The 288,358-nt window shown below is 40.8% G+C and overlaps 6 protein-coding genes across 9 annotated transcripts in view; 2 read left to right on the forward strand and 4 right to left on the reverse strand.

Moving 5' to 3' along the window:
* Nucleotides 1-22,355, forward strand: part of PHLPP1 (PH domain and leucine rich repeat protein phosphatase 1) — a 162,342-nt gene extending 139,987 nt beyond the window's left edge. The window contains exons 11-17 of the mRNA XM_032222732.1: nt 1,470-1,670; nt 3,025-3,187; nt 5,940-6,070; nt 9,466-9,570; nt 15,467-15,661; nt 16,358-16,586; nt 19,913-22,355. Coding sequence (XP_032078623.1) covers nt 1,470-1,670; nt 3,025-3,187; nt 5,940-6,070; nt 9,466-9,570; nt 15,467-15,661; nt 16,358-16,586; nt 19,913-21,085 — 2,197 coding nt within the window. The 3' untranslated portion in view covers nt 21,086-22,355. The remainder of the gene's footprint in view (nt 1-1,469; nt 1,671-3,024; nt 3,188-5,939; nt 6,071-9,465; nt 9,571-15,466; nt 15,662-16,357; nt 16,587-19,912) is intronic.
* Nucleotides 22,356-24,114: 1,759 nt separating this feature from the next.
* Nucleotides 24,115-44,300, reverse strand: LOC116512133 (MARVEL domain-containing protein 3-like). Its single transcript, XM_032222435.1, has 4 exons — nt 43,896-44,300; nt 41,127-41,354; nt 36,053-36,216; nt 24,115-25,494 (listed from the first exon to the last, which is right to left on the reverse strand). Exons 2-4 carry the CDS (start codon nt 41,228-41,230, stop codon nt 24,803-24,805), a joined length of 960 nt encoding a protein of 319 aa, XP_032078326.1. The 5' UTR covers nt 41,231-41,354; nt 43,896-44,300; the 3' UTR covers nt 24,115-24,802.
* A 27,536-nt stretch (nt 44,301-71,836) lies between these two features.
* BCL2 (BCL2 apoptosis regulator) lies at nt 71,837-213,795 on the reverse strand. Of its 3 annotated transcripts, none has more exons than XR_004255913.1 (4): nt 213,639-213,795; nt 211,691-212,547; nt 73,421-73,649; nt 71,837-72,183 (listed from the first exon to the last, which is right to left on the reverse strand). XR_004255913.1 is itself a non-coding variant. In XM_032223361.1 (4 exons), exons 3-4 carry the CDS (start codon nt 212,222-212,224, stop codon nt 73,515-73,517), a joined length of 669 nt encoding a protein of 222 aa, XP_032079252.1. In that variant the 5' UTR covers nt 212,225-212,547; nt 212,837-212,870; nt 213,639-213,795; the 3' UTR covers nt 73,466-73,514. The 3 variants fall into 3 exon arrangements, 2 of the variants coding, with proteins under 2 accessions (XP_032079252.1, XP_032079251.1); XM_032223361.1 differs by lacking the exon at nt 71,837-72,183 and adding an exon at nt 212,837-212,870 and having other exon boundaries at nt 73,466-73,649; XM_032223360.1 differs by lacking the exons at nt 71,837-72,183; nt 213,639-213,795 and adding an exon at nt 212,837-213,367 and having other exon boundaries at nt 73,466-73,649.
* LOC116512175 (vesicular, overexpressed in cancer, prosurvival protein 1-like) lies at nt 181,111-182,460 on the forward strand. Its single transcript, XM_032222506.1, has 2 exons — nt 181,111-181,117; nt 182,192-182,460. The coding sequence occupies exons 1-2, from the start codon at nt 181,111-181,113 to the stop codon at nt 182,458-182,460; spliced, it is 276 nt and encodes a 91-aa protein (XP_032078397.1).
* Nucleotides 213,796-233,122: 19,327 nt separating the features above from the next.
* On the reverse strand, nt 233,123-261,540 carry LOC116512412 (3-ketodihydrosphingosine reductase-like). Of its 2 annotated transcripts, XM_032222880.1 has the most exons (10): nt 261,313-261,540; nt 251,477-251,566; nt 248,373-248,429; nt 243,367-243,432; nt 243,181-243,276; nt 241,090-241,281; nt 239,752-239,835; nt 236,720-236,803; nt 235,798-235,899; nt 233,123-234,698 (listed from the first exon to the last, which is right to left on the reverse strand). In XM_032222880.1, the coding sequence occupies exons 1-10, from the start codon at nt 261,439-261,441 to the stop codon at nt 234,588-234,590; spliced, it is 1,011 nt and encodes a 336-aa protein (XP_032078771.1). In that variant the 5' UTR covers nt 261,442-261,540; the 3' UTR covers nt 233,123-234,587. The 2 variants fall into 2 exon arrangements, with proteins under 2 accessions (XP_032078771.1, XP_032078772.1); XM_032222881.1 differs by lacking the exon at nt 243,367-243,432.
* A 9,677-nt stretch (nt 261,541-271,217) lies between these two features.
* On the reverse strand, nt 271,218-287,671 carry LOC116512376 (vacuolar protein sorting-associated protein 4B-like; the record flags this gene model as incomplete). Its single annotated transcript, XM_032222842.1, is given in 9 exon segments — nt 271,218-271,526; nt 279,830-279,967; nt 281,887-282,070; nt 282,072-282,104; nt 282,979-283,018; nt 283,021-283,059; nt 283,473-283,621; nt 285,016-285,172; nt 287,530-287,671. Coding segments are annotated over 9 exon segments (984 nt in total), but the record flags the coding sequence as incomplete, so codon positions are not given.
* Nucleotides 287,672-288,358: the final 687 nt, after the last annotated feature.

The raw sequence follows: 288,358 nt of genomic DNA on the forward strand, positions 1-288,358 counted from the left end.
ATTTCTTTTGTCTGCCAAGGTGTCTACTGCTGAAGATTTTTCTCTGAATAGAACCAAATGCTTCCTGATTTAAAATAAATAAAATTGCTACTTTCAAAAACACATCACTCTTACTATACTGTATTTTCCTATGCATTTTAAAGACTAAACATAAACATCTTGAGATAACCTTCCATATGTGTGTGGAAGCTCATATAAAAATAACATGAATTCACTTCCAAGTCTATATGAGTAATGTTATTGTTCCCTGCTTTTAAAACTTTTTGAAGAATTTGTTCTTAAACGTATGATTGCGCTATGGCAGCTGAGAATTTTGGAAATTAAAGCAAAGTACTATTCAGGATCTTAAAAACTAGCAATAGCAATAGCAGTTAGACTTATATACCGCTTCATAGGGCTTTCAGCCCTCTCTAAGCGGTTTACAGAGTCAGCATATTGCCCCCAACAACAATCCGGGTTCTCATTTTACCCACCTCGGAAGGATGGAAGGCTGAGTCAACCCTGAGCTGGTGAGATTTGAACCGCTGAACTGCTGAACTAGCAGTCAGCTGAAGTGGCCTGCAGTACTGCACTCTACCCACTGCGCCACCTCGGCTCTCCGAGGTGAGAGAACTAGCGGGTTTTTTTCTCAGTAACATTATTTGTGTCTATTGAAACCATACACTGTATATTACCTATTTCCTAAGTTTCTTATGATTATATGTTTATGATTTTTGTTGATTGCTTTTATTTAATATCTTGTGTGTTCAGGCATATTTGGCCAATAAAGGGTTCTGTTCTTGTTCTGTTCTATTCTATTCTATTATTGTACCTTTTTTTGTTTATCAGTCCTCTCAAAGAGTTGAATAATTCACGTCAATTTGCATCAATCAATCGCTTAAAAGAAAATGAAAATGCTTAACCGGAGAACCCTATTAAAATAGTGGTAAACCAAGCAGAATAGAACTGTTTTCGCTGCTCTGTTACATCCCCAGCAGGGGTGGGTTTCAACCGGTTTGCGGCGGTCCCTGAGAACCGGTTGGTCGCCGAACCCGGAAGTAAGTAACTTCCGGGAACGGCGAAGGGCGCGCCTGCCCACCCGCGGTCCTTACCCAGTTTTGACAAGTTCTGCGCTTCCACGCATGCACAGGACGCATACAGTGCCTGCGCGATCGTCCAGGAGCAGCTGGAGCATCGCGCAGATGCTAGTACGCATGCGTGCACCACGCGCGTGCACGAGGATGCCGCCGGTTGGAACGGGGCGAGAAACCCACCCCTGATCCCCAGGATGAATTGGATCTGTAGAGGAGGCTCCTGTCTCATATTTCCATCAATTTAAACTCCCTTTTGATAGTAAGGCTACCTCTGATGAAGGTGGAAAAAAGGTTGATCAATTTTAAACAAATTTCCAGCAATAGCGCCACTAAATCATTAAAAATGTCATTGAAAAACGTATACCTAAAGTTCTCTCTAATAATTGTCTTTTGCAGCTTAAGGTACTTGAATGCTTCTGCCAACAAACTGGAAATGTTACCTCCAGCCACGCTTTCAGAGGAGACCCATAGTATTTTACAAGAACTCTATTTGACCAACAATCACCTCACAGATAAATGTGTCCCCTTGTTAACCGGACATCCTCACCTGAAGATACTACATATGGCTTACAATCGCTTGCAAAGCTTTCCTGCAAGGTAAAAAAATATAATCATAGTAGTAGCTGATTCTCTTCTTAATCAAACACACTTTGAGATATTTATATGGTTATTTAAAGGTTATTAGATATTTCACTGAATGATAGTATTGTTTTTGAGTAAAGATAGTACTGACCTCGTGTAACTGGACTTGCTACCAAATGAGCAGCATACCAGAGTCTCATTATGCTCTCTTCTTTCATCCATCTTTGGATGACATGCTAAACCAGTGTTTCTCAACCTTGGCAACTTGAAGATGTCCGGACTTCAACTCCCAGTTGTTAACTTAGTAACATAGTCACTAAGTGAATCCAGCTTCCCCATTGACTTTGCTTATCATAGTGTCACCATGATGATCACATGACCCTGGGAAACGGCAACCGTCATAAATATGTGTCAGTTGCCAAGCGTCTGAATTTTGATTGTGTCACCATGGGGATGCTGCAATGATTGTATTTGTGAAAAACAGACTTAAATCACATTTTTCAGTGCCATTGTAACTTTGAACAGTAAATGAACAGTTGTAAGTCAAGAACTAGCTGTTCTTTGGCCTTTAAAGATGCCATTCTAAGGTAGGGATGTCAAACTCAATTTCACTGAGGGCCACATCAGGGTTGTGTTTGGCCTCAGGGGGCCGAATGGGCATGACTGGGTTGGGCATGGCCAGCTTGACCTCACTCATGTCGGAGCACCTGAGGTGGGGCTGGGGGGAACCTCCTGCAGCCATCGGCCAGTGAAAACAGAGCCCGGGAGGGCATCCGTGGGCCGGCGTGACCCGTCAAAACTGTGCTCGACTAAACTGTGCCCGATTAAACCGTGTCGCTGATGTCATCAACAGGGCGACAATAGCCAGCGCGGAGAAAGAAGGGTGCTTTAAATAGCGCTTTGAAAGCAAGCCGATTCAACTTAAGGTAAGGGTTAGGTTTAGGGTTAGCTTTAGGGTTAGGTTAAGGGTTAGGGTTAGGTTTAGGGTTAAGTTAAGGGTTAGGTTTAGGGTTAGGTTAAGGGTTAGGTTTAGGGTAAGGTTTAGGGTTAGGTCAAGGGTTAGGATTAGGTTTAGGATTAGGTTTAGGGGGGTTAGGTTTAGGTTTAGGGGTTAATTTTAGGTTTAGAGTTTACAGCATGCTTCTGTCTCCGCGCTGTTGTCGCCCTGTTGATGACGTCAGCTACGCGGTTTAGTCGGACGCGGTTTAGTCGAGCGCGGTTTTGTGGTGGAACCGTGGGCCGGTCCTTTGCTATTTCCAGGGTGGCCCCGTGGGCTGCATCTGGCCTACGGGCCTTGAGTTTGATAGCCCTGTTCTAAGGGAATATTTTGGGTTTTATGATCACAATCTTTCTCTTTCCTTTTGTGTAGTAAAATGGCCAAACTTGAAGAGTTGGAAGAAATCGACCTTAGTGGCAATAAGCTGAAATCCATTCCAACAACGATCATGAATTGTCGCCGCATGCATACTGTAATTGCACACTCCAACTGCATCGAAGTGTTTCCAGAAGTTATGCAACTTGGCGAGATCAAGGTAAGGTTTCGTAAAAATTTACTCCTAAAGCTCCTTTTAGTTACTTGGAGGTGAGCATCTATTGTGAAGATAAGAGCATTGCTTTTACATGCCTCCAATTAAGGGTAGGATTTTTCGTGGATTTCCCATGGGGATTTAAATATTAATAGCATTCAGACTTATATACCACTTCACAGTGCTTTGCAGCCCTCTTTAAGCGGTTTGCCCCAACAATCTGGGTCCTCATTTTATTGACCTTGGAAGGCTGAATCAACCTGGTGTGATGAAGTTACATTCTGTCTACGTTCTATAGAAAACCCCATGTTCTCCATTTAAAGAGAAAGTTGATTCCTGGAACAGTTCACAACATTAATAGATATTTGTAACTGGAGCAGTGTGACAGAGAGAGAGAGAGAGAGAGAGAGAAGGAGAGGGAGACCATAACATAAATATCAAAAACCTTTTGTAAAAGTGCTATCTTACATCAACACTTTAAGTAGCAATACAATTATTCCATCTTCCTCAAGATGTCAAGGCAACCTTTTGCTCTAAATTGGCCATGTTTGATGCATTTCTATAACCAAATCATACATATTTGGAGTAGGAAAAAAAATACTTCGGTACATCACACACTGTGCCATCCCAAAAAAAATTTTTTTAAAAAAAACTTTGGTAGGTTGACAGTTGTATTCATGCTGTTATCTTTCCAACTTGTGTTTCTGTTTTTCCAAAAATTTTTCTGGAAAACAATTGTCCTGTTACCCTGAGCATAAATTAAAATTCAGTGAAATTCTCTGTTGTGTAAAACGAGTAATTTTAAAACAAAGTCATTTTTATAAAACTTTCAATAATTACTATGATTTAGCCCTGTCTTCTTTCCTTTCTATCACTGTACTTCCGATATTAGGTTCCACCACAAATCCGCGAAGCCCTTATCCGCGGAGACATAAGCGCGAAGACTAATTCGCGCCGTTCGAAGCGCTAAGGAAAAACGCGACCCTACCGCGATGACACAATCGCAGAGGGCAAATCCGCGCATTCCCAAGCACTCAGTACCCTAACCCTAACCCTAACCTAAACCTAACGCTAAACCTAACCCTAACCCTAAACCTAACCCTAAAACAAACCCTAAAACAAAACCCTAAACCTAATCCTAACCCTTACCTTAATTGAAATCGGCTTTCTGCCGCGGCGCCGTTTTAAAGCCCTTCTGTTGCCGCACTGTTGTCGCAGCGGTGATGACGCGCGGTGATGACGTCGCGGCTTTAGCGCCGCGATTTTATCACCGCTATTTTGACGAGCACGGTTTTGTCGTGCCAAAAGAGCCAAGGTGGCGCAGTGGTTAAATGCAGCACTGCAGGCTACTGCTAGATCAGCAGGTCAGCGGTTCAAATCTCACCGGCTCAGGGTTGACTCAGCCTTCCATCCTTCCGAGGTGGGTAAAATGAGGACCCAGATTGTTGGGGGCAATATGCTGACTCTCTGTAAACCGCTTAGAGAGGCCTGAAAGGCCTATGAAGCGGTATATAAGTCTACTGCTATTGCCAATATTAGACCCAACTGGATATTTTAATGTCTTTGGTAGTATTCCAGTTCATTGGCATTCATTATCTGTTCTTTTGTGACATCTTAACATTTTGTTTGGTTTTCAGAGCAGTCTACATTTTGAAATTGATTTCAAATGCACCTTTAAATTCACAACATAGTAGCTCTGTATTAAAGGCTGGTGGGCTGAATAATAACAGCTCTTGTCGGAATTATGACATTCCCTTTCCACAATTGGCTTCTAATCTATGTATTTATAAAATTACTTTTAATTAAAACTCACTTAACACTGATGTGCTCCATTAGCTTAAGGATAATAATTACCCTCTTAACGCAGACAGCAGACAAATCACTATTCATTCTGCAACAAACATGGAGGTTATTTAACGAAGCATAAAGTTTAGAAAAGTTGCAGAATTAAATTAGGCTCACTAAGAGTCAGACGGAGAAGAAAGTGAGCTGTTAACCAGTCATGTACATTAGTTAGAATATTATCAACTGCTCTCTGCTTTATTCTTAACATTTCATGACGGCATTTTGGATTAAAGGAGGAATTACTTCAAGGAGTATTTATATTGAATTATTATAGCTTGTGTTTTGTTGAGGCCATTGTAGAATTTGCTCGATTAAGGGTGGTGGAGGAGGAGGCTGAATACTCTTAAACTGCAGGAAAAATTAAATTTAATTTAATAAAAAAATTTAATACTCTTAAATTAAATTTAATACTCTTAAACTGCAGGAAAAAGCTCTCAACTCTGCCACTTCAGACTGCAGCTGCATATTTATTGGGTTGTTCCCTCTGCTAAATGACAATACTTACCTACCGGAAATGAGATTTTTAATAAAGCTTATTCTACATCAGTGTTTCTCAATCTTGGCAACTTGAAGATGTCTGGACTTCAACTCCCAGAATTCCCCAGCCAGCGAATGCTGGCTGGGGAATTCTGGGAGTTGAAGTCCGGACATCTTCAAGTTGCTAAGGTTGAGAAACACTGTTCTACATTCTTGATTTATGCAATAATTTTCTCAATAGCGAAGTTCTCGAGGGGTGGAGCCTTCCATTATTTGCGTACCCACTTCTGGTCCGAAATGGTGCAGTCCAGATCTTGGTACAAAATGTCGTGACAGTTGGAACTTTGACTTCTTAACGACAGTCGATGTAACAATTAGGCATCTGTGTTGTGAAGACCCATCGTCTGTTTACGTTAACTCTCCCCTCGTTTTTCAGTGTGTGGACCTGAGCTGCAACGAGCTGACTGAAGTCACGCTGCCTGAAACTTTGCCTCCGAAGCTGCAGGAACTAGACCTAACTGGAAACCCCAGGCTAGTCCTGGATCACAAAACCTTGGAGCTGCTGAAGTAAGGGAGCCCGCCCATGTTATCACACAATAGGCAAAAGAGCACACGATGCACTTGGGGGGAAAGCACTTGTTATGTAAACATTAACTGCCCATAATTTTTTTTAATGACTGTGTTCAGGAGGATTGTTTTTTTCTTTTGGAACTCAGTAAATAACTGGTTTGGTAAATAAAAGAGTCCAGAGCCCAGTCCTTCCACTTTAATGGTTCCTGTTTGTTCTAGTCCAGGATCTCCTTGAACCCAAACAATGGTTTGTTCTCGCTGCTGACCTTCACACTTAGATTTTAGCACTTCCCATCTTCCCACTCAGGAATGCGGTGGCTCAGTGGCTAAGATGCTGAGGTTGTTAGCAATAGCAGTTAGACTTATATACCGCTTCATAGGGCTTTCTGCCCTCTCTAAGCGGTTTTACAGAGTCAGCATATTGCCCCCAACAACAATCCGGGTCCTCATTTTACCCACCTTGGAAGGATGGAAGGCTGAGTCAACCTTGAGCCGGTGAGATTTGAACCGCCGAACTGCAGAACTAGCAGTCAGCTGAAGTAGCCTGCAGTGCTGCATTTAACCACTGCGCCACCTCGGCTCTTTGTTGATCAGAAAGGTCGGCCGTTTGGCAGTTCGAATCCCTAGCGCCAGGGAACGGAGTGAGCTCCCGTGACTTGTCCCAGCTTCTGCCAACCTAGCAGTTTGAAAGCATGTAAAAAATGCAAGTAGAAAAATAGGGACCACCTTTGGTGGGAAGGGAACAGCGTTCCGTGCGCCTTTGGCGTTTAGTCATGCCGGCCACATGACCACGGAGACATCTTCAGACAGCACTGGCTCTTTGGCTTTGAAATGGAGATGAGCACCGCCCCCTAGAGTCGGGAACGACTAGCACATACGTGCGAGGGGAACCTTTACATTTACTTTTAACACTTCTCCCTGGCGACCGTTCACCTTCCACCCAGAGAATCAAGAAGCAGGAGCAAAAACTAGAATTTTACTTTTTTTATTATTTACTTTTTCCGCCTCCAGTTATTTTTGGTTCTGTTCATGTCTGTCTTTTTGCCAGTTAAATTGAGAGTGTGAACAGGTGTCTCAAAGCCATCCAGTGGATTTCCTGGTTGGAGATTTGGCCTCTGATCCCGTCCCCTCACTCCTGTTTTGCTAAGCTGAATCCTCAAGCCCTCAACTGTGTTTCTTGGCTTATGATAAAAGCGTGGCACGACAAAACCGCACTCGACTAAAGCACGCCCGATTAAACCGCGTCGCTGACGTCATCAACAGGGCGACAACAGCGAGCGCGGAGAAAGAAGGGCGCTTTAAATAGCGTTTTGAAAGCAAGCCGATTCAACTTAAGGTAAGGGTTAGCTTTAGGGTTAGCTTTAGGGTTAGCTTTAGGGTTAGGTTAAGGGTTAGGGTTAGGTTTAGGGTTAGGTTAAGGGTTAGGGTTAGGTTTAGGGTTAGGTTAAGGGTTAGGATTAGGTTTAGGGTTAGGTTTAGGGTTAGCTTTAGGGTTAGCTTTAGGGTTAGGTTAAGGGTTAGGGTTAGGGTTAGGATTAGGTTAAGGGTTAGGGTTAGGGTTAGGTTAAGGGTTAGGGTTAGGGTTAGGTTAAGGGTTAGGATTAGGTTTAGGGTTAGGTTAAGGGTTAGGTTAAGGGTTAGGTTTAGGGTTAGGTTTAGGATTAGGTTTAGGGGGTTAGGTTTAGGGGTTAATTTTAGGTTTAGCGTTTACAGCGTGCTTCTGTCTCCGCGCTGTTGTCGCCCTGTGATGACGTCAGCTACGCGGTTTCGTCGAGCGCGCTTTAGTCGAACGCGGTTTTGTGGTGGAACCTGATAAAAGTGGCTGCTGCCCATCCCTGCATCCTGAAGAACTAAAGGAAAGAAAATGTCTTTGTCCCTTCCAAAGCGATTATATATTTACATATTTATGAGCCTCCTATGACTCCAATAGCTCTATTCCTGCATACATTTTTCAACCAAATCTACCAGCCCTATAAAGAAAACGTCAAGTTTCTTGTGTGAGTTGAAGGTTTTTATGTACACAGCACGTATTCTTTCTTCTTTTTTTTGCACGTTATACTAAAATGGGATAAGCCTCTTTATGAAATATTGAAAGATCTGCTATTTGGAGCAAAAGGACTTTGTCTCCCATAACTTTCAAATATAATGCGATCTGAGTTTGCTGATTCATGACTTGGAGGTTTGTCAAGGTCAAAGTTCTCTTCTGGTGAACTTTATTTCCACTATATCTGCACAAGGAAATAATTGTGTGGTTTTTGACTGCATTCTTGCATTGCACAATGGCCTTCTTGTGGCACCTGGCGTCATTGCTGTGAAGATTTCCGTGTCTTGCCTTTCTCTGACTGCTCCAAAAAAATCAGTCTCTAGTGGCCATTGTAAACCCCTGGCTCCAAAGGATGAGATTGTCAGCAAATGGATAGCTGTCATTTTTCAAAGAATTTTTTCAGAGATCACTTTCCTCGCTCTCTGTAAATCTCTACTTTACTTTTAGTCGTTTTATGAACTTGTATAAACATATCCTGCCTGAATTACAATTAACACAATATTGTTGCCTAGGACAGAATTTTCCTGTTCAGCTTAGTAAGTATCTTCTGGAGACTCCATTCCTTTTAGCAATAGCAATAGCAGTTAGACTTATATACCGCTTTATAGGGCTTTCAGCCCTGTCTAAGCGGTTTATAGAGTCAGCATATCGCCCCCACAGTCTGGGTCCTCATTTTACCCACCTCGGAAGGATGGAAGGCTGAGTCAACCTTGAGCCGGTGAGATTTGAACCGCCGAACTGCAGAACTGCACTCAGCTGAAGTAGCCTGCAGTGCTGCATTTAACCACTGCGCCACCTCGGCTCTTATGGATTTATGACTATACACCTACAAACAGAAATACTTACAGAAACACATGAACACACACACAAATGACTTTGGATGAATACAAGTTAAATACGTTTACTTAAAAATAAATAAATAAAATGGTAAAATGCAGGAATTTAAAAATGCAATTATGCCAGAACGCGTGGGAGGGAAACCCATTTTAATCTGTGCCTAGCTGTTTTATTTTTTCGTAGTACCCTATTCAGGCAACTAATTAACTTACCTTATTATTAACATTTCTAATTTCCTTTTTTAATGTTATATTTAACAACGCCTTTTTTTTTTTTAGCAAATCAGAATGAAGAATATAGTACTGTAACTGTTAAATGGTCGTTTTTCTTGCTTATTCAGGGGACTCCGAGCATCACTGCTATCGTAGATACATTCTCGCCTGAGTGACTTAAAATATAACCTACAAACATGATCCAAGATTAGCAGAAGATTATGGGGGGGGGGGGCGGGGGGCTTCTTCCTTTTCTTTTGAAGCGTGGATGCTTGAACATTTTTTCTTTCTCTTTGTAGTAATATTCGTTGCTTCAAGATTGACCAGCCTTCTGCTGGAGATTCCTCCGGAGCCCCAGCAGTGTGGAGCCATGGTTACACCGAAGCATCCGGAGTTAAGAACAAGTAAGCGGTTCAAAATCACTTTCCCCTTATCAGTATAGTCACCTGTGCGGGGAGGGGGGGCACTTCTCTCGGATCTAGCTTAACCGTAGCATTGGATGGGCTACTGAGCAACCAAATCTACTACTGCAATGCGCTCTACATGGGGCAGCCCTTGAAGAGTGTTCGGAGACTCCAGCTGGTCCAGAATGCAGCTGCGCGAGCGATCGTGGGTGCACCTCGGTTCACCCACGTAACACCTATCCTCCGCGAGCTGCACTGGCTGCCTATTGGTCCCCGGATACTCTTCAGGGTGCTAGTTATTACTTATAAAGCCCTACATGGTATTGGACCTGGGTACTTGAGAGACCGCCTTCTGCCGATTATCTCCCACAGACCCATTCGATCCCACAGATTAGGCCTCCTCCGTATTCCATCTGCCAGCCAATGTCGGCTGGCGACTACTCGGAGGAGGGCCTTCTCTGTGGCTGCCCCGGCCCTTTGGAACGAGCTCCCCATGGAGATTCGGACCCTCTCCACCCTTCAGGCCTTCTGGACGGCCGTGAAGACCTGGCTATCCTAGCAAGCCTGGGGTTGAGTCCCCCCCCCCTACTCGAATTTGCTGTGTCTGTTGTGCTTTTAAATTGTTCGCATTGTCTGATTGTCTTTGTCTTACTTTTTGTAATTTCTCCTCCCTTGGTTTTTGTTCAGCCGCCCTGAGTCCCTTCAGGGAATAGGGCGGCCTGCAAATTGAATAAACTCCAAACTCCAAACTCCAAATCTGGAGGGATTATAAATGTAAATAACCTTTGCAGGAAGTAGTGTAAAACTTAAGGGGTGCAAAATAAACAAGCATGCTTATTAAAATCAAAATATTTATAGAATAGAATAGAATAGAATAGAATAGAATTCTTTATTGGCCAAGTGTGATTGGGCTCTCAAGGAATTTGTCTTTGGTGCAGATGCTCTCATTGTACATAAAAAGACAAGACAAGATACATTCGTCAAGAATCATAAGGTACAACACTTAAATAGCAGTAGACTTATATACCGCTTCATAGGCCTTCAGGCCTCTCTAAGCGGTTTACAGAGAGTCAGCATATTGCCCCCAACAATCTGGGTCCTCATTTTACCCACCTCGGAAGGATGGAAGGCTGAGTCAACCCTGAGCCGGTGAGATTTGAACCGCTGACCTGCTGATCTAGCAGTAGCCTGCAGTGCTGCATTTAACCACTGCGCCACCTTGGCTCTTAAAGATAGTCGCAGGGTCCAAATAAGCAATCAGGAAACAATCAATATCAATATAAATTGTAAGGATACAAGCAGCAAAGTTACAGTCCTGCAGTCATAAGTGGGAGGAGATGGGTGATAGGAACGATGAGAAGACTAATAGTAATAGTAATGCAGCCTTAGTAATTGTAATTGTAATTTAATAAATTTATATGCCGCCCAATCCCGTAGGACTCCGGGCGGCTTACAAAAACAAGATAAAAGATAAGAGTTAAAAATAGAAAAGAGAAACAAATTTAAAAGCAACACACCATACATTCAGTGTAGGTGGGGCTGGACCTCGTTCATGAGGTCAACAGCCCCAGGCCTGCCGGAATAGCCAGGTTTTAGTGGCTTTTCGGAAGGCCGAGAGAGTGGGAAGCGTCCGGATCTCTACGGGTAGATCGTTCCACGTGAATAGTTTGACAGGGTTGAGGGAATTATTTGTGATGGCGTACGGGAAAAAACAGTCCTTGTGTCTAGTTGTCTTGGTGTGCAGTGCTCTATAGCATCGTTTTGAAGGTAGAAGTTGAAACAATTTATGTCCAGAATGCGAGGGGCCTGTAGATATTTTCACGATTAAAGATATTTAATCTTACATTCTCACAAATTGCGTACGCCTGTGTGTACAAAGGGGAATGTCGGGGTTGGGGGGGGGGGAGCGCCATTTTGTGGTGTCCCAAAGGCCATGTTGCCACCTCTTCTCTGTGTGTAAACCACTCTCTGTGCTTTTAGAGCAGACCATACAAATTCTGAACGAAATGGTGTGCTAGACAAGGCCACATCAATCTAAGAGTGGATTGATCTGATAGATAACAGAGCCAAGGTGGCGCAGTGGTTAGAGTGCAGTACTGCAGTTCACTTCAGCTGACTGTTATCTGCAGTTCAGCGGTTCTAATCTCACCGGCTCAAAGGTTGACTCAGCCTTCCATCCTTCCGAGGTGGGTGAAATGAGGACCCAGACTGTGGGGGCGATATGCTGACTCTGTAAACCGCTTAGAGAGGGCTGAAAGCCCTATGAAGCGGTATATAAGTCTAATTAATAAATAAATAATAAATAAATAAATATTCAACTAAGCTTAATATTGACATGGCTTTCCCTGTATTTATTCATTTTGGCCCCCCTGTCCTGCAAAAAAAGTTCTGCAGTCATATTTTGACGATGCTGGAGTGGTAGCTTGTGCATTCCTGTTAGAGGGAAGACCAGTTAAGCTCCTTTGAAGTTCCTTACAACTTGGCACAGCTACCATTCCTCACATTCTTTGCTAGGGAGATATTTTTAACTCGGGTGGCAAAACTGAGAAATTCCAGGCCTCCTGAAACCCAGGCGTCTCTACTCCAAGGGTGCCCCCTTTCTTTTCTAAAAGCTGCATGGATTGTTTAGTCTTATCAATTATGTTTCCTACACAAGTTAGTATTTCTGACAGCTTTAACAAATGTGACTCCCTCAGCATTTCACTTTGCTCAGGTAAGTCACATGAGGCCACTTTTTCCCCCTCCCCTACAAATCCAAATTTAATAGCAATAGCAATAGCAGTTAGACTTCTATACCGCTTCATAGGGCTTTCGGCCCTCTCTAAGCGGTTTACAGAGTCAGCATATTGCCCTCAACAACAATCCGGGTCCTCATTTTACCCACCTCGGAAGGATGGAAGGCTGAGTCAACCTTTGAGCCGGTGAGATTTGAACCGCCGAACTACAGAACTGCAGTCAGCTGAAGTGGCCTGCAGTACTGCACCCTAACCACTGCGCCACCTCAGCTCTTAAGTCACATGAGGCCACTTTTCCCCCTTCCCCTACAAATCCAAATTTAAATATGGTGAGCCTTTGAGGATATGTTGGTTTTGAAAAGTGCAGTGAACGAGAACAGATTGAGGGGGAGCCTACTATCCCTCTCTGTACATTAAAGGAACTGGAGGAAGATAATTATCTGAGTGCTGCGGTGAATTCTTGCATGTGCCTATGTTGACATGAATAAGGAGAGTGTGTTGGGTACGGATATGATGCTTTTGAATAGGCACTGTGAAATTGAACTCACTGATTTACCAAAGTGAATCTTTTCGCTTGAAGCTGTTTCTCATTTTCAGAATGCAGTGGAATCCTTGAGTTGAAATTCACTAGTTTTGGTTTGAAAAAAAAAGCCTTGTGCAATTTATATATCATTTCTATTTATAATGCTCCCTCCAGCTGGGACTCGGGAGGCAGAGAATAGATGGGGGCTGGGCCAGTTGGAGGCGGTATTTACCGGTTCTCTGAACTACTCAAAATTTCCGCTACCGGTTCTCCAGAACTGGTCAGAACCTGCTGAATCCCACCTCAGCTTGGCAACTGCAGTGATTCACTTAGCAAATATGGCAACAAAAGCCATAAAATGGGGCAAAACGCAGTTAACAAATTTCTCACTTAACAACATAAATTTTGGGCTCAACAATTGCAGCTGTAAGTTGCGGACTTCCTGTAGAATCAGTTTCAGCCAAGAGGATCAGCCGAGAGGTTAGTCTTCACTGCTTCAGAGGTTTTCCTTAGATTTTATTGCTCAACGTGTATAAACTGTCATTCCTAATGAAGCTGATTAACCATGGTCCCACTAGTATTATTTTGTTGTCATGGTGCCAGTCAAGAGGTCCGTGCTTCAAACAGGATATAGGTGCACAACGTTCATTCCCACTCACCTTTCCTGGGTATTGGCACTGAAAAACGCCATCTCCACCTTGAATCTTCATGGCAATGAAAATAAAATATTGACAGTCTTTAAATTATATGTATTCTCTCTTCATTTTGTCCTTGTAAATACATGGGTCTCAAGAAAGGCTGTGTGACAGTCGTTGCCTTGGTAGCAAGTTATTCTTGCTTAATGAAATTAACACGTTGCATTAAATAAGAATGTGGTTTGCTTGGTTTTTGGATCAGCTATTTTAGCCCTTGAGGTCTGTAGTCAAGGTTTGTGGATTATCTTATGTGAACCTGGCCAGCTGTCCTTTATTCCATACATAATGATTAAGTGAAACAATGAAATGTGTGAATTTCCAAGCCTATTTGCAGAGTCTTGCAGTCCAGCCACATCAAGTTCCCTGCTGATTGAAATATTTTCATTTTTTGGGTCAAAACCGTGAGCTGATTTCCTGGCCTCTCCTCATTTGGCATGTCCCCTTTTGATGGTTTCGTCATTATCTAAAATGGCTCTGCTTATCCTCCTAAGAACTATTTTGAGATATTTTTCTCTGGTACAGAAGGAAAGCTAACGGCGTGAAACAAACACAAACAAACGCAAATTAAAAACAAGGATGAGTTTGAAAAATAAAAGGATAACCATACATTACACACCCAGTGATGTTAAGAGTGGAACGATTGTAACAGGGTGGAATTTGATTTAAATCAAGTCGATTTAAATCACGATTTAAATCATGATTTAAATCACTAGTAAAAAGGCTTGATTTAAACCAACTCAATTTAAACCGTGTACTTTTTCTTAAACTTTGCCGAACTATTTCTACTATGATAATGGAAATTCAAGCCAGTTACATGCAGAATCATCTTTAAAGCAACTGAAGTTATACTTCACACTAAATCTGATATGTCCAACCTTCATAACTTTTAAGACTTGTGGACTTGAATTCCTAGAAATGCCCCAGCTGGCTAGGGAATTCTAGGAGTTGAAGCCCACAGGTTTTAAAGTTAACAAGGTTGGACATCCCTGTACTTTGATTTTAAATTGGCCAGAAAGTCACAGTGAACTGCAAGAGCTTTTGTTCACGTCTACAACAGGGGTGTCAAATTGGTGACCTATGGGCCGGATGCATCATACACAGGCCACGCCCATCCCAGCTCTGCAAAGGGAAAAAACATCGTGAAACATCACGTGACAGCAACGTGGTTGCTGAGAGTTTGACACCCGTGGTCTAGACCACTGTTTCTCAACCTTGTCAACTTGAAGATGTCTGGACTTCAACTCCCAGAATTCCCCAGCCAGCATCGCTTGGGTTGAGAAACACTGGTCTAGACAATGAATGCCATTTAAACTATAATGTTTTTCTCTCTCTTCTATATATTGCCTTATATCAGGTAATTTGCCGAATGGAAAAATAATTATGTTAACAATCAAGTATAACTGAGCAATCAAGCATAACTGAATTCCATTGAGGCATATCTAGGAAAAACGTGTCTTGTCCTTTATGATTGTAGCGTTTTCGTAAATTAAATGTGATGGCGGTTTTCTTTTTGTATATTACAAATATTCTTGATATTAATGCCCAATGCTTTTTTCTGTGTCATGCCCAAAGGAAATTATTAGTTGTTCTGCAACAGAAGTACTGCATGGCAAAATTGCCAGTAGATTGATTACACGTATAATTAGCTTGGTCAGAGAATAGGATATACACTATTTTTCTCCTACTGAAGAATTGTTTATATGGATTCAGCTTTTTCAACATTCTCCATCCTCTTTGGATTTTGAAAAGACCTTTCTTTGCAAAATGAACTGCAAGAAATGTGAAAGCTGCTTAAGTTAATACCTGGAAAATGTGGGAGTGAAACGTGATGGCACGTTGATGGAGACAGCTTTGTAGAAAATTGCCCTCAGTCAATTGCCTCATGCTAAGCTGGATTGCTCCACACTTTATTTATTTGTTTGTTTGTTTCTTTGTTTTGACAGACTGTGTGTGGCAGCTCTTTCCGCCAATAACTTCTGTGAGAACCGGGAGGCCCTCTACGGAGTCTTCGATGGAGACCGCAATGTGGAAATACCCTACCTTCTACAATGTACCATGAGTGATATCTTGGCAGAAGAGCTGCAGAAAACCAAGAATGAAGAGGAATACATGCTCAACACTTTCATTGTAATGCAGAGGTCAGTTGTATTTGCAAAGTTGGCATTTGTAAAGATAAACCAGGATCTGTTTCCCGTATGCTGAACATGTCCCATTTCTTCTGCTTCTTCACTCTTTTTGGGGTCCCTTTTCACTTGTTCCTTTCAAATGGAACAATAATAACATAAGAATGGCAAAGAAAAAGAATAATTATGTGAATGTATATCTATAATCTGTATGTAAGAGAATAAATGACAGTAAAAATATATAGCATAATATAGGTAAATAATATCTGGTCATAAGTAGCTAAGTTTAAATAAATAAAGAAATGTACCTACAAATGGATAACGAATAAGGGGATTATGAATGAAAGATAGAAATGTATAGTAGGGAAAACACTAACTGCAAAGAAACCGATTCGGAACTGCGGTATGATATACGATGGAAACTTATTGTTCCTATGTTGTTTTTAAGTGATGTGTTTGTTTTTGTTGATGTGCTTATGTGTTTAAAATAATAAAATAAATAACTAAATAAAAATTCCATCAGCAGCTCTAATAGAATGCATCAAATTTCATTTTGTAGCTGTCTTAATTGCTTTCTGTGTATGAATTGCTCACTTTTTCTGCTGAATCTTGGAAATAAGTGTGTGTGTGTGTGTTGACCTTAATTCTATATATGCACAATCATTGTTTCTCTCTGATTAACCTCTTAATGTTGTTATCTTGAAATTCCAGGAAGCTTGGGACCGCTGGGCAGAAGCTCGGAGGCTCCGCTGTCCTTTGCCACATCAAACACGACCCGTTAGATCCAGGCGGATGCTTCACATTAACCTCAGCAAATGTGGGAAAGTGCCAATCCGTTCTCTGCAGGAACGGGAAGCCTCTGCCTTTGTCCAGGTCTTATATGATGAGCTGTGAGGAAGAGCTAAGGAGGATCAAGCAGCACAAGGCCATTATTACAGAAGTAAGACATTGGGTGGTCAGACACCCCCCCCCCGGGGGGCGGGTAACGGAGGGAGAGACCAGGGTAATAAAATGCGGGCGCTTCTTTGTAAATCTCTTTCAGAACCCTGCCAATAAGGCAGGATTTCCTTCTGACATCCTGGTCCCATTCGTATGATTAATGACTGTAACTATGATTTATGATCTATGACTTATCACTTGGCTGTTTTTACGTACACTGAGCATTCTATTTCTATTCCTGTTCTATTCTATTCTATTCTATTCTATTCTATTCTATTCTATTCTATTATTATACTATACTATACTATACTTTATTATATGATATGATATATTATATTATATAGCAATAGCAATAGCAGTAGACTTATATACCGCTTCATAGGGCTTTCAGCCCTCTCTAAGCGGTTTACAGAGAGTCAGCATATTGCCCCCAACAATCTGGGTCCTCATTTTACCCACCTCGGAAGGATGGAAGGCTGAGTCAACCCTGAGCCGGTGAGATTTGAACCGCTGAACTGCTGATCTAGCAGTAGCCTGCAGTGCTGCATTTAACCACTGCGCCACCTTGGCTCTTATATTATATTATATTCATCCCCATCCCATCTTTTTATAAATGCATGTATTTATAACATGCATTTTTAACATGTGTGTGTGTTGTATATGTTCTGCCCGTTAAAGGAATTTTAATGTCTTTTTACTGCGGAGCTCAGAGTGGAAGACAAAGGAGGTTAAAGGAGTTTTAATGTCTTTTTACTTCAGAGCTCAGAGAGGAAGACAAAGGAGGTTAAAGGAGTTTTAATGTCTTTTTACTTCGGAGGTTAAAGGATTTTTTAATGTCTTTTTACTGTTCTGCCCCGGGCAATGAGGTTCTGCTCAGGCAGCCAGTTAACTCCACGCTTAGGAATATCTTTCAGATCACGTTTATTATCAGGCATCCTTAATAACAAAACTTACAGTTCAGTGCTAAGATTCTTCTCACTTTCCATGATCTGTCCCATCATGTAGTGTAAAAAGACATTAATTCCTCTAACCCATGCTGCTGGTGCAAAGCTGCTTCTGGTAGTGCCTAAGGTGGTTCAGTGAATGGTCAGTAATAAATCAATTTCCCGGGCAGAGTACCCCACTGCCCGCTCAGGGAACACAGATGTGGTCACATGTTATGGGACTACATTTCCCATGAGGTAGTTTCTTAAAGGAGACAGCTCTTAATTCCTATATTAGCTATATACTGTTGGGACAGCACAGTAGATATATAATTTAGATTTATAAGGACATTTAAATTCAAAAGTGACTCTGCACAGCATATACCGAAAAACCAATATAATGTCTTTTTAAAAAGGGGCAAAATTGAAATAGAAGAAACCTCACATAAGAGAGAAAACATGTATCATAATCCCTCATGAAATATACATCTAATAGCTTTACCATAAAACTATCCCAGAGCTTAGAGAAAAGTCAAGATCTTTGGGAGGCCATCCTTAAAGAAATATAAGGCAAAGATTCCTAAAATGCTGTTATGGACAATCATTACATTATCCATAATATTAATTAATATCAGAGGTATCCTTCCAAAACCAAAGGTACTTTCTTCAGTTTGCACATTTTCACCGTTTATAACATTTTTTTTTTATTAAAGCATGTAAAAGGTATGAAATACAAGACATTTCCTTCAGTTTTCCTTTCCCCATTCCTACATCCTTTTTCATGTTTGATCCAGTCTTTAAATGAATACAGGATGTTAAAAATTCCCTTATTTCATTTAAAGTCAAACCAAGCCAGAACTTGAGAGTATGAACATTACTTATTTTTACTTTTTTAAAAAAACAAATGTTTTTCCTTTCTGATATTAATCTTTTTTCCCCCCCTGAGGGGAAGTAACATATCTGAAAAAGACATGTAATTGGGGCATGTGAAAACAGTTTTTCTGCAGAGCAATTTCCTGAAAACAAACAAAAGAATCCAGGCATAATTCATTTCCTCTTCCAACCTATAGGATTACAGTAAATCTGCATTTTCTAAGCCTAGAAATAGGAATTTGGTATGGTAGGGCTGTAAAAAAGAAACCCACAACTTGTTAATTTTGCCTTCTTTTAATGCTATGCAGTGCAGAAGGGATAGTATGTTAGTATGATAGTATAGGGATGGTATGTTAAAGAGTTATTTCATGCCGAGTTATCAGTTGCCATTGCAGCTAGTTCTTGACTTACAACAGTTCCTTTAGCGACGATTTGAAGTTACAATAGACCAGTGTTTCTCAACCTTGGCAACTTGAAGATGTCCGGACTTCAACTCCCAGAATTCCCCAGCCAGCGAATGCTGGCTGGGGAATTCTGGGAGTTGAAGTCCAGACATCTTCAAGTTGCCAAGGTTGAGAAACACTGCTCTAGGTGATATATATCAGTAGGATTCAGAAGAAGCGATGATATTCAATGACAGAGACGCAAACATTCAAAAAATGCAGAAGTGGTAAATAATTTTTCAAAGAACAGTGGTTGTTAAACTGGTCCGTGGGCCAATTGTGGATTGCTGTTTTCCCACAAGCCTACTGGCAGCAGGTAACAAGTAAAAGTTTATGATACATTTCAAAAATAAATAAACAAATTTGAAGCCCCAAAAAAGGTCTTGTTCAAAGTCAGAACATTTCCAGAGGAATTGAACAACATTGGCACTCTTTTGGTAAAGTTGGAACAATCCACATAGACCAGAGGTGTCCATCCTTGGCAATTTTTAAGACTTGTGGACTTCAACCCCATGGGGAATTCTGGGAGTTAAAAGTTCACAAGTTCTTAAAATTGCCAAAGTTGGACAAGCTTTGAATGTTTTGAATTTGAAAGGTTTTTTTTGCATACTTCAAATGTGAAATATCTGCAGAGAGAAAATAGTGCAGAAAAGCCCCATAGTTTTAATCTGCCCAATATCGGTCACGGTGCAGATCTGTTACTTTTCTATTGCTTGTAGAAATTCAGCATCATGTCTCAAAGTGGCAGGAAGGGAGATACGATAAGGTTCCCTTCCCCCTTTTAACTGCTTCCAACAAAATCACTTCCTGCTGTTAGGCGGACATCAACTTTCCATTCTGAAGTGTCAGAATTCCTCTCTGCCTCTTTTAAAATTATTGGACATCCTAGGCGTTGCGAATTTTATATTTCTCTTGGATGAGTTATCAGTGGACCAGAAAGATGGCCCACACCACCCAGAGGTATCAGTAGCTTCGACTGATTCTAAATCCCTTTACTCAAACCTTATCCTTCCACTCCCCCCAAGTAAGAGCTGGTTTATTTAGTACTTAAAACAACATTAACACAATTTTTTGTCCCTCCCTTGTAGGATGGCAAAGTGAATGGTGTAACAGACTCAACAAGGATTTTGGGATATACCTTTCTCCACCCAAGCGTTGTTCCACGCCCCCACGTGCAGTCCATTACTTTGACTCCTCAGGATGAATTCTTCATTCTGGGCAGCAAAGGCCTGTGGGACAGCCTCTCCATCGACGAAGCTGTGGAGGCTGTCAGGAACGTGCCCGACGCCCTTGGAGCTGCCAAAAAACTTTGCACGCTGGCTCAGAGCTACGGCTGCAATGATAGCCTCAGTGCCGTGGTGGTTCAGCTCAACGTAACTGAGGATAGCTTCTGCTGCTGCGAGTTAAACGGGGTCCCCCCTCCCAGCCCCGGCAGCTTCCCCCAGTCTGTCAACGTAGTCATCAAAGATAAGCCTTCCGATGCTTTGGGAATGCCTTCGTCGAGCAGCGGCATGGCCTCTGAGATCAGCAGTGAGATCTCCACCTCCGAAATGAGCAGCGAGGTTGGATCCACGGCCTCCGACGAGCCCCCTCAGGTAACCATGAACGAAAACAGCCCCGCGTACCCTAATGAACAGCGCTGTATGCTCCATCCAGTTTGCCTCTCCAACTCCTTCCAAAGGCAGCTGTCCAGCGCGACGTTTTCCAGCGCCTTTTCAGACAATGGCCTTGACAGCGACGACGAGGAGCCAATCGAAGGGGTCTTTTCTAATGGGAGCAGAGTCGAAGTGGAAGTGGACATCCACTGTGGCCGGGCAAAGGAGAACCAGATGGTACTCCAGGCCCCGGTGGAAGTCACCGATGAGGGCATTGTCATCAGTGCGAATGAAGAAGACGCGTGCCCCCTTCGGAAGGCCGATGCTTCGGCCACCGGCACGATTGGGCGCCGCCGGGGCAATGGCTCAGTGGCTCCTCCGGAGAGGAGCCACAACCTAATCGAAGTAGCAGCCGATGCGCCACTCAGGAAGACGGGGGGCTATTTTGCCGCTCCAGCTCAGCCAGATCCGGACGATCAGTTCATCATCCCGCCAGAGCTTGAGGAGGAGGTGAAGGAGATAATGAAGCAACATCATGAGCAACAACAACAACAACAACAACAACAGCAGCAACAACAGCAGCAGCAGCAGCAGCAACAACAACAACAACAACAGCGTCAATATCAACTGGACCAACTGCCCGATTATTACGACACGCCGCTATGACGGAACTTTGGGAAACAAGCTAACAAGACATTAAGAATTGGAAGCTCCTTAGGTTTGTATTACACTAATGAGGTGAGGAAGGAAGAAAGCTTTTGTTCCACTTTCTCTTCCAGATCCTTCCCTTTAACTGAGAAGTGCAGCTGCTTCTTGATTGTTAGCTCTAATGATCACCAACTTCCTCCCCCCCTTTTTTTTTCTAGTGATGCTTCACTGGTTAGAAATTAATCTAGTTTAACTCTTTCCCTTCCTTAACATATCAGATGTGTACAAAACAAGTGGAGAAAAATTAAAATACAAAAGGTTTAATATATTACAAAGAAGCTGATGATGACGTTGGTGTAATATTTTTTAAAATTGTTCTCCTTTTTTCTCCCCCCTTCCCCCCCTCTGTCTGTCTGTTTGGAAAACGGGGCAGTATCGCCAGTGCTAAATGATTAAGTAATATTGTAATACTGTTATTTCTTTGAGAGAAACAAAAAAAAAGGCTTTTTTGGTCTTGAAAATGGATAGACATTTGTAGAATTATGGAGACTAACTCCTAGGAGTTGCTTTTACTCTTTCAGGTGGCTGTAAGTCACTGAGACTCACTAATTTTCTCTGAGAGAACAGCTGATTGGGAAATTCCTGTAAATAACTCAGTGTTATATAGTGATGCTTCACATGTTTTTGTAGACCTGGCAAGGAGGGCACAACCTAATAAACTGACATTTTGCCCCCCTCCCCAACACACACACACACACCTGTTTCCATGTACACCCGGGAGCTCTCGCATGTACGTCAAAGCTACCATCGATGCCACCAAATTGGGAGGGCAGGAAAATCCTATCAACGCATAGTCCTCTCAGCGGGTGAAGGTGATGAAATGTGTGAGGCCCCGATGACCTACTGGGTCTGTACCACCATCTTGATTTGGCGGGGCCCAAGTCACCGGGGGGGACGGGACACGACTATGTTCTCAAGTGAAGTTGCCCACAAATGATGACATTTTTGGGGATTCCAATCCATACAAAATTAGCAGGAGCAGCTGTAACAAGCTGGGCAGACTTCGGTGGGCCACAGGTCCTCCTTACGTTAATTTTTTTTTTCCCCAGTCTTCACCATTAACTTTTTTGGCACATTTTTGTGTGTTCCTCCCGGCTGTCACAACCAGCATGATTGTATAGAGTTCATTTACTGTAGATCATTTACATACCAAGAGTTATATTAAAGAAGAATGCACAAATGAACATGTCATAATTTTTGTTATAATAAATATAAAAATTTACAAATACTTGCTGCCTCTAGTATGTCTGTACAAATACACACACATGTGTGTGTATATAATCTGCAGTCTTCACAGTGAAAGGTTCAGGTTCTGACATTTTTTTATTACAATAGTTGTTGATAAACTAAACTAACATTGCCCTGTCCTCAATATTTAAAGAATTACTGTTGAATTGGATAGAATACAGAAGGAGGAAGACAACAGAGGAGTTGAGTTGAGTTTATTATATTTCTATGCCGCCCTATTCCCCGAAGAGACTCAGGGCGGCTCACAATCAAGTCAGGGGGGGAGGGGGTACAAATAAGAAAAAAGAACGCAAACAAAACAATACCACAATTTAAACACTCAACAACCATACCATTCGAGAGGGGGACAAAAGCTCATTAGCCCCAGGCCTGTCGGAACAGCCAGGTTTTAAGGGCTATGCGGAAGGCCTGGAGGGTGGTGAGGGTTTGAATCTCCACGGGGAGCTCGTTCCAGAGGGTCGGAGCAGCCACAGAGAAGGCCCTCCTCCGGGTGGTCGCCAGTCGGCATTGGCCAGTGGATGGAATTCGGAGGAGGCCTAATCTGTGGGATCTAATCGGTCTATTGGAGGTAATTGGCAAGAAGAGAGGAGACAAGGGGTAAAATGAAAAGGAAGAAAAAAAGAAAGAAATGTGAAAGATAAGGAAAAAAGAGAGAAATTCATCAGGGACAGTGTAGGACTTAAAGGACCAAGCTTTAACAATGCCAAGGAGAATCAACTTTAAATTATTTAAAGCCTGAGATTTTCTAGGGGATTTTAATTTCAGTCCAAACATGTTACATGTTCCATGGAAACTATTCCCCCACAGGAGATGTAGTTTATGTTCGTTTTTCTTTTTTGCCATGACAATGTGCTAAACAGAATCCAGCTGAATCTATGTTAGGAATGAGTCACTGCGGATCTGCTTCTCCTCGTGCAGCAAGAGAACAGGGATGTCAAATGCTTCGCCGAGTGCCGTAGCTTGTGGCCTTGTAAATAGCAGGTAGGGTTTTATTTTAGATTGACAACATCGCTACGCAAACTGACAAGATGACCTGCCCCGGAGCGTCATCATATGAATGATGAAGAAAATTGGAGAGGACGGAGCCCGGAGCCACTCCGCCACGCGACATTCCCATTCCCCAACAGGAATTCCCACGGCCTTTTAAAAAAAATAATAATAAAAGAGCCACAACCCTTGGAGGCAGCTGAAAAGAATTTTGATGGATGGTTTAAAATGTTTTTGAGGAAGAAAGCAAGACAATGATGGGACCATTCCTCCCCTGTCGGAGCCGCCACAACACCTCCACAAGGAATGAGGCCAGTCTGATCTCCGTTCTGTGCTAAGGAATGAACACAGAGTGGATGGGAATCCACGTCTCTCAAGAGTCTCCCCAGTACAGGAAGACGTTGACTTGTTTGACAATTGTTCAGAATTACCACGGAGCTGGTTAAAGGGACTTAACAACCCATCGTTGCACTTACAACTGCTGGGGCATTCCTGCGGTCACGTGATCAAAAGCCCGCCCCTTGGCAACTGGCATGTATTTAGAATAGCAATAGCAATAGCAGTTAGACTTATATACCGCTTCATAGGGCTTTCAGCCCTCTCTAAGCGGTTTACAGAGTCAGCATATCGCCCCCAACAACAATCCGGGTCCTCATTTTACCCACCTCGGAAGGATGGAAGGCTGAGTCAACCCTGAGCCGGTGAGATTTGAACCACCGAACTGCAGTTAGCAGTCAGCTGAAGTGCCTGCAGTACTGCACTCTAACCACTGCGCCACCTCGGCTCTCAATGCAATGTCCTGGGATCACCTGATTGCCATATGGAACCTTCCCAGGGTTCTTCGGGAAAAAACAGTCAATGGGAGAAGACCTATTCGCTAAACAACCACTTTTATTTAATGACTAGTTGATGTCCGAACCAAACGTAATCAATGTACTTATGATAGAGAGCTAATGCCTAGATTTCCTATTCAGTCAGACACTTAGTAGAAATTTCTGAATATAATAAAATTGATCGGTCAACACCATTAAGTTTCAACCTGGAGCCAGTAACCGATTTCTGGGTCATTTACAAGTATAATCAATACATAATCAAAAGAACTTATCTTCCACATATTCGCTCTTGGCAATAACTATCTCACTATCCTTATGGTTAGATATCTTCAAGGCAAACTAAGTTCTCGGGTAATTTCAGGTCCAGGTGAGATCTTAAGACAATGATGCAAAAGAGCTCTTACTGAAAGAACATATCCAGGCCCCCCAAAAAAACCTGGAAATCATTTCTACAATTCCTTCCCTTTTTCTGTAAAGTTAGTCACAGAACTAAGTTCCTAGCTAGGAAGAATAATTTTTAAAATACATCTTTGATGTTATATTATACAACTATTGTCTGTGGGGGAGAAATATTTTTTTTAAAAGTCTGGCTTCAGTCTGCTGTAGATTACACAAGTGTGCCAAAAGTCCTTTCGGTGGGTATGTTTTCTTGGCTCCTATGGGGTTTGGGATGGCCGTCTTCTCTGTAGGTTCTCTCAGGATCATAACGACTGTTGTCCCGCTGCTTTTGAAACTGCCGGACCTCCCGAATGGTGAGAACACAAACCACCAAGCTTCCAAAATACAGGCAAGCAGCCACCAGGCCGAAAAGGGCCACGGATGCGTCCCCGCCTTGTACGCTGCAATTCACTGAGGTGTAACCTCGCCTGGCGTATAGCCTCTCTCTCTTCAGGCACACATCCGTGGCGTTGACTTGAATGACGAAGTGGAGGTAGAGGCCAACTGCCGCTATATAGCCAAGGCAGGCGAGGATGTGAAAGAGACACTCGGTGGCCAGCAGTCCAAGGGAAAGGCGATGGATAGGCTTTGCTCCAACAATGAGAAACAGAAGTGTTAGGCACGTCATTGTCAGGGTGAAGGCTACCCCTCCGTACACACAAGGGGCTCTCATCTGGCTGTACTGCCTGTCCACCTCGGTCACCTCTTGGAGTTCAGTCCCCTGAAATGGACTGTAGAATGAGTCGATGTTGAAAGAGCCTAGGCCGCCCAAGGAAGTGAGACCGGAGATCCCCGCGTGGGTTGCTCCTATGCAGATCAGCACCAGAATGTTGACAATGATCTCGACAAACTGCAAGACACCTGGTGGGAGGAAAAGAGATGGGGAATGAGCGCCACCATAAACCCACTCATAGATACAATCTTTATTTTCTGAATGGAACAATACAGAAGCATATAATAGGATCTTTGGTTCCACCACAAAACCGCGGAGGACAAAATCGCGCTCGACGAAAGCGCGCATTTGACGTCATCACAGCGCGATGAAAACATCGTGCTGTGATCGAAAAATGTAAAAATAAAGCGAAATCCTTACCCTAACCCCCCCAAACCTAACCCTAAACCTAACCCTTAACCTTACCCTAAATCTAACCCTAAACGTAACCCTTAACCTAACGCTAAACCTAACGCTAACCCTTAACCTAACGCTAAACGTAACCCTAACGCTCTAAACCTAACCCTAACCCTTAACCTAACCCTAAACCTAAACCTAAACCTTACCTTTATGTGAATCGGCTTGCTTTAATTTTATTTTTATTTCAATTTTTAATTTTTTTCATCACGCTGTGATGACGTCAAATGCGCGCTTTCGTCGAGCGCGATTTTGTCCTCTGCGGTTTTGACGGGTCACGGGATCTTTTAGCCCCAACTGGACTGAGCCCACACGTTTTAACTTTTTTTTTTCAAATTAACTATTAATAAAACCCAAATACCGTTCACCCATCACAAAATCTCCAGAACTGTGAAGCCTACAAACTTGAAATTCAGCACGTATATTCCTCTTGGCTTCGAGGTGCTTGCTAAGAAAGGATTTTTCAAAATGACCATCAGACCATCAGTATTTCCTATCCAGTATTATATTAACATGCATTGATGGGTGAAATGAGGACCCAGACTGTGGGGGCGATATGCTGACTCTGTAAACCGCTTAGAGAGGGCTGAAAGCCCTACGAAGCGGTATATAAGTCTAACTGCTATTGCTATTGCTATTGTTTTCCATATTGTGACCTCATCACATTCAGCTCCTACAATGACATACAACTTAACCAGTACTGTTACTTACCAGATGAATTAACACATTTAAATTCTATGATGGAATCAATTAGTTAGATGCAGCAGGGATAGCTACAATATTGTAAATACTAAAAAAATCCACTAATGCAGGAGTGTAAAAATTTCATTCTTGGGGTCCCAAAGCATCTGCAAAAATCGATTCTAAATTTGAATTTCTGGTGTGATAGAAAGGGAATTTATTAAATATACAGAGAATGGTTGTATTAATATAATTTAAAGTTAATCTCATTTCTGAGTTGTTGTTTTTTTTTTAATCTTGGCCCCTCTCACTTTTTAAAATGCCAGCCCTCTCTCATAAGTTAAAGAGTGAGGTCTGAAGCCCAAAACTGTTTGTAAGATTCTGGAATAAAACAATAGCAACAAGATTAAAGAAGACATGAGCAAAAATCTCAAAACTGAAAAAAAAATGATTAATTTTTAGTTTGTGCAATTTGATTTAAGATGAATCTAAGCAAAATGAGCAACAATATTTTGAAGAGTGGTGGGTGGGGGGGAACGAGAAAAATAAACCTGAATAATTATACCACAAATTTATTACCAAGTCGTGCTAAAGACTAAGTATAAATTGAAGGGTGTAACAGCCAGAGATTACATTCTGGAAAATTTATGCTAATTTAGTTTAATGTAAGTGTACCTGAGGCCTTTCCTATTAAAATTACATAGAGTCATGCTTAAGAGTTAAGTACCGGAGCAGTTTAAACTAAATGGAATGTCCTTGCCAACTATTCTTCAACATTATCATACCTCAATCAAAATTTAAGAGAGCTTGATTTCCGAATGATTTCTTTACTTTCTCTGGTAAGAAAAGTTGCTAAACTAGTCTCGGATTTGATTAATTGCTGCTAAGCAAAGATAAGCATTAGTTTGCTTTTTTTCTAAAGTGGCTTTTTGAAAGTTTTTCAAACTTCAACAGCTAGATGGATTTTTTTGTTTAAAGTTATTTTTTTTTAAAAAAAAGTGTTCCATGCCAAGACACTATTTTTTAAAAAAATATATAATTGGGTTATTTCTCCCCTCCCTCAATCTTCAATACAGGTAGGGCTCGACGTGTGACCGTAAGACCAAAATTTATGTCGTTAAGTGGAACAGTTAAGTGAGTTTCCCCCGTTTTACAACCTTTCGTAAAGGTCGTAAGTGAATCCCTGTAGCTGTTAAATTAGTCAAACTGCACTTTTGGCAGCTATGGGACACATAATAGCAAGACAATATGATAATATTGTGCTATAGATGAAAGATTTGTATATCTACTATCCAGCTCAGAAGCCCACTTAACGTTTTCATCCTCTGCTTACTCCCTCCCTGAGTAAGTGTTCTTTTAAAAGTCCTGATTCCTTAACTGGGTAGCCCAATAATAATCCATAATGTCTGAATTTATGTCTTAATATTTTTGCCACCCATCTCGTTATCCAAAGCAACTTTGGGCAGTTGAGTCATAGAGAATTTGCCAGTCTCTCTTAGTATCCAGATGTAGAGACACACAATTACAACTACAACTAAATGGTAGAACTGAAATTATATGTGTGTGTGTGTGTGTGTGTGTGTGTTTTATTTGTGCTGATAAATAAATAAAGGGAGACTAGTATAGATCTATTTCAAGCTATTTAGCTCTCATCAGCTAGCCATACCCTTACTGGGATTCGAACCTGGGCTATATTACATGTTAGGCAAATATAGCCCAGGTTCAAATCCCAGTAAGGGTATGGCTAGCTGATGAGAGCTAAATAGCTTGAAATAGATCTATACTAGTCTCCCTTTATTTATTTATCAGCACAAATAAAAAAAACACAAATATAACAAAGGCAACAGTAAAAATATTAGGTTTCTGTCTGGATGGTCTCTTATGACGAGCCGATTGACAGATGATGGAAGCAGTTAGCTTCCTCCCATAGTTGGGGCTTACCAGGGGTTGTGACACTAAATATATATATTTAGGAAGCCAAGAAATCACCAACTTTTCCTAAATGACTTATTTTAATGGGAATTGCATTAAACTAGGTGAATTTGGATCCACTCCCTCTGCAAGCTGTACTCTTTCACACAATCCCTCTGAGCAAGTTAAAGTGTTGAAAACTACAAGGCCTGATGCCAACTTCCTGGTGTAGCCTATCAAAGACTTCAGCTGTGCTAAAAATTGCAGAGCTAAGAAAGTTCAAATAAGGACTCGACCCGACAATATTCATTCCCACAGTGGTTTTTATTAGTGCTAAAATGCATCCCTAGTTCAAAGAGGTTTCCTCGGTGTGTTGTGTGTGTTGAACTGCTTGTGGAAGATAGGCAAGTTGAGAATTTGAAAAGAAACTTCTCTAAGGCAAGAAAGTTGTGAAACTTTCTGCAACTGTGGACTGTTAAATTTTCAGAAAATGTAAGAACCAGCGGTGAAATCCAGCAGGTTCTGACCGGTTCTGGAGAACAGGTAGTGGAAATTTTGAGTGGTTCGGAGAACCAGTAGCGGAAATTTTGAGTAGTTCCGAGAACCAGCAAATGCCATCTCTGGCTGGCCCCAGTGGAGTGGGAATGGAGATTTTGCAGTATCCTTCCCCTGGCACGCCCACCAAGCCACGCCCACCAAGCCACACCATGCCCATCAAGCCACGCCCACAGAACTGGAGTTTAAAAAAAAATTGAATTTGACCCCTAGTGAGAGCCAATTAAACAACTGCTCCATTTTAAGAAGTGGGGATTCATCCGTTTTAGTACAATTGTTAGACAGGTAGTCCTCGATATACAGCCACAATTGAGTCCAAAATTTCTATCGCTAAGCGAGAGCCCACCCAGTCACGTGACCACTGAGCCCCGCCTACCCAGATGGTCATTAGGGCAGAGAACCGGTTGTTAAATTATTTGAATCCCACCACTGCAGCATAACCAGAAATGCTGCAACTGTAGTGTAGACAACACACCCGGAGGGCACAGGTTGGGGAAGGCTGGTGCAAGAGCCAAGGCTAGAGCCAAGGTGGCGCAGTGGTTAAATGCAGCACTGCAGGCTACTGCTAGATCAGCAGTTCAGCGGTTCAAATCTCACCGGCTCAGGGTTGACTCAGCCTTCCATCCTTCCGAGGTGGGTAAAATGAGGACCCGGATTGTTGTTGGGGGCGATATGCTGACTCTGTAAACCGCTTAGAGAGGGCTGAAAGCCCTATGAAGCGGTATATAAGTCTAACTGCTATTGCTATTGCAAAAACAGTAGCACTTTCTGTCCTGGAATCCGAGAAGTTTGGCATCAGCTCAAGAGTTAAAGGCCGTTTGATTCTTCCTTTCAAAAGGCGTTTGAAGTCAGCTAGCTGCTACAAAGCCTGTCGGTGGGAATCAGAGGCCAGCTAGCTCTCCGCTATTTTCCTGGCAACAAGTATTGATAGCGCTGCTTGTACCCAGAGGTGGCTCGGGTACAAAGCCTCGTCTCAATGTAAGCTAAAGCAATCTTGTTGGATAAAGAAATTGGACGAGGAGGAGGAGGAGGAGGAGGAGGTAAAAGGCTGAAGAGGGAGAAGAGCTTCAAATGCGAAATAATTAGAATGGAGCTGAAGGTTTATGGAGCTGACTTAACTAGCATTAAATTCAAATTCGGCAGGAGAAGAATGACAACGTATAAAGCAGTGTTTCTCAACCTTGGCCACTTGAAGATGTCCGGACTTCAACTCCCCAGAATTCCCCAGCCAGCATTCGCTGGCTGGGGAATTCTGGGAGTTGAAGTCCAGACATCTTCAAGTGGCCAAGGTTGAGAAACACTGGTATAAAGGCTTAATGTTGGTTTGGACTGGCGTTTCTGTTTTTGGTCGGTGTACGTGAAAAGAAGGACCCGAAACAGCATATAAAGCTTCACAAACAGGAGAAGATCCCGTTAAAATGTATTTAATTTGTTCCAGAAGAAACCAGACCAGAGACGGAGCAAGGCAGAGCAGATGACTTTCCAATCCTTCCCCTTGTTGGAATTGCTTAGAATACACTTCTGTCATTTCATCCAGCAGGGACAAAAATGTTTTAATATTTGACCACCAGATAGAGCAAAGGGTAACCGTGAATTTTCTGTGTGCATAGTTTTGTATAAAGACTTTATTCTAATCAAAGGAAAACAGTATTTAAATTATCACTGTTTGTTCAAGAGATATTCCATACTATCTTGTATACACTCTGATTACAATCACTCCTCAGATATACGTATTATGTACATATTCTTTTGCTTTATAATGAAAAGGTTATGTATTCTTTCAGGGTGTGGGGAGATTTTCCCTACAAAAAGTAAAAATCTACGATAAGTGAATTGCAGCCAGAAAAATAGTTATAAAATTGCAGGAAGAAGCCAATAAATAGGTTAGTTGGTTTCAGTCCTAAATTACCACAGCCTCATTTAACAGAAGCACTTCCAAAATAAATTAGATTTTCCCAAGTATAAAACACACACATACGCACACATGGTTTATGCAGGCGAGTTTATTACAAATTAGTGTATTCCAGTGGAGGGGGTGGGGTGGGGGAAGCATTTATAGCTGTTTCCTAATGTTATATTTGCTGATGAAATTCAATTTGCTCACTTGCTCATTTGCAAATGACCTTGTTGAGAAAAGTAGGGAGGGCTGGAAATGAAGCACAGCCATTGTACTTTTATGAGAATTCAGTTTAGGCAATTGCTAAACTACGGTTCATCAAGATAAGTCAGTCAAATATAGCATTAACAGGTCCTACAAATCTTAAGTCAAGAGTAATAGATCTCCGCAAGAATCAAAATCCTTGGAACCTAATTAAAGCATTCCACAAGAAGATAAGTGAGTATATGCATATTAAGCCCACCTTTAGCCTTAGGGTAAAGGTAAAAGGTTCATCTTGCACATATGTGCTAGTTGTTCCCGACTCTAGGCGGAGGTGCTCATGAGGAGCCGAGGTGGCGCAGTGGTTAAATGCAGCACTGCAGGCTACTTCAGCTGACTGCAGTTCGGCTGTTCAAATCTCACCGGCTCAGGGTTGACTCAGCCTTCCATCCTTCCGAGGTGGGTAAAATGAGGAGCCGGATTGTTGTTGGGGGCAATATGCCGACTCTGTAAACCGCGTAGAGAGGGCTGAAAGCCCTACGAAGCGGTATATAAGTCTAACTATCTTTTTTAGCTTTTTTTGCTTCCACTTTCTCTCTCCCCTGGTATAGTTGACAAAGCTAGGAGAGCCTGTGGCTTAGAGGTTAATACATCTACCTAATATTGCCCCCAACAACAATCCGGGCTGTTCTGCAGTTCGGCTGTTCAAATCTCACCGGCTCAGGGTTGACTCAGCCTTCCATCCTTCTGAGGTGGGTAAAATGAGGACCCGGATTGTTGTTGGGGGCAATATGCTGACTCTGTAAACCGCTTAGAGAGGGCTGAAAGCCCTATGAAGCGGTATATAAGTCTAACTGCTATTGCTATTGCTATCTCCATTTTAAAGCTGAAGAGCCAGCACTGTCTGAAGACATCTCCTTGGTCATGTGACCAACATGACTAAACCCCGAAGGTGCACGGAATGCTGTTACCTTCCCATCAAAGGTGGTTTCCATTTTTCTATTTGCATTTTTACATGCTTTCAAACTGCTAGGTTGGCAGAAGCTGGCACAAGTAATGGGAGCTCACTCCGTTACGCGGTGCTAGGGATTTGAACCGCCGAACTGCCGACCTTCTGATCAACAAGTCTTAGCCACTGAGCCACTGCATCCCTTTACTGTTAGCCTTACCTATTCATAAATGGCAACCTTAATCACCGTTTCCGGGAAAGATGAAGTCTGCCCAGCTTGCTTACTGAAAAACAGGGGAATGAATAATTTAAGAGCAGCTGTTGCAAAGGAGATATTGAGATGGAGCTGCTTGAAGAAGGGACCACTAAGAATAGTTTCAGTTTCTCCGAAGTTACTAAAGGAGTAACAGAAGCCTAATTCAATTGACAATGAATGCCAATCTTTTAATCATAATAAGGGCATGGAGAATCCGTTTACATTGTCCAGTTATCAAGTTCCATGTATTAGGTATGTAATCCAAGGGAATGTTGTCCTCGGAAAATTTTAGATTTTGTTTCACAGCCACATTTATATAGTCCCCAATTTCCTCCCAAAAATTATTAAGTGTAGGACACTGTTAAAATATGTTTTAAGGAAGATTGATATTGGAACACTGCAAAGTTAAATCTATGACCTCATTCAGTCAATGAATTGAAGACCCAGTTATGCTTGCTGCTCATAAGTGGATTGCCTATAGACACATATTTACATGGATAAATACAATTAAATACAGGACTGTACAAAATACAGTATCTTAAAAAAACAACACAATGGTTAGAAGTGTATTAAAAATAAATATATACACATACTGTCTATATCAGTGTTTCTCAATCTTGGCAACTTGAAGATGTCTGGACTTCAACTCCCAGAATTCCCCAGCCAGCGGCATCCAGACATCTTCAAGTTGCCAAGATTGAGAAACACTGGTCTATATAATATTTACATTATAGGTATACCTTACGACTGGAGTTTGGGACAGGAATTTCTAATGTTAAATCAAGATCGTCGTAAGGTGAGGCCTCCACATGACTGGATTTAATTTTACAACTGTTTTTACACTAATTGTTAAATGAATCACATGCCTTAACTCCAAAGTTTGCAGTCATTAATCAAATCACATGGTCTTAAATTATATTCTTTGTCCTGAATGGGATTTATTTATTTTTTTGCGCCAGAAATCAGGGGAAAAAAGTAGGAAATTGTGGTCACGTGATTGTAGGATGTGGCAACCCGTTGTAAATATGAGCCGGTTGCCAAGTACCCCAAAATGCAGTCATGTACCACAAGGAGGCGGTGCAACATTTCCTGCTCTGCTATCATTACTTCTAAGATCAAGATCTTTATTCCAGGGGTGTCAAACTCGGTTTCATTGAGGGCCGCATCAGGATTGTGTTTGACCTTAAAGGACGGGGGAGGCATGGCTAAGGCTAAGGGCGTGGCCAGCTTGATATCACCCCTATCAGGGGCACCTGTGATGGCCCGAGCCTTCCGCCAGGAAAACAGAGCTAAGGAGGGCCGTATGTGGCCCTCCCGAGCTTGGCAGAGACACCACGGGCCAGTCCTTTACTGTTTCCCGGGCAGCCCCGAGGGCCAGACCCTGTGGGCAGGATCTGACCTGCGGGACTTAAGTTTGACACCCCTGCCTTATACTATTTGTATTTTAAAACATCTTTTCTGCATAAAAATGCATATACATTTAAGCTTCCAGAATCTATTTCAAATCTATCCCCGCCCTCATCTTTCCACTTTGCAAATGTTTTAACCAAAGGTTGTGTGTGTGTGTGTGTGTGTGAAAGAGATAAAAATGTATTGTTCCTGTTTCTAGTTTGGTCCTCGGCTCAAAATGGAAAAATTAAAATAAAACACTGGAGGCCATTTTTAAACTTAAATTGCAAAATAAAAATTGTTTTATTGTCCTTGAAAAAGAAAACTTAATATGCAATCATACCTGTGACTACTAAGAAATTGGTCTCATTGAGTTCAATGGAGCTCATTTTAAGGAATCTGATATAGATATGCAGTATGCATAATACTTTGAAAGCTTTTCCTTTTCTTGTGGTGTTATTAAATTACTGAAAATGTTCCTAGTTCCCATCAATAGCACACACTGAGGTTTGTTCTCATTCTGTCACGCATTCACTAAGTAAACGAAATTAGACCATTAAATATGGTTATTTTTGTTTACATACGGTTTAAAAGATCACTCAAAATGCAATATATGTATAAAGGTGAAACTCAAAAAATTAGACTATCTTGCAAAAGTTCATTTATTTCAGTAACACAACTTAAAAGGTGAAACTAATATATGAGATAAGACTCATTGCAAGCAAAGCAAGATAGTTCAAGCCGATGAACATTTGTAAAAGTTTTTTTTTTTCTAAAAAATTTTCAATAAAAAAAAAGAAAGAAATGTACATCTTGGCTATTGTGTCTGTTTCGAAAAAGAATTCGGGGCCTTAATTATTAGCCAGTCTGAGATCAGTTTAACTGTGATTTCACTGAATTTCTGAGATTTTATGATTGGTGCCTTAGAGTCAGAAAAGCAGGGCATAACACTGATGTGACAGAGATAACAAAGAGAAACCAAATCATCATAATAGGTCATGACTAGCCATGTACCTCACATAACACCTATCCTCCGCGAGCTGCGCTGGCTACCTGTTGATCTCCGTGTGCGCTTCAAGGTGCTACTTACCATCCATAAATCTCTCCATGGTAGTGGATCTGCGTACTTGAGAGACCGCCTCCTGCCAATTACCTCCCTTCGACCTATCAGATCGCACAGATTAGGCCTCCTCCGAGTTCCATCCGCCAGTCAGTGTCGACTGGCGACTACACGGAGGAGAGCCTTTTCAGTAGCAGCTCCGACCCTGTGGAACGATCTCCCCGTGGAGATTCGTACCCGCACCACCATCCAGACCTTCCGCACAGCCCTCAAGATCTGGCTAGCCCGCCAGGCCTGGGGATAAGATTCTAATCCGCCCCACCCGAATGTTGAATGAAAGTTGTGTTTTATTGTTATTTTCTTTTTTTATTATTCACGCACAGTTTTATGTTTTTTTTGTCTTGCACTCCCCTTCCCATGATTTGTAAGCCGCCCTGAGTCCCCTCAGGGAAAAAGGCGGCCTATAAGCTTTAATAAAATGATAAATGATAAAAAAAAATGCAGTTTTTACAATTGTTAGACTGAGAGGGGGAAAAAAGAAACCAAGAAAAGGAAAAAAGAAAAATTTTATGCCAGTTTAAGATCATGGAAGCAGATGGAATATATAGCCATACTCCATGTCCTAATAGACTAATTAAAAAAAAACCTCTGCCTCTTAGCATTGCATCTCATGTGAAAATTTGCAGTTATTTTAGGCCATTTGTTTGCAAGATAAATTTTACTCCCAAGATATAAGTTTACATTGCGTTGCCTTCTGTTCTTCACTCTGCCTTTAAAAAGTTCCGACAGTTTTCTCTCTCCCCACTTCTTATTCTACTCACAAGAAAAAAAAAAAGCTGGCCGTAATAAAAAAAAGTAGTATTTTTATAAGCCCCTTGAATACAAGTTAATGCAGGTAGTCCTCAACTTACAACAGTTCACTTAGTGACGGTTCGAAGTTACATCACTGAAAATATTTCTTTCCCCCCCTCCTCTTCCTTTTCTGTAAGCCGCCCGGAGTCCTTCGGGATTGGCCGTCATTTAAATTTTAGTAACAAATAAATAATAAATAAAACAATAAGATCGAGTTATGACCGTTTTTAGCACTTACGACCATTGCAGCATCCCAATGGCCGTGTGACCAGACATCTGGCAACTGACTCACCTTTATGACCATTTGTCGTACCCCGGGTTCATGAGATCTACCTTTTGCGACCTTCAGACAAAAGGAGTCAAGGGGTAAACAAGATTCACTTAAAAACCCTGTAGCTAACTTAACAACCGCCACGATTCAAGTCGTACAATCGGGGCAAAACTCACTTAACAAACGTCTCACTTAGCGACGTAAAGTTTGGGCTCAGTTGCGATCGTAAGTCTGTAATGAAATGGGTACAGAAAAAAGGCTTGCCTACCTCTTCGGGAGCACAGATTGGAACATTTCTCCGAAAAAGTCTTTTTGGAAGGATAGTAGGGAGGCGGGGGATTGTCACAGCCGTGTCTTGGTCCCAGATGGTTCGGCTCTGGTTCTGCAAACGCCGAGGAAGATCTTGAATGTTCCATTGTTCCGTGTGACAACCTATGGACAGAAAGAAAGGCAGAAAAATATAGCAATAGCAACAGCAGTTAGACTTATATACCGCTTCATAGGGCTTTCAGCTCTCTCTAAGCAGTTTACAGAGTCAGCATATCGCCCCCAACAATCCGATAGATAGATAGATAGATAGATAGATAGATGATAGATAGATAGATAGATAGATAGATAGATAGATGATAGATAGATGATAGATGATATAGATAGATAGATAGATAGATAGATAGATAGATAGATGATAGATAGATGATAGATGATAGATGATAGATGATAGATAGATAGATAGATAGATAGATAGATAGATAGATAGATAGATAGATAGATAGATAGATAGATGATAGATAGATGATAGATAGATGATAGATAGATGATAGATAGATAGATAGATAGATAGACAGACAGACAGACAGACAGAGATATAGATAGATAGATAGATAGATAGATAGATAGATAGATAGATGATAGATAGATAGATAGATGATAGATAGATAGATAGATAGATGATAGATAGATAGATAGATAGATGATAGATAGATGATAATGATAGATGATAGATAGATAGACAGACAGACAGACAGAGATATAGATAGATAGATAGATAGATAGATAGATAGATAGATAGATAGATAGATAGATAGATAGATAGATAGATAGAAATAGCAATAGCAATAGCAGTTAGACTTATATGCCGCTTCATAGGGCTTTCAGCCCTCTCTAAGCGGTTTACAGAGTCAGCATATCGCCTCCAACAACAATCCGGGTCCTCATTTTACCCACCTCGGAAGGATGGAAGGCTGAGTCAACCTTTGAGCCGGTGAGATTTGAACAGCCGAACTGCAGAACTGCAGTCAGCTGAAGTAGCCTGCAGTGCTGCATTTAACCACTGCACCACCTCGGCTCATATAAAAACCCCAGATGTCCCCAGAAAAGCTGGCTGAGGAACTCTGGGAGTTGAAGTCCACAAGTCTTAAAGTTGCCAAGGTTGGAGACCACTGGATTAGAGATCTCTGCAAGAGGCTCCTTAAGTAGAGACAACACAGTGGTAGAATTGATAGAAATTTCTTTGGAGGGAGGACAAATTGGGGAGCACCCATTTGTGCTCTGAAAGAGTTGCTCCTTGGGAGATTTAGTTTCTCGTGATCAGTTGTGGGTCAAGGTTTGGGCCCCAAGGGATTTGCAAGGTCTCCTTAATTGCTGTGCAGTCTTCATGGATATTTGAGTAGCAAGAGCCTAAACTTCTTAAAACACTTGACGATTTAATTACTTTGCAAGCTAAGAGAAATATTCTCAATGGTATCGGAGATCAAAGACTCATGGTGGGTGCTTTCTTGTTGAAATTAAGAAGAGGGGGGGCTGGGGAGTCAGCTATTTTAAAGGATTTGTGTTTAAAAGCAAAAAGCTTAACAAGATCGTGATCTCGGAAAGTTTCCAGTGAACAAAGGGGATAGTGTTTTTTTTTTTTTAAAAAAGGAATAATATTATTATTTTTTTTGCTGACAAAACTGCCTTGGAAAAACAGTAAAACTAATTAGACTAGCAGACTGGACCTTGGTGGGAATGTTGATTGTTTGTTTTAAGGACAATAGTAATTGGTTGATTTTACAAAATAAGAAGATAAGGCTTATAGGAGCTAAACTGTGTGACTGTAACTGCGGAAAACTAATTGGGACTAAAATGTTAACGACACAGAGAGAAGCGAAACGGGGGGGGGGGGAGGAGAGCCTATCTTTTACGAACTATAACTAGTACTATAATTGACATACTTTCACTTTCTCACCATGGCAACCACAAGGAAAGCTGCCAAATTGGGGGAAAGGATGCAGATAAGGACATTTCACCAGATTTATTACAGAAAAGGGTTGAAGAATTTGGCAGAAATGACCGCAATAATTAAAAAAAAAAAAGGGAAAAACAGAAGAATGATTTGCAGGGATTAAAAAAAAAGAAAAGATCCGGTTGAAGAAGTTTTAAAAAACCCTGAAGAATCTATAAGGCAACTGCCTGCAGACCTAAAGTTTGAAATTTGAAATTTAATAAAAATTTGTATGCCGCCCACTCCCATGGGACTCTGGGCGGCTTACAGACAAGATAAAAAGCATTTAAAAATTAAAGGTAAATAGGACAAGCTGAATATATTAATAGATTGTAGAAATACACTGAAGGGAGGAGTAGAGGGATAGAAGAAAGAGGGGTAGCGAGGGTGGGAGAGAGGACTGGAGGGAGGGGGAGAAAGAAGGGAGTGAGTGTATTGGGAGAGAGGAGTGGTAGAGGGGGAGGGGAAGTAGGTTAGAGGGGAAGGATGGAGGGAAGAAGGGAAGTTGGAGGGGGGTGAAAGAAAGGGTGTATGGAGGGTCGAAGAGTACATTGGGTTTATATTTTTTTGGGTATTGTCGACAAGAGGAATGGCTGTGTTTATTGTTTAATGTTATATGGCCCCGGTTATGCACAGTATATATGTGACTGTACGAAAATGAAATGGAAAAATAAAAACACATTTAATGGAAAAAATTAAAGGTAAAAATACAGTTGTTAAAATTGCACACCATCCGTTCTGTCTAAGTGGGGCTGGACATTGATCAACAGCCCAAGGCCTGCCGGAACAGCCAGGTCTTGGTGGCTTTACGGAAGGACGGGAGAGTGGGAAGGGTCCGGATCTCTACGGGTAGCTCGTTCCACAGGGCCGGCGCAGCTACAGAGAAGGCCCTCCCTCGGGGGGCCGCCAGCCGGCATTGTCCGTCCGACAGCACCCGGAGGAGGCCCAACCTGTGAGATCTTATTGGTCATTGGGAGGTATGTGGCAGAAGGCGGTCTCTCAGGTAGCCAGGTCCTAAACCATGTAGGGCTTTAAAGTTACTGATAAAGTAGAAAGTAAGACAAAAATTATAAACACAATTGTTCAGGAAGGAGTTGGAAAATTTGGAGCGGAGAGAAAAAGTATTTAGGATAATTGTGGAGTTATCCTAAAAAGGGGATAATTGTGGAGTTATCCTAAAAAGGATTTAGGATAATTCCACACAAAAAGATGGAGAGGATACCAGAGATATGTGATGTGATGTGGGGTGTGGTGTGTGTGTGTGTAAATAAAATATATTTGCTGTCAAGACACTTCCAAGCATCCCCACCCCCACCCCGCCACTAGAGCTTCAAATATCTATTGCAGTGTTTCTCAACCTTGGCAACTTGAAGATGTCTGGACTTCAACTCCCAGAATTCCCCCAGCCAGCGAATGCTGGCTGGGGGAATTCTGGGAGTTGAAGTCCAGACATCTTCAAGTTGCCAAGGTTGAGAAACACTGATCTATTGGTTCCAATGTATAATTTTCTCTCCTAGATATCAATTTCCATGAAGAAGATGATCGGGGAAGGAGCATGTTTCTCTTACCACATCTTGCAAAGACCAAAATATCCCACTCTCTAAGCTGGATAATTAAGTTTAGGAAGTAGGGGGGGGGGAACCCATCTTGCATTAATGTTTGCAAGTGTTTCTCTCCTGCTTACAGCCCTGTAAATAACTTTTGAAAGAGAATGCTCCCTTCCCTCTGAACTGCAACTCTCCCTGAAATCGGAGATGCTGTGAATAACAATTAAGCTTCGAAAAAATCACTGGCAAAGGCACTAATGGAAACTCCCACTCAAGCTTAACTGAGATGTTGGGGTAGAGATTTCAAGACATCCCTCCCCACTCCCCCCCCCACCCCACTTTACATGCAATGCTATTCGGTTTAGAAAAGTATGTCTTGGCCCATTAAATGGGGGCTTTTTTGGCATGGGAAAACACTTTGCATGTACCCAAAACAATGTGCTCTTTCCCTATCCTTCCTGAGAGAGCATCAAAACACTGATCTACTACTTATCAGCAGTTTGATAGGAAACCTTAACAGGAGTAAATTACGCGGGAATGAGAGGAAAAGAGAGAGCATTAAAACTCTATTCTCGTGATGGGAGAACCTATGGCGCGGGTGCCAAAGGTGGCACGCAGAGCCCTTTCTGCGGGCACATAAGTCGTCGCCCCAGCTCAGCTCCACTGTACATACGAAGAGAGGAGATGCATGCGCATGCATGGGGTACAGGGGGGCTACCGTCCCGCCCCCGTGGCCCAGTGGTGGGTTTCAAAAATTGTTCGAACCTACTCTGTGGGTGTGGCCTCCTTTGTGGGAGTGGCTTGCCACCCATGTGATTGGATGGGAGTGGCTTGCCACCCATGTGACCGGATATGAAGATGCCGACAACCCTTGTCAGAACCACCCTAGATTACCTCCCACACAGCACTGGCATGCATAAGAATATGATGTAAACTTGTTTTTTAAAAGGCATCTTTGGTTTGCGTTAAAACAACTTCAACACACGCAATGTTCTGATTGCACCACAAACGCAGGAGTCATCCTTACCTTTCACAGAGGCACTGAGTTTTATAAATATGAGCATGATAGTGTAGAATAATCATATCCAAGGACCAGTGGTGGGTTTCAAAAATTTTTGGAACCTCTTCTGTAGGTGTGGCCTGCTTTCCGGGTCCATTGGTGGAACCTCTTCTAACCGGTTCGGTAGATTTGATGAACCGGTTCTACCGAATAGGTGCGAACTGGTAGGAACCCACCTCTGCCGTGGCCCGTTTTTGCTCCCACGAAGCTGCAGGCAGAACTACTAGGCCCAAAATAGGCCACAGGGAGGTGTCACATGCACATGTGTGTGGGGGTTGCGCACTCATGCAGGAGGAGCATAGGGATTGCGCACACATGCGCAAGGGTGCGGCGGAGTTTCTCATGTGTGCATTGCATTATGGGTGGGGGCATGGGCATGTGCACTGTTGCACACAGCATGCACGCTTCCGGCACATGACAACAAAAAGGTGAAGCCATCACTGCTCTATGGCTGTGGATGATTTCTCAAACTTACCTTCCGCCTGATGAATTTGGCGGCCTGCGTCTTTTATCAAAATAATTGGGATTCTCCCTGGGAATGTAGTTTGTGTCTTGACGAAATTTCCCAGAATGGGGCATCTTCTCTTTTGCTGAAGTTACCTACAAGTGGTGCTTGCTTCTGCTTCAATTTGATGAATGGGTAACATTCAGCCCACAATTTTGTTACTCGGGTTAGAAACACAAAATAAGGCGCGGAGGTGACCTATAAAAATGAAAGTGACAGTAGTAGGTTTTATTACTTGCTCTATAGCAGTGTTTCTCAACCTTGTCAACTTGAAGATGTCTGGACTTCAACTCCCAGAATTCTCCAGCCAGCGAATGCTGGCTGGAGAATTCTGGGAGTTAAAGTCCAGACATCTTCAAGTTGACAAGGTTGAGAAACACTGCTCTATAGTATAGGTTAGGGCATCCTTTCCCAATTCAATACCATCCCAAAATGTTGGATAATAGTTCCCCAAAATATACACTTGTCAATTTGGTCAATAACAATAGAATATTATTAGACCAAAAAATTTAGACAGCACTGGTTGGGAAAGAAAATGTACAGTGAGGCAGGGAGTTGCTAAACTAAATGATTACCGGTAGATTATTATTATAATGCTATAAATGTAAAAAAAAACAAAGGAATGCAACATTAAAATAGCAATAGCAATAGCAGTTAGACTTATATACCGCTTCATAGGGCTTTCAGCCCTCTCTAAGCGGTTTACAGAGTCAGCATATCGCCCCCCACAGTCGTTAAATTAGTAACATAATTATTAAATGAATCTGGTTTGTATTTATATTTGTATTTATTAGTTTTGTATGCCGCCCACTCTCGGAAGACTCCAGGCGGCTTACAATAAAAAAGGGAGGGGGGGTGTTCCACTGCAGTTGTTCAATTAGTAACATAATTATTAAATGAATCTGGTTTCCACTGCAGTTGTTCAATTAGTAACATAATTATTACACGAATCTGGTTTCCACTGCAGTTGTTCAATTAGTAACATAATTATTAAATGAATCTGGTTTCCACTGCAGTTGTTCAATTAGTAACATAATTATTAAATGAATCTGGTTTCCACTGCAGTTATTAAATTAGTAACATAATTATTAAAGGAATCTGGTTTCCACTGCAGTTGTTCAATTAGTAACATAATTATTACACGAATCTGGTTTCCACTGCAGTTGTTCAATTAGTAACATAATTATTAAATGAATCTGGTTTCCACTGCAGTTATTAAATTAGTGACATAATTATTAAAGGAATCTGGTTTCCACTGCAGTTGTTCAATTAGTAACATAATTATTAAATATATCTGGTTGACTTTTGCTTCTCATAGGGTTGCAAAAGATGGATCACATGACCCTGGTCATAAAACATGAGTCAGTTGCAAGGCATCTTGAATGTAAATCCCGTAATCCTGAGGATGCTGCAACAGCAGGTGGAAAGCGTGAAAACCGATCGTAGGCGAATCACTTTGTTCAGTGTCGTTCGTTGTAACTTTGAATGGCCGCTAAGCGAGTTGTCGTTTTTTTTGAAAATTTTTAAAATTCTTTTAATTAAACAAAAACACACACACAAAAAGAATCATCTCTCGTTACATCTTGTAGAAAGCGTATGGATTGCTTACAAATATATTCCGCCCGTTTCTTCCATCATCCTGACATATGCTTCATTCAAATCGAGTTGTACATTTTAAGTCAGGAAAGAAAAAATGTGTATTTTACTATCCCTGCGTCACAATTCTCATTTAATTACCATTATTGCTTAATACGAATTGCTTAACTGATTAAACAGGACACGAATTAACACGAATTGCTTAACTGATTAAACAGGACAGGAGTCAATAGTGATGTAATTCAATAACATATTTTTCATGTTTATTTTGAAGCTTAATTTTGTACCTCTTATTGTTCCACAAGTACCTTACTAACATAAAGTTTACAACTAAGCTAGGCAACCATTGAAGGGAAATATTTGTGTGGGTCCAACTCGCTCACCTTAGTTTTTGCAGTGAGTGAGTGGCCCGCCTTTAAGCTAAATGAAGATTAAATTGATTAACTGCCCAATAAATATTTTGTTGGTCCCTATGTTTGAGATTTGTTTCAAGAATCGTCTGGATGTTATACTTGAAAAAAAAAAAAAGGAGCCGAGGTGGCGCAGTGGTTAGGGGTGCAGTACTGCGGGCCACTTTAGCTGACTGTGATCTGCAGCTCAGCGGTTCAAATCTCACCAGGCTCAAGGTCGACTCAGCCTTCCATCCTTCCGAGGTGGGTGAAATGAGGACCCAGACTGTGGGGGCAAGTTGCTGACTCAATTTGCTAAAAAAAATTGTAAACCGCTTAGAGAGGGCTGACAGCCCTATGAAGCGGTATATAAGTCAAATAAATAAAATAAATAAATAAATAAATAAATTATTATTTAAACATTTTTTTAAAAATCTAGAATCATTTATATTTAAAGACGCAACCGTCTACTGGCATTCATTTGCAATTTCAATAAATCTCCAATAACATTACACCTTTATGACTTAGAAGGGAGTCGTTGCAATAAGCTGAGGATTTACCTGCGCTGATTTCAAAGGATCGCTCGCACTGGAGCAGAACGAAGCAGGATAAGTGTCTGAGTTTTATGAAAGGCTGTTTACAAAATCTCGGATCTTGAAAGCCAAAACTGGGGAGGAGACTTAAGGGAAGACTTGACTTTCTTTCCTACGCAAATGTGCCCGATATCCCTTGTTCCCTTCTCTTCCCAACTCACCCCAGAGCTGCTGAAGGGTCTCCTCCCCACGTTCAGCAACGCGCCGGAGTTCCCGGGAGCCTTTTCCAAGGATCGGGCGCAACTCGGGCTCTTCCTTCCGAGGCGTTTCCTGGTTGGCAGCCGGAGAGCAGGTCAACTTCGCCCAGCCCATGTCGGGGAGGGTCAAGTTTCAGCCTCGCAGCGGTTTCGGAGACGCTCGGGAGGAAATGGGAGCGAGCCACCTGCCCTACCTGAAGGGGCGGAGCGCGGGGGCCGAAGGTGGCCGCTTCACCTGGGCGCCGAGGCGGAAAGAGCCGCCCCCAACGGCCGAAAGGGTCACAGGTGGGCTGGTTGGCTTTCTTGGCAGAGATGGAGCCGCTCCCACCTGCGCTTAAGGGAGAGGATGAAGGGCACAAGACGGGACGGCGTTAGGTGAGCCTAGAGCAGAGGGCTTCAAAGTTGGCAACTTTAAGACTTGTGGACTTCAACTCCCAGAATTCTCCAGCCAGCGCAGCTGGCTGGAGAATTCTGGGAGTTGAAGTCCACAAGTTGGAAGTCCACAATTCTGATCTCGTTGGCTTTCAGAAAGCTCTGAAGATGTAGCATTGCCATCACACCTGGGGCTCTGAGGATGATGGGGGGGGCGGGGGGGGGGTTATAATTATTGTTTGAATGTGAAGCATGGATTGGATTAGCTGCTGTTTACGAATGCTTTTTGTGCTTTAATGTGGTTTTTGTTGATAGGATTGTATGTGACTGCTGTTTGTTTCGTATTGATTTGTTGAATCTTTGAAGCTGTTTTGACTGTTGTGTGTGACGGTGGCTACATTGAATGAATGATTAAATAAATAAACCCAAAGTGTACGTATTTGCCTACAGAGGGCCCCATAGAAAACATTGGTAAGTTTGCAGTTGTTTCGGTCTTCCTCAAACTTCTTTTTAAAGCAAATGCCACAAACTTAATCTGCTCTTATATAGGTGATAGCTCCACGAACAGAATCTTTACTGTTTGCATCTTTGTTAAGAGCCACCTTAACCTGCCTCATGTATCATGTGTGTGTGTGCGTGTGTTTGCATGTGTGTTTGTATGGTGCGTGTATATGTGTGTGTGAGCATGCAGAGCAAAGAATAGAATAACAGAGTTGGAAGGGACTGTAGGAAGTTTATCACCCAGCCCTCTCCCAGAAAAATGAAATATTCTAGGAAATATTAAAAAGGCAGAATATTTCCCTGGATGTGAAAAGAAAGAAACGTGTCTTAAAATACAGAATAGCTGCCTGTAGCTTTCTGCCCATCCCCACTTTGTCAATGGGCCATTAAGAAGGCCAAGCTAGTCCCTTTACATAATAAAGACTTCTCCACTTCAGCTACAGGAAAGCATGATAATATTGGCCCCAACTGACCACATGGCATCTGAGAACTCAACCAAACCTGGATTCAAAACACAGCCTAGAGAGTTGCCCCTGCATGGCCCCATGGGAGTCTGGCAACCAATCAGAATGCATTTCTTACAGAGGAACAGGAAACAGAGAGGTGGGACTGAACAGGTTATAAAAAGCCTAGCAAGCCCCTCCCTCGGCCCTTCTCTTCTTCTCCACCAACATTGAAGCATGTGATCACCTTTTCTGTTCAGGGCTCAAGCCACGTGGCCCTGTCCTCCATTAAAACCATCTTTCCAAGCAGCCTCCGTGTCTCCAGTGTCTTTTCCCCCACTTGGAGCCAAACCCAGAAGGACATTTCTTTCATTAGGACCTTGGAGGTCTTCTAGTCCAACCCCCTGCTTAGGCAGGAAACCCTACACCACTTCAGACAAATGGCTATCCAACATCTTCTTAAAGACTTCCAGTGTTGGGGCATTCACAACTTCTGGAGGCAACTTCTGTTCCGCTGATTAATTGTTCTAACTGTCAGGAAATTTCTCCTCAGTTCTAAGTGGCTTCTCTCCTTGATTAGTTTCCATCCATTGCCTTTCCTTCCTTCCTTCCTTCCTTCCTTCCTTCCTTCCTTCCTTCCTTCCTTCCTTCCTTCCTTCCCTGTTCCGCTGATTAATTGTTCTAACTGTCAGGAAATTTCTCCTCAGTTCTAAGTGGCTTCTCTCCTTGATTACCGTAGCTTCTTGTTCTTGAGGTGCTTTGGAGAATAGTTTGAAGCTTTATAGTTTAAAGCTTTTTGCCTTAGCCTGCACCTTTCTGATGCATTAATGTAAAAATATAAATCTAAATTAAACTATCTCTTTGAACATTTCACTGCTCCAAATATCTCTCCCTCTCTCCTTCCTTTTGTCTCTCTGTCCCTTTTTTCTTTTTTTCTTTCAACTCTTTCACTCTTTTTCTTCTTTCTTTCTTTCTTTCTTCCTTCCTTCCTTCCTTCCTTCCTTCCTTCCTTCCTTTCTCTTTCTCTGTGTCAGTCTGTCTGTCTCTGTGTGTGTGTGTGTGTGTGTGTGTGTGTGGCAGTGGTGGGTTTCAAAATTTTCGGAACCTCTTCTGTAGGTGTGGCCTGCTTTCCGGGTCCACTGGTGGAACCTCTTCTAACCGGTTCGGTAGATTTGACGAACCGGTTCTACCAAATAGGTGTGAACTGGTAGGAACCCACCTCTGGTGGGAAGGTTGCTGAGAAGAATAAATTGGGTATTAGCTGAAGAAGTGGGGGGGGGAGGAGGAGGAGGAGGAGGAGCCATTGGACTTTTCTCCTCAACATAGCAGAAAACTTACCTTGATAAGAAGAAGAAGAAGATAATATTAAAGTTAGTCAAAAGCTGGTAGAGAAGGAGTTGCCTGGTAAAAAGTAGGTTGATCAGTTGCCTTTAACCCTAAGTAGATTTTTGTTTGTTTGTTATCTAGCAACACAGAAAAAACATTTACCAGATACGCACACATTGCTTAATTTTAGCTGAGAGAACAATTTGCCAGGAATGCAAAGCTACTGGCAAGGCTTGGGGCTGGGAAAGTGAAACGGATCCTTCTCGTAAGGTGTGGCTGAAATGGCTTCTTCTTGCTATTTCTAAACTATATAAAACTGGGGGGAAACTGGACCCAGCGGAGTCAGAATGGGGAATAGCTTTATTCATGCCTACAGGAGTCTTGATCACATAGAAGTTTATCTACAAATAGCCGTTTAATACTCATTTTGACTGCAATTATCCTTGCCAATGCATAGGTGGGTAGTATGGGGCATGACTAGAATACGTGCCTAATATGGCAGTAGGCATATTAAATTAAATTAAAACAATGCAGCTTTAATCCAGTATAATAAAGCAGACGTAAAGTGAGATTTGGACATTAAGTGTGACACCTACTGGGTCAGGCTGGACAGCCTCTTAGAGCCCCTTTACTTCTATATTAAAGCCACATAAGCAGAATTGCAGCTTGCAAAAGAACAGGAAGCCAGTGCCTAACCACAAGAGGTCCCTATGTCAAAATCTATGTCAAAAGTCCAAGGTTCAATTAAAGTTCGTTAATAACACGTAAGCCATACCTGAAACAAAAGGAGAAGTAAGACCCCCATCTCCTTATAAGGCTTTCTCTCCTCAAGGTAACCACTAAGAAATGTGTTAAGTATTTCCGTGTTGCAATGCCTTTGAGAATGTATAAGAACGCGTGCTTCGATAATGAAGGTTGTTCAGAACTTGCAATGCTAGCCATGGGCTCCCTTTCTGAACCTGGCTGCCAAATAAACTTTTCCTGTGTCCTGAGAAGTCTAACGCCTGTCATTTTCTGCAACAGTAATGTGAATAAAATGGAAACATTCTTCACATGAACTGCAATATTCAGATATGAAGAGGGTTATAGTGCAGCAGGCGTTCTCCCATTCCCTTATGGAATGAACTATGGTTATTTTTGGGTGTCCCCAAAGAACAGATGAAGTTAGATGGACATTCATATACATGCGCTCAGTCTGTATGGTTCATGCGGGGCAGGCTTGATCTGATCTCCAAAGTCATTCAAATTGTATGCATTTATCCAATATTATGTTTTTAACCTCAGTGGAAAGATTGTAAAGAAAATCCAATTGTGACATCTAGTGGCACCATTTTGACATTTTCAAAGAGCAATGAACTTTCTTTGTATTTTTATTCATATGGAAATCAACACTTAAGTGCTTGCTTATGTGAAAAAAGGCGCAGCAAATTTAAATTTAGAATAGTTTTCAGGCCCAGTGCTGTTCCCTGGAGCTGATTCAGGCCATAAAACCATAAAACATCCTTTTAACAAAATTCCAGGGAGTTTTGTGAATGTGTGAAACGACCAGATAACATACAGAATCCTAGTATGTTTTCAGTACTAGTGTTCGGAGTGTTTTAATTTATTTAACTTGCAGTAATATTCTAACCTTATACATGTTCAATATTAATATTAATATTTTATTTATTTATAAAATATTAATCTTTTATTTTCAAATATTGGTGGTGATGTTCAAAACTTAAATTGCCCCTGATTAGCAGAGAGAAAATGGCATTGCGAGTTATTGCTTCATATTCTTCACAAGGTACAGTGAAGAATATGTTTTCTGTTTTTAATGTTCATCAGGGTCAAACCCTATGAAAAAAAGAGAGTGAACAAGGGGGCCAGTCCAAACATTAGACAGGTGGATAGCTAACTTTGGTTACAGATATTGAAAGGAGATGACAACAGCAATAGCAATAGCAGTTAGACTTATATACCGCTTCATAGGGCTTTCAGCCCTCTCTAAGCGGTTTACAGAGTCAGCATATTGCCCCCACAGTCTGGGTCCTCATTTCACCCACCTCGGAAGGATGGAAGGCTGAGTCAACCTTTGAGCCGGTGAGATTTGAACCGCCGAACTGCAGATAGCAGTCAGCTGAAGTGGCCTGCAGTACTACACCCTAACCACTGCGCCACCTCGGATCAGATGAGGCAAGCTGCACCGAGACGTCTATTGCCACGTTGTTCTTCAAATCGTATCTTTAAAAAAATTCTAACTTAGCTGTATGTCTGAATAGAGAAATGATATTGCCATAGGAATAGTCCAAGCATCTTCACCTGGCCAAAACAAAATCATTAGGCAAAAGGCCACAAGCAAATCATATCAGATTAAATGGATAATCAATTATTTCACAAATCTAATCCTAAGGCTACCACATATAGCCTGGAAGAATCTGAAGGGCCACCGGACAGAAGCAAAACGTTAGGGATGTTCTCTACCTCTTGACCGTTTCTAGTGGTCCTTTAATTTTTGCAATTTAGAACTACCAGTACGGCTCTGATAGTAAAGACAGGATAATGTGACAATCAACCCAACTCTAGAAACATGTTTTCTCCCCATAATTCTGCTTTTTTAAAATTCTTTGCAATCCAACACAAGGTTGGGAGGAAATTATAAAAAGGGCTGCACTCGTACTGCCCGTTGTCAGAAAAACGTTCCAAGAGCTGAATAAAACACAATTACATTTGCAACGAGGGAGAAGTGGCAAATCAAAACGCACGAGGGCGTGGAAAGTCTCCTGCGCCAACCTGGAAGCCAAAAATGGGCAAGAGGGAGGGGGAAAGGGCGCATGCACGGGGGGAAGGGGGGACGGGGGGTCATACATGCTTGCGGGTGGTTGCATTTGCAGGGGTGGGGGAGTGCAGAGGTGGGCCCACGTGTGCATTGCATTATGGTTGCAGGCATGCACACGCGCTGTCGTGCACATGTGTGCTTTCGGCACGCGGCGATAAAAAGGTTAGCCATTGCTGGATTAAACCATGCTCTGCGTGTGTCAATGAAGATTCTCAGTCATCCAGATAGAGTTGTGTGAAAATTGAGTGGTGGCAACTGGATTTTAAGGCTTGATCTGTTTTGCTGCTTATCCAAGAAGCTTCTTCAGTCATGCACTACGTGCATTCCTCCTCATGTTTAGATTCGATTTCTCCAGCATGCTCAAAGCATCACTGCACTAAAAGCAAACTGGTCAGGTGATGCATACAATTTCTTCCTCTGTCAGCCAAGGAACAAATGCAGAAAAGTCAGAAATCTACCTTATTTACCACCTGTACAGAGTTCACTCATCTCTACAAGAACTAAAGAGCCGAGGTGGCGCAGTGGTTAAACACAGCACTGCAGGCTACTTCAGGGCTTTCAGCCCTCTCTAAGCGGTTTACAGAGTCAGCATATTGCCCCCAACAACAATCCGGGCTGTTCTGCAGTTCGGCTGTTCAAATCTCAGCGGCTCAGGGTTGACTCAGCTTTCCATCCTTCCGAGGTGGGTGAAATGAGGACCCAGACTGTGGGGGCTGATATGCTGACTCTGTAAAACCGCTTAGAGAGGGCTGAAAGCCCTATGAAGCGGTATATAAGTCTAACTGCTATTGCTATTGCTAAAGGTGCAAATTCCCATGTTCTTAGTTCTCGGGCAATATTTGTGTGGTAGCACCAGGAGGCGCCAACTGTGAAGGATTCCTTTTTACTACAGTATAGGAAAAAATTTTCCCATTCTTTTATATGGTGGGCTTCTGACGGTGCTCTGTGTGCAAAATCTTAGCTTGTGCTTAAAGTCTAAATAAGATCTAATCTATGATATACATTATATCACAGAAGCGAGTACTTTTGTAAATATTTAAGTGTGTCTTTTCATGTGACAACACTGAAGGAATGACACTTGGCTAGTGAGTATACAGCTTGTATAACAGTACAAATGTGCTGTCCCCTCAAAATAACGCAACACACAGCCATTAATGTCTAAACTTCAACTGGTCCAGAATGCGGCTGCACGGGTTATCATGGGGGCACCTAAGTGCTCCCATGTTACACCCCTTTTAGGCGGCCTGCACTGGTTGCCAGTTGTCTTCTGGGTGCGATTCAAGGTACTAATTATGACCTTTTAAGCGCTCCATGGCTTAGGCCCAGGATACCTCCGAGACCACCTACCGCCACCGGTAGCCTCCCACCGTCCAGTGCGATCCCACAGAGTTGGCCTCCTCAGGGTGCCGTCGGCCAGACAGTGTCGGCTAGCGACCCCCAGGGGGAGAGCCTTCTCTGTGGGAGCCCCTTCCCTCTGGAATGAGCTGCCCCCCGGAGCTTCGCACAATCCCCGACTTCCGGTCCTTCCGACGCGCCCTAAAAAGTTGGTTTTTCCAGCAAGCCAGCCTGGCCTGAACAAAACAAATCAAATTATTGATCATTGTTAATTTTAATCAATTTTTTTTTTTTAAAAATGTCATTGTCAATTTGAATTGGGTTTGGGATATTCTATTTAATTATTTTTTTTAACTTTTGTATTATGTGTTTCTTTTAATTGTTGTACGCCGCCCTGAGTCCTTGGGAGAAGGGCGGCATATAAATCGAATAAACCTAAACCTAAACTGCTGGCAACAAAAGTGAGTAATATCATCTTTTTTGGGCACTCCAGCTTTGAGCAAGCCTCCTCTTTTTAATCCCTTTGCAGCCCCCGCCACAAAGTGCTTGTTAGGATTGAAAACGCTTCAGCACTGCAGGTTTTGTTTTCTCTTCTACCCGTTTAGAAATAACTAATTTTATATGCTTACAGTTTTGTAAGAGTTTTTTTTTAATATGCAGCAAAAGGATGGCTATTGTGTTAATTTTAGAAATCTTTTTTTTTTAACAAATTAAGGTTGAGCTAAATTTGAATTCAAGAAAGAGTATGCAATTAACTTAAAAGATTCTCTCTTGTGGGAAAACCCTCTTTCCTTACATTGCAAGCTGATAAAAAATACTCTGAAGTTTGGACATTAGAGGGCACCAGATGGCTGCTTTAAAGGAAACACTTGACACTTAGGTAAAGACGTTTTGCGGTATTAAACGGTATTTAACTTCGTTTGCGGTCACGGTGGCTCAGTGGCTTAGACACTGAGCTTGTCGATCAGAAAGGTCGGCAGTTCAGCGGTTCAAATCCCTAGCGCCACGTAATGAAGTGAGATTCCCGTTACTTGTCCCAGCTTCTGCCAACCTAGCAGTTTGAAAGCACGTAAAAGTGCAAGTAGAAAAACAGGAACCACCTTTGGTGGGAAGGTAACAGCGCTCCAGGCACCTTCGGCGTTTAGCCATGCTGGCCACATGACCACAGAGACGTCTTCGGACAGCGCTGGCTCTTCGGCTTTGAAATGGAGATGAGCACCGCCCCCTAGAGTCGGGAACGACTAGCACATATGTGCAAGGGGAATTTTTACCTTTACCTTTTAACTCTATAATAAAACAAAAAGTTGTTATTGAAGAGGAAAAAACCCATTGAACAAAATCAAAACCAAAGCCTTATTGAATAAAAGTGTCTCTAAGGTGGTTTTAAAACTACGACTTAAAAGAAAGAGATGAAAATATTGGATTTACCATTAGAATTGGAATCTGATTTAATAACTGAACATGATATATAGGTAATATACACCAAAAATAGTGGTATGGATTTTTTTTTCTTTTTTGTATTGGACTATAAGACATTTATTGGAGCTATTTCATTGGAACTACAAAGGGACTTTAAAGAAAAATGACAGTAATTTTGAGAGAAGAAACAAAGAGACAAATGGAAATTTGATGACGGGACTTTATGGGATTTAAAAGGTTGCTGACAAAAAGAAGAAAAATATATATTTGATGATGGTTAAAATGAAGCCAGTTGATCCTCCTCATTCCCTTTTTGGTGTGTGTTGCGTAGTCAGTGTGTGTATGTGGTAGGTACGTCTCTCTGTGTGTGTGTGTGTTGTATGGCCGTACAGCAGTGATGGTGAACCTATAACTCACATGTCAAAAGTGACATGGCAATAAAGGAGAATATGTGTAGCTAAGGGTTGCAATGAGGGGCCCTTAGTGCTCTCTGAACTTGCTTGTTTTCTAGCAGACGTTTCATTATCCTAACTAGGTAACATCATCAGTGCTAGGGTCTATTATTTCATCAGACTAGCACTGATAATGTTACCTAGTTAGGATAATGAAATGTTTGCAAGAAAACAAGCGAGTTCAGGACCCTTCAAAGGTGACATTTTGGGGTGACACGCCAGCATTCACACACACCAACCACAATTCTCAAAAACACACCCTGTTCTCACATGATTTTTTGAAAGCTGTGGAGGCCACCTGAGAATGGGGCGCACTCCTATGCGGCCTCCACATCGAGCTCTTGTGGAGCAGAGGTGGCTTCCTACCGGTTCGCACTGGTTTGATAGAACCGGTTCATCAAATCTACTGAACCGGTTAGAAGAGGTTCCACCAGTGGACCCGGAAAGCAGGCCACACCTACAGAAGAGGTTCCAAAACTTTTTGAAACCCACCACTGTTGTGGAGCCTCCAGAGCGACTGAAAATGACATGAGAATGGGACGGTTTTCCTGTGCGGTTTTCAGAGGCTGCAGAGGCCACGGAAATAGCAATAGCAATAGCAGTTAGACTTATATACCGCTTCATAGGGCTTTCAGCCCTCTCTAAACGGTTTACAGAGTCAGCATATTGCCCCCACAGTCTGGGTCCTCATTTCACCCACCTCGGAAGGATGGAAGGCTGAGTCAACCCTGAGCCGGTGAGATTTGAACAGCCGAACTGCAGATAGCAGTCAGCTGAAGTGGCCTGCAGTACTGCACCCTAACCACTGCGCCACCTCGGCTCTGAAGTCACTTCAGGTTGGGAATGCAGGAAAATGATCCTTCCAATATACAGGAAAACTATGAATCCAAGACCATTCTTAGGTTTCTTAGTAACTGATAAGGAAAAAAAATAAGTCACTTCAAGAACGAAGGCCTTGGGCAACACGGAGCTGCCTCGGTTAGGCTGCAGAGTCTGTCAACAAAACAAAAAAAAGAATATTGCTTGAAGTTAAGTGGTGTATGGTAGATTCCAGGGATCACACATGATGGGACCTTTTTTAAAAAATTAATGAATATGTAAAGAATTGTTTTTGTTTTTTGGGGGTGGGGTGGGGGAGGCAAGGGAATGACATGCTGGCAAAGTCATGTTAAGGCATTTTCCAAATTATTATTTTTTTGAGAAATTTTTTTTATTGTTTTAGTTAAGCAAAAACACACACAAAAAGAATCATCTTTCGTTACATCTTGTAGAAAGCGTATCGATTGGTTACAGATATATTCCATGAGTTTCTTCCACAATCCTTGCATATACTTCACTCAAATCGAATTGTACGTTTTAAGTCAAGGCATTTTCCAAATTTTTGACCCGCCGAGACCAAAAGATTCACTCTCACTGCTGCAGAGCAAGCCCATCCTTTAAATCCAAACCGTTTGTGTGTGTGTGTGTGTGTGTGTGTGTGTGTGTTCCAGCATGCATGCAGATAGGGGTGGTGGAAGACTGTTGCGAAAGCCACTCAGAAGGTATTCCTTCTTGCCTTTTCATGCCAATGTAGCAATTACCGCAGATAATTGGCGGACCTATTTTCAATCGGTGGCAATTTGAATAATTTTGTTCAAAGAAGGGATCGCACAAAGTCATTTATCATTTTGCTGACAGACTTTGAGAACGACGGACTTAGGAGGTCTCAGTGGCATGAATTACTCGAATAAAAATAACACTGAATTTAAGCCAATTTTTTTCCCTACTCGCTACCTATCAACCAAAGAAAGAATTGATAGACAAAAGATATTTTAAAAAGACAAACGTTCTATGCGATGCCCAATTCCCCATCTGGGGTTTTCAACTTGATAGCTGGAGATTATCTCTCTGTACATTTTTGTTTGTGACATACTTCCCTGTTTCCCTGAAAATAAGACCTCTCCGGATAATAAGCCCAATCGGGCTTTTGAGCGCATGTGCTAAAATAATCCCTCCCCCCAAAATAAGCCCTCCCCAAAAATATTGCAACACAGCAGCAGCCATGAGGTGACCACGCTCACCGACTCCTGCACCTCAAAAATAATAAGACCTCCCTGAAAATAAGGCCAATTGCTTATTCCGAAAGTAAGACCCTGTCTTATTTTTGGGGAAACACGGTCTTATTATGGATACTTGCTCAAGGCCACATTCCAATCAATTATATGTGTGAGGATAGTTCTTTTACCAACGATGGGGGTCTTTTAAAGTTAAATTCATGCCCACAACAGAATGGCCAACATTATCAAATCTATCAATTTTACCCTTGAAGCTCTCTACGGGCTGAGGATTATTAAACATCCACCCATCGAGCGTCTCTCTGGCATTTCAAAAGTGGGCCCAGGCACCTCCCCTCCCACCCCTTGTCAGAGTGATTTGAATCTCCATTGAAAAGGTTACAATAGAGAAGTTGGTTCCCATGTTCGCTATTAAAATGGGATTGTTTCTGGGACAAAAGGACGGAGTGATTTTTGACCGTTAACTCAGCAGCGGCTCGAGATCTTTCCAGAGGGCTGGACAGGGAGATACATACAAGGTGATAGTTTAATAGTTTGCTTAGGTCTTAATGGTCCTGCTGGAGTTTCTGTTTATTTTCTGTTTTCAGTTTCCCACTGTGGGGATGATTTAATAAACCAAATGCTTATTCAGAACAATAGATGCCAGACCATGGGCAGCATGGAGTTCCTTGCTTCTGTTAGATTTCCAATAAATCAGTCAACGTATTACTCACCGTGTTATTTTAATTAAGAATCTGTATTTTCAAACATTTTCCCGCAAGGAGAGCATGTGAGTTGTGTGACATCATTGCAAAAGGTCGTGGAAACCACAACAGTGCCCCCTCTGGCCGTTCCTTCTCCTATTAGATGGCGTTTTGATGAGCTCCGAATGATAACTCACACGATCCCTTTCATTGGCCTTGTTGGGTAGGGTTGAAATTCAATTTTTCCGGGTAATTTAATATATAGATATATTTCTAAACTGCACATCTCCCTCAAATTTCAGGGGAGCTTTCGATTGAGCACAGGTTGTGTTGTTGCGTACACGCAGGGGTGGACTTCAAAAATTTCAGCAACGGGTTATCTGTCCAGTTGCTGGATGAGGGCGGGCGTGGTGGGCGTGGCCTAGTCAGCCTCCTGCACCATGGCAAGGGGGGGGGCATTTTTGCCTTCCCCAGGCTCTGGAGGCTTTCCTTGAGCCTCTGGGTGGGCGAAAATTGCCTCCTCTGAGCTCCGGAGGCCCTCCAGAGGCCGAAACCGGGCCCGTTTCTGGACTTCCAGAACTTCCGGGAATCCTGTTCCACCTCCCCCCCTCCCCGAGCCTCCTTGCGGGCCATGCCCTTACCTCACATCCAAAACGGGCCACATAGCGACTCCTGGGATGGGAGAAGAGGGTGGTGGGAGTGGCCAGCCAGAGGTGGGATTTGGAGGTTCTCCGAACTGGCCATAACGTTAGTTACAGGTTCTCCCGAACCCGGGCAAACCAGTAGCAGTCCATCTCTGTATACACACATTTGTTCATGGAGATGGAATGTACATGATGCTAGCCTGAGCTGCTATCCCAAATGTTTCTCCTCTTGCCATTATGGAAATAAGCTTGACCTGCTGATCCACTCAGCATCTGAACATGGAAATGTTAGACACTTAGATTGTGTATACTTTGTGGAGGTTTTAGCCCTTGGCTGACATTAGCACTGCTTTTACAAAACTGCATATGTTGGGAAATGTGCCTCAGCATGAATTTATGATACGAAGATCATTCCCAGTTCCAAGCACAAGTAAGGAATGTCAAAGGTTTTCCCTACCCCCCTCTCTCCTATAACTATATCAATAGTCATTCAATAAGACTTGGGTATGTTGGTTTGGTTTATGCACATAGTTTGGGGGGAGGGGTTAGCATTCAACTCTGACATTTTTGAGTGCTTAGGGACATTTTTGTCTGCAGGTGAAGAGTTCTTTTTCAGATGCAACTTGGAATCGTAAGTGGCGCACCTGTCAAGGAAGGCTCAGCTGCCTTTTCACTTGGAATCCTGATGGTGGAACACTTTCCCTAAAGAGGATCACTTGGTACTTCCACCACTGTCTTCCCACCGTCAGCTTTCCCCAGGCATTTAAATACCCACACTTAGATTGTAGTGTTGAATTATTTCACTTTTTTTTTTGTACCATGTTTTTGTGCTCTGCATTGCTGAACGCCTCTTGTATTTTTCTCGTAGCTCTATAATAATGATTCTTATTAGATGGCTCATATAGCAATAGCAGTTAGACTTATATACCGCTTCATACGGCTTTCAGCCCTCTCTAAGCGGTTTACAGAGTCAGCATATTGCCCCCAACAACAATCCGGGTCCTCATTTTACCCACCTCGGAAGGATGGAAGGCTGAGTCAACCTTGAGCCGGTGAGATTTGAACCGCTGAACTGCAGAACTGCAGTCAGCTGAAGTAGCCTGCAGTGCTGCACTCTAACCACTGTGCCACCTCGGCTCTATATGCACACTTAAGGTCCCCCTTCTGTATACAGGTAGACCCTGATTTACAACAGTCCATTTAGTGTCTGTTTGAAGTTACACTGAAAAAGGGGACTCGCGACCGTTTTTCACACTTAGGACCATTGCAGCATCCCCATGGTCACGTGATCAAAATTCAGACTTTGGCAACTGATTCATAGTTATGACGGTTGCAGTGTCCCGGGGTGGTGTGATCCCCTTTCGCCACCTTCGAACCATTGTTCTAAGACAATGGGGGGGGGGGGCAGATTCACTTAACAACGGTGTAAGTAACTTAACAACTGCCGTGATTCACTTAACAACTGTGGCAAGAAAAGTCGTAAAATAGGGCAAAGTTCAGTTAACTGCTTCGCTTAGCAACAGACATTTTGGGCTCAATTGAAAGTTGCAGGTCAAGGACTATCAGTATACAGTACTGCTATTTTGAGGTCTGTTTTCTTGTTTGCTACCTCCACCAAATTGCGGATATGTCATTTCATATTTTGGTTATTTTTTCCTGGTTATTTGGTTATTATCTTTATTGCTTTTTTTTTTTTTTTGAAAAACTTGTTCTCACCAAATTTAGCTTCTGAGGTGTATACAGATTCTAGTTTTTCCAACTTCTGTGTTTCATCTAGAGATAAAACAAGCCATTATCTGTCTTCCAGGCGTCTCCTTTATGTCTATATTCAGAGAGTTCTTAACATGAGGAATTAATTCCTAGACATTTAACTATGAAGTTATGATCCAAGGCAGGATTATGCATTTTGCCGAGTCTATCATTAGTCTCTTACAGGGATGGAAAACTGGAGGAGCTTAACTGGAGCAACATTTAGGGGTGCATGCTCAGATTTGCGAACTGGTAGGGCAGGTAAGTGAATACCTCCCCTACGTGTTGGCAACAAATGAACACTGACTATTTAGGGTTGACTAGGATTTAACCAGAGCATGCTATTTTCACAACTGATTTTTCTGCACACCCCTACTCTACCCTTCTTCATTAACACCACACTTAGTGAAATACAGTTCTTGCAGAGTCGACGGGAGGGGAATATCGACAGATACAACCCCTTTATTTATGGATGGGCAGCAACAGAATGCCTCTTCCATCCCACTCTCAAAAAAAAATTTATCATGAGCATTTCTGCCTTTGGCAAATGCATTAGTGCAATCAAATTAGCCTGGGCAGAAAATGGCTTTCTAAGAGAATGCACTTTCTTAATAATTGCAGGTACAAATATAGATATCTGGAGAGCGAGACAGACAATATATTTTTTGATTAGCTTCCGTCTCAGGGATTGGATGGCATCCTTTTTCTGCTCACAAGTGGCTGGCTGCCAAGTCGGTTATCTGACTCGATGGAAAACTCTAGCTTTTTTTTTCCCCCCAATCTGAACGATGTCTGCTTTTGCACAAACCCATTAAATGCAGTTGTACTTAAAATGTATAACAGCATTGGTTTAAAAACAGTCTGAAGTTAATAACTGGTCTCCCCTCTTCTCCCTGATCTCTCTCTGATCTCTCTGATTATAGCTGCAATACACTCACATCTTGTGAAGTGTTTTCGTTCCTCTTTTTGGCAGCCCCACCATCTTTTCCCTCCTTTCTTCTTCTTCTTCTCTGAAAGCTGTCCTGCTTACTGTCAAATTTACAAACTGTTATTTCAGATAATTTTTCTTCCTTTAGCTACAATGCAAAAAAAACCATTTCAGGTTTCTTTGGGGGTTGGAAAAGTATTTCTCACTAATTGCAAAGCCAAGTATCTCTCGGTATTTACATGAGCTCAAGCTGCTCCTAATGTTTGAGATTCCCAGATGTTTTCAGATGTTACCACAGGCTTATCCAATGCTCTTCGAGTCCGAAGAACATCCATTCACCTTTCAGCTTGGCATAGACTTCTGTCAGTCCCAGCTTAGATTCTCCCTGGGCTCATCGGCAAATCCTGCTTGCCTTGGCACAAACCATTTGTTTAAGAAGTAAAAAGATTGCAGTTGCTTTCTTGGGGATGGTATTTCCACAAGCCCATTTTTGTTTCATATCATTTCCTTTTTTTTCTCTAGAATTCTACAGTCTATATGCCAGCTTTCATCCTGATTTGATTTCACCAATCATGACCCCTCTTGTTTTACTATAACCTATAACAATAGAAAAAGAAAGGAAGGGAAGAAGGAAGGAAAGGAGGGGAGGAAGGAAGTAGAGAATGGAGGGACGAAGGAATGGAAAGGAGTGGAGGGTGGAAGAGAGAGAAAGAGAAGGAGAGATAGTAGGAGAGGAAGACGTGTGGAGGAGAGGTAGGGGAAGAAGAAAGAGGTAAGGAGAGGAGCGTGGAAGGGAGAGAAAGAGAAGGAGAGGAGGGAGGAAGAGAGAGAAAGAGAAGGAGAGAGGGTAGGAAGGAGAAGAAAGAGGGTAGGTGTAGGGGAGAGGTAAGGGAAGGAAGAAGGGGGTGGAGAGGAGGAAGGAAGTAGAGAAGGAAGGGAGGGAGAAAAGAAAGAGAAAATAAGGTGGTGTCATAGCAGGTGCGAAGGATGGTAAACAAAGCATTCCAAATTATACCTTATACCATTTTAAATGGAATAATAATAATATAAAAATGGCAAAGAAAAAGAATAACTATCTGAATGTATACCTATAACTGTATGTAAGAGAATAAATGACAGTAAAAATATAAAGCACAATATAGGTAAATAATATTTGGTCATAAATAGCTAAGTATAAATAAATAAAGAATTGTACATGGATTACGAATAAGGAGATTATGAACGCAAAATAGAAATGTGTAGAAGGGAAAACACTAACTGCAAAAAAAACGATTCGGAACTGCGGTATGATATACGATGGAACTTATTGTTCCTATGTTGTTTTTAAGTCATGTGTTTGTTTTTGCTGATGTGCTTATGTGTTTAAAATAAAAAAAATTTTTTTTTAAAGATGCAGTTGCACTCAAAAGCTCTCCCCAGTTCATTGTAACAGTGGCTTCTTCCCATCATTTCTTACTTTGCATCAAAAGCAATCTTTCCCCTACTTCTACTGGCAGTCTGCATATGGTACTTCATTGTGTAGTAGTAGGCCATTATTTTACTTCAAAGTCTAATTGAAAGAGTCAGCCAACTAACGCAGCATGTGAACCAAAGGGTAAACAAGGATATGCAACTGAATTATCAGTGATTCCAACACAGAATTCTTCCAGTAGGTCACAGAAAGGTATAATCAATTATTTTAACTATAAACAGTTTACCAAGTTTATTCTAACTTGGTAAACTATTTACCCCACTCCTGATCATTTCATTCTGATCCCAAGTTTTATTACAGTGCTTTGATGCAATGCAACTATTACATAGAAAACAGACTTCAAAAAGCTTCATAAGACTGTTGTTGGAAGTCTTCAGACATAACATATGGTGAATGTACATCTTTCTCAGCTCAAGCCATGTTTAAATGTTTAAAGTCTAAGAGAGATTTTGTTAAGAGTCATGTATGGGAGAAGCATTTGTGTTTTGTTAAAAATTTAACCGAACAATGGAAAGTGCATGGGAGCTTCCAAAGGGAGGGAACTCTTTTATCTAATGTTCCTTCGGAGACAAAACAGCTGTTTTCTGCAAATTCGGAGAATGTAAAAATCAAGAAAATCTATCTTGTAAAATTCAGGAACAGGAGGAAGTTGGCAATGAGGAGAGGATGTTAAGGAGGGAGGGAACCCTTCACCTGCTTTATCCATACACATTGGGGGAATTCAATGTTAAAGACTCCAGATGTTGAGCAAAATATGGATTCAGAGGAGTTTCCCGCCAGTTTCCCTCATTTGCAGGCTCACGAGAGAGCAGTTTGATTTTCTGCCAATCCTGTTTTTTTGCATAACTGGAAATGAAAGATGATTATGGAGTCAGAGTTCCTTTCAAACAATTACTAAGATGAGAGACATCATCATCTGCCTGGTAAAATTCACAGGGGTTGATCGTTTGGGAGTTTAAAATGTGAAGTATTTCTCGGTCCAGAATCTTGATAGTTATTTAAAACTTTACTATAGCTCTGTGATTTAGGATAAAAGGACTAAAGAATTCCTAGGGAAGTGTCAGCATTCAACAGGACCAGCCGGGACGGAGGGCTTAAGCAGCAATTTCTGAAAATTGGGGAGAAGTAGAGGAATCAGAGATATACATATACTGGCTGTTCTTGTGCCCCCTTAGAACTCTGCTGCCACTGGATGCAATAGACAAAGGTGTCCCATCCTTAATTCTGAAGATAGACCTATCAACTATTTGCTTTGTAGTTGAGGAATTGAAGTTTGCCATCTTACCTTGGCGTAAGGTGTGTTTGAATGGCCTCTCCTTCAAATAAGGAGAAGTTCAAGAGAGCTCAGTTGCTTTACACGCAGAGAGCACCAGATTTAATTTGCCAACTTCACCTAAAAGGTTCCTGAGAACCTTCAGAAAAGTAGCATTGAGCTATCTCGGTTTTCCTTAGTCTTGTGCTCTCTAAATACATTGTGAGTACATCTCACAGCATTGCCAACCTGCATAGTTGTTGAGAACTCTAAGGAGTTTTACTTTAACCTGTTTGAAGGACATCTGGATGAGATAGTCGGAAAGACAATTTGATCTTAGTTATGGACGTTTCTTATAGTCAAGCAAGAATATGGGAATGGGATTTCCTCCAGAGCCAGGTCAACAGGGAAGATGGTTCATAGAGCCGAGGTGGCGCAGTGGTTAGGGTGCAGTACTGCAGGCCACTTCAGCTGACTGTTATCTGCAGTTCGGCTGTTCTAATCTCACCGGCTCAAGGTCGACTCAAGCCTTCCATCCTTCCGAGGTGGGTGAAATGAGGACCCGGATTGTTGATGGGGGCAAGAGGCTGACTCTGTAAGCCGCTTAGAGAGGGCTGAAAGCCCCATGAAGCGGTATATGTCTAACTGCTATTGCTATTGCTATTGCTATTCTTTTTAAATAGGATATACAGTGCAAAGAACTTTTTTCCTAAGCTATTCAAAACAGATACAACTAATTGGAGGGGAGACTCTCTTAAAGCCATAATGGGAATTTCATTGCAAATGATTCTGCTCTGTAGCTTTTCAGCAATCTGGGCCTAGTCTCAGCTCTTGCCTAATTGGATAACTGCCAAGACCATTAGAAATAGTGTCAGGCTAGGCATCCTATCATATGGCTTTCTTGCAGGGCAGCCTAATGGTCTACTTTGGGCCCCAAATCATAGTTAACTGGAAACTTTAAAGCAAATGGCTTATAGCTTTCCATGTCATCTACTCTGGAATTGAAAGGGCCAAAAGGAAGGCATGTTCTAAGGCTTTCTTCGGTGTGAAATTGCCCACAAGTGATGTCAAGAATTAATTATTACATGGAACACTGACATCATTTAACAGTTTCCATATGACTTCTAGTGCAAACAGAGGAATATATACTGTGGGATTCCTTAAAACAGAATTTGCTCTGGATCTCTAGAACTACTGGTATATTTATTTTATTGTATTGTATTTATTTGTCTTGTATGCCGCCCACTCCCGAAGGACTCCGGGCGGCTCACAATAGACAAGGGAAGGGGGAAGACTACACAAAGACAACACTTTAAAAACAAAACCACAACATTCACAATTTCCGCGGGGCTGGATGTTTCACAGCCCCCCCCCCCCCCCCGGCCTGCTGGAGCAGCCAGGACTTGGTGGCTTGGTGGAAAGCCGGGAGGGTCGTAAAGGTCTGGATCTCGACAGGGAGATCCATATAACTCTTCTATACTTGTGAAGATACAATCAACTTTTTTTAAATGGTCATCCCAATTCTGGCTCATTCAGTAGCAATTTTAGTTGTATTTGGGGGGGGGGCAGCAAAAGCTACATGTTTATCTTCACGTAGAATGCCATTATTTTGTTTAAAACCTGTAATTTATCGCTCTGTTACTCACTGGATTGCATTTGTGATGTAACTGTCCTGTACTAAATGATTTTGCAACTGAAATGGCAGAAATAATGCAGCATATATTTAAATCAATAAATTTTCTTGTTCGAGCACTGTTGACTCTGTGAATGTGACAGAATCAAACTATCACTCAAATTAACTGACTTTGCTTCTACTTTAATCAGAAACCCAGCTACATCTAGCAATAGCAATAGCATTTAGGCTTATATATCGTGCACCACACTGCTTTTACTACAATCTCTGGGTAGTTTATATCTAAGAGAGGGAGTAGTCTTCCTCGTCAGCCCTCCATATTAGTTGAGAACTGAAAACCGAAAACATCAAAAAGCCAGCAGACTGAGGAAGTCTGCTGTATACAGCTGTAAATTATATGTATCCCACCTTAACCTGATCCATATAATTAGAGACCAGGTTCACTGAAAGCACATGTGATCTCTTTCTTACAGTGTTGATGAGTGTTATTGCCAAGTGGAAATTGTTTCCGAGCCGAGGTGGCGCAGTGGTTAGGGTGCAGTACTGCAGGCCACTTCAGCTGACTGTTATCTGCAGTTCAGCGGTTCAAATCTCACCGGCTCAAGGTTGACTCAGCCTTCCATCCTTCCGAGGTGGGTGAAATGAGGACCCAGATTGTGGGGGCAATATGCCGACTCTTTAAACCGCTTAGAGAGGGCTGAAAGCCCTATGAAGCGGTATATAAGTCTAACTGCTATTGCTATCTGCAGTTCAGCGGTTCAAATCTCACCGGCTCAGGGTTGACTCAGCCTTCCATCCTTCCGAGGTGGGTGAAATGAGGACCTGGACTGTTGTTGGGGGCAATATGCTGACTCTGTAAACCGCTTAGAGAGGGCTGAAAGCCCTATGAAGCGGTATATAAGTCTAACTGCTATTGCTATCTGCAGTTCAGCGGTTCAAATCTCACCGGCTCAGGGTTGACTCAGCCTTCCATCCTTCCGAGGTGGGTGAAATGAGGACCCGGACTGTTGTTGGGGGCAATATGCTGACTCTGTAAACCGCTTAGAGAGGGCTGAAAGCCCTATGAAGCGGTATATAAGTCTAACTGCTATTGCTATTTTCTTAGTTTTAAGTATCAAACAATAAAACTGATAAGATTCTTGTTAGTTGGGGGAGGGGAAATATCACCATCAACCAATGTGCTTTTCTAACCAAATATAGCTGGCTCCATGAAAAGCTGAATGGGCTGCTTGATTTCTGATGAAATATGTAGAATTATTTCAATAAATGCCGATAACCAAGCAAGTTGATATACAATATCTCAATATCTCAAAACAGATTGGACCAGTATACAGTATGACGTATGATACGTAATTGAGCTTGGAATTATGGCCATTAAGTTGTGCCAGTCATTAAGTGGGCCATCACATGACCGTAACCCAATTTTATGACCTTTTTTGGAGGGTATTATTAAGTGATCATGGCAGTCATTAAGCAAATACATTTTCTGCAATCAGCGGGTTTTGTCAGATGTTTACTGCTAGTGTCTGGTGAAAAAAGACATAATACATCATAGTCCTGTGATCACAGAACGATGCAAACAGCGGTAAATACAGACTCCAATATGTGATCGTTTGATGGCTGGGAGGGGGCAGCCATCGGAATTTTGAATCCTGCTCCTAAGTACTTTTTGTGTGTGTGTGTGGGGTCCATTGTAACTTCCAACAGCTGCTAAGTGACTGGTTGTAAGTCAAGTACTACCTCTATTATGATAGGTGCCAGTGAAAATAGCAAGACAATCCACTTGTCCTGAACATGGAATATTTGGTTACCATGACATGAGAAATATGGTAAAATCGGTGTACAATGGAGGCCTCCCTAGGCCAATGCAGGCTCCTTCTGCCTAGAACGGCAACAATTTGCAAGGCCTGGGTTTTGTTAGATTTATACCACACTTTCCTTTCTGAAGCTATAGATGCATACCGCACATACACAACTATTACACTGTTGTTGTTATCCACTCCAGTGAGTTTCTTGAGGTGGATTTGAACATGGATCTGCTACTCCTATTCTACCACCACTATAACACACTATATACGTAGTTCCCAGTGGTGGGTTTCAAAAAATTTTTAGAACCTCTTCTGTAGGTGTGGCCTGCTTTGTGGGAGTGGCCATGTGACCGAGTGAGAGTGGCTTGCTGGCCATGTGACCGAGTGGGAGTAGCTTGCTGGCCATGTGACTGAGTGGGAGTGGCTTGCTGGCCGTGTGACTGAGTGGGAGTGGCTTGCCGGCCATGTGACCGGGTGGGAGTGGCCAACTTGTAAAATGTGATGAAACTCACTTAACAATACTCTTGCTTAGCAACCAAAATGTTGGCTCAGGAACTCTGGCATTGAAGTGTGCAAGTCTTAAAGCTGTCAAGCTACAAGACCCTTGCACCCCTAACCCTTTAGAAAAAAAACCCATGGGTGTTCAAACTTGACAGCTTTAAGACTTGTGGACTTCAACTCCCAGAATTCCTCCTCCAGCCATGTTGGCTCAGGAATTCTGGCATTGAAGTGTGCAAGTCTTAAAGCTGTCAAGTTACAAGATCCTTGCACCCCTAACTCTTTACAAAAACCCTTCCAGAGGTGTTCAAACTTGACAGCTTTAAGACTTGTGGACTTCAACTCTCAGAATTCCTCCTTTCACTCTTCATCTTGATGATGTGCAGACAGGCAGGGGGAGGCAGCTGGAACCGGTTCTAAACAGCACTGTAGATTTGTGGAACTTCTTCTATAGAAGAGGTTAGAACTGGCAGGAACCCACCCCTGGTAGTTTCCCTTCCATCATGTTTCTGTGTGTTTACGGTTGGAAAATAATCCCTATTCAAATTACCGTTGAAGGATTATCAACCACGTTGTAAATATATCCCTTATGCTGTAATTAGGAAAAACCTGACTTTTTTTTTTTGCACCATTGGAAGAAATTTCAAATTTCAAAATGGTTAAGTGTGACATACCAATGAAACTACATGAATTTTATCAAAAAGTAGATGCGCTCTTTTAAAAAGCTAACAACATTAGGTCCAAAAAGAAAATGTTACTATGTAGAATGGTTGCATTATGAACTTAGCAAATTTACTAAGAAGGTAAATCACCCTTGGTGGAGAAACACACATGGTTCTTTCATTTGCCATTGATTATTTGACATCAGCATACTTTTAGACACAATGTTGTGCATTGCACCTCAAATTCAGCTCACTCTGTGCCTCTATTGAGACATAATGTTTGCAGTAAATCTACAATCTTTCAATCATGTAGGGGGCCACCATCAACTAATAACTACGGTGCACATGGAAGGGTGACTTAACGCTGTCCCTCACTACTCAGGGTCTCAGTAAAACCCACTTCCTCAAAGTTACTAAGAGGCAAGCTTCCATTACCATCAAATGCTTGGGGTCCAAAGCAATCACGACTGAATATCCTTTTAAAGATTGGTAACGTAAGAGAAACAAATACCCTTTTTCATATACTGAATTTCACTGCTTCCGGGAAAGTAAAATCAAGATATGTGAATTACGTTTACACTTTTAATACTGAATTTCATTTGGCCCCTTAGAAACTAGTTGGGATAGAAGGACCCAGATTGTGGGGGCGATATGCCGACTCTGTAAACCGCTTAGAGAGGGCTGAAAGCCCTATGAAGCGGTATATAAGTCTAACTGCTATTGCTAATTCTTTCCCCAGTTCCAAAATAAATGACAACCCAGTGTATTAGTTTTATTGACCTTTCACTGGCAATCTGAGAAAGTTCCTATATATTTAGAATTTATACAGAACAGACGAAGGGGTACTGGACTTGAAATTGAACGTCATTTTGAAGCATTGTAAATACGCAGTATATTATACTAAACTAAGGTTATAGTGGAGAAGGTAAATTAGGAGGGTGTTTTGATCAACCTCCTCCCAATTTTTTCCCTTGGGAAAACATCATACAAAAGATTCATTGCTTGATGTTGCATATCAGTGCACCTTCCGTGTCTTATGGCAGAGGACTCACAGTTGGATGAGTTAAGTGCTCCTACCCTAAGCCATTACTACAATATGGCTGAGTGGATGAATACTGTAATCAAAAGAGCCAAGTGGAAATCTCGGCCTTGCCGTGAGCCCGTAATTTACCCTGGAAAGAACATCTGTCAGCACAATTCTATTCAACCCTTAAGAAGTGCAGTTCAACAGGTCTTTCCCATCAGAAAGTGGACATAAGGACATAGGGTTGAATTCCTGTTTTCCAGACACAACGTGAAATACTCCACGAGATGAGAAGAGAGGGAAATGGGATGAACAGTGCAAAGCAATAGCAATAGCAGTTAGACTTATATACCGCTTCATAGGGCTTTCAGCCCTCTCTAAGCGGTTTACAGAGTCAGCATATTGTCCCCAACAACAATCCGGGTCCTCATTTTACCCACCTCGGAAGGATGGAAGGCTGAGTCAACCCCGAGCCAGTGAGATTTGAACAGCAGAACTGCAGTCAGCTGAAGTAGCCTGCAGTGCTGCATTTAACCACTGCACCACCTCGGCTCTAAGCATAAGCAGATGAAAATATCTGTATAATGTTACATCCTTTTCAGCTCTAAAATCTGTGTTTTGCAGGATTTCCCCCTTAAATCTAAATGAAGTACCAAACGAAAAACAGGAAGGATGATCAATCATGGTGAAACAACTGGGAAGATAGGCAAAATCAAGCTTTTATGTACATTTAACATCTCTAAAATACGTTCAAGTTGAATAGTACAGTATTAATATTAACAATCCTTATAGCTAGTGCAGCCACAGTATTATACAATTTGCAGCAATCAAGGGGTGGGAAGTGGGGATACACACTACTGGCCATCTATAAAAGACAGAGATTATTGACAGATATTTGGACTCCTCTGGTATGTAGACACTTACAATACCAAGAAGCCCAAGGGGACAAAAAAACAACAGGAAAAAACACCCAGCAGTAGCATCTATTTACATGCCTGCAATGTGAAGCAGTTCTGAAAAACAATCGCAGCATTGGGCAACAAAAGAAAACGAACTTTGTTCCAATAATTACTATTTTCTAGCAGCATAGCCATTCCTAGCTCGAATAGCGTTCTATTGTGACTATGTAAACGTTTCATTCAAAAACACTCTGTTCTTACTGGATGGTGCTTGAGACCTGTAGTACGATTTTTTTTTTAAAAGAAGTGGAATCTGGAAATTAAGAAGAGAAAGTGCTGAGAATGCTCCATGCTCTCTTGTCCCATAAGCCATCATGCTGTGATGCTCGCACAACCTATTTTTGAAGGAACATCATTATTCTGTCCTAGTCAACAGAACAGGGCTTCTCCAAAACTTGGCAACTTTTAAGACTTGTGGATGTCAACTCCCAGGATTCCTCAGCCATCCCATGCTGGCTGAGGAATTCTGAGCGTTGAAGTCCACAAGTCTTAAAAGTTGCCAAGTTTTGGAGAGGGCCCTGCTACAGGTGATGGATATTTCTATTCTAGCCACACCAATTAAGCAATTTCTTGAAAGGGTGGGACACGTTGAAGTATTACATTTGGATCCTTTATAATGACTGTAGATGACGGGAGGCACTACACCAGATCTGAATTTCTTACTACCGTTCAATGGTGAGAATAGTAGGGCAGCTACTTGTTACTCTAGCTTAGATCCATCTCATTCCTTGCCCCATGTTCTTCCATGACATATTTGAAAGCATGCAGTTTCCGAGGCAGCACCATTATTTTTTGTTGTTCTCCTCAAGCTTCTGGACAGCATTCTAAGACTTGCTCAAGGGGTTGTATTAAGGAACCTACTTCAAACATACATGTTTATTACCAGGGGTGGTATTCACTTACCTTCCCTACCGGTTCGTAAATGTGAGGAGGGTGCATTTCAGGGGTGGGTTTCAACCAGTTCGCGGCGGTCCCTGCAAACCGGTTGGTCGGCGAACCCGGAAGTAAGTAACTTCCGGGAACGGCGAAGGGCCCACCCGCCCGCCCACGCTCCTTACCCGGTTTTGATGAGTTCTGCACTTCCACGCATGCACAGGACGCATACAGCGCCTGCGCGATCCTCCAGGAGCAGCTGGAGCATCGCACAGACGCTAGTACGCATGCGTGCACCCCGCGCGTGCACGAGGACGCCGCCGGCCCCGTTCCAACCGAACCGGTTGGAACCAGGCGAGAAACCCACCCCTGGTGCATTTGCTCAGCCTTCCACGCATGCACTTTGGCTTTAAAAGGGGCCTAAATGGAATGCCATAGAGTTGGGGTGGGTGGGAGAGGCCACCCGTGATTTCCACTACTGGTTCAGGGCAAACTGGTCTGAACCACAGAATACCGCGTCTGTTTATTACGATTTTGACTGTGACGGGCTTTGGAACGAGCTCCCCGCAGAGATTCGGACCCCTACCTCTCTCCAGGCCTTCCAAAAAGCCGTTAAAACCTGGCTGTGTCGGCAGGCCTGGGGGTCGATGAGTTCCCTTCCCCTCTCGAATCGTGTGGCTGTTGGTTGTTTTTAAATGCCCTGTATTTTTTGCTGTAGTTTTTGTGTTTCCCTTCCCCTCCTTTGGGTTTGTGCGCCGCCCTGAGTCCCGCCGGGAATAGGGTGGCATATAAATAAAATGAACCTTGAACCTCGAACCACATGTATCACAAATGAATCCTATTCATGTTTTCCAGTATCAGCAGAGCTCTTACACGGGAAGGACAGTCTGATCCTATGCACAGTTTTCTGTAAGTCAGTTGGATGAGCGAGTCTCAGCTTAGGATTTGTGAGCCAGTTCTTTGGTAAAACTTTTAAGCCTGGTGAATCATTGCAACCTTGGAGTTTCAAGGACATGAAGCTTGTTTGTGGAATGCAAAGGCACAGCTTTTGTGGGCATTCCTCCTTCTCTACACCAAATATTTTAACGGAAGGCTAGTTGGGAAACCCTTGTGTGGGTTTCTTATACATTTTCTTATACTCTTTGGACATTCCACTCGGTTTTTTTAGGCACAGTTCAACTGCCTGAAATTCTACAGAATCTAAACGCGCCCGACTCACACAGAATTGCTACTTATAAATTCTACAATTTTAATATATCTTAATAAACATTTTCAGGTTTAGCAAAGCTAAAATAAAGTGAAGCCGGTAACAACACATTTGCCCAGTATCTAGAAATCAGAACGCAATCGTATATCTCTATATGTTTCTTTCTGCTTATGAAATGAAAGCGCATCATTTCACGGATGCTCTTGAAAAGCTGGGTGCGAAGGCCATAAATTGCATATAGTAGCTACAGCCCCCGTTAACATGCATAAAAACTCTGGGCTCAGCCTACCAGAAAGTTCTCATGTGCATGCTCCGTTGGCCGGAGAAGAAGCTGATAAAAGTGGCTTTCTGGTGGACCTGGCCCATTTACATTTTAAAGCAGCTTTGAAAACATGGTATGAATCATATGAATCACAGCAGCCTTTCCCAACCGTGGTGTTCTTCAGATGCGTTGGGGCTTCAAACTCCCAGAATTCCCTTTGATTATGGGGGATCCAACACATTTGCAATGTAACAGGTTGGGGAAGACTGCACTACATTTTAAGTTTAAAAGTACTACATTTCTGAGACCAGCCTTTCCGTTTTGGTGCGCAACTATTGTTTTGGGACTGCAACTACAAATCTCTAAGCAGCATATCAATGGAAGCCGGTTATTATTTCTTTATTAAACTTACATGCTGGCTTTCCAGTCGGTAAGATCTCTGAAGGTGATTTACGTTATCTAATCCATTTTAGCAAGTACCAGGTTAGAGAAGGCTGACCTCATTAGTTTTTTTTAATATATATATATAATGCCACAAAATCAAGTTATTTCACTCCTTACATAGGTTGTATCTGTCAATTCTTTTGCTACATTCTTTTGTAATACAAAGCTTTTGATGACTGTACTTCAGTCCTGACATTTTATCACTGTATTAATATTATTTCATAACCTCTACTACTTTACAGTTTTACAGGCATATTTTTTAAAAGAAAAAAATGGAAAGGAAAGCTTTAAAAAAATAAACAAGATAAAAATTCATTCGTGTCAAATATGTCCATCTCATTTAATTTAAACCTTTTGATCCTTTCAGTTTTTTTATTTTCATCCTGGAATCTAAGATGCCCCTCATGTAAATTAGCTCACTGGGAAATCTGAGTTTCCTAGGGTCCAAGGAACAAATTATAAGTCGGTTAGCTTTGAACTTGACGAGTCCTTCCTCTGCAACATCCCAAAAACACCTTTGCAAGATAGTCAAGAGCATTGCAGAGAATCTCCAGTGTTGAACCCAACAGCAAAGTCCGGAACAACCACAGAAGTCCAAGGTGTGTGCAGACAGGCTGCTTTTCACTGTGTCCAGCTATTTAATCTGGTGATATAAATGGGCAGCTGCAATTCTGTTAAGATGGAACGATGGGACTACTGGAATAAATACCACAGCTGCTTTTGTCCAAGTGACAATTGTCCTGACAGATTTCCTTCTTCCATCAGGGACTAAATCCAACGCAGGCAGTCCAACAAATTGATATCTAAGCTGCTGTTAAACAACTTCACGAACGGAGTCCATCGCAGTCTTGGTTACATTCTTAGATATTGCCAGCTTTTTATTTAGGGGGGTTTAGGGGTATATAATGCCCAGTAAGCATGTGCGCGCGTGCACACACACACACTTGGGAAGGCTCAGGATCTTTGTCATCACCACTGCCTCATTTATCTGTCTTCTCCATCTGAGCCTAATGTGAACTAAGGGCCAGGAGGAGAAGTCAAGATAAGGAGAGACAGCTACAACTTCTCTTTGCTTCATTGGTATTCTTTGGATAGTAGATGAATTCACAGGAACAGTAATCAAGTGACAGGTGCTCAGGCGGTTGGGTTGAGACACCAAGGTAATCCTGGGTTGATGCCTGATGATGTTAAGGTGCCAGCAGCTCTGCCTATAAGCCACCTAGATATTTATAATCAAAGAACCCAACGGTAGGCGCGGAGGGTCTCATATTCATTTTTGCTTAAAGTTATTGTAACATATTCTCCATTCTCTTTCCTTTCCAGATTTCCATGCAAAAAAACACTTGGCACCTCAAAGGGTTGAATGTCTATGGAGTCATACCAGATGGAGGCATTGGTGGGGCATTTCTTTATCTTCTTTTCTTTTAGAAGACATCTGGAGGAATAAATAGGGTGCATCACTTCTGAGGCAAATAACCTTCCAATCTGGGACTGGCCCAGGGCTAAGAATGTAATTTGGGGGTGTTAATTTTGATACAAAGAGGAAGTCATACCTCATCTCCGCCAACTGATCGCTTCTTCTGGCCAAATGAACCTCGAGCCTGTTTTTGTTTTACTTTGAGATGTCACTAATTAACAATGAAAATTGCATTTAAGACCCTAAGAAAAATTAACCAAGGAAGGCAGGCTCTATTGAAAGCAAACCATCCCTCCACTGGGAATGTGAGCCACGGCTAACTTTGAGGCTTCAGTTCTGCAAGCACAGGCCACAGGCACTTTTGGTTTTCCTGATAATTGCACGAAAAACGGCAATTTTGCAGATGAAATATTTAATGAAACTTGTTTCTGCCCCATTCCAACGTATTTCATTTCAGCCTTTTAAAATCACGGTTTGAGGACCCACAAATAGCTTCCTTATAACGATGGCCAATTGTGGTATGTAATGGCACAGCACTCATGTAACAAAATACTGCATGAATCACTATTTCCAGCTGTTGCTCTGCTGGGCATTTCTCCAAAAACAGCTGTCGGCTGTAAGGACAGAGGGTTGAACCATATGGTCTTATTACTGGCCTGGATTTGGCATTGTTTCTCATTCTGAATAGGTACCATGCCGAACCACCAAATCATTGTCTTCTCATCCTGTTGCCTTTTTTTAAGTCACCAGCTCTGAAACCTTACCTACAAAATTGTGCCACTTTATCATCACTCTTCCTAAGGGTCGGGTATGTCTCTATACCTACAGCTCTTCAGCCTATCATGATAAAATAGTCTGCGGAATGATACTTTCCAAGGAAGCCGAAGATCTTTGGAATCTTCATTAAAAAATATACAATGCTTGTGTTCCAGAATTTTAGGAAAATAGTGGGTTAAATGTAAAATACTTTAAATAAATAACTCCTCTGTAATGTAAAAAATAAATGAATATTCCCTTTGGCAGTAATAGCACGCGCGCGCACACACACACATATATATATATGTTATATGTGTATGTATGAGTGTGTGCATTTATGTATACACACAAATATGTGTGCGTGCTTATGCGCGCATGTGTGTGTATAAATATATGCACACGTGTGTCTGTGAACACCCAAACACACCCAAACACATATGTAGAAAGATACCTGGCTCATAAAATAATAGCATTATCTGACAGGGGGAAAAAGAAACACCTCATATTATTTTCTTCTTTCAACACTCCTCTTTTTTCAGTTCCGGAAATGAAGGTTTCCCATCAGCCCATCACCAGCTGGATGAAGTCAAAAGTCACTTATGTCCCAGGTAAGCCCCCAGGGTGATGCAGGCGCCCACCACGGCCAGACTAAGGATCGTCTTCAGAGGCAGCCACGACAAATCTAACAAAGGCCTGATGTTGTTGCTGTACAGCTCCACAAAGGCGTCCTGTATAAAAGAAAAGGACAGGGGAAAACGATGAGAAGCATAGGAGATTACATGCTATAAAACATGAACAGGCACAGTTGGTATTTGCGACCGTTAAAACCACGAAACAAGCATCAAATATGGCGCCCTTTCATTCTCATTCGTGGAGGAGGAATCTGTTCAATTGTGGAAGAAACTCCTCCTAGGCGAGGCAGAAGAATCACCTGCCTCCTAGTCAAGATTGAGCCATTGGTATTCATAACTGTCAAGCAATATAATAAGGGCCAGTTTGGTCTAGTGGTTAAGGCACTAGCTAGAAACCAGGAGACCATTAATTCGAGTCCTGACTTAAGTAAGTGCATCTTGGGCCAGCTGGTTGGTGATCTTGGTGACCAAGATCACCAATGAGCCAGTCACGCGCTCTCAGCCCTAGGAAAGAGGCAAGGGAAACCACTTTTGAAATCTTATCAAGAAAACTGCAGGGACTTACTTGGTATCAATACCTGGAATGGGGAAGAGGAAGAAGAGGAGGAGGAGGAAGGGGAGGAGGAGGAGGAAGAATAGAATAGAGCAGAATTCTTTCTTGGCCAAGTGTGATTGGACACACAAGGAATTTGTCTTTGATGCATATGCTCTCAGTGTACACAAGTGGAATAAAATACATTCATCAAAAATAAAAAGACACAACACTTAGTGACAGTCATAGGTTACTAATAAGCAATCAAATGATACTAGGACACAAATAAAACAATATAAAATTTAAGGATACAAGCAAATGGTTATAGAGGAGGAGGAGGAGGAGGAGGAGGAGAAGAAGGAGAAGGAGAAGGAGAAGGAGAAGAAGGAGAAGAAGGAGAAGAAGAATTATTCCTCTATTAGATTTGGATGCTTCCATTGGACAACGAAGCTGGCATAATAATCTGCTTTAATTTTAGTTTCCAATGTTTATTCCACACACATTCTCTGAACCAAAAAAATTATTCTATATTGTATAGCTTTTCTAAACCTCCCACCCTCCCAGGCGGGTTCTCTGGCATCGCCTCTTTTTCCAAATCACGCTTGTTATCCAACAGCAATGTCTTCTTGGAACCAGACATTCTTACGTGCTCCTGTTGCCACCAAAATTGTATTACATTTATTAATAAAATAAAAATCATTATATTTACCCAAGTGGACACAAACATGCAAGTTTGTCTTTGGGGATTAAAGCCAGTAACTTATCTCCCATATCTTGAGTTTTGGTAATCCAAGGAGCCTTGAGAATGGGCCTTACTAGCAAAGTGATAAATACAAACGATGAGAATAAATCTCTCCACTTCAGCTGCACAGTTCTTCCTCTGTCCACTCCCCTAATCAAGAGGAACATCAGTAGCTTTTCAAAGTGACAGCTGCTTTGAAGATGAGCCTGTTACAAGTTTCATCAACTCCGCTAAATGCCTAAGCAAGCAATTGTTCTCGCTGGCACATTTAGCAGCTGACACAAGATGGCGCATCGTCCTTCTTATGCCACGCGATTCAAAATTGAGTGAATTAAAATGTGAAGGGAGAAATGTTTACATAAAGAAACGGTCAATTTTTAAAATTTATCTTCCCAAAAGGGGGAACAAATAAGAAGGAGGCTAGCTTGTATTCTGGTTTTTTTTTGGGGGGGGGGAGAGGAAACCATTGCACCTCCCATACCAGGATTATGAGCTCTTAATTATACCACTAAAATGACCTGAAATCAAAACTACCTACATTCCCTTGTTTGTAGCGTCTATGTGCAAATCTTTCATTAGCAATTTTTAAATAAAAGATTTCTGCCAAGGTCAGTATAAAGTTAAACACTTTTCTCTAGACTTGCTTTTGTGGAATTGTGATGCAGCATACAAGCGCTCTACATGGGGCTGCCCTTGAAGAGTGTTCGAAGACTTCAGTTAGTCCAGAACGCAGCCGCGCGAGCGATTGTGGGTGCACCTAGATACACCCACGTCACACCTATCCTCCGCGAGCTGCACTGGCTACCCATTAGTCTCCAGACCCACTTCAAGGCGCTGGTCATTACCTATAAAGCCCTACATGGCATCGGACCTGGGTACCTGAGAGACCGCCTCCTGCCGATTACCTCCCATAGACCGATTAGATCTCACAGGTTAGGTCTCCTCCGGATTCCATCTGCCAGCCAATGTCGGCTGGCGACTCCCCGGGGGAGAGCCTTCTCTGTTGCAGCTCCGGCCCTCTGGAATGACCTCCCCGTGGAGATCCGGACCCTTACTATCCTCCAGGCCTTCCGCAAAGCCACTAAGTCCTGGCTGCTCCAGCAGGCCGGGGGGCTTGTGAAACATCCAGCCCCATGGAAACTGTGAATGTTGCGTATTTTTAAAGTGTTGTTTTTGTCTATTTATCCCCCTTCCCTTGTTTATTGTGAGCCACCCGGAGTCCTTCGGGAGTGGGCGGCATACAAGACAAATAAACTAAACTAAACAACTATATCGTCCTATTGTGTTGGTGCGGAGTCAGTTTGACTGATGGAAACCCATCTTATCTATACCTTCCCCCTTGTTGATATCCACACCACATCGACACGATCTGGATTGGAGGAGGAAAAGGCAGCTAAGGCTGGGCGTGGCTTGTACACATACGCACCTGCTAGATCTTTCTTAAATCAGATTCTTCTGGGTTAGGATTGTGCTGCAGCCGTGTGAACGTTGGAGAAGACCCTGCTTCTGCAAGGTGCTAAGGAAGCATCCACCAAATGCTGCAAGTCACCTTCTTCTTAATTCAGCCTGCACTGCTGCATAGCTCTTAATCATTTGACCAGTCGGCCTATTCTTCCACCCGGTGGCTCTGTTGCCGGTGGCTTGCTGCGTAATCTGGCTAACAGATGCCTCATATTACATATCCCTTTCCTGAATCCTTAATATTGATACCCTAATGCACAATAAGGAGCACAAGCAAATTGTGCAGAACTTCTCAATGCCCTTGTTGCAGACTTTTTCCTCCCCGCTTGGTGATTTCATTTATAGCACTTTGTTCTGATCAGGAAGTGGATGAGCTTGATGATGATGAAGAAGAAGAGCCAGACTTAATTTTACGTTCAAATGAATTCGCAGCGAGAGGACAAAAAGCTTTAACTCCCGGATTCCTACTTCAGTGAGAACTCATTACAGCATTGATTTTAATATTTTGGGGATACCTCTGTGCCCCATTAAACGCAATCACAAGCCTGTGGTTTGTGCCTAGCCTGAAGACGTGTGCACCAAAGACGCACTGTATTGACACCAAAGAGAGTGTCGAAGCTCAGAATTCTGGCGATGTATAAGAAACATCGGCAGAAAATACACAATGGGAGAATTGCGGTTCCCACTGACAACAATAACACCCATGTCTGTCTTATGGCTGTTGCTGCTCCATATATTTGGGAGTAAATATTTTATGGGTCTTTCCTTTCCTCTTTGGTGCTTTCTCAAACATCCTGATTAGACTTATTTCCGAAGCTTGTTTGAACAGCCTGTCACTATTTGTTTAAGTCTGAAACCTGATTTAAACAAACATCCCCACTTATAGTACTTTATGCATTACAGCAACCGAGTGCCAAAAACAGAAGTCAGAAGCGGAGAAAGGTGATTGGGAAGGGAAGCTGCCAAACCTCTAGCATCTAAAGTCAAGTAAATTCCAATCTGTTATTGTTCCATTATGCTGATTTCTTAGGCTGGTCATAAAAAAAAAAAAAACTTCCTATCAAATGACATTACTGATCTTTTACTTTCAAGTAACTCTGCTATGCCTGGCACTGGCTTTTGGCTTTCCAATCTCATTTCTTGGAGATCCCAAGGAATCAACATCAAATCATCTGTAGATCAAGGATATGCTATACCACTGATGGCTAATCTTTTCCGGACCGAGAGCCCAAAGCGTGTTTGAACCCCAAAATGCAATGCACATGCGTCCCCAGTTCATGTGCTCTGCCCCTTGTGCATGTGGCCAACACGTGTGTGGCTCCCTCCCACACATGCCTCGCATGTACCCTGTTCCCATGCATGCATGCGCGGCCCCCTACATGCGTCCCACTCCCAATGACCAGTTGGCTGGCGGGAGGCACGCGCGCATGTGCGGCAGAGCTGAACTGGAGTGATGGCTCATGTGCCCATAGAGAGGGCGCTGCGTGCCACCTGCTATAGGTTCGCTGTTCTGACCCCCCTCGTCCCACACCAAAGCATGCCGAGCCAAAGATACGTTACAGAATTTATTAACAGACAGGTCCTTGGCAGCAAACCAGCACAGACAAGCCTTGGCAGCAATCCAGCCTGCCAAGCTAACACCACAGTTCTCCAACATTCATTAATGCGTTGACTTCTGCAAGTGGGGCGTGCACACAAGCAGTCCTTTTATAGTCTGGAGAGGAGCCTAATTACCACAGCTGAGTGCAATTACCTCCTGTAATTGAGCAACTGTTCCTTTTGCCTATTAGCTCTCCGGTGCCGGGCATCCAGGAACAACTCACTGCGATGTCCGGATCACTCTCCCTTGCCTCCTCCCAACTGGTCCAAGGCTCAGGCACCTCCTGGTGGCCAACTAGCCTCTCTGCGCCCTGCTCAGAGTTGGAACCCTGTCCAGGGTCCTCCACATCCTCCAGAGCCGACTCATAGGGCCCCTCACTGTCGGAGTCTGGTGGCAGCTCCAACGGCTCCTGCTGGGCCACAACAGTTCTCCATCCTGGTGCTATACATTACTAGAATGCAAATCTAGATATTATGTAGATTTTGGATGATTTGCAATAACTGGAATAATTTATTCTTCATAACTGCGTAAGAGTGACAGCAAACCCTTGTCTATGGCTGCCCAAATGTTAAAACTATGAAACAAAATGTGGAATAAGTAGTAGTAGATTTTTAGGTGGAAGAGCCGAACAAATTTATGGGGTCAGAGATGTTCATTTATACCAAGAGTAATGGATCTTGGGGTGTTAATAATAATAAAAAGAACCAAATGGAATTGACAGTGAAGTGTACCCCTGCCACTCTGCATACAAGCCGCAATCTTTTCCAACAAGGACTCATGCCATTACAGAAGCATTACCCCAAGGATTAATGCCACTGTTATAATGTGAGATACAAATGTGTCAAGTGAAAGCAACATCAGCTTGATTCATAGCATAGATATTCGGCTGAATGCTGTGGAATCGGTAAAGTCTTATTAAATTCAATGAAGCTAATCCCCATATAAGCCCAGTGTCTTAGATGGCTCTGTTGTGTTCACAGAATACATTTAACTGGTTCAGATAAAAGCATTTTGCCTAACATAATATATTTGATCAGTATTAACTCTGGTTAATTTTTTTTTCGGTTTTATTACCTTGTGCAAACCTAGCCATGTTTTGTTAGTTTATGGTTCAATGCATTGGGTGAGCTCTCAGAATAAGTTAATTCAGGAGCCAGATTAAGTGTGTTGCGAGAATGCCACTGCAAACAGTTTATAGCTGTGCTGTGTTAATTGGGTATCTGTGATCTAGGCAAAAATGGGCTTTTGTGGGATTAGAGGTGAGAAGTGAACATTCAGCCTTTTCTTTTATAATAATCAGTCCAATCCAAAAAAAGAAGGAATTTCTAGACGATTCACATTCAGATAAATCAGCCATCAATTTACACACTGAGATAAATTACATTTACATACCATTCAAAAGAGACAATTAAAAAAGCTAAGAAGGAAACAAAAGACCAGAGGACATCATTTCCAGCAATTTACCCCCCCCCCCCAGATAAGCAAGGATTAACCCCAGACAAACTATCAAGCAGAAAATAGTACACAGCAACAATCAGAGAGAAAATCACACCCCCACCAATACTAACAGAGCAAGCTACTGTATATAAACAGGGAGCCAAGCCACACTTACTAGCACTGATTATTTTACCTAGTCAGGTAATAAAATGTCTGTGGCAAACGAATAAGCTCAGGGAGAACAAAGGACTCCACTTTATAATAAATCCACCCAGTTGCAAAGACAGTGGATTGGACCTAAAAGTAGCCTTGTTGGAAATCCCACCATCCCTTTCTTCGTAATACGTTGCAAACTATGATTATACGCCATTTATTAAAGGCTCTTAAGTTCATTGAAAGGGCTGTTGCGTTCCTAATTTAAATAACAATAGCAAAAGAATCCTCATTATCTGCATTAGTTCTTTCATACACAAACACAATTTAACGTGTCCTTAGCACAAAAGGGCCTGTACCTATCAATATGTCAATGACCTTGGGTAAGGGCATGACAGTAAATTTAATTAAATGGGTACATAGTTACAGCAGATGGCAGTGCTTAGCCAAAGTTGGTTAGCTTAAAAAAAGTTAATCTGCCCTGATTTGTCCTTGGATGGGAAACCATCAGGAAATCCTAGGACTAGAAGTTAGCGTAGCAAGAAGAAGCTAAGATCAATGTAGAGATGTTATTAACCCTTTTTTTAATTTCTTTTTTCTCAATATATGTTTGTTAAAAATCTATACCGTGTACGGGCTCTGGGAAGTCGGTGGGGGGGAGGGAGGTGGGCTGTTGGGGGGGAGGGAGGGATATATACTAGGTTAGATACGATGTGTTAGATTTCAATGCAATGCAACTTCACATGTATACTGTTTTTCTTTAATTTCTCTGTAAAAATAGGATAAGTTAAATACATTGACATATAGTGGAAACACACCAAGGGGAGGAGGAGTGGGATAGAAGAAAGATGGGTAGAGAGGGCGGGAGAGAGGATGGGAGGGAGGGTGAGAAGGAAGGGAGGGAGTGGATCGGGAGAGAGGAGTGGTAGAGGGGGAGGGGAAGTAGGGTAGAGGGAGATGATGGAGGGAAGATAGAAAGTTGGAGGGGGGCAGAAGAAAGAGGTGTACGGAGAGTGGAAGAGGTATATTGGGTTTCTATTTTGGGGGGTATTGTTGACAAGAGGAATTGCTGTGATTATTGTTTAATGTTGTATGGCTCTGGCTATGCACAGTATATATGTGAGTGTATGAAAATGAAAAAATGGAAAATAAAAACTTTTTTTCACAAACTAGGAAATCCTAGGACTTTGGAGTGGACTGGAAAGTCAAGGAACCCCACAAGGCACGTAACGACAAACGGCTGCTCTTTGTTGCTTAGAAAACAGGACAGACACGCTTCCTTAGGAGCTGAGCTTAAATCAAGCGAGGCTGCATTTACAAAATGTCTTTAGGACCGAAGTTCTGTGTTAAAAACGCGGAGCGTATCCTCTACGTATAGTTTAGCCCCTGACATTTCTAGCTGATGCTATCTCAATGGGCCAATCTCCGTTTCATACCTTTATGACTGGTGCTCAGATTGCTACCACGGGCTAAAATGCAGCCTAACTCCCAGTTTGCAAAAGCTGCCTGAAACCGATTAGCCGCACTTCAGTGCTCTGTTTTCAGATCCGCACCAAACATAAAACTGGAGTTAGAAGAAATGGTTTCCTTGGTGCTGCCGCAGTGTGCATTTATGAGTGGGTGTTGGGCAGAGTTCACACCCCAGAGGAAGCTGACTTCCTTTTTCTTTTCTTTTCTACCTGAATCAAACAGATGGTGAGGAAGTGATTTTATTTCCCTCATTATCACTGGTCCAACAGGATATCCTTCCACACTGTGCTGAATGAGGAGCTGGCAAACCTTCCAAGGCTTGATGGAATATAAACCGCTCGCTCGCCTTGTAAACGTTGTGTGATTCACAAGCAAACACGGCTCATGCCAACTGCTCCGGAAGCCCACATAAGGATCGGGTGATACAACCATTCACATCCACATCCGTTGAGTCCAAATATGTGAAATAGGGTGTAATGCGATCCAGGAGACTAGACTGTGGGAGAAGGAGAAAACCCTTCCTTCCTCCCAGGTCATACATTCCTACAGGAAAAAAGCTGATTTTGTTCATTTGTTCTTTTTTTAAAAAAGTTTTTATTTTACACACATAAACACCTCAACAAGAACACCTCAACAAGAACAAACACATAACTTAAAAACAACATAAGAACAATAAGTTCCATCATGTATCATACAGCAGTTCCGTATCGGTTTCTTTGCAGTTAGTGTTTTCCCTTTCTATAATTAGCTATTTATAACCAAATATTGTTTATCTCTAATGTGCCATATATACATACAATTCCAGGTAAACATTCACATGATTATTCTTTTCCTTTGCCAATCTTATACTATTGTTATTCCCTTTAAGAGATTATAGAGTACAGTTTGGGTTGTATTATTTACCATCCCAAGCATCTATTGTGACATCACCTTATTTTCTCTTTCTTTTCTTTCCTCTCTCCCTTCCTTCTCTACTTCCTTCCTGCCTCCTCTCCTTCCCCTTCTTTCTTCCCGTACCTCTCTCCTACTCTTACCTTCTCTCTTCCCCTTCCTACCCTCTCTCCTTCTCTTTTTTCTCCCTCCCTCCCTCCTCTCCTTTCTCTCCTTTCCACCCACCTTTCCTTACCTCTTTCTTCTTCCCTTACCTCTCCTCCACTCTTCCTCTTCCTTTCCTACTATCTCTCTTCTTTTTCTCCCTTCCATCCTCCTCTCCTTTCTTGTTCATTTGTTCTTATTACACCCCAGTGACTCTTTCATCTGTCTATTTGGCATTACTTGCGTTGTTGGTCTTTAATTGCTTTCTAACACAGAGCTGCGTTTTAGAAGTACAGGTAGACTTAACGATCACAATTGAGCCCAGAATTTATGCTGTTAGGTGGCCATAGGATTTCCATTCAGATGTTTTGACAACTGATTCACATTTATGATGATTGCTGGGTCATGTGATCTATGTTTGCAAACTTCCGACAATAGCAATAGCAGTTAGACTTATATACCGCTTCATAGGGCTTTCAGCCCTCTCTAAGCGGTTTACAGAGTCAGCGTATCGCCCCCAACAACAATCCGGGTCCTCATTTTACCCACCTCGGAAGGATGGAAGGCTGAGTCAACCTTGAGCCGGTGAGATTTGAACAGCCGAACTGCAGAACTGCAGTCAGCTGAAGTAGCCTGCAGTGCTGCACCCTAACCACTGCGCCACCTCGGCACATTGTGGTGGCCATCATCTTACCTTTATCACACCCTCTATGGCAGTGTTTCTCAACCTTGGCAACTTGAAGATGTCTGGACTTCAAGTCCCAGAATTCCCCAGCCAGCATTCGCTAGGCTGGGGAATTCTGTGACTTGAAGTCCAGACATCTTCAAGTTGCCAAGGTTGAGAAACACTGCTCTATGGACATTGGCACCAATCCACACAATTGGAATATTGTGTGTTTAGCAACTCTGTACATCCAGAACAAGAAGTTTGGGGACAGTCCTTGGACAAGCTTCTACCTTTAGGCTTCATGTGCAAGCTGCAGTCGGGAGGCAGGCTATGAAATTCAGAGATATCTGTGGTTTCTGATTACATTACTCCAGGGAATCTGCGGTGCCGATGATCCATGGAAGCAACGCTATATAACACTTCAGGGCTACTAGATGAGAGCAAGGAACCTGTACGGTTTGGAGAGGCTGAAATTTCTTGATTATGAGTGGTGGGGAGGTGGTGAATATCCTTTTTTTTTTTTTTTTGACAGTCTGAGAACTCCCCCCCAGCATTGCGACTCTGGTCTGATGCTGGCTAAATCAAGCTCGCCTGGGAAACGTTACAGCAATTAGTCTTGGCGTCTCCAACTTAATTCACTTACACACTGTTTTGCAATATTGAAAAGACAGCTCCCGTGAGGGGGGGGGGCGTTCTTTCTCTCCCACCCCCACCCCCCTTTTTGTTTCCATTCTTGGAAAAGCCACCTCAAAAATGAGATTATATATCTGACACTAGGATAGCAGCTGCCACAGCATTAAGAAACCAGCAGTTAATCATGGTTGTCTAGGATGAAAATACATTTGGTGGGATCAGTGTTAACTCCCCAAATTTAACAGCAGCAACACACAGAAACACACACACACACACCAACCCAGAATGAATAAAAGTCACGTCGTTACAATTATTTTTTGCATGGGATCCTAGAAAGACAATTGTCAGGTGCTGCTTCATTTAATAATAGCAATAGCAGTTAGACTTATATACCGCTTCATAGGGCTTCCAGCCCTCTCTAAGCGGTTTACAGAGTCAGCATATTGCCCCCAACAATAATCCGGGTCCTCATTTTACCCACCTCAGAAGGATGGAAGGCTGAGTCAACCTTGAGCCGGTGAGATTTGAACAGCCGAACTGCAGAACTGCAGTCAGCTGAAGTAGCCTGCAATGCTGCACTCTAACCACTGCGCCACCTTGGCTCTTAAGGAAACTAATCAGGAAAGGAAACCACTCAACTCCATTTGTTTGAAATCAAGTGTACTTTTACTAATTACAAACGAATAGTAGCGAAGCAAAGCTGAGTCTGGTTAATTGGGCGCGAAAGCAATGAATATCATGTATAGGTCAATCCCCTCCCCTTGGCACCCCAGTCCATAGTCCAATAATAATCTTCAAAAAAACATCATCAGGGTGGAATGCTGGACAGTTAACCTTGGCGGGAAACTCCCTTCCTCCACATGCGCAATGAGATGGTCAGGACAGCTTCTAGAATATTCCTCCAGCACATAATGATTCCCCTCCCAAATACCATGCCCCCCCTCCCCGTTTCAATGGCAGCCGAATCAGTGTCAAACTACAGGTACTTGACTTACGACAGCTCCCTTAGTGATCATTTAAAGTTACAACGGCATTGAATAAAGTGACTAATGACCATTTCCCACACTTACGATCACTGCAGTATCCCCAAGGTGAGGTGATCAAAATTCGGATGCTTGGCAACTGGTTTATATTTATATTTATGATAGTTGCAGTGTCCTGGGGTCATGTGATCACTTTTTGCAACCTTCTGACACGCAAACTCAATGTGGAAGCCAGATTCACTTAATCACCATGATAGTCACTTAACCACTTTGGAAACGAAGGTCATAAAGTGGGGCGAAATTCACTTAACAAATGTCTCACTTAGCAACATAAATTTTGGGGTCAATTGTGGTCGCAAATTGAGGATTACCTGTATTGGACTTGGAAGATTTCCTCGCACCCACCCACCCAGATGTAAAGCTGCAGGTAAGAATTTTTCTTCTGTTGAATAAATTCAAATCACTCTTGCTTCTTACATTTTAGAAAATGCCAGCACTTTACTACCTCCAAATGACCATAAAAATAGTAAACCTGCAGAACAATTTAAGAAATGAGAACTGAAAGTCCCTATTAAGACAAATGCCTCCAAAGTAGTTTGGGTTCACAGTTGCTGCAGCAGCAAGAATGGGGTTTATTCATTAAATATATTCAAGGTTTATTGATGGCCACTGCCCATAACTTACTATCTAAGACAAAGCTAGAACAAAAATTTGAAAGCTGAGTTTTAGTAGCATATGCAGATGAATGATTTTTAAAAAAACAAAAACTACTGGATGCATAATCAAAGATCTAATGAAAAGTTATCTCACTCTTTTTATGCTTTCAAAAATTAGACAAGATAGCGAGATAGTCCTTCCAAATATGTTTGACAGGCAAATTCTAGTTATCTGACAAAGTTTCGGCTCATTCCAGCAATTTGGCATACAGAAGAAAAGCAAAAACTGATATCTCTGTTAAATTTCTGGAACCAATTAATGCAGAATGTTATTAATGTAAATAGGTCAACAGCAGAAGCCATTAAAATATAATAATAACGCAATCACAATACAGTGTCATATTCCTAATATGAATTTGCTGAGATTGAGCAATAAAAAACAATAGAGTCACCTCGTCAGAGAGCAGAGCAAAATCTGTGACTTGGGTCATCCTTACCACTTATTTTTCTACATATTCTACTATATTGTACCTTCCTTAACATGCCAGTCCCAACTATGCCCTATCCTTAAACACCTAAATCATCCATTTATCTACACCAGGCCATAAACTCATTTAAAACTTTAATTCATCACATCATGGAAACCCTAACACTGAACACTGTGTATCCTATTGTGTCATTCTGTCTTTGGTATTCTCCTTCTCAGAGTAAGTCCCATTACGGTTGTTAAAACAATTGCTTATTCCCTATCAATATTTAGAATTGTAACCAAACTATTTTTTTTAATAAAAATGTTTTCTTAGGAGAGGACTACGGCTTAGTTGCCTTGCATATAAAGAGTCCCAAATTCAATTTCCAGGCAGGGTTAGGAAACATTCCAGTCCAAAACTATAAAAAAGCAACTTCAAATCATTGCAGAACGAACTAGACTGGCCCCTGATTGGAATTTTTTTTTAAGGCTGCTTTCAGTGACAGGGGGAAAAATCCCTCATTAATTGTTGCTGTCTTATCAAACACAATTCAAAGAGCTGGTCTTTCTTCTTCTTCTTCCTAGAGATCTTCCCCACTGCCCACAAGGCATCTCTAAGCAATACTTTTATCTTGGAACAAATCCTATGTGCATTTAAGCAACAGCATAATGCATTGAATCTTAAAGAGCTCATCCATGGGTGGAGACACATTCAGGTATCTCGGCTTACCCAAATGAAGCTATTCTACGATGAGGAAGGAGTTCTACTGCTCCTGTACCTAGCTTTGCTATTTGCACCTAACTGGGCTGCGTGAGGCAATTGTTGGAGGCAGCCCGTACCAACAGAAATGCCTGTTGACAGTTGTTACCTGTCAACGACTTCTTCATCTTCAACCTCAATAATACATGAGCAAACAATCGATACAAACTCGGTTGCAGAAAATACGACTTCAGCCACAGAGTGGTCAACGCCTGGAATGCTCTACCTGACTCCGTTGTTACATCCTCAAACCCTCACAGCTTCAACCTTCAACCGTCTACCGTAGACCTCGCCCCATTCCTAAGAGGTCCGTAAAGGGGGCGTGCATAAGCGCACCAACGTGCCTAACATCCAGGGTTGGGTTTCTCGCCCCGTTCCAACCGGTTCGGTTGGAACGGGGCCGGCGGCGTCCTCGTGCACGCGCGCAGTGCACGCATGCATACTAACTCCTGTGCGATGCTCCAGCTGCTCCTGGAGGATCGCGCAGGCGCTGTATGCGTTCTGCGCCTGCGTGGAAGCGCAGAACCCATCAAAACCGGGTAAGAAACGCGGGTGGATCCTTCGGCGTTCCCGGAAGTTACTTACTTCCGGGTTCGCCAACCAACCGGTTCGCGGGGACCGCCGCGAACCACCTGAAACCCACCCCTGCTAACATCCCTGTCCTACTGTCTTCATTTATTTGTATTCATCTCTTTCGTTTATATCCATGTTTATATTTACACCTGATATCCTGTACGTGTTTGACAAACTAATAAAATACAAATGCAAATGAAGTAGTAAGAGCAATGTATTGGAAGATAGAATCATCAGCAATATGAGGCTATCCCGGTGCTTTTTCAGCAAATCTGCTGCTCGTAGACGCTATAGAGAATGTCATTTCCCTATCAACATTTAATTGGGGATCTGGTTGTCTTACTGAAGAGTGCAGAACACTGCGTTCATTTTTCATGCATAAGGGGAAAAACATATTACAGTATTCAGCCTTGGTGTCTGGCACAGATGTCATGGGGACAGTTTCTGGGATTCGCCCAGTATTCAAGGCCGGGGAACAACCAAAAAAACAATTGTATGAACGCAGTCTTGTTTTCTTCTCACTCAAGGACAAGAACTCATATTGTGGTTAGTTTCTTGACCAATCTTCTGCGACTTATATCATAACCAAACTTCCAGCAGGCCTTGTTTACCGACACCTCAGACATAAAATAAAATTACAGCATGGGCTGATTAGAGAAACTCCTTGAACTTGTGGTTCATGAACATGATTTCCAGTTAGGGAAGGCAGCTAGCTATCTGTTGCAACTTAGAAGAAAAAAGATAGGTGGAATTATTAAGCGTATTAAACGCAAAGCGTCTGTGTTACAAGCATTATGAGTGTTTTTGAAAGCGGTTTGTAGAAATACAACCTTGTTTCATCTGAACAACCGGACAATCTACGTTACAATTACTCTCATTTCCCGCCCCCCCCCTCTCCACTCCCATTGTTCTAACTGCCAACTTTTGGGAATATGAACCTGTTTTTTTAAAAAACTTATCTTATTTGGCAATGTACCACACATCGCACTGGGGCTGTGCAAATGAATAACAGCAGCAGATGGAATGCCATCAGACACTGTAAACAGAATACAGATCAACATCCTGTAATAATAGACTGCAGTGCATATGGAAACTGAGAACTCTGCATTTGTTATTCAAATGGCCCCATCAATTATTTGCATTTATATTTGTAATCCACTGGGTATGACTGTTATATTTATTCATACTGTATCTTCAAAGACAACTGGAGGCTGGCTTGCAAAAGTGAGCAATGAATTTGCTCCCTATGAATTTATGGGCTAGTAAGAACATAGATTGCTCTTCCGTATTTTTTCAAGAATGAACTCTTTAGAATTGTCCCCCCATTTTAACAGTATTGCAGCAAATCAGCGTAGACATCACCAAGCTTCTATCATAGTCTGAATTTAGCATTAAATTGTAGCTCCCCTTTATCTCTGGATGTAACATTAAACTGTAAGTACTGCTATGTGAAAAGTTTTGGTGGGGTTTTTTTTTTGAACTCCGTTTCAATTTTCACTTAATGGCACTTGCTTATTTTGTTCAAACCTGGGAAAAATCAGGTTAATTGTAAGTTCAATTGTCTGAATAAGCAAGTTTAAAATGGAAAATTAAACTATATGTCCCAGTTCAGATAAAATTAGGTTTGAACAATAGCATCAGGATTGTAGCCTGCAGTGGCAGAACCATATCTACTGCTGACAGAGGCACCGTATTGTGCTTGTCAAACACACAGCCCTCTCTCCCTCCCTCCCTCTCTTTCTCTCCCTTTCTTTCTCTTTCTCTCTCTCTCTCTCACACACACAGAGACAGACAGACATACACCCCATTTCTACTACACAGAGAGTTATCACTTCAGTTCATTAAGAACAGATTGGTGGGTTTCAAATTTTTTTAGAACCTCTTCTGTAGGTGTGGCCTGCTTTGTGGGAGTGGCTTGCCGGCCATGTGACCGGGTGGGCGTGGCCAACTTGTAAAATGTGGTGAAGCTCACTTAACACAATGCTCTTGCTTAGCAACCAAAATGTTGGCTCAGAAACTCTGGCATTTGAAGCGCGCAAGTCTTAAAGCTGTCAAGTTACAAGACCCTTGCACCCCTAACCCTTTCGGAAAAAAAAACCCCAGGGGTGTTCAAACTTGACAGCTTTAAGACTTGTGGACTTCAACTCCCAGAATTCCTCCTCTTGCTCTTCATCTTGATGATGTGAGGACGGGCGGGGGGAGGGAGCTGGAACAGGTTCTAAACAGCACTATAGATTTGTGGAACCTCTTCTATAGAAGAGCTTAGAACTGGCAGGAACCCACCCCTGGAGCAGTGACTATTGAGTCAACTTTACATGGCACTTATTTTTCGTACTATGAGGATGTAGGCCAAGATCCAGCCCTACAGCTTTAGGCTATAACCCTGATGCTATTGTTCAGTTTTGCTCTTGGTCAAAAAAGATTTAGTGCTAAATCTCAACCACCAAAGAATACCCCCAACAAGCATCTACACATCAATGCTTTTCATTTCAGCAAAAAGTTAAAATTAATATTGTATATTTATACCCCTACCTTCCAATACAGCTAGCGATAAATCAGGTATTTCATGTGCACTTTTATTGAGCATACTTAAACCTGAATCTTTTTTCTAGCCGAGGTGGCGCAGTGGTTAAATGCAGCACTGCAGGCTACTTCAGCTGACTGCTATCTGCAGTTCGGCTGTTCAAATCTCACCGGCTCAGGGTTGACTCAGCCTTCCATCCTTCCGAGGTGGGTAAAATGAGGACCCGGATTGTTGTTGGGGGCGATATGCTGACTCTGTAAACCGCTTAGAGAGGGCTGAAAGCCCTATGAAGCGGTATATAAGTCTAACTGCTATTGCTATTGCTATTCTAATTAAAACCATATCTATTTGTTCTGAGTCAGACACAGTAAAATAAGCCTCAACAACGAACAGATTAAGACATCTCACTTTTTTGTTCAATGAACATTAAAAGAAGCATATCAAGAAAAAGTATTTGAAAGTCTGTGGAATACTTGAAGTAACAATATGCTCTGCACTAAACTTACCGAGGGCTGATTCCTATAACTAGAAATCTCATGTAATAATCTCCCCAATGGGATGAGGTTTTACAATACGATAAGGGATAATATGGTTTGTTAGGCTTGGATTATCATACACTGTGATATGTAATAAATGTAAAAGTTTCTCCTGTCCGGTCCAGAGGTGGGTTCCTACCAGTTCGCACCTATTCGGTAGAACCGGTTCGTCAAATCTACTGAACCGGTTAGAAGAGGTTCCACCAGTGGACCCGGAAAGCAGGCCGCACCTACAGAAGAGGTTCCAAATTTTTTTGAAACCCACCACTGGTCCAGTCATGTCTGATTTTAGGGAGCGGTGCTCCATCTCCCTTTCCAAGGGAGCCAACATTGTCTAAAGATGCTTCCATAGTCATTTGGACGGCATGAATACACACCAAGGCACACGGAACACTGCTACTTTCCCACTGAGTGGTACCTATTTATGCACATTACTTGCAATTTGCATGCTTTCAAACTGTTAGGTTTGGGGCAGGAATGGATGTGTACCCTATCACATGGTAGTTGCAGAGCACGGTTAAACAAGCTCATAGGGTTTTGAAATTTATTTAATTGATTATGGTTTAGAAAGTCAGTGTGAATCCAATCTCTGGATGGCAAACTGTTTATAAAACTTCATTCTTGCCACTTCAGACCTAGAATGGCAGGACATAGCATAGCCTTAACTCTAGCACAGTGTTTCTCAACCTTGTCAACTTGAAGATGTCTGGACTTCAACTCCCAGAATTCCCCAGCCAGCGAATGAGGTAGAGCATTCCGAAACAGTCCCTGTTTTCATCTAAATGAAGCCAGTTGAATGGTGCCAAGAGGACAAGATCCAAAATAGAACCATGGCAAAACTAGTTCAGTGTTTCTCAACCTTGACAACTTGAAGATGTCCGGACTTCAACTCCCAGAATTCCCCAGCCAGCAAATGCTGGCTGGGGAATTCTGGGAGTTGAAGTCCAGACATCTTCAAGTTGACAAGGTTGAGAAACACTGCTCTAGCACAACTACACTCTGTGAACAAAACCTTCATATAAATCTTAGTGGACTGTAGCCTAGCAATTCTGACTCTCTTCACGGTAATTACATTTATATCTCATTCCTGTGAGAATTTAAGGTGGTGTACAGGGTGGTCATTTCATTTTATTTCAAACACATTTCTCATTCTTTCATAAGAGTAAATCAAAGCCGATATCTCTGAAAAGGTAGCTATTTTCATAATGAACTGGGCCCAGACTTAATGAAGGCATTACACCTATCCACTGAGAATTCCTACATAAAATAATTCAATCCGATCTTCCTTGGCAAATGCACAACATGAAATTTAATACGCTATCAGTATTTTATATATTTCTTTGATTGCTGCAATGCACATTTGACACATGCACTTCTAGAACTAGAGACAATTTGGAAAAGAGCTGATGCCGTTCCCATGTTCAAAAAAGAGGGGGGAAAAACCAGATCAAGAAAACTACAGACTAATCAGCCTAACATCAACACTTGGGGGAAATCCTGGAAAAGATAATCAAAAAAACTGATCTGCAAACCCTTAGAAACGAAGTTAAAACTAAAGTTTGTTAAAAACAGATCAAGCCAAACCAATCCTATTTCATTCCTTGACAAAGTGACTAAATTAGCGGATCAGTTAAATGCTGTGGACGTAGTAGATTTAGACTTCAGTAAGACATTCGACAAAGTAGACCACAACGTACTTCTTAGTAAATTAGAAAAATGTGGGATAGACAGCACCAGATGGATTTGCAATTGGGTGACAATGAGTAGGTCTTAGTGGTGCTACATCTACATGAAGGGAAGAACCAGTGGGGTACCACAAGTTTCTGTCTTAGGCCGAATACTCTTCAATATCTTCGTAAATGACTTAGATTACGGAATAGAAGGGGAACTCATCAAATTTGCAGATGACACTAAGCTAGCAGGAATAGCCAACACCCCAGAAGACACACTCAATACCCAAAAGGATCTTGACAGACTTGAACAATTGGCACTATTGAAAAAAGGGACCTTTAATCTGGAGAAAAGCAAGGTTTCAGACAGGAAAAACCAAACCAAGGTACAAGTACAGATTAGGTGAAATCCGGCTCAAGAACAGTAACTGTCAGAGTGATTTTGGGAGTCCTAGTGGACTTAAATATGAGCCAGCAATGTGCGGCAGCAGCCAAAAAAGCTAATACAATCCTTGGTGACATAAGCAGAAGCATGGAATCAAAATCGCTTGAAGTATGAGTTGTTAGGAATATAATCTAACGGTTGGGTTGGCAATATATAAACCATGTAACAATGCTATACCTGTTTCTTTAAATCATACTGTAAAATGTGATTGTTTTCCTCAATCGGCCATAAAAGGGAGCCAGAATGACTGTTAGCTCTCTGTTTGTTAGATGCAGGGCTGATCTGATCTGAGTGTTTTGGAAGCTGGCTGTTAGAAAGTGCCGTGAGCTATTGTAAGTTTTGCAACTGCTAGCAAACTTTGAGTACCAGACTGTTTGTATGATTATGGACTATGTTATTTGGATTATCCCTTAACTAAAAGACATTGATGACTGACTGAATTATCCGTGTATGACTTGGACTGTTTGATGGACTCTGATACCTCTATTTCCACGAAAGTAAAGGCCTATTTAAACTGCAGTGTCTCTGTATGCTGGTTTGTGTGTTCTCTAACACAACTCTCACAACGCTTTGCTGAACGTACTCACTCTCCCAACGGGGAGCTTACCTAACATGAGTACTACTATATAAACCTTAGTAAGTAACATCTGGAATATGGCATCCAGTTTTATTCACCGCATTACAAAAAAGATGTTGAGACTTTGGAAAAAGTGCAGAGAAGAGCAACTAAGATGATTAAGGGCCTGGAGACTAAAATATATGAAGAATAATTGCAGGATATGGGTATGGCTAGCTTAGAGAACAGGATCACTAGGGGCGACATGACAGCAGTGTTCCAGTATTTGAGGCGGTGCCACAAAGAAGAGGGGGTCAACTTATTTTCCAAAGCAACAGAAGGCAAGACAAGAAATAATAGATGGAAATTAATCAAGGAGAGAAGCAAGCTGGAATGAAGGAGAAACTTCCTAACAGTGAGAACAATTAGCCAGTGGAAGGGCTTGCCTTTACAAGTTGTTGCTTCATCACTTGAGGTTTTTAAGAAGAGACTGGACAATCACTTGTCTGAAATGATAATAGCAATAGCAATAGCAGTTAGACTTATATATCGCTTCATAGGGCTTTCAGCCCTCTCTAAGCAGTTTACAGAGTCAGTATATCGCCCCCACAGTCTGGGTCCTCATTTCACCCACCTCGGAAGGATGGAAGGCTGAGTCAACCTTTGAGCGGGTGAGATTTGAACCACCGAACTGCAGCTTAGCAGTCAGCTGAAGTGGCTGCAGTACTGCACTCTAACCACTGTGCCACCTCGGCTCTTCCATAAATCAGGATAAATCTCCTGCTTGAGCAGAGGGTTGCACTAGAAAACCTCCAAGGTACTTTCCAGCTCTATTCTAATTCCGATTTTGTTTTTGAGTGGGTAAAAATGGAGCATGTTGACCAATGCTACATGTACAGGTCTCCTGTTCCCTAAATAAAGACTGGATCTAAAAACAATCATGTACAAGAATAAATACTATTGTTCATAATAAAAGATAATGTATCTGTTTCTGGGTTTTTTTTTGATGGATGGCTAGACTTACATATTACTGGAGGAAAGCCCAAGCACGCATATCACAATCAAGTCCTTAGAGGAACAAATAAGGATATGTGTAGCAGAATTTAAACCTGCCAGTTTGATCTCCCAGCTAAACTTGATTATCTTGGCAAGAGAACATGGTGCAATTTATCTCATTTGTTTGGCTTCCACCACTGTGGATAAAATGTTAGTATTAGATATCAGATCAAAAGGAGGGCAAGACACACACACAAAAAAACAAAAATTAGGACATAAACCAGAAATTAAAGCAATACTAAACAGCAATATATATATCAAGATAGTTTCAGAAGTCTGTATAACGTGAACCCATGCAATTTTATAGTTTAGAGGTTTTCCATCAAGAACACTTCATGTACTAAAACCTTCAAGTTTGCCCAGATAAATCCTGTATATAATTGTAGCTGGCAACCTTTGATTCTTCTTATATAAAGTATTATCTGACAGCCCTTAGTAACTTTAATAATAGGTAGACAGGCAGGGTATGTGCCATTTGTAATGGGCATTAATCCTCTGCGGCTGAAAGATACTGAAATCTACAATATATTATGTCTAATTTAAATGCACATACACCCTACGTATTTGCATCTCAAAAACAACTACTGCGATGTGCATCTGATACCTATGGGGGTCAAGCCAATTTGAATCAAGGTATCAAAAAAAGGAAAACTATTTTCTAAGCATGCCGTATTTTCATCATCTTGACATCCCTTTATGATTGGCAGGTTGTAAGAAATGTTTTATGTATGCAACCTGAGAGAGAAAGGGAGAGAGAGAGATGGCAAGGTATACTAGAGGAAACTGACATGATATAAAAGGTATGTTTTGTTGCTGGATTTTTCTGTCACATCTATGCCAACTATCAGAAGTGGAGTCCCACATTTTAAGATTACTTTTCTGTTTAGCTAGCCATGGGAAAGAGAATGCCGGATTAAATGGATCTCGGTCTGATTTGGCAAGGCAATTTCTACGTTTCTTTCTGCTCAGCGCTATTTGATTACAATGCCAAATTTGCTCTTTGCAGCTTTGACATTGAACATTCCGAGGAATTAACTAATGTGATTCAGATTTCACAACAACAGAAAACTATTCATGACCTCAGATTGACAACAATATAATGGGAATTCAGAAATCTAATTAGACAACAAAGAGTACCTTAAAAGGAGGGGAAAAGGGATCTGCCTGGCAGCATTGTTTTACAGAAATAAGACAGAAGAAGTGCTTGTTCTGCCAAGCCTTTCCCTCCATTCAGTATTAATTGCGAAAGGAAAAAGCAGTATATTGCACTCAATCTTTGGAGCCAATTAACCATTCATAAATATGATTATATCACAGTATACGCCTGTAGAGAAAGAAAAGCAGAAAAACCCATGGCTAAAAATGTAAAATATTATAGAGGCCAAAGGAGGTTTGATGCAAGTGTTTTCTAAGAGTCTTGGAATACTGGATAATCTTAGGGAAATATTTCTTATCATTTTTAAGGTGAGGATTGGAAAACCTCATGCTTCCTTCCATATTAGCTTATGATTCCCAACCTAAGTCTCGTAATACAGAATTTGGTTCTTCTTCTGGATGGATGGCCATTATGGTTGGGGCTGGTTGATGCCAGTCATTCTGACTCTCCGGCGAGAATACGACTTGCACCCCGAGGATAAGAATAATAATTCCCAGAAGAGTCTTTGAGATTTCTGAGATGAAATACATGAAATGTTTTCACTGATCAACAGTGGGATATTAAAGCCAAGCACCTCTACAGCAAGGCCCAGATGTGAGGAAGGCGTACATATTTAAGAAATAATATGTCCTTCAACATCAAGATGATGCTGTCCTCAGCAATGCTTTGTCTCGGAATAGAAAGAGCCACGCTATGTATCTGTTTAACCTGGATTTATGATTGAGGTCAAGGAGGAGCGCAGGGTTTTTGAATAAACAGTGGGGATAATAGGTGCCTACAGATATGGATTGTCCTTATTGTTTTACTTTGATGCACACGTCCAGATGGAGGTTGTTTTAATATTGAAAATAAATGTTCACCGTATGAAGACAATGAATTTTCAAACTGCCTACTGTTGTGACGTTCCTTATACTGAAACTGTGTATTATATTATTTGAAAACGTGTCGTTTGTGTCTGCATAGATAGATAAAGAAAGGTAGATAGACAGACAGACAGACATTCTCTCCGAAGATTAATACTTATAAAGCACCAATTTAATAGAAATGATGCACAATATGCTAATGTATTTCCCGTCATATGTGGGACTCAGTAGGATAACAGTGGCTGCATTATGCCCATGACATTTTAAGAGATGCCATAAATTAAAAAAAAAAATGTAAAGTGTCCATGAAAATATATTTCATCAGTGCAATCCGCAATAAAATGTTGCAGGGTGAACTGTTCCCATTCAGGGTTCCCCCCAACACTCATTCTGTGTCTCCTTCTGCTATCATTCTCAAGAAAACGAAGTCTTTCTCATCCACCAAGCATATTCACATTTTGCAGAATGGTTTGCCCTTATATTTATGTTCTTCTCTGCTTTGAAGTTCCCCTAGTTCAGTGTTTCTCAACCTTGGCAACTTAAATGTGTTTTTATTTTTCCATTTCATTTTCGTACAGTCACATATATACTGTGCATAACCGGGGCCATATAACATTAAACAATAAACACAGCCATTCCTCTTGTCGACAATACCCCCAGAAATAGAAACCCAATGTACCTCTTCGACCCTCCATACACCCTTTCTTTCACCCCCCTCCAACTTCCCTTCTTCCCTCCATCATTCCCCTCTACCCTACTTCCCCTCCCCCTCTACCACACCTCTCTCCCGATACACTCCCTCCCTTCCTTCTCCCCCTCCCTCCCGTCCTCTCTCCCGTCCCTCTCTACCCCTCTTTCTTCTATCCCTCTACTCCTCCCTTCGGTGTATTTCTACAATCTATTAATATATTCAGCTTGTCCTATTTTTACAGTGAAATTAAAGAGCAACAGTATACAAGTGTTGTCACGTTACTTTAAAATCTAGCACATATTATATATTCCCCCTCCCCCCTCCCCCCTAACACCCTAACACCTTGGCAACTTGAAGATGTCCGGACTTGCTGGCCGCGAATGCTGGCTGGGGAATTCTGGGAGTTGAAGTCCGGACATCTTCAAGTTGTCAAGGTTGAGAAACACTGAACTAGTTTTGCCGTGGTTCTATTTCAGATCTTGTCCTCTTGGCACCATTCAACTGGCTTCATTTAGACGAAAACAGGGACTGACTGTATTCTGTGCAGGTAAACATTCGGCTCATTTCTTGTTGATCATATTAATGACTGCCAGTCGAAATAGGAAACACAATCACACGTTTTAAAAATGTTATCTGGGATGGTTGTCAACTTTTTTATTGGTTCTCCTGTGTCTGATCAAGAGGGGTTGGACAGTAGCAAATGATACTACCAAAATGATTTAAATCTCTTATTTATTCATTTCTAATATCAAAAAAACAGAAACTGGATTTTTTTTCTGATTCATTGGCAATTTTTTTGTAGCTTGAGACTTTCCTTCAGTTTAGCAAAAGAGAAAAAAGAAATAGAAAAGAAAAAACCCAGTTGCAGATCATCGCAATTAATCCTTTGTTTATGCAGAAAACCTGACAATATACAAGTATAATTTTAAAAACCCTTATGATAATTTCATAAACTATAATTTATGAAAAAGGGTATTTCCAACTGTTCACCACTACCCTTTTTACTGCCTTTTCTAGTTTCAAGAGGAATTATTTTAAAAGGCTGATTTGTCATAAAAAAATGAAACTGAACTAATTTGCAAATTTCTACAAGAGTGGCCGAGGGGATTCCCATATCTGTACACAAAAATATTTTTTTTTCGTGAAGCAATAGGCACCTCCCTCCCATGCCCAAACAAACGTTTCAAACTATTAAATAAAAATATGGGCATTTGCTTATGTTATTGCTGTTTTACTGTGTTCAATATGCTTAGGCTGTTTTCAATTGCCTGAGCCATATTGATATGATTTATGGCTGAACTTATTTTAACTGGTGTGTGTGTGTGTGTGTGTGTGTGTGTGTGTGTGTGTGTGTGTGTGTATATATATGATTTTTACAACCCCTGGTAAGCCCCAGTTATGGGAGGAAGCTAACTGCTTCCATCATCTGTCAATCGGCTCGTCACAAGAGTCCATCACGACAGAAACCCAATATTTTTACTGTTGCCTTTGTTATATTTGTGTTTGTTTTTTTTAATCTTACCAGGGGTTGTAAAAATCTAATAGATACCTTTCACCCTGGCTTCGCTGATAACGGATAAGAACCTGTGACCTAATGGCTAAGAAGTCTGCCTAGTATGTAATATAGCCCAGGTTCAAATCCCAGTAAGGGTATGGCTAGCTGATGAGAGCTAAATAGCTTGAAATAGATCTATACTAGTCTCCCTTTATTTATTTATCAGCACAAATAAAAAACAAACAAACAAACAAACAAACATACATACATACATATATATATAATAGATAGATAGATAGATAGATAGATAGATAGATAGATAGATAGATAGATAGATAGATAGAATAACACACATATATATAAAATAACATAAGCCAAGGCTTGGATCTTTGAGGCTTTTTCATATTTATGTGGAAAGGTTCGGTGGCTGAGAATTTAAAGAAAATCAGTTGAGTTTCCTTTTCCTTTTAGAATGCAGTATATTAGTACATCTTTGTACTAATGCCAAATGCTTCAGATAATCAATCTGCCTGTAAAGTTAAAGTTACATTTCAGAACGGCCTTGCAGATCAACTATACGGTAAAAGACCTATAGGTCCTGGATTTTAAAATGAAATTTTGCAGATGTCACTGCATTTGTGACAAGGAAACTAAAAACAAGACTGGATCTTATCAACCAAAACAAGATGAAGTCAGACTGATGATTCTTCCATCATATCTGCGGGATATTTTTGGCAAATGAGAAGAATGATTTGGTTCTATTCTGGATGCTTACATGCAGCCCTTCATTGATAGTTCACTGGGGATGTTCAGCAGACTATAATGATTTATAGAGATACTACAATCATGGAGACACCGTAAATGCAGTGAAAGCTGGATGGATGAAATAATCTTGTTCTCATAAACTAAGCTTTTAGACATTCAGGAGACAGATTTACATCAGCTGCAGAATACTTCCAGCTTTTATATGAAATTATGTTTGCCACAGCACTGTTGTATGGAGCAAACGGTGAGGAAGGGGGGGGGGGAAGACATTCACACATGATGTTAAGCCATGCTTTAAATTATTGCTTGTTGAGCAACCCAAAATAGACTAGTTTAAAAATCACACTAAGCCAAAATCAGGCAAAAAACACATTTATATATTATTATTATCCCTGCAGCAGGGATGGGTTCTGGCTACTGTTACTGCCAGTTTGGTCAAGGATGGCCCTGTGCGCATAGTACTAAAAGCCAGAAACAAGATGGCGCCATCGAGAGAACCGGTTCAGGGGCATGGCAGGCCAGGTTACTACCTATTCGGCCAAACTGGTCCAAACTGGTAGGAACCCACCACTGGCCGGGAGTAGATCAATGCAAGTAGCGGAATAATTTCCCTCAATTTTTCCTAGCAGCCCTAATTATATCATTATTCCCTCTGGCAGTCTTATGGGTGTGGAAGTTGAAGTTTAAAGAAGCAGGATAGGAAGAGTATTGACGCTTTTGAACTTTGGCGTTGGAAAAGTTTCCTGGAAATGCCCTGGATGGCTAAGGAGAAAAAAGATGGATCATGGAACAAGGGTTCTCATTTGAGGCAGAAAGGACCAGATTTTATTTATTTATTTATTTATTTATTTATTTATTTGTTTGTTTGTTTGTTTGTTTGTTTGTTTGTTTGTCTTGTATGCCGCCCACTCCCGAAGGACTCCGGGCGGCTCACAAAAGACAAGGGAAAAGGGGGAACAAGACAAAGACAACATATTAAAAACAAAACCAACATTCACAATTTCTGTGGAGGTAGATGCTTCTCAGCTCCCCCCAGCCTGCTGGAACAGTCAGGACTTGGTGGCTTTGCGGAAGGCCGGGAGGGTAGTAAGGGTCCGGATCTCCACGGGGAGCTGGTTCCAGAGGGCCGGAGCTGCAACAGAGAAGGCTCTCCCCCGGGAAGTCGCCAGCCGACATTGGCTGGCAGATGGAATCCGGAGGAGACCTAACCTGTGCGATCTAATTGGTCTGAGAGAAATTATTCCACTTAGGACACATTATGCAAAGACCCAGATCTCTAGAAAAGGCCGTAGCAGTGGTGAAATCTAAATTTTTTTTGCACCAATTCTGGGAACGTAGTTGTTGTTGGTGGTGGGGGTCATGTGTCTGGGTGGGCATGGCCACTTTTTTTTCACTTTTTAAAGCATTTTTTTCCTGCTTTGGGCAAATAGGCAGGAGAAAAATGCTTTAAAAAAGGGGGGAGGAGAAGCTTCCGACGATCTCGCGGATGAGCTGCGTGATCCTTGGAAGCTTTTATTTTACTACCGGTTCGCAGAACTAACGACAATTATCCGTACCGGTTCAGCCGAACCGGGAGGATTTCACCCCTGGGCTGTAGTATTGGGAAAGGTAGAAGGAAAGAGAAGAAGAATATGACTACAAGTAGTCCTCAACTTACAACAGTTAGTGACTGTTCAAAGTTACGACGCCACTGAAAAAAGCGTCTTATGACCATTTTTCACTCTTCTGACCTTTGAAGCATCCCATGGTTTTTATCCGCATGCTTGACAACTGCTTCATATTTATGACGGTTGCAGTATCCCAGGGTCACCTGATTCCCCTTTTGCGACAAGCAAATCCAACGGGGAAGCCAGGCTCACTTAATAACCGTGTTACCAATTTAGCAATTGCAGGGATTCGCTTAACCAAAATGTGGCAAGGGAAGTCGTAGAATGTGGCAAAGCTCATTTAACAGATTTTTCACTTTGCAACGTAAATTTCAGGCTGTAGTCGCAGGTCGAGGACCGCCGGTAACAGCAAAGTGAGTGGAATCAGTTACAGAGGCAATGAATACAATCACTGAGAGATGGGAAATAATAACTTAGGAAATTGCCAATGCCTTGGAGAATATCTATCTGTGTAGTTAAGAGTTGAAAACATCTTGAAGACACATTGTCTGTCTGTTTGTCTATCTATCTATCTCTGTCCTCTCTCTCTCTGTCTCTCTGTCATCTATCTCTGTCTTAACTCATCTATCTGTGTCTCTATGTCTGTCTGTCTGTCTGCTTGTCTACCTATCATCCATCCATCCATCCATCCATCCATCCATCCATCCATCCATCCATCCATCCATCTCAACTACATGAACTTTAGCTTGGTTTAATGGTGAAGGCATCAGGTTAGGAACCAGGAATGTTCCAACTTCAGCATAAAGATATCTGGATCATTTCAGTCCCTCTCAACTCTCAGATGAAGACAATGGCAAATGGCTTCTGAAAACCTTGTTATGGAAACTGCAGGGACTTGCCTGAAGTCACGTCTTGACTCAAAAGCAAAAAAAACCACCCCCAAATCAAAACAAAACCAGGTTCTTTTTTTGGTTAATGCCATTCTCTTATGATAATACACATACAGACACACACACTCTGCCAGATCTGTCACCATGTTTTGGTCTTTGAGGAAAAAAAAACTCTTCCAAAGCACTGTAACATTAAAATTAGTGGTTTCCACTTTAGAAAGATGAAGATGTCTGAGGCTTGGTAGTATTAATTTTGGCCCTCTGGAAGATCTCCTGGTAGGCATTAGATGGCCTTCCATTTTGGCTATCCATTAGAAACAGATGAAAATGGAGCTCTTCTAGGGATGATCTGGCTATCTGGGTTATACACTGCTATTGCTCTGTGTCAGGGGTGGGTTTCAACCGGTTCGCGGCGGTCCCTGCGAACCGGTTGGTCGCCGAACCCGGAGGTAAGTAACTTCCAGGAACAGCGAAGGGCGCGCCTGCCCGCCCGCGGTCCTTACCCGGTTTTGACGAGTTCTGCGCTTCCACGCATGCGCAGGACGCATACAGTGCCTGCGCGATCGTCCAGGAGCAGCTGGAGCGTCGCGCAGACACTAGTACGCATGCGTGCACAGCGCGCGTGCACGAGGACGCCGCTGGCCCCGTTCCAACCGAACTGGTTGGAACGGGGCGAGAAACCCACCCCTGCCCTGTGTTGGAGGTCCACAATTTTGTATTGAATTTGATGTTACTTGCCTCGAGCTGCTGTGAGTCCTTGGGGATCTGAATAGAATAAGCAATCAAGCAAACAAACATTCCCCACATTTATTTCTGTGGAATTATTTGCATTCTGAAATTATGCTGAACTTTGTAACATTTGTCGATTAATCAATTTAGGGGTATGAAACCTTTCTCTGTTGTTACATATAGAAGCCATATTAGCGGTTTTCATAAAGATAACACAAAATCTATCCCCCCATCTTTGGCAAGAGTCCTTTGCATATAACTCCAGTAAGATACAACTTTACTTTACTTTACTTTACTTTACTTCTTTACTTAACTTAACTTAACTTAACTTAACTTAACTTACTTAACTTAACTTAACTTTACTTTACTTTACTTTACTTCTTAACTTAACTTAACTTAACTTTACTTCTTAACTTAACTTAACTAACTTAACTTTACTTTACTTTACTTCTTTACTTAACTTAACTTAACTTAACTTAACTTTACTTCTTAACTTAACTTAACTTAACTAACTTAACTTTACTTTACTTTACTTCTTTACTTAACTTAACTTAACTTAACTTTACTTTACTTCTTAACTTAACTTAACTTAACTTAACTTAACTTTACTTTACTTCTTAACTTAACTTAACTTAACTTAACTTTACTTTACTTTACTTCTTAACTTAACTTAACTTAACTTAACTTAACTTAACTTAACTTAACTTAACTTTACTTTACTTCTTTACTTAACTTAACTTTACTTTACTTCTTAACTTAACTTAACTTAACTTAACTTTACTTTACTTTACTTTACTTTACTTCTTAACTTAACTTAACTTAACTTAACTTAACTTAACTTAACTTAACTTAACTTAACTTAACTTAACTTAACTTTACTTCTTAACTTAACTTAACTTAACTTTACTTTGCTTTACTTTACTTTACTTCTTAACTTAACTTAACTTAACTAACTTAACTTAACTTCTTTACTTAACTTAACTTAACTTAACTTTACTTTACTTCTTAACTTAACTTAACTTAACTTAACTTAACTTAACTTAACTTAACTTAACTTAACTTAACTTTACTTTACTTTACTTTACTTTACTTTACTTTACTTTAATAAAATTTGTATGCCGCCCACTCCCTTGGGACTCTGGGCGGCTCACAGGCAAGATAAGAGAAACAATTAAAAATGTAAGATTAAAAAATACAATTGTTAAAATTGCACGCCATCCATTCTGTCTAAGTGGGTCTGGACATTGATCAACAGCCCCAGGCCTGCCGGAACAGCCAGGTCTTAATGGCTTTACGGAAGGCCGGGAGAGTGGTAAAGGTCCGGATCTCTACGGGTAGATCAGTACTACAGTAGATCAGCCTTTTACAACTTGGTGACCTCCCTATGCAGGTAGTCCTCCTCAACTTATAACAGTTTGTTTAGTGACCATTTAAAATCACAAGGGCACTGAAAAATGTGACATGGCTGTTTTTCACAGTTACTTTCACAAAACTTTTTGCATCATCCCCATGGTCGCGTGATCAAAATTCAGACCCTTGGCCTGAAATATATGATATGAAATACGATTCATATTTATGACGGTTGCAGTGTTTCATGCGATCCCTTTTTGCAACCTTCTGATGAGCAAAGTCAACGAGGAAGCCAGTTTCACCGAAACACCATGTTGCTAATTTAACAATTGCAATGATTTCACTTAATAAATGTGGCAAAAAATGATGGTAGACTGGGCAAAATCCACTTAACAACTGTCTCACTTAGCAGTTGAAATTCCGTTGCGGTCGTAAGTCGAGGACTACGTGTACCTTGGAGTGCAATTCCATAAAATCCCAGCTGACAGGAGCTTCCTGTTACATATGAAAAGCATGAAGACTGGAAGGGTGATAGTAGTTAGTTCCAGCCAAGAAAAAAGGATCAAGTAAGACAGCTTCCTGTGCATTTATAAGATCAACTCCAATGATGCAGCAATACTGAATCTGTGTTGAAGGAAAGTTAGACTGAGGGCATGAGAAAGAAACAGGTGAGCTGGAGAAAAAAATAAAAACAAACAAACCATAGTTACTATATCAGCAAAATCAAATGCCTAGCTCATGCTTCCTAGCCTACTCCGTGAGAACAGGCCCTTCAGAACGTGTGATCATAACAATGTGGTTTTTTAATGTGTTGTTCTGAAAGGTCACACACACCCCCTGCGCCCCTGAGCATTGAAAGCACAGAGGATATGTTGAATCATACCTATTGTTCCTTATCTCATTTGCATTTGGTGAAATCCCTGCATGGGCCTGATTTAGCAAGTAAGTCCTGTGCTGATATTTCCCTGGGTGAAACGTGATTTCTAAATGTAGCTTCTGCGCTTCTCGAAAACAAACACTTGGTCTATTCTGCCTGCTTAGGTCCACATTTTAATTTTGGAGGGTTGTGTACTTGCTATAGGTGAAGGGTTATATGCTTTCATCTAACATCATTGGTAGGGCATTTATTTATTTATTTATTTATTCATTCATTCATTCATTCATTTTACTTCCTTCAAAGAAATGTATCGGATAATTTATAATGATCAATGGCCACAGGTTGGTCCCTACCAGTTCGCACCTATTCGGTAGAACTGGTTTGTCAAATCTACCAAACCAGTTAGAAGAGGTTCCACCAGTGGACCCGGAAAGCAGGTACATGAACGGTGGGTGTCCCTCGGGCATCGGTGATGTCACCGTTTAATCCTTTTGACCTGGAACAGTGGTGGTATTCTACTTGTTCGGACCGGCTCACCCGAACCGATAGCGGAAATCTCTATCCTCCCCAGCTCTCTATGGCATCCCATTTAGGGCCTTTTTTTAGGCAAAGCACATGCACCAAAGGCAGAGCGCATGCGCGGATGTGCGTGCGCTCACATTTGCGAACCGGTAGGGAAGGTAAGTGATTACCTCCCCTGACCTGGAAGCATCTTAGTGCTTCTGTCAGGTGCTCCTTCGTTTAATAATCAAGAAAGAAACCACTCAACTCCATGCTTAGAATTAAGTGTACTTTTACTAATTACAAACAATGAGTAGCAAAGCAAAGCTGAGTCTGAGTAAAATGGTGCGAAAGCGATAGATATCATTTATAATTCAATCCCCTCCCCTTGGCACCCCATTTCATAGTCCAATCATAATTCACCCAACCGTCAGGTGGGAGATGTCTTCAAAATTCCATCATCAGGTTGGAATGCCGGACAGTTAGCCTTGGCGGGAAATTCCCTTCTTCCACATGCGCAGATAGATGGTCAGGACAGCGCCTAATAACAATCCTCCAGTACATAATGATTCCCCTCCCAAATACCAGCCCTCTCTAAGCGGTTTACAGAATCAGCATATATTGCCCCCTAACAATCCGGGTCCTCATTTTACCCACCTCGGAAGGATGAAAGGCTGAGTCAACCTTGAGCCGGTGAGATTTGAACAGCCGAACTGCAGAACTGCAGTCAGCTGAAGTGGCCTGCAGTACTGCACCCTAACCACTGCGCCACCTCGGCTCTGTTATATTATCCTGCCAAGTAGGAATTACAATATTAGACCTTGAAATAATTGCAATGCTGTAAAATGCCATTGAATCAGCACTGGATACTTAACCATGGATTAGCCAACAAAATTATTAATCGTCGCCCAGTGGAACACAGGCATCTGTGGAACTATGACAATATCGAAGTTATGAAATGTGCAGCCTTAGCGTCACAATGCAAGTTTCACCCCTTTCTTATCTGTCTCACAAAGTTGCAGGGCAAAATCGGAAGAGTTTGGTTGTGACGTCGCAGTATACACATATCTTCATCTGTTTGATTGTAACAATCACTGATATTCTATCCCCCCACTTTCCCACTTAAATAGCTGATCAAGTAGTTACACTACACTAAATTAGCCCTTAATAATTTATCATTTCACCTGTAACAAATTCCCGGTCAGAGAAAGGTTCAATGGCCTTTAAGAACGATGGCCTGAAAGGTTTCCTTGCTTCTGTTCTTTTATTCTGTGAGCTTTCTAATGCCATATTTTCCTCTGAGATACCAAGTGAGAGAATTTTAGATTCTGTTTAGCCTTTTAGTCACCAGTTATCAATATCTAATTAAGTATTTAAGCTGCTCTGGGATACGAAGTGCTCTCATTCATGGATTAGCAATAGCAATAGCAGTTAGACTTATATACCGCTTCATAGGGCTTTCAGCCCTCTCTAAGCGGTTTACAGAGTCAGCATATCACCCCCAACAACAATCCGGGTCCTCATTTTACCCACCTCGGAAGGATGGAAGGCTGAGTCAACCTTGAGCCGGTGAGATTTGAACTGCTGAACTGCAGATCACAGTCAGCTGAAGTGGCCTGCAGTGCTGCACCCTAACCACTGCGCCACCTCGGCTCTTAGTAACTGGTTAAAATATAGGAAACAAAGGTAGTAATATATAGGCCTTCAAGGATGAGGATTTTAGGATAAATATGAATACACGTACAAGATTTGCAGTTACTGTAAATTTGTCATATTTATTCAGGGTGATATCACCAATAAGGGGATGTGAAAAGCTTCAAAGGATTTCTAAGAAATGCTTGACTGGGCTGCAACTGCTTTCCAAAACAATAACAAAGGCAAATTCTATGTTTGGCATCATTAGGAAGGAAACTGAAAATAAACCTCCAGATATAATTATCTCTTTATGTTATCCACGGTGAAATCACAGGACTATTGTGCCCAGTTTTAGACGCTGCACCTTGCAAAGAATACAGTCCTCGGCTTATGAAAACAGAATTTCTGTTGCTGAGCAAGCCGGTTGTTAAGTGAGTTGCACTCAAGTTTACAAGCTTCTTTTTTTTTGCTGCGGTTGTTAAGCAAATCATTGAAGTTGTTAAGGAAACCATGCATTCTTGAAGCAAATTTAATGTTTCCCATTGATTATTGCTTGTTGGAAGCCAGCTGGGAAGGTCGCGAATGGTGATCACATGACCTGGTCATGCTACAACCGTCATAAATACAGGACAGTTTCCATGGGCCTAAATTTGATCATGTGACTGTGGGGATGCTGCAAAAGTTCAGGTCACTTTTTCATTGCTGTTGTAGCTTTGAACAGTTGCTAAAGACATGGCTGTAAGTCAGGGGTGGGTTTCTCGCCCCGTTCCAACCGGTTCAGTTGGAACGGGGCCGGCAGCGTCCTCGTGCACGCGCATGCTCCTGGACGATCGCGCAGGTGCTGTATGCGTCCTGCGCATGCGTGGAAGCACAGAACTCGTCAAAGCCGGGTAAGGACCGCGGGCGGACGGGCACGTTCCCGGAATACACAAAATTGTACACAGACAGGGCCGGATTTTCCTATAGGCTAACTAGGCTTCAGCCTCAAGATCAAGAGGGGCCTACATTCAAATTGTTAGCAAAATTAAAATTACACTATTCTAAAAACAGTGAACAATAAAACACTGAACTGAAAATAAGGAGAAACTCTACGCATATGACTAATAAACAAACATAAAAATGTATTGGTTAAGATCGTTCCAGCGCCGCGGCAGTTGGGGAGCCCGCCCACGTTCCCGGCACCGGCGGTTGAGCGAGAGGCGTGGCCGCTCCCAGTAGCCGCCCCGTCGACGCGGAGCCCACCAGCGGCCAGGCAGGTGAGGGCGAGGGGGCCGAGCCGGGCAGCTGAGCGCAGCAGGGGAGGCGGCTGGCCTCGCTGCCTTTGCCGCAGAGCAGAGCCGCCCTCCGTCGGGAGGCCACTATATATATTGATATATATTGATCTATATCACAGTAATGATGTATTTTATTGTCTCTCATGTAATTCACAAACTTAAAAATGGGAGGTGAAAGGGCCTCATAAGTGGAATAGCCTAGGGCCTCTTTTCATCTAAATCCGGCCCCGTACACAGATAACACAAGTAGGAAGTTCTTTCCCCTTCTGCAAAGTGCCAGAATACAGGGCCATCCAATGAAACTAAAGCTTGGAAATTGGGAATAAAGACAAAACCATAAGTAGTATAGGTAGGAACCACAATTGAGCCCCAAATTTCTGTTCTTAAGCAAGAGTTAAGTGAGCGTTGCCCCATTTTACATTCTTTCTTATCACAGTTGTTAAGTGAATCAATGCAGTTGATAAGTTAGTAGCAATAGCAATAGCAGTTAGACTTATATATCACTTCATTAGGGCTTTCAGTCCTCTCTAAGCGGTTTACAGAGTCAGCATATCGCCCCCAACAACAATCCGGGTCCTCATTTCACCCACCTCGGAAGGATGGAAGGGCTGAGTCAACCTTGAGCCGGTGAGATTTGAACCACCGAACTGCAGATAACAGTCAGCTGAAGTGGCCTGCAGTACTGCACTCTAACCACTGCGCCACCTCGGCTCTTAGTAACCCAGTTGTTAGGTGAATCTGGTTCCCCCATTGACTTTACTTATCAGAAGGTGAGTTTGGGGCACAGCAATGGTCATAAATATCAACCAGTTGCCAAGCATCTGAAGTTTCATCACATGACCATGTGCAAAGGTTGTAACTGTGAAAAATGGTCGTAAGTCACATTTTTTTCAGTGCCGGAGTAACTTTGAACTGTCACTAAACAAATTGTTGCAAGTTGAAGACTACCTGTATGCGTAATATTGGCTTTAGAAGCAAAAGTGGACATTGTATAGTGCCAAATGGCAAAAACGAAATGAACTCTAGTCTATCTTTCTATGTTCTCATCTTCAAGGCATTTTCTGAGGATTATTTTTACTTGGGCCCGTGCTCGTGACCGTGAGAAGTTTCCTGATCACAGGTTGAAAACATTTTTATATTATGGTTAAAATATTTTGTTAAGTTGTGTCATAGGCCACCAAGGATGTCTGAGATCAAACAAGAATGGCACATAAATATTTTAAACAAAACAATGTTCAGTAGGACTCCAATTTTCTGGAATAATTTAGTATAAAAAAATATAGTATATTTCCCATGTGTTTCACATATGTAGATGATGAACAAGCCTTGTAGTAGTTCTGTGAAGGCAGCCAAATCTTTCCCCTGGTTTTACTGGTGCAGGCATTAGGGAACTTTCTCAAAGGGAACACTGTGATTAGGAAAGCAAAACATATTATCAGGGCCGGATTTTCCTGTAGGCTAACTAGGCTTCAGCCTCAAGATCAAGAGGGGCCTACATTCAAATTGTTAGCAAAATTAAAATTACACTATTCTAAAAACAGTGAACACTAAAACACTGAACCGAAAATAAGGAGAAATTCTACACATATGACTAATAAACAAACATAAAAATGTATTGGTTAAGATCGTTCCAGCGCCGCGGCAGTTGGGGAGCCCGCCCACGTTCCCGGCACCGGCGGTCGGGCGAGAGGTGCGGCCGCTCCCAGTAGCCGCCCCGTTGACACGGAGCCCACCAGCGGCCAGGCAGGTGAGGGCGAGGGGGCCGAGCCGGGGAGCTGAGCGCAGCAGGGGAGGCGGCTGGCCTCGCTGCCTTTGCCGCAGAGCAGAGCCGCCCTCCGTCGGGAGGCCAGCTATATATATTGATATATATTGATATATATCACAGTAATGATGTATTTTATTGTCTCTCATGCAATTTACAAACTCAAAAATGGGAGGTGAAAGGGCCTCATAAGTGGAATAGCCTAAATAGCCTCATCTAAATCCGGCCCTGCATATTATATACATACATACATACATACATACATACATACATACATACATACATACACATATACATTCATATACATACATATCTATATCTGTCTGTCTGTCTGTCTGTCTATCATCTATCTATCTATCTATCTATCTATCTATCTATCTATCTATCTATCTATCTATCATCTATCATCTATCTATCTATCTAACTATCTATCTATCTATCTATCTATCATCTATCTATCTATCTATCTATCTATCTATCTAACTATCATCTATCATCTGTCTATCTATCTATCTATCTATCTATCTATCTATCTATCTATCTATCTATCAATCTATCTATCTATCATCTATCTATCTATCATCTATCTATCTATCATCTATCTATCTCTATCTATCTATCTATCTATCTATCTATCTATCTATCTATCTATCTATCTATCTATCTAACTATCATCTATCATCTGTCTATCTATCATCTATCTATCTATCTATCTATCATCTATCTATCATCTATCTATCTATCTCTATCTATCTATCTATCTATCTATCTATCTATCTATCTATCTATCTATCTATCTATCTATCTATCTATCATCTATCTATCTATCATCTATCTATCTATCTATCATCTATCTATCTATCTATCATCTATCTATTATCTATCTATCTATCTATCTATCTATCTATCTATCTATCTATCATCTATCTATCTATCTATCTATCTATCTATCTATCTATCTATCATCTATCTATCTATCTATCTATCTATAATCTATCTATCTATCTATCTATCTATCTATCTATCTATCTATCTATCTATCTATCTATCTACCTACCTACCTACCTACCTACCTACCTACCTACCTACCTACCTACAAAAGATTCAGATAAAACAAAATATAAGTTAATTTTCAGTATAATGTGTGCATTGGTATAGACAGATTTGTAGGAATGAGAAGCAAAGACAACTGTAAAGATATATAGTGTCTTGTTAGAGGGGAAGTTCATTCCCACCAGAATAGGAGTGAGACAAGAGTTTATTGGACCCACATGTGGTTTAGCTACTTAAAATGCTATATTATGTTGAAGGGAGGAAGTGCCATTGTTAGCAATATTCCATCCAGTCAGCTGGACTCAATAAAAGAAATTAAAGCAAAATCCCAACCTAAGCAAATGCTTTTTAATTGAATCAAATCTTTACACATGAAAAGAATTCTGGCCAACTCGTTCATGATGTAGCCAGAGAATTCTAAGGTCATTCAATTCATCCAACAAACTTGGTACTTTCCTAGACACTAACAGAGCTAAGTACTGCACAAGGTTTTTTTCCCCCCCTATCCAATATTTTAAATAATTGATATGAAGCACCAATCAGAGCCTTCTCTGTTGCAGCTCCGGCCCTCTGGAACGAGCTCCCTGTTGAGATCCGGACCCTTACTACCCTCCCGGCCTTCCGCAAAGCCACCAAGTCCTGGCTGTTCCAGCAGGCTGGGGGGGGGGGGGGAGCTGAGAAGCATCTACCTCCACGGAAATTGTGAATGTTGGTTTTGTTTTTAATATGTTGTCTTTGTGTCGTTTCCCCCCTTTCCCTTGTCTTTTGTGAGCCGCCCGGAGTCCTCCGGGAGTGGGCGGCATACAAGACAAATAAATAAATAAAATAAAATAAAATCACCCTAAAACCTGGTCATTTGCCTGGTCATGTTTCTTTGCTCACAACAAAGTTGTTGTGTTTTCCTGGCCAGAGTGTTCCCTTTGAGAAAGTTCCCGAATGACATATGCTGTCATGTGTTAATACAATTTACCCATACGGATTATCTCGTTCACTTCATAACAGCCTAGTTTTATTCTACAAATCAATAGCTAGGTTTCTTTTAACATGGAATATAATTCTCTAGATATGTTGCAGTTAGCAATAGCAATAGCAGTTAAACTTATATACCGCTTCATAGGGCTTTCAGCCCTCTCTAAGCGGTTTACAGAGTCAGCATATCGCCCCCAACAACAATCCGGGTCCTCATTTTACCCACCTCGGAAGGATGGAAGGCTGAGTCAACCTTGAGCCGGTGAGATTAGAACCGCTGAACTGCAGATAGCAGCTGTGTAGCAGCTGATTGTAGCTGTGGCCTGCTTTCCGGGTCCACTGGTGGAACCTCTTCTAACCGGTTCGGTAGATTTGACGAACCGGTTCTACCGAATAGGTGCAAACTGGTAGGAACCCACCTCTGGTTTTGATGTCTAGCAATATAGGCTTTTGCGCTTTTACGGGAAATAAAAAGAATGCAGTCAAGGTGTCAAAAAAGGTTTTAAATATCCTACTGATGTTTTTGCACAGTTATTGGATCTATTCAGTTCCTGTACACTGGCAGTGTGTGAATGAAAGAGATTCATTGCTGGGCAAACAAAGCTGAGATTACAGGAACTGATCAGTGTGTTAAGACAGGATGGAATGAGAATATCTCTGCCTTTTGTCAATGTCACTGAGATGAATCTATTAGGAAGGTGGGAGAAAACAAGATATAAGGGAGCGAGACCAAAACGGTACATTAATATTCTGCCTTAATTTAGATTCTACTGTTATGTTTTGTTAAACAGAACAGCGCTTAAAACTGTGAGGGTTTTGTTTTTTTTACATTCATCCTAAGCCATCAATTCAGTTGCAAGCCTTAGGAATAAACATTCCATAGCCCTTGTTCTTCTGGGACATGTATAATGAATGAGGGTGAATGTGGGATAGAGAATGAGCTCAGTGAAATAAACCCACGTGTCAGTATAGATGAATTTGCTTGACCATCTCTATGCATCAGCAAACCTTCGTAAGCAATGTAGTACCGTGTTTTCCTGAAAATAAGACACGATCTTATTTTATTTTGACCCCCGAAATGAGCACTTGACCTTATTTTGGGGGAGGTCTTATTTTTGAGGTGCAGGAGGTGGCAAGTGTGGTCACCTCATGGCTGCAACTGTGTTGCAATATTTTTAGGGAGGGATAATTTTCGAGGGAGGGATTATTATAGTGCATGCGCTCAAAAGCCCGATTGGCCTTATTATCTGGGGAGGTCTTATTTTCAGGGAAACAGGGTATGCACTGTTATGTTTGGGGGTGGATCAGAGGTGGGTTCCTACCAGTTCGCACCTATTCGGTAGAACCGGTTCGTCAAATCTACCGAACCGGTTAGAAGAGGTTCCACCAGTGGACCTGGAAAGCAGGCCACACCTACAGAAGAGGTTCCAAAATTTTTTGACACCCATCACTGGGGTGGATTCAGCATGCATATATTCTGGAATAGAGAGAGCAGCCTTTTCCAACTCCATAATTATATAATCCCCTCACTCCAAAAGTATAAATAGAGTTAAAAAAAAAATGTGATGGGAATCATAGGCCAATTCATCCGGATTGGAGAAGGATGAATTAAAGAGAAATTTTTGAACATGGCCCAATCGAACATGAGATGGCCAGGTGAAAAGCAACAGGCCAATTCAGTCACAAGTTCCACCTAAAAGTAAGATTAAAGCGAATGTTCTCTGTTACGAAGCACAGTTGCTACGAAAATGGTTCTTCTTTTGATCATCCAACCAACAGGCCTTCATTAAAGAGAGCAAGGTTGACAATGAATGGGATCTTTATGCCTAGCCACAGAGGGAAAGCTGGGACACAATTTGGTTACAAACCAGCCTTTGACGAAGAAGCTAGTTATGCTATTAGGCGGCGCTGAATTGCCTTTTCTATTTTATTTTAGGCAGGCAGCTAATCAGGTTAAAATAATAGAAGACGAGAGCCTGTTTTGAGTAGAAACTGGAAATTAGATTTCACCTGAACATTCAGTATTCTTTACTTGGCTTCGTTTTGTCAGTTTCTTTTAGCTAATCTAAACAAGCTTTTCCTGTTCCTTGTGTTGTGTATATAAAATAGAAAACTGTTTTTCAAGACAGAATAGGTCATGGAAGGAAATATATAGAACTTTTCAGTTAATACACTTAAAAAAAAAACACCTCGCAAATATGAAAAAATAAAGGAATGTATTTGACCTGTTTCAAAGAAAAGCAATAGGCATTCAGTATAGAGCAGGGGTGAAATTCAGCAGGTCCTGGCAGGTTCTGGAGAACCGGTAGCGGAAACTTTGAGTAGTTCAGAGACCTGGCAAATACCACCTCTGGCTGGCCCCAGAGTGGGGTGGGAATGGAGATTTTACAATATCCTCCCCCCCAGGAGAGGGAAGGGAATGGAGATTTTAGTAATAGCAATAGCAGTTAGACTTATATACCGCTTCATAGGGCTTTCAGCTCTCTCTAAGCGGTTTACAGAGTCAGCATATTGCCCCCAACAACAATAAGGGTCCTCATTTTACCCACCTCGGAAGGATGGAAGGCTGAGTCAACCCTGAGCCGGTGAGATTTGAACAGCCGAACTACAGAACTGCAGTCAGCTGAAGTAGCCTGCAGTGCTGCATTTAACCACTGCGCCACCTCGGCTCTATATTGCAATATCCTCCCCCCAGGAGTGGGAAGGGGATGGAGATTTTGCAATATCCTCCCCCCAGGAGTGAGAAGGGAATGGAGATTTTGCGATATCCTTCCCCTGCCAAGCCCATCAGGCCACACCCACAGAACCGGTAGTAAAAAATTTGAATTTCACCACTGGTATAGAGTTATCTATATTGAAATGAATTAAAGGCAATAGACCAACTGTTCCTTTATATGAGGCCTATTGTATCTGGGCTACCAATTAAATCATTCTTAAATGACTGCAAAGCAGTGGTGGGATGCAAATAATTTACCAACCAGTTCTCTGCCCTAATGACCATCTGGGTAGGCGGGGCTTGGTGGTCATGTGATCATGTGGGCATGGCCAAGTCAATGTCACTCAGGTCGATGGGCGCTTCGCCTTAGTTGTTGCAATGGTAATAAGGGTTAACCAGAGAGGCAGTTTCTGTAAGCGGGGCAATAAAGATTAAGCTAGAAACAACACCAGAATGTTTCCTTCCTGCCTTCCTTACAGGATTATCCCTGTAAAGTGGGGAAAAAACAAAAGGAGATTTCTTCCAACAACCGGTTCTCCGAACTGCTTAGAAAGTTACCAACCGGTTCTCCCGAATAGGTGCGAACCGGCTGAATCCCACCACTGCTGCAAAGAGATATAGAAAATTCCCTTTGCTATCAACTAGAGGCTGTCCAGAAATCTGCAATTCAGACACATTTTCACAGAAAATTAATGTTGAGTAAAATTTTGTGAGACCCTAAAATCTCATGGGATAATTGCGTCTTCTCCCTTGAAATCCTTGATATTTGAGACAAAAATCCCAAATGTAAAAATCCATAATTTGGTATATATACACCCACACCCATTGCAGAAATAATTGCCAACAGATTTACATAGTACCAGCAGTTCCTAACTACAGACAGGGAACCACTGAATTAAGTGGTTTGTGATGATTCTAGGAAAACATCTGCAGTAATTAACGGGAGCTGCTGAGATGCTTCAGACACCCTTTACCAGGTGTTTAAAGCCTGAAACAAGCAATATGAAAATATGTAGTAAACACAGGTCTATTCTGTGGTCTTGGCAAGAACCACACACCGAAAAAATTATGACTCAGTCCTTCTGACCCCAATTATATACATTAGATATAGAGCTGATTTCATTTTGCCTTCTGATTTTAACGTTTAGCCAGCTCTAAATGATACTAATATTTTCCATGGCAACCATTAGGCCAATATTCTTTGGAAAGGAAGGAAGGAACTAAATAAAGCCAGTAGTTGCGTACTTGCAGTTAAATAGCTCCAAGAACTGAAGCTTAAAGAAGAGCATTAAGCATCACGACTATCAGGATAAACATGAACTTTGACAACTATTATTTCTTGGCAATCCAAATCAAAGCATTCTGGCTATACCTGAAGATTCCTCGAACCTCATTTTTGGATAACTGCACTGTGATGACAATATGATTCACATAAACACTCAGGCCAAAACTATGACTTTTAAGCCATAGTGTAAAATGCAACTTCAGCACATGTTTAGACCTGTGTTGGGGAAATCATAAAATGTATGAATTTGTAGAATAGGTGTAATGACAACAGAGCAGTAAGAATGAAATTGTTATATATTATTTTGCAGTTACAAAGCCCTGAGTTTAGAAAGATAACTCTTTCTGCGATTCTTTTAAGGATTCCATTCCCAGTAAGAGATCATCCATCCATCCATCCATCCACCCACCCACCCATCCATCCATCCATCCATCCATCCATCCAATTATCTTATTTAACTATTGGAAAACTGCTGTGAAACTCTGTTTTGAAGCAATATGTCAACAAAGAAATATAATACTTAGATTATCCAATTGGAAAGGCCCAACAGAGACTTCATTTCCTTAGAGTCCTGCGAAAAAATCAGGTGGAACAACGGCCGATGATCTCTTTCTATCGGTCCACCATAGAAAGTGTCCTCACATATTGCGTTACAGTATGGTATGCTGGTTTAACAGCTGCGGACAGGGAGGCACTACAGAGAGTTTATCAATTCGGCACAAGAAACCATTGGTTGCCCTCTGGCAACCACCACTGGATGACATCACCAGGTCTCTCTGCTTTAGTAAGTAAGGAAGAGTAAGGAAGATACTCAAGAGATGATTCACACCCTGGTCAGTGTCTCTTCGCACTTCTACCATCGGGCAGAAGACATCAAAGTATAGCCAGCCGAACCAAAAGGTTTAAAGACAGACTTTTAAATACAACCACAATCACTCCATGCTAGTTTTTTTTTTCTTTTTCTTTCCTTTTTTGTTTCTGCTACAATTTTGCACCAGTGAGGTTAAAACCAATTTTCATTGTATTTAAGTACAATGACAATAAAGATTATACTTATACTTATCTGTATATGGATTTTCTTTTACAATGTGCAATTCCAGTTTCTTAGGAACTTGGTCTTAAACAGCAACATGGTAATTCTCTGTACGTTTGTTCAGAAGTAAAAGCACAATAAATAAATACATTTTGTTTATTTATTGGATTTGTGGGTCATATATAATAAACAGTGTGTGGTTTACTGCCTAATAAGAGTGTTCCAATGACCGGTAATGACTGACTGGGGCTTTCGCTCAACAACTTTCCTATATGGAAAGGCAAAGCCAGATTAGACGTAGAGTTAACAGAAGACGTAAGGGCCAGAGTGACTCATGTGGTTAGGACACTGAGTCAGAAGACTATTGAGAAGTCAACAAACTTGGCAGTTTGAAACTTGAAAGTGAGCCATGTGATGGAATGAGCTCCTGTCAATTCATCCCAGCTCCTGATAACCTAGCAGTTCGAAAGCATGCAAATGCAAGTAGATAAATAGGTACCACTTCGGTGGGAAGGTAACAGGGACATGAAGGGAGAACCCTCGGGTGTCCTCTGGGCAAGAGTGATGTCACTGGATGATCTTTTTCAACCCAGAAGTGCCTTGGCAGATGCTTCCAACAGTGTTTTATTTAAAGCGCATTGTCGAATACTCCACTGAAGGCTTCCATTTCACAACAGTAGCAATACAACCTCTTCTCACAACAACTTCCCACACACTAAGGTGAAAGAACAGATACTTAAGAACCAGCCAGAGCTTCAAGCGCATCAGTACTGCCATCTATTGTCAACTTGTAACATTGGAGGCATTACTTACCATTTAAGCTGCGCAGATGGATTTAATCTCTCAAACTTTACTGAAACCATAATGTAACAATTCCCATGGTTTGAACTCTGCAAGTACTCCGGATGTGGGAATAATAGGAACATACTAAGTAACAGGGTCGGCCTCCCTTTTTCAGCCAGATAAATTAGGAAGGGTCCTTTTGAGTTTCTTTCCCTGACCGTTATGCAGCTACAGGCTATGCCCTCTCTTATCTGATCATAATCTAGGGAGCATCTCCCCCAAGGTAATTCACACAGACCATTACAAATTGGAAAACATACGTGCGGTTTTTTTAGCCTTAGGCATTTTATATTGAACTGCAGTGGATAAACTATAGTTGCATTAAGTCAGTGGTTCCCAAACTTGGCAACTTTAAGACTTGTGGACTTCAATTCCCAGAATTCTCCAGCCAGCTCTGCAGAGCTCTGCAGAGCTGGCTGGAGAATTCTGGGAATTGAAGTCCACAAATCTTAAAGTTGCCAAGTTTGGGAACCACTGCATTAAGTCAATGACTTTTGAGGGTGAGACTTCTATTTTTGCATCTCTGATCTAAAAGTAAACTTTTAATGTGCTTCTAATTTTGATTGAGAAAAATAATGAGTCTCAAGTGTATGCCAATGAGGAAGTGCTTCGATCATTAATATAGAAAGGCGGTATGATTTAAGAAACAGTACAAATCACTTAATTAAAGGCTATATTAACATGTCAGGCAGAGATATTTAGAAATGAGTGAGCCCCTAACTCAGTTCAGTCTCATTTAGTTTCTCATTTTTTTTCCACTCATGAGATCGTTTTCTCCAACGTCCACATACTTTTTATTTTTTTAAAAAATCTCAATGAAAATTCATGTGTGTTTCCATTGGTTTTTGAAAATGAAACAGGTGGTGCCATATCAAAAAAGAAAATAAAATAAAAGAAAAACTAATCCTAAACTACTTACCAAAACATCAAATAAAATGGTTTGCTCACTTGGAGAGGACTGTCTAGGGATTCCCTTCCGTAAAAGACATATACGAAAAGAAGAGAAGGTCGAAGAACAAGATGCACATCCAGAAGATGATGAGGCAACATCAAAGGCACACTACAACACTACAGCATTGAATAACGATGGTTGAAGCCTCCAGAAAAGCAAGAACCAGAACTTTATCTCTCTCTCAGCTCTTTACTAAAAGCAGTAAAGGAAGAGATACAGAAGAAGGTGCCATATCAAAAATTGGTATCCGAATGGCACCTTAACTTCCAGAAACAGAGATCTGCATCTTCTTTTATAATTCCACTTTATCATGCCTTGGGAAGGCCACACTTGGAATACTGCATTCAGTTTTGGTCACCACAATGTAGAAAAGATGTGGAGACTCTACAAAGAGTGCAGAGAAGAGCAACAAAGATGATTAGGGGACTGGAGGCTAAAACATATGAAGAACGGCTGCAGGAGCTGGGTATGTCTAGTTTAATGAAAAGAAGGACTAGGGGAGACATGATAGCAGCCTTCCAATATCTCAGGGGTTGCCCCAAAGAAGAGGGAATCAAACTATTCTCCAAGGCACCTGAGGGTAGGACAAGAAGCAATGGGTGGAAACTAATCAAGGAGAGAAACAACTTAGAACTAAGGAGAAGTTTCCTAACAGTTAGAACAATTAATCAGTGGAACAGAAGTTGCCTCCAGAAGTTGTGAATGCCCCAACACTGGAAGTCTTTAAGAAGATGTTGGATAGCCATTTGTTTGAAGGGGGTGTAGGGTTTCCTGTCTATGCAAATCCCTTCCAACTCTGTTATTATATTATATATTATATCTACTAATCCAACTCTACTCAAAACTCTTCATCCCTGGTGAACAAAATTATAGTGAATTAGCCTATTTTATTAAGGACTTGTTTACAAGATCCAAACAATTCTACATTCCATTTAGAACCAATTCCAGCCTTATATCCATTTTTTTTAAAAAAAAAAACACCTATTAAAGAGAAAAGGTTGTTGCTATTTATAGCAGTGATGACTTCAAGGTCCGTTTACTATTCCCAACACGTGCAGTGGGATCATAAAAGGTGGGAAGAATAATAATTTTCACTATAACTGTATCTATAATGATGTCCTATTGCTTACTTAGCCAAAAATGCTGAAAAAGTGCTGAAGTGCATACCCCCCCACTCACTGTAATCCATATTTATTCAGCATAAATGGGTCCAGAGGTTGAATTAGTAGGGGTGCAGGCTGGCTTCAGCCAGCTTTTAATGAGATATCACTGCTCATTATTTTGCACATAATCGGAACAAGAGTTACCTAGCTTCTGTTAGCTGGAGCGTATTTCTCAAATTCCTTTAATAGCGCTTCTTACGTGTGCTAAACGTCTATGCTTACCTCTGAGATACATTACAAAAACTCTTTTTGTATCTCCCATAAGGCCGTGAAGCAAATTAAAACGAAAGCTGAGAAAAGTACTACGTAAACCAAAAGCAAGGCTATTGTATTGAGTGAAAATCAGCAATAAAATTACAATGATTTGAAAAGTATCGGCAGCAAGGAAATTTAAGCACGGCAGTAATTTTCTGCAAATATAAACACTGGAGGAGAACCATATTAATCCTTCTAGCAAATGCCAGACAAAATCAAGCCAAAGTTAAATAATTAAACCGGCTGTCCAAAATGTTATTGAATGATGAATGATTTTGTACACAGGCTATAGACTGTTATAACACCAAACACTTAAATTGTCAGATCTGATTTCAATATTTAATTTTTTAAAAAATGCACCCTCCAATATTTTCCCATTCGTCTTGAGGAGCTTGGTAATATGGATAAATTTCCTACATGAACAACATGGATAATATATAAGTACATGGATTTGCTGAAAGAAAACATGCTCCAACTGAACAAATCAGTCGGTAAATTATTATTCAGTCAATATTAAACTTAACTGCGTGCTATTCTGCTTCTGGATATCTTAAAGGCACATTCTAAGCATTACCCTCAGAATTTAATGAAGATCTTGGAAATACTTACAAGTACATTTATCTATGGATCTTCTCCCAATTTATTGCACTCCAGAGGAGCGGATTACTTCTTCCACAGTTCATTGACAATATGGAAATTTATTGGAATATAGGTAGTCCTTGACTTACAACAGTTTGTTTAGAATAGAATAGAATAGAATTCTTTATTGGCCAACTGTTATTGAACACACAAGGAATTTGTCTTTGGTATATAAGAGCCGAGGTGGCGCAGTGGTTAGGGTGCAGTACTGCAGGCCACTTCAGCTGACTGTTATCTGCAGTTCAGCAGTTCTAATCTCACCGGCTCAGGGTTGACTCAGCCTTCCATCCTTCCGAGGTGGGTGAAATGAGGACCCAGACTGTGGGGGTGATATGCTGACTCTGTAAACTGCTTAGAGAAGGCTGAAAGCCCTATGAAGCGGTATATAAGTCTAACTGCTATTGCTATTGCTATAGTGACTGTTCAGTGCAGTATAAACCATGGAAACAGTCAATATTTTGGCTTCAGATCTGACATGTCCACATCACTATTAGCAAGCAATCAGATCAACGATACAAGAGAAAGAAAAACTATTAGTACACAAATTACATGGAATTAAAATTAACTGAATAAAAATACGAGTTCTAAGATACTGACACCTGCCCAAAGTTTCAAAAAGCAAAATTACTAAATGCTAAAATCTAGAAAAACTAGATTACTGGACTACTAAAATAATGAAATGCTAGAATGCTATGCTAATTCTAGAGTAGGGGTGTCAAACTCAACGCCCGTGGGCCAAATCTGGCCTGTGGGATGCTTAAATCTGGCCTGTGGAGCTGGCCTAGAACTATCAAAGGACCAGTCCTCTGCCGATCAAAATGGGCCATGTGCGGGGAGCCCGTGGCCCGTTTTCGGCCTCCCTGGTCTCCCGCAACACTCTGCCAGCCAAAAACGAGCTGAACGGAGGACCCAGAAGGCCTCTGCATGGCCTGTCTTTGGCTGACAAGAGTGCTGATGGAGGCCAGGGAGGCTGAAAACGGGCCACGTGGGGTCTGCGTGGGGCCCTCCGAGCAGCCCATTTTTGGTGGGCAGAGTGCTGCAGGTGGCATTCATCCCGTCTCCCCTCCCCACTCTCTGCCCCCCACCCCTGCCGGCACATGGGGGAGAACTACAATGCTGATCTGGACCTTGAAGAAATTCAGTTTGACACCCCTGTTCTGGAGCATTGCCATATTTTTTTCCTCCTAACTTCATAAATTAATTGGCCAATATAACTTACTCAGCAAAAAAACCAACAACAATTGTGATGGTGTTAAAAGGTAATGATTCTCAAGTAAATGTCAGATATAAGAATTTCCTGGAAAATTAAGAGATTATAAGGCTACAATTATAAGGCTTCCGGGGGGCCCTGTGAAACATCCAACCCCACGGAAATTGTGAATGTTGCGGTTTTTGTTTTTAAAGTGTTGTCTTTGTCTAGTTTTCCCCCTTCCCTTGTCTATTGTGAGCCGCCCGGAGTCTTTCGGGAGTGGGCGGCATACAAGACAAATAAATACAATACAAATACAATACAATACAATATCCTCATAAATATATCCATGAAAAGCGTAGTATAAAAGAATGTGTACCATAAATATCAGGTCAAGGACAACTCGCTGTGACTTTAATGAGCTGCTCCAAACATCTGGTAACATTACAAGATTTTTAGAGTTGTTCATTAAACAAGTGAAGATCTTGACTTCAGACATTCTATTTTTAGAACCTCTGATCACAACTCAACTACCCATCAAGGATTCTCTGTCCTTCATGGACTTATTCATAGTGCAGTGATTAAGCCTGAACTAGGTGAATAACAAAACAGCACTAACAATTCTTTACACTCAATTGTGTTAATATCAGATAGATATGTGCAAGTAAGGTATGTTGTCATCTGTTGATACTGTCCTCCTAATTAAAAGTAATGTTATTATATTCCACATTTCAATCCAGACTTTAAAAGAGTTCAATAGTATTTGGTAAAGAAATGGTGGAATCAAATTAAGTTAAGTAGATTGGATAATTTAATTACTTGAAGCCTAGAGAAGGTTTATTCAGCTTGATGTCATCCAGAAGTTTGGGATTAAGACTTAGAATTCCCAGCCAACATATTTACAAAGTTCCTGCTTCTTCTGGAGGAAGATGTTCTGAGGTTTTCCACCATGGTTTATTAGATCTTAAAAACCTGAGTGAGTAAAGGAAAGTGCCATAAAAAACAGAAAAATCTATGGTATATTATTTTTAATTTGTATGATATTATCAGGTTTTATTGGTACAAAAGAAGAAATATCTGTTTAATTTTGATTAGTTTCCATAGAAAATTACTGTAAACAAATTTAATGCAATAAAACCAACATTCTCCAAAACTTAACTAGATACAGGTGAAATCTGTGCAAATCACAGGAAAAGAAATGATTTTATATGGCTTAAAGAGAGGGAATTGGGAGAGAAGAATGGAAAATTCTACAAGATAGGAGTTGCACTGCACATACCATGATCACAAATCCCACATGTTGCCATAATTTGAACCTCAAGTTCAAATAATTTTAATTATGACCTTTGTACACGTTTTTCAAAAAGACAGGCTTATCTCGCACAATAGCAACTAACACTCAAAGTGAGTACATCTTTGGAAAAAAATACGTTTTAGTGCTTTCATTGCCAAGATCTAATATAGGCTTTTACATTTCTTTGGATAGGTTCACTTTTGGCCTTTCTCTAAGGGTGGTCTGGGTCAGAGCCGAGGTGGCGCAGTGGTTAGAGTGCAGCACTGCAGGCTAACAGTTCTGCAGTTCGGCTGTTCTAATCTCACCGGCTCAAGGTTGACTCAGCCTTCCATCCTTCCGAGGTGGGTGAAATGAGGACCCAGACTGTGGGGGCGATATGCTGACTCTGTAAACCGCTTAGAGAAGGCTGAAAGCCCTATGAAGCGGTATATAAGTCTAACTGCTATTGCTATTGCTATCTCACCGGCTCAAGGTTGACTCAGCCTTCCATCCTTCCGAGGTGGGTGAAATGAGGACCCAGACTGTGGGGGCGATATGCTGACTCTGTAAACCGCTTAGAGAAGGCTGAAAGCGGTATATAAGTCTAACTGCTATTGCTATTGCTATTTCTTCTATGTTGTTTCATCTCCCAGAGCAATTCAGAAAACCACAGAGCCCCGAGATCAACAACAGAGAGGTTGCATAAGAAGGATGTGACCCACAGCTCTTGATTCCCCATTCTAGGAGGCAACTGAGGTCTCTGTCAAATTGCCCTCCATATCCACAAGGAAAAATCCAATCTCCTTCACAAATCCACCAGGCACCATGAATTCATATACTGCTCATCTAAATGGAACGTAATTACTAGGATTTGAATCACGCTTTTAGATCTTCCTGGTCCTAAATTTCCAATTTAATAAAATGTGTATGCCGCCCACTCCCTAGGGACTCTGGGCGGCTTACAGACAGATAAAAAACATTTAAAAATTTAAAAAAGGTACATAATTAAAATTGCTCATCATCCATTCAGTGTAGGTGGGGCTGGACATTGATCAACAGCCCCAGGCCTGCCGGAACAGCCAGGTCTTGGTTGCTTTACGGAAGGCCGGGAGAGTGGTAAGGGTCCGGATCTCTACGAGTAGATCGTTCCACAGGGCCGGCGCAGCAACAGAGAAGGCTCTCCCCCGGGGAGTCGCCAGCCAGCATTGTCCGGTCAACGGCACCCGGAGGAGGCCCAACCTGTGAGATCTAATTGGTCGTTGGGAGATATGTGGCAGGAGGCGGTCTCTCAGGTAGCCAGGTCCTAAACCATGTAGGGCTTTAAAAGTAACAACTAGCACCTTGAAGCGCGTTCGGAGACCAATAGGGAGCCAGTGCAGCTCGCGGAGGATGGGTGTAACATGGGTGTATCTAGGTACACCCAATATTGCTCGCGCGGCTGCATTCTGGACCAACTGCAGTTTTCGAACACTCTTCGGGGGCAGCCCCATGTAGAGCGCGTTGCAGTAATAAACATGTTCCTGTACACACATGGTCTTTGCAGGATGAAAGTCTACATTTATACGCAGAAACACATGGGTATCTCTAGGAACTGACAGGTAGTGTGCTCAAAGTCAGTTGATGAAAACGCTTAGAGGAGCTCAACTGGCATCCTCAAATTCCGCAAGACCAAAAGTGGCAACTATATATATATCTGTGGCACTCAAATTATTCAAAGCCCAGCCAATAGTACAACTTCTTTATAGTGCCCATCTGGGCCTCTTATCCAACTTTGCACCATTAGAGCTTGTTTAACTCAAATGTTTGGAGTTGATCCTTCAAGTCCCAAAATGTATTTCTAATGCCACCCTGAGATTTCAGACAGTCTTCATGTAACGAAGAACAGGCTCTGGATGATCATACATGAGGGGCTGTCACAAAGAATAGGGTATTGACTTATTCTCTATGCACCAGAGGGCAAGACAAGGAGTAATGAGTAGAAGCTTATCAAAGAGAGACACAACCTAAGAAGTAAGGATAAATTTTCACACAGTAAGAGCAATTAATCAATGGAATAGCTTGCCTCTTGGGGTTAAGCTGCTCCATTACTGGAGACTTTCAAAAATAGACCGAACAACCATTTGATTGGGATGATAAATCTCTCCTGCCTTGGACAGGGGGCTGGGCTAGAAGATCTCTGAAGTCCCTTTTAGCCCTATGATTATATGCTACTCCTCCGGGTACCATCGGCGGGTCAATGTCGGCTGGCGACGCCCTGGGGGAGGGCCTTCTCTGTTGCTGCTCCGGCCCTATGGAACGATCTCCCCGTAGAGATCCGGACCCTCACTACTCTTCCAGCCTTCCATAAAGCCACTAAGACCTGCCTGTTCCGGCAGGCCTGGGGCTGTTGATCAGCATCCAGCCCCATTTTAAGGGAATGTATATTGCATTCCTTGTGTGAAGGATGGTAAATAATACACTCCAAATTATACCTTATACCCTTTTAAATGGAATAATAATAATATAAGAATGGCAAAGAAAAAGAACAACTATGTGAATGTATACCTATAGCTGCATGTAAGAGAATAGATGACAGTAAAAATATAAAGCACAATATGAGTAAATAATACTTGTTCATAGCAACAGCAATAGCAATAGCAGTTAGACTTCTATACCGCTTCATAGGGCTTTTAGCCCTCTCTAAGCGGTTTACAGAGTCAGCATATTGCCCCCAACAACAATCCGGGTCCTCATTTTACCCACCTCAGAAGGATGGAAGGCTGAGTCAACCTTTGAGCCGGTGAGATTTGAACAGCCGAACTGCAGAACTGCAGTCAGCTGAAGTAGCCTGCAGTGCTGCATTTAACCACTGAGCCACCTCGGCTCATAAGTAGCTAAGTATAAATAAATAAAGAAATGTATATAAAAATGGATAATGAGTAATGAGATTACGAACCCAAGATAGAAATGTATAGAAAGGAAAACACTAACTGCAAAGAAACCGATTCGGAACTGCTGTATGATATACGATGGAACTTATTGTTCCTATGTTGTTTTTAAGTTATGTGGTTATTTTTGTTAATGTGTTTATGTGTTCTGTTGATGTGCTTATGTGTATAAAATAATAATAAAAAAAAGACTGAACATCTGGGCTTAATATGGGAAGGGCTTCTCTGTTTTAAAAAAAAGAAGTCCAGTTATGGACACACGTTAGGGATGAGTTTTGATGTGCACAAGAGAACAAGCTATTTAAAACAATGGTCCCCAGGCCCTTCTGTAGCTAGCATTGTCTTGAGAGTAGGGAAATCATAAACCTGTTCAGACACATGCACTTTCTGTTTCAGACAATTTTTATTTCCTTTGGCTTTCTTTTCATTTTTAAGAGCAGGAAGCCTCAATAGATGGGGCAGGATGATTCGATTCTTAGAACATAAATACATACCACTTGATTTAATTCTTAGAAATAGACATTGCACCACTACCGGTGTTCTTGGAGTTCGGAGTATAATATAAGACACATTTCCCTGAAAACACTAGCTTAGAGTCATTAATACATTTTCCTTAGAGACAAAATAAAGTGCAGGGGACATTCCAGGTCTAGGCGCAATTTACCAATCTGAATTGCACAAAATATTCACTTTACCTTGGAACACTCTTAAAGTGACTATTCGGCAGTGGTAAAACCAGATTGCGGTTAGCCTCTGATTGCACCTTACTATGAAGCACGAAGAAAAGGCAAAAAATAATTCGGTATTGTATTCCAAAACCCAGAAAGTTGAGTTGTAGCATTGTATTAAGAAAGCCAATATATGGAATTGAAAGATAGGAAGCAAATGGTCACGGTAAGTATGGGCATGATAAATGAGAAGTAATTAAAAACTTTCCACAGTCAAATTCAATTTATTCAAAGAATTTATGGCAATGAAGGATTAAATGGACAAAAGCACAGAGATTATTGGGCACTGGGTTGATTGATATCAATTTAAAGAGTTTAAACATTGGGGAGAATTTCTTATTCTTCAACAACTCTGTTCCCCTTTTTGGGGTGAGATCCAGGTACGATCTACAGGCAGACTAGGAAGGAAACCATAGGGACATCCCTTAGAGCAGTGGTCTCCAACCTTGGCAACTTTTAGCCTTGTGGACTTCAACTCCCAGAGATCCTCAGCCAGCAAAGCTTCAACTCTGGGAGTTGAAGTCCACAAGGCTTAAAGTTGCCAAGGTTGGAGACCACTGCTCTAATCCACCATAACATTTCACCCATAAACCTGCCCAGATTCAACTCTGACCTAGAACAAAAAGTTTGCTTAACATCTCGTAGGGAACTTAATATTCTCCACAACCTCAGTAGGTCCATCCTCTGGGAAGCACCAACTTCCTCCCCATGGAGCTACCACTTCAGTAGTCTTCCAGATTTTTATTTTGTCCCTCTGCAGGAAAACAGATGTTTATTGTTCTGATACGGCTCCCAAACGCAACAAATTCTCTGTAGTTAAATCAATGTTTGCTGGCTGAGGAACTCTGGGAGTTGAAGTCCACAGGTCTTAAAGTTGCCAAGGTTGGAGACCACTGGTTTAAGACTGTGTTCTTTATCACGGACAATTGTTATTATTTTTTGTGTGGTAAAGCATGTAGTTCATTTAAGAGATTTCCCATTCTGCAATCACAGGTTCAAGCAAAGAACAACCAAAAGATGCTTATTGAGCCACGTGCTTTGCACCCTAAAAGTGATAGAGTAGATTGGGTTGGAGGAGAATTACAGATTGCACAGAACTCTCCTATATAGAAATGGACCATCAGAAATTGGGCTAAAGTGTTTGACTTGGAAAAAACCCAATGAACACTGATGGGAAATGGTGTTGCTCAAGAAGGCAGTGTTTTGAGGAACAAGTCAAAGCTAGGAGCTTGGGTTGATGCCATAGGCAGAAAAAATGAAAGTATGATTTGCATCTTAGAAGTAAAGTTGCATTTCCTATTCTTACTAGATGGAAAAGAAGCTGCCTTTAAGAAATTGCAATGGGCTTTTTCTGCATCGTTAGAATGTTTTTTCCTGGGCAGATGGAGTGCTAGGTGGGAGCAATATATCATTGTGTAAGCAGTTTTTCCCCCTCTTATATGGATGAATGACATCCCCCGCCAAAAGGAAGAAATTAAATGCATCATTGTTGACAATTCACTGTGAATCACTCACTTGTAGCCGAAGATGAGAAGTAAGCCTCATATTGTCTATGGAACTTTCAAACATCTTTTAGAATTTGGCAATCCTAAATCCAAACATTTGATATTAACCTTGACAAATGACATAGCAATAGCAATAGCAGTTAGACTTATATACCGCTTCATAGGGCTTTCAGCCCTCTCTAAGCGGTTTACAGAGTCAGCATATCGCCCCCACAGTCTGGGTCCTCATTTCACCCACCTCGGAAGGATGGAAGGCTGAGTCAACCTTGAGCCGGTGAGATTAGAACCGCTGAACTGCAGATAACAGTCAGCTGAAGTGGCCTGCAGTACTGCACTCTAACCACTGCGCCACCTTGGCTCTTCCCATTCCTACAGGGCAGTTCAAACATATACGTGCCATTATTTATTATTTTTTGTAGTTGCAAAGAAACGAAAACATTTTGTCAATATTAATTTATTGATATGAGCTAATAGCATCCGCTCTTTCATTTCCTACGAGACTCAACCCTCTAACCTACTGTTCTTTTACTTTAACATCAATTGATTTTGCAGGTTAAAAAGAAAACTATTTATGTCAGGGTGCGTTTTCAAAGATAAGTAAGCGATTTAAAAAAAAACCGTCTAATACAGACTGTGGTTTCAAATAGCCAGTTTATTTTTTATAAACTGTATAAAAAAATATACAGTGTAAACTGTGTTTGTGTGTGTGTGTGTGTGTCTGTGCACCTGTGTGTAAAATTATTTTGTAATCTCCCAACAAAGCAAGACAAGCGGCAGAGAACATTTAGAAAACAAATGGGAGATTGAGTGCCCCACTTATTGGAAGTAGAACAAGGGAATAGCAGGTATTCAGCTTTTTGCTGACTTAATAAATGAACAGGATTTATTATATTTTATTTAGCACCATAAACACATGGCGTTCTTGCTCCCAAGTGGAAAGAGCGTCGGAGGGCCTCATTTACAGACCGAGAAGGACAAGTTAATCCCTTATCCTGGCTGCCAGTTTTAGCCACGCTTGCATTTTTCTTGGCACACGCTCAAATATAATGTGTTGGTGTCATGTGTTTAAAATGCCGCTTCAGTCAACATAACTTCTGTCCAGGTCACCTGCAGCGTGAATCGAGGGACTGTTTGGGACTTATTACTACCAAACAGTTACTTCAAACCAAAATCTACCAGCTGTCAAGCTGCCAACAAAAGGCTTTTGCCTGAGATGTGAAGCAGGAAGAGACCATATTCTTAGAAAAGCATCGTTCTCGGTAACTGATAAACCGCAACAGCTACTGGGTTCATATTACCGTGCACATTAAACCACAAGAATAAGGGTTTTTTAATATATATATAGTGCAGTATTGGAAGGCACACTCCCCCCCTCCTCCTCCTCCTCCTCCTCCTCCTCCTCCTCCTCCTCCTCCTCCTCCTCCTCCAACCCAGCCTCCATAAGGAAGGGGAGACCTCTGTCCACCACTAAACTCTTAGGCCCATCTATCCTCTTCCCCCACCATTAATTATTCCAATAACGTGAGATTTAAATTCTTCGATGCCTTCATCATTTATTACCATCATTGCTGATCTTTTAACAACCCTACTGATAAATTTCTCAGGGAAGGCAAATAGGGGGCTAGAGTCCACGTCAAAGTAGCTGCAGCAAGATTCATAGATCCGCTGGTAATGGAGGGCAGGGAAGTCATTGTCATGATGGAAATTCTCATTGCAATACTAGGTATACTTCTGCATGCTAAACAGGAACACATGAATGCGGCAGATAACAGCACTGCTGTGTAAGAAAACACCCTAGTATGCCAATAGCTAAGATAATTTAGGAGAAGAACAGAATAGAATTCTTTATTGGCCAAGTGTGATTGGACGCACAAGAAATTTGTCTCTGGTACATTCGCTCTCACTGTGCATACAAGCAACAAGCAATAAATCATGATCATATAATACTACCACTATAAATCATATCATACAAGACTTTGATAGTCATAAGATACTACATAAGCAATCAACGTAGATCGTAACAGGTTCCTAAATAAATAATAATAACAAGTATAATGAGGGTAATCAAATGTAGTCTATAAAGCCCAGGATTATCAGTGTCAGCAATGTGATACGTTTAAGTTTTCATGTGATATTGAAGCAAATCACAAGCAAAGTTATAGTTGTACAGTATGCATTGCGCCATTGTTAAGGAGGTATAATGCAAGGATATACATTGCACTCCCATTTAGCAATAGCAATAGCAGACTTATATACCGCTTCATAGGGCTTTCAGCTCTCTCTAAGCTGTTTACAGAGTCAGCATATCGCCCCCCACAGTCTGGGTCCTCATTTCACCCACCTCGGAAGGATGGAAGGCTGAGTCAACCTTGAGCCGGTGAGATTTGAACCGCCGAACTGCAGATAACAGTCAGCTGAAGTGGCCTGCAGTGCTGCACCCTAACCACTGCGCCGCCTCGGCTCTTCTATTTATTCTACGGAATATTTGAATGGGTCATTCTGAAGTTCATTAATTGAAGTTAAAGACGCAAATGGAGGGACTCTGACACCGAAAAAGGTTTTAATATACAATGGGGGGGATTTTCTGAAGCGTTATTGGGCAATAGCGGACATCGCAAAGAAGTCCTGATTCTCTGCCTCCATTCCATTCGCCCGGTTCAGCTCCCAGCCAGCCATGCATCTCCATCAAGGTGCTGGGGCAGGGAAATGAGAACTGCCAGAACTGGCTGAGAATGACTTTCATCATTCTTTGCAGGTAAAGTTGACCTAATTCACCTCAATTTGGACTGCAATATTAGGGCAGGTCATAAGAAAGTAACCATGGTAACCACTTGTCAGGTTCATTCCTTTCAGCTGGTAGATCTGAAGGATATATCCAGAGTGTGCGGAGAAATAAGGGCTATTACTTGCTTACTCAACCCTTGCCCTTCCTGGCTAATTAAACCGGCTAGGTTGGGCTGGCCCTACGGTTAAGTAAGGGATGTGATCAATGCCTTCTCAAGCGAAGGGTGTATTCCTAGATGCCTTAAGGAGGCAATTATAAAACCTTTTTTTTTAAAAAAAAATCTTCCCTTATACTTGTCTAGTCGGATTAACAAGAGAAGCATTTGTAAAGATGCCCTACTACTATCAAGTACATGAGAAAGAGTCTCCACTGGTGTAGCTCCCAGAGAGTAGTTGGTTCCTACTCTCCCAGTTGTGAGGATGTTGGTAAAAACAATTCTTTTCCACCGAGGTTTGAACAGTTAACTTGCTTATTTTAATGTTTGCTTCAGTCTGAATTCTAGTTTTATTAGTATCGTTTTGTTCCTATTTCGCCTCTTCTGTATTTCTGACAACAGTATTTACGCATACTGATTAAATTCACTGCACTCCAAAACATGATTGTTTAAGTAAAATAATCAGGGATGTAGCAATTATATTACTACATATATGAATAAATCATGAACAAACACAGGTTTCCAGGATTCTGGTCACTACATTATTAAAATGATGTTGAGACTCTGGAAAGCGGGCAGAGAAGAGCAACAAAAATGATTAGGAGTGTGGAGGCTAAAATATATGAAGAACAGTTACAGGAATTGGGTATGTCAAATCTAACGAGAAGAAGACATGATAGCAGTGTATCAATATTTGAGGAGCTCCTATAAAGAAGAGAGCAATCAACCAGTAGAACAACTTGCCTTCAGAAGTTGTTGGTGCTCCATTAATGGAGGCTTTCAAGACACTGGACAATAATTTACCTGGAATGGTAAAGGGTCTCCTGTTTGAGCAAGGTCCCTTCCAACTCTATTATTCTATGTTCTAAGGTCCTTGCACGCGTAAGTCTCACATTCCATCTTTGTCGTAATTTATGGTTTTAAAAAAATCAGATGTGAATAGCAACTTCCGTCAAAACTTTGGGGGAAAATGTTAGTTGAAGAAGCTAGCTTTTTTCAGACTGAGCTTGACCCAGCTAGCATGATGTTATAATCTATTCTGATTTGAGAGCAGCACACTTGGGAGACTCAGGATTCTGAAAGAGATGCAAATATTTTGGCATGGTATGGAATAGTCTTTCGTGTATATATGATGTATATACTGTACATATATGATAATTCCTTGAAAATTATACCTATTGTTGAACAATATGTGAACAAATGAACTGGGAAAATGAGTTTGATTAAATGAATTAGGAAGCTATTAAAAGCCAAAGCTGTAACAGTCATATTTTATTATATCCAGAATTGGATATAATAAATAGATAGATTGCATATACAGTACAACATATGCAATTGTTACCAACCATAAGATTATTTTCAACAGAATAAAAATAATGAAAAGATGGCACCTCAGGAGGATCCAAGGAACTTGATTTTGCCTCCTCCTTGGGCCATCTGGCGCTGCAGAAACATCTACTATTAAGTGATATTTAATATGTGTGCTTATATGTAAAATACCTATTCTTGGTAATTGCTCTTAGAAACCTATTTTAACTTTAATCAGTGTCTACTAACACAACTTCAGAGACATACTTTGAACTCAGAGAAGTTGCTAAATAGACTTTCAAAGAACTCTAATTGCTTCAATTTGATTTGAAGCCAAACCTTTTGTGAGATAACTAGTTTTAATTTTCCCAAAACGCAAACAAGAGGAACCATTCTACTTCCATCCCAGTAATTTTAATTTGAGGCAAACTTTCGGTTACTGTTTTCTTTTTTTTAAGTGTTGGGATGACGGATTGCTCTGCATTGAAGGAAAAATTCTGGTTTGTTGAAAAAAAAAAAAGTAATTATAAATCCTTACTCAAATGATATAAAAAATGTTCTACTTTGCCCTGAAAAAAAATACATGCTTTGGGATTGTTAATGACTGATTCTTTTCCCCCACCCAAACCTCCAGCTTAAATAGTGAATGGCTGATTTCTGAGTCTGAATAAACAGTGTGGGAGGTGACTGTTCTGTGAGGCCCATGGAAAGGATGCAATCATTCTTCTTTCTTAGTCTGTTTGGTATTAAATCAAGTGAAACCAGCTCAATTACTATACGCGACATTCATTCCACCACTGGAAGATCAACATACAGCATATGCTTTCCAAAAGGAATGGAGAAAAACACATATTCGGTCAGGAATTCTCCCGAGCTTCTGCTGCTTAATTGTGTATAAAGTTCATTGACTTGCTGGTTACTGTCAGATGATCTTGCTAAAAGCCTGTGGGGGGAAAAATGCCAGGAATGCTGCAATCTGGGCAAAAACAAAGCCCACAGACGGCTTGAAATGAAATGAAATTCAGCCTGCCACCCAGAGGGGAGAAGCCACCAAACCAAGGGATGTGAGATCAACTCTGGTTTAACTTCACTCAAATATTCCCAAAGCCTACACACACACACACACATACACACACACACACACACACACACTCCTATCCTTTCTAGAAACCAGCGTTTGAATTTGTAAAGTTAGTTTTGCTTCTGTACGGGCTGCGTTTGAAAAAAGAAGGGAGGGTAGAGAGCATCTCCAGGATAGAGAGAGAGACCATTCGAATCAGCCCATTCAAGGATTTTTTAATGGTTACCTGTTCTGTCCCCCCCCCTTCTCCGCTTGTTAACAGACGACAGGCAGACAAACTTAAAAGGGAAGAACTTTATCAGTCCTCGGCTCAGACTGGCTGCGAGCCCCAAAATAAACATAAATCAAGTCTCTGACCAGAAGATAACAGAATGCAAAACAGAACTCTTTAAAAAACAATTCACTTCTCCAAGTGTCTCCTTGAATCAGGGTTACAGAAAGCAAATCACTTCTCCAAGTGTCTCTCACAAACCAACTACGACCGATGAATGATGAACAAATGAATGAACGTTGACTCCTGCAACCAGGGCGTGGCACCATCCGTCCTTTTATCACCAAAAGACTCCACTAACGAGCCCCAGCTGCATTGTTAATCTTGCATCCCGACTCAACTCACAGCAAACTACTGCTGAGTCACAACAGTTACCTTATTGTAAGCTGAGAAGTGCCTACTGGAGAATATACAGCTGAATTCAGGAACAAATTCAGACTGATGGCTTTAAGTAAATCTTAACTTCCTTAGCTTAAATCACTCTTAACTTACTTTCTTAATCAGCAATGGGGAGTAGATGGGTGTCAAAAACATCCTACAACCAGAGGTGGTAGTCTACCGGTTCGGACTGATTTGCCCGAACAGGTAGCGGAAATCATGGTGGCCCCACCTACCCGCCCTGGCTCTATGGCGTCCCATTTAGGCCCTTTTTTAGCGGAAAACGCATCCGTGGAAGGCTTAGCACATGTGCCGAGGTGGCGTGTGTGCTCACATTTGCAAACCGATAGAGAAGGTAAGTAAATACCACCCCTGCCTACAACCTACGTGGTTGAATTTGTCTTTCGAGCAGTTCCTACTGCACTCTGTCATCAACTGCTATAACTTTATAACAACTACATCCAGTAGAACCATCTAGTTTTTTTTAATAAATGAGGACTGATGTGTTGAATCAACTCTTGTGTTATTAAAAAAAAAATCTTCCCCAATCAAACCTATGACATAATTATTACCACTTTTCCAACAGATGAGGTTTCGGTGAAGTTATGAATACTGCACGAAGAAATTGTTCAGTACCAGAGGAAGTAAAACCAGACTGCTTACTAGAAGTACTAATAAAGGGGCTGAATATTTCTAACACAGAATGTAACAGGGTACGAATCAATGCAGAAGTCTCTATTTTTTAGATAAATGTAAACCAATTGAAAAAGAGGCCAGCAGAAAGCAAGATGGCAAGATAGTATCACTAACGACATAGGCACGAGTTTATACAAACTCAAAAAAGTAATTACAGATGGTTCTGGTGAAATCATGTCAATTAGGTCAGAAAGAATAAGAAGGATTAAATCATAGCAAACAGTTTACCTGCACCTATATATTCTTAAAACAGAATTAGAAGCTGCTTCACTTGATTTGCCTAATTACTGATACAGTAATATGAATACATGTCAGGTACCACAAGAGTTACCTGAATACAAATGTAGATCTGAACTCAATCTTGTGGTTTCTTTAGCAAGCCTGTTGGCACAGCCTTGAATATAGAGTTTTACAGACCTGGAGATTTTGGACTATACTTGATTGCAAAATATAAGTTTGGCAATGTACGACACGATTCCTGTTGACGATGTTGCATTTTGCTTGGCGATATCTGATTACATTTGGAAAACATTAACTTTTGTGATGAATATGAACAACTAGGCTAGACAGCCCGGTGAAATACTTTGCCTTGTGGTAGCAAAACTGTTCTTAAGGCACTATAGTTTCCTGGAATCAAGGAACTATATTCTAGGCGTCGGGAAATACTAGTCGCCACTCAATTTTTGTGTTCATTAGTATTGTGACAATCTTTGGAAAAGGATTTCGGAAATAATATGTCTCTCGGGAATAATGCGTTCTTTCAGGAAGCTTTGCACACTGTACAGTAAGTTCAAGATCTGATATATCAGGTTTTAAAAAGCCGATGTCAGTTCAGGGAAAAGACCGCATTTGAGACCTTGGATAGCTTCTGCAAATTAAAGAAGAAATGCTGAACTGAAAGACAAGCAGACTGATGTGATAATAAGGCAGCTCCCTACATTTCTTACATTCATGGCACAATGAATATTAATGGTGGCAACTGAAAAGAACTTCCATGTCCAAACCATGTGATGACAGGTTTAATTTTTTTAGTGGCATCGCTACAGATGCAACAATCCAAAGGAGGACTACTGAACCAGCTCTTTTAAAACAAAATAGCAAAACAAAAGCAATGTTTTGGTCACATTATGCCACAATATTGTGTTCTACTTCATTGTGTCCTGCTTCAACCATGCTTTTAAAGGAATGCAACCATAAATGTATTTTTCACCAACTGCCCAGTACAGAGCCGAGGTGGCGCAGTGGTTAAATGCAGCACTGCAGGCTACTTCAGCTGACTGCAGTTCTGCAGTTCGGCTGTTCAAATCTCACCGGCTCAGGGTTGACTCAGCCTTCCATCCTTCCGAGGTGGGTAAAATGAGGACCCGGATTGTTGTTGGGGGCGATATGCTGACTCTGTAAACCGCTTAGAGGGGGCTGAAAGCCCTATGAAGCGGTATATAAGTCTAACTGCTACTGCTATTGCTATTGCTAAGTTATTCCTTCATCCATTTATATGGACATTATATTATTCTTACTCAGGCAGGCTTGCAATACTATCCCACCAATATTTAATACGTGATTTCAATGACCAACTACAGAAAGCCTAATGCTAGGCTGTTCATTATTTATTTCATAGCACATATTGATGACTACAACAAGCCTGGATGATCATTTCAATCATCTGAACAAGACCAATAAAACCAGGGTAGTGATACATTAAATTTAAAAAGTATAGTACATCTTGGTACTTAAATTATAAGGTTGGTTTTGTAAGATTACATAGAAAACTTACAACAGGCACTGTTGCATGATCTGCTAGATGTTACTGAAACAAGTTCCCAACAACTCACACAATTAAAAATATAGGATAGGATTGCTAGGACTAAACAGATTCTGCATCTCTGATCCAAAAGAGCAGTCCCTAATCTTATTGGCATAACAGCAATAGCAATAGCAGTTATACTTATATACCGCTTCATAGGGCTTTCAGCCCTCTCTAAGCGGTTTACAGAGTCAGCATATCGCCCCTGCAGTCTGGATCCTCATTTCACCCACCTGAGAAGAATGGAAGGCTGAGTCAACCTTGAGCCAATGAGATTTGAGCCGCTGAACTGCAGATAGCAGTCAGCTGAAGTGGCCTGCAGTATTGCAGTAACCACTGCGCCACCTTGGCTCTAGGCACTTGGTAAGTTCTTGTTGGTCATTTGAGGGCTACTGAGATGCTTTACCCATTATAAGCTCTACCTCTCAACCACAAGTGGCACAGGTAGAAACTATCAATGAGTATCCTGTAGCCACATCCAACTTATGGAGTCCATTTGGCACTCCACAATATTATTATAAATAACAGGCCAAATCCTAATATTTTGATTTGCAGCCGGCCATTTTCCTACTTCCACCTCACCTACTTTCCAGATCCCTAAAAATGGTTTGATTCCATTCCCCCCCCTCCGCAGAAGTGCATTCATATTGGAAAATAATGTACTCCAAACTAAAACATTTCTGCTTAAAAAGCTGCAATAGCCTGGAAGGTTGTGAAATCCAGTGAGTAAAATGTTATTTTCAGAAAAAAATCTTGCCAGATAGAAGACTTCAGTTTACTTCTTAATTAAAAAAATATGGTGATACTTAAGCAGCATAAACGTTTTTAGTCCTATACAAATAAATAAGTTACCAGGGTATCAGTTAATGTTGAAATAAATACTAGTTATGTCAACAATAAATTAACTAAGTCCCCTATAAGCTATGTTTTCTTCACTTGTTATGAAATCCAGAGCGCAGTGACTTCTACAATTCTACAATTAATCCTTGCTTTGTCCCAGGGGTGGGTTTCTCGCCCCGTTCCAACCGATTTGGTTGGAACGGGGCCGGCGGCGTCCTCATGCACGCGCGCAGTGCACGCATGCGTACTAACGTCTGTGCGATGCTCCAGCTGCTCCTGGAGGATCGCGCAGGCGCTGTATACATCCTGCGCATGCGTGGAAGCGCAGAACTCGTCCAAACCGGGTTAGAAACGCGGGCGGGCGGGTGGACCCTTCGGCGTTCCCGGAAGTTACTTACTTCCAGGTTCGCTGACCAACCGGTTCGCGGCAGTCCCCGCGAACCGCCTGAAACCCACCTCTGCTTTGTCCCCAAATCACTGAAAAGTTTGGTTTTCAAGTGAATCAGGATCCTCATATTGCATAGCTTGGTTCATGTTGATGCCAATACTTAGTTAATAAAAGCTTTTCTCCTACAGACATTGTGAATGTCCAGTGGGAAAAAATAATGTCAGCAATGAAATACTCACCATGTTGTAACAAGTAAGTGGAAGTTTAGACATCCTTATACTCCTTGGGTTAAGTTAGCACCACACTGTAACCCGGATATATGATTATGGTGTTGTGGTTATAATCCTAGGCTTTTCATTTTGTTCCCTATAAATATCCATATTAAAAATTTAGCACTGTTTCCACAGAAAATATACAGCTAGGCTATGAAAAAGTTTTTTAACTGGGTCATTTTTAGTACTTATGTGGCTCTATTCCCTGCTTTATTTCTTCTTTAATATTTAATTGCTTCCACAACCAGCGACTCTTTCATAAAGCTCGAGGAACACCGATTTCACAGAAGTCGCAATTTGTGAGCATGCAAGAAAATCTTTTAAAAGGCCCGTGGTATTCATATTACGTTGGCTGGGAGCACAGGAAATCATAATATGACAAATGAAATATGGAAATTGATACTTAAGACGAAGAGGTCCTACATGCAACAAATTCATTATGTCTGGTGTATGATATAATAAAAATAACAGAAGAAAGTCTGGGCCACTTTGAACATAATCAGTGCAGGGATATTTGGTTTTCTAGTATCGTTGATTGCAAACAGGTCATGGAAGCTAAACCTCAACAACAACCACACGTTGCCCAACCTTTCAATAAATCAGAAGCACAGAGTAAAAAAAAAGTTGTGTGCTATTGAGTCAGAGCATCGTTCCAGCGCAAGCAAACATTTGTCCTGATTGGCAAAGCCCTTTCAGAATTTCATAAAGGGATATTTTCCTAGCATGCTCAAACTCTTCTTCACTTAAAAGATGTGATCTACCACAACGGACAGGGCTGAGCAGCCTCTGAACAAAAGGCTACATGAAAAAAACAAAACAGATGTGTGTGGACAATTCCTTTCCTTTCTAAGGACATCAACATTATTTATTATTTATACCGCTTCATAGGGCTTTCAGCCCTCTCTAAGCAGTTTACAATTTTTTTTAGCAAATTGAGTCAGCAACTTGCCCCCACAGTCCGGGTCCTCATTTCACCCACCTCGGAAGGATGGAAGGCTGAGTCAACCTTGAGCCGGTGAGATTTGAACCGCTGAACTGCAGATCACAGTCAGCTGAAGTGGCCTGCAGTACTGCGCCCTAACCACTGCGCCACCTCGGCTCTATATGCGCTACCTCGGCTCTATACGCAGTGGTTAGGGTGCAGTACTGCAGGCCACTTCAGCTGACTGTTATCTGCATACCTTATGTAAATTATGTACTTACATCATGATGCCTCAATGCAAATTACATAATTGCATTATTTGCAATTTTGGCATCATTTAATGGATCCTTACTATTCTAATTGTATCAACTACCAGAAAAGCATCCCAATAACTGCCAAGAGCTCATTAGAAATAACAAAGGCATTAATATTTTCTAGTATTTGGAATGCAGGCTCGTAGTATAGGAGATCTAAAAACGAACATCTGATAATTGTGAAAATTATGCTACTCGCCATCCTAACGATTTTGTACCTATCCCTCATTTCATTTGATATCCTTGCACCTTAAAACTGGGGCTGATTTTTTTTATTATTATTTTGCAGCATTTTTTTCTGGCAGCAATCCAGGTTTTAAAGGAGTCTAGGATTGCAGATCTTAAACCAGCTTCCTTCCTAGTCTGAAAAAGAACAATTTCACTCCAGGAAAAAAAAAAGACATATTGCTGATACTGTGGAAATTAAAATATGGCATCTGATTTGCAATGCATGATAAAGCCATTCCTTTCCGAGGTCATTTTCATAGGACTGGAGTAAGCTGATCCTTAAAACAAAGGAAAAAAAAACAAAACACTTCTGGCGTGTTTTAATATTTCCCCAGAATACCAACCCGCAATTAACATGTGAGAATGACAACAATATTTGGAACAATTGAGAATTGAAGAATAGGCTTTTTTCATCCTTTCCCCAGGCCTGGACATTAACATGTTAAAGATTCCTTTCTATTTTAAACTCATTGATCTTTTATGTTTGAAAGATAAATTGCACAAGAGTTTGCACACATATGCCGCACCAGTATCCTCACATCGAAGCAATTAAAACTTCTGAAGGAAAGAGAAACAATTAAGTATTTGTCAGACGGAGAGTTAAGATTAATTGAGCAAGTGAGACAGCAGGGCAACAAGGCAGAGTGATTAAACTGAAAGCCTCCCTCTGTACGTTTGCACCAAGAATAAATGTGTTTAATCTTTCTCAACAAGTGCAGTGGAAATAATGGTAGCAGACTTTAGCTATACTGGAAAATCTGACTGATTTTTCCCCCGCTCAAAAGAACTGGTCAGAAAAGAAATATTATATTTTAAAATTTCCAACAATAACATTAACATTTCCAATACTAATATTAGGACTGGTAAGTTGCTGTAGCTTCCATGTCAAAGATTATTTCTAGCCACCAACCTTCTCTCCTTCCTGCATCTACTTTTTTGGGGGGAAGAATAAGGAATAAGTTTTTCTATTCCAAAGGAGAGTAGTTGGTAGTAGTTCCAAAGGAGAGTAGTAGCAAAAAAAATCATGCTAAAATGGTAGTTAAAATGGACTTAAGAAGTAGGGCTGGGATATGACAAGAGCCGAGGTGGCGCAGTGGTTAGGGTGCAGTACTGCAGGCCACTTCAGCTGACTGTTATCTGCAGTTCAGTGGTTCAAATCTCACCAGCTCAAGGTTGACTCAGCCTTCCATCCTTCCGAGGTGGGTGAAATGAGGACCTGGATTGTTGGGGGCAATATGCTGACTCTGTAAACTGCTTAGAGAGGGCTGAAAGCCCTATGAAGCGGTATATAAGTCTAACTGCTATATTGTTCCGCTTAAAATAATCTAGAACCGTGATGGTGAACTTATGGCACATGTGCCAGACGTGCAGTGGTGGGATTCAAATAATTTACCAACCAGTTCTCTGCCCTAATGACCAGCTGGGTAGGCGGGGCTCGGTGGTCATGTGATCATGTGGGCATGGCCAACTCAATGTCACAGGTCGATGGGCGCTTCGCCTTAGTTGTTACAATGGTAATAAGGGTTAACCGGAGAGGCAGTTTCTGTAAGCAGGTCAATAAAGACGAGGCTAGAAACAACACCAGATGTTTCCTTCCTGCCTTCCTTACAGGATTAGCCCTGTAAAGTGGGGAAAAACAAAAGATTTCTTACAACAACCGGTTCTCCGAACTGCTTAGAAAGTTACCAACCGGTTCTCCTGAATAGGTGTGAACCGGCTGAATCCCACCACTGTGAGACATGGCATGCAGAGCCCTCTCTGTGGGCATGCATGACGTCGCCCCAGCCCAGCTCCAATCATGTTTCTCCATCACATTTCACTCAATCAATTCCAACTGAAAGAAAAAAAATCTCACGAAGTTGGAATTGATCGAGTGAACTTTTTCACTTGCGTGCTTCACAATGGGGGAGGCGGGGTCCCGCGATGCAGAGCCACAATGTGACCCATGCGGCTCTTTCACCCATCTGCTGTGGCTCCCTGTAACCCTGTCACGGCAGAGGGATGAAAGAGTTGTTGCCCTGTCGCAGTGATGGGTGGGGTTGAGGGGGGGGGGAAGTGGAGGTGTCAGGGATGCTCCCGCCCTCCTGAGCAAAATGGGCCTGGGGGAGCTTGGAGTATTGCGGGGTGAACACCAGAGGGTCAGAAGGCCTGCTCCTATGCCACCCCAACATTTATTTCCAGTGTGTGCTCCTATGACCCTATGAGTTGTGGGTAGGGGGAAGGGCCAGGGAACATGGGGAAGGGTAGGGGGGCTTCTGGGAGGAGAAGCCCAGCTGGATTTTCTTTTGGTAAGAGGCAGGGGGAAGACCCTATAAAAATCAAATTTCCCCCAATAAATGCGGAAAATAAAGGCCCAGAGTCCAAAAGGGGGGGGGGGTGAGGTCTGTCAGAGGATCCGAGAGGAAATCAGTTGAAATCTGGGTGGGAGGTTATTCAGAGAAGGATCTAACGGGGTCTCTTTTCCCCACCCTCTTAGATTCCAGCCTCCTGGCTTCCTTCCCTAGCCTCGTTTTAAGGGGAAGGAGAAGCACGGTGTGCTTAAATCTCACATTGGTGTGAAGTCCTGATTATTAAAGATGGGGATGAGGAAAAGATGCCTTTCCTTTCCCAAGGACCCAGGGAAAGTGGAATAAAAATAGAGGTGTGTGTGTGTGTGTTTGTGTGTGTGTGTGCGCACGCATGTGCACAAATAACAGCCCGGAATATCTTCAGCCACCAACAACAGCTACTATTATTTTTGCTGAGAGCTTCTAAGCTACACAGCATTCTTTAATAAATACTAACAATAACGAACCATAATATACAGGATTAAAGGAAGGAAGTTGAAATTTTGAGGAGGGCGGAGGGAGGGAGAAATCAGAGGAGGAAAGAAGGAAGGAAGGAAGGAAAAAGAAGGAAAGAAGGAATAATGATGTGATGGCCCTCCAGAGGCTATGGCACCACACTCCCATCATTCCTGAGTTGTGCTTTTAAAAGAAATCCAGTGCCACCAGGGAGAAGTCAAGTTGTGAAAGAGTGATTGAAATTCCTCACAAAACCTCATTATTCAGATTAAATTGCCATGCTGGCCCTTTGTGATAAATAAGTGGGTTTGGGGTTGCAGTTCAATCCTAAAAAGTTCACCATCACTGATCTAAAACGTAAGGAAGATTTCAGGTGTCTTCGGCGTATTTTAGGATGGAAATGGGATTGCCCTCAATCTCTGTTCAAGTTCACCTTGCACCGCTAAGGAACGCTACAAGAAACTAGAAAACCATCAAGATTAAGTTAAACTTTGCATGTCTGCATTATATGGGTGCAAATTCTTGCCTCATATGCTATTACCTGCCTTCTTAAGGGGAATTTTATATTTTTGCAGCAGTGGAAAAAAATCAGAGATAACCTTTTGAAACAAGTAGTAGTAGTAGTAGTAGTAGTAGTAGTAGTAGTAGTAGTAGTAGTAGTAAATGTACTACTGTGGTACTATCTTCAGAGTTCTTATCCTGGCACCATTATGATTAGAAACATCAATGATTCTCCCATTATCTGGTCAACATTTAATTGAGGAAGCCTTTTACTGCTTTTACATAAATATCTACTGATTTACTCTGATTTCACACCATACTCACCATATATCTTGAAGGATTTTGTTTGTAAATATCTTGTGGACCAATACTTTAGCCCTTTTATAGGGCCAGCCAAGGACTAAGACACCATCCATTACATCCTCCACCATCTTATCTATGATAAATCAGGCATAAAATACTGATGATAAACAGGCTTATGGGGAGACAGACATTGACTGAACTACAGGTAGTCCTTGACTTACAACAGCCCACTTAGTGACTGTTTGAAGTTATAAAGGCACTGAAAAAAGCGACATATTGCCGTTTTTCACACTTACAACCACTGCAGCTTGGCGACTGACTCATATTTGTGACGATTGCAGTGTCCTGGGGTCGTATGATCCCCTTTTTGTTACCTTCTGACAAGCAAAGTCAACGGGGAAGCCAGATTTACAAAGCAACCACGTTTTTAACTGAACACCTGCAGTGGTTCACTTAACAGCTGTGATGAGAAAGGTCATAAAATGGGGCATAAAGTCACTTAACAAATGTGTCAGCAACAGAAATGTTTGGCTCCATTCTGGTCAAGCGCCCGCAACTTGTGAATGTGATTTCAACTGTTACCCATTTCCCTGAAAATAAGAGTTCCCTGGATAATGAGCCCAATTGGGCTTTTCAGCGCATGCGCTAAACTAAGCCCTCCCCGAAAATATTGCAACCCAGCAGCATCCATGAGGTGACCACGCTCGCCGCCTCCTGCACCTCAAAAATAATAAGACCTCCCTGAAAATAAGGCTAAGCGCTTATTTCAGGGGGGGGGTGTCAAAAGAAAATAAGACCCTGTTCTGTCCCCCCTTCTCTGCTCATTAACAGACGACAAGCAGACAAACGTAAAAGGAACTCACTTTATCAGTTCTCGGCTCAGACTGGCTGCGAGCCCAAAAATAAACATAAATCAAGTCTCTGACCAGATAACAGAATACCAAACAAAACTCTTACAAAGCAATGCACTTCTCCAAGTGTCTCTCACAAATAAACCATGACTGAGGATCAATGAACGTTGAACGAACGTTGACTCCTGCAACCAGGGCATGGCACCATCCGTCCTTTTATCACCAGAAGACCCCACTAACAAGCCCCAGCTGCATTGTTAATCTTGCATCCTGAAAAGACTCATAGGAGACTTCTGCTGAATCACAACACACCCTGCCTTATTTTTGGGAAAACATGGTAATACTTAACTTGTCACCTTTTCCACGATCTTTCTAACTTTGAAAAAAATGATTTTACTGTTAATTTTACTCTTAATTTTACTGTTGATTTGATATTTAGCGCCTTTTCTTTCCCTTTCCCTTTCTCTTTTTCTTAGTATTACTTATTTCTTTAAAATTCCATGTAAACTACTTATGACATGTGGTCAGAATAACAAGCTGACTGTCTGAATTCAGTCTCTTCCCATTTTTAAAAGGAAACGTACATGTACCTTGATCCCGTCCGTTGGAATCAAATCTTATTTTTCCAATGAAGCTTACTATAACAAGTATACAAAGAACCGCGTTCTAAATCTTATAGAAAGTGATCTGGCAAACCACCATTGGGAATAGAAGTGAAGAATGGTGTAATAAAATAAATAAGTAAATAACCTTCTCTGTAGAATGTGTCACAAAGAAATATACTTTCTCTCCCTCAGCAGACCAAATTCTGCAATGCAAAAATTAAGTAATGAGCCAAAAAGATTTGGATCATTCTCTTGGGTTGCATAAAAGAACAATATAGCTGCAAGCTGATACAGTTTGAGAGTTGTAGCATCCCCCCCCCCAAGCCCACCCCAATAAACCGGTAGCTTGCCTTTATAATCAAGGCTAGAGGCAAAAAGTAAAGACATGTCAGTGTTAACAATACACTAATATGTTCCAGCAAAAGGACTGCCGCAAATTTGACAAACAGCAAGTGATTTAACAGGGTAAGTGAACCAAGAAAGTTGCATCCATCTACAGGGTGGCACAAAAGGACAGGATTGAAATGTACACATTTCTTGTCTGTACTTGCAAACTCAACAATAAGCCTTCAGCAAACATATTAGATCTTCCTTTCTTGGCTTCCTCCACGGTTTGAATAGCAAGCATCTCAGAGATAGCTTTGTTTCACAACTTTTAGCAAGGATGCTGTAATTCAAGTCGTCATTATCCCTCACAGATCCCTCTGTTTCTAGACAACAGCCTTTATCCCCTTTTCTTCTTTTTACTCTACAATGAAGGGAGAAAAACAACAACAACAGCCTTCCACTTCCCAAGTCAAAGACCAGGTCACAGCAGAGGCTGCAAATCTGTTATATACTAGTAAATCTCCCAGCCTCCTTGCTTCAGAAATACAGGAATTGAAAAATAAAATGCTTTGTTTGAAGCAAATTAAGGAGAGAAATTAGCAAGGAGGGGAACTTTGGGTATTTATAGCAATAGCAGTTAGACTTATATACCGCTTCATAGGGCTTTCAGCCCTCTCTAAGCGGTTTACAGAGTCAGCATATCAGCCCCCAACAATCCGGGTCCTCATTTTACCCATCTCGGAAGGATGGAAGGCTGAGTCAACCTTGAGCCGGTGAGATTAGAACCGCTGAACTGCAGATAACAGTCAGCTGAAGTGGCCTGCAGTACTGAGGTGGTGCAGTGGTTAGGGTGCAGTACTGCAGGCCACTTCAGCTGACTGTTATCTGCAGTTCAGCGGTTCTAATCTCACCGGCTCAAGGTTGACTCAGCCTTCCATCCTTCCGAGGTGGGTGAAATGAGGACCCAGACTGTGGGGGCGATATGCAGACTCTGTAAACCGCTTAGAGAGGGCTGAAAGCCCTATGAAGCGGTATATAAGTCTAACTGCTATTGCTATTGCACCCTAACCACTGCGCCACCTCGGTTGTTATCTAGCTTTATTGCGAGCAGAAGGGACGAGGTGGCTCAGTGGCTAAGATGCTGAGCTTGTTGATCAGAAAGGTCAGCAACTGAGCGGTTCGAATCCCTAGCGCCGCATAACGGAGTGAGCTCCCGTTACTTGTCCCAGCTTCTGCCAACGTAGCAGTTCAAAAGCATGTAAAAAATGCAAGTAGAAAAATAGGGACCACCTTTGGTGGGAAGGGAACAGTGTTCTGTGTGCCTTTGGGGTTTGGTCATGCCGGCCACATGACCACAGAGACGTCTTTGGACAACGCTGGCTCTTCAGCTATGAAACGGAGATGAGCACAGCCCCCTAGAATTGGGAACGACTAGGAGATATGTGTAAGGGAAACCTTTACCTTTACTTGATTGCGAGCAGAAAATATTTCTCCAATCGCCTTAAGTCAAACCAATGTTCCCAGGTACAGAGAATTCTACTGAAAAGATTTATTCCCATGGGAAATGAGAAAATGTTTTCCCTGACTTTCTCACGGAGAGGGCCAGGGGACTCTCCAGAACACTCTGGAAAAAGGTGTAAAGAGAAATGCAAAAATCATACCTTTTCAGCCCCACTTGGCTTTTTTCCACTGACTTTTATGGTTGAAAAAGAGTTATTCTGAAAGGAAAATTCTGGATCCAAGTTTCAATGCAAAAAAACAGAATAACATGAGTTTTGGGGTTGTACAATATTGGATTTTCAACTATTTGGAAATAACCATCATGGAGAGAGAAAGAAAAGGGATCTTACTATTCAGGGAATAGGAAGCAAATAGCACACATTTTTGTGGTCAGCCAGAAAAAAAAAGTCTCTACTTATATAACATTGTCTAGTATTTTCCAGTCAATGAAACATAACTTTTATATGTAGCAGTAGATCCTAGGAGAAGCTTTTTCATGTTGAAAAGTGGCCAGTTCCAAAAATAGTATGTTGTGGGAGGTGGAATACCCCTAATTAGCCATTTAGATACGGTAAGATACAAATACAATTAAAAATCATCTAAATAACAACATTCATCTTACAGTTTGGATTTCAACAGTTCAGTTTTCCTTTTTTTACTCCTAAGAATAGTCTTTTCCTTCCTTTGTGGCATTTAGAGAAACTTTTATTCCATCTGGATGAATTTTGTGAATTGTACAAGTAGCTTTTGCTTGGAAAAATATCTAAAGAATACTTTTGCAGAATGCAGACTATAATTATATGAAACAATGACAACAAAATGGTAGGTGAATATCCAGAGTTCCACAATTTCACTGGTCCAATCTTGGTTCAGAGATGGTTATTTTAACATTGGTGTAGGAGGCATTTTAAGATCCAGATAGTGGTAAATATAGCAAAATAAAACAAATGCTGTGAAAACATTTATACCCCCATCTCTTTCTTTGGGAAAGATAAAAAGCCATCTTAAAAATTTACAAAAGTTAGAATAAGCAAGTGATCTATGTAGGCTTCCCCACTAATTACTTAATACCATTTGTTGTTACTTAACCATTTTTCTGACAAACTAAAAATAATGAGGATAGGTTTTAAATCATTTCAACAGCGGCTGGATAATGCTTTTGTGGGCAGTGGCCTAAGACCCCTCATTCAATTTAATATTAAAACAGGGATTTTAAAAAGCAAGTTATCCAAATTATCGCCCTGAGTTGACAATGCAAATGATAGCTTCAAATACACACACACACACACACACACACACATATTATTTATATATATATATATATATATATATATATATATATATATATATATATATATATATATATATATATATATATATATATATATAAAGTCACAACCCCTGGTATGCCCAAATATGGGAGGAAGGTCACACTTCCACTCTCTGTCTTCCGCTCGTCACAAGAGACCATCCAGACAGAAACCCAATATTTTTTACTGTTGCCTTTTTGTTACATATGTTATATTTATGCTGATAAAAAAAATGAAGGGAGACTAGTATAGATCTATTTCAAGCTATTTAGCTCTTATCAGCTAGCCATACCTTATGTTGTATAGAGCACAGGTTCGATTCCCAACATAGGGTATGGCTAGCTGATGAGAGCTAAATAGCTTGAAATAGATCTATACTAGTCTCCCTTTATTTATTTATCAGCATAAATATAACATATATATATATATATATATATATATATATATATATATATATATATATATATATATATATATATATATATATATATATATATATATATTTATTAGTGGCTTAGCTTAGTGGCTAACACAACTGCCTAATATGTAATACAGCACAATATATATATATATATTTATATATTTATTAGTGGCTTAGCTTAGTGGCTAACACAACTGCCTAATATGTAATACAGCACAGGTTCAAATCCCAGTGGGGGTATGGCTAACACAACTGCCTAATATGTAATACAGCACAGGTTCAAATCCCAGTAAGGGTATGGCTTTATTTATTTATCAGCATAAATATAATATATATATATATATATATATATATATATATATATATATATATATATATATATATATTTATTTATTTATTTATTTATTTATTTATTTATTAGTGGCTTAGCTTAGTGGCTAACACAACTGCCTAATATGTAATACAGCACAGGTTCGAATCCCAGTAAGGGTATGGCTAGCTGAAGAGAGCTAAATAGCTTGAAATAGATCTATACTAGTCTCCCTTTATTTATTTATCAGCACAAATGCAACACAAATGTAACAAAGGCAACAGTAAAAATAATGGCTTTCTGTCTGGATGGTCTCTTGTGAAGAGCCGATAGACAGAGAAAGGAAGCAGTATGCTTCCTCCCATATTTGGGCATACCAGGGGTTGTGACATAATATACATACATACACACACACACATTGCACTGTACACCAATATACAGAAAATTCACATTGCCACATACCACAAAAGCTTGCCACAATAATATTATCTTAATCAACAAATAAAAAGAAAACACACTGATGCGATAATATTAGCTGAGAAGCTGTTTCCTCTTGTCTCATTCCAGTATACTCTAATTCTGGGACGAGACAGCTGAAAATTTACCCCGCTGCTACTTCTGCAAACTCGGCAAATTCAGAAAAAAAGATGGAGCAGGTAATTGCTTCAATATTTAGAAGGCTTTTATGTTGTCCCATGTTTTTAAAATTCCATGTCACATAGCTATAATCCAATACAATGTATTTTTCCGTTTTTTATCATCTAAGCTCAACCCAAGTTTTTGTACTAAGAAGAAAAAAAATGATGATTTTGAAAGACACTGTTCTGGGTGTTTTCAGCACTCAAAACTGCACTTGGCAGTGTCGTGCGGTGAGGTTTATGGCTGGTGAGGCAGTCCTCTCCCCCGACACCCCACTGACTAAAGCGCATTCTTTCGCCTGCCTGTGCCCACGGCAGCCCACCTGAGCTCTGTCGCGGGAACAGGCGGGTGAAAGAAAGTGGCTTTCGCCCGCCTGAGTTGGCGGGCTACCGCGGACACAGAGGCGGGCGAAAGAGACTTTCTTTCGCCCGCCTCTGTGTTTGTTAACCAAACAATATGCAAATACCTGCCCATGGGCAGAAAAGGCACAGAAGAAAAGAGCGTGCACATTTCCGTGCAGACTTTTCAAAATACGTTTAGAGACCAGGACAATCCAGGAAGGGTGATACTTCAGATTGAGAACTGGAATTAATTTGATGGCTTTGCTCATCTATGTAGTACATTAAATGATATCCCCGTATTTCATTAAATATTTGGTAGAATTTGGGTGAATTACATGAGGAAGACTATCCTAGTTACTAGCTGCATCCACTGTGACTCTGGCAGCAACTACCTCGGCCTTTTTCCTTTTACATTTTCCTTTTCTTTTCATGATGACAGTGGTGAGGCTCTGCCTCCCCTGCCTGCACGTCCCTGGTCCATTTATTTATTTATTTATTTATTTATTTAATTAGACTTATATACCGCTTCATAAGGCTTTCAGTCCTCTCTAAGCGGTTTACAGAGTCAGCATATTGTCCCCAACAACAATCCGGGTCCTCATTTCACCCACCTCGGAAGGATGGAAGGCTGAGTCAACCCTGAGCCGGTGAGATTTGAACAGCCGAACTGCAGATAACAGTCAGCTGAAGTGGCCTGCAGTACTGCACTTTAACCACTGCGCCACCTCGGCTCTACATCATAAACAGAAAAAAAATATGTAAAGGCTTTAGCCAAACTATGTCAAAAAATATGGAGAACAACACAATGGCCAACAGATTGTAAAGTTCTACATAATTTATACCAAAGAAAGGAGATTTAACAGAATGTACAAACTGTCATATTATACTTAATTCCACACGCTAGCAAAATAATACTTATAATTATACGACATAGATTACAGCCTTACATGGAAAGGGAAATGCCAGATGTTCAAGCTGGTTTTTAAAAAGGCCAAGGAACATGAGATGTTATTGCTGATGCGCATAATTGAGAAAGCCAAGGAATATATCAAAGAGAAGTCAGTGTGTGCTTCATTTATTATAGAAAGCCCTTTGATTTTTTTTTCAATCATGTCAAGCTGTGGAATGTGCCTAGAAAAATGGCAATCCCATAACATTTTATTGTTCTCACAATATGAAAACTATCCACAACTTTTACATTTTCCTTTTCTTTTCATGATGACAGTGGTGAGGCTCTGCCTCCCCTGCCTGCACGTCCCTGGTCCATTTATTTATTTATTTATTTATTTATTTAATTAGACTTATATACCGCTTCATAAGGCTTTCAGTCCTCTCTAAGCGGTTTACAGAGTCAGCATATTGTCCCCAACAACAATCCGGGTCCTCATTTCACCCACCTCGGAAGGATGGAAGGCTGAGTCAACCCTGAGCCGGTGAGATTTGAACAGCCGAACTGCAGATAACAGTCAGCTGAAGTGGCCTGCAGTACTGCACTTTAACCATTGCGCCACCTCGGCTCTTGCTCCATGGCCTGTTAGGAACTGGGTGTTCTGACCTAGGCTTCCTGAGAAAGCATAAATCAGAATCGTAGTCCCCCAAACCCTCTTTTATTTATACGGCTGTGAATTATGGTCATTCACAGCCCGCAAGGCTTCACAAACAGCCTGTGAAGATTCCGACAGATGTCTGCTCGAGTTGCCACAGTCTTTCTGTAAGAGCCGAGGTGGCGCAGTGGTTAGGGTGCAGTACTGCAGGCCACTTCAGCTGACTGCTATCTGCAGTTCAGTGGTTCTAATCTCACCGGCTCAAGGTTGACTCAGCCTTCCATCCTTCCGAGGTGGGTAAAATGAGGACCCGGATTGTTGTTGGGGGCAATATGCTGACTCTGTAAACCGCTTAGAGAGGGCTGAAAGCCCTATGAAGCGGTATATAAGTCTAACTGCTATTGCTATTTTTGTTATTGCTATTTCAGGAGAGTATTGATAAACACCCACCTTATCTCCCTTGAAATGCTGCCAGAGACCTAATATCCAAATGCAGAGCTAGGCCAAGCAGAGTCAAACAGAACTTTTCAAAGCTTGAACCAACCAGATGAACTAATTGCTTCCTGCAAAAGTCCGCGTCCCTTTCGCTCCTCTTTTATATCTTATGGGAGGGGCCAATCATCTCCAAGCCTTACTCCCAAGTCGATCTTGTTTTCTTAATTGTTCTTGCCTTCTGGCAGCTCTGGCCATGCGCACATTGGAAACAGGCTCCCGCTGTTATTTTAGATTTTAGATTTAGATTGCTTTTATTTATAGGCCGCCCTTTTCCCTGAGGGGACTCAGGGCGGCTTACAACCTATAGGGAGGGGATACACGTAATGACATATACAGACAATACACAATTAAAAATAGAAGCAACATTCATTCATCATTCGGGTGGGGACGGATCCCAATCTTTAACCCCAGGCCTGGCGGGATAGCCAGATCTTAAGGGCTGTGCGGAAGGTCTGGAGGGTGGTGAGGGTACGAATCTCCACGGGGAGATCGTTCCAAAGGGTCGGAGCTACTACTGAAAAGGCTCTCCTCCGTGTAGTTGCCAGTCTACTCCTCCGCGTAGTTGCTATTCTACTCTTTCAGCGCTGAAAAGGTTCGCACTATGTTCTTATTTTAATTCCATAAACACATACATGGCACATATTAAAATTTACGGAAAGATGTCACTGAACCTCTTACCATGCAAAGACAGAGTCAGCTTTTCTTTGCTTTCAGATTCACTGAAACATACAATTTGACCGGGATTGTTTAATCTTTAGAATGCCACTGTAATTCCCACATCAGTGGAAATGTAAAAATTGGGAACAAAATACGTCTTTAAAAAAACAGGAATGATTTTTTTTTAAAAAAAGAAGCGTCTAATATATTCTGAATTATGACTTATAATTATGAGTCAACAACATTGTCCCTGATTAAGAAAGATAGCATGTTCAAATGAAAAAAAAAAAACAGTTCTGCATTTAAGGTGCAAATTGAAAGTATTGTCATTGTCAACATACTGGAATTAAGGCAAAACAACCTGGCATTCTTCATGTGTTTTCACTATACTTAAAACTCAGGAGTAAAAGCTTAATTCTTCCAACACATTCTATTTGAAGTATCAATAATCTTTTCTTTTGGTATTAGATACTTTGTTTTGGCTATGTGTATCAGTAGTGGGTGTGGCCTCCTTTGTGGGAGTGGTTTGCCACCCATGTGACCAGATGGGAGTGGCTTGCTGCCCATGTGACCGGTTATGAAATTATGAATTAGTACTTAGGTCGGTCCAAGTAGCTATTCAGAAGTTAGTGGTTAGAAGCAATCGTAAAGCAAGATACGGAATTAAAACCAGAAATATTTTGTTGGCTATTTGAAAGGGAGTATAATATATATTTAATTTTACACATGTTAGCAGCTGCTGGAATTGTGTTTGCACAACAGTGGAAAAACAGAGATATGTAAATGAATAAATATTACAATGTGCAGGAATAAATAAATTGACAATTAAAATCAAAAAGGCTTTGAATACTTTTTCACGTGGGATTGGTTTTAGCAATTGCCAACTAACAGAAACAGAAATTAGAAATCCAAAAGTATGAAAGAAAACACCAATTATGTAAGGAAAGGTCCCTAAAATGTATAAGGAAGTATTACTAGATCATTATTAATGCGTAGATAACTGCGGGACATTGCACACCCACCAATGGTAGGTTTCAAAAATTTTTGGAACCTCTTCTGTAGGTGTGGCCTGCTTTCTGGGTCCACTGGTGGAACCTCTTCTAACCGGTTCGGTAGATTTGACGAACCGGTTCTACCGAATAGGTGCGAACTGGTAGGAACCCAGCTCTGATGTGTATGTATATGTATGTGCATCTTTGAGTCAGTTCTGATTTGCCCACACAAGTCCCTGCAACATTTTCGTAAGTGCTTTGCCGTTGCCTTCTTCCTAGGACTGAAAGACAATGATTATCCCCCAAGTCTCCCAATTTCTAGCTAGTGTCTAACCTTTACAACAAATTGGGATTCTCTGAATTCATTACCATAATAATATTCTTTATTATTTAACTAAAGTGAAAAGTTGCAGTTATAAATAAGATGTCAGTATTCATTTTCTGGGGAATAAAAGGAAAGGAGATGTAGGAGATGACCAGGCTGAGCCTGAGGGAGGAGTTAAATGTGTCATCAGTCATGAGTCCCTTCCCACCCACAAGAAATTTAACTTGAATTCCTGTGACTTTTATCTACCACCAATTTGCTTGGATCGCTCGTAGTTCAGATTCTTGTAGAGAGCTTACGCTTGCAATAAATCTTTATAGTCATTTAAACTGCCCGGATCTCCTGATTTCCCTGGTGCTTGACAGGAGAGAAGACATGCAGGGTTCTTTTAATGTAACCTTACAATAAAGATAGAGTTAATATTCACTCTTGCGCTTCTTGTATGGACTACCTCAAAAGGGCTAACATTACCATAAGGAAGACAGATGGATCATGGTAGCAATTCTCAATTATGTAGACTGAAATAACAAGAAATCTGCCAGCCATTCCTGTGATTCTTCTGTCCAGTCAGTAACTCAATCTCATTTTCAGAATGCAATTCCATTGTGCTATATTGCTTTGGCTTAAGGTGCCTGGATCTGTACTATTGACCTGAGATATTGCTAAATTTGTTTAACAGTCTCCTTGTCTCTCCTTCCTGTAAGGAACTGTGGGAATTACAATGTTGTAGAGTTGCGGAGAGTTCTCCACACTATGCTAGGTTTACAATTCTCCAGGTTCTCAAGACAAAGTAGAGGGGGGGGGGGAATCAAGATTCTTTTAAAGTGGTTTAAATTTGTAGGGTAGAATTTCCCCAGTCTCTATGCAGCTAAGTGTCTGTTAATAAGGAACATATGGAAGTATTTTATTTAAATCTTAACTCTGAAATATATGTCTGGAAAGAGAAGGAAAGGGACTCATAAGGTAAATTTGAGATTAGTTCTATGTTACATCATGTGTGACCAACAGCCCTCACTAATTTTTGTAATTTTTATGTATTATGTCAAATTACCGGTACATTCCAATTTTAGATAGGTATGTCTGGTTGAGTGTGTGTGTATATGTGTGTGTACATCAATAGCAATAGCAGTTAGACTTATATACCGCTTCATAGGGCTTTCAGCCCTCTCTAAGCGGTTTACAGAGTCAGCATATCGCCCCCCACAGTCTGGGTCCTCATTTCACCCACCTCGGAAGGATGGAAGGCTGAGTCAACCGTGAGCCTGTGAGATTAGAACCGCTGAACTGCAGATAACAGTCAGCTGAAGTGGCCTGCAGTACTGCACCCTAACCACTGCGCCACCTCGGCTCTTCAGTGGCGGGATTCAAATAATTTAACAACCGGTTCTCTGCCTAATGACCATCTGGGTAGGTGGGGCTCGATGGTCATGTGACTGGGTGGGTCAATGTGACATCAGTGAGAAATAAAATTGAAGGCCAGGAAATGAGAATATGACTATCACCTATTCCTTTTTTTTAAATGTTGTATGCCGCCCCGAATCCTTTGGGAGAAGGGCGACATATAAATCCAATAAACAAACAAACAAACCTTTGAATTGAGATTCGAAGCACAGAATCAGAGGTGGGTTCCTACCGGTTCGTACCAGTTCGGTAGAACCGGTTCATCAAATCTACCGAACCGGTTAGAAGAGGTTCCACCAGTGGACCCGGAAAGCTTGCCACACCTACAGAAGAGGTTCCAAATTTTTTTGAAACCCACCACTGCACAGAATCCTTATTCACTCCATTAGAAAAGAAAAGGGACAAAAACAAGCCTCCCTCTTAAACAGGTCTAAATACTTCTTTGCCATTAATTTAAGTATCTTCTTTGAACAATTACAAACAGTGAGCGATATCCAGTGGTGGGATTCAGCCGGTTCGCACCTATTCGGGAGAACCGGTTGGTAACTTTCTAAGCAGTTCGGAGAACCGATTGTTGGAAGAAATCTCCTTTTGTTTTTTTCCACTTTACAGAGCTAATCCTGTAAGGAAGGCAGGAAGGAAACATTCTGGTCTTGTTTCTAGCTTAATCTTTATTGACCTGCGTACAGAAACTGCCTCTCCAGTTAACCCTTATTACCATTGTAACAGCTAAGGCGAAGCGCCCATCGACCTGAGTGACCTTGAGTTGGCCACGCCCACCCAGTCACATGACCACCAAGCCCCGCCTACCCAGATGGTCATTAGGGCAGAGAACCGGTTGTTAAATTATTTGAATCCCACCACTGGCGATATCACATATAAACACTGATGACTCTTAAAGGGACTTTTGCTGCTGGATTCCCATCAATCCTTATTTTGCCTCCTTGCGCTCCCTCCCAAGAAACTACAATCATTAGAATTCTCTCCTGTGCAAGAAGGAGACAAACCTAACATTTTACATACCTGGAGGCTGTCTTTAAATAAGTGTCAGAATAAGGAGAATACTACTTCAACCCTACAGCTGTTTAAACCACTGTCTCATTTGTGGGCTGGAGAAAAGATAAAAAACTAGTGTCATGGGGACACAATAGAAATAGGGATGTTTGTGCCATGATTCAGCGCAAGTAGGGAAAGTCTCTGTAGCTTAAGAAATGGAGACCCGGTGCTGTAAAGTCTAAAGGAGCAAAACTCAATGTTAAAACTTTCCCCCTCACCTCTGCCAAATTCTCAAAGACACGCATGGCCTACAGTCATTTTACGTGAAAGCAGTTATAACATTTGTTTCATATCTATGTTGTAAGGGGAACTCATAGCCCTTGTAAATAATGGGTTCCATTGCTCAATACTAAGAGCTTTTCAACAAAGAAAAAAAGTTATCTAATTTATGGTTCCAGTCTCCTTGGAGGTATTCAAAATACTGTCTATTGGAAATTTTCCAGCACTGGATTTTCTTTATCAAAGATGGACTAGATGGCTGCAAAAAAACCCTTCTTCTGACTTAAGATTCTATTCATGTTTTTGCATCTTGATGCTATCAAATAGCCTTCTGCCTTATGTCAGAAGAAGGTTAATAAATTAGTATTATTTGGGTTCACAGGGCCTAGCTGAAGGATGCAACCTGCATTATTGAAACATAGGCATTGTTATCTGATGAGAGTTGATGTTTCATAGGCTTGTGGCCAGAATGATTGAAGCATTCTGTAGCTTATATAAGTCCAATATCTTTTCAGCACTCCAGAAATAGCATCCATATTGATTAGTAACAGATAGCAATGTTCTGTGGCAAGATGTTGTTACCTTGATCATATAAGCTGCTTCTTGTGTGCATCTTAATGGTTTTATTGATGTGACAAGCATCTCAGAAAGAAATAACAAGCACCACATCTATCTCACCCAGACAGTGTATTTTTCAAGACAATATAAGAAGGCTATGCTGAACTATATGCACCACTTTGTATGCTAATAGTAGTCTACCAGGATGACACAAATTATACTCAAAGATCATATAAACATCTTCTAGATCAGTGTTTCTCTATCTTGGCAACTTGAAGATGTCCGGACTTCAACTCCCAGAATTCCCCAGCCAGCATTCGCGAATGCTGGCTGGGGAATTCTGGGAGTTGAAGTCCGGACATCTTCAAGTTGCCAAGGTTGAGAAACACTGTTCTAGATGGTCTAGTTGACATATGACAAAAGGCATAAGAAGAGAACACATCTTAATAAAATAAATAACACTTATGATAATAGTTTTATTCTGCAACCATATATATTTATTTGTATTGTTTTAATTTTTTAATTAAAAAAAATGATGTACACTATCCAGAGTCACTTACTGAGATGGTTGGCTGTAGAAATCAAACAAATAAATATTACATAAATAGGATGACATACCGGTAAGAAGAGATTTGGGGTGTTCTTAGTTGGGTCAACTAAATGATTCACCAGATAAAGAATAACTTTCAGTTTTCAATTATAAAACTGCACAAAAAAGTACATAAAATAACAAAGATATACGTTATTAATTAATGTAATTTTAATTTAATTATTCTGGATTTTCTTTGTATGTAAACAACCTTGACATAAATGCCTTAAACAAATACACAGGAAATTAGACTATAATCCAGTAAAACCAAATGTTATAAAACTAAAAGTTCTATGAAATCTAATTGCTTTCTGACTTAAGTATCTTATTTATTAAATATAATGCTTGGTTACATAGTGGCAGAATTTAAAAATTAAACAACGGAAACTGCCAAGACTGAAATGTACTGAATATATTAAAATAATCTGTCTAAAAATTTGTTTATAATAAATAAATAAATTCAAATCTAATTCATTGTTAAGGTCGAAGAGCAGAAAAACTAAAACAGGTTTTAAAAAGAGGATAAAATTAAGGAAATTAAATTAATAAAACAAGATTGGAAAATGTACCACATTTTTACTGCCGCCACACAAATTTTGGCTCGGGTGTTAATAATAGCACAATTGGAATCTGGTGGAAAATTCTTCTATCTTTCCTGGGATGTAGAGGAGAATGAGTGAGTGAATGATTGAATAAACAAGCAAACAAATGTATGTATGTATGTATGTATGTATGTATGTATGTATGTATGTATGTATGTATCTATGTATGTGGTGGCCATCACTACAACTGCTAATGGTGAATTGTGTATAAATATAGTTAAAACGGTAAAGGTAAAGGTTCCCCTCACACATATGTGCTAGTTGTTCCCGACTCTAGGAGGTGGTGCTCATCTCAGTTTCAAAGCCGAAGAGCCAGCGCTGTCATGTGGCCGGCAGGACTAAATGCCGAAGGCGCACGGAACGCTGTTACCTTCCCACCAAAGGTGGTCCCTATTTTTCTACTTGCATTTTTACATGCTTTCGAACTGCTAGGTTGGCAGAAGCTGGGACAAGTCACGGGAGCTCACTCCGTTATGCGGCGCTAGGGATTCGAACCGCTCAACTGCCGACCTTTATGATTGACAAACTCAGCGTCTTAGCCACTGAGCCACTTTTATAAATGTAGTTATGTCAGCCCAATTGCCTTATTTATAACTGCTTGTAGTCTTGCATTTTTTAAAATACTGCTTTACAGTGCTTTACAGCCCCCTCTACGCAATTCACAGTCAGCATATTGCCCCCAACAATTTGGGTCCTCATTTTATCCACCTTGGAATAAATGGAAGGCTGAGTCAACCTTGAGCCTGGTGAGATTTGATCTGCAAAATTTCAGGCAGCCGGCAGGCAGTAGAAATAGCCTGAAGTACTGCACTCCAACCACTGTGCCACCATGGCTCCTTTTTAATGCAGAAATACTTATAAGGGGAAACTTTGGGCCCAAAATACTGGGCCTCAGACCTAAAAAAAATCCCAGAGGGCAGTTGATTGAGATCCTCTATGGTTTATTGAACAGACGTGGCAAAGTTTGAAGGAAGTAAATGAACATTTATATCAATGTTTTCTCAACTGGGTCGTTTACAATAGCTATGCTAATTGGGGAATTCTGGAATCTGAAGTTTACATAACAAGCCAGCAAAGATAATGAAGAGGAACTGGCCGGTCTCTGCAAGGGTATTGCAAACAGAGAAACTATTTGTATTTCTGTTTATTATAAATAACATTAATCACTTGTTAGCTATTGATTTCACTCCAAGATGTGTAAGCATACATAGTACATTGTTGAGAGACTTAAGTTCTGTTGGTTGAGTTCCAGTTATCATCCTATTTCCACTAGAATAACTATTCTATATTGGTTTTGCATTATAGATTTCGGGCAGGCCTTTAAAGACGCTGTGACTTTTAGTACTTCCACGCCTTGGGAAGGGATTCGTTTTCCACTCAGAGTATGATTGTACTGGATATGGTGCTAAAGTCAAGCCACATGAAAGCTCCAAGAAATCCTACATATGTGAATCCATGTTTAACCAAGGAGGAGAAACACACTTCAGATTTTTATTACGTGAACTTTATTGGAACATTCCCTTCATTCAGAAGAGAATCTGGATTTAGTTACAGTGCTGCTAACTCCCACATGTTTTCTTATTGTTAAGATTATCCTTTCCTTACTTGATACTTTAAAAAAAAATAGCAATAGCAATAGCAGTTAGACTTATATACCGCTTCATAGGGCTTTCAGCCCTCTCTAAGCAGTTTACAGAGTCAGCATATCGCCCCCACAGTCTGGGTCCTCATTTCACCCACCTCGGAAGGATGGAAGGCTGAGTCAACCTTGAGCCGGTGAGATTTGAACCGCTGAACTGCAGATACCAGTCAGCTGAAGTGGCCTGCAGTACTGCACCCTAACCACTGTGTTTCCTGCGGCTTATGACAGTTGCAGTGTCCTGTGACCAACGTTTGCGCACAGGGTGGGCCTTCTCCAGGGGCCGTCAACCAGACAATGTCGGCCTTCTCTGTAGTCACTCCGACCCTATGGAATCAACTACCCCCAGAGATCCAGACCCTGCCCATTCTCATGGCCTTCCGAAAGGCTATTCTGGCAGGCCTGGGGCTGTTGACTTCATGACTGAGGTCCAGCCCCGACCAGATTGAGTGCATGATGTGGTTTTTAATCTGTTTTTCTCTGTCTTTTTAATTCTTTAATTCTTTTTTAAAATGTATTTTCTGTAAGCCGCCCGGAGTCCTTCGGGATTGGGCGGCCTATAAATTTATTAAATACTAATACTAAATAGTAAATAGTAAAACCACACTGAAATGGAAGAAAATACATTTAACATTCATTGATACTAGCGAAAAAACTTCCTCCTAAACTTAAATATTCCCGACGGAATTTAATGAGGATGTCCGTACACCTAGTACAATGTACCCATGTACCCATGTAAGGGGAATCCACAAATAAGACTATAAATATCTTTGCAAAACCCGCACAAATGTCATTTCTAAATAGTCACCTCATTGCTTTGCTGTAAATAGTCAGATTTAATTTGCTATGGATTTTCTTTTCTTTTTTTGCTAAGTACAACCAACTCCTTATTGGAAGCACAGATTTTTTTTCATCCCATGTACATTTTTATGCATTGCCATAGTACTTGGATTCCATGCTCTCTTTTTTTGGCATTGCTTTGTTTTAAATTACCACATTTCCATGGAAAGATACAAAGTTGTGGAATTCCTCCCACAATTCCTTCCTTTAGCCAGCAGGAGTAAACAAGAGAATAGACTGTACGTCGCTGTACACCACTCTTTCCATATGATTTGTTTCACAATTCTGTCCTTTATGCTCCTGTTGTCCCTGCCTTTTCTGTGATGTTCCCTGCAACACCATTTTTCCTCATCCCAGTTTTATTGTGTCTCTTTCTTTTCCCCTTTTATTGCTTCCATTTATTTTCTCTTCCTGACCTGTTTCATCAGCAAAGCTTTTTTTAAGAGGTCCTATTATTCTGTATCACTATTGTTCATCATTTGCAGCTCCGAGTCCTTCCTACCGTTTCCTTAAACTTCTCTGTTGAACCAAATCTGGTCTGTTTTAATAGTGATGTAAATATCAAGTACAACAACGTTGATGTTTTCTATATTCTGAATTAATTTGGCGTTAATAAAAATAAACATGTGGGAGCAGCATCAAGCAGTCTCGGATAGAAGAACTAATCGATAGAGGTAGATGTCAAAAATAAATGTATAGATATCTCAATAATGTATTATCCAATTGTATTTGCATTTATTCTTCCAGGATTAAACACATAGCTACTCCTACTTTCAGACAGTAGTTTTGGCCAAGATTAGTGATGGCGAACCTTTTTCGTCTCGGGTGCCAAAAGCACACACGCCCACACCCATAATTAGACCACTTCAGCTGACTGCTATCTGCAGTTCAGCGGTTCTAATCTCACCGGCTCAAGGTTGACTCAGCCTTCCATCCTTCTGAGGTGGGTGAAATGAGGACCCAGACTGTGGGGGCGATATGCTGACTCTGTAAACCGCTTAGAGAGGGCTGAAAGCCCTATGAAGCGGTATATAAGTCTGACTGCTATTGCTATTGCTATAGTGGCTAGCATCGAAAGTGGCATTGGTTCACAACCTGAACTAATCAAAGCCTTTCCATCCTGTCTTTGACGATATTCCTGTTTTGCCTTTTAATTTATGAGACATAAATTTAAATTAGCATTCACTTAAGTTCCACCTTTTCTTCAGACAGAGCACCGAGCCTGGTTTTCTATTTGGTTTTTACATTAAGCCTGTAAGATCAAGAAATAGCGTTGGACTTGAGATGAACTTTACAGATATGCAGGAATTTTAATTCAGCCCTGCAACCATTTTGTAGCCAAGTAACTAAAAACTGGAAATGGGCTCTACGCTTTATCCATTATTTAATGAAGCATTAAACAAAGACCGAAGGAAGCCGGAGCAGCTGCATGATAGTGTGTTGTAGTTGACCAAGTGGGAATGACCAGCAGATTCAATTTAAAATGTCACAAAACTTTAATTTTTATATACAGGAGCACCAAGTAATTACATTTTAAAACCAATTTCAGGGCCCAGTATTCTAAGGCAGCTTCATTCCTCAGTGATTATTGCCAGAAAAGATAAATTTGGCATCCTTTTCATGTCTGCTTCTGTCTGCTTCCAGAAACCTGTACTATAATCAGTCAGCTGGGCAGGTTATTAGAAGATAAGTACATTTTCTCCTCTTCTGGTCAAACCATATTCCCACTGAATTACTGCTACTAAATAAATAAATAAAAACATTCCCATTTGATATGAAGTAAATTGTGTAATCTATTAGACTATTAAAAACACATACTTAAAAGCTCCTCTTGAAAATGCAACACAACATTCTTTCTGGATGCACACAATCTAAAGTGAAATTAGATTTAAATTTAAATGAAATTTATAGAACTATTTTTAGATAAGAATGTGCAACTCTTTAACAGCCACCTGATCATGTCTTATGGTATATCAGAAACAGGTGGTGAAACCTGGTCGCATCTGGGATAATACTCTATGCCAGTGTTTCTCAACCTTGGCAACTTGAAGATGCCCGGACTTCAACTCCCAGAATTCCCCAGCCAGCATTCGCTGGCTGGGGAATTCTGGGAGTTGAAGTCCGGGCATCTTCAAGTTGCCAAGGTTGAGAAACACTGCTCTATGCATAACTGTTGTGGCCCAGCAGGAGCCGTTGGAGCTGCCACTAGACTCTGACAGCGAGGGGCCCTATGCATTGACTCTGGAGGATGTGGAGGACCCTGGACAGGGTTCCCACTCCGAGCAGGGTGCAGAGAGGCTGGTTGGCCACCAGGAGGCACCTGAGCCTTGGACCAGTAGGGAGGAGACAAGGGAGAGTGAGCCGGAGGACAGTAGTGAGTTGTTCCTGGATGCATGCCATCGAAGAGCTACTAGGCGTCAGAAACAATTAAGCAATTACAGGAGGTGATTGCACTCAGCTGGTGGTCATTAGGCTCCTCTCCAGACTATAAAAAGGCTACTTGTGCACACGCCCCTCTTTGCAGAAGTCAACGCAGGATTGAATGTCAGAGGACAATACTGTGAGCTTGGCAGGCTGGATTGCTGCCAAGCCTTATCTGTGTTTATTGCTGCCTGAGTTTGTCTGAGTTGCTGCCAAGGTCCTTAACTGTTTGTTCTGCTTGGCTTTCAACCACCGAGGTCTTGGTGTCTTGCTATTAAAGTACATTCCAGTTAAGCTTGTCTCGGCATTCGTTACTGGACGGAGGAGGGGGTCAGAACACATAACTATCATATTACCCCCAACAAGCCACTGATTTCGATGCCCTTACTTAGCAATGGTTTTGTGTTCAATACTTATGGGAAATTTTTAGCCAGGGATTACAGATAGAAAACAAACTAAAAATTCCTTCAAATTGATCCCACTTTCTGGACATTAGATGGGAATGGCCTTGGTCATGTGATTTGGGGCAAAAATATATGGGGCTGTCATTGCTGTCGCTGTTCTTCTTTCTTTCATTTTTTTTTAAATTTTCCAGTTTATCCTAGCATTTCATGGTCATCTTCCATCTATGAATTAACCAGATACACAAACACACACATATAAACCCATCTAACCAGGGACTGTAGATTACTGTATATCTCAAGTCTATTCCTCAGTGGCTAATCTTTCTCTAAAGCCTTCTTCAAAATATAATCTTAGTAGATTAATTTCTGACTAATTACAGCCTAACGCCGTAATGTCTAATAGTGAATGAATTAGATCTTAGACAATATACGGAAATGATTAACCCCACTACTGCTTACTTTTGACTTAACCTACTCTTGGGTGTTAACATTCCTGGCTAATGGTATTTTTTAAATTTGGTGGTAGGATATTTAACCAAGAGAACTACTTGCTAGTAATTAATTCTACCTGGTTCATCAAATGGCAAATAGAATGTTCACCCATCAATACAGGAATTATCCTTAGCAGAGAGAAACAACTGATTCACAGGTGGTCCTTAACATGAGACCATCATGGACCCTGGAATTTCAATCATGACAGTTGTAAGTGAACACAGCCACGTGATCAGACCCAATTTTAGGATTTTTTCCGTGGTATTCATTAAGCGAACATCACAATTGTTAAGTGAATCAATGTATTTCTATGGGTGTGCCAGTAAGCTGGCTGGCAAGTATTCGATATGCATTCATATCACTGTGGGGGTCTATACAGCTACTGGAACTCTGGAATTGGGTCATAAGTAGCTGTTAGGAAGGTCAGGCATAAACTATGATCAGTCGTTAAACAAGGATAAGTTATTTATAGGGGATTCTGGTGAGTGCTCTCTAGTAGTAGTTTCCTAGCTTACGTTTCATGAGGGTTTTCTTTCAATAAATAAATAAGCTATACTGATGTAGCTAACTTTTTCTCTCTACTGTTGAAGACAAGAATGCAATATTAGAAATGCTTACAATTTGTTTTTTCTAATATGACCCATGAAAATCCACTAGAAGGCCCCTGGTACATTAGAATTACTATTTGTGAAAGAGACTTGAATTTACAACACAACTATTTAAATACAAAATATAAAAAAATTCCATGCAATTTTTACAGAAAAAGGTCCACAGTTGCTTATTGAATGAAAAAGGATATAGAACAGGACGCAATCTGAAGCTGATTTCACAAACATTTTGGATCTGGCACTCTAAACATTTTTCTTACTTTTGTCCCTCAGGCAGAATCAAGTAAAGGACAATGGAACAATTTACAAGACTATTTTAATGTGAGGATTCCAAGATGAGAACTCCAAGAATCAACATGTTAATGGACTCTGATTATTGCAAAACCTGGAAAAGGTCCTATTAGTACTCAACTGTACTCTACGGAATTGCACGTTTTTCTTTTCTTATTTTCTCTGCTTCTCTTTATAATTTGGAGGAGTAGCCTGACCACTAAATGTTTTCCAATATAAAGCAATTATTTTATTGAAAACTATAAATATTTTTGTACATGACATCAGTGCTGAATGTTTTCCGCTAGCAGTTAGATCTTTTTAATTAGGATGAGTTCTTTGATACTTGGAAAACACATTCGATCTCTTTCAGCATATTCCTCTTTGCTAACAATAGACTATTTATTTTTTTGTCTTTGAAAATTGGCCTCCTAGCAGATCAGGATTATCTTGGTAAAAGAAAATAAAGCATCTAAAAACCGAATTGAATCACTTTTAGATATATTTTTTTACTTTTTTTTTTTTTTTTACAACTTTACATATAATTTTACATTTCCAAGTCAGAATGGCATGAATGCTTTATCAGAAGGGGAGAAAAGTAGTAATTCTTTTTTTTAAGATTGTTTTTGTTACTCTGAACCAAAATTATTTATGGTTACTTCTGCAAAATGCTAATTATAAACAAAATAAAATATTTTCTATTCTTTTGTTCTCAAAGAAATCAGTGGCAAAGCATTCTAAGTTCCACATGAATGGTGACGGATTAATGCGTCACTAGATTTATATGACAACTTCTGTTGTGCAAGCTGCATTGCTTTCCAGGTGCAATTCAAGGTGCCGTATGCCATCTCTAAAACCAGGTTATCTGCAGAACCACCTTCCCCGAAGGACATCAGGTTAGATAAGGTGAGCACAAGGTGGGCACTCTGAAGGTCTAGGACAACTTGCTGCGGCCAACTCATCATGGCCAACTCATTAGAGCCAACTTGCCATGGCCAACTCATTAGAGCCAACTTGCCATGGCCAACCCATTAGAGCCAACTTGCCATGGCCAACCCATTAGAGCCAACTTGCCATGGCCAACCCATTAGAGCCAACTCACCATGGCCAACTCACTGACAGACAATTTGTTACAGCCAACTCACCATGGAACAATTTGCCATGGGACAAGAGTTATTCTAATATCAAAGAAATGGTGGAATAAATTCCTTTGAAAAAGGATGCAAAAAAAGAGAGATAAAATGAAATGTCAATAGCAATAGCAATAGCAGTTAGACTTATATACCGCTTCATAGGGCTTTCAGCCCTCTCTAAGCGGTTTACAGAGTCAGCATATTGCCCCCAACAATCTGGGTCCTCATTTTACCCACCTCGGAAAGATGGAAGGCTGAGTCAACCTTGAGCCGGTGAGATTTGAACTGCTGAACTGCAGATAACAGTCAGCTGAAGTGGCCTGCAGTACTGTAAATAAATAATAATAAATAGTGAGGAAACTATCAAAGAAACTTTTCAAAGAAAAACGAGAAAGTCCGGTTGCCTCTTGAAAAAGCACCTTGGGGACAATGTGTTGACCTGGGATGGCTGAGAATCTCCAAAGAGACACAGTGGATTGTTCCTGAGATCATATGGGGAAACCAGTGTTTTATTGCTTAAGTTCTAAGTGGGAGAAGAAAGCTTTGATACCACAAAAGGTTTAACGTTTTGGTACTTTCCTAGACACATAATACAGCACAAGAATCTAACAAGAAATTATGTCAATGGTAGGAAATAAAAAAGAAATGAGGAAAAGTCCCAATTAAAGTACCAGTAAAATACATGCTCTACGACCACACAGCCATACCAGGGGATGTCCCATAACAAATATATATATCTGCAATTTTTGACTGCTGCCTTGAAGTTACAGCATATCATTAATCACACTAAACACCAACATGCATGAAAAAAATGAACAAATTAGAGTCCAAGTGAATCAGTGAGGAAACAGTGTGTTGAAATAAGAATGTAACCTTTATATATTAAATGCACCAGTGCCAATAACTGCTCATTTTGGTAGAACTTTGAAAAATATGTACAAAGATCTGCAACATATACATAAGCTATTATTCTAGTTCATTAATTTCTTTTTTTTCTCTCCTGGTTGAAATCAACAAGTTTATTACTCTTTACAGCCTTGGATGAGAATGGAAAATTTTTTGTAGGAAGTGTTGTTCGGCTCTCCTCTCTCAAAAACAGATTTCAAAAGCTTCATTGTAAAGTGGTGGCCAAATTACATTAATGCATGAAACAGTATCTAAGAGGTTTTAATAGTTCCAGGAAAACTAGATGACAAAAGCTGTTATGGAATAGGCAGATGTGCTGCACTGATAAATTATTTAATATTTTTATTTTTGAATTTTGAAGGTTAGGTAGTTTAAGCTGTCTGGTACACCGTCTATATTTTCCACAAATAACTTTAAAATAGTACATTAAATGACAGTGATTAATCTGGCCAGAAGCAATATACAGCAATATCCAGACATTCTATTTATTGGTGTTATGATTAATTTATGATAGAACATTGAAGCCCAAAGAAAATGCTTTTACTTTCAGGAAAAGATAAATTTTCTGGCCCAAGTTATTTTTGAGAGAGGAGAGGAGGGGAGACAGACAGACATAAAAGCAACCTATTACATTTCATTATATTGAAAATAAAATTATTGGATAATCCCTTTAGCATGTCGGAAGAGCCGAGGTGGCGCAGTGGTTAGAGTGCAGTACTGCAGGCCCCTTCAGCTGATTGCTATCTGCAGTTCAGCGGTTCCTAACCTAACAAACGGCGAGCAGACAAACTTAAAAGGAACTTTCTTTATCAGTTCTCGGCTCAGACTGGCTTCGAGCCCAAAAATAACATAAATACAGTCTCTGACCAGATAACGGAATGAAAACAAATCTTTCTTACGGCAACACACGTTGAACAAAACGAAAGCAAAACACTTTTTCCAAAGTCTCTAAGAATCAGGGTTACAGAAATCAAAGCACTTTTCCAAGTGTATCTTCTTGAATCAGGGTTACAGGAAACACAAAGCACTTATCCAAGTGTATCTTACATAAACCAAGACTGATGATCAAGCAATGTTGTACGAACCAAGGAACGCACGAAGGAACGTTGACTCCTGCAACTAGGGCGTGGCAGCATCCATCCTTTTATCTCCCAAACCCCACTAACGAGCCCCAGCTGCATCGTTAATCTTGCATTCCGAAAAGACTCACAGAAGACTGCTGCTAAGTCACAACACACAACCACCAGGTTTTATGTGGAGAATTTACAGATTCGGTTCTCCAGAATTAGGAGGAATGGTCAATAAAACTATACTGAAAAACTGTTTCGGTGACCACGGGTTTCAGTTTCAAGGCTGAAAAATGCTGAAGTCAAGTCAGCGCTGCAATAGTCCAGCAGAACTCCCCAATCCAAGTTACCACAATATGGTATTTGTGTAAACAGTCAAAATTCTGATCACGCGGCACAAATAAGGTTCTTTGTGGTCTGGCCAGCAATGAAGTGTAAACAGCCTGTTGGGTGTTGACTTGCTAGCACAAAGAGTCAAGGGACAGCCAGGAAAGTGTGGTGCGTACACTTGAATATGAAGTTGGTGACAGAGGAAATTGTGCGACTTTTTGAAGTTGAAGAGGAAGATGGAGTTGGAGCATGATCAGGTAGCCTAAGAATAGGGGAACGTGGAAAAAGGTACTCCCTATATTACAAATATTATTGCTTCTATTATTTATTAACTTCTGATATTATTTTATTCTGTAGCTTTTATGTTCTGAAGGTTATTATTTTATTTTACATTGTTTTTATTTTGCATTCCTTGCTTTCATGTTTCTCCAAACTATAAATCACTCAGAATAGCTCTTGAGAATTGTGTAGTCATATAAACATACAATACAATAGGTTGAATCTGGTTGCTACTCTGAGAGAACCTAGATTGGGAACCAAGATGCTGAAGTTGCTTCCAGTAACTAGGGAACTAGGACAGACTGGTTTATGCACCTTGGTTAATCTCTGGTGAGACTCATGTTCCTGTACAGCCTTCCACCTAGCTCATTGTGTCAGATCTTGGGAGTAATTGTAGTCTCTTTCTGAGTAACTTGTTTCTGCATAGGATGGTATCTTTCCACTGAGGTTGGGTGGGGATAGTTTCTCACATGGCCTGGCATCAGTGGTGGGTTTCAAAAATTGTTCGAACCTACTCTGTGGGTATGTCCTCCTTTGTGGGAGTGGCTTGCCGCCCATGTGACCGGATGGGTGTGGCTTGCCACCCATGTGACCGGATATGAAGATGCCGACGACACTTGTCAGAACCACATTAAATTCCCTCACACACAGCACTGGCATGCATAAGAATAGGATGTAAACTTGTTTTTTAAAAGGCATCTTTGGTTTGCGTTAAAACAACTTCAATACACGCAATGTTCTGATTGCACCACAAACGCAGTAGTCATCCTTACCTTTCACAGAGGCACTGAGTTTTATAAATAGGAGCATGATAGTGTAGAATAATCATATCCAAGGACCAGTGGTGGGTTTCAAAAAATTTTGGAACCTCTTCTGTAGGTGTGGCCTGCTTTCCGGGTCCACTGGTGGAACCTCTTCTAACCGGTTCGGTAGATTTGACGAACCGGTTCTACCGAATAGGTGCAAACTGGTAGGAACCCCCCTCTGCCTGGCATCATGTCTCCTCTGCAGAAAATGGTCTCTAGGGCATTACAGATCCAGTGTGAGTTAAGGAACAGCAATCTGCCTTAAGTGAAAAATTCCTTCAACCTCACTCCTGGAAATGGCTCTATTTTTTCAATACCTCTTTACTGAAAGGCCTTAAGGTAGAAGAAGATACGTTTAGGTCCTACTCAAAACTTCCCATAAAGATTTTGGTTTGCTAGTGTGCAAACAGAAGCAACATGGGGTTTTGGTTTGGATTGGATTGCATTTATTAAATTTATAGGCCGCCCAATCCCGAAGGACTCCGGGCGGCTTACAGAAATAAATTTTAAAAGAAGGGTTAAAAAACAGAGAAAAGCAGATTAAAAGAAGCACATCATGCACCCAGTCTAATAGGGGCTGGACCTCGGTCGAGAGGTCAACAGCCCCAGGCCTGCCGGAATAGCCAGGTTTTGATAGCCTTTCGGAAGACCATGAGAGTGGGCAGGGTCCAGATCTCTGGGGGTAGTTCATTCCATAGGGTCAGAGCGGCTACAGAGAAGGCCCTCCCCCGGGGCGCCGCCAGCCGACATTGTCTGGCCGATGGCACCTGGAGAAGGCCCACCCTATGCGATCTTATCGGTCGTTGGGAGGTGTGCGGCAGAAGACGGTCTCGCAGATATCTGGGTCCTAAGCCATGTCCTATCAGCGCTTCCAGGTTTGGTAGATTCAAGAAACAGAAGCAACATAGATCCCAGATTTACTGTTATAAGATGGGATATAATAATCCTCGAAAGCCTGTCAGAACTTCTTTCTGCCCATCTTATATTAAATTTTCTCATACGTTCCACTTTCTCAGTATTGAATGGTCTCCTTTACTGGTTTCACTGCTCCTTTCCCATTCTCACTCCCCAAAAGCAGATATCCATATCTTTTACCACTCCAGAATTGCTCTTCAAACACTCTTAACTGTTTAATCTGCTTGTTGATACCTGCAAGTTCAAACTGGATTCAGCATGGAATCCTTCTTCCTTATATTCCAGCTAGAAAGCCTATCCAACACCATTATTGGAGATCTTTTTTTTTATTTGTACCTTAATGCCTTTTCAGAGAGAGAGCACCCATTTATAAAATGCCTTCCCCAAGACAGCTTCACCAGGTTTTACCTTCTTTCTTAAGTGCCAAGTGAAAGTGTCTTTCTACTCAATATAATTTCTAATTATCATAAACATAGCTCACCACCTGAGCCGAGGTGGCGCAGTGGTTAAATGCAGCACTGCAGGCTACTGCTAGATCAGCAGTTCAGCGGTTCAAATCTCACCGGCTCAGGGTTGACTCAGCCTTCCATCCTTCCGAGGTGGGTGAAATGAGGACCCAGATTGTTGGGGGCAATATGCTGACTCTCTGTAAACCACTTAGAGAGGGCTGAAAGCCCTATGAAGCGGTATATAAGTCTACTGCTATCATTCTTCGTAGAAATAAATGTCAGCATTTCACAACTTCCCTATATCATATCATTCAAATTTCGTGGGTAAGATTCAAGTGTCATTTTATTACGAACTTGTTCCAGAAATCTACTTATAGCTAACAAAACAAACATATGTTTTTGTTACTTCAGGTCCTCTAGTGACATATATTTATAGTTAAATGAAACAAGCCAGGATCTTAAGTTCTGGGGAAAGGAAGAAAATTGCTATTGGTCTTAATTATTAAATTAGATTATTTTTTTTATGTTATGCAAGAAAAATATACTTAAGTAGTTTCGTGTATAAATGACAAAAGGCCATTCAACTGGGAGATCCATGCACTTTGTACAGAACAATATGCAGTTCTCCTTATTGTTTTGAAGTTCCCAGCTTAGAATTTATCCAATTATATATCTATTGTACAACATGCCAGGCATGAGGGATTCCATTTACAGGAAATATTTCTGAGATCACAAACACTCTAAGCTAAATGCAAACATTGGAGCAGATGGTAACTGATTCAGTAGACTGTGCGTTGGGGTGCTAGAAGGGAAAAAAGTCTTGGAAAGTAAACTCTGCTGAAAAAAAATAATCTTATTATTATATAACAGAAAAAAACACAGCTTCATCAGTCCAGTGAGTGGGCAGGAATTCAGTTATATAACAGCACATCACATGGTCCTGTTAGTCCATTTTTAGAAGGGAGAAGAAGAACAGAGGAAGTAAATGAAAGCAACTATCTAAACATATGGTTAATACTTTACTCTTTTAAGGTATTATTGCAGAATTAAATCCCATCAATTTTCTATAATTTAAATTATTATGAAGCTAGTCCATGCAGCATGGTTTTCATTCAGGAAGTTGAAATGAAAGCACAAGCAAACTATGTGTTTTATTTTTATAGACTGTATAAATGTTTCAAGGCAGAATTATTAAGAGAGTACAAGATGTGGGTATAAAATCAACTTGTGTATCTCCCCAACTTTACTTATTTTTTTTTGTTTATTTAAAAAAAAAGTATTTAGTGACTTCTTGATGAATAGTAAGAGCCGAGGTGACGCAGTGGTTAAATGCAGCACTGCAGGCTACTTCAGCTGACTGCAGTTCTGCAGTTCGGCTGTTCAAATCTCACCGGCTCAAGGTTGACTCAGCCTTTCATCCTTCCAAGGTGGGTAAAATGAGGACCCGGATTGTTAGGGGCAATATGCTGACTCTGTAAACTGCTTAGGGAGGACTGAAAGCCCTATGAAGCGGTATATAAGTCTAATTGCTATTGCTAGTATGCCAGCTACCATATGATAAATTAAGATAATTAATATATATTTAACTGGAACTAAGATGGAGTGATTTCCATCCAGGTAAAACTGTGCAATAATACTTTCATTTGCACTTGTTCCCTTTCCATCTCCCAAGCAAGAATATTCAAAGCATTTTGAGAATAATCCAGTTTAATTATCTAATACTACTACCATGAAATAACAGTAGTGGAATAACAAGGAATGAAGGAATGAAGGAGGGAGGGAGGAAGTTATTGTCCAACATGTATTTAAGAAACTGGCAAATCCATTTTTCCACAAACAGCTCAACAGAAAGAACATGATATTATCTCCTTTAAGTCACATGTCTAAGGATAGTTTTTTCTTTAGAACAAATGCTGTTCAGGAAAATCAAAGCTTTAATTAGCACTGAAGCATTAATTTTCCGCCAGAGGTATTTTCAGATAAGCAGTTCCTAAATGCATTCTATTCTTTTCTCCTTAAAAGATTTTTTTCGGGTAATAAGGAAATATAGAGGAACATACAACAGTACATAAATAAAAGATGGACCTACCTCCCAATTTCCGTAAACAAAGCAGGTTTTATATAATTGCATGGCAAGCACGTTTATGATACAAGTTAATATTACATGATTTATCACAGATAGGTTTCAAGCGTTTGGAAAATGAAAATAAAATCTAGCAAAAACCGGGTTGCAAAATGGAAATATCTATGAATCCACCTTTACAAGAAGTGCCTTCATACTAATAAAATACATCATCATCTTTAATCATATCATCCTTTCAATATTTAATCACAAGAAGAACCCGTTGGGTAGGTATTTCTGTATATGACCAATGTCTAGATAGATATTTGTGTAACTAATTTTATCTGAAGCAAAAAAATCATTGAACCTCTACATGTCAAGTCTATTGGCAGCATCCAGTGTCATTTGAACCAAATCTACATCTTGATATCTTTGAAATAGTTTGGAGATGTCATAAATAAAATAAATCCAAATCTGGAATGCAATAGGTTGGAAAATGTTCCTCTTTCCTTGTTTTTCTACAAAACAAACTTTCAAAAATACTCCGGATCTCTAGCAGCTTCCCTAACTCCACTTTTGCCTCTAATGAAATTAGAATAACAGAACCAGAATACTTGGATTTTTTTCCCCCCAGAATAAGGGAGCTGTCCAATGAGAAGCAAACTGTATGAAACTTCCATCTGTACGCTCCACCAGAGCCTTGAATTTGCAATGCAGGAAAGCTAATATAGAGATATAATCTCATAAATTACTCATGCATTCCCCCCTCCCCCAGCTAATCTGATGTGGTTATGAGCAAATCTGTCATTTATGATTCATTATCAAAGCTGGTAGTTTTTTCTATGAAGTATTTTTTCATGATTCACTCTTTCCATGATCTCTAATTGTATCCAAAAAAGGATAGAAAACATATTTAAACTATCTTGATAAATTAGCACTATAATAAGCACGCAAAAAATGCAAGTAGAACCTATACCGTGTACGGGCTCTGGGAAGTCGGGGGGGGGGGAAGGGAGGTGGGGTGTTAGGGGGGAGGGGGGATATATAGTATGTGTCAGATTTCAAAGTAACTCGATTGCACTTGTATACTGTTGCTCTTTAACTCCAGTGTAAAAATGGGACAAGCTGAATATATTAATAGATAGTAGAAATACACCGAAGGGAGGAGTAGAGGGATAGAAGAAAGAGGGGTAGAGAGGGTGGGAGAGAGGATGGGAGGGAGGGTGAGAAGGAAGGGAGGGAGTGTATCGGGAGAGAGGAGTGGTAGAGGGGGAGGGGAAGTAGGTAGAAGGGAATGTTGGAGGGAAGATGGAAAGTTGGAGGGGGGGGCGGAAGAAAGAGGTGTATGGAGGGTCGAAGAGGTACATTGGGTTTCTATTTTTGGGGGTACTGTTGACAAGAGGAATGGCTGTGTTTATTATTTAATGTTATATGGCCCCGGTTATGCACAGTATATATGTGACTGTACGAAATGAAAATGGAAAAAAATAAAATAAAAACACATTTATTAAAAAAAAATGCAAGTAGAAAAATAGGAACCACCTTTGGTGGGAAGGTAACAGCATTCCGTGCGTCTTCGGCATTTAGTCATGCCGGCCACATGACCACGGAGACATCTTTGGACAGCGCTGGCTCTTTGGCTTTGAAACAGAGATGAGCACCGCCCCCTAGAGTTGGGAACAACTAGCACATATATGCGAGGGAAACCTTTACCTTTATATATGTTAGAGTTTTGATACACTGGCAGAGTTTTCATGTTTTGTGTTCTAATTGCCATACATACCACTTACAAATAACGAAGGTTAAAAAATAGCCAGCTGTAAATTCAACAAGGGCTTTTCCCACTTCGTGTATCTCAGAGTTTTGATCAGGTAAAATATTTATCATCATACAGTGGGAGGGAAAGTTCCAGGTGCTAAAATAAATTATGATGATCAATACATTTAAATGATACCTCACATCTACTTAAAAACCAAAGTCAAAAAGTCCCTGTTTTGTTCAGCTACTAGGATTATGTGTTTGCGACACATTGTGTTGATCTCATCTGAATTTCCAGCACATTTGCTTCTGGTAAATGTGTGTTTTTTCATTTATTACCACCTGCCTATATCCGTAATGGTGGCAATGATCAAAACATTTTGGTTCAGGTGTGATAGAAGTTAGGTAAGCAGAAATATTTGAGACAGTCATTAGCTAGCCTGCTCAGAGGAAGGAGAAAATAGCTATAAAAGCACTTGAAGTTGCATCATATACCTTCAAGACAAAAGATTGGGAGTGCAAAATATTTTTTGCAGAGCTGATATATGCTAGTCAGAGAATGCCTTAGAAAGAGCAAAATATCCTGGACAAGGATAGAACACCTGATATCCCTCAAATGATGTGGAATGTAGTGGCTAAACCAGTGTTTCTCAACCTTAGCAACTTGAAGATGTCTGGACTTCAACTCCCAGAATTCCCCAGCCAGCGAATGCTGGCTGGGGAATTCTGGGAGTTGAAATCCAGACATCTTCCAGTTGCCAAGGTTGAGAAACACTGGGCTAAACAAACAAACAAATATTTTCCATTATCAATTTCTGGCAGTTTCTTGCTGAAAATTTTGGAAATCGTATTGAGAACATACTTAAAAGGCACCACATTGGGAAAATATACAGTAAACTACAGCATGGTCAGATCAGGATTAAATACTGTTCTTGAACCTACCGTAAATCAAGACATTTAATTGTATTTGAATATGACTTGTTAAATGAACCACAAGCTGAGGGTAGACAACTGGTGTAAACTAGAAGGAAAATGCAATTATCTCTGGAGGATACCAGAAGAAGTAGTAGTTTAACAATATCTGAGTGCCACAAATTGTCTATGCCTGTACTTAGTCATAACCTGTGGTTAACAAACCACAATGGCTGGATTCACACAATAAGGTAAGCTGAAAAGAGAGCACATTGTAGTTTAGCAAAATTTGTCAATCCAGCCTAAAACAGATCCAATTGCTCCTTCTCACAACTGCAAGAAAAACAGAGAAAGTAGAATGTGAGGCTGAGATTTGTCTTGAGTGATAAACTAGATACTGTAAATATTGACTATATAGATAGATAGATAGATAGATAGATAGATATAGATATAGATATAGATATAGATATAGATATAGATATAGATATAGATATAGATATAGATATAGATGATATATATATATATATATATATATATATATATATATATATATATATAGAGAGAGAGAGAGAGAGAGAGAGAGAGAGAGAGAGAGAGAGAGAGAGAGAGAGAGAGGGAGAGAGATCAATATAGATATATAGATATATATTTAAAGTCACAACCCCTGGTTTGCCCAAATATGGGAGGAAGTTCACTGCTTCCATTCTCTGTCCATTGGCTCGTCATAAGAGACCATCCAGACAGAAACCCAATATTTTTACTGTTGCCTTTGTTACATCTGTACAAAGCACAAATACAACATAGATATAGATATAAATATAGTCAGTCAGTCAGCTAATTGACCATTCAGATATATCATAATGACTACCCATGCCTCTATGATATATGTATAACTATCAACATCCATCTATATCTATCTATCTATCTATCTATCTATCTATCTATCTATCTATCTATCTATCTATCTATCCATCCATCCATCCATCCATCCATCCATCCATCCATCCATCCATCCATCCATCCAAATCATATGCTATGGGATGTATTGAGCTGAGAGTGATTAGCTGAAAGTCACGTACTGAGTTTCTGTGACTGAGGATATGTTCACCGCCTTGAGTTATTTATAAAAATAGCACAGGTGAGATAAAAACAACAAACAAATAAACATCAATCTAACTTTTTTCTTTGAAGATCAGACATCCTTTATTCTGAAGCAAGTAAACTACACTCAGGTGTTAGCCACACAAAGTGTCTGTCAGAACTAAAGCTGTATTACTAGTTAACTGTTTTTGAGATAATAGTTTTAATTTCCCTTGATGTTTTGCATATATACTTTTTTTTTGTTTCTCTGATAGAAAACGTTGTAATATCAGACTTGACAGATTTTATAAGACTGTTGAAAAGCCTATATAACTGAGTCTGACAAGTTATAAACTGCAGATTTTAGCAAAAGTGCATTCAAGGCCAAAGGCACTTTTATGATAGCCATCAAAGTTACCTTTTGGTTACACCTTCTCAAAGTCCAATAAACTATTTGTAGATTACTGAACAAGCCAAAGTTGGCCAGGATTGCACAATATAATACAATAACCCAAGACCATGACTTCTGAATAAAATGTTATTTTCTTCCTAATAAAAACCAAATGTATCAAATGCTGGGGGAAAAAAATCACGTATTGTTTTTACTATAATTAGAATTCCATGCATGGAAGAACTTCAAAGGTTCCAGATAATAACTCTCGAGTTGGCTCCCATATTCAACATCATCTTCATTCCAATGCTTTATTGAAATTAATAAATCTGCCCAATGGCATACTTTAAAATCAAGAGCATTAAAACTATCAAATTGACGAGCCTCAAAATTAACGATCCAGAAAATCATTGATAAATCTGTATTTGGATTATCTACTCCTATAATTTTCATTAAATATGATTCTCCAAATTAGAAATTGATTTGTTCAAGTGAATCTGTCTATTGTTTAGAAGAAAAACAAGGATAGGAAGTTAATCTGAAGCTCACCAACCTTCAACAGAAAATGGAGATGGGCCATTTTTAAAACAGCTCTATTTTGGGAGGAAAATAGACACCTTTTCCTATTCCATATATCAAAACAATGACATTTTAGAGCTTTTGAAAATGGTCTGTCACATAGAGGATTATCCCTACGGTGATGAAGATCATCTACTAAAGTATATTCAAGTGAACCACCTTAAGCTTATCTACAAAAGTTGAGCCTTGTATTTTATGCCTCTCAACATGACTTCGCTACGAGACACCACATAAGTGATAGGTTTTCTCACTCGCCTTCCGAGAATTACAGGAGGCATCTGTGATGCTAATTCTGGGCTTGGGAATAGCAATAGCAATAGCAGTTAGACTTATATACCGCTTCATAGGGCTTTCAACCCTCTCTAAGCGGTTTTACAGAGTCAGCATATTTCCCCCAACAACAATCTGGGTCCTCCTTTTACCCACCTCGGAAGGATGGAAGGCTGAGTCAACCTTGAGCCGGTGGGATTTGAACATCTGAACTGCAGAACTGCAGTCAGCTGAAGTAGCCTGTGCAGTGCTGCATTTAACCACTGCGCCACCTCGGCTCTCTCAAAGTGGCTGAAAGATGTCAAACAATTTGGCTGGCAAACAGTTAAGTTTAATTTAGGAAAAAAAAGTAGTATTGAGGGGTCCTTGGTGTTCTCTGAGCTTGGTTGATTTCTTGCGGACTTTTCATTTCCCAAACTAAGCAACACTGATGATATTACCTAGTTTGGCCAATGAGACGTTTCCAGGAAACAACCAAGTCAACAAGACTCATTTCAATCCTGAACTACAAAAAGTACCGTAAGTACATTTGTAAAAATTATTGTTGTGCTCTAGGACCAGACATTTATTAATTTTTTAAAACTTGATTCTCACATAATCTTTTTTAAATGTAGAATGAGATACCCTCCCCAAATAAATAAAAAGCATTGGCACAATCCATAAATGTAACTTCGATAGTTTCATGTTTTTATGCAATGCAGCCCAGCACATGTTTAAAAATGAAATCGTAAAAATATATATTCTGAAATCTACTTCTTGTTAGTACTTATCTGGCAGTCTTACATTAATTATAGAATTGACAACTTATTCCTTAAAGTCAATGAAACTAATGTTATCAAATGTATCGACATTTTCAAAACATGACAAATCCTTCTGTCATATAACTATAATGTCACAAACACTCACCTTATAAATACATCAACACTGCATTATTTTCCCGTTTCCTAATTCTCAATAAATGGTATTTTTTATCTGTACAATAAGTGGTATTTAGAAAAAAGAAGAGTTGAATAATCTCTACAACACTAGGACTATGACAGAGTATCAAATGGATCACCTATCTTATTCATATCTCATTCTTTCTCTAAGGAGAAAGAATATAGGAGTTTGGGAGGTGTTGAACCCATTTTCAAGTTGACTTCGTTCTGCTTTGAGTAAAAAGCCACGTTGGCTAACATTTTAGCTGAACTTTAAGTGAGAGTTTTGCAAATGATAATTATCTTCAAGTGCAAATCTGACTTTCAAAAACCATCTAGGGATAGGGAAACAATTCTGCAATCAGAATTACTCATCTACAACACATGGTTAAAAAAAGAAAAGCTTTTTTTCTGAATAGGCATGTATATGCTTGCACCATGAAAGGCATTCCTCGATATATGGGATAAACGTAAATCTAGATACATTTATAAAATCCTAGCTGTGTAAAAATAGATTTGATGATTTGGGGAGACATACCAGACAACTTCAGTTGCACATGGAAAACAGACCAGTCAACTGACTTCTAAAATCTAAGCAGACTGGGAATGGTGAATACTTGGATGGGAGACCATCATGAAATTGTAGTTCAGTGTTTTTCAACCTTGACAGCTTTAAGATGTGTGGGCTTCAACTTCCATATTCTCCGGATGACATCTTAAAGTCATCAAGTTTGAGAAACACCAATGTACGGTAAAAGTTTGTTGCAAAAATATCCTGGGAAAAGGCAATGACAAATCAGTTCAGTTCTTTCACTTTTTCAAAGGGAACCCAAACTTTGAACCATTGTTAAATGAACAATTGTAAATTTAAAACTACCTATACATCCTTTATTTAAACATATTTTTCTATATCTTCTGACTCCCCCCCCCCCAAAAAAAAGTCAAGATAAAATTGTGGAAAACACTGGCCACTTTGGTGAAAAATAATCTCATCTATGAAATATCCCTTATGATACTATTTTTCTGGAAATGCCATTCTATTTGTCCAGAATAAATAAATGATGTTCTTTTACCATTACAAAAAATGTCATGTGAAGGGATAACGGTGTTTATTTATTATTATTACTCAGATTAATTATATATGGAATCTAATATCTTATGATATCATCACTGATCGAATTTCCTCCTTCAGATGGTGCCATCTCCTTTGAGTATCCTGATATCCAGTGCAGCGCAATGAAGTTATTTCAGAAAAAATCCCAGGAGAACTAACTGAAACATGGCATGGAAAGAAAAAAAAAAAGAATTTCCAATTCCTGTAAACACTTGGCAAGAACATTCTCTTTCAAATGTGGAATAAAAAAAATCCGGAGACACAAGAATTTTCCCCCTCCTCTTATTTCTCCATTGGGACATAAAACATGCTAGTTGAAAAGAAAAAAGCATACCTCTTGTTTTTCTAGCCCCCCCACCCTTCAAATCACCTCTTAACAATAATATTCAAAAGGAAATTTTTAAAAAAGAGAAAAATTACTGTTTTTTTGTCAATGTCTCAGGATGGAAAATAGCGGTCTTCATTGACACAAATATCAACTTTTAAACTCCACGTTGAAAGCTCCATTAACAGGAGTCATTCCTACATTGTTGTAAAATGAGGTTCTTATAAAGTTTAAAGTTACATTTCAACAATCCCACAGGACAGCATTCGTATTTTGTACTTTCCACAGAAAAAGGAGCGACCTTATCCTGCTACAGTATTATTACGTTTTATAGATTCAAAATATTATTTCATCTGTTCAAGCAGGTTTTTCAATAATTAAAAGCATGGTGTAGATCTGCATAGGCACACCTAATCATTTCTAGCTCTTTGCTAGTCAAATAAAACTTGACATTATATCTAATTTGGGACTAAATGGGCACGTCAAGGAAACTAAATCTGACTTTAAGATTTTAAGCAACATTCTGAGATATCATTTATGACTTCAGAGCTCTGGTAAAAATGTCGTTCCTTACATTTGATTCACAAGTAACTAAAATTAAACAAAAAAGTAACAAAATATAATGTATGGAGTACTTGCTGCTCTCCAAGTTCGATAGTTTGCTAGCGTACATTAATTAAACAGACTACGTAATATCACCAATATTAGCCAGTGTGGAGTTTATTCCCTGTTTATATACAATAACTGGCTTTATCAATATTGGTAGGATGTGGTTTTGTCCTTCATAGTTCCTTGATTAGTGGTTTTTTTTTCTGATTGAGTGTTGGTATTACTAAGAGCCGAGATGGCGCAGTGATTAGAGTGCAGTACTGCAGGCCACTTCAGCTGACTGTTAGCTGCAGTTCGGCGGTTCAAATCTCACCGGCTCAAGGTTGACTCAGCCTTCCATCCTCCCGAGGTGGGTGAAATGAGTACCCAGACTGTGGGGGGCGATATGCTGACTCTGTAAACCGCTTAGAGAGGGCTGAAAGCCCTATGAAGCGGTATATAAGTATAACTGCTATTGCTATTGCTATTAGTTCCTGTTTATATGGGTGTTGGAGGAGAGGAATTGTTTTTTTTATATTCTCTCTTTTAAACATAGAGTAAATGTGGTTTATCTCAATTTTTTCTTCAGAGAAAAACTGATTCGTCTGGATGTCTAGCTTTCAGGAATTCCCGAGTGTTTTTGGATTTAGCTTGGTCTAGGGTGCTCAGTTTCCAGTTGAAACTATGGTTGAATCTCTCCATATGTTGTAAGATTAAGGAATTCTCATTGTATCTTCTAATTATTTGTCGGGTTACGAATATAATGGAGCCCGCCCATTCCATTCGTAACCTGAGGATTTGCGAGAGTGAATCTCGTACCCTGAACAGGATCATTCTCTCCTTTCTTAAACTCAAGTACAGCTTCAGGACTAATCAAAAAATCTATTTCATTCACATCACAGAGTCCCCATTTTGATCCCCCAACATACCACAACAAATTCTTGAGCAGAGGAAGTCCTGAGAGGCATTACATCCTTGAAAAATCAGAATTGTTTTTTTTTTCTGGATGTCAAACATGAAGTTGAAGTCCCTTTGTGCTTTCCCAATTATATTTATGAAGCTCACGAACCTTCTGCTGGCCCAGTAATTGAATGCAAGGCTTGTTAAGTGCACATGAAGTATTTCATTAGCTCCATTTCGGCCTGCAACATGGCAGGTGAGGCCTCTGGAAGCCTGAACAGAGCATTGGAGGGGCGGATCCACCTCTCGGAAGCTCCATTTTGGCCAGCAACATTCAGGACAAATCTTGAAGAGCCTCTGGAGCTGTTCATAAGGGCGAACAACTTCCATGGTGTTGCAAGATTCCTACTTTTGGGACTTGTTCGTAACCGCTTGTTGCATAACTTCAAACATTCGCTAAGGGAACGCCCGTAACCTGGGGATTACCTGCATTTGTAGTACTGCTGCCACATATTTTTTTCATTAATTCTGGATCTATGGACATGCTCTGGCATCGAATTAAACCATCATTTCATCTTCTATTTTTAGGTCTTTGATTTTCCAGAGGCACTATAGCGGGGAGTTGATAAAATATTCACTTTCCTCTGTGAGATGTGCAAGCTTTTTTGTCAATACAATATATATTTGAATGCGTTTTTTAAATTGAAGACAGTGTATATTGTGTCTTTATCTGTGCCCATGTCTACTCTGTTTCTATAACTTCACAGTCAGGTCTCCAAACTTCAGTAGCGTAACGGTTCCCCCCCCCCCCACTCTCTTTTAATTAAAAAAGCAGAAAAGCAGATATGTTAATGCACTCATTCTGATGGATAATCCCACAAAATCCTAGTAGTAGGTGCAAATTTATTAAAATGGTTATATACCTTACTTTGAATCATAAATCTGCACAGCAGCTAACGTTTTCATAATTCGCAATGCAAATTAAAGAAATTATAAATCAGGAAAATTCCCCTCACCCCTGCTAATTAAAACAGCCGGGACAGGCAAAACACTCAGGGGGAAAGTTTGCATCTCCTCCCTCTTCAAAACTTCATCTGAAGGAAATGTTTGCTGGTGCTTTAATGCTAAGAAAGAGTGAACATTTTATTCAAGCCTTTCCCCAGCCTAGCACATGAGAACCATGTGCCTGCCCTCATGTGAGTTGCAACATATGCTCAGGGTCGCTGTTCTTATTTTGTAATCAGAAGCCAAAAAGCAATGCTGGTACGTTGAAGGGGTGTATCCTACATATTATATACGTTGATCCTATGAAGGTTGTTGGGGGTTTAAGATGCGAGAAGTCTGTCGATCCAGCGACTATGGTGTTTTTGGTTCCTTCTGATGATGGGAGTTCTATTTTGCTGTGGGGCTGGTTTCTTTATCCGAAGAAGGATGTATCTTCCACCACTGGTTGGTGAAACAACCTATAACATCACTCGACCACCTGACTCCAGTACACCAGGAGTCCAGCAGCCTGGAATGGCCTATTATGCAGATCCAGAAGGAATGATGATGAATCCTGTGGCCATGAGTTGCCATGTCCAACCTAAGTTAACCTAAGAAATTAAAACCCACTGGAATTACATTTAAAACAGTTAAAAATTGACAAAATCACCATCAGCCAAATGCAAAAAGCCACACTGCTTGGATCTGCACGCATATTACGAAAATACGTTATGACGTCCTAGGCCCCTGGGTGGGGCCCGACTAGTAATCAATGCCAAATCCAGCGAAACAACTGGTCGCTGTGATACAATTCTGTTGTTACAACAACAACAACAACAACAACAATTTGTATTTTATGTGCAAATCTTATTCTGTTCAAAACCATCATCTGTAATTACACATCCATGTCCCAACAACATAGAGGAAGCCATCAGAAAGACACCACAGAGACAGAATAGGACTCTTCCCTTGGGCAGGTGGTTGGACTAGAAGACTTCTAAGGTTCCTTCCAGCCCTATCATTCTATGTACTAATTCATTGCTAAACTAAGAACCCCCCTCTTATTAGACTTTTGATTATTTGTACAGCCTTAAATTGATCTGGAAGTCTATTTAGAACTTGAAACAAAAATAAACAATGGCATTTATGAAACTCTCAGGAAGCTACATTAAATAAATCCTAACTTGGCTGTACTTTTTTGGCTGTGGTTTAGTGACTCACTGGCTACTGTGAAAAATTAATGTATGATGACAACAGGGTGCATTTAAGATTGAAAACTATGAAGGGAGCCTGAATCATTTGGATAAACTGGACTGCTATTTAGAGAGGCATCGAGAAAATTAATCATTTAAGTATTGGAGCGCTACTACACAAAACATTGTCATCTTTAGACACGTACAGTCAAAAAATGACGAATTAGTTCAACTCAATATGAGAAATGTGACTCTACTTTTCCAGCCCACAAATACTTGCCTTATGACCTTTAAGCCTTTCCCAGTTAATTCTATTCCTGCTTTCTCTGTATGAGATTTTGTTTTAGTTCTCCTCACCCCATTCCTCAATTACTTAATAAGTGTATGAATAGCAATGTTTATGTTCTATTATCTCCTACATAATCCGATTCCACTTAGCTTTTTTTCTATGGGCCAAAGTTATAGCAGGCACAGAATGACAGTTGGCCTTACCTGAACTGTGATTTTAGGAGTTTTGCAGAAAGGTCCAGGATTGGGTTATTGTCATGTCCAATTGGCCTCAAGACTGAATTAAAATTGAAGCCATGCCTGTGTGTTCCTCCTTCCTGGCTCCAGTTTCAACAATGTACCTCCTCCAGGGATACAAGTCACAAGGGAGAGAACCTCCACCCCCCTAGTCTCACCTACTAAGGACCACTATCGGGCGGGACCTGGACCATCCTGCAAAACTCCTAAAATCACAGTTCAGGTAAGACCAACTCTCATTTTCCGGAGTCGTTTGCAGGATTGTCCGGGATTGGGACATACCCAAGTTTAGTCCCCCGGGAGGAGGAGCTCAATGACCGGAGTGTTGTCTGATGAGAGAACCTGTTGTAATATTCTGTGGCCAAACAATGCATCCACAGATGCGAACACATCCAACCTGTAATGCCGGATGAAGGGTGACGGGGAACTGAAGCCTGCTGCTGAATACCAGTTGTTATGCCATGTGAGATTGCCTGTGCAATCAAGCGCTGGAAACGTTCGGTAGGTTCTGCATATCCATGGGGAGCAAGCCCTGTTCCCCAGTGACCCCCTGAAAAGCAGCTTGGGGAGCCAAGGTAGGCCTAGCCATATCCTGACTTGTGATAGGCGCCTCATGGTGAAAAGGGTCCCCTTGATACAACCCTTGGTCTGGGGGTGAAAGAGAGCCCTCCCTTGAATATTCCCTAAGGGAACTTGGGGAACCCTGTTCAGAAACTGCCCCAGACATGCTCCCTATCGGAGAACGAGATCTGGTTGGGGAGGGACTGATCCTCCTGCTCTGGTCCCCTTTACCCTGCTCTGCTCTAGCTATCCTTTTTGTTAAGACCTCATGCCTATGTTCCTCGTCCCACTGCTCAGCCTAATGGGACTAGTTGCTGCTGATGCCTTCTGCCTTCTGACTGAGGCCGTGGGATGAACTGGTCAACTGCCCTCAGTGCCTTCCCCAGGTGATAAGGGAGGCGAGTCATCCCTCACAGATCGGTCTGCCATGCTGCTTCAAGCGTTTCCCCCCCTCATTCCCTCTGAGCTCGCAGCTACTCACAAGCCTTCCATGCACTGTCATGTCTTAACGGGAGGTTTAAATCGCTGCTGCCTCCTTCTCATCCGTCGGGCCACCAAACGAGTGCAGCCGAGCCGCTGGAGCCTTCCTTCCTGAGCACGGCATGCTCATCTGCTGCTCCACGTGGCTGCCTCCTCCTCGGCTCTCACTCCACGTGGTCCTCCAATCTCCGGTGGTGGTGTAAACCTCCGGCAGCTCTCTTCAGTCGAGCCACCCCCACGGTTGTCTCACAACGTGGCTGGCAGTGAATTGAGCGGGCTGGCTACCCCGAAGCCCAACAAGCTCAAAGCTGCGTGCAGATGGCTGTTCGGCGCTGCTCTCCTTCACGTGGCTCTGACCAACCCAAAATGGCCACTGGAATGGCGCCGGGCCTCTCTCTACGCAAGTTGCCCTACTCCCCTTACAAATGGCCAGGAACTGCCACTGACTAAGGGGAAGAATCTAGGGAAATGAGGAATGGAAGGCAGGGTAAGGGAGGGAGGAAGAAGAAGATTGAAGGAAGGTCCAGGAAATTTTCACACAGGAGCCAAGAAAATATGTCTCTTCTTTAGCCATACTGAGTTGAAACTGGGGCCAGAAAGGAGGAGCACAGAGGCGTGGCTTCAATTTTAACTCAGTCTTGAGGCCAATTGGACATGACAATAACCCAATCCTGTACCATCCTGCAAACTACTCTGGAATAGCACCGTTTTCTATAAATATAATTCTGCTTTAAGTATAATACATGTATTAATAACCCAAACTATGTTAGTCCAGGGTTTCAAATGTAACTCACTAAATGTATTACTTGGCAGTTCCATCTTTATTTTTTACCTGGTTTCTTAAAATCAGAGCTACAAACACTCCCACAACTAAAAAGGATAACTCACATTAACTTTTTAGTCAAGATTTTTTGAAGTTAATTGAATTTCACCTGGCAAAAAAAAGGTGGAAGGAACAATTCACTTTTTCAGCTGGTTTATTCTCAAATTCTTCTGAAACTGACTGGAAAGGATATAGCGCTTGGTTTTCCATTAAGACAAAATCAATTCAGAGTTTGGAGATCACTCCAGGGCTAATCCACAATTCTTTGCAAATAAGAGGAACAGTTCATGTTGATTTAGTAGATGGTGACTGGGCTAATAAGAACAAATTCCTTACTAAGAAAATCCATAGCTCATTGCTTTTATTACTTGTACAAGCTGCTGCTTCATGGTTTCTGGTTTCCATTTTCATTCAAACCAGTCTAAAATGAGAAAACAGCCTCTCCATTTTGCTGAGCCAGTGGTTGAGAATCTTCTCCTTTGCCTAGGAATATCTACATAGCCTTTTTAATTAGTTATCCTCATATTTAATTGAACATTCCCTTCATTTTGCGAACAAGGCAGGTGACTACATGCTGATTTATACTTCTTTTCACTGAAATGTATGTCAGTTTTTCTCTGACAATGTAATTATCGGAGATTAAAAAGGAGCAAGTTACATTTATTTGCATGTAAAATTATGCTCTACTTTTCTTCCACCAGCTCAAGGCAGAGACTTCCATCTCTAGCTTTCCCCCGTAACAAACAATCTTTTCAGCTAGGTTGGGACAGGATTGGTCCAAAGTTATCCAGTGAGTTTTCATGAGCCGTGGTGGCACAGTGGTTAGAATGTAGCATTGCAGCCTAATCCACTGCTCACTGCCAGGAGTTCAATTCTGACCTGCTCCAGGTTGACTCAGCCTTCTGTCCCTCCAAGGTGGGTAAAATGAGGACCTAGATTGTTAGGGGCAATATGCTGACTCTGTAAATCACTTAGAGAGGGCTATAACTCCCTCTCTAACGAGCTCCCCGTGGAGATTCGAATCCTCACCACCCTCCAGGCCTTCCGCAAAGCCCTTAAAACCTGGCTGTTCCGACAGGCCTGGGGCTAAAGAGCTGTTGCCCCCGTCTCGAATGGTATGACTGTTGTGTGTTTTTAAATTATGTACTGTTATGTTTTGTCTTTTATTTTCTGTCTGTACCCCCCTTCCCTGATTTGAATTGTGAGCCGCCCTGAGTCCCCTTCGGGGGAAAAGGGCAGCATATAAATATAATAAAATAAAATCAATCAAATCAAATCAAATATAAACCACTATATAAGTCTAAGTGCTATTGCTATGACTGAGAATGAACTTAAACCTGAATTCTTTCTTGTCCCAGTTTAAACGTCATAATTCTAATAACAACAACAATTTATGTATATTAAATAACTTTACTGGCATATTACATCACAGCATTAACAATCTTATCTTCTTCTCCTAAATTTCTCATTCTGGGCAAATTTTAAAGCTATTTAATAGTAACTTCCTTGGGAATCCTGACAACCACAGTTCAACAGAGGTAAGAAACCTCACAAAGAAATGTCCCAATATCCCTCACCAAATCACAATTCCTACAATTCACTGCAGAAAACCATGTCAAATCGACTGAAATAAACCTCCTCATGTTTTGTCTTGAAGGGTGCAGTACTATTAATCGAATCTCTGTAGTTCAAGGATCGGAGGCAGGTGACCAGAATACTTCAAATACTGAATGCTTTAAATACATATTTCTCAATGCGGGTCATCAGTGTTTAAAGCATTCTGGTCCTTTGCCTCCAGCTTTTAGTTGAACAATTATTTATTTATTTAACTGGACTGTTCCTACGCAATCTTTCAGTGCAATGTTTTGTGTGGAGTAATAATAAAAGATACAAGCAAGAGCATCCATAAAAGAACAGAAGGAAGAGCCATTCAGATAAATAAAATCCTGTAGAACAAGGGTCCCTGACCCTGGGTCCTTGGACTGGTCCCAGGTTGCGCGGTATGCCGGAAACAGGGTCGCGCAAACAAGTGAAGCCTCATGGGATGCAGGCAGCACATGAAATCAAGCCTCCTCCGGTCCACAGGAAAAAAACTTTCTACACAGAACCGGTCTCTGGTGCCCAAAAGCTTGGAAGCCACTGCTCTGGAGTTCTGAAAACAAATTAATTACTATAACAAACAAGTCACTAAAATATGTTGGGTAGGCTTGCTATCAAATGCGGCCATAAATCTCCACTCCCGAGAAATTCAAATCCACATTCAGTAACGAGTTGATAGCAGAAGCTTCACAGAGTTGGCGTAGCTAAACATGCTATTATTGTCAACATGAAGGCATTATGGATGTGCAGAAGGTTCGTCTAGTGCAAAATGCAAAACTCAAATCTCCATTTTAGGGTTTAAAGTCTATACCTTTCCTCCTGTCTTTATGAGTCATTGGGAATTTGGCTGTTCCCTATATAGCCTCCTCAAGGAGGTGGAATGCCTGCTTAAAATTCACTAAATGGTTTCGACCTTAAAACTGTTGAGTCCCAATTCACCAGTTTCAGACTTTTATCATCATTTTCTCCTTCTTCCACTTTGGACTTGAAAGTGTTGTCTGCATATCTCCTTTCCCCCCCTCTAGTTATGGCCGATTTTTCTACAGTATTTCTTTGTCAGTGGGATGTTCCCTCTGCCCTTCAACATTCTCTATCCTTTCTTTATCTCACCTGGAGATCTTGCAAAGAGGAATTTCCCTATCTTCTTCGGCTACAATCAGAAGTTTCTCTTCTTTCTGGCCTTTCTGTTCTCTCTCCCCCACCGACATGAGAAATCAGGGCGGAGGAGAGGGTGATTTCCATCTCTTCTAGTCTTCCTCAAGAGCGTGTGAAGGGCAAGAACCTCATCTGCTGCTTATCATAATCAGTCTGTGTCCAGGTAACCATTCAAATGAATTGAATATTCCACTCTGCTGCTCTTGCACTTGGAGACCAAAGTCAGATTCTTTCCCACAAAAGAACCCGTGACCCGTCAAAAGCGCGAACGTCATAAGCGCGCCGACAACACCGCGGCGCTAAAACCGCGATGTCAAAAGCGCGCCGACAACAGCGCGCCGACAACAGCGCGCCGACAGAAGCGCGATTTAATTTAAGGTAAGATTTACAGTTAGGTTTAGGGTTAGGTTTAGGGTTAGGTTTAGGGTTAGGTTTAGGGTTAGGTTTAGGGTTAGGTTTAGGGTTAGGTTTAGGGTTAGGGTTAGGGTTAGGGTTACGTTACAGCGCGCTTCTGTCGGCGCGCTTTTGTCGGCGCGCTTTAGGGCTAATTAGTCGCTCATTCGTCGCGCGGTTTTCTTACCGCGCTTTAGACACCGCGGTTTAGTCAGGCGCGCTTTTGTTGTGCACGCATTTGTGGTGGAACCAAAGAACCGGGTAGTAGTAGTGGGAGCAGACAGGACTGGATGTCTTTTCAACATGTCTGGGAACTGCAAATGAAAAGCTACAGTACTGCCTAGGCCAGTATGAGAAATGACCCAATAAATTTGGTATCGAGCTTTGCAGATGCTGTATTTAGGGTAAAAATTGGTAGAAGGTCACTGGCAATAGTGGGCCTTTCTGGTTAGCAGAATACAGATTCGATTAAGTGGGGGAATGACTCTCTCCTCTGGCCCCAGATGTCTCAGAAGGAAGGAAAGTTGTGGGATGGGGTTCTGGAAATAAAAGGAATATTCTGCTTTACTCTCACACTGTCAATTCCAGAATCACACTGTCAATGGGACACTTCCAGAATGGGACAACGTGGTGTGGCCAACTCACTGCAACTAACTCACCATAGCCAACATGCCATGGGACAATTCATCCTGGCCAACGCACCGCAGGACAACTCGCTGTGAGACAATTCAATCCAATTCAAGCATTCAAAATGATTTTAAAAATTGTTTTTAATTTCAGTCAGGGGCTCAACGTAATGCCCAAGTGCCTCTGAGCCTGAGCCACTGGTGTCCAGGATAGATTCATTTTCAAATAGGTCAAATTGGAAGGGCATGTGCTTGTAAAATGCCCCCTTTCCCACAAGTATGACACTTACTTGATGCTTCAGAAGGGAAGCACCTTAAGAATCTCCACATGCAATGTGCCTAGGTTCTCCATAATGCCCAGATAAGCTTGGTATGTGTTGACTAGCATTTTTTCAGTTGATTTCGTTTGCTTTCTGGAGTCTTTGACGTCTGGGCAAAAGTGGGGGAGAGGATGGGACGAAGAGAATTTTGGCATTTTCCTCTTCGAGCTCAATGGAATCAAAGTTAATGTCATTTTCGGCTGCATCTTTTTCAGGCTGATGTGAATTGGCAGTTTTTATGAATAAAAGAAAAATGCTCTCCTCGTGCTTGTGTGAGGTCCAAAGCAATTTTTCCACATTATTTCTGAGGTATGCATAGTTCTAATTCAGGTAATATATTGCTATACACTGAATCTAAAACTGTGGGAAAAAATTAGTACAGGTTCTATTTCAGATCTCAAAAGGAGTCCTATTAGGTGCATTCAGGTTTAAATTAGGAAACACAACAATCTTCTGTTTAATTGCTTGGTAAATTTCAATGTTTTCTCACGTGATTAATTCATTTAAAATTCCAATTAATCAAAGATATGGCATTTATTAAAAAGTAAAGTAATAAAAAAGGGAAACAGCAGCCTAATATAATTTTCTTTCTTTCACAAACATCTGTACAAACTCCTACTATAACAAATCAAGAGTAATGGTTTATTTCAAATGAATTTAATCAGTCATTAACTGCAACTTACATACAGGTTACTCTGGACAGATGGATATTAAAAATGCTTGCATCTATTTTTGTTGTCGCCATATAGAATGGATTGTAAGTAGAGCCGAGGTGGCGCAGTGGTGAGGGTGCGTTACTGCAGGCCACTTCAGCTGACTGTTATCTGCAGTTCAGCGGTTCTAATCTCACCGGCTCAAGGGTGAAATGAGGAACCGGATTGTTGTTGGGGGCGATATGCTGACTCTGTAAACCGCTTAGAGAGGGCTGAAAGCCCTATGAAGCGGTATATAAGTCTAACTGCTATTGCTATTGCTAAGTGAAGCAGTCCATAAACTTTGCATGTGTATGTGTATGTACATACATACACATTTGTCGTCAAGGAATGAGCCAAAAGATGTTTGCCAATTTGGTTGCAGTTATTATAACAAAATGGGGCAAAATCAGTGATTAAACCTAAGAGTTGATTACTTTTTTCCCACTGGCACGGGAAAAAATAAGTTTATTTAATCAAGCGCCAAATTTTGATATTTTTAATGCACTGATATTCCCTCTGTATAATATCAGTAGGACACATTTGTAGCTATAATAATAATTCAATAGCAAAGATTCAAAATATTTCAAAGGGGAGAATACTTTTTCATGAACAGCATGTATGTATGATAATTCTGTGGGGTTCCCCCCCCCACTTCAGTTGCTTTTGTCTGTTAATTCAACTTTTTTTTGTTGTAAATTCTGTATTTTAATATATATTATTTTGCTTTTAAAAGCTGATTAAAATGTAAGGAAATAATAGACGCGCAGTGCATTGATTTAAATATATTTAATCGAATTGCAGTGTTTACTTTAAGAGTATTTCTTGTATTTAACATTACAACTCTCCGAAGTCTCTCTCTCACGTAACTAACAGGAAATTTTGCTCCAAAACATCTGGAGGACACCACATTGCCTAACTCTTAACTTTTATCTGATAATAGCTACTGGGATGTTGCCAACGTAGGGGAAAAACAGTCATATATTGTTACTAACCAAGATTTGCTATTTGATCTAACATAGGTTTACCAGAACAGCAATCCTAATTGTGATTATGGAGGTGCAATATGGTACATCTGTATACCCAGAACCCTGTTACTGATGGAGAAAGCAATGTTTTGTTTTTTCTTTCACAATGCAGTTTATGTTTTGTGTTCCAGAAACTCACTCCTGTAAGTACAGATTTGCTTTAGGCTGGCACTGCTAATAGTTCCAGAGAAACAAAGACTATTTGATATGCTAGATACAAACCACATAGTATCTCATAGTAGAGCTTATGGTTGGCTTCTGGTAGCCTGCAGACAGTGGTGGGATTCAAATAATTTAACAACCGGTTCTCTGCCCTAATGACCAGCTGGATAGGCAGGGCTCAGTGGTCATGTGACTGCGTGGGCGTGGCCAACTCAATGTCACTCAGGTCGATGGGCGCTTCGCCTTAGCTGTTACAATGTAATAAGAGTTAATTGGAGAGGCAGTTTCTGTAAGCAGGGCAACAAAGATTAGGCTAGAAACAACACCAGAATGTTTCCTTCCTGCCTTCCTTACAGGATTAGCCCTGTAATGTGGGAAAAAACAAAAGGAGATTTCTTCCAACAACCGGTTCTCTGAACTGCTTAGAAAGTTACCAACCGGTTCTCTCAAATCGGTGCGAACCGGCTGAATCCCACCACTGCCTGCAGATGACTAGCAATACAAGTCATCCTCAACTTACCACCACAATTGAGACTATCATTAAGTGAGGCATTTGTTAAGTGAGTTTTGCCCCATTTTACAACCTTCCTTGCCACAGTTGTTAAGTGAATCCCTGTAGCTAATAAGTTAGTAACCTGGTTGTTAAGAGAATCTGGCTTCCCCATTGACTTTGCTTTGCCAGAAGGCTGTAAAAAGTGATCACATTACCTTGGGACACTGCAACCGTCATAAGTATGAACCAGCTGCCAAGGATCTGAATTTTGATCCTATGATCGTAGCAATACTTCAAAGGTCGTAACTGGAAAAAGGATCATAAGTCACTTTTTTTTTCAGTGCCATTGCACATTTGAACAGTCAGTAAATGAACTGTTCTTAGTTGAGGGCTACCTGTACCCACTGCCCATGTCAACCCTCCAAGGTAGAGCAGAGCCGAGGTGGCGCAGTGGTTAAATGCAGCACTGCAGGCTACTTCAGCTGACTGCAGTTCTGCAGTTCGGCTGTTCAAATCTCACCGGCTCAAGGTTGACTCAGCCTTCCATCCTTCCGAGGTGGGTGAAATGAGGACCCGGATTGTTGGGGGCGATATGCGGACTCTGTAAACCGCTTAGAGAGGGCTGAAAGCCCTATGAAGCGGTATATAAGTCGAACTGCTATTGCTATTGCTATCTATCTATCTATCTATCTATCTATCTATCTATCTATCTATCTATCTATCTATTATCTATCTATCATCTATCTATCGGATTGTTGGGGGCGATATGCTGACTCTGTAAACCGCTTAGAGAGGGCTGAAAGCCCTATGAAGCGGTAGATAAGTCTAACTGCTATTGCTATTGCTATAGACTAAGAAACAGTGCAGATCTGAATCTACTTTGATTAGAACAGCTGTAGTAGCAAAATCTTGCAAGCCTGGGAGACTGACAAATTTCTGTTAAGGTATGTCCTTGGCTTCATTTATCTGATCGTTGCCTTGGGAATGGATCTTCGCTCTCTTCTACAAGGGTCATCCTCTGTGCTCACTATGCCACCTGATTAGGTTACAGCATCCTGCGCCTTCATATGGCTGGTTGATGAGCAATAACATAGTGAAGACGAGCTGAGGTGGCGCAGTGGTTAGGGTGCAGTACTGCAGGCCACTTCAGCTGACTGCTATCTGCAGTTCAGCGGTTCTAATCTCACCAGCTCAGGGTTGAACTCAGCCTTCCATCCTTCCGAGGTGGGTGAAATGAGGACCCGGATTGTTGTTGGGGGCGATATGCTGACTCTGTAAACCGCTTAGAGAGGGCTGAAAGCCCTATGAAGCGGTATATAAGTCTAACTGCTATTGCTATTGCTACAGTTTATTGGCAAAATATTCCAAAATTGCATTGGTTGCTAAAAACCTGATAAGCTTTCTCTCCTCAATTTAATTTTTTTTTTTTTTTTTGGCAAAGCTCATTTTCAGTTTGCACTTCAGCATAGCATGAAAACACAGTCCTTCCCCCCCCCCTCTTGCTTCCATCATCCAATGTTTGTAAATTAAACAAAATGGAAATAATATTGTTGGCTAGGTAGAGATGACAAATGGTGCCTTTGTTTATGAAGAGTGCTAAGTATAAAAATAGACATCAGAATAATGTGCACAACAACCCATTGGGACTCTCTGTGCAGTGGAAAGAACATGAAGGGTGGAACTAAAATAAGATTAATAACTACTTAAGAAAAACAGCCTTGTTAACAAGGAAAACAAGAAACCTCTCCTCAACTGGTGGAATTGGATGTTTCTCCTCATTCCAAAACATAAACCTTAATTTTAAAGAAACGGTGCGCTATTTGTGTTGCTTTTTCAATCGGAAGAATAAAACCAACCATTCTATTCCTTACGAATTTCTGGGTCCCACAATTCACCTTACAGATATTCAAGAACGATTTATACATGAAAACTCTTGGCTCTAAAAAAAAGCCCCAATAAGTTGTTTATAATTAATTGCATGAACAATAGAAGTGAGCTTTCAAGCTCAGCGCTGAGAGAGAGTTTCTTTTTATCTAATTGCTTGGAAGCCTTCCAAACTATTGAGCATTCCGGTGCACAACTGATTCCATAATTTAATAAAACAAGAATGCTCGGATGAAAAATATTGTTGTCGAAGTTGGTTGAACTACATGAATTCACTACTTAGGCAAATTCAGGACTCCAGAAATATCCTCCCGATAATCAAAGTGCCTTTCCCCACCGTTGAGCTGATATGCTTCCTACTCCATTGCTGAATCAGCAGAAAGCTATACCAGTATGAAATGCACTGTCCCCACTGCTAACCTTAATCTCCCTTTAATGCTTTTGTTTCAAGTGATTACGCGCTCTGCATGGGGCTACCCTTGAAAAGTGTTCAGAGACTGCAGCTAGTCCAGAATGCAGCCGCGCGAGCTGTGCTGGCTGGGGGATTCTGGGAGTTGAAGTCCACCGGACTTCAAGTTGGCCAAGGTTGAGAAACACTGGTTTAGAGGATGAATAATGAATTAAATTAAAGCTAATACACTAATGCACTTCCCAAAGTAGCCTTTGTCCCATCTGATTTGGAATGTACATGCCACACAAAGCCTGCTGTGACCTTCAAACCAATAGAAGTTGTACCCTCTGTAACACCGAATAATCTAATTTCATTGCCGTCCCATTAGAGCAGTGTTTCTCAACCCTTCTCTGTTTCCAGGGTATCCCCATGGGCGAGATCTAAGCACCCTGTGGGCTGGACTACAAGAAAACACAACATTGCTTGCTATAAAGAAAGATTTTTATATATGAACCTGTTGCAGAAATATGACATTATTCTTTTTCCCCATTTTATCTACTTATCGGTTAAACTTCACAGCTCCTGTAACAAGTGGATGGTAGGCCATGTCTTGACCCAAAAGAAAGAAGAGATAATAACTCATCCAGGAGTGCATTCAGCCTTCAGTAGTCTATTGGGTCTGGTATCTTCTGACTTGGGGAAGATAATTCTGTCTGGAATATATCATACCTACCTACAGTGTGTGTTATCTGCTTCTCGGGAGAACATTTTATAGTGAATACGTGCTTTACTGGACTAACTAGGCGAGAGGTATCTATTATTCATGAAGCTATTGTTTATGATGCCATTATGCAAATAATACAAATAACATCACTTTCTCCAATTTGCATCTATCGCTTTATGATGTGTGCAGAACACTGGTTGATTCAATGGGAAGTTTGTTGTACTGAGGTCTGGTGGATCAAGATTTCATTTTACTTTGTTTAATAATTTCGTTTCACTTGCCTATCACTGTTCTTTGTATCACAATACCCTAACCCTAAGAGCCGAGGTGGCGCAGTGGTTAGGGTGCAGTACTGCAGGCCACTTCAGCTGACTGTTATCTGCAGTTCAGCGGTTCTAATCTCACCGGCTCAGGGTTGACTCAGCCTTCCATCCTTCCGAGGTGGGTGAAATGAGGACCCGGATTGTTGTTGGGGGCAATATGCTGACTCTGTAAACTGCTTAGAGAGGGCTGAAAGCCCTATGAAGCGGTATATAAGTCTAACTGCTATTGCTATAGCCTTAATGGATGAAATACTGAACTAGATTAAATGGGAAATATAACCACTATTCAGTGGTGGGTGGTGCAGTCTGGTATGGCCATACTGGGAGTAGCCAGGAGAAGCGGCACTGTACCGGTACGGTGGCTTGTTTGGCCCACCTGCCTGCATTCTATGGGCATTTAATACCACAACTGACCCATTGCGCATGCATGCACAGCATGGAGCACCTGCGTGACCTCCGCTGGGCAGGTGGGTGTAGCAGGGTGGTGGTGTGCCCTTCTAGGACGCCTGGCCCCATGCGCAATGTACTGGCTGCGCCGAGGTCCGGAACCTGCCACTGCCACTACTCATAGATTGTCTCTGTTAATATGTTTACTTTCAGCTTGTTACTTGTTGTGGAAGTATACAAGTCAAGAAAATTAAGAAATCCTTTAGTATAGTATTTTATTTATAATGTCCTGTTGTGACTCAGCAGATGTCTTCTGTGAGTCTTTTCAGGATGCAAGATTAACACTGCAGCTGGGGCTCATGAGTGGCGTGTTCTGGGGATAAAAGGACGGGTAGTGCCACACCCTGGTTGCAGGAGTCAACGTTCCTTGGTTTGTTCAACATTGATTGATCATCAGTCGTGGTTTATGTAAGATACACTTGGAGAAGTGCTTTGTTTTCTGTAACCCTGATTCAAGGATACACTTGGAGAAGTGCATTGCGTTGTAGGAGTTTTTGTTTAGTATTCTGTTATCTCATCAGAGACTGTATTTATGTTATTTTTGGGCTCGCAGCCAGTCTGAGGAGAACTGATAAAGAGAGTTCCTTTTAAGTTGTTTGCCTGTTGTCTATTTAATGAGCGGAGAAGGGGGGACAGAACAATGTCCCTAGTTCAATATATTATGTCTAGAAAAATGTGAAATCTTGAGGAGCTGTTGATAGTCAAGTAATGAGTTTGAATGAGGCTAGAATCTAGGATGCCATGAGTTCTAGTTTCCCCTTAGATATAAGGCAGCTGGGGTATTTTGGGCTAGTCACTTTTGTCAGCTCTAGTAAGGAAGCAGTGGCAAACCTCTTTTGATAAATCTTGCCAAGAAAATTGCAGAAACTTTTCCAATAAGTCTTCAAATATCAGATATAATTAAGGGGAAAAAATGAAGTAATAATTTTGACACAGTCTAAGAAGCACTCTTCTATATTCCTAGAAAAAATGATTTATTTAGCATACCTCCAAATGAGTATGATTAAACTGAAAATAGAATGGATCTATAATGTTAATCGCAGTATTATTTCAACAATGCTGCTAAACCAGTGCTCATTTGGAAGGCAAAATGAATTTGCGGGACATTTAAAAAGAAATTGTCAAGCAATGCCATTTTCAAAAAACATTTTTTAGATTATTAATGAAGTCAAAAAAAATCAGAGCACGGCGAAACGCCTAACAACTCATCATCAGAATTTGCATGTGCCAAATATTCATAGATGATATTCAGCTTCTGAAGAAAAGACTTATAAGGCTGCATACCTCAGTCTATCATTTTGCTAGACACAGAATGAAAAACATGGTGCCAAAAACGACTCTGAAAAAAACAGTGTATCTGTGTTGCCAAAAAGCTGAATTCCCTTCTCATAGCTAAGGTATTTATTACTGTTTGGTCACAGTCCCGCAGAACCAGCATTTGCTGCATGAAGATTATAAATGATGCATAAACCCTATTTTCCAGTTTGTGTGAGAAAGGAAAGAGACGTATGATAGACCACAAACATCAAAAGAAGGAGTTTATCACTCAAGTTGAATAACTGATTGGTCATCTAGGAATTAAATTCTTGGCCAGGAAATGAAATCTTATAGCTGCTCAAGGCTCCATACATAATAACCAAGCCCCTCTGCCATTTGGTATGATTGAATTATTTATCTGAGTACAACTGTTTCTTGAATAATAGCTTACGACAAGCTGAGAGTGACTGGCCTTATCTCTTTCTCTAATAAGAAATATTCATTGTGTTGTCAAATAAGGCAATTTAATCTTACTATTAATAATGTCTTTTCCAACCATTCGCAGCACAAGCTCCCATATCTTTCTTTATTCTTCCCGAAATATTTTTTTTTTCCAAATGTGATTTTCTTTTTTGATGAGGTGGTAGTAATACACCATCACCGTATATGCAAACACTTGCAAAGTTATGTTTTTATTTACCCAATTCTTATGTGGATGGAAATGATGACTTACAAGCCTAGCATTTAAATTCCGAAGATTTCATTCAACCCACTAAAAAGTTCCCACCGTATTTAATAAACGGAGAATTACTAGCGGAATGAGAAAAGGTGCAATTACAGAATCCCAGTTAAGGCTTTCAACTCCACAGGCTTCATCTTTGAAGCAACAAAGACACCTCTTATTTGCCTGTGATGATTAAAAATGCATTCAACTGAATCGAAGGGTGGCTGAACTTCAGGTCCAGAGAGAGAGACGAAGATTTAAAAAAAAACGCTGAAACACGGTGGGCCAATGCACGATGTCTCTGTTTATGCATTTGATTATCAAGCTAAAATCGAACATGGGGGGGGGGGGGAGAGAGAGAGAGGAGGGGGGGAAACGGGCGATGCACGCAGCTGCAATTTCTTACGGTACTCTCTGACCATTGACATTTAGGAGACTGGAACTGCGTCACAACTAGAAAGCACAACAGAGACTTGGAAAGCACATTAGGCAGTCAGTCAGCTGGAACAAAAGAGAACTGCAATTTAGCAATAGCAGAATAGAAGCATGTAAAAACAAGCCAAATATAAAGTCAGCAGGGTAAGCATATGACTCCAAAAGCACTTTTTCAACAGAGTTTTGCACTCCCACTCCCTTTTTACAAACACATACAAATCACAATGCCTTGCGATTCTAAAACTGCAGAACTGTTAAAGCATAATTCTTTCTGTTTACAAAAATAGGTTTAAGTCTCTGGTATTCTCAGGTAGGATTAAAATCCCAGTCCTAACCACTGCCAGAGACTAGATAAGCCAAACAGCCTGATTTAGCATAAGGCAAGAATCAGAAGCAACCAAAATTTATTCACCCAGGACTTAACTGGATAAATCACAGAGACTTGTGTGTGATATTGAAATTCGATGCATTAACATTGGAATATAAAGAACAAAACATTGATATTCCTCATGAGCAAGGACCCTGAAGTTATTCTCACAGAGATTAAAATTTCTCACAGATTTTTTCACGGAGTCCTAGGGCAGAAAAGGGGATTTGCCTCTTGTATCTTTCACTCTCTGTAGATTTCCAGAATCTGTTCTCTTCATCCTAACATCAATACCACTCAACACTCTATATCCCATGGATCTTGAACGCCTATGGAAAGGAGGCTGACAAATGCTTGAAATTTTGTGTTAAGTGGAGTTTTCATAGAAAATTTCATAGCATTGAGAAAAAATAACAGGGAGAAAAACCCTAGTTCTTTAAAGGACATGAACCAAGAATGAAGAACAGCAGATTGGGAGAGATTCCTGTAGGAAATCAAAACCCAAAGATCCTGGATGATACAAGACTCTTCAATAAACACTCCTTCTACCTGAACACATATTAGTCACTAGAACTGAATTATTAGAACACAGTTTGCTTTTGTATATATTTTTAAAAAGTTGTGAGTAGCCTTTTATCTTAAAACTTCAGAGTGCTACGGCCAACTGCTTTATAACTTTAGAAGAGTTCATTATAAGCATACAAGAGTTAATTCTAACGGTAGAAAAGCAGCAGAAGTTTATTCAAATATTATGTCCACTGTTTATGGTCTAAAGGACTAATTGATACCAAGGACATGGAATGGTTTTTACCATATTGAATGTTTAACTGCTGGAAAACATCATTTCAGCCTATAAATTTGCAAATCAGTTTACGGGTTCTTACTTGTACTATCCTATGATACACTGGGAAAATGTTGTGATGTCTACTCAATTCAAATTCACCATGAAAACCCAGTTTTTTCATATAATGAATATGTGTATTTATGATATGATCATAAACAAATGGCTGATATATAGCAAATAATGAGAAAACTGGGACAGAATTGTAAAGTAAAGGATAGAAATTGGAGGGAAAGGACATGGATGGAAAGAAGCTAAAACAACTACAGGAAAGTTATATATATATAACTTTGGAGGTGTCTTGGCGACGTTTCGACGAAGTCTCATTCGTCATCTTCAGGCTTTGTGCTTCCAGGAGCAATGGAAGCACGAAGCCTGAAGATGACGAATGAGACTTCGTTGAAACGTCGCCAAGACACCTCCAATTTTACGTGGGAAAAAACCTGAATAACCAAAGACAGACAGACAGACAGACAGACAGACAGACAGACAGACAGACAGATATATATACACACACACACACACACACACACACACATACATACATACACACACACACACACATTCATAGAGAAAAGGAGAGCTGCAAAAAACTCCAAAAAAGCAAGAAAACTTAAGATTAAAAAAGGCTGAAAAATATAGAACAATTTTGATGTAAATAAAATTGTTTTTGAAGTGGGTGAAAAAGAGTAGACTTTACACAAGCAAACTATACAAGGGTGAACACATTTAAAAACAAAAGTGGCAGAAGTATTTGGAAAGAAAATAAAATGAATGTTGAAAGAAATATTTTATAGGTTTGAATGGACATGAGAGACATAATCAGACAAAAAAATAATAATGAAAAGGAAGCCATAAATGTGGTGAGACTGTTTGAAGAACGATAAGAATGAAGAATAGATAGTGAAGAAAATAAACATGACCTAATTATCGAAATGTTAAAATGTGAATGCAGATTGCTTATGGAGTGGTTATGCAACTATCTCTTCCTCATGTTTCAAAGAATGTTGTTATTGGTCCCAAATGCGAAAAGAAAAGAAACTTGTGTGAATGCAATAATAATAGCAATAGCAATAGCAGTTAGACTTATATACCGCTTCATAGGGCTCTCAGCCCTCTCTAAGCGGTTTACAGAGTCAGCACATCACCCCCACAGTCTGGGTCCTCATTTTACCCACCTCGGAATAGCAATAGCAATAGCAGTTAGACTTATATACCGCTTCATAGGGCTTTCAGCTCTCTCTAAGCGGTTTACAGAGTCAGCATATCGCCCCCACAGTCTGGGTCCTCATTTCACCCACCTCGGAATAGCAATAACAATAGCAGTTAGACTTATATACCGCTTCATAGGGCTTTCAGCCCTCTCTAAGCGGTTTACAGAGTCAGCACATCACCCCCACAGTCTGGGTCCTCATTTTACCCACCTCGGAATAGCAATAGCAATAGCAGTTAGACTTATATACCGCTTCATAGGGCTTTCAGCCCTCTCTAAGCGGTTTACAGAGTCAGCATATCGCCCCCACAGTCTGGGTCCTCATTTCACCCACCTCGGAAGGATGGAAGGCTGAGTCAACCTTGAGCCGGTGAGATTAGAACCGCTGAACTGCAGATAGCAGTCAGCTGAAGTGGCCTGCAGTACTGCACCCAAACCACTGCGCCACCTCGGCTCTTAGGAGTTGAATTATGGAACATGGCTGTGTTATTATTGAGCTGAGGGATGATTGGTGAATGGGGTAAGAACAGAGTGCTTGGGAATAAATTGTATGCATATCATCAGCGCAACAAGGAGCTAGAAGTAAAACAATTTAAACAATCAAATAAGGTCATATTCTGCTTCTACAATTCTTCGCTGGATATTGAACATAAAACTTAAGTAAAGTTTTTTTTAAAAAAGTCATTAGAAATGTATTAATTGGGGATATTTTAAAAATAGAAGACTACATAGGAATTAGTCAATGATAGAAGTAAGAATTGATTGCACGGAGAGAGAAGTATAGACAGCTGTAGTGAATAATGTAGCAAGTAAACTAAGTTTAGATTTCCTTTCCTTGTCCTTTATCTTCTGCCTTTAATTTATTTTGCTTACTACAACATACACTTTTTTCTTCACTTTGCATAATGCTGCTTACTTTGAAAGGGAATAGCCTTTTGGTATATATGTGTGTGCATATGCATAAACATTACTTTATCAAGAGAGTCAAACACTGCAAGCTATCAAAATCTGCAGTTTAAAGTTCGAAACATAGAAACAAGTGAATATTTCAAAATCTTTACTTGTTTTAAAGGTACTCCCCATCCTCTGTTAAACCACATAAGACCCAACAATAGCAATATAGCAATAGCAGTTAGACTTATATACCACTTCATAGGACTTTCAGCCCCCCCTTACAGAGTCAGCATATCGCCCCCAACAACAATCCGGGTCCTCATTTCACCCACCTCGGAAGGATGGAAGGCTGAGTCAACCTTGAGCCGGTGAGATTAGAACCGCTGAACTGCAGATAGCAGTCAGCTGAAGTGGCCTGCAGTACTGCACCCTAACCACTGCGCCACCTCGGCTCTTAGGGTTAGGGTATTGTGATACAAAGAACAGCGATAGGCAAGTGAAACAAAATTATTAAACAAAGTAAAATAAAATCTTGATCCACCAGACCTCAGTACAACAAACTTCCCATTGAATCAACCAGTGTTCTGCACACATCATAAAGCGATAGATGCAAATTGGAGAAATCATGGCATTAAAAACCAGAAAGCCAGATCACTGGAGGAAAGCCTGTGTCAGAGGTTTGAAAGGGCAACAACTCCATCACCAGAAGGAGTGTGATATTCATCACGAAGGATATTTTGCACTTCTCAGCAGGATTGGCTTGGCAAGCCTTCATTGGAAAGATCTCTTCTGTTTCACATCTTTATTAGCAATAGCAATAGCAGTTAGACTTATATACCACTTCATAGGGCTTTCAGCCGTCTCTAAGCGGTTTACAGAGTCAGCATATCGCCCCCAACAATCCGACAAGTTACGTAATGGATTCAGAAGGATCTAGAGAAAGACGTAAAGACACAATCTGTTTCCAATAATTAGAGATTACAATCACAAATTAACCTATCAACTTCTGGTAAGAGCCGAGGTGGCGCAGTGGTTAAATGCAGCACTGCAGGCTACTGCTAGATCAGCAGTTCAGCGGTTCAAATCTCACCGGCTCAGGGTTGACTCAGCCTTCCATCCTTCCGAGGTGGGTAAAATGAGGACCCGGATTGTTGGGGGCAATATGCTGACTCTCTGTAAACCACTTAGAGAGGGCTGAAAGCCCTATGAAGCGGTATATAAGTCTACTGCTATTGCTATATTGCTATATTCTGGTATCTGGGGCACCCCCAGGTGTATGTGAAGAGAGAAATAGGTAAATATATAAAACGTATGTATTTGGCCAAACTGATTATCAATGAGGAATCACTAATACTATATAACTTTCACAGCTCAAAAAGAGTTTTTATTTGTTGACTCTGTACATAGGATCAACTCAGTGGTGGGTTTCAAAAAATTTTGGAAGCTCTTCTGTAGGTGTGGCCTGCTTTCCGGGTCCACTGGTGGAACCTCTTCTAACCGGTTCGGTAGATTTGATGAACCGGTTCTACCGAATAGGTGCGAACTGGTAGGAACCCACCTCTGGATCAACTGCAGAAGGAAACCAGTGAAAGACATGCTAGTTTAAATACCGTATTTTTCGGAGTATAAAACGCACCTTTTTCCCCTCAAAAAAGAGGGTGAAAATCTGGGTGCGTCTTATACACTGAATACAGCATTTTTGGCCTCCTGAAAGCCCACCCCCTTCATCAAAATGGCCGTGCATAGCCTTTAGGAGGATTCCACCTCGGGAGCCGAGGTAGCGCAGTGGTTAAATGCAGCACTAGAGGCTAGTTCAGCTGACTGCAGTTCTGCAGTTCAGCTGTTCAAATCTCACCGGCTCAGGGTTGACTCAGCCTTCCATCCTTCCGAGGTGGGTGAAATGAGGACCCGGATTGTTGTTGGGGGCGATATGCTGACTCTGCAAACCGCTTAGAGAGGGCTGAAAGTCCTATGAAGCAGTATATAAGTCTAACTGCTATTGCTATTGCTATTCCGGAGTGCTCCTGGGGGCTGGGGAAGGCAGAAATGAACAAAATGCAGGCCGTTTTTTGCTCGTTTTTGCCCCTCCTCCCAGACCCCAGGAGAACTCTATAAGCCTCCTAAAGGCTATGCATGCCCTTTCTTTTGACAAAAAAGGGTCCATTTTCATGAAAAACGCGCCGTTTTTGGGAGTGCGAAAACCTTCGTTCGGCATCACAGAATGTTTTTAATAAAGCTCTCACTAAAATCTCCTAAGCGTACAGCACCTAAAACCAAAATAGAATGCAGAATGCAATGCTTCCACTGCTCTATTTTTTTCCATTATTTCTATTTATTATTTCTATCTCTCCCCGCACCCCCACCCCGCCCTGAGTAATTAATGACCATGTTGTGGAAAGTCAGTTAATTTTTTTTCCTACAGGGAGTTTTTTTTTTTGACCTGTAGTATTCCTTTTGAAATTTTTCTCTTCTTTGTACATTTTGTACTTCAGCAAGATTCAGAATTCCTCGGACTTCCCTCAATCCCGGGACCTTTAAGGCATGTGGACTTCAATTCCTCTGTTGGCTAAAGAATTCTGGGAGTTGAAGTCCCAGAGTTGAGACACACTGCTCTGGGGCATAGACAGGGGTGGGTTTCAACCAGTTCGCGGCGGTCCCTGCGAACCGGTTGGTCGGCGAACCCGGAGGTAAGTAACTTCCGGGAACGGCGAAGGGCCGACCCGCCCGTGCTCCTTACCCGGTTTTGACGAGTTCTGCATTTCCACGCATGCGCAGGACGCATACAGCACCTGTGCGATCCTCCAGGAGCAGCTATAGCATTGCACAGGCACTAGTACGCATGCGTGCGCCACGCGCGTGCACGAGGACGCTGCCGGCCCCGTTCCAACCGAACCGGTTGGAACAGGGCGAGAAACCCACCCCTGGGCATAGATTATATTACTCTGGATACACCAGGAACAGTTCACTGAAAACTGAAATCACTATTATATATTTGTATATACCAATGCAAGAAACTGTTGAAGTGTGAAGTGCTTCTTGGTTGAGATTCTGGCATGTCTATCCTTCTGAATTTCTCTTGTTTTATTTCAACAAACCATCAGAATCCGATGATGAAGAAGCACTTTTTTTTAGTTTCCTTTCCCTCCTCATAATGATAATAATGACAGCAGAAGAGAACTTTTCTTCCTAATGACTTCCTTAATTCTATAAGCCGTCAAATTCCTTGAACTCCGCCAATATCTCCCTCTTGTGTGTAAGTGATGCATTTTGACTCCGTACATTAAGGACATGCAGCACATGGACTTTGAAAATAGCTGATATGGTAAACTCATAAGAAGAACCAATTAATACTGTTATTCAATAAATGTTTAATGAGCAATTAGTCCCCTGTACTCAGCACAGCCAGGAAGAGCACTCAAAGACTTTCCAAAATACAGCTCTAGTGTATATTATTAGATGAACATCCTCCAGTTAAAACAACATTTAAAAGGCTATGTAATGGAAGCAAAAAACCAAGTTTCTCTGATGGTCTGCTAATGCAGAATCTAAAATGTAATCTTTTTGGCACATCTGAACCCTACAAAAAAAAGAGCCATATGCTAGGCTATAACCAAGCATTCCTAATATGCAATCTATCTAGTTGACTTGTCAAATGATGACTCTTCCAAGAAAAATATAAACTTGATGTTAATCACACTCCGTATCTACCAAAGTCAAATTTCTAATGTATAAATGGCTGATCAGCTTTCATCACTTCTAGAAAAAGTAATTCTCTTGAAGAGGGAGTGTGCAAAAAGGGGAAATCACAGACACTACCAATTAACATCAAGTGATACAATTGGAAAACATTTATTTTTCCCAATGCAGGAAAACCTACTTATTAGCAGCTTTGAAGCAAGACAGTTAATACTCAGTTTCTACTGCTACTAATGGTTGGGTTTTTTTTGGCAAAATTAATACTGTGGTATTTTAAATTGGCATGTAAATAATTTGTGCTCTCTTGTGCCACCCAGAAAGCAAGTCGTGTGTTTTTGTTTCATCTGTTGGTAACAGCTAGTTTTGGGGTAGAAAAAAAAAGCTGTTCTCTAGGAGAACAAGTATTTCCAAAGTTAAAGTTAAGATATGCCAGGTATATAAATTATGTTAATTTAATTTAAAGGAATTCTGAAACACAACACATGTGTTAATTCAAAGTATTACCAGGAGTGAAATCCAGCAGGTTCTGACAGGTTCTGGAGAACCGGTAGCAGAAATTTTGTGTAGTTCAGAGAACTGGTAACGGAAATTTTGAGTAATTCGTAAAACTGGTAGCGGAAATTTTGAATAGTTTGGAGAACCGGTAGCGGAAATTTTGAGTAGTTCGGAGAACTGGTAGAGGAAATTTTGAGTAGTTTGGAGAACTGGTAGTGGAAATTTTGAGTAGTTCAGAGAACTGGTAGCAGAAATTTTGAGTAGTTCAGAGAACTGGTAGCAGAAATTTTGAGTAGTTCAGAGAACTGGTAGTGGAAATTTTGAGTAGTTTGGAGAACCCGTAGTGGAAATTTTGAGTAGTTCGGAGAACTGGTAGCGGAAATTTTGAGTAGTTTGGAGAACCGGTAGCAAAAATTTTGAGTAGTTTGGAGAACTGGTAGTGGAAATTTTGAGTAGTTCGGAGAACCTGCAAATGCCACTTCTGGCTGGCCCCAGAGTGGGGTAGGAATGGAGATTTTTCAGTATCCTTCCCCTGCCACACCCACCAAGCCACACTACGCCCATCAAGCCATGCCCACAGAACCGGTAGTAAAAAATAATAACAATTTCGCCACTGAGTATTACCCTACCTTTCATGATAGGGCCATCAGATGGATTGCAATGCATTTGATGACTAAGAGATAAATGTGTCAACCTGAAAATGGTATTTTAGCAGAGGATCTGTGATAGGGCTGTCAAAATGATGACGTGTGTGACGTGGCATCATTGCACAATTATTAGATAGACTGCCTAGGACCTAGGTAATTAACACAGTCACTCCAAATGATTATTTCTTTCTGACAGATGGCAAAGGAAACGGAAGAGTTAGGGATACAATTAGAAGTGCACTGGTAAAGATTAAGGCCATATTTGACACACATGAGTAAGCTCTTGTTGAAGCTTATGCCACAGCAGTAGAAGAAGCAAAAGATTTATTTTTCTCTCAACCTACTGCTTCAGCACAATGTCACCCGCCAAGTGAACCATTTCTTGCATTCTGAACCCTCCATAGACTGCAGGTGAATCTCCAGCAGTTCAATGTCAAATGTTGGTGCTATACTTTGAAAGTTACCTTGCTCCTGCTTTCTCAAATGTAAGTTTCCAAGCAAAGGATTTTGAAAGGATACCTGATTGTGCAGATTCTGCAGTAAGAGCCGAGGTGGCGCAGTGGTTAGGGTGCAGCACTGCAGGCCACTTCAGCTGACTGTTATCTGCAGTTCAGCGGTTCTAATCTCACCGGCTCAAGGTTGACTCAGCCTTCCATCCTTTCGAGGTGGGTGAAATGAGGACCCAGATTGTTGTTGGGGGCGATATGCTGACTCTGTAAACCACTTAGAGAGGGCTGAAAGCCCTATGAAGCGGTATATAAGTCTAACTGCTATTGCTATTGCTATTTTAAGAAACAATACAGAATTTTGCTGCTTTAGAATGTGGTTAAATTGGTTGGAGTGGGCCAACTTGCGTGGATTTTCCCTATCTTGCTGTCAATGTGCGGTATAGTGTAAGGAATATTGTGCTGAATTAGAACTAAGAAAACCCAAGTTCAAATCTACTCTCAGTCATGAATATTCATTGGATCACCTTCGACCAGCCTTGGACTAATCTGGTCCCAGACTGATGTAGGGAAAAAATTGGAGGTGAGAGCACCAGGTATTCGATCTTGAACTTCAAGAGAACAGGTGAAAAATAAATTTGAGATGAAGAAGCTTCTTGGATGAAAAGGGAAATTTCTTCCAAGAAAAAAATCAGAAAGTCCAGTTGCCTCTTGAAAAAGCACCTTTGGGACAACCATAACTTGGGTGATTGAGAATCTCCATAGACTTATAAAATAAATCTAACATACAAGCAAATAAATAAAATTCCCAAAGATTGATGGATATCATGGATGATTCTTGAAGGAGACCATTCTCATTTTAATAAAAGAGTGCGGCTAAAGCTTATGTTAAATTATTTTGCATAATAATTAGTTGCGTTTTTCATTTTTCAGGAATAACAATAGCAATAGCAGTTAGACTTATATACCGCTTCATAGGGCTTTCAGCCCTCTCTAAGCGGTTTACAGAGTCAGCATATCGCCCCCAACAACAATCCGGGTCCTCATTTCACCCACCTCGGAAGGATGGAAGGCTGAGTCAACCTTGAGCCGGTGAGATTTGAACCGCTGAACTGCAGATAACAGTCAGCTGAAGTGGCCTGCAGTACTGCACCCTAACCACTGCGCCACCTCGACTCTTAGGAAGTTCTAATGGAAATAGTAACTATCCAACTGTGTGTTTCTTTCTAATTTAGAAAAAAATATTGAAGAAAAAAGGATGAGCTGCAGTTAGAATGCATCATTGCAGGCTAATTCTGTTGACTGCGAGGCATTGGATCTTGACCGGCTCAAGCCTTCCACCCTTCTGAGGTCGGTAAAATGAGACCCCCAGAGTGTTGGGGGGCAAAATGTTGACTATGTAAACTACTTAGGGAGGGCTGTACAGCCCTGTGAAGCGGTATATAAGTCTAAGTGCTATTGCTATACTCTGTTGATTATGCTGGCCCTTTTGATGACATTCAGTACTGTTGATCTGGTCTCCTTCTAAGGCAGTCAGCTAGATCAGAACATTGGGGGGGATTTCTCTGCAGTTAGTTCACTATTTTCTGATGCTGCTGAGGCACAGTAACTCATATTTGGCCCATTGGTTTCTGAGGTATGTTTTAAACTTCTACATGAAACCATTCTGAAAGGTAATCTGATGTTTTGCCTCATCACATGAGAATGACACTAGGCCAGTGTTTCTCAACCTTGGAGACTTGAAGTCCTGTGGACTTCAACTCCCAGAATTCCCCAGCCTGGGGGATTCTGGGAGTTGAAGTCCACAGGAACTTCAAGTCTCCAAGGTTGAGAAACACTGCACTAGGCTCTTTATATTTTCAACTCATGTCCAGGAGTATGGAAATCTTGAAGGAGTGACTAGAAAAAAAAGGATAGCTTGGTTATTCATTAACAAATGACTATGAGATGTTAAACTGGTCGGAACATGGGTAAGAGAGTCTTCTGCAGTAGAATCTTCTACCAGAAGAATGGTCTTTCAAGAGGGTTTTACATTGTCTTCTTCCTCTCCTTGTCTTTTGTTGAGCAATAAGGATATTTGGATTTTTTTTTGGTATTTCTTAACTCTTGGCTTGCTTTTGTTATGTTCTTCCAAGAACTGTATGCAGGGCCGGATTTAGATGAAAAGAGGCCCTAGGCTATTCCACTTAAGAGGCCCTTTCACCTCCCATTTTTAAGTTTGTGAATTGCATGAGAGACAATAAAATACATCATGACTGTGATATATATCAATATATATAGCTGGCCTCCCGACGGAGGGCGGCTCTGCTCTGCGGCAAAGGCAGAGAGGCCAGCCGCCTCCCCTGCTGCGCTCAGCTGCCCGGCTCGGCCCCCTCGCCCTCACCTGCCTGGCCGCTGGTGGGCTCCGCGTCGACGGGGCGGCTACTGGGAGCGGCCGCGCCTCTCGCCCGACCGCCGGTGCCGGGAACGTGGGGGGGGGCTCCCCAACTGCCGTGGCGCTGGAACGATCTTAACCAATACATTGTTATGTTTGTTTATTAGTCATATGCGTAGAGTTTCTCCTTATTTTCGGTTCAGTGTTTTAATGTTCACTGTTTTTAGAATAGTGTAATTTTAATTTTGCTAACAATTTGAATGTAGGCCCCTCTTGATCTTGAGGCCCTAGGCTGAAGCCTAGTTAGCCTATAGGAAAATCTGGCCCTGACTGTATGGCTCTGTTTTTAGGTTCTGTATGCGTGCAAGCTCTTGAAGGTCAAATACTATATCTAATATTTGCACTAGGGTTTTCCAACTAAAAATACACAACATGCATCTGATTATGGGTACCAAAGCTGCATGAAGGTATGTATCTACTTATCCTCTCCTAAACAAGGTAAGCAACACTAGGTATAGGATTATGATGTTAGTCCTGTCATGTTATATTTCTTGTATAAACAGAGATAATGCATACATCAGTGTTTCTCAACCTTGGCAACTTGAAGATGTCTGGACTTCAACTCCCAGAATTCGCTGGCTGGGGAATTCTGGGAGTTGAAGTTCGGACATCTTCAAGTTGCCAAGGTTGAGAAACACTGGCATTCATTATTAACTCTAATATGAAAAAGATGCTATGTTGATTCAAACTGAAACCCCAGGGAATTTCAAAATGGACAGCTATTCTATGTATAACCTGTGATGAGGATATGATTGATTTGAGTAATATAAAAGCTTCACTTACTAGACCCAACTGACATAATAAATATGTCTTCGGTATTTTTGTTCTCTATTGGTTTATAACTTGTCTTCTAATTTCTTCAAACATCCCAATCTCTTTCGTAAGAAGAGAAAAATGACATCTACTCTTAACTCAACATTGCCATGTTTTTTAGCGTTCCCTAATTTTTTTGAGGAGGAAATGGGTGTTATAGTTGATTATAAAATCCAAGTAAATCACCTTTGTATCACTTTCTCTGCCTCTGTTTCTAACTTGATTCTAATATAATTCATTTTATCATGCAGACTTTCTACTTGTGCACTGAATCTAACAACTAAAGTTTAATATGATCATCCAAGATGATAGCATGTCATAGTTATGACAATATTTATCTGTACAAATACATTTAGTTTATATTGTAACATGTGGGAAAAGGTACCATTATTGTTCCTTCCTGAATCCACATACTTCTAAAGTAAATCAGGTAGCACCTTATCTGACTAAAAAAATTATTATTCAGAAAAAGTAACATTAGACTCATGTTTAGACACATAGACAAACACAGCTCTCTACCCACAATGTAGAATTCAAATATTCAAAAAACTATCACAACAAATAATCAAAGAACTAAATAAAGAAAGGCACCTGAACATTAGTCAAATAACATCATACTAAAAATAAATGAAAATGTTATATGTTTGCTATCCCAGACATATTTCCAAATTTCTTTACTTGCATAAGCTGTTTTATATAAGCTTAACTGCTTAAGTTGCTCTTATAAAGAACATTTATTCGCACACTTAATAAGGACTCCAAACTTAGGAAAAGTTCACAAACAGTTGAAGTACTGTGAAATATATTTTTGCAGAATCCCATATTTGTGTAAGCGAAAATCTGAAATCCATCACAAACCTTAAGGCAGTGTTTCTCAACCTTGGCAACTTGAAGACCTCTGGACTTCAACTCCCAGAATTCCCCAGCCAGCGAATGCTGGCTGGGGAATTCTGGGAGTTGAAGTCCAGAGGTCTTCAAGTTGCCAAGGTTGAGAAACATTGCATTAAGGTTTTACAATGCTATGACAATCCACTTTGGACAAGGTTTGGGGTATGTTTTGCTTAAGTCAAGGGTGTCAAACTCCACGGGTTGGATGCATCATGTGTAGGCCACACCCACCCCAGCTCCGCAAAGGCAAACATGAGTTTGACATCTGTGGTCTAAGTTTTATTTATTTTTTTAATGTCTGCACATGCCATGCTTAGCTGCTGCATTGCTAACTTTTTTTCCTCGTCTGCTTGTGACTTCATTAACCACAACTTTCACAACAGCCAGTCAATGACATCAGTGACTAAATGTTGATTAAAACAACACAGGGAGCACTCCCTCTGACCAGAGAGAGAACAGCTCAATACAGCCATCACTTAACCAGAAGGAATTGCACGTCCATATTGCTGGAACACGGTTACTTTCTACGCTGACCTTGATAGGACACTCAATGTTCATTCAAAGTCAACAGGAGGGTGAAAAGAGGTGTACTTTCTAACCCGAAATGACCATGCTGGCAAAAGAAGATCAATATATGGTAAATTTCAATAACTACTCAATATTAATAGCCTCTTGCATTTGGTCTGCAGGAATTGAATTGCTTGAAACCCTTATGCACCAGATTAATACACCAATGACGTTGCCAAACAGAAGATACTAATCCTGCAAGCCACCCTTAATTCTACTGCAAACATGTCAGTGAAGTGAACCTGAACTAGTGAGATTACTGTGTTTTGAGACACAAACACACTCAAAAGAACACAACCAGCCACGTACCCAGCCTCCATTGTCCTGGATCCAATTGTGAAGATGCCCGTTCATGTACTCGGTCATCCATTCGGCGATGCTGTCCACTAGAGGTGACATCTCCCGGCTGGCACTCTCCACGCACAGCATGCCACCAAATTCAAAGAATGCCACAATCCTTCCCCAATTCACTCCGTCCCGGAACAGCTCTTCCACGACAGCCATGAAATGACTTCTGGCAGTGACCGGAGTCAGGTGGAGTTGACCAGACATCTGGGTGAAATCCCTCTGATACCTTCGGGAAAACTCGTCGCCAGCTTGGCATAGCGTGGAATAAACAACTTGGGGTACAGGGTGTTCTTCGGTGGCAGCCAAGTTGCCAACAGCAGCAGAAGGCAGAGACACCAGCCCTCCGAGGGCAGGGAAGGTCCCGACAGCAGAAGAAGCATTTTCTCTGTCTCCACTGGAAGCCCAGTTATATCCTTTCTGCAACAGCTTGTAATGGATGTATCTTAGCACTATCTCTCGGTTACTGTAATCTCTTATCCCAGGATGAGCCATCATTTACGACAGAAGTGCCGGGAGGGGAATAAAAAGAAAGGCGAAATGTCCCCCTCCCCGCCCCCAAAAAATTAAAGCAGCCAGTTAATAGTAAATACCAGTGTTATATGGAATCCAGTTGCTCTGTTGCGTTTAGTTCCATTTGTGGAGCTGGGGTGAAGTCCTTAGATCTCAAATGTATTTCTGTCTTCCCAGGGTCTCTCTTCTTTCCTATATGATAGGGGGTGGGGACCAGGTTTAAAACGAAGCCAATATTGTATTCCACGTGTAATGTTTATTACAAAATTGACGCTCGGGATCCTTCCTTCCTTTGGGTTGAAATACATCTAAAAAGAGGGGGGAAAAAAGAAAATCAAATACCTTTTTTCCCCCCAAAATCAGGTGCTTCCCCCCCCCACTCCATTCTAGATGCTGATCTAGAATAGGGAAGAAGATGCTGGGCGTGCATTTCGATTCTCCTCCCGCCCCCCCACCCTTCAAAATGATTTACAGATTAGAGCAGTTGCCAATGCAAATTCATGTAAAGCACGTTTACAACAAAACTCTTTCATTTTATTTTATTTTCCCCATGAAGAAAAGTTAACCTAAAGTAAATTCCGTGTAGAAAAGACTTACTTGAATCGGAAAATGTTCTTTCCTGTCCAAGGTCCTTACAGGGGTGGGGGAAAAAAAAGCAAATAAAAAAAAGAACTTCACAGGTTGCTTAAAATATTAAACACAAGGATGTTTTTTAAAAAATGATGATTCCAAAAAAAAGGGGGGGGGGAAATAAAGAAGCAAAAGAGGCCTTTTCAGCTCCTGTTGAATCAGTTTTGATTCCCCAAAATATTTCTGTTGGGATTACATTCCCAAGGATGTGTCAAGAGCTCCCAAAAATCCTGGTTCTGAAACTTCAGAAAAGGAGACGAAGCCAAAACAGAGGCAGCAGGGGGGACAGGGGTTTAACTGTTTAAGTGTTTATTAAAAAATAAAAATAAATTGAAAAATAAATTCTGAAAAGCATCAGAGCAATGCATTTATTTTTTTGCAGTTCAGGCTCTGGGATTAAGTCGGGGTGCCGCTGCTGCTTCCAGTGCCAATAGACTCTTTTCACCCCCAATGTAGCTTCCTGCAGACCACGGATCTTGAACCCAGTGCCCTTAAACCACCGCCACCCATCCTCCTCATCCTCTCCAAGGATGCCACCCACGCCCCCTCCCCTTCTCCCCCTGCTTAACTCCAGGAGACAGACAGGCAGATGGACAGAGCCCCATCCATCATTGGGAAGGGAGCCAAAGTAAAGTAGCAGGCAATTTGCAAAAAAATAAAATAAAAGGGTGCCTGAAATATGAATTGATCCTAATTGTTCCCCCTCCTCCTCCTCCTCCTCCTCCTCTCCCCCCCCACCACCCTCCCTCCTCCCCGCTGCCCTTGGTACCCCGGGCAGCTCCGCCAAGCTTCCTCGTCGCCAGGCGCCTCCTCCTCCTCCTCCTTCTCCGGCGGCGGCTCCAGATTGGATGCGCTGCGCTCGGCGCGGAGGCTCCAGCTGCCGACGGGGTCTCGGCGGCGGGGGAAGGCATCGTCAATGCGGCCGCACGCGGGGTGGAGGGAGAGGGAGGAGACGGAGGAGGAGGAAGAGGAGGAGGGGAGCTCCCAGCCGCTCCGGGCTCGGCAAATGGGGCAGCCGCTCCTCCTAGCCCCACCTCGCCCTCCATTCAAGAAAAGGGGAGGGGAAGGCGCAGATTGGAGGGAGGGAGGGCGCCTTTCCCGCCGCTGCAGCCCCGGACGAGGCTCGCCCGCTTGCGCGGCTGGCCTGCCTTATCCTCGACCTTGGGATCGCGCGCTTCTCCTGCGGGGCGCCAGGCTCCGATGGCCCTGGCGGGGTGGGCTGGGGGGGGTGTGGGGTGGGCTTGGAGGGGTCCTCGACTGGGAAGGGTGGAAGGCAGGACGTCCCCCTCGGCTGCCTTGCATTCATGTTGATGGTTGGGTTGGGTTGGGTTGGGTTGAGTTGAGTTGGGTTGAGTTGGGTTGGGTTGACTTGGAAGAGGGTCCTGGGGTTGAAAACGCCCCCGGGAGAGGAAGGAGGACGTTGCGTGCCAAAAGCGCCTTTCGGAGTTGTTAATGCGCTGCGGAAGGTCTAGGAGGCGTCCATCTCCAAAGAGGAAACTGAGGCCGAGGAAGAGGAGGAGGAGGAGGCGCAACTTGTCCGGAGGGGGGGCATCCAGGTGCTTCCTAGGGGAACCCACAAAATGCAAGCCATCTGCAGCTTCGCAAAAAAGAGGGCTGGGGAGGGGGGAAATCATATAGTGGAGGGAGTGGGCTGTGTAAGGTCCCAGCTTGCCAAAAATATGCGCATCCAGTATTTGGGGGTTTGTTTGTTTTTTAGCCACTTCAGTTTAGGAAGTGTTCCCCCCCCCCAATTAAACAGCGAGGATGAACCATCACTGCAAATGTAGCTGGGTCTGCAAAGCGGAGGGAGGGGGGGTGGTCTCTGTCCTTCATAATTCCTAGTCCATTTAAGCAGCCATCTATCTCCACCGCAGTAGAACCGACCCACCTTCCCCTCTGTTGGGGTCTCTCGGCAAAAGTTGCCCCAAGAAAATCAAGAGTGGGGGGTGCGTAGAGGTCGCCATTCGTCCAGGCACACGTATTGGGGGGGGGGGGGCTTGGGGTGGTGGTGGTGGAGGAAATATTATTTGCATCAACAGGGTGCCACCTGCCGTCCAGCCTGAATGCCTTCCTCCTGCTGCAAATCTGTCCTTGGATCTCCTTGCTCAGTTTATTCCCACCTTTTCTTTTTTTTATTGAAGAGGGGTTTTTTTTTGGAATTTTTATTTTATACACATAAGCACATCAACAGAACACATAAACACATTAACAAAAATAACCATATAACTTAAAAACAACATAGGAACAATAAGTTCCATCGTATATCATTATTGAAGAGTTTTAATAGATTTTACAAATGTTTCCCCTTCCCTCCCTCCGCCCCAACCCTGCCCCCCCCCTCCAACCCAACCTCCCCCCAACCTCCCAGAGCAAAATACAGGGTACAAACATTTAACAATCATACACTAACATAAGCTAACTAACTATAGCATCCTACCTCCCTCTTGTACTTTAATTCCCCTTTTGTAAAGCTAACTTTAGATAAATTGTAACATTCCTTGTTCATTCATTCATAAACTAATTGAAATTTCTTAGTCCGATATTTGTTTTGAATGTAGTCAATCCATCTTCTCCATTCCAACTTATATTTCTCACCTGAATGGTCCTTCAGATATGCTGAGATTTTGGCCATCTCTGCTAAGTTTGTTACTTTGAACGTCCATTCTTGAATAGTAGGCAATTCTTCCTTCTTCCAGCACTGCGCCACCAACAATCTTGCTGCCGTTGTTAAGTTCAGAATCAAATTAGTCTCTATAACTGTACAGCCTGTGATTATACCTAGCAAGAACAACTGAGGAGTTATTCCTGCCTTTTCTTGGAAGGGACTACGGAAAAGACCTGTGTATACTGTCAGGGTGTGGGGGAGAAGAGCTGCGCAGAATTCACCTGGTGGAAGGCACCCATTCTGTTCTGGGTCTTGTTAAAAAAATGACACCCCGACTCTTAACAAAGCATTCGCCAGTACGAAAAATAACAAGGTTCTTATTAAACCCCAGTTCTCATTGCTGCTCAGGTCTTCTGACTCCCCCCTCCCCCCTTTTCACATTGTTGAAAATGGTTCCACCACAAATGCGCGAACAACAAAAGCGCGCCTGACTAAACCGCGGTGACTAAACCGCGGTGACAAAACCGCGCTGACAAAACCGTGTGACGAATGAGCAACGAATGAGCCCTGAAGCGCGCCTACAACAGCGCGCCGACAGAAGCACGCTGTAACCTAACCCTAAACCTAACCCTAAACCTAACCCTAACCCTAAACCTAACCCTAACCCTAACCTTAAACCTAACCCTAAACCTAACCTTAAACCTAACCCTAAACCTAACCCTAAACCTAACCTTAAACCTAACCCTAAACCTAACCCTAAACCTAACCCTAAACCTAACCCTAAACCTAACCTTAAACCTAACCCTAAACCTAACCCTAAACCTAACCCTAACCCTAAACCTAACCCTAAACCTAACCCTAAACCTAACCCTAAACCTAACCCTAAACCTAACCCTAAACCTAACCTTAAACCTAACCCTAAACCTAACCCTAAACCTAACCTTAAACCTAACCCTAAACCTTACCTTAACTTAAATCGCGCTTCTGTCAGCGCGCTGTTGTCGGCGTGCTTTTGACATCACGGTTTTAGCGCCGCGGTTTTGTCAGCGCGCTAATGACGTTCGCGCTTTAGTCGGGTCACGGTTGAAAATACTCTTGGTGCACGTTATCAGGTAATTATCTGGCAATAACACTAAGATCTCTTATGATTTAGGCCAACAGTGGCAAACAGGATGTGTGTTTAAAAAATGCCATGGCATTTTGGGTGATACACCAGTGCTCAACAACAACCAACTTGTCTTGAAAGATTGACCCATTTTTGCACAATTTGGGGAGGCCGTACAGGAATGAAGGTGTTCTGCATTGCCTCTAGACCAGCAGCTCCCAACGTGGGGCCCACGCCCCACAGCGGGGCAATTTGACTTTTAATGGGAGCAATTTGAACCTTGGGGATGGCGAAAGGTGGCCTTTTTGAATGGCTGCTCTGGCATTAATCTCTACTTCAGGCCCAGCCTCTGAGCTGCTGCAGAGTGCTGATATTCAAGGTGGGCTTCATGGGGATTGAGATAGAGAAGTGTTCTGACCCCCCTCCTTCGTCCAGTAATGAAAGCCGAGACAAGCTTAACTGGAATGTCCTTTAATAGCAAGGCCAAAATCTCGGTGGCTGAAAGCCAAGCAAACAAATAGATAAGGACCTTGGTAGCAACTCAGACAAACCTTGGCAGCAATCCAGCCTGCCAAGTTAGTTACAACAGGTTTTACCTGTTTACCAAATTTTAATTGGTTTGAATAAAATAGATACTAATAGATAAAATAGAGTTGTTAACCCAAGCTGTATGGGCTATTTTTAGTTCTTTAGTGTAAGAGTGAGTGAAGAAAATGATTCTTTCATTATACTTTTTGAATTTTAAAACCATGCCTTTAGATAAGATTACAAAAAATTAGTCTTATTTTATGTTGCCACCTAGTGGCCATTCATATGTTTACACTTAGATAAAATCAATCAATCAATCAATAAAGCTGGGGGAATCCACTCCTTATAACATTTCAGGTAAGTGACTGTCCATTCTCTCCTTGAAAATCTCCAATGATGAAGCATCCGCAACTTCTGAATGGAAGCTGTTCCGCTGGTCAATTGTTCTCACTGTTAAGAAGTTTCTCCTTAATTCCTATGTTGCTTCCCTCCTTGATTAGTTTCCATTCATTGTTTCTTGTCTTGCCTTCTGGTGCTTTGGAAAACAAAATGACCCACCCACCCCCCTCTTCTTTGTGTCAACCCCTCAAATACTGGAATACTTTGTCTCGTGTTTTTTAATCTAATCTTTTTTAATATTTTAAATTGCTTTTATGTAAGCCGCCCGGAGTCCTTCGGGATTGGGCGGCATACAAATCTATTAAAATTACAAATTACTGCTAAGATGTCATCCCTAGTTATTCTGTTCTCTAGAGCAGGGGTGTCAAACTCAAGGCCCGTGGGCCGGATTTGGCCCGCAGGGTGCTTAAATCTGCCCCATGGGGGCCAGCCTGGAAATAGCAAAGGACTGGGATCTGCGGTGCCTCTGGCAGCCAGAATGAGGCACGGGGGTGTTATGGGGGGGAATGCAGCCCTGTACGTAATGAAGAATGAACCGTGGTTTTACCTTGAAGTGTACTTTATAATTAAGAAAAATAAATCCAAAATATATTCTAAGAAACACTTTTTTTATTGTAAAGAAAATTAAAAAAACAAAACTTACTAGCTAATGATTACATTTTGGCAGAGTTCTTGGCAGACGAACAAAAAGGTTAAAAAGAAGGAAGAAAATGGACGTATTGAGTTTACAGATGAGAGTCAGTCGTGTCGCAGAGTTTAAGCACAGCTGGCAAAACAAAAAACTCAGTGACAGGGGGGAGGCTCCATGTGCCCCCCCACACCCTTTTTTTGACCTGGATGGTCTCCTGAAGCACTCTACTAGCCAAAACGTCCATCCCATCCAGAGGTGGGTTCCTACCAGTTCGCGCCTATTCGGTAGAACCGGTTCGTCAAATCTACTGAACCGGTTAGAAGAGGTTCCACCAGTGGACCCGGAAAGCAGGCCACACCTACAGAAGAGGCTCCAAAAATTTTTGAAACCCACCACTGGTCCTTGGATGTGATTATTCTACACTATCATGCTCCTATTTATAAAACTCAGTGCCTCTGTGAAAGGTAAGGATGACTACTGCGTTTGTGGTGCAATCAGAACATTGCGCGTGTTGAAATTGTTTTAATGCAAACCAAAGATGCCTTTAAAAAAAAACAAGTTTACATCCTATTCTTATGCATGCCAGCGCTGTGTGTGAGGGAATTTAAGGTGGTTCTGACAAGTGTCCGTCGGCATCTTCATATCCGGTCACATGGGCGGCAAGCCACTCCCATCCGATCACATGGGCGGCAAGCCACTCCCACAAAGGAGGCCACACCCACAGAGTAGGTTCGAACAATTTTTGAAACCCACCACTGATCCCATCTCTTCCCCCCCTTGGCTGTCCTGTGGAGAATTACAATGCTGATCCGGCCCTCGAAGAAATCCAGTTTGACACCCATGTTCTAGACTGAGTGGCCATATCCAATTCCTGCAGCCATTCTTCACCTGTTTTTTATCTCCAGGCCCTTAATCATCTTAATTGCTCTTCTTTGCACTTTTTCCAAACTCCCAACATCTTTTTTTTGCAACGTAGTGACCAAAACTGGATGCAGCATTCAAGGCGTGGCCCTAATGAAGCTTTATAAAGTGATACGAATACTTCCCGGGATTTTTGATTCTATACCTCTGTTTATTAAACCAAGCATTGTATTAGCTTTCTTGGAATCTGCTGCACAGATTTAAGTGATTGTCTACTATGACGCCAAGGTCCCTCTCACAGTTACTATTTTTGAGTCAGATTTAGCCTAATCTGTACTTGTATCTTTGGTTTTTCCTGCTTAGGTATAAATGTTTTTTTCCGCCGCATTAAATTTCATATTGTTGGATAGGGGCCCGTTGTCAAGATATTTTTGAAGCCTGAGCTTGTCTTATGCAGTGTTGGCTATTCCTGCCAGCTTAGTATCATGTGCAAATTTCACGAGTTCTCCTTCTATTCCCTCATCTAAGCCGTTTATTTATTTTTCCAGCAAGCCAGCCTGGCCTGAACAAAACAGAACAAAATAAATTATAGATCACTGTTAATTTTAATTCGATTTTTTTTTAAAAAAAATGTCATTGTCAATTTTAATTGGGTTTGGGATATTCTATTTAATTTTTTTTAAAACTTTTGTATTAAGTGTTTCTTTTAATGTTGTATGCCGCCCTGAGACCTTGGGAGAAGGGAGGCATATAAATCTAATAAACCTAAACCTAAACCTTTTGTTAATTTTTTTTATTTTGTTTTACATATACCGTATTTTTGGGAGTACAAGACACACTTTTCCCGCCCTAAAGGAGGCTGAAAATTTGGGGGCATCGTGCTCCAAATGTATCTTTCTCGAAGCCTGTTTTCGGCCCTAATGGGGCGCTAGCAAGTAAAGCGATCTTCTGCGTTTTGCCTGCTTTTCTCATTACTTCTCTCTCCGATGATCAGCTACGTTTTAGAAGCTATTTTTTTATCCCCAACCAGGGGATAAAAAGTGCACACACACACACACACAAATGTGCTGAAGCTGACCAGACTAAGGATGCTAACCAGATGAATGTAGGCAGAATTTTGTTTTCCTATTTTCCTCCCCAAAAACTAAGATGAGTCTTATACTCCGGTGCATCTTATACTCCAAAAAAAATACGGTGCATATCAATGTGTGAACAGTGTGGGACGTGGATGTCATACATCCTAATACAAATAAAACTAGTAAAATTTATCACAGTTGTTACATTCAACCAATTTATATATTTCTTATAATAATACACATTTATATTAGGTGACTATAGGTGAATCATTATTTGATTATTCAAGTACACGCTGATCTTCCCCCTTTCTCTTGATGCTAACTTTTAATCGTGTCACCCTTTTATTAAAAGACATTTTCTTTCTATCCTACCTAATTTCTAATCATGCCACCATTCTAAGAAAAAAAGGGAAAGAAAGAGAAGAGAAAAGCAAAGCAGAACTATAAAAAAAGAGAAATCTTTTCATTTCTATCCATCATCTCTCGTCCGCTTTAGACTTTGGTTGCAATGTTTTTTTTTAACATGCCTCTCATATTCTTCTCTTGGATCTTTATCGCTGTCTGCATCTACTTCTTGGCTATTCAGTCTAAATATTTCTCCCATCTCTACCCTCTTCCACTGCTTAGCTTCCAAAATATCTGCCCAATCTCTGTTGTGGCCCAGCAGGAGCCGTTGGAGCTGCCACCAGACTCCGACAGCGAGGGGCCCTCTGAGTCGGCTCTGGAGGATGTGGAGGACCCTGGACAGGGTTCCGACTCCGAGCAGGGTGCAGAGAGGCTGGTTGGCCACCAGGAGGCACTTGAGCCTTGGACCAGTGGGGAGGAGACAAGGGAGAGTGAGCCGGAAGCCAGTAGTGAGTTGTTCCTGGATGCATGCCATCGAAGAGCCACTAGGCGTCAGGAACAATTACGCAATTACAGGAGGTGATTGCACTCAGGTGGTGGTCATTAGGCTCCTCTCCAGACTATAAAAAGGCTACTTGTGCACACGCCCCTCTTTGCAGAAGTCAACACAGAATTGAATGTCGGAGAACTTTGTATGAGCTTGGCAGGCTGGATTGCTGCCAAGCCTTATCTGTGTTTATTGCTGCCCAAGCTTGTCTGTGCCGGTTTGCTGCCAAGGACCTGTCTGTTTGTTAATTAAATGCTGTAATTTATCACTGGCTCGGAGTGTGCTTTGGTATGGAATGAGGGGGGGTCAGAACAAACTCCATCTCCCTTTCGAAGGTATCTTCCTGTACCTCCAATTCTCTTTTCAACTCGATTTCCCCCTGATTTAATTCATCAGTCATTGTTATTTTTATTATTATTATCTCTTCCTTATTTTCTTTAGTTCACTGGTTTGTTGATTCAATCTTTTCCTCCATTTCTTCTATTAGCTTCTCCCTTTTCTGAACATCTTGATCTTTACTCATCATCCCTCGTATAGTATTTTCCATCTCCTTAAATCCTTTCTTCTTGATCTCCTTTGTGCTTTGGAAAATCAATGCCGTCTCCTTCAAAGTTCCACTCATTTTTTCCTTGCGAAACATCTTTTTTTATTTTTTAAAAATCCAACTTTTGCCCAGTAGTCCAAGAACCATTTATTCAGACCTAAATTTGCCCTCCAAGAAGTACGCTAATCACAGTTCTTTATCTCTCATAGGTAATCAATCAGTTCTGTTTAAATAGTCCCAGGAGTTATCAGATGCCTCTTTATGCCCCCTTTGCAGATTTAATCTTCTAACATAATATTCAGGGGTCACTTTAATTAAATAACCTCCTTGTTCTCATATTTAGTCCCATTAAATATTTTCACAATCCTTCATACAAGTATTCCCGGACTTGTATATTTTTGTTTCATCAGCAGGTGGCGCTCTCAATTTAAATTTCAGGGTTGACACAAATCAATCTTATTTTAGTCTTTTAATTGTAATTTTAATAATAATTCAATTGCAAAAGCAGAATAAGTTTTTTAAGCAAATAATTCCAGTATTTTAAACTGCTTTCCCATTACCACGTCTTTCCAGTTTAAGAGCTCAATTTTCTGTATTTTTAAATTTTTATTGTTTTTCCTCTCTTTTAAGTCTTTTCCTTCTGGTCTGGTATTTTTCTCAGTATGCTTAATTGCCGCTTGAACAAATAATTTGAATATTGTTGAATATGAATATAGGCAAGTTTAAAATACATTTTAAAAGTCAAATTTATTTTACGGTGCAGGCGATTAGGAAGCATTCTTTGCCTGATACTATCCATACATTAATCTCTAAATAAGCAAACCCTCTTCTGTATGGATTAGAACAGAACAAGCTCTTCAAGTTGCACAAGTTTTTAGCCGTTTGTATATGGAATTGCACCAGTTAATAAGAACCCAACTCCCAATAATAAGTTGGGTAATAGGAACAATGAGAAGATTAATAGCAATAGTAACGCAGCTTTAGTGAATAGTTTGACAGTGGAGAGGGAATTATTTGTTTAGCAGAGCAATGGCGTTCGGGAAAAAATGTTCTTGTGTCTAGTTGTCTTGGTGTGCAGTGCTCTATAGCGTCGTTTTGAGGGTAGGAGTTGAAACAATTTATGTCCAGGATATGAGGGGGTCTGTAGATATTTTCACAGCCCTCTTTTTGACTCCTGCAGTGTACAGGTCCTCAATGGAAGGGAGGTTGGCAGTAATTGCTTTTTTCTGCAGTTCTGATTATCCTCTGAAGTCTCCGTCTGTCTTGTTGGGTTGCAGAACCAAACCAGACAGTTATGGAGGTACAGACTCAATAATTCCTCTGTAGAACTGGATCAGCTGCTCCTTGGAAAGTTTGAGCTTTCTGAGTTGGTGCAGAAAGAACATTCTTTGTTGTGCTTTTTTAATTATGTGTTTGATGTTAGGAGTCCATTTTAGGTCTTGAGATGTGATAGAACCTAGAAATTTGAAAGTCTCTACTATTGATACTGTGATACTGCTCTGGATTTAAATATAGTTGTAATAACTACCACATTAACCAAGAGAACAAAAAAATACACCAGTAATGAAGAACAATTTCTCCATTTCTCTTCAAGATAATCACACACACACACACTTTTTAGTAGTTAATTCTTATAATATTTAGATTGGCAAAGTATTTATTGGCAAAAAGGGGGGACAAAAGAGGAATCTTCTTTTAAGCTATCTGGCATTTCATATGATGGATTGTAAGAGGGGATAGTATGGGAGGGTTTCTCCTAAAGTTTCTCCACCATTTTTATGGTTTTGAGTGTGTTCAGTTCCTGATTGTTCCGTCGCACCACGAGGCTAGTTGTTCAACCTCCCATCTGTATGCGATTTCATTGTTGTCTCGAATGAGACCAATCACTGTTGTATCATCTGCAAACTTCAGTAGTTTAACAGATGGATCATTTGAGATGCAATCATTGGTACATAGAGTGTTGTGACTCAGCAGAAGTTTGCTGTGAGTTGAGTCGGGATGCAGGAATAACAATGCAGTTGGGGCTCGTTAGCGTGGTCTTCTCTGAGATAAAAGGACTGATGGTGCCACACCCTGGTTGCAGAAGTCAACGTTCATTCATTCGTTCATGGCTCGTCGTTCATCGGTTGTGGTTTGTTTGTGAGAGGCACTTGGATAAGTGATTTGCTTTCTGTAACCCTGATTCGAAGAGACACTTGGAGAAGTGATTTGCTTTCTTTCGGTAAAACCTTTTTGTCAGAGACTTTATTTATGTTTATTTTGGGGCTCGCAGCCAGTGTAAGCTGAGACTGATAAAGGCTTTCTTTTGGCAAACTTTTTGTGACTTTAGTTTTGGAAGCGGCTAGGTGCGGGCCAGAACAATAGAGTATACCTTAAAGTTCCAATTTAATAAAACAGACATGTTGGCATCATGCTATGGAATCCCAATTCTGAAACTTCCTGGGATTCCATCCAGTTTAAAGTTCATGATCTTGTCCCTCACACCCACAAATCCATCACATGGTCCAATCCTCTTCTTCCTCACTAGGACTCCACCCAGCTTCTTCAGGTCAGGTGCAAAGGTGCGGAGACAAAGAATAACCTTGAGCTTCTAGAAAGGATTTTTTTATTTTGAAAACATAGAGTATACCATTGCTATAACACACTTTTAAATAAAAGAATCTTCTTTATAACTTACAGTCCACTTTTTACTTAATCTCTCAATTCAGGGTGCCAGTCATTTTGGAACAGAAGCTTAGTACAGTAGAAGTAGTAGCTAAAGGAAAACAGAACTATCACACTTTTGAACTTTTTTCATTGTCTAATACAATACAATAGGCTTCCAATTCAAATTCAGTTAAAAGACAATGAAAAAAATAATCTATGAAATGCCAGAGAGCTTAAAAGAAGATTCCTCTTTTGTTCACTCTTTTTGCCAATAAATACTTTGCCAAATATTATAAGAATTAACTACTAAAAAGTGTGTTTGTGCTTATCTTGAAGAGAAATGGACTTTAATGTATTTTTCTCCATTACTGGTGTATAATATTAAACTTTGTTGTTCTCTTGGGTAATGTGGTACATATTACAACTATCTTTAAATCCAAAGCAAGTAGTGATATTTCATAGAAGCCTGAAGGCAGAATAAATGCGTAAACATGGACTTTAATCAACAATTTTGTTTGGAACTCTGAATCCATCTGGTTAATAATGTTATCATTGATACTTTTCAAAGAGCTTGATAAGAATTTTATCTTTCCGTAGCATGTTTCCCCATTGCCTTATGTATTATGTATTCCAGCTTGGAGAATTTTATCTTGTTTTATTTTCTTATGTTTTATGCACGTAATGTATTTTAATGAATTCTGTTGTGTGAATAAACCATATTACTTATGAATATTTTATTTTATTTTCACCCCATCTGTATTATTTTTATAAACGACTCAAAGTGATAAACAGATTTAATAGTCCTTCCTCCTCCTATTTTCTTCATAACATGGGTTGAATGACAAGCTCATGTCACCAACCAGTTGTCATTCCTAAGGTAGGATTAGAACTCAGTTTCCTGTTTTTTAACCTGGTGCCTTAACCACTAGGACAAACTGGTTATCAATAATGTTAACATCCTAGCTTGGGTCAAGATACGGTGTGAAAAAATATCCCGATACCCATTGTACAAACATTATGTTGAAGATCATTTTTTTAAAAATTCTTAAAGTTATTGGGCAGATCAGTCCTCTCATATTTTTTCTCTCTTGAAATATATTTCCTGCATGAAAGCACGATTATTCTCAAATACAACCTAGAGATATCTAATGGGTATGCATGAAATCATCATTTCCCTGATCTAGAATTATTTAGCCATGCCACTGTGAATTTATTTTAAAGATTTCCCCGGCGGCAAAGGAAATATTTTCAAAGAAATGCAGCTGCTTTCATCTTGGCCAGATGCTGTTTTAACGAATCCAAGGAACCTGCTTAGTCATTTAAAACCCCTTGAGGGGAAGGTGGTCCGGTATTAGTTTGAGTGGAATTAGTATTTTAATTCTACTGAAACAAGACATGTCAAATTGGCGAAACTAACCTTTTCTGTCTTTCGTGAATTCATTTCGTGAAACTGCACTTGCTATAAATCCTTAGGATAGATGGCGAACCATGCGCGTGTCGGCCAGCTGACGTCAGCCTTTTTTTGAGGACATTTTTTGCCCTCTCCATGCTCCAGAGGCTTTGTAGGAGCCTGGGGAGGGTGAAAACACCCCCTCGGAGGCTTCAGGAGCTTTCCTGAAAATAAACAAAATATTACACACTGCTTACTTGTGTTACGATTCTATGTAACTAGATACCGGGGGGGGGGGGGGGGGACCGCTTTGACTCCAGTGAAATATACCAACATTCTGCTCATAATTCCCTTAAGAGAAATCACAATGAAGCACTAGCATCTTAAGAAGTCATCGGCATCCTTTTAATGTTCTAATTAAACTACTCTGTGTGTACTTATGACGAAGTAAAACAACTTCCAAGTCATTTTTCAGAAGGCGTTCCTTTCAAATTTCTAATCTGCAGCAATCGGTGTTTATTTAAAACCCAGCCTAACACACAGAGGTTAGGTTGATTTTTTTTTTTTCACTGACTGGGTGAAGGATCTGTAGCTATTTATCTTCCTTCCATCAGTACAGTATTTTCCTGTGCCTCTGGTTACCACATTAACAATAAGCCATGTTTACCTCTTGGCGATGGACTCAAATGTTCACGATTTCTTGGGATTGAATAGTTCAATTGTTTCATCACTCCAGAACACTCTGTTCCGAAAACCACCCTACATTCTTCAGCTGGCTGTTATCTGCAGTTCGGCGGTTCTAATCTCACCGGCTCAGGGTTGACTCAGCCTTCCATCCTTCCGAGGTGGGTGAAATGAGGACCCGGATTGTTGTTGGGGGCGATACGCTGACTCTGTAAACGGCTTGGAGAGGGCTGAAAGCCCTATGAAGCGCTATATAAGTCTAACTGCTATTGCTATTGCCTGCCATCTGCCTGCAATTCAGCAGTTCGAATCTCACTGGCTCAAGGTTGACTCTGCCTTCCATCTTTCCAAGGTCGTTAAAATAAGGGCCCAGATTGTTGAGGGCAATGTGCTGACTTTGTAAACCGTTTAGAGAGGGCTGTAAAATACAGTGAAGCGGTATATAGGTGCTATTGCTCATGTTAAAAGAAGGTAAAATCAAAGAACCAGGTTTGTTTGTTTAGCAACTTTACATAGCTACCAGTTCTGACACCCCCCCCCCCACCCTTTATACACCAAAGCACGCCGAGACAAAGATACTTCAAGGATTTATTAACACACAGACTAGACCTTGGCAGCAATCCAGCACAGACTAACCTTGGCAGCAATCCAGCCTGCCAAGCTAGCCACGAGAGTTCTCCGGCTCGAGTAAATACGTTGATTCTTGCTATGAACGTGTGGAAAGTCATTCTTTTATAGTCTTGAGAGGAGCCTAATTACCACCAGCTGAGTTCAATTATCTCCTGTACCTGCGTAACTGTTCTTTAGGCCTATTAGCCTTCCGTTGCCGGGCATCCAGGACCACCTCCCTTGTCTCCTCCCCACTGCTCCAATGCATGACGTCAGGATCACACTCCCTTGTCTCCTCCCCACTGCTCCAAGGCTCAGGTGCCTCCTGGTGGCCAACCAGCCTCTCTGCGCCCTGCTCGGAGTCGGAACCCTGTCCAGGGTCCTCCACATCCTCCAGAGCTGACTCATAGGGCCCCTCGCTGTCGGAGTCTGGTGGCAGCTCCAATGGCTCCTGCTGGGCCACAACAGCTACCTATCTTAATAGGCAACTCTGGGCAGTTGCCCAAAACAAAGAAAGAAAGAAAAAACCATAACAAAGCTGTAAGGCAAATTAAAAAAGAGATCTAACAGGAGAAAAGGAAGACATGCATACCAGGCTCCATTAATATTGTGACCACAATGAAAGAAAAAGTTTGGCCTTCAGAGCCTTCCCAACAAGATTGAGATCATCTGGCTTGGAGAGCTGACAGGCCGATATCTGCAAAACTTGTCAAGGAGTCTCTGAGAGTCACAAACCAATTAACTAATTATCTCCTGCAAACTCCACTCCCCTTTTGCTCCTCCTTTATTTCCTCTGGGAGGGACCATTCATCATCACGTGTGGCCTTACTCTCAAGTCAACCACTGTTCTTTAGCTCTTCCCTTCGTCTGGCAGTTCTGCACATGCGTACACTGGGAACAGGCTCCAGCTGTTCGTCTGCCTCACTAATGTGACTCTGATAACTGCCAGATGGCTCTGTCCCCCTCTCTGCCTCTGACACGGAGCCCTCATCAGAGCCTTCCCCAGACTCCAGGACTGGCCCATGTTCCTCCCCAACCTCCTCACTGTCCGAATCTGCTGCCAGAGACCGCTTCATATAAGTATTTTGATAGAGAAGGCATACCCGAAATAACAGAAACCTGGAGCACGCCTGCTCCGCTAGAACTAGTGGGCTGGGCGGAAGCCATTGGAGACAAGTTTGCTTTGCATGATCTTCTGCTTTGCAAGGATTTATATCTAATCCAGGGACTAAGGAAGAATCCAGGTCTTCGAGCTCTATTTAAAGGACAGCAGAATCAAGGGATGCAATTATTTTTATGATGCGGCTGGAGAAGAGAGAAAAATACGATAACTTTTCCAAATATCCCATTGTTGTGTAAACAAACTATATTTTGGACCTCTAACATTTAATGTTAGTTGCACTGTTCAATTAACTTTTTGGTTTACAGTGATGTGTGTGTGTGTTTTCTGTTTCATACATGAGTAGTTTTCTGTCCCCAGCAGAGATTTTTCTTGATTTGCAAATGAGGAACTCTGTAACAAATCTCTGAAACAATAAATATTGAAAGTTAAAAGTTGGAATTGGTTTGGTTTATTAGATTTATATGCCGCCCTTCTCCCAAGGACTCAGGGCGGCGTACAACATTAAAAGAAACACATAATACAAGTTTAAAAAAAATTAAATAGAATATCCAAATCAAACCCAATTAGAATTGACAATAACATTTTTTTAAAAAAAAATCGATTAAAAATCGACTCAGGGCGGCGTACATTAAAAAAAAAACACATATTACAAAAGTTAAGAAAAATTAAATAGAATATCCAGAAAACAAACCCAATTGAGATTAACAATAACATTTTTTAAAAAAATTGATTAAAATTAACAATGATCAATAATTTATTTTGTTTTGTTCAGGCCAGGCCGGCTTGCTGGAAAAGCCAACTTTTTAGGGCGCGTCAGAAGGACCGGAGGTCGGGGATTATACGAAGCTCCGGGGGCAGCTCATTCCAGAGGGAAGGCGCTCCCACAGAGAAGGCTCTCCCCCTGGGGGTCGCTAGCCAACACTGTCTGGCTGACGGCACCCTGAGAAGGCCGACTCTGTGGGATCGCACTGGACGGTGGGAGGCTACCGGTGGCAGTAGGTGGTCTCGCAGGTATCCTGGGCTTAAGCCATGGAGCGCTTTAAAGGTCATAATTAGTACCTTGAATCCCCAAACATGAATATTATTGAAAATTTGTGGGGAATTTCCAACATTCTGGGTATGTTTGGAGCCTGAATTTTTTTTTCTGAACTAGAATTCTGCAAGAAAGTGTGGGGAAAAAATCAAAAACAAGAATAGGAAGATTTTTAGTTGGCTATTGGAATCATTTAGAAGCTATTAAAATATGTTCTGCTCTCTGAATATATGTCACTTGAAACTTATTTTGGATTAGGGAATTGATTATGACAGAACACTGAATCAATATTACCTTATAATGTATTGAACCCTCTACCAAAGAAACACAATCTCAGCTGTGTTACATCCTTTCCCTCTGTTTTTGCCTCTTTTTCTAAGCTCCGAACTCCGGAAGAGAAGAAAAAAATGTTTATAGATTACAATCAGGCTGAGCCTTGCGAGGAAAGAAACTTTTAATCCACAAATACAAAAAATGGAAAAAATATAGAGGAAGAAAAAAAAAACCAGTCCAGTTTAAAAGAGGCATTTGTAAAAAGTTCATTCATAGAAAACAAACAAAATTAAAGTGAAAAAGATTGCACGATAGTTTTAAACCAGGGTTAATTCGTTGCTTGCTTCCTTCTGTCTTCAATTTTATTTTAACTCTAAGTCCTTTGAGCTTTCTCTTCTCTAATAATAAGGATTTTTTTTCACCATTTCAACAGTCTCTCCTGTTCTGCTTCCATTTCAGGGGACTGTCCCAACCTTCTGCAGCCATTTTGGCTGCTTCTCTTGTAGCCGGCAAAGAGCTTTCTCCTAGATCGATCAGGAACTTTGCGATGTCCCTGAGATCAGTAGGACATGCTCTTCTCTATCACCGTTCCTTCAGAACGGTTTAGATCCAAAAAGGACCGTCCTGCAACAGAGATATCAACAGCAACCCTGGAGCCCCAAGATTGCATATCGTGTCGTTGCGATGTCAAACCCCGCCTCTCCTGCGAATTTTGTCCATCACTTTACCGCGCTAACACTTACCTGGATTTCTGCTGTCCAAATGCAACTGCAGTCAGTGCTTAAAATGTGGCTGGGTTTTTAAAACTGCCAAAACTCAGCATCAAAATTTGTCCACTTGTGATACACATGCGATCTCCTGTTTTATAAAATAAAAGCTAAAATAATATTTTTAAAAATAGTATGAGCAAAGAAATGTTAAGGAAAGGCAGAATATATAAAAATGCCCAGTGCATCTTATCTACGAGATCCCTGACGTGACTTTATAATTCAATCACAATTCAATTCTTAGCATCACTGTAGGAAAAAAATTAAGAAGAGACAGCGCATCTAGCCATAGTATGGGGCTTGTGGAGTTATATCTGCCAATTTTTCACTATTGTGAGCAAACTAAAAACTAGCATAGGACAGTGCCATTTTCTTTTCCCTATAAAACAGAGAGGACGCGGGTTCCCTTAACTGGGAATCACAATTTAGGGACAAAAATAATTCCATCATATAAAACATTTTCCTACCAAAATTCAACTCCCTTAGACTACTAGCTATCAAATAATTGGAAGCATTGATTTTCAGCAAGAAAAAGATAGCTTAAAAGAGATTTGATCTCAACTGCTATGCAATGGAATGTTTCAATACCTTCTAAAAATATGTTAAAGAAGACTTTGTGATTAGTATCATAACATGTTAGATCATGAGAAAAGTATGAGCACAACAGAATAGAGGTCACGTTAATCAATTGATTATTGCATTGCTCCGAGCGGGACCTGTCCTAGCAGTTTAATTTTAGTCAGCAATCCAGATTTCTCTACCCATTTACCACCATAGTACTTGGGATTCTCTGATGGGATCTAATGCATTTCAATCTCCTCTGTCTGCCCAACTCAGCGAACAAGGCCCATAAATTCCCTCCCCATATTTTTTCATGGCAGACACGAGAGAGAAGGAGCCCCCCAGCTGTCTCCACTTCCTGTCGGAATTCATTTTAAAAATCTCTTTAGAAATAAGGAAAGTATTCTAAGTCCTTACAACTATGACAGCCATTAATAAAAACACATTTACGCAGCAGGATCAGGAGAACCAGTTGAACCAGTTTTGAGGAAAGGCGCAGAGGAATGTATTTTTTTTTTAATTTAATAAAATACAAAATATGAAAATGCATAACAACTCTGGCACAGCAAAAAGCTAAGCACTAATGGGTTTTATCTGTATTCAACATTAAAAGTGCATAACATTTTTCACAGTATATACATTTATATATGACCTATTGTCTCCTTTATTATTAACTCTACTTTTATAAAATACGAGCCATAATTTTAAATAAAGTTAAAGCCAGTTAGAACTATTTAGGGGGAAAATTATGTTGTATTTGTGCTGATAAATAAATAAAGGGAGACTAGTATAGATCTATTTCAAGCTATTTAGCTCTCATCAGCTAGCCATACCCTTACTGGGATTCGAACCTATGCTGTATTGCATCTTAGGCAGATGTGTTAACCACTAAGCCACAGAGTTCGACTCCTTATCAGCTGAGCTGGGTAACTCTAAATAGATATACATATACATATACATATACATACACACACACACAGGTTTAGGTTGAAGAAATGGAGTAACTGATTTTAGGTCAACATTGAAGAAACAAATCCATCCATAAATGACCTTACAAAAAAACTCATAGGTTTCAGCAAGTTTATTACATGCTTTTATGGAGAAATGCAAGAGAGTCTTGTTTCTTCGAACTGTTTGTGGTATTTCTAACATCTTTTACAGTACGGAGAATTCAATGCTGAACCAAGTGCCTTATTTACTAGCTTCTGTGGTCTTTTACAGCTGCTAGCACCTACTCTGGCATACAGTCAGTATAGCAATCAGGTTAACCGGTTCTAATTTAACAGTTCCAATTAAAACATTCTAAAAAACAAACAAAAACGTAGCTGCTTTTCTCCCAGCATACAGTTTATCTGAAACTTATGGGAGTGAAATTTGAACTTTCAAGTGCATGAGATGTTAAGAGTATATTGCTTAAGGCTTATTTATGAAGACTATGATTATACCATCTTCATCCTTTCAAATTAGCAACTGAGTTGGCTAAATACAGAAGTCCTTGTATCTGAATAATACATTTCCAGATGCACACATCGTTTTGTGCTTGTGTACAAAAACAGAACAAAACAAACCTGAGTATGTATGAGTGGTTGCTTAATTGAATTGGGTATAATGTTTTAAAATGTTATTACAATTTAGAAGACTCAGTAATGGACTTGAACTGTCAAGGCCCACAAGATTTCCTCCAAGTAATATTAAAAATGTGAGCTCTTCTTTGTCTTGAACCCTCCCTTTATTTTTAGCCTATGTTTAACATGACAATGGGTCATATAAACATTCTGTTAAGCATGTAACAAAAATACCAAGGTAGCAATAGCAATAGCAGTTAGACTTATATACCGCTTCATAGGGCTTTCAGCCCTCTCTAAGCGGTTTACAGAGTCAGCATATTGCCCCCAACAACAATCCGGGTCCTCATTTTACCCACCTCGGAAGGATGGAAGGCTGAGTCAACCTTGAGCCGGTGAGATTTGAACCGCTGCAGAACTGCAGTCAGCTGAAGTAGCCTGCAGTGCTGCATTTAACCACTGCGCCACCTCGGCTCATTTGGTATTTGGAAATGACAGATATAGCAGAAATTATTTATGAAACTGTTGAAATCAACAAAGAATTGGCACCAATGAAAGTATACGCAACAAAACAAGTTCACTAAACCAGTCCGCGGATCAGTATTTGTTTGCAGTGCGTTGAGAACCAGGCTGTGCAAGTGGTGGGTGAATGCGGAAAGCTTCATTTGCGCACATGTGGAATTAGGTTGTGCATGCAACCACGCCCTGTCACCCTGCCAGTCCGCAGAGCTAGAAAGCTTGGGGATTGCTACACTAAAGGCTTTTTAAAAATATTACATGTTGACATCCTATGTTTAAAACCTCAAGATAATATTACAAGTGACGTTACCACACAGGATTAACCCAAGCGTGTTCTTGTGCAATGTTTAAGAGCATCAAGCATACAACATAATTTTCCATTTGCATTACACAATGTAAGCCCACCTGAGTTGGTAAAGTATGAATTAAATTACAGACAATGTTTATAATTGTGCCAACACATTACATCTGTTTTATTTATAGTCAAGGCATAAGGCATAAACAGAAAAAAAATACACACAGACATCCCAGGTTCTCAGAGAGTCATGGGTCCTTCATTTTTCCCGAAGATTTGTTACAGTTAAAATATTCTTCATTGCTGCCACACAGGGAAACTTCGGAACATATTAATAAAATTCTGCCATTCAGGTTTAGTGCTTAATAAAACAGAACATAATACTTCACAAAACTATGCACTCAAGAGCAGAAATTACCAGATTTTACTAGACCAGGTCCTAAGAACTAATTGGAGGAAATCTACCAATTCTTGACTGATGTATTAAAGCCAACGGGACTGTCCTATGAAAGGTTAGTTCTCCTATTTGATATAGTCTTCTTCATATAACTAACCACAATTTAAATTGTACAAAAATAGCTTTGTTTATTTAAAGTGTCAGTACGGGCGGACAACTCCAACTGCATGACAAAATAAGGATTAGATTTGAGGTAGTTCATCTGTGTTCTACATCAGTGGTCTCCAACCTTGGCAACTTTAAGACCTGTGGACTTCAACTCCCAGAGTTCCTCAGCCAGCAAAGCTTTGACCTCCCCCACCCTCTTCTATCTCCCCTCTTCCCTTTAAATTAATTCCAAAGGGTTAAGCCAGCATCAAAATATCCACGATGCATTGTTAAACTGGGTTACTCCCCTCCGTGCATCCCTCCATCCTTTCCCAGGCTTTTTTTTTGCGATTGCTTGGCCCTGTCGCACAAAAAACTAACAAATTGGGTTAGTTATCCAAGGGGGGAAGAAAGGATGTGGGTTTGCCTGATCCTAGATTTGTGGGAAAACCAGAGATCCTGGAAAATCCCCATTTTCCTCAGCAAAGCTGGCTGAGGAACTCTGGGAGTTGAAATCCACAAGTCTTAAAGTTGCCAAGGTTGGAGACCACTGTTCTACATCACGGAAACGTGATAATTGTATCTTAGTTTTGGTCAGGCAACCATACATTCTCCAAGGCTTGGAGGGGACAGGAAAGGAGGGTGAGGGGCAACAGCAAGGACAATGGCAATCATCTGTGAGAATTGTAATCCTTAACAATTGAAAAAATGCCAAGTTGTTTATCCAGTTCTGGATAAAATTTACCATTGAACAAATACTTCAACACTGCTAAAACAATGTATTTGTGCAGAATTAACAGTAAAAAGGGCACTCTGAAGCTTTGCTCTTTCATAAATTCATTCCCAAGGCAAGATCTATTATTTCAAATAACAGAAAATAAAAAAAAAGGAGCAGTCTTGTTCATTAGCCCATTTTCTGGAATTGTTCATTGTTTCCTTCTTTCACCACTGAGGATTACCATCACTTCAGAATATATATCTCTATGAGAATATATATCTCTATGGTCCTATTTAACAACAAATCGTCCACCTTTCTAATCAGGATTCAGTTCAAAGCATGGTTCTACTTCAGTCTGTCTTTTCAGATTTCTCTTTTTCTATCATGCAACGGCGAACAATGCTGTCAAAACCTGCTGTAAAATACAGGCTGACCAAGCGGAAAACACCCAGGAACATCACCTGTCAGAGAAAGAATCACATTCAACGTTAAGTTTTTTTTGTTTAAATGCAAAAATCACATATTGCATTACATGCAAAGGAAATAATATAGTTCGACATATTTTGCCCAATAGGCATTTCGCAATTCTAATGGATTAAATCAGGTGTAGAGAAATGAAAGTCTAAGAACTTAATCTAAGTCCCAATTTCCTTGGTGAGTCGGAAGAAATTATATCAAGCAATACCTATATCTCCGTGCATGAGACTTTCAGTTATTAACTTTGTTCTCTTGTACAGGTAAAAAATACTTGGCTAACCTACGTGGCTACATCTACATGTTTGTTCAGGCTAGGCCTCCTCCGGGTGCCGTGGACCGGACAATGCCGGCTGGCAACCACTCAGGGGAGAGCCTTTTCTGTAGCTGCTCCGGCTCTGTGGAACGATCTACCCGCAGAGATCCGGACCCTCCCCACTCTCGCGGCCTTCCAAAAAGCCACTGAAACCTGGCTGTTTCGGTAGGCCTGGGGCTGTTGATCTATAAATCAGGTCCAACCCCCAGCTAAGCCGAATGTATGTTGTGTTTTTTAAACTGTTTTCGTTTTCTTTCCCCTATCTGTTATTTTTATTTTATCTCGTATTTGTAAGCCGCGCGGAGTCCTCCAGGATTGGGCGGCATATAAGGTCATTAAATTACGAATTAAATTACGAATTACGAATTGTTCATGCAAGAGGGCACTGGGATGGATGGAACAATTCTCAAGTGGAGAGGAAAGATTTTAGCCTACCAGACAAAATATTCTACTTTCCTGAATTAAGGGATGGTGTTATTGCTAAAAGGAAAAAAAATAGAAAATAGCCTCCAGTACAGATGAGTACATATTTTATAAATGTGAATTTAATTCCATCAAAAAATAAATGGAGTGCCTTATCTTTCACTGTAAGCTCTGAATTACTACTTCCAAAAAAGTAAGATTCAAATTAGACGTTTCATGGAACTTTATGAAAAAGATCAACCCTAATCGTATAAATACTGGATTTGCCCCCATCATTAACTCCGGCCATTACAAAGCACCACAATAATTCCAAAAACGATGCCTCTTCTCTTGTTTTTGTTTCTTACCGACTCTAGGAGTTCAGCAATGGAAGAAACTGGGGCCATTCCATTAGTCAATATTGTCAGCATGTGACCATTAGCACCAACGGAACTAGTAAATTTTCCTTGCTGTCATAAAACCAAACAAAACACCAATAATTATCAAAACAATTCCTCCATCGTGTGAAGAACTTTGGGGGAAAGAACAAATCATTCATATATATATATATATATATGTATGTATGTATGTATGTATGTATGTATGTATGTATATATATACATATATACATACATACATATATACATACATACACACACACACACACACACACACATATATACACACACACACACACACACATATACACACACACATATATATATATGGTTTAGATTTATTAGATTTATATGCCGCCCTTCTCCCAAGGACACAGGGCGGCGTACAACATTAAAAGAAACACATAATACAAAAGTTAAAAAAAATTAAATAGAATATCCCAAACCCAATTAAAATTGACAATGACATTTTTTTTTTAAAAAAAAAAATCGAATTAAAATTAACAGTGATCAATAATTTATTTGTTTTTTTCAGGTCAGGCTGGCTTGCTGGAAAAGCCAACTTTTTACACACACACACACACACACACACACACACACACACAGTACTGCCCCAATTTCATTACCCATTTTATATTTTTATATATCCATTTTAGCTTTTGGTACCCTTTGGAACAGAGAGGTTTTTAAAAAATTTTTAACAATGTAAGATACTACATTTCTGATGCTACTCAATACTGTAGTATTAAATCTTCAATTTTTATACTTGGAGAGAAAAGTTACTATGCATGGAATCAATTTTTTGAAAAGTATAATTGTTTTGGTTCCCCCCCAACTAATAATAATCCACCCATGTTTGCTTGTCATGCATAAAAGGTAATATTTTACTTACAACAGCATCCTTAACAATAATTTTGGCAACGTGGTCAGGTTGGCAGATTGAGGTTGCTTCTGAAATAAGCTTGGTTTCTAACAGCTTAAATAGAAATACAAAGATCATATATATATATATATATATATATAAAAGATAAATGTATTGACAAATTAGCCACAAAAAACACCCATCTGAAACCTTTCTGTTAAATAAAACAGATGCACCAAGGGTGATCCAACATATATGTATCTCTAAATCCTAAAATATATTATTCGTTTTTTGTAGTTACTGAGAGCAAAACTAAAAATAATGAAGTGTTTTATTGTGCCCACTGACCATTTTTATAATCATATATCTGCACCCAGGGATAATTCCTTTTTTCTGACTCGGCAAGCTTTTTTAATTTCCTTTAAAAGAAAAAGAACTTTCATGTTTTACAGCAATTTTATTAAACCTTACATTTAAAAACATAAACTAAAAGATACAAATTTATTTTAAAAAATAAAACAAAAGTAAAAAATAGACATTGCAGAAAAAGAAAATAGAAAAAACAGTGGATGTGTACAAGTATGTATGCAACTTTATTTTGCAAGTGCAAAAGTTAATCTAGGTCAGTGTGTTTTATCATTTGTATATCTCTATTGATTGTTACATTTCATTTGTAAATCCAACACAACATCTTTTTGCATATCGTTCTTGGGATCTGACATTTTAAAATCCACATTCGAATCTCAATTTTGCACAGTAAAACCTGCTCTCTTCCCTAGCCTTTTAAAGTTCCCTTTTTATGGTGGAAGACATTTTAAAAGTTCCGAGCACACCGTCCCCTAATATCTTTGAATTCTTCCAAAGTTATGAGTATTTTGCTTTATTCCGTTTCTGGATCTCTTCTTTTGTAATTATAATTTTTAGATTCCCTTTAGACGCCAACCCTCAAAGCCTCTTTTATCATATCTTTTTTTTTTTTAAATCCACAGCATTTTCCCACAGGGAATATTTTTTACCCTTAATTTCAAAATCTTATTTCAAATCCATCTGGATCCCTAATATGTTTGTACTGTAATTTTCCAAATTCTAATCACCACTTCGCTATTTATTCCAAAATATTTTTTCTCACTCCTTAAAACTTCTATTTAAAATTTCTTTTGCTAAGGACTGATGGAAAGGTATCCGGTGCTTAAAACCTGCCAATCCCAATAGTTGAAAAGCAGTTAACAAGCAATTTCTGAAAGTGATTAGTATGTGGGTAAACCAAGTATCCTTTCCCAGGCACCAAATGTGATTTGGGGAAAAATATGGGTACTCCAGTGGTGGGGGATTCAAATAATTTACTAACCGGTTCTCTGTCCTAATGACCAGGTGGGTAGGCGGGGCTTAGTGGTCATGTGACCGTGTGGGCGTGGCCAACTCAACATTACTCAGGTCGATGGGCGCTTCGCCTTAGCTGTTACAATGTCATAAGGGTTAACCGGAGAGGCAGTTTCTGTAAGCAGGGCAATAAAGATTAAGCTAGAAACAATACCAGAATAGTTTCCTTCCTGCCTTCCTTACAGGATTAGCCCTGTAAAGCGGAAAAAAAGCAAAAGGAGATTTCTTCCAACAACCGATTCTCTGAACCTCTTAGAAAGTTAAGAACCGGTTCTCCCGAATAGGTGCAAACTGGCTGAATCCCACCACTGGGGTACTCCATCTCCAAGAGCTCTAAATCCTATTGAGCAGGGGTCCCCAACAGTGGTGGGTTTCACAAAATTCTGGAGCCTCTTCTGTAGGTGTGGCCTGCTTTCCGGGTCCACTGGTGGAACCTCTTCTAACCGGTTCGGTAGATTTGACGAACCGGTTCTACCGAATAGGTGCAAACTGGTAGGAACCCACCTCTGGTCCCCAACCCCTGGACCGGCATTAGTCACCAGCATGCCAGAAACTGGACCGGGCAAACAAGCGAAACCCTATCCGTGGGATGCAGGCAGCATGTGAAACCATGCCTCCTCTGGTTCATAGAAAAGCCTCTCTCCACGGAATCGGTCCCTGGTGCCCAAAAGGTTGGGGGGGGGGGAGCGCATTGCTCTAGAGACCGTTGTCTTTTAATCTCTACACGAGAAGCAAAATTGTATGGAACATCTGTGAGCGATTGCAAGTTCTTGACCAGAGGAATTACGGGGTAGTCCTCGACTTACAGAGTCTGGCCTCTACGGTCATTAGTCATGAAAATTGTAAAACTTTTGTGCAGCAGTCATTAGCAAAATACCTATGGTTGTTAAGCAAACCCATTGTTCACTATGGGGCATTTTTACTGAAAATGAAAGCAAACAGCACTTTTTGGCAAAAACGTCGCAAATTGCAGTTGGAGGACTGGAGGATGCTGCAAATGGTCATAAATGTGGGGTTGGTTTCAAATGCCCAAAATGCGGTAATGGAATTGCAGAAATGGGGGTGGGGTGGGGGGAGAGATCCACTGTAACATTTAATGTTCACTAAGTGAGTGGCAATAAGTCAAGGACTACCTATATAAAAAGACTCGCCAGTTCTTCATTCCACTATGATCCATTTCTTTCCTAAAAGTCCCATGCAGTGAAGTTTCAAAGTTCAGCAGAACTCAAGTTGTCCTCTCCCTTTCAATGAAAAGCACTTTGCATGAACTTTCCTTATGCCCAACAGAATACTCCCTTCTCCTTTAATTAAAGTTGATTGTAGCTTCCTTTGTAATGGTAAACACAACTTATCTGTAATACACCCGCCTCGATTTTCTTCTCACAGATCCTATCGCACATATTTCAAAAGTTATGTAGGTTAGGATCTCTGCCAAACAGAAAACTGAATAACCCAGAGATGAGGCGGAGAATGAGAGAGACACATGCTGTCAAGATGTACGTGGATCTTATCAATGCTTTAAGGCAGTGTTTCTCAACCTTGGCAACTTGAAGATGTCTGGACTTCAACTCCCAGAATTCCCCAGCCAGCGAACGCAAATGCTGGCTGGGGAATTCTGGGAGTTGAAGTCCGGACATCTTCAAGTTGCCAAGGTTGAGAAACACTGATCTAGAAGAAGTTACCTTGTTCTGACTTTCCTCTGCATAGCCAGGGGTGTCTGTATCCGGAGGATAGGCAATGGTCAAACCTATATTATATGGCTTCACCTATTGAGAAAAATACTCAGTTTATGTTATAGTAATCTGAGAGCTCCATGCTTACTAATCTTAATAAAAAGAGATGATGAGATGCAAGAAAAGGCATATATTTGCCTTATAGTTGCCAGCCTACATTGTATACAATTATTTCATATTTTATTCTAAAAGATATTTGTTGCTACAAATCAGTAGTGCAATTAGGATATTACTGGGGCTATAAAACATATAAATCCCAGTAAAACCTGGGATGTTTACTGCAAGTTACAAAATAACACGGAGTTGAATGTGAACTATAATTTCAACTTTCTATGTTCTGCCTGTGTTTTTTTAAGATGTTAAAAATTGTATTCTTTTATCATAAGAAATGATGCTGGCTTATAAGCATACAATTATTCATCTATATTTTACAAAAAGAAAAAAAAATCCTACTTTTGAACCTGGTCATAATGTTGGCATGACTATTTAAATACATTTATAGAACAGGGCAAGTTTATTTTCATGCCACTAACAGAGACTACTTTTGAAAAGTATCAATATTCTGTTGCCAGACTGAGATAATTAGCGTTGCCACTATGCCATGCACAGAATGGAAGAGACATAATTTAGCAATATTGTGTTAAATTATGTAATAATTCAGAAATATTTCATAAATGGAGAGTTCTAGTCTACAGTATAAATTACTCTAAGCAACCTTCTCCATCTAAGAATACTATTTTGCTTCCATGCTCAGTCTTTACTAATTACTTGGTCCTTATCCCTAATTTCTGAGGGATAGAAAATGGTAAATCCTATAAGAATTAAGTTTTCCTGGTTGAAGGGTTGATGGCCTTCAAAGCAGAATCATCTTTTCTACTTTGTGCTCACCATAAATAATTCAAGTATGGTAAAATTTCAAAATCTGTTTTGGTTTCAGCCACAAACATTTCAAAAAAACAACTGTAGAAAAAGTTTTTGCATTAAATGGTATACGAGCTGTGATGGGGCAGTGATTAGAATGCATTATTGCAGGCTAACTCACTGCTCACTGCCAGGAGTTCGATTCTGACCAGCTCAAAGTTGACTCAGCCTTTCATCTTTCCAAGGCCGATAAAACGAGGACCCGGATTGTTGGGGGCAAAATACTGACTCTGTAAAAGTCAGAGAGGGGCTTAGACAGGGCTGTAAAGCACTAGGAAGTGGTATATAAGTCTAAGGTGCTATTGCTATAACAGGTGATGACTATTTACTTTGAAAATAATAAATACTGGTGAAAGATAATCATACCTCCATATTTAAAGATTCAGCTAATCCTCTAAGAGCGTATTTTGTTGCAGAATAAGCCGAATAGCCATAAAGACCAATTTGTCCAGCCTGAGATGAGACAAACACAATCCTCCCCATTCTTCTCTCCTTCATTTTACCAACGACTGCACGAGTTGGGTAAACACTACCTAGATAGTTGATAGCCATTAATTGCTGTAGATAAAACATACATTAGTGTCAGCTGCTTTCAAAATAAAATTGGCACAGGTTGCACTGATGTGTAGGAAGATTAAAACAGGTATGGTGCTGGCTTATAATGTCACACTTAGGTTTCAGCAGTCTTAATCTGAATTACTTAATGGCATAATCCTATGCAAAACCTATAATGAAACCACAACAAAATATTGTTCCGTGCAATGCACTGACTTTACAATCTTGTAAAAACAACCCAAGGCGTTTATTGCACTCAGTTCTATCGCCACTCTGATACCCAATGTGGTTTATGTTCTTGGGTTTTCTCCCAAGAAAGAAGAAGCTTTCGAGAAAGCATTTGAAAGTGTAGTTCTGGAAACCCACTATCAAGTTTCTCATGTTTATCAGTACAGTTACAAGCAACCTAACTTCATTCCCAACAATAGGTCTTCACTACTAATTGAAGAAATGAGAAACGACTATAAAACTATACAGTATCTACAAGACCTCGTCTTTTAAAAACGACGCTGTTATATTTTCTCTTAATTAATATACCACACATCCACAAAACACTTTAAACGATTAAATTGGTTTCGTATTGCAACAATTTACACATAAAAGCATCCAATAATATTCATAAGGTTACAATGTAAGTAGGAAAGACTCAACCTTATTGAACATAAGTAGTAACAATAGAACAAATCACAGGTATACTTTCTATCAGGCAGGTCCAATTTTTTGGCCTGCCTGGGTTACATTGAGTGAAGAGGAATCGTCTTGGTCCAGACATAACATATACAATATAATTCAGGGGTCCCCCAACCCCGGGCCGGGGCCCATAACCGGGCCTTGAGTCTTATGGAATCAGGGTGTGGAAATGGTGGGCAACTGAGCACATGTGCACATCCCCACCCGTACAAGCAGCGGGCGACCACATGTGCATGTGGGAACCTGCATCAGCAGTGGGCAACCGTGTGTGCATTCCCACACATGTGAACCATGGGTGACCACATGCGCATCCCCACTCACGCAAGCAACCGTGCGCGCGCCCACTACTCGTACAAATGGACCTGCGTGAGCATGGGACCATCCTCTCTCTTTCTCCTGTCAGTCTGAAAAGCCAAAAAGCTTGGAGTACTCTGATATAGTTAATGTATATAAATGCACATCATCATGTTAAGTTTATAATTATGTGGAGCTCATTATTAACTAATAATCCAAGGCCAGGTGCTATCCATAGGTCACAGTTGGAGATACCTACCGTATTTTCACCCATATAACCCGCCCACGCAAATAACCCGCCCACACGAATAACCCGCGGGTTTTCGGGATCGTGTAAAATATTTTCCGTATACCCCGCCCACGCATATAACCCGCGACGAGTAAGAGAGAAGGGAAACAGCTGAGATGGGGGGGGGGAAGAAACGGAGAAAGAAGCCTGCGCAAGCTGGGGAAGAGGAAAGGAACGGAGGAGAAGGAAACAGCTGAGATCGGGGTGGGGGAAGAAACGGAGAAAGAAGCCTGCGCAAGCTGGGGAAGAGGAAAGGAACGGAGGAGAAGGAAACAGCTGAGATCGGGGTGGGGGAAGAAACGGAGAAAGAAGCCTGTGCAAGCCTCCGATCGTGTAAAATATTGTCCGTATACCCCGCCCACACATATAACCCGCAGGGGGCGCTGTGCATGTAAAAAAACCGCATATAACCCGCGGGTTATATGGGTGAAAATACGGTACTTTAAAGAAAGATTTAACATTTAATATTTCATTTCATATAATTTAGGGACAGATGCATTTATATAAGTTGTCTTTAAGGTCCTTGAGAAGTTTTAATTTTTGGTAACCTCGCTTCCATATAAGATATAAATAATCAATATAATAAAACAGAAAAGGATTTTTTAAAGACTTAAGCTAGGACCACTTACCTCAAACCTACAGGTATCAATTTCTTCAAATTTTCCAGTTATTGATGTTCCAGCACAATTAACAAGCATGTCAACAGGACCCAATCTTTCTTGAGCCTAAAAGACATCGGTGTCACAAATTATATGCTACTATTTGAACAGAATATCTCTATCGTAATATGAAAATAAAAGCCACAGTTCTCTTACTTGTTTAAGCAACTTCTCCACATTTGCATAATCTTTGGAAACATCAAGAGAAATAGAATGCACAACCTATATGAGAAAAAAAAATTAAGAATTATATGACCCCCCCCAATTCAACTGATTTGTAATGTTGAATGTTGTTTTCATAATTTACAACCATTTTAAATTTACCATTTTATTCGTTTCGAATTATTTCTACTTTCCCAAATGCCATATTATGTAAGAAGCTATAGAATTATTATCTGCATAAAAAAACTTGTAAAATACATATTTACCCCTAGGTTACCAAATTTAAAATATGACTTGAACAGTATTTGTTTATTTTATTAAATTTTTTACCTCGCTCTTATTATTTAACAGAGTAAGAGTTGGAAGTGACCTTGGAGGTCTTCTAGTTCAACCCACTGCTCAGGCAGGAAACCTTATACCATTGTGGACAAATGCACAGGTAGGTGCATAGGTGGTACTTGGCTCAAGAATAGTAACTGAGAAAGGGATCTTGGAGTGCTAGTGAATATCACTTACTTATGAGCCAGCAGTGTGCTGCAGCTACCAAAAAAACCCACAGTCTTTGTCTGCCTTAATAGAGGGAATCAAGATCACATAAAGTGTTAATACCACTTTATAATGCCTTGGGAAGGCCACACTTGGAATACTGCATCCAGTTTTGGTCACCATGATGTAAAAAAAAGATGTTGAAAGAGTACAGAGAAGAGCAACGAAAATGTTTAGGGGGCTGGAGTCTAAAACATATAAAGAACAGTTGCAGGAATTGGGTATGTCAGTTTAATGAAAAGAAAGACGTGGGGTGACATGATAGTAGTGTTCCAACATCTAAGGGGTCGCTACAAAGGAGAGGGGATCAACCTATTCTCCAAAGCAGTGATCACCAACTGGTGGTCCATGGACCACGAGAAAATTTTGGAGGTCCACAGAAAAATTATTTGAATTTTTTATAGTGCACTAAATCAGGGGTCCTCAAACTACAGTCCCTGGGCCGGATACGTGCAATGAATGCTTGTGTTGCTGCAGAGAGTCTCCCCCTTCGGGGTCTTTTTGTATGTGTTGGAAGGGGGGCAGAAATTCTGACCTGAGGGGTCTGCTTCAGCCTCCTGGTGGTGGGCTTTGGGTGAAGGCTGGAAGGAAGTGCTGCTGGTGGCAAAGAGCTAACAACACTGGGACTGCCTCATGGCCTGGAACTGGCTGACCATCTTAGCCCGCTGAGTCTCCGGGCACTGGTACCTGGCCTTGCACTCCCCCAAATCTTCCCTCTGCTTGGAAAGCCTATGCTCGTAGTCCTCAGTGAGGTGCTTCTGCTGAGACTCCTTTTCAGTCAGATTGCCAGGCCTGCAGCCTTTTGGGATCTTTGGCCTGCCACACTAATATTTTTTTCTACTATGCTGTTTCATTAGTGGGGAATTGGGAGGGGGGGAATGGTAAGGAGTAGAACACATTGTTGTCAAAATAAAATTCATTTCTAGAAACCAAGGTCGTCTTTTGTTCTCGACAGCTCTGAGCCTGACCGGAACTGGATGGGTGGAAGCTGCCAGCGTGGCAGTGGAAGATTGGACCATGAGATGGACTTGTGGGTGTGGGGACAAGATCATGAACTTTCAACTGGGTAGGAAAACCTGGGAAGCTTCCAGATTCGGGTTTTCATAGATATGCCAACATGTCTCTCTTAATAAATTGGAACTTTGAGCAATACTTTGCCTTGGACTCTGATTTAATTTCGGATGATATTTGGAACACTGACACGGATCCAATTTGAACTGAGCCAGCTATTTTGCCAAGTCTTTCTCATGGTGGCTGCTTAGCTCCAACAACAAGGAGCCGAGGTGGTGCAGTGGTTAAATGCAGCACTGCAGGCTATTTCAGCTGACTGCAGTTCTGCAGCTCGGCTGTTCAAATCTCACCGGCTCAGGGTTGACTCAGCCTTCCATCCTTCCGAGGTGGGTAAATTGAGGACCCGGATTGTTGTTGGGGGCAATATGCTGACTCTGTAAACTGCTTAGAGAGGGCTGAAAGCGCTATGAAGCGGTATATAAGTCTAACTGCTATTGCTAACTGTTTCCTGTTGGGGTGCCTCTTGCACCTCAAAAATAATACCCCCCCCTCCCCAAAATAAGGCCAAGAGCTTATTTCAGGGGTAAAAAGAAAAAAGACCCGATATTATTTTCAGGGAAACACGATAGGCAAGTACCTCAACCATTACTATACACCAAACTGGCTTTCAAACAAACATGCTTTCAAGAAAATTAGTTGTGGATAGCAAATAAAATGTTTTCCCGATGTGTCACTGGTGAGTCAGAAACACTTACATTCATGCCTTGAGCATTACTAAACTTAAGTTGGCATCATCCTGAGTCCACCCCTCCTTATTTGAAAAATGTCTTAAGTGTGGTTGCAAATACAGATTTTGGCTAGTCATTAAGGCATTAGGTGAATGTCTAAGCTTTATTTTATCAGGACAAAGATTTCCTGCAGGATGCAACTATTGTGTCAATGAAAAATAGCAGTTACGACCCGCCTCCTGGAAGCAGCTGCTAGGAAAACAACTAGAAAGGTATTATTATGTAGGTGAGTATTTATGGGCTTATTAATGTATGGCTGACCATTGTGGGAATTTTGATTAGATAGGGATGGGCTAGCTCATCCCTTGTTCTTTATACAGCTAAATAACACATTTAATGCCAAAGTCATTGTAAACCATTCAATACATTCTAAAAGCAAGCACCTCAGCAAAACGTTTGCATTAATAGACAGCTATGAGTACTCAAATGTATAATACACAGTTTTCCAAAAGATTCTAATTAGAGAAAATTCTTGTTTTTAAAAAGATACCGGGAGAGACAACTGTACTGTAACCTAACAATCTCCCCCCCCCCTTAAAAAAAACAACCTGAACTATGTTACATCTCTATGAGCCACGGTGGCGCAGTGGTTAGAGTGCAGTACTGCAGACTACCTCAGCTGACTGCTAGCTGCAGTTCAGCGGTTCTAATCTCACCGGCTCAAAGTTGACTCAGCTTTCCATCCTTCCGAGGTGGGTAAAATGAGGACCCAGATTGTTGGGGGCAATATGCTGACTGTGTAAAACCCCTTAGAGAGGGCTGTAAAATCACTGTGAAGCGGTATATAAATCTAAGTACTATTGCTATCTCAAATAAAACCCTGCTTTGCATGTCGAGTTAATAGATAAACAGACAGCATTTTTAGATACACGATCAGAAGTCATTCCACATGTATTTATTCATAGGGGAGACTCAGAAATAAAAATACTATTTGCAAATATTTTTACAACTGGGTAGATGTAGGAGAAGAGTAGACAGAGCTCAGGGATGGATTTAAACGTCATCTATTTACAGTCCTTGTGTTGCCAAGTCCAGGCTCAGCCTGAATTCCATCTAGCACCAATTTAGTTCGTTAAGACTCTTGGGACTAGCTTGAGTAATAAGTCTTACTGAACTACAACTTAATCTATAGTCCTGATCTTTTGCTTTTGATATTAAATGGGACCGTGACCCGACAAATGCGCACATGATAAAAGCGCGCCGACAAAACCGCAACGTCATAAACGAGCCCACAACGCGCCGACAAAACCGCGCCCACAAAGGGTGATTTAAGTTAAGGTAAGGGTTAGGTTCAGGGTTAGGGTTATTAGATAGTTATTACTTGTTTGTTGAAGGCGCGTTGTTATTGGCGCGCTTCTGCACGCATTCGTCGGCGCGATTTCAACCTCGTGGTTTTCTTGCCGCGGTTTCATCGGCGCACTTTTGTCGAGCGCAACATTTGTCAGTGAACCAAATGGGACATTTGACTGTATTACATATTCTTATTATTTAGGGCTCACTCATTTTATGGCCCGCAGGCTACATCCAGCCCTTTGGTTGCCCCTGTCTGGCCTGCAGTGGCAAGTGGCAGATGGAGTGGTGGGGAGGCAGTGGTAGCAGAGTGCTGGCAGCAGGGGAGGGGGGGGCGGGCGAGTGGCAGCAGGAATATCTTTCCCAATTACACATGTGGCCCCTTTGGAAAATTAATTGCCTGCCTGATCTATAATATAGAAGAGGTAAACTACAAGTAGAAGAAATAAAGAGTGTAGCCTTCCTGAGGTCACAGAAGTTTACCTACCATCAACTGCAGCTTGACCAACAATCAAACATTGTAATTCAGTGAAATAACGAATAACGAATGAATGAATGAATGAAACAGTGAATAATGAAAAATAGTAATTCAGTCACGGGTTCCCTGTTTCCCTTGAATTAATGTGCATTCATATAGTCATCATCCACTATATGCTACTGTAGATTACTCTGCTGTACTTGTTGATTCTGCTTACAAGGAATGTAGGAATTGATTAATAAACACCTCTCCGATTTCAACACATTTATTTAGTGGACATAAGGTAGTAAGCTACGAAGATCTCTAAGGTTTTCAGCCACTTACACTACTGACTTGAGGTACTTATTATGGGTTATTCATTCCAAAGATAGAACATAGGTTAGTCCAGTGTTTCTCAACCTTGGCAACTTGAAGATGTCTGGACTTCAACTCCCAGAATTCCCCAGCCAGCGAATGCTGGGAGTTGAAGTCCAGACATCTTCAAGTTGCCAAGGTTGAGAAACACTGGGTTAGTCTATTTCTTCTATCATGAATAAGATAATTATTCTGGGAACTCCCTATGCCTTAAAGACATTGACTGAAGGATGCAAATCCCATTAGTTTCAGAAAATATACAGCTGGGAACTTTTACATGTCTCCCTCAAAATAAGTCTGTATTTCTACCTTCTGGGTGCTATATAATTTAGGATTTCCTTTTCTTTAACAAACAAGCTTCAGATTATCTATGAAATTATTTGCCAAATGCTTTAGTTTTACGACTAGAAACTATTACATCACATTTCGTCTGCAACATCTGATAGGATAGAAACACTTCATTTACTCTAAGTGTGTAGTGGAGGAGGAGGAGGAGGAGAGGAGTATTGTTAAAAGTGAAAGCAGAAACTTACCTGCTTATCATTAACTGAAAATGTCTCAATTTCTTTCTTGGCCTCCAAAAGACGCTTCTGGAATTGAATAAGCACATCTTAGACTTGCAACTAAAGTATTATGTTGAAGTATAGCATTATTTAAATTTATATATTTTAAATTATTTTTAAAATTACCACCTAGCATATAACCCATCTGTATAAATAATGCATTGCAAGTTCTATAACATGCAAGTAACTTTTTCAGCCAATTAGGGCTAAATCAACCATTTAACTCCATTTTCAGAAGTTTGACTTGAATTAGGTCTATATTCATGTACAATACAAGCCCTTCAATGTATATTCAGAAGTTTCATTGTGTTCCATGGAACTTATTAAGATGTAAAAGTTTACAGTAGGGCAACCTTTCTTCTTGAGATCTCTACTTCCCAAGAAGCAAACAATCATTATCATAAGGCGTCCACATGACATATGTCATTCCAAATGGCAACAGAAAAGTAACAGAAATGCAGGAAATGGTAATTGGCCCTTTAATTAAGAGTCATTATATTATAACTCAACCACATGTTCACGTTAAGAAGCATCTTCAGGATGGGGCAATGGACTTTTCAGAAGTCATGGTATGCTCTCAGCACCTCTTCAACTCAAAGGTTTTCCTGGGCTAGAGGCTACCTTCTGAGTCCAGAAAGAGATGCAGCTTCTTTAAGCAATGCCAAATAGTGAGATGTACTGCACATCAGTGGTGGGATTCAAACTTTTTTTTACTACGGGTTCTGTGGGCGTGGCTTGGTGGGTGTGGCAGAGGAAGCATACTGCAAAATCTCCATTTCCTCCCAATCAGCTGGGACTCGGGAGGCGGAGAATAGATGGGGGAGGAGCCAGTCGGAGGCGTTATTTACCAGTTTTCCGAACTACTCACAATTCCCGCTACCGGTTCTCCAGAACTGGTCAGAACCTGCTGAATACCACCTCTGTTGCACATCCCTACTTTATTAGTCTGTAAACAGCACAATGTCACCAACACATATTGGAATTCTAGCCAATATAATTCTAGCCAATTATATGACTTTAAAAAAGTAATATAATATTGTAGCATCAGATACACACCAGTGCAAACAAAATCATTTTTGTATTTTATTTTAACATTTTTAACTTGAAAATTAATATTTCATGTTCAGCTCTTAAACGGTTATATTTATTTGTGCTTTTGTATTGTCGCTTGTGCCATTATTAATGTTTTTAATTAAAGTTCATGTCTGCTTCTTTGATTCAATCATAAAAAGCTGGAGGTTACAAATTCCAAAATTAGAATTAAAAAGGTTTTTAATATATAATGCACAGTAAATAGCTGCATAGCACCAAACAATAATGTTTTCAAACCCACAAAACAACATAAATAGATATGGAGCATCCATAATTGTTTCTTTAGTGAAAGAGAACACAACTTCTGTCCAAAATCGTGGAGCTTGATGTGGGAGCACTAAACATCTGAGACAGAGGTGGGTTCCTACCAATTCGCACCTATTTGGTAGAACCGGTTCGTCAAATCTACCGAACTGGTTAGAAGAGGTTCCACCAGTGGACCCGGAAAGCAGGCCACACCTACAGAAGAGGTTCCAAATTTTTTTGAAACCCACCACTGGTCCTTGGATATGATTATTCTGCACTATCATGCTCCTATTTATAAAACTCAGGGCCTCTGTGAAAGGTAAGGATGACTACCGCGTTTGTGGTGCAATCAGAACATTGCGTGTGTTGAAGTTGTTTTAACACAAACCAAAGATGCCTTTTAAAAAACAAGTTTACATCATATTCTTATGCATGCCAGTGCTGTGTGTGAGGTCATTTAAGGTGGTTCTGACAAGTGTCGTCGGCATCTTCATATCCGGTCACATGGGCGGCAAGCCACTCCCATCTGGTCACATGGGCGGCAAGCCACTCCAACAAAGGGAGGCCACACCCACAGAGTAGGTTCGAACAATTTTTGAAACCCACCACTGATCTGAGAGCTCCAGCTTCTTCCTACACTTTTATTTCTGGCTGCTAATGAAAAGTAACAATGCCTCTAGTGACAATTGCAGCAAGATCAGCTGATATGAGTCCTAGGCAGCTTTTGTGGAAGAGCTAGCCAAAAGGGAGCATTGCCCTGACAACTTCACCTGAGCTTGCTTCTGAGGCCTATTTCTGCGAATGTATTAGCTGCCTTGATGTTGACTGTTATGAGGATATGACAACTACATAAAACTGTTTTGGAAATAGCATTTAGAAAGAAAGAGTTTAACCACTGTCCAGAACCATTACAAAAATCAGATTCGCCGCTAAGTTCTTCTATTCTTTGATTTAAATTAGTTTTTAGATTTTATAGGCAGTCCGTTGTTTTTAACAATAAAAGTTTCTCACCAGCTAGAAACACTTTCTCTTTCCACATCGTTCCGTGTCAGTCTTGACAGACTGGAATTTTTATTACCAGCAGAAGACTTTTCCTTGCTTCTCTCGAAGATTTTGCGATATCCCCGAGATCAGCAAGATGTAATCTTCCTGTTCACCATCTCTTCGGGATGATTTAGGTCCGTTGGGAACCCCCAGCAATAAAAGTGTCGACTGCGGTCTCAGAGCTTTGAGATCGCACATCGTCTCGTCACGGCTTTGGCCGTGTTGAAAGGGGAGATACTATCTACGGCCTTGGAACTGGTCGCAATGTTTCTTGATGACTAAACTATACAGAGACTAGATCAGGAATGTCAAATTATATCTGACCCGCATAGCCGCCCTGGAAACAGCAAAAGAAAGGCCCGCGAAACAGCAAAGTGCCTCTGCCAGCAAAAATGGAGCTCAGGAGGTCCACATAATGTCACTTCATGTTTTGCAGCACCTTGAATGTGAAATTCTGTTTAGTATAGAAATGCTTCTACAGCAGTAACCATTTCACCCATAAGCCTTGTAGGGTTACAGTGAAAAATTGCAGTAGGGACTTGCTGAATTCCACCAATAAAGACTTGCCCATTTCCATATGCAAAATAGAAGTTTGACAGTAGACATATAGCCCATATAGTCACTGTTGTTTAATAACCCGTAATTAGGTTACACCACGACCATTACTAAGTAAACAAACTTAAAAAATGTACCTCGTTTCTTGCAATCAGTGTTACGAAAGCACCCTGCTTGAAGCATTCAATAGCAATGCTTTTCCCAATGCCACTGGAACCACCAGTTACCTTTAAGTAAAGAAGATATTGATTAAAGTCATGAAGTTGGTAATCTCTCATTGTACAGTTCTTGGAAATAAGAACTCCAAGTAGGAGCCCCACACTTGCATGCACCAGCATTTTCCTTTCATATACAATGGGTCATTCCTGGTCCATGGCTAATACTATGAAGATGGTAAACAATAATATAAATGCTTTCAGGTTGCCTACGTGGATAATCAAGTTCATTTTAAACTTAACTATTTAATACATTTGTGCATTCCAATCTACTACTTATCTACATCCTAATCTACTATTCTGTTTATAAGTCATGATACGATATAATTGGGGTATATTTGCACATAATTGCGTTGAGGCATTTCTCTGTAACTGTACTATTAAAGAAAAATTACAGATAGCTAGGCAGACTGACATAAAGTTATCTGGCCACAAATTAGGAATCTAAATAAAAATTCACAAAATAAACAAGTGCAAGGAATAATAAAGGGAAAATTATAAAGTATGACTTTCAACCTTCTCTTCAACACATAATAACAAACCTATGATCTTCTCTCCCTCTTAACTCTCCCAGAAAGCCCTTCAATCCCTTAGTGATAAGACCTTGATTTACAACCACAATTGAGCCCAAAATTTCTGTTGCGAAGGGAGACAGTTGTTAAGTGAGTTCTGCCCATTTTATAACCTTTCTTGCCACAGTTAAAGTGAACGACTGCAGTTATTAAGTTAGTAACACAGTTGTTAATTGAATTGGTTTACATAATCCAAGACACTACAAACATCAAGAATATGAACCAGTTTCTAAGCATACAAATTTTGATCACAGAATCATGAGGATGCTGCAACGGTCATAAGTGTGAAAAACAGCCCTCAGTCACTTTTTCAGTGTGCCCTTGTAAATTTGGTCACTAAACAAATGCTTGTAAATCGGAGACTACCTGTATTTCACACGTTTCTATTATAAAATTCATAAAACATCATTTGACATTTTCTTCGTTTAACAAAAAGTCCATTAAAGTTTTTTAGTGTTTAAAAAAACACTTGTTTTCTCCCTGATATGTGGACCTGGTCAATCTCTCAGTAGGTCCAGCATGGCGTCTTCCAATGATACCGTCCCTTCTCCATCAGGGCTCCATTCACCATCGCAACCTGTCCTGGCTCTGCCTGACCGCATGAAGGCTGAGCGGGCGGTCTTGAGGGCAGCTAACCTTTGTGAGAATGTAATTCAGGCTATTCAGGCTTCTCGCCACCCAGCCACTAACAGAATCTACGAATCAACGTGGCAGACTTTCATTACTTGGTACCTTGCTCGAGATGCCAACCCCCTGGAAGCTTCATTTTGAATCTCCTGTACCTAATGAATTGATTTAGAAATTTGAGATTTAGGATTGTTCTCCAGCCCCCTGAAGACTTCGGCATGATAAAGAGACGCGAGTAAAACCCCAGGACAGGTTGAATGGCCCGAATGTGGAGTAGATGATGGGTGGCCTGCTGTACGAGGAGCGTCTTGTGAGGATCCCTGGAGATTGTAGGTGTCTTTGTAGCTCTTCTGGGTTTTGTGATAGGAGAACATTATATGCAAAACTTAAGTGATTTAAATATTTCTATTTAAATATTTAAAATGGATTTTTATTCCATCTTTTGCCCAGCCTAGTTTGCGAAGTACTTCTTCAAGGCAGGCTGAGAAAAGGATAGGTGATATTAGTAGGAAGAAATGATGGTGGACATCAAACATAGATGTTGTACATTTATTACCAAATGATGAATATTGGTTTTGGGGAATATGATGAGCATTCAGTACCAAATCTAAATAATCCCTTAGGCTCCTTGATGTTCTAAGCTTAAAGAAAGTTTGAAGAGATAACTATGAAAACAGTTCTGAAAATCTGCCTCCATGTCAGAAGATGTTTCCTATAAAACTCTACGTATATTTGGGCCTGTAAAAGAGAAGGATAAAGAGAGGGAAAAAAAACCAAAGCTGGTAGAAGAAAGTTATTATATTTGTTTAAATTTTTGCCTTTATCTTTTTTAAAAACACACTACGTTCCAAAGGAAAAAAAATAAATGTAATTCATGAATGTCACAATTTCTCTCAGAATAAAATGCTAAAGTAATAGATTTCAGGATAAAACTTCCTGAAACTTACTCCTAATATTGTAAAATGATTTTAGAAGTAAATCAGTATTCTTTGATTGTTCTAAAGGGATAGGAAACAGTGGTTTTTAAATGTACTCAGTCAACAATAGTTGAAGCTGAAATATCTTTTAAATTCATATGTTAACACTTTATCAATCAAAATATGGGTTCTTAAGATAGTATTTTTGGTTCAAGATAGGTTCAAGTCTATTAATATAATAGCTTACTAACTATAAATAAATATTCTAAAAGTAGGAAACAACTGGATGTTTTTCTTCCTATGGCATGCCTATCTTCCTGCTGACATGCATCCTCTCTCTGAGACTGTTTTTGAATATATACTGTATGCTTGAAAACAATATTATATTCTCAAACCAATTAAAAATACCTATACAGACTAACCGCACCCCCTACTTTGTAAGCAATATTGCACTATTTTAAATGGCGTCTATTTAAATGTTATATGCATGGTTATCGTAAGTTAATTTTTTAAAATTCTAATGTCATTATGTGCCTTTAATAATCCATTTTCAAGTATTATTACTTTGAACTGCTGCCGCTGATTAATTTTGCTATTGCCAAGAATGGAAAGAGGCTGTAAAGGCTACATTTTTCCCCCATTAAAATCTTAACCACTAGAGTTTTCTGAAACCCTGCAATCTGTCTTAATTTATTTGTTGATGAGCATTTACAATTTTACGTCACTTCTATATTAAAGTTTTGAAACAGATGCTGAGGTCAGCATTCCAAGTAATGTAGCCATAGAAAGGAGAACTGTGAGGCAGGCAAGTTCCTCAAAAAACAGTTTTATTGGAAACATCCTATTGGCACAACTAGTGAAAGCCGACTCTAAAATTCCTGCAGCTTTCATCTAATTAAAAAGTAAAAGTTTCCCCTTTTAGCAATAGCAATAGCAGTTGGACTTATATACCGCTTCATAGGGCTTTCAGCCCTCTCTAAGCGGTTTACAGAGTCGGCATATTGCCCCCAACAACAATCTGGGTCCTCATTTTACCCACCTCGGAAGGATGGAAGGCTGAGTCAACCCTGAGCCGGTGAGATTTGAACAGCCGAACTGCAGTCAGCTGAAGTAGCTTGCAGTGCTGCACTCTAACCACTGCGCCACCTCGGCTCTCTATTTTTGTGAATGCCCCAACACTGGAAGGCTTTAAGATGATGTTGGATAGCCATTTGTCTGGAAGGTGTAGGGTTTCCTGCCTAGGGCAGGGGGTTGGACTAGAAGACCTCTAAGGTCCCTTCCAACTTTGCTATTGTATTGTATTGTATATGTGGTTGTAAAAATTATTCTGCTACACTGGTATTTTATTAAATAATATATTAATACACCATTTGGTTCAGAATACTTTTTTCCTTGTTTTCCTCCTCTAAAATTTAGGTGCGTCTTATAGTCCGGTACGTCTTATACTCTGAAAAATATGGTAAATTGGAAAAGGTTGCATTTTTGTACTTGTCAACTATGATGCAAAAAATGACTAGTTTTCTGAAAATAGTTTTTAAATTAAAATTAAGATAAAATAAACAAGGTGACAACTTTAAAAAAAAACAATGGCACGTGTATTAAAACTAAAGGGAAAAAAACCACAGTTATAACATGGCAAAAAAGCATCTTTCTATAATGCCACAGAAATATAAACTCTCAATATCAAACTATCAAGTTAGGCAACCGGTTGTAAGTTGAGAATTACCTGTATGCTAGGAAACGCTAAACTCTCTGTGATAAGGAGAGAACATTACATAGGTTGCCTGGAGCTCCATAATAAAGACTGAGATATAAAAATGATAATAAGCAAAAATATCTGGGATTCCTTGGTACTCTCTTTGATTACTTGTTTTCTTGCAGACATTTCATTATCCAAAGTAGGTAACAATGCTGGTCTAATAAAACTTCTGTTGGGTATCAATCCATTATGCAATAATAATAGAATAACAGAATTCTATTAAGCAATAAACAGAAGAGGAAAACTGGAATCCCATACAACAATAGATATATCCAGGAATCTGTACAAAATATGTACAGTTACCAAATTAAGAGAATTATCCTGTACCATACACCCTTTCCTGCCTACAGTCATTTCCCAAATTATCTTTTAAACAATCCAGTTCCAAGAAAGATCAATTTTGATCCTGGCTACAGAAACCTGCCCCAAAGGAATGTTCAGAGTTCAATGTTTTCTTTTTTCCAAGAATTGTTGTAAGGCAAACAGGCAGACATTCCTTGCCATTTTGCTATCTATAGAAAGAAATAATATCCCAAAGATTTAACAGATTTTGTTTGTTTGTTTGTTAAAATTATATGCTGCCCATCTCATTGAACTCTGGACGGCTTCAAACAGATTTAGTCACATACAATGAATGCAAATTAAGTCAAACCTGACAGCAAAACAATGACCACACATGCTTGATTCATAAAAACAACAACCAATTACACAACCAATTACACAAAGAAACAAATGAATACCACATCGCATAGTCTGGGTGCGTATTAACACAATAGTTTGGGAGATCAAATATTGTGCAAGTTGTCCTCGGCTTACAATTGTTCATTTAGCGACTGTTCTGAGTTACAACAGCACTGAAAAAAAATGACCTATGCCGCTTCTCACATTTATGACCATTTACTGTGACCCACAGTCAGGTGTTCAAAATTCAGGCGCTTGTAAGGTTGTAGAGCTCCAGAATGATGTGACCTCCATTTGCGACTTTCTCAGCCAGGTTCTGACAAGCAAAATCAATGGGGGGAAGCCAGATTCGCTTAATGACCACGTTATTCATTTAAGGACTAGAATGATTCATAACGGTGGCAAAAAAGTTAGTAAAAGAGGACATGACTTACTTAATAACTGTCTTCCTTAACAATGGTAACTTTGGGCTCAACTGTGGTCATAAGTGGAGGACTATCTCTATGTCAGAATGAAATCCCCGTGAAAAAAAATTCTATAAACATTTTGTAATCATATCTAAGATTAATATATCTTAGATATATAATAATATAATGTTTAAAGAACTTCATACTCAGACCAACTCTTAATGCCAATCTGATTTCATGGTATTCTCAGTATTTATATCATTTTATCATCTGACAATTTATGCTGTCAGCTAATTCTTGATCATACTGTACATCATTGTCACTGGTAATCACTAAGTTTTTTTCCTAAAGTTTGAAACAATTCTTTGATTTTTTACATTGACCATAATATTTTATATGCCTCCTTGATTTTGTTCAGCCCTTTGAAACTAAACAAGGAAATTGTGAATAGCATTGCTTTAAATCTTCTGCAGGGTTTGACTGCTGCAACTGAGTTCAATTTCCCTAAATAATTTCAGTTTATGCTGCTCCTACTTGGTCGAGTCTGGATTGGGACAATGGGGGGAAAGAGCAGTTATTTGAGATCCCAGCCAATTACTACTGGAAGGCCTCACTCAGTAGCTTGTCCGAGTCAGACAAGATGCGGCATCTGCATTCAGAGGAGATTGTGGCCATCTTATTCCAAACATAAAAACTGATAGACTGTTCTCAAGTTCTTTTGATGTGAGGTTGAGTTCTACATTACTGTATGCTTTCTCCTGCAAACTATATCCATTAGATGAGTGCAAAAGTATGTGTACATGTAATTTCTGCACTACACGCTTATTAATATACTGATGAAGTTGCAGGTTATAAGTTGGAGATGCAAATTAGTTTTTTAATTAAAAAGCACAGCAAAACCAAATGAACAAGACTCCAAGTTTCAGTATAAAACATGCTTGGTTTTCATGAGAACTTGACTTCAGTGAATATATTATATAAAAGTCTAGTAACCAAACTGAACTGCAACCTGAGGGTTTTCTCTTCTTTCTGCTCTTTGACTTTGTTTATCAAATAAACAAAGAAATTAAGTACCAAGTAAGCCAAACTACAACCTGGAGAATATTATTGAAGGAAACAGAGGCAAAGACTACATTCTATCATCTAATCTCCTATGGTGAGAATAAGACTTGGCACATCCACAGCTCAAATGGCATTATCGTTTAATAGTAAAGTTCTTAATAACGCAAGGAATGGGATTTGCATTGTGCTCACCACTGCCCTATATTACCCTACTTGTTTAAGTATATATACATTTTTAACAAAATGCCCAAAATCTGGTGAATTTTGACTAACTTGAAATGTTATTTTTTCTTTTGAGAAACATCTGTTTTTGCATAACATTATGCAATTTGAGAATTTGAATATGAGTTATTACCGCATGTGTTCATTCCTTGCCTTATTAAAAAAACTAACTTCTTTTGAGCAAATGGAATTTGGCGGTTGTTTGCTGTAAACTATCTGTTGTTTTAAGATAATCCTTATGTATACAAAACAAGAAAATCCAGTTTGATTCCGTCACGCCTCCTTAGAGAAATACTGGAGTGGGTGCCACCTTTAAGACTGTGTATGCCCATGTGGAATATAAAGTGATTTCAGATATTTACTATAAAAATATAGTAAAAGAATCTCTATTAATTGCGGCAAACCAATACAATAAGTATAAAGAACAGAATGTGAGAACAGAAATAAAATTATTGCAACGGGGGTCTTTTGCAAGGATTTACCTCATTTATACCCATTGCTGCAGCTTCTGACTTTTTTTTACCTATGTCTGAAAAACCAAAATTTGCAGGCACTTTGAAAACTTTTTCTCACCCTATTAGATGCACCTGCTCTGCTGTATATACTACGTTCACGTAAATAAAAGGCCTACACGTGCTGTTAAAATGTGAATAATACGGTTTTGCGCAGGTCCTTATTATCATGCATCCTTAGTATTCAATTTTCTCAAGTCTAGACATTTCACTTCTGTGATCTTTGCTTCCTCCAATCCAGACTTACATAAACATATCCAGGAAAGTGAGAAAAGCCCTTTATATACGAAGAACTGCCTACATTACCACAAGTATTTTGTTTTGTGTTGTTCAGATGCATACTGTAACCCGGAGAGTCTCCTTGATGGTGGCAGGGAAAAATTCAATAAATGAATAAATTAGTGTGTGGGAGGCAGATTCATGCCGAGGTCTGAATGCAAGTATTATTCCTCCTCACTTATATTAGGCTTTCAATTCATTTCAGCCTCTCAGAGAATTCTTGTATATGAAGTAGATTCTTCAACATAGTACCCTCTACCCTCCAGCATGTGCATCCACTTCTTTATGAAGCCAATTGTAGGGGTAATATTGTTTATAAGATCCCCCGAGGCCTTATTCAATAATAATAAAAAAGAAATAATGAAGAGGAAAATGGTAATTGTCTACTCAGGTCTGCAACATAAATTCACCCCAAGAATCAGGTTTGGCCTGAGGGGCAATTCACTTTCCTACATGCCAGTCCACAATCCTAAACTCTTAGGATGGTAAAACGGTCAAAAAGTGTACATACAGTTTAGACATATATTTTTTTATAGCCAAATTTAAAAGCAAAGTCATCTGAAGTCCCAACACCCACGGGACTAAATAAGGTTGACTTGTTTTAAAGTCTGTGTGACCCTGTATTTAAGATCACCAAGGGACATTCAAAATAAATACCGGACTAAGAAATTTCAATTAGCTTATGAATGAACAAGGAATGTTATAATTTATCTAAATTTAGTTTAATAAAAGGGGAGTTAAAGTACAAGAATATTAATATTTCCTAAACTATTTCATTTTTCTAAGAGAGGGGTGGGTGCTAATTTCCTACATCTGCAACAGGTTGACCATGGTGAGTTAGCCATGGTGAGTTCTCCCATTCTGATACCTGTCAAACAGTAGTTTTACCTGAACTCTAATCATATTGAAGAAGTTTCTCTCTTTGCAAAGTGTTTTAAAGCGTTGCCTGCTAATTTATATGCTTATATGTTTCATCGTTTTGTATTTAATGCAATTATTGCTTTCCTTCCTCTTTTACCACTTTGGGGTAAATTTATTGCTTTTAATATTTGTGACTTTTAATTGTAAATCACCCAGAGATGATCCAAAGGTGCTTTTTCAAGAGGCTTATGTTAGTATATGATTGTTAAATGTTTATACCCTGTATTTTGCTCTGGGAAACTGGGGAGAGGGGGGGGGGGATGGAGGGGAAATATTTGTAAAAACTTATTAAAACTCTTCAATTAAAAAAAAAGACCACCAAGGGTTCAACATTAAAATCTATACCGCTAAGAAATGTTTGGTTTAGGATTTGCAACTTGCACTTCCTCCACAAAAAAGCTTCTTTAATAATAATAATTATAATAAAAGCTCTTGCAATTCTGAGTATTTATTTATGGAAGCGAAACATTACAGGAGATAAAAGTGGGGACAGAGAATCAGCAAACCAACATTTAAAATCTATAATGCTAAGAAACGTTTGGTTTAGGATTTAACTTGCATTTCCTCCACAAAAAGCTTCTTTAATAATAATAATTATAAAAAGCTCTTGCAATTCTGAGTATTTACTTAGGGAAGGGAAACCCTGCAGAACATAAAAGCGGGGACTTTTCGAAAGTGGGAAGAGAGAGAATCAGCAAACCGACATTAAATATTAGATCCAATAATATAAATCTAATAAATCTAATAAACCAAAATCTATACCGCTAAGAAATATTGGGTTTAGGATTTGCAACTTGCGTTTCCTCCATAAAAAAGTTTCTTTAACAATAATAATAATAAAAAGCTCTTGTAATTCTGGGTTATTTATTTATGGAAGGGAAACCCTGCAGAACATAAAAGCGGGAAGAATCAGCAAAAGGCGTCCAACTAAAGTTCATTTCCTAATTGGTTCGCATTTTTTCCCATTCTCTTTTAAGGATGAATTAAAAGGAAACACCTCTTAGCTTCAGGCTAAAAAATAACAGGTCCTTCTTCACACCCTTTTATTTAACTCAACCCAAACCATTCCAGGAAATCATTTTTTGGGGGGAAGGCTGCATCCTGAAACCGATGCTTCCCCCCCCCCTAGGATCGCGCGCAAAAAACCCGCGCAGGCATCCTAACACGGTTAAGGCAGCCTGGGAAGGGCGGGGGAAGAGAAGCAGGAAGGCTGCATCCTGAAACCGATGCTTCCCCCCCCCCCTAGGATCGCGCGCAAAAACCCGCGCAGGCATCCTAACACGGTTAAGGCAGCCTGGGAAGGGCGGGGGAAGAGAAGCAGGAAGGCTGCATCCTGAAACCGATGCTCACCCCCCCCCCATAGGATCGCGGGCAAAAACCCGCGCAGGCATCCTAACACGGTTAAGGCAGCCTGGGAAGGGCGGGGGGGGGGGGAGAGAAGTGGGAAGGCTGCATCCTGAAACCGATGCTCACACACACACACCCCCCATAGGATTGCGCGCAAAAACCCGCGCAGGCATCCTGACACGGTTAAGGCAACCTGGGAAGGGCGGGGGAAGAGAAGCGGGAAGGCTGCATCCTGAAACCGATGCTCACCCCCCCCCCCATAGGATTGCGCGCAAAAACCCGCGCAGGCATCCTGACACGGTTAAGGCAGCCTGGGAAGGGCGGGGGGAAGAGAAGCGGGAAAAAGGAGCCCGAGGTTTAAAAATACCTGCCCGGCAGGACCGCGAAATGCCACCGTTTTCATCCCCACCACCGGCCTCCCCGGGTCCCCCCCAAAACGCTGCGATCCTCACCACCACGTGAGCCCCGGACAACGACAGCGGCTTGGGATGGCGGAGCGGCGACACTAAGTAGCGCAGCAGCAGCAGGAAGGCCGCGAGCAGAGCAGCCCCGGCGGCCGCCAGCAGGACCGCGCCCGGCATCGCGCCCCGAATATGCCGCGTCCGCCGAAAAAGAGCCGCTTCTTTTTCCCTCAGCCGCCCGCCGCGCCTCACAAGAGGGCCCCGTTTGGCCGAATGCCCCGCTTCAGCCAACCACGGCTGCTTTTTCAAGGAAACGAAAGAGGGGGGGGGCGGGAAGAAATACGAGAGCCGCTCTCTCATTGGGGGAGTAGAACCGAAAGGGGGGCGTGATTGGCTGTGTGGATTGTGGCCGGGGGGGGGGGCGGGAAGAAATACGAGAGCCGCTCTCTCACTGGGGGAGTAGACCGAAAGGGGGGCGTGATTGGCTGTGTGGATTGTGGCCCGGGGTGGGGGTGGGTGGGGTGGGAGGAATAGGAACGGAGCGCGGTGACGTATCCGCAACACGATTGGCCGCCCCCCTCGAGCCGTGAAGGAGAGCGGGCTTGTGAGTGGTCGGCGCGCGCGGGTGGGCGGGGAGGAGGACGGTGGCAGCGGAGAGCTCGCCGGCTGATGCTACCATTCCCTCCGGCGCCGGCGGAGGAGGAGGAGGGGGGAGAGGAGAAGCTGCAGCAGCAGCTGGAGGCAACGCTGTCACATTGCAAACAGGGCGACCGTATTTAATGCAATGATTGCTTTCCTTCTTTCCTCCTCCTTTACCACTTCGGGTGTAAATTTATTGCTTTTTAATATTTGTGACTTTTATTTATTTCATTTATTAATACAATTTATTAATTGCAAATCACCCAGAGATGATCCAAAAGGTGCTTTTTTTTCCCAAGAGGCAGCTGGACCTCCTCCTTTCTATGCTTGCAAAAATCATCCCTCCAGAACGGGATTAAATTCCCAAGCTCAAATATGCTCTTAGGGTCGTTTTGCCTTAAATGCCTCCACGAAATATTTTCCAAAGGTGCTACTCTCCACCCATCCACCCTTCCAGGCGGCCATTGGACTTTCTTGGTGTTTCTCTCTCTCTCTCTTTGTAGTCGTTTCACTTCTCATCCAAGAAGCTTCTTCAACTCTGACTGGGGATGGTGGGGGAAAATATTATTCCTTGCAGATAGCTGGTCGTTTGCATCATTTTTTAGAGGATTGTTGAAGCACTTTATCTCAGTTTCCTTTCGATTGCTGTTTCCCAGGAATGTATGTAATTGTTGTCAATGTTTTTTTTTTTTTAGGTTCAAAAGTTTTATTTCTTTTAAGACAAACATTTCATCATTCCTCAATCAGTAAGACATCGAAGTACAATTTTTGTATGTCAAAATAATTCTAGTTTACCACCAAATTCTTGTCTAGCCTAATATATACCCGTCCCTCCCTCCACCCTCCCCCCCAACCCCCCTCCTCCTCCCCCCCCCCGACTTCCCAGAACCCGTACACGGTATGGATTTCTAACAAACATTCTACATTGACCATTGTTGTCAATGTTAAAAGGGCCAGTATGCTAGAATGGTGAAGTATTTTCAATCAGTAGTAAGATATTTATCCAGATATTAGTTTCGAATTTATTGGCTCCGATTCACCGACAAATGCGTGCCCAACAAAACCGCCGTGACAAAACGAAAGCGCGTCGACAAATGTGCACCGACAAAAGCGCGCCATCGAAAACATGAAAACAATGGTAACAACTGTAACAACCCTAATCCTAACCTAAAAACCCTAATCGCGCTTTTGTCGGCGCGCTTTAGTGGGCGCGCTTTCGACTTCGCCATTTTGTTGCGGCGGTTTTGTCGGGCGCGCATTTGTCGGGTCACGATTGGCCCCTGCTTCCTGTTACTGCATTTGGAACACAGCATTTGGTCACCTGGAAGCTCCCTTTACCTGTCCCAGCTTTTGTCGTCCTAGCAGTTCGAACCAGGTAAAAATGCAAGTGGAAAAATAGGGACCGCCTTGGTAGGAAGGTAACAGCGTTCCCGTGAGCCTTCGGCATTGAGTCACGCGTCTTCAAACTCTTCGGCTTTGAAATGGAAATGAGCACCACCACCCCCTAGAGTCGGGAACGAGTAGCACATATGTGTGAGGGGAACCTTTACCTTAATTGAAGTTACGCGGTGGCTAAGACGCTGCGCTTGTCAATCAGAAAGGTCAGTTCAGTGGTTTGAATCCCTAGTACAGGTAACACGTAAAAATGCAAGTAGAAAAATAGGGACCACTTTGACGGGATATTTTTATAACAGTGTCTATGAAGATTCTCATTTAATCTAGGTGATGGTTGTCCCAAAAATGCTTTTTCAAGAGGCAACCAGAAGGTCCAGTTGCCTCTTGAAAAGCACCTTTTGGATCATCTCTGGGTCATTTACAATTAAAAGTCACAATATTAAAAGCAATAAATTTACCCCAAAGTGGTAAAAGAGGAAGGAAAGAAGGAAAGCAATAATTGCATTAAATACAAAACGATGAACATATAAGCATATAAATTAGCAGGCAACATTTTAAAACACTTTGCAAGGAGAGAAAACTTCTTCCATATGATGGAGGTACAGGTAAAACTACTGTTTGACAGGTATCAGAATGGGAGAACTCGCCATGGCTAACTCACCATGGTCAACTTGTTGCAGATGTAGGAAATTAGCACCCACCCCTCTCTTAGAAAATGAAATAGTTTAGGAAATATTAAAAGGACAAAATGTTTTACAGATGGCACCTGGCACCAAAAAAGGTTGGCTTAAAATCTTAACAAATACCTCCCCAAAATGTTGGAAATACAAATCAATACATGGAACATATTACCATTTATGGTGGACCTGTGAGGAGGCTAAAAGTTTTTGGAAAAGAATCAAAAATTGGCTGGAGGCAATAATGGGTTAAAATAGAATGGAAACCTGAAGTTTTTTTATTAGGAATTATGTCTGCGAAATACAAAAAAGAAATCCAGTATTTAATACTATAATTACGGCTGCAAGGATTGCCTTTGCCCAGAAATGGAAAAAACAAATTAACTCCAAGCGAAGATGAAATAATAGGAAAGGTTATGGGTTGTGCTGAAATGGACAAACTAACTAAAGAAATCCAGGGAAAAGAAGAACCAGAATTCTACCAGATAGGGGATAAATGGTTTAGGTGGATGGAGGGAAGAAACAAGAATCAATGAAGGAATATAACAAAACTCAAAAAGTAATAGTTATGAGTAAAATAAGAGGGTTAAGAATGGTGAAATCCAAATGAAACACAATAGAAGGGGAAATAATATAAGGTGAATGGTATCAATTGATGATTGCTATTAGAAAGAACAGGAAGTTCCTGTTCATATTGTATTGTATAAATGTGGTGTACGTCTAATTTTTGTGTGTGTGTTTTACAAGTTTGTTATAAAAATCTTAAAAAAAGTAAAAGGACAGAATATTCCCCCTAAAAAGGAGGGGGAAACTCAGCTCCCTCACCTTTGTCAATGGGCCATTAAGGCCTGAGCCAGTCTATTCTACATAACAAAGATCTATCTCCTTCAGGCAGAGCCATAATAGGAATCTCAAAGCCCTTTCATTACATCATCCCCCAGCAACAGCTCAACCAGGCTTGGGACTCAAAAGACAGTAAGCCTACAAAGTTAGCTAAGACCCCTTTCCCCCTGGGAGTCTGACCACCAATTAGAATACATGTCTTACGCAGGAACAGGAAGCTCCAAGGCAGGGCCCAAGAGAAGGTATAAAACTCAGACTCTCTCAGCATCTTTTCCCTTTTTTTCTTCAAGATCTTCAAGGCATGTGACCCCTTTTCCCCCCAGGACCTCAAACTACGTGGTCTCCATTAAATCCATTTTTTCCAAGCAGTCGCCATGTTTCCAGTGTCTCTTCCCCACTTGGAACCGAATCCAGAAGGACATTTCTTCCAACACAGCCAACTCACTGTGGAACAATTCAACAAATACAAAAGTTAAAACAATTTCAGTTGTTCAGGCCATGGGTTTTTTTGAAGAATATTAAAACCTGGGTGCACCCTATAAGGCTGAATAGCGGACAATCCAGGACAGCAACACATTTCATATATCTTATGATTAATCTGAGAGATTCAGATGAAGTAATTATCACCAATCTGGACAACTTTTAACAGGAGATTAATCCTCAACAGTGGTAACAGTTCTTTGTGTAAGAGTTGAAAATAGGGATGTGGATTGTCCTGATTTGGGGGTGGACTGGTGCAGTGGTGGGATTCAAATAATTTAACAACCGGTTCTCTGCCCTAATGACCATCTGGGTAGGAGGACTCAGTGGTCATGTGACTGGGTGGGTGTGGCCAACTCAAGGTCACTCAGGTCGATGGGCGCTTCGCCTTAGCTGTGACAATGGTAATAAGGGTTAACCAGAGGGGCAGTTTCTGTAAGCAGGCAATAAAGATTAGGCTAGAAACAACACCAGAATGTTTCCTTCCTGTTCCTTACAGGATTACCCTGTAAAGTGGAAGAAAACAAAAGGAGATTTCTTCCAACAACCGGTTCTCCGAACTACTTGGAAAGTTAACAACCGGTTCTCCCGAATAGGTGCGAACCGGCTGAATCCCACTGGTGGAACTAGAACCAAGATGTGAGGATGTAGAGAATAAGGGATTCACTGGATTCAGTACTAGGAATTGGGGTTCATGGCACATTTCATTAGGAAACCTGATCATGCAGTAAGTTTTAAAAACCCGCATCTAATGCTGACAAATTATTGTTAGTGTACCATTGTCTCTGTTACCCAATGACATCCCTGCTGAGATGGGTATAGTACTGAAGGACAGTCATTGTGAGGATTTAAACACAGTCCTTGACTTACAGCAATTCATTTAGTGACATTTAGTCAAAAAGTAAGTTATGATCATTGTGGCATCCCCATGATTAAAATTCAGACACTTGGCAACTCATTCATATTTACGACGGCTGCAGTGTCCCGGGGACATGTGATCATTTTGAAACTATCTGACAAAGTCCAATGGGGAAGCCAGATTTACTGACAACCATGTTACTAACTGAAGAGTTGCAGTGATTCACTTAACAACTGGGGCAAGAAGTTGTAAAGTAATAAACACTTAATAAACATCTCAATTTCGATCAACACCAGTTTGCTTATAGAAGCAACAGGTTGACAGGGACGCCATCACCACCGCTCTACCTATTGCACTGAGCCACCTTGAGAAATCTAGGAATTATGTCGGGATGCTTTTTATAGATATAGCTCGGCCTTTTAACACCCTCTTACCGGGAATTCTCAGGATTTATGGCATAAATGACTTTTCTCACCCCAATCTCATTCCCCAAAATGAAATCCTGCATTGCTGAAAATGACCAGCATAGCTTTTATTTCCAATTCCAATTTCACCTCCAAATACTGTAGAACGTAAAACTTATTAAAAAAATATAAATATGTTTATACATATAAATAATCATGCAACAGTCCAATGTATTTTTTGTTGTTTATTTGTCCCCTTATCTGGAAATATGATAAACATAAACCCGGGTAGTAGGAAGGGGCTAAGCGTGAATAGAATTCTGGTATAACTTTGTAACTTCTGGAAGGTAATTTGGGAGAATTAACCTCTAGGAGTCATTGAGCAAGAATGCTCACAACATGTTTTCAAAATTCCAAACGTGTTTACCAAGGCAAGAATGATATGGACTCATAGAGAGCATAGGCTTGTGAAACTGGATTTCTAGGCACATACCAGAATTACGTATTTCAATAAATATGGTAAGTGGTTGATATTTCAGCTAGATCAAAGCAAGTACAATTTAAGACATTTGGATTAATTCCAGCTTTTATTTATTTACAATACATGTATCCTATCTTTCCTCAACAGTAGCCGTGGTTTCCTCCCGAAAATATGTATTTGCAAGAACAGACCCCATATCTATGGCTCTAAGATAACTCACTGTGGGACAATCCAACACTGTATTGTTTCATTGTTATTTTTAATACCGGTGACCCCATTTTCATTGACATTATGGTAACTCTTGTATTTCTGCATTGACTTTATTATTTGCAAATTGCAAATGCCCAAACCTTTCTTGCCTTCCCACATAAAGGAGTTGCCCCCATTTTTTCCATGGTCCATTTCAGCAATGGAAACGTTTGCTAAGGTGCAGTTTTCTGAACCGTACATGATAGTATTCAAGCGTGTTAGCACCACAAATTGATGTTAAGGATAGAGATTCAAGACAAACTTGAGTATATCCACAAGTCCATTATCAGCCTCCCAAATAGGCCAGAATCAGACAGAAAAACAAGAGGAGCCAAATTCTACTTTATTGTAGAGCGACATTAGCAGAATCTTGCAAGTCTGAAAATACAAATATTATATTGTCTTTTGTCACCTGAAAAGCTTGGGTGGATTCTTGTTTCTTCTCTTTTTGTTATTAAGCTGTGGACTTTCCCTCCATCTCTTTGTTCCCTAGCAACATCTCTTCCCCTCCCCATTCCCACACACCACTCCAGTTGTCTTCACACAACCATACAAGTGACTTTCTCCCAGGACGTTTTGATAAACTTCTCAGTCTAACTTATGGCCCCTGATTTCCGGGCAGCCTGCCATCAACATACTTAACCATCTAAATGGTTTCCATCTCTTTTTCGGTACTTTCTTACCTAAATTCCACAATGTGAAAATAAGCTTATTTGGGAGGAAGACCAGAGGTACAGTTAGTCCTCAGCTTACAACCATTTGTTCAACGTTCAAAGTTAGCCCAGCACTGAAAAAACAGACACACCACCAGTTCCCAAACTTCTGGCCATTGCACCTTGTAGTCATGTGCTCACAATCCAGGTGATTGTGTTACTTAACTCATGAATTCTGCATTGCAGAGCATTGAGGACAGGAAATCTAAAATCCCACTGCAGGAAAGATCTCAAATTGCTCCAGTATCACTCACACCTGAAGTATCTTACTGCCCACATTAAGTTGGGCTTCCCCAACTCATGTCTAACCTTTCCTGGGCCTCCCACATTCTTAATTTGTTAACAGCTCCATGTCCTGTGGTTGTGATCGGTCAGTTGGGATTGCCATCACTGAGAAGCTAAACCAATTTTGTTGTATATGTGATGTACAATGACAATAAAGGCTGTTATTATTATGACTGTATCAATAGGTAGTTAAATTCTTAAGCCACACACCCTCAATTCTAAAATTGTGTTCAATATTAATCAGAACACTAGCTAGGCATTGTGCACTTCGCTGATGCTAAAATATAGTTCCTATCATGTGGCAAAAGGGCCCACATTAAAACTACCAAGCTACCAGAAACTGCAAGTTTGAACAGAGGAATGATGGAATGTTGCCTTGTCAAAATTTTCCAATTGTTTCTTCACCCATGGGGAAACAGGATGGGAGTCCTACATTTTGGAAGCTTCAAAATCCTCGGGTGGATGAAAAAACTAGTGCTACTCTTATTGGTACTAAGAATTTATAGCAATAACAATAGTAATAGCAGTTAGACTTATACCACTTCATAGGGCTTTCAGCCCTCTCTAAGCGGTTTACAGAGTCAGCATATTGCCCCCCAACAACAATCCGGGTCCTCATTTTACCCACCTCGGAAGGATGGAAGGCTGAGTCAACCTTGAGCCGGTGAGATTTGAACAGCCGAACTGCAGAACTGCACTCAGCTGAAGTAGCCTGCAGTGCTGCATTTAACCACTGCGCCACCTTGGCTCTCACTCTCATGGGTACAACTCTCACTTGGGAATCATTTGGCCGGGGAAAAAAATGCACTAAATTTTATCATAAATACATATTTAATACCAAATTTATTTTATTTTAGATCGAGAACTTTGGTGACCTACAGTTTCTATGGTAAAAGTGCTGAATGTTTAGTAAATATGCACATATAGCAGTACTGTAGTGAATCTTTTATGAAATTTTATAGCTGTTTTCAAGACCTTATATTTTCCAAAACAAATATATTGCAATAGGCACAGGAAGCAAGCTGTGAAAAATCGAAGGGAAATGGCAGGAATATAGATTAGGAAGAATCTGGTTGAAAATCCCACTCCACACGGAATTGACTGGGTGATTTGGGGCTAATCTTCTCTTTCAGCACAATCTACTTCACAGGGTCGTTCATGGGATATTATGAAATGTGATCCCTGCACTTTGGCTTGAGTTCCCAGAGAAAAGGAAGGTATAAAGGCAATAAATAAATGCATAAAACAGGATAGCAAACAGATCTGAGAAAACGACATGATGACAATGTACATGACTTTTAACAACTTGGACGTGTTCTCAAAAGTTCCTTTCTTGAGATTTCAAAGTATAATTTCCACAGTCATATTGAGCAAAATAGTCCGTATATTTAAAGTTATATATGATTCTAACATTAGAAATGTAAACTGAAGGCATCTTGCAACTTATTCCATCCAGCGACAAATTTCAACCATTCCTATGATTTCAGAAAGTACACAAAATACAGACATGAGAAGGAAATGAAACCGCTTAAGATGACCATATAGCACTTTACACAGACATTTGCAACACGTAAGCATCTACAAGATGCATTTCCGTAACAGAAATGCAATTTGTGTTACACAGATATTACAGCACTCAACTTATCTACAACCAGAATTCCAAGGCACAATTTCAGTGCTGTCATGGCTGCATTTGAACACAATTTGATACGATGAGAACAATGTCCTGGGATTTGCATATTTCCTGTCCCTCCCTCACAACCCTGGCCAAAATTTTGGAAGTTCCTGCTTCTTATTAACCAGAGGCTAATGTTTCTTGAATCTAAAATTCTGATTAATTCTTAACTCTGGCATATTTAATCAAGCAGCTTCATTATTCCATGGATTGAAGCTTGCTTATTTTAAAGCATGTCTAGGATTAATTATAATTGGTTGATTTTGGATGACAAGGTAGACTGCAGTTAAAAGTAATCCAGAAGCAAGAAACTTGCAACTGCACCTTCCGTTATATTATATGGAAGGAGGAAGACTTTAAGCCTGAGGTTCAGTGAAACTTTTTTTTAATGTGATGTCGAAACTGGCCGCTGTAATGTTTATAGATCACATTTAAGAATTTCTCTAAAATGCATACTTTTTAGCAAAAGGCCTTGGGAACAAAACATGCACTGTGCTTAATTTTTAATATAAGTTTATCTATTAAACTAACAATATAGATTTTCTTTCTAATTTTTTTTTAAAGGTAGATCTTGAAGAACAGCATCTGCCCTGAGCATCCTTGGGAAGTTCAGGCTGTTTAGCACGTTGTTCCAAGAACATCTTCTTCAAAATGAAGGTCAGTTCAGAAAATAGCTTCTGTCAAGCAACGGCTGGCTAAAAACGTGGATTTCCGATTTCTCCGTAGAATTTTAATAGAATATGTCCCTTGCTTGGTTTAAATCCCTACAGAGAATAAAGCAAGATGGAACTAGGCAGGAAGAGAAATGTCTCACACACTATTTACATTTCAAGTCTATTCTCTGGTGGGTTGCACAGTGAGTGTCTGTGAGTTAGTCAGAACAATGCTTGATGTTTTTAAGGCAATACCATATTGCAGAAATAATAATAATAATAAAAAAACAGAACTTCAATTCTGCACTCAGTTAAGTATTGACCTTCTCCCTTCTGAAACCCTAATTGATTGGAACATTTAAATCTTATGCATTACCACGTTCCAGATGATAATTCAAGAGAGAACATTTGTTTTTGCAAGCAAATTCACTGATTATAAAAACCAACACTTGACAACCAAATAGAATTCAGTTTTTAAAAAAAGTATTTTTAGACCAATAGGAGCTTATAAATATTTCTGACTAGGGGTAGCATATATTATTCTTACTGACAAATTCTCCAAAGGGGCTGTCAAATGTATATATATATATACCACATTTGTCCTTTTTTTTTTTGCCAAGTTCTATTATCGTGCTCGCAGTAAATGACATTTAATAGATATTTTTGGAAAGTGATATACATAAGCCCGAAGATCTTTGCAAGAGGCTCTTTAGTTCATATGCAAAAGAAGGAATGAGCAATCTATTTATTGGCAAACATAGAGGCAATAATGCCGAATCAAGAAATAATAGGATTAGAGAGCTGTTTGGATTAGCCTTCCTGTCCAAAATCTTCTGTGAACTTCTTTAGTTTTTCCAGGTCCTGCTCATTTACTGTTGGTTTCGTGTTGGCAAGTGACCTCAGCATGTCGGCCTGTGCATAAACGAAAGGAGAGTTAAGAGCTGCACATTTCTCCAACACATATTCACATAGATAGCACACACACCACAATTACGTGAGTGACAGCATGGGAGAAGGAAGCAAAAGAAGCTATAAAAAAAAACGAAGAAACCTGTAAAACTTCTAACCCTTTCCCTCCCAATCATTCAAATAATGACCACAAAATCAAAAATCTAGCAAACATTATTGGAAATTTAACAATACAAGATACCATGAAATATATCACATCTGCTTTATAGTACCAGTACAGGTAACCTCGACTTACAACTGTTCCTTTGAGTGACGGTTCGACCATTTTGAAGAGCCGAGGTGGCACAGTGGTTAAATGCAGCACTGCAGGCTACTTCAGCTGGAGTTCTGCAGTTCGGCTGTTCAAATCTCACCGGCTCAGGTTGACTCAGCCTTCCATCCTTCCGAGGTGGGTGAAATGAGGACCCAGATTGTTGTTGGGGGCGATATGCGGACTCTGTAAACCGCTTAGAGAGGGCTGAAAGCCCTATGAAGCGGTATATAAGTCTAACTGCTATTGCTATTGCTAGCACTGAAAAAAGTGACGCATGACTGTTTTTCACACTTAGCAGCCACTGCGCATCCCCATGGTCACGTGATCAAACTTTGTAATTGTAATTTTGTAATTTTAATAGATTTGTATGCTGCCCAATCCGAAGGACTCCGGGCGGCTTACATAAAAGCAATTAAAAAAAATATTAGAAAAGATTAAAACACAAGACAGAACGACTTAAAAACAGAAAACACAACATGCACTCAGTTGTAATGGGGCTGAAGTTCAGTCAAGATCAACAGCCCCAGGCCTGCCGGAAGAGCCAGGTCTTAACAGACTTCCGGAAGGCCGAGAGAGTGGGGAGGGTCCGGATCTCAGGGGGTAGGTCGTTCCAAAGGGCCGGGGCAGCAACAGAGAAGGCTCTCCCCGAGGAGCCGCCAGATGGCATTGCGTAGCCGACGGTACCGGAGAAGGCCCGCCCTGTGCGATCTTATTGGGCGCTGGGATGTATGTTGCAAGAGGCAGTCACGGAGATATCCAGGTCCTAGGCCATGTAGGGCTTTATAGGTAATAACCAGCACCTTGAAGCGTGTCTGGAGACTTCAGATGCTGGGCAGCTGGTTCATGTGTATGATGATTGCAGTGTCCCAGGGTCATGTGATCACCTTTTGCAACCTTCTGGCAAGCAAAATCAACGTGGAAGCCAGATTCACTTACTGTTGTGTGAGTGTTACTAACACACTGCAGTGATTCACTTAACAACTCTGGCAAGAAAGGTCACAAAATGGAGCAAAACTCAATTTAACAACTATCTTGCTTAGCCACGGAAATTTTAGACGGAACTATTTTCTGAAGTCGAAAACTAACCGTGTTACTAATATAACAACTGCAGTGATTCACTTAACAACTGTGGCAAGAAAGGTAGTAAAATAGGACAAAATTCACTTAACAAGTGTCTCACTTAGCAACAGAAATTTTGGGGTCAATGGTGGTCATACATCAAGGATTATCTGTTCTTAGAAGGAATGCATTGCTGTAAAATGATTTCATTGATTACAATTTAACAGCAGAGCCCTCTGCCTCTACTCAGAAGCAAGGTTTCCTTAAGTAGTTTATTTTCAAGTACTTACTTATATACAACCTAAACATTTCCAACCAGCGCTCACACTTCACAAGGCTTTAACTACTTTGTATGTTGCAGCCCAAAGGATTGTAGATTTCATTCTTCCTTAACTCAGAATTTTAAAAACACTCCGAACTGGAGAAAGGTTTCAAAATGCAAATTTATAGGAAAATAAAATAACGACGGGATAATTTCACTATGGATAGTTAATTCTATTGCAAACAAAGTTAAGTGAAGAAGTTACCACGTAAATTCTAGGGAGACTAGATAAACACACACACTCTTGGTGGCTTAAGTTGGCCTCTTAAAAGATGAAATCAAAATACATTGTAGTCAATGAAAAAAAGTATTTTCAAAAGCAAGAGAGAATGAGGGAAATAATAAGCAGATAAAGCTGCTGGCTGGGGGATTCTGGGAGTTGAAGTCCATAGGACTTAAAGTCACCAAGGTTGAGAAACACTGAGATAAAGGATCTCATTGGATTTAAGAGGGGCACAAAGAAGAGAAAAAAGCATGTCCCAATAAAGAAAACAAAAGAAAGGAAAAGAATGGTGCAAACAGGTAGCACGATGAAAGAAAGAAAGAAAGGAGTTTACAGGGGGAAAATATAATAAGAAAAACTAGTCTGAGGACACAAAAGGAAATCCTGAAGAGGGTACGACAAATAGTACAGAAAAAAAGTTATTAAAAAGATTGGGAAGAAAAGATATATAAACAGCAGAGAGGGAAAGGAGAAGTTCAGAGATTGGGATTTAAGATTCTTTAAACATAAATTGAAAGGAAAATAAACATTGGTAAATATGGGGGGGGGAGGAAGGTGGAGAATGTTTGTAAAGCATAGGCTATTGTGAACTTTAATTAACTGCAACACTGAAATGTAATATGTTTGTATGGTATAGAAAGGATTGCAAGCAAAAAGAATGAATGAATATGGTGCATGGAAAGCAGAAGGTCAAATAAAAATTGAAGAGGCTTCATGGCAAAAGGAATTGATATATATTGAATACTCAAAAATGTTTGTTAAGATGTATTGGTATACTTTGGATTACATTATATGTATGTTAAAAAAAACTTTTGGCAATAAAAGGTCTTTTTCATCATTGTTTAAAACAGCTTTCTTTTTCTGAACAAGTTTTGAAAAGAGAGGTGGTGGCCTTTGGTTGGTGAGATGATTGTTATGTGTCAATGAGGGAGGACATTTCACCTGCAGGTCTGCTGATTGAAAGGGAGACAAAGATATGTGACAGGTAGCTTAGGAACCCAAAGGTGATTCAAATCTGCAGCCTCTGCACAGAAATACAAAAATCCACTTTGAATATCTGGCCTTTTGAAAAGCGATGCTACTGGAACGAATGGCACACCTGGGAGATTAAATTATGCGCCTGTGAATGCTTCCAACCAGTATATTAAATTACATTACATTCTGTGTTTTGTAATTTAAAAAAACATCAAATAGCCCATCTTCTTGCTGTGGATCAGCAATACTTTTTCAGGCCTTTGAAACAGAAGGTAGATAAAGAGTTCAGAAAGTCTCTGTTGAGTCCTAAAGAAAGAACAGGTGGACGTGTTTGTACTGCTAATTTTGTACTCTGTATTTAAAGCTCTTGCTCCAAATTAAATGTTGCATATGCTTCTTTACTTGAATTCTCTATATCAGTGTTTCTCAACCTTGGCAACTTGAAGATATCCGGACTTCAACTCGCAGAATTCCCCAGCCAGCATTCGCTGGCTGGGGAATTCTGGGAATTGAAGTCCGGACATTTTCAAGTTGCCAAGGTTGAGAAACACTGCTCTATATGGTTTTTCTTTGGGGAAGGGTGTCTCTTCGAAACGGCTTTGGCCCTCGGCAATCACCGGAAGGTTTTTTGGCAGCATTTTCAAAAGACATTTCCTAGTGTCTTGCTCCTAGAGAGGGAGTGACTAGACCAGCGATGGTGAACCTTTTTTGGCTTGCGTGCCATAAGTGGGGGGGAGCGCAGAGGGGCTGTGTGCGGGCGTGCTGCACCCATAATGCAATGGGCGGCCCCCCAGTGCGCATGCACGCACTACAGGCACGGGCCCCCCCATTTTTGCATGCTTTTTTCACTCTCCCCAGGCTCCAGAGGCTTTATAGGAGCCTAGGGAGTGCGAAAACAGCCTCCCCACCCCTCCGGATGCCCTCCGGAGGCTTCAGGGACCTTCAGGAGGCTTCCCTGAAGCCTCCGGAGCAGTCAAAACAATCCTCTGAGCAAACTGGAAGTCACTTCCGGTTTACTCGGAGGGTCGTTTTGAGCGCTCCGAAGGCTTTAGGGACCTTCAGGAGGCTTCCCTGAAGCCTCCGGAGCAGTCAAAGCGACCCTTTGAGCAAACAAGAAGTCTGTTCCTGAACTTCCGGTTTCCCTGTAGGGCGCTTTTTTTGCGCTGGAGACTTCAGGGAAGCTCATGAGGGCCTCGGGGGGGGGGGGGGAGGACCTCCCCAGGCTCCTATAAAGCCTCTGGAGCCTGGGGAGGGCGAAAAATGGCTTTAAAAAAGGGTGAACTCAGCTGGCCAGCGGGTACATGCGTGCTGGCCAGCTGACAGGGCAACGGCTTGCGTGCTCTGACAAATGGCTCCGCGTGCCACCTGTGACACGCGTGCCATATGTTCGCCATCACTGGGTTAGACTAAGATATCCCACTGGTATTGTGCCCAAGCCAGGGCAAGTACTGATGATCTCCCAGTTCCTATCTTGGTGCCATGGTCTTAATAGATGCTTAATGTTCGTATATACAATGAGAACCATTATTTATCATTTCCATTAGGTTCCAGAAAATTTATTTGAAAGCTTAGTTATATTTTGGTTCACTGAAATCAAGTGGACATTAGATTGATCTATCTTAAAAGGACTACCTTTAAGTTGGAACATTATACTAAGTCATAATTGCTTAAGCATCGAGATAAATAACACACACACACATTAATTGGATGGATTCATGTAATATGTGAAGCAACTGGAACACAAATCGGATTTTGAACTAATACACTATATGAACTCAGCTTCGGTCTAGATTTAGTTCAATGTTTTGTAACATAAAATGCTTAAAACTATTTTTTTTTTAAAGTTGAAACTTTAAGTTTTCATATAGAAGGGGAAAAAAAATCCTAGCATTTCTCAAATCAGGCCACGATTTAAAAAAAAATCTTCTAAGTAGCATCTAAAGTTATAGTGTTTGTTTGCTTGTAGCAAGATTTAAACCCTAGAATTGGGTCAAGTTATTAAGAGAGCTGAGCTGTTTTGCTAGAGGGCAGCTCCTACTCACCCAACCTTTGCAAAAGGCAGGTCTCCTTTAATCAACAATGATGCCTAGAGAATTTGTGGGCAGCTGTTTAGCAACATTAGACCAGAAACTTGCTTTCTGCTTTTCTAGGGTACAGCCTATAGTCATGGTAGTTGCAAGTGTTCTTCCATCCAAGTATTAAACCACTTACAAGCCTGATAAAATCAGGCAAGTCTTGAGAGACCGCCTGCTGCCAATTACCTCCCACAGACCCATTAGATCTCACAGGGTTGGCCTCCTCCGGGTTCCATCTACCAGCCAATGCCATCTGGCTACTACCTGGGGGAGGGCCTTCTCTGTGGCCCTCTGAAATGAACTCCCCGCAGGGATTCGGACCCTCACCTCTCTCCAGGCCTTCCGAAAAGCCGTCAAAACCTGGCTTTGCCTGCAGGCCTGGGGGTGATGAGTTCCCTCCCTCTCGACTGGTATGGTTGTGCGACTGTTGCTTATTTTTATTATTTGTATTTCGTTTTATGTTCCCCTTTTTCCCCTTTTGAATTGTTCGCCGCCCTGAGTCCTCCCGGAGAAGGGCGGCATATAAATAATAAATTCCATTCCATTCCAAGTCCTGTCATCTACCGAAGCATAATGTTTTTGTAACTAAAATTGCAATAACACATTCCTTTTCCCGCTTTTGAGAGAGGCATACTATTACTTGCTTAGAAGTTGCCAAAGTATGACTGCAGGCCTTTGTAGAAGTCAAGAGGTCATATTGTAAATAACTTCAATTTCTGTTCAAGGAAATTATTCTTCCGTGTTAAGATGAATGAACAGATAATGATGCATTTTGATTTCATGACGGATACAATCATGTGAAAAAGCATGATTAGTCACTTGCGACTGGTCGCACAGTGACAATTTAAAGTTACAGTGGTCCCATCTGGGGATACTTATGACCTGTATTCAGTTACAATGGTGATGTGACTGAACGTTGGATTCTTGGAAACCAAGCTGCATTTATGACTGTTTACACAGTCCTATGACTATGTTTTATGATGGTTTTGCCAAAAATGAGTAATTACTTCCTGTTTTCAGTAAAATTGCACCCTAGCAAACTACTGGTTTGCTTAATGACTGCAGCATTTGCTTAATCACTAAAAAAAAGGCTGTAAAATCAAATTGGACAGATTAGTTATCTTGTTTACCACCGTCATGAATTATGACCGTGATGGTCAGGCTCCTTTACAGTCATAAATCGAGGATTACCAGTATAGCAACCCACTAAAATACTTGGTTTTGCATTTATGTTTATTTAGCTATACAACGGATTACAAAATATAAAAGGTACATAGCACTAACAAGACCTTCACAATGCTTTACATCTCTCTCTCTCTCCCTCTCTCTCTGTCTCTCTCTCTCTCTCCCTCCCTCTCTCTCTCTCTCTCTAAGCAGCTCACAGTCAGTATATTGCCCCCAACACTCTGGGTCCTCATTTTATCAACCTTGTAAGGCTGGAAGGCTGGGTCAACCTTGAACTGGTAAGCATTGAACTGCTGGCAGTCAGCAGAATTAGCCTGCAATACTGCATTCTAACCACTGCGCCACCAGAGCTCTTACATATTTATTATATCCTCTTTATTTATTGCTGTTCTTGAAATAATCAAATATCTGTACATATTTAAATATGTTGAAAAAGTAAAAAAAATCAGCGAGATATACTTCTTTTGCATATGACTTATGCATTTTTATCTATTTGAGAAAATTAAATCACTGCGTTCATACAACACATCAAGCCATAATTTAATTGGGATCCTAAAACTTTTTATGCCATAAGCCAAAGGTAGAAAATCTTTCATTGGCTGAGGGCTACATTTAACAAATATTTTCAACAGAAACTGAAAATTAGCTTGCAGATTGGATAATCTGCAAAGAGATTATTACAAATTCACATCACTGTGTTGAGTTGCTATGCAAGTAACCTAATTCTAAATAACAATGCAGTTATCTAACCTTTGGGTAAGAATCTTGAATTATTAATCTTCTTTGGCCTACGTTATTATATCCCATATTTCATATTCAATCTTTAGAAGCTTTATGATAGCAAAAATTCACGAATCATTTAAGTTTTAAGGTTAACTCGGAATTAAGAGAATTCTTAATTATTAACTATAATAATGCTTAATAATTTAACATTAAGCATAAATTACACTATACAATTAAAAAAACCTTATCTGGTACCATACCTGATTTGTGTAAAAAAAGATTTTCAGTTCAATTATTAGCATTTTCAAAGACTTGAATATATAGTGGTAAAGGTGTTGGCCTAGAAATAGACACTGATCGGACCTGGATACCTGAGAGACCGCTTCCTGCCAATTACCTCCCAAAGACCTATTAGATCCCACAGATTAGGCCTCCTCCAAATTCCATCTGCTGACCAATGTCGGCTGGCAACTCCTCGGGGGAGGGCCTTCTCTGTGGCTGCTCCGGCCCTCTGGAACGATTCCCCGTGGAGATCCGGACCCTTACCATCATTCCGGCCTTCCGCAAAGCAACTAAGACCTGGCTCTTCCGGCAGGCCTGGGGCTGCTGAAATTCCCAGCCCCATTCGAGGTTATGACTGTTGTATATTTTAAATTGTTTTGTCTTTTTGTTTTGAAAACCCCCCCCCTTCCCTCTCGGATTGTGCGACGCCCTGAGTCTCTCGGGAATAGGGCGGCATACAAATTAAATAAACCTTAACCTACTTTAGGCATGATAACTGAGTGACTCTGGGTCATTCATCCTCCCTCTCTCTCTCTCTCTCCATCCCTCCCCCCTCCCTCCCTCTCTCTCTCAGCTCAAATGTTGTTGTGGTAGGGAAACGGAGGCAGGATTATTAACTATGTTTACAGCCATGAGTTATAATTAAAATAATAGCAACAATGAACCCAGCTTCGAAGTTCTGTCTCTAGGGTGTTTGTGAGCTAAAATAGCAGCCATTAGGATTTATAGATTGATACAGAATGACAAATACACACAAACGTTTTGTGATTTTCAGATATAACAAAAAGAACATGCCCAACACAAGAGGGAGGAGCTCAGCCCGCGACGGGTGTATTGGGGTAGGCATGGGGTTCCATTTGTTCTGAGCTAGGCATGCTTTGCAGTCCGTAAGGATTTAGAACAGTGTTTCTCAACCTTGGCGACTTTAAGTCCTGTGAACTTCAACTCCCAGAATTCCCCAGCCAGCTATGCTGGCTGGGGGATTCTGGGAGTTGAAGTTCACAGGACTTAAAGTCGCCAAGGTTGAGAAACACTGATTTAGAAGATACTCGAGGTTTCTGAAAGTAGGCCCTGATTGAATCTGTGATCTTTCTTCTAAGATGCTGTAGCAGGCCAAAGTCAAAACATTCATAGTAAATAAACACTAACCATGCAAACAACAGGTTCCAGAAGTTTATCTCCTGGCACCTCCATCCATGTCATTTCGATGGCATTGGGCTCCCCTGGAGAACATGGGGTGAAGAGATCTACTAGAACATTGGGATCGGATAGCGAGGGTCCTTTCACCTTTGAAAGAAACAAGAGTTTTGAGGTCAGGACTGAAAATATTTAGAGGCTTATACAATTACAAGGATTGGTCAGTTAACTGATACGGCATTTCATCTTTATCTAACCAGCTTTAACCCTGCTGCTAAAAAAGTTGAATATATAGAAATCTCCTTTGACAAAAATAGTAACTAAATGAATACAAAAATTACTTTTCATCTTTGCCTAAGCAGCTTTAACATTATTTCCAAAAAGATTAAATATATGAACTCTCTCTGACAAAAAACTAAACCCTATTCCAGAACAATTATTTACCAAGTTTGGAAACGTATTATGAAACTCATTAGATTTAATGAAAAAAATTACATTTGTCCTGATTAGTAAAACAACTAGAACACAGAATACTATTATACTATATATAACAACAACAACAACTACTACTATTACGCCAATTGTGTCATATGGGCTTCAAAATGAATTATATCCCTTTAATCCTGGAAAAAAGAAGGCTAGTACTGAAAAGCTTTCTTACATTTGGTTAAAAAAAAAAACAATAAACCTAGACTTATCACTTTTGGTTCCTCGCTGAATTTCTACTTTTATGAACAATTGAAAAATAAGAAATTTGCTTGGTGGAGAGACAATAGTCTATTTACTTTACGTTATTATTCATAGGGTAAGAGTAAGATCTTTTTAAGTCTTTTGCTACAGAAAATTCAGTCATTTTCAATATTCTGAAGTCAGCAGCACTGCAACAAGAAAAGTGAGGGAGACTGTCCAGAATTTCATTGAACTTGAAAATCTTCTAATTGATACCGAATATTTAATAGTGAACATTTAGCAGTTTCTGTTAGGTATAGTCTACTACATAAACTCAGTTGAACTGAAACAGTTAAGTCTTTTATATTAAATAGAAACAAAATGTGAATATAGCTACAGAGATGGAACAATTTCAGTGGGAAAATGACATCAAGAACACCTCAAATGTTATACTTAGAGAAAACTGGTACAATATGTTTTATTGGTGGTATATCATTCAAGTCATAATTGGAAAATGAGGAGCTCCCCCCCCCAAAAAAAAAACAACAACGCTGGAAATGGAAGAATCAGTTGGATATTTTTCCCACACTTGGGCTAGTAATATTGTAACGCTCAATATATTACAAATTAATTATTAAGAATGGAACATTCCACAAATGGATATTTTGATTAAACTTCAGTTTAAGCCCAGAGTAAATCAGGTATATATTAGTATCAGATGAGACCACAATATAACAATCTAAGAAACTTCTCTGCCATCTTTGTACTATTCCATTGTACATTGCCAAAGCTAATAAACACTAATATTTCTAAACCAAACATACCCCTTTAGTAGTAGTAAAAGAACGAAGGGGTAGTAGATGGAGAGATTGGGAAAGGCAGGGTGATATTTAACTCTCTCACTAGCATCTCCAACAGTTCCTCCCAAGAGATCTGGGATTTAGAAACAGGCCCTAATTCTTAAAACTGAAAAAAAAAAATTTTAAAAAAGGTTATAAAAGAAGTTGTAGGAAAACTTTAGGGGAAAAATTGGAGTTAATAATGAGCTAATTGTTGCTTTCATTCACCCTTCTGCTCCAAGAACAGAACTTATAGAGACTGAGTTTGCTTTCCACCACTAGCACTCCAAAATTAGACCGAGGTGAGCAAAACTTGAGTTCATGCTGCATTTCAGAGACATGGAATCAGAAAACAGGTCCCTTAGGCCAGTGTTTCTCAACCTTGGCGACTTTAAGTCCTGTGGACTTCAACCCAGAATCCCCAGCCAGCAGAGCTGGCTGGGGGAATTCTGGGAGTTGAAGTCCACGGGGCTTAAAGTCACCAAGGTTGAGAAACACTGCCTTAGGCAGTATTTTTTTTTTTATTCTTGGCAAGAAAAGAAAAGAAATCCAGCTACTCACTTTCTTAAAATGCGTCGCTGATTGAACTTTCCTAACTGGCTGCATTAGAGCATCACGCACTATGACGCTAACATCGGCCCCTGAATAGCCATCGGTTCGTTTTCCAAGTTCCCGATAATCTGATTCAGACAAGGTATTTTTAGTAGTGCCAAGATGAAGCTTAAACATTGAAGCTCTTGCGTGATTCAGGTAAGGGAATATAAATCCGCTTCTCAAACCTTTTTTTTAAAGAAAAACCACAAATATTAACACTTATCCAGGCCCATAATAAAAACATTTCAAATGCTGAACATGACGGTCGCGCTCCTCTATTAATCTAAATTAAACAAGTTATCAAAACAAGACAGCAAATAAAAAAACTAAATCTAAGGAGTCCCTTGAGGTATAACATTCCTGGATCAGCAACCAGAACTGGGGATAAGAATTAAGGCAGAATATTTCCAGTATTGCCAAGTTTGAGCTTCAGTCCTCGTTTTCTATTAGTCACTGCTTCCTTTTTCAAAACTAATGTTTTAATAGAGAAATTTGCCAGTTACATCCCTGCACTGTGGTGGCACAATGACTAGAATGCAGTATTGCAGGATCCATCTGTTTACTGCCAACTGCCAGCAGCTCGATTCTCATCAGCTGAAGGTTGACTCAGCTTTCCATCCTTCTGAGGTGGGTGAAATGAGAGCCCAGATTGTTGAGGACAATAGGCTGACTCATGTATTGTAGAGGGCATTCTCTATATAAGTGAGGGCTGGTTTATTATTCAATGTTATATGCCCCGGTTATGCACAGTAAACATGTGTGTATAGAATGGAATGGAAATAAAATTTTTAAATAAAAGACAATAGGCTGACTCTATAAACTGCTTAGAGAGGGCTGTAAAGCACTGTGAAGCAGCATATAAGTCAAAGTGGTATGCTATTTATTATAGGAATGTAACGTTATACTACCCTGGTGCCCTTTTTTGATATTGATAAATAACACCTCATTTATGCTGATGTCAAAAAAAATCTGTTTACATAAACAAGGAAATGCGTTAACTGTGATGTAAAATCAGTTTCCAGTCCATTCTGGCTCAAACCGTAAGAGAGAAGTCAATACCTCCTTCTTATAGCAGAATCTAGAACCCAAGGGATATTGTAGCTCCAAGAACCAAAATCCCTTCATTGTCTGTTCCAACTCCTAAAAAACAAATGAATTTAAAAAACGGCCCATTAGTAGAATGTATAGCAAAAAGGTTACGAAATAAATATACCATAAACTTTCAGCTCCACATATTATATTAAATACGTTGATGCATGTAGCTTCATTAAACACCATTGTATTTTATAGCCATTGCGTAATATACACTCATGCTTTAAAGCAGTGTTTTTCAACCACTGTGCCGTGGCACATAGTGTGCCGTGACATAGTGTAAGGTGTGCCGTGGGAAAATTACTTTATATAGTCAATATAGGCACAGAGTTAATTTTTTTTAACATTTTCTAATGGTGGTGTGCCTCGTGATTTTTTCATGAAAAAAGTGTGCCTTTGCACAAAAAAGGTTGAAAAACACTGCTTTAAAGTACTGCAATCAACTACTTTAATAATCTTACCTTGCATCTGAACCAAAAACTCTGTTTTAATTCTCCGAGCTGCCTCACTTTCATTTTCACTTCGGGAACCACACAAAGAATCGATTTCATCAATGAAGATAATTGAAGGTTTATTTTCTCTGGCAAGTTGGAATAGATTTTTCACCAGCCTAGGAAGCAATTTAAATTATATTAAAGAAAAGGCAGTGATGCAGCAAGACAATGTTAATGTAAAATGCATACCATGCATAAGGCGGCCTTCAAAGCTTCTGCAATTAATCTAGCTTTAGTTAAGATATCAGTCATTTCAGATAAAAATGACTTTCATTCAATTGCTTCATACACACTTTCACAAATTAAATGGTAAAGTCATAAATTCTTGGACAGCTTTTAATGATCACTAGAGCAAACATCCTTTCTGCAAAGGAGTTAGATAATTTGTGAAAAATAGTTGTTATAGGGATTGGATGGCCTTAAACATTTCTTAAATAAATAATTGTGAAGGACACGTTTTGGGGAATAATCCACAAGATAAATATTTAAGACTATCTTTCCTTCTGACTCGTTTATCTTTATTCTTTAATCACCTTAACATCATTTTATTCCCTTGTCATCTCTCGATTACATAAAAATTGCATGAAATTTACATTTAATTCATTCCCCTGTTTATCAAATATGGACAATGAGTGGTTGAGGGGACATGGAGCCCAGTAATTAAAAGCAAAAATGCTTATTTTGATGAAAATACTATGGAATGGTTTTTCTGAAAATAGTGCTGCTGAGAGCAGAAGATGATGGTATCTGCTCTTCCAGCAGAGAATAAAATTGTAACAATGGCTAGTTTTGACTCAAAATCTAGACAATGTTGGTCAGGCATTGAAAATTGCTGAGAGAAGTAGCACATTGTTTTACTGAATAGTGTAAGACGACAAAAAATATATCAGTTAATTTAGCTTTTCCAATCTGCATTCACCCCTCCCCCTCTTTCATTTTAAGATAAAATGCTATCTTAGATCCTAGCATTTTCCCATCAATGGGCATCATGAAAGATTCAAAACCATCAGATTATCTTTATACTGTACAGGCATATAAATATTTTATAAACTCGAGTTTTACTTCCCTCAGTAAGAAATTCAAGATTATAAATCTTTTTTTTCTTGTTCTTTACATATAGCTGTCACTGAATAATTCTAAAAAATAGTAACTATTATAAAATGGGTCTTGCTACTGTGAATGATATTTGTGATACATGACAGAACAATGGAGAATAATAGAATCAGTCCTCATAAGAATAAATTAACCAGAGATACACATAGTTTCTATTTCATAGGATTCTGACATAGATTGAATATAATAAATTGAGGTGGGGGAAGAAAGAAAGCTTCATGCCAGAATATTGCAATTTTACTCAGATATCAGTGGCAGCTTGCCTACCCTGCTCCACAGTGTAATTATTTCTAGATCGATTTTGAACATTTTAGAGTAAGCAACAGTTGGCTATTTAAGTTTATTTCTGGGGTCGAAGATTTCAAATGTTTAAATTGTTTGTTCGGTTACTACTCACTTTTCACTCTCTCCCAGCCATTTTGAGACAAGATCTGAAGATGACACAGAGAAGAATGTAGAATTGTTAGCTTCTGTTGCAACGGCTTTTGCCAAGTAGGATTTCCCGGTTCCTGGAGGTCCAAACAGAAGGATTCCTCTCCAGGGAGTTCGTTTCCCTAAAAATAAATGAGTGACATGATACATTGTGTTTTTGAAAATCTAGTAAATTGCATGCAAATTTAGCACACACAAAGCAATAGCAATAGCAGTTAGACTTATATACCGCTTTATAGGGCTTTCATCCCACTCTAAGCGGTTTACAGAGTCAGCATATCGCCCCCAAGAACAATCCGGGTCCTCATTTCACCCACCTCGGAAGGATGGAAGGCTGAGTCAACCTGAGCCGGTGAGATTTGAACAGCCGAACTGCAGTCAGCTGAAGTAGCCTGCAGTACTGCATTTAACCACTGCGCCACCTCAGCTCTTTTACAGTCACACACTTCTCAAAAATATTTAACAATAAAAAAAAAATCTCTTTTGCACCCCATTATTGCGCAGGCTTAATCTGGACAGCTTGGTCAGTATAGTGGCACTGTTATTTAATTCCAGGTCAGAACTTAATTGTAGAGAAGGAAGTTGAGCTGCATTGTGAATTGGATAAAGCTGATGTCACTTGGCTATGTCCTCACAGGAATTCTGCGCAGCACTCAACCCCGGTGAGATCATTGTGGGAGAGTTCCTGCAATCCATACAAACGTGACCATCCTTAACAGGATTTCTTTCTGTCCAAAGCTAACACCAGATAGAGACTCGTAGGGACAAAGTGGAGAAGCTACTTGTATTCCACAGACATGTCTTGGAAGTGGAATACAGAATCCCAAAACTTGGGGGATTAACATCGTATTAAAACACCCTCACCCTGGAACATTATGTCTTCATCACAATAATGAAATTGCCCCAATTGTCATTAGACCCACACTCTTAGCCATACTGACTAAAATACTGCAATTAATTATCTAATGTATTTCAATAGTACCAGATTGAGGTTGAGTTGTTTGTAACGTGAGTTTTGCCCCATTTATGACCTTTCTTGCCACAGTTGTTAAGTGAAACTGGCTTCCTCATTGACTTTGCTTGTCAGAAGGTTGCAGAAAGGGATCACATGATCCCACTGCAACCGTCATAAATATGAATCAGTTGCCAAGCATTTGAATATTCATCATATGAGCCAGTGGTGGGTTTCAAAAAATTTTGAACCTACTCTGTGAGTGTGGTCTCCTTTGTGGGAAGAGAGACGTGGAGTTGACCGAGTAGGCAGATGGGATGCTGGCCGTGACCTGGTAGGAGTGGCTTGCCGGCCATGTGTTCTCTCTCTCACACTTTTCCTTCCTCCTTCCTTCCTTCTTCCTTCCTTCCTTCCTTCCTTTTCCTTCCTTCCTCTCTCTGTGTGAGTCTGTCTGTCTGTCTGTCTGTGTGTGTGTGGGGGGGGCAGTGGTGGGTTTCAAAAATTTTTGGACCTCTTCTGTAGGTGTGGCCTGCTTTCTGGGTCCACTGGGGAACCTCTTCTAACCGGTTCGGTAGATTTGACGGACCGGTTCTACCGAACTGGTGAGAACTGGTAGGAACCCACCTCTGATATGAGCATGGGAATGCTGCAATGGTTGTGTGGAAAATGGTCATAAGTCACTTTTTTCACAAGTCACCGTTGTAACTTCGAATGGCACTAAATGAACTGTTGTAAATCAAGTATTACCAAGGATTAACTGTTACAAATCAAGGATTATTTATTTGTGTAATAAAATTACACAAATTTTATGTTGAGCAATCTTCTCTACAGTGAAACTGAAACCAGTTGAGTGTTTTTATGAACTTCTATTAACGAATAAGATTAATAGCTTTGTAGTTAGAATTCTTGGCAGAGTAAGGTTATATTTAGATGATGAAAAATATTATCACTTTTATTCTTCCCTTCAAGGAACACCAGCCAGTACCTATTGCCTCTGCTCAGCCCATTTATATCCAAATATAGTTAATTAAGCTGACTGGGAGATACTAATCTAGATGTTTCCAGCCTTAAGTCTCACTTCCCTGAGCTCTACGTTACATTAGTCCTACGTATTTGATGGAAGCTCCCGTATCCAACAAGTTCATCAGTAATAAAGGTACAAATCTTGGCCATTGGTGCAAGAATTAGCAGTGTCTATTCAAGCACGTGACTAGCATAAAGAACAAAACAAATATAGAACAAAAATGGAGATTTTTACTCCATTAACATAGCAATAAAATTCCACAGAGATATGTAACGTAAGTCAGCCAAAAACATCCAATCAGGTAACTCCATATACTCATATTCTTGCATTTAGCCATAACTATTATTGTTCCTTTGAGAACAGATTTCTCAACTATATTGCCGCACTTACACTGCGTCTATCTTTCTTATGAAAGCTAAATGACCTCAGTTGTACTCTCTATCTGAAAAAAACCTGAGGATTGGACCAAGAAGGCACTGATTGCATATTCACTTGCTTCTCACCTGTAAAAAGATGAGGAAATTTAATGGGCAATATTACTGCTTCTTTAAGGGCTTCCTTTGCTCCTTCTAGTCCAGCAACATCATTCCATTTGACGTTTGGTCGTTCCATGACAATGGCACCTGTAAAGCAAAAGACTATAGGTCAGGCCTGTCAAACTGGCGGTCCGTGGGCTAGACGCATCCTGTGCAGGCCACCCACCCTGGCTCTGCAAAGGGCAAAACGCTGTGAGACATCACGATACGTCACGTGACGCAATCGAGTTTGACACCCAGGAAGCTTCAACTGGTCCAGAATGCGGCTGCGCGGGTTATCATGGGGGCACCTAGGTGCTCCCATTTACACCCCTTTTAGGCGGCCTGCACTGGTTGCTGGTTGTCTTCCGGGTGCAATTCAAGGTACTAATTATGACCTTTAAAGCGCTCCATGGCTTAGGCCCAGGATACCTGCGAGACCACCTACTGCCACCGGTAGCCTCCCACCGTCCAGTGCGACCCCACAGAGTTGGCCTCCTCAGGGTGCCGTCAGCCAGACAGTGTCGGCTAGCGACCCCCAGGGGAGAGCCTTCTCTGTGGGAGCCCCTTCCCTCTGGAATGAGCTCCCCCCGGAGCTTCGTATAATCCCGACCTCCGGTCCTTCCGACGCGCCCTAAAAAGTTGGCTTTTCCAGCAAGCCAGCCTGGCCTGAACAAAACAAATCAAGTATTGATTACTGCTAATTTGAATTTGAATTCTTTTTTTCAAAAAATGTCACTGTCAATTTAAATTGGGTTTGGGATATCCTATTTAATTTCTTTTTAACTTTTGTATTGTGTGTTTCTTTTAATTGTTG

This window comes from Thamnophis elegans, chromosome 8, assembly GCF_009769535.1.
Source record: "Thamnophis elegans isolate rThaEle1 chromosome 8, rThaEle1.pri, whole genome shotgun sequence".
Lineage (NCBI taxonomy): Eukaryota > Metazoa > Chordata > Lepidosauria > Squamata > Colubridae > Thamnophis > Thamnophis elegans.

Coding starts and splice junctions, on each gene's coding strand:
- LOC116512133 (XM_032222435.1), bottom strand. CDS start 41,230: ATGCCCCATTCTGGGAAATTTCGTCAAGACACAAACTACATTCCCAGG. Junction 36,217..41,126: donor CCAAATTCATCAGGCGGAAG/GTAAGTTTGAGA, acceptor TTCTGTCCATAG/GTTGTCACACGGAACAATGG. Junction 25,495..36,052: donor CAATCTGTGCTCCCGAAGAG/GTAGGCAAGCCT, acceptor TCCTCCCACCAG/GTGTCTTGCAGTTTGTCGAG.
- BCL2 (XM_032223361.1), bottom strand. CDS start 212,224: ATGATGGCTCATCCTGGGATAAGAGATTACAGTAACCGAGAGATAGTG. Junction 73,650..211,690: donor TCCAGGACAATGGAGGCTGG/GTACGTGGCTGG, acceptor TCTTTTATACAG/GACGCCTTTGTGGAGCTGTA.
- LOC116512412 (XM_032222880.1), bottom strand. CDS start 261,441: ATGCCGGGCGCGGTCCTGCTGGCGGCCGCCGGGGCTGCTCTGCTCGCG. Junction 251,567..261,312: donor TGTCCGGGGCTCACGTGGTG/GTGAGGATCGCA, acceptor CTTTACTTAAAG/GTAACTGGTGGTTCCAGTGG. Junction 248,430..251,476: donor CACTGATTGCAAGAAACGAG/GTACATTTTTTA, acceptor ATTCAATTCCAG/AAGCGTCTTTTGGAGGCCAA.